We start from the raw sequence: 274,654 nt of genomic DNA on the forward strand, positions 1-274,654 counted from the left end.
TACTACTACTCTATTTCAGTTCTTCATAAAATTAGTTTAATTCCAAGAAAATTTAACTGTTGTGGTCAATTTAACCTTTCGTCATTACTTTAAGTATCATTTTGTAAAGTAATGAACAATTAAGAACTTGGCTATATTTTTATAACTTTTGAATGAATTGAATACGGCTTTACCGTGAAAAAAAGTTTACGTTTCCAATTTTTTGCACTCCTGTTCAAGAGTGATGTCTTGAATAAAAGTGGAGTTCTAATAAGAAATCTTATGTTATTTGACAAGTAAAATATTTGCATCACATGTGCACGTAGTACCTAAAAATGTATGAAACTCCTTATTATACCATTGATATACCAGCTACCTTATATTACTTAGTAAATTAGGTGTCTTTTGTTTTTTGGATAGTTGAGTTGGGTGATAAGGGGAGAGGGATTGCAAGTATGAGGATTTGGGAAAAAAAAAAAAAAAGGTGTCATTTACATATTTTAACCAATGTTGCGGGGACACTCGTTAGAATTTTTTTTTTTATAAATAAAAGAATTAAAAAAATAAAAATTATTTTGACACTGCATGATGCATTCTCGCTTTTTCTTTACTTAAGAATATAAATGTTTGCAATCATTACTACATGAGAGTTTAATTTAAAAAAAACAAGAGTAGAGACTAAAATATAATTTTGAAAATGATGGAAGAAGTCTAGGAACTAGAAGCAAATAAAATGTAATTAATGTTATTGGCAACTTGACATGTGAGGAAGTTATGAAGGAAAGAATAGGTGATCCCACAAAATTAATTTGACATATGAGGAAGTTATGAAGAAAAGAATAGATGGTCCCACAAGATTTTATCTCATATTTTTATAAATGTGTTTTCTATTTTTTAAGTTAAATGGATGTATATGGATAAGACGGATAATCCATTTAAATCCACTAACATAATTGGATTTAAATGGTTATCCATTTAAAACCATTGAATTTATATGGATCATCCAAATTCATTTAAGGTTGGTTTATATGGATGGATTAGTGTATATGACTCATGCTAGTAGGTATTTTTTTGTTACAGTAGAAAGGATCAATCAATCAGAAGCAGGGCCGTAGGGAAATGGGCTTCCAGCTGCAGCACATATGTAGTTATTAGTCAAGGGGCTGTACAGGAACCCTCAGTCCCGCATCCTAGGCAAGTCCCGACTTTAGTCCACATTACCATGTTCCAATTACAGGGGTACTCGTGTGTGATGACTTGCACACCAAGTCATGTCCTCCTGCCTTGTGGACATTGACTCGAACCAAGTACTACTAACTACTACCTACATTTTGACAAAAACAAAAAAAACAAAACAAAACAAAAACTATTACCTACATGATAGACCCTAGAATCTTTGAATTTTAAAATAGAAAAAAAAAAATTAATAAAGAATCTTTGAATATAATTAGGGATGGCAATGGGGACGGGCACCCGCATCCAGCGAGGAGTCATTGGGGCGGGGGTTGGGCCAGGGGGAGGGGGGAATTTTTTCCCCCGGTTTAGAAAGTATACCCCGCCCCGCCATCCATTTGAAAAAAATATATATACATAATTATATATATAATGCTATTATCAATTACACTACTAATTATACATGTCTATTAATAAAAATTGTTAATTATTTATATTAAATTTATTAATACATTTATGTTAAATTCCTAACTACACTTAATACAATAACACTTTTTTTGTCAAAAAAAAAATACAATAATAATTTAATGATTGTATTTGTATCAAAAGTAAAAACTTGATTATTTTAGTTATATTTGTTTTATCATATTAGATTGGATTCAAATAACCTTTGTTTAATTATTTTTATGAGTTTCAATTGTGAAATTACAATGAATAGTAATTTAGTGATGTGTTGATATTTTAGTACTTGATTATTTACTCAAATTTAATTATAATAAATTTTTTTAATTCCACGAGTGCCCCCGCTGGGGAAGCTGGACGGGGCCGGGGGGAGATTAAAATGCAACCCCCAACCCCCGCCCCATTGCCACCCCCTAAATATAATGAATCCAATGGACACAAACAGAAATTAATGAATTTGCATCTCAAAAGATGCATGAAGGACAAGAGAAAACTTTTTTTTTTTTTTGGTTCTTAATTTTCTCTTCAAAGCTCCTAAATAGCTGAAATTGCTTCAGCCAGTCTAGTCCGGATACTAGAATTCTCCGGTGAAGGCTTGGTCCCTCATCATACTGGTTGAAACTTGAATAAATTAGTCTGTCTTGACTCTTGAGCATTAGACGTAGTATTCAATCCTTCTCCTCGCCTCGCCGGCTTCAGAGTAAATATTCAACGATGCACTCCCCACATCCCTAGACAGCGACTGGGAGTTTTGATTCAACGATTAGCTTTTGACTAACCCTTTTGGTCCAATCTCATGAGGCCGGGCAAGCCACTACTACTAGTGTTGTTTCCTTGCTGCTATGGTCGTTGGTCTATAAATCGTTACTCCTATTCAATAATAATTCAAGGAGTAAATAATTATTGTTCAATGTTGTGAAATGGTCCAAAAATCTCCACATTCCCAATTGATACGGCACTCGGAAAGGACTGGTAATTCAGAGACATCCCAGTTCGCAATGTCCCCTGTTAAATTGGGAATGCGTACGGCAACAATTGAGAAAAAAAGTTACTGTAAATTGTTCAGAAAGCAATAATTGCTTTTGTAACTATTCAATATGCTACATAGTACTATCTTTTACTGCTTAATTATCTGTTAATAAAGAGTGCCAAAGATGGTCATAAATAATGACTGGTTCTCTTTCCCATTTTCTTTTTCCCTCTCATTTGCTTATCCTTTTCAATCTCTAACCAAAAAAAAAAAGATGTCCTAAAATCTTGCCTCAGTTTTTACCAGTTTTCCACGTCCCAAGGAGCATCATCATGTTGATAATTTTTTTTGCTGTATTAAGACAAATTTAAATGTTAACATCAGGCGATTAGATAAATCAAGCCGGCCATGGGATCTTTACTTTATAAAATTTGTAAAAAATTTGTTTTTTTTTTATAATAAAAAGTGCACAAACCGAACCGCGTTGCAATCTGAGCGCCAATTGTTATGAGAATTTTTACACTAAAGGCAAAAAATTTACAAGCCCAATCTTCCATGGAAGATATACAGTAGTACTCCCTCCGTCCCATTTTGATAGTCTTGTTTTCTTTTTTCGTCTGTCCCAAATTGTAGTCCACTTTCCCATTAAGAAATGTAGTAATCTTTCAAATTGTCTAAAATACCCTTATTAAATATCTTGTTATTAATACATTGTTATTAAATACTAACCCACTACATTGAATACATTGAGCTTTTCCAATACCAACCCATTAGTTGTAGCTGATATTAATTGGCACTCTTCGTGATTAGCATAAGGGTATTTTAGAAAATTATTAATCTAAATTTATGTTTCCAATCAAATTAATTACATTTTCTTAATCTGTGTGAAAACAAAACCAAGACTAACAAAACGGGACGGAGGGATTGAAATACATTCGTAGAATATATATATATATACACACCATGTGAAAGGGATTGAAAATGCCAACAATGTCTTGACCCGATTAAGATTGGCCAAAACCAAGAGAGCGGGATTCATTCTGGCTATACAAATCAACATCCAAACGGACAAAAGTAACGAAGGAGTGAGACGAGACTCCAAAAAATCAGACAAAAGTAAATTGGATGAGTGGGTAATTAATGGATGTGGATTTATGTCCATCTTGAAATTTATCGTTGAATGACTCTGCATTAATTACCTGAAAACAACCACGACATTTTATCATATATAGATGGAATTAATAATCTGACGGAAATGAAATTACAGTCAGGGCACTAATCCTTTCTTGCTCCACCGGCTGCTCTACCGCCCGTCATTCTCCTCGTGGATTTGTCCATTGCGTACCCCTCATTATCAGTAGTCTCTTCTTCTTCTTCTTCTTCACCATCAGTTTCGTCGTCAACGACCTTGTTAACTATTTTGATCTCCTTCTTCCGGCTCCCAATGCCCCACTTTAGCCAATCCGCAACGTCCATCATGAGAGGTCTGTTCTCCGGATTTCCATCGGTGCATCTCATGGCAATCATCACCGCCGCTTTTAACTGGGAGCGATCAAGTTTTCCCTTCAACCTGGGATCACCAATTAGATCGAATGCACCCTTTTGCACCAAGGGTGTAACCCACTGCACTATGTCCCGCTTAACCCCGCCGGGCAGCTTCTCCAGTGGCTTTCTACCGCTTATGATTTCCAGAAGTAATATTCCGAAGCTATACACATCACAGCTCTCCGAAACCTTCCCCCACATGGCGTATTCTGGAGCCAAATATCCTAATGTTCCCTTCACTCTCGTAGTCACGTGCGTCACCCCGTCCGGGATTAGCTTAGCAAAACCAAAATCAGCAACCTTCGGTACGAATTCCGAATCCAGAAGCACATTGCTGGCCTTTATGTCTCTGTGTATTATGTGCGGATTTGCTTCGTGGTGCAAATACCTTCCAAAGAAACAAAATAAAAAGGTGAAACTGCAGAACGTTTTAGCAATACAAGTAAGCTCTACAGAACATTTTAGCAATCTTTCTCCACGAAGTCAGTCGATCGATTTGGGTACCAAGTGTACAACAGTAGACTCTACATGCATCTTTTTTTTTTTTTTTGGACGCATATGTACATATTTACTGTTGAAACTTCAAAGAGAAAATTGAAGCGAAAATGTGCACACGGAATAAATAGCAAAAGGGTATAGTAATTCAGATGAAGATGGGGAAAAACTAAAAAATCGGGAATAATCACTAAAGGAAATTAAAGATATTAGATCCACGTACGCTAGTCCCTCAGCCGATCCAGTTGCAATACTCATTCGTCGTGACCAATCAAGAAGGCAATCGGCAGCGAGTTGACCATGTAGATGAGTGATCAAGCTATGGTTAGGCATGTAATCATATACGATCAACCTTTCATCGTCTCCAGCATAAAATCCCCTTAGGCCTAACAAATTCTTATGTCTCACTCTGCCAAGTATCTCTACTTCCACTGCAAACTCCATTTCCGCTTTTGCACTCAAGGTCTTTAGCCGTTTCACTGCTATCTGCGACCATCAATAAAATCCAATTCAGCCTTTAGAGCCCCTCAAAAGGGGGGAAAAAAAAGAGAAAAGATCAGGGTGTTGGGGCCGGGGAAGAAAAACAAGAATAGAAAGAAGAGTGAGATAAAACATGATTGCCTCGACGCCTTTTCTTGTTCGACCCCGGTAAACGCTTCCGAACCCGCCTTCGCCAATCTTGTTATCATTATGAAAGTTGTTGGTTGCATTTACAATCTCCTTGAGGGTGTATACTTCCCATGGATAATCCCTTTTCTTGTTAGCGCTGAGATCAAGCCATAAAGGATAAACAAATTAAAGACGATACAAAGTGTTTTTATTGGAGCTCTTATGTACAGTATAGATGGTAAGCCGATCGAACATGGAATGAGATCCAACCTGGAGTTTGTTGACGGATCATTTTCAGATGAGAAGCAAAAGCATCTCAAGAGCATGCTCTTGCCCATTGCCAGTGCTGATGAAAAAGAGGGCGTTAGAGATATTGACGTATTAAGGCGAAAGGAAAAGCAGCAAGCAGGAAGGCCAAGGAGGAGGCGAAAACTTTCTCGGATATAACAATGCAAAGTGGAACTGTGGAAGGAGTATTGTGGTGAAGACAAAAGGCAGTCGTTCATGTCAAGCTTTCTGGAGATTAATATGTATATGAATTTTATCCTGTAGCTGGAGTTTTTCTATTGTCGTGCCTTATTCTTATAGTAGTATATTTTTCTTATTTTGACTTTTTCTTCATATCAAATGCGTTTCAGGTAGTTTCCTGTTGAAGGTGGTGGGGAAAAAAAATGAAAAAAACACCACAGGACACCATTTACGGCAGCTTGTGGAGCTTAGGAGAAGTGTGTTAACTGTTAAATATGACTGGGTAGACGAAATTCATCAATCAGTAGTGTTACATATTGTTTGGGAAAGTATTTACAATACACTCTGCTCAGTCAGTGTTGTGTAGATGATTGATTAGTGTCAATTAAGCCAAAAATACCGAGTGTGTGTTGGGATTATACCTGACAATTGGGTGGATTTTTGGCTGGTTGATATTATTGGATTTTCACTTAAATGGATAATACCCAACCCATCCAACTTTAAATTGGGTTAATTTTGGGTGGAGTTATATTGGGTCATCTCAAATCCATGATCAAAATATGACCAAATATATTAATTAATAGATTTTAATACATAAATTCTCTCAAACACATTTTTACATTAAAAAAAAATTTTCACACACTAAAACACTTTCACAAATACAAACACACGCTCTCTTCTTAAACTCTTTAGAAATATATTATTTTTACACACTAACATACTTTCACAAATACACACACATACTAACTGCTTAAATTGTTTGGATGAACTCATTACTTTTTATACAAGTAAGATTTTCTGAAGGGACAGTGGATATAGCTTTGGTCCAAACTCCAAGCTCAGAGTCAGAAACAAAAATTTTGGTCCAAGTTGGATTTAACATGAAAAAGTGATATACCAATATACGATTTTCCGACCAATTAGTTTAAATATCACTATCCAATTCATTTGAAAATTTTTGGAAAAAATTAACGCAGCATTAAAACGGATCCAACGATACTTCAACCATCCACCAGTCGCCAATAAAGCACATTCCAATGTCTTCCGTCCTACAAAATTTTTTTCGTCCTACAGTCATGGAATAAGAATACAATGTTGGAGACCTACGGGGATAATGTCATTCTGCTCCATGTGTATGCATACAGACCATCCGCCAATGCACAAAATACTGGGCCAGATTTGAGATTTAAAAATTGGGAAAGGAGAAACGAGTATTTGAATTTATGACCCCTAAGTTTTGGAGCTTTACCACAGCTCTCTGTTTATGAAAGTACACAAAAAAAAATTCAATATATTTTCTTGATAATGGGTTCAATCAAAGTTGATATATATATATATATTCTGATGACAATTGGATAATTTTCTGAAAATGGACCCGAATTGCCTCTAGCATTTGTGGTCTAGCCGCACTCCAGTCATCATCGATTAACTAAAGAGATTTTCCTTGAACACATTTCTATTTTTTAAGAAAAATTTTAACATTTTTTGTAAATATATTTTTTATTTATATTTTTATTTCATATACATCAAATTGATATAGTAAATTTTTTTTTTTTTACAAAATTCCAAAAAATAACAATGCAAATGATAGCAACTAAGGAGATTGAGTTACATATTGTTGCGTTGGCTCTTAGTGGGCTCTTTAGTTGGGTCTCTACCCAAATTCTTGACGGGGTCAGTTTCGGGTGGATGGATTCCCCGCTTTTGATTCCTTTTAAAATATATACATATATATTTACTGGGCTTGGGCCAATTGGTAAAAGACTGTACATACTCTTTCGAGTTCTACTCCGTTTCGGATGGACGGGATGTTGATTTCGTTATGGTATGGTCGGCTTTCGAGCTTTTATGCTTTTACACGTTTGGCCCTTCAACTATTATGCTGTCTTGTATTGCCCTCTAAATTTTGAAAATAAAAAATTTAAAACCCGTTGTTGTTTCAGCTATCAAAACTAATAAATTTAGATTAGATTTATTGCCCTCTCAATGCACAATATTTGATCCAAGAGCTTTCTTTTTACGAAAAAAAAGAGAGAGTCACAATACGAGGTCTTAATTCAACACAAATTTGACCAAATAAAACACATTCTAATGTCCCCATGATATGAACAGTTCATTGATACAAAGTATTAAAGATTTGGACGCCGTTTAGGCCTTGAAATAGTTGAAAAAAAAGTCACGGTAGTGAAAAGTTGTGCCTTTGGAATTTTGAAAATTACATGCTAAATTCCTTGTCCATTTGAACTCTAATAGGTTTAACAAACATATTTGTATAAGATTCCAAAGATTTGGTAACATATTAGTAAATATAGCGTAGAAGTGTCAGATTTGACATCCAATCTAGCTATTTAATGAAATTCAGAGAAGATCAAATTCAACAGCTACTCTAAGTAGTAGTAACAAAACATCAAACAATAGGCGGTCAGACATAATAGGAATGGGGAGCTCCGTGTCAAAATAACCTCATTTTGAGGTAAAAAAAAAAAAAAAAAGGAAGTTGAATTAGAATCCATTCGCAGAAAATTAAAAATTATGCACCTTTGTCCTTCAATAACCTACAAGTAGTCCAACCAAATCCACCGGCCACCGAGATTATGAAAGATGCGAGAATGTTAGTATATTTTGTATATCAGCTACAAATTAAGGTGCTTAAACCGAAATTGTAGCAAAAGGAAAAGCCAATTTAAGTTGTTTGGCACCTGAGAAGCAAGAGCTATGACAAAGTGGTGATATTGATATTCTCACGCAATATTTAGAATAGCGACTAGAACCGTCCTTCCTCATCATGTCCAGAAAATTCTTGCTCTAGGCCATGAAATTAATGAGAATAAATCATAAAACTCAGAGTTTATTTCATAGCAATGTATGCACGTACTATCTCGATTAAATACATAATATATGTGTGTGTGTGTGTGTAAAATATAGATTTCAAATTAATTATCATACACATATACAATTAGTACATAGAATATTAATCCTAAAACTTCACGTTTAACCACAAGAAAGATGTGTTGAGCAAAATACGCAGCTCACCAACACAAGCTTAGCAAAACCAACATACGTACCATGCATCTAGTATCTATACATGAACTTTCTGCATTCAACGTTTCTTTGTAAATTTTGTAGAAACTTGCTGAAGCACTATAAATTGCTTAATTATATGGGCAATCAACATGGTAAGTTATGAGTGAGATTTAGAAAAAGTGAACTTAGGCTGTATTAAATCATGAAGCTTATTTCAATTTTCAGAATCCTAACTCCTTTAAAATAAAGTGTCGTAAAGGATTTGTATTTGCCCACAACTCTTTGCCAATCAATAAACGACCTAAACTTGTTCAAAATCCCTCTCTTCTGCAAATAAATGGTTCCATTTTGCTCGAACCTTCAAATACTTGGGGTTCTCAAGCTAAATAAGGCACGAGAATTGAAGTAGCATAATGTAGCATGATGTTTTTGGTCCTCACAACCTGAACAACTTTATCTTATCATGCATGAAGCAGCACAACTTCCAGCATACAGCTTATGCCAGTGTGGGAAAATGTCTAATCATCTTGGAACAAATAACAAGTATTTTTTCTAACTCATATGCAAATTATAGTTGATATACAATTTTCCGTGAAAGTCTATCTTGTTTGACAACCCTAATTTTCCATGACACTGCATCAGTAATTAAACGTAGACAAGCGGGAGGATACTTAATTATAAATGATGGATAGTAGGATATGCAATGAACATCAAATAAGTTGAGAACAAATTTCCATTAAACTTTTCTCGCATATTCGATCTTGTTGGGAATGTCAGAAATTTGTACCATACGAAATGCTTATTCATATTCTAAACCTGTATATTCAACTGGAACTGTGTAGCTTAAAAAAAAAAAAAGGGAACTAAGTTTGTGATTAGCTTCCTTCAATTCTATTCAACTGTGATTAGAAAATTCTGTAGCCTAAACTGTGTCATTCAGTTGACATATTTGCCTTGATTAACTTGAGCACGCTGATAACGTATCATCTCCTGAACAAATCCAATGCACTTAATCTGTATTTGACATGGCAACATAACAAATTGCTGACACTTCGCATTAAGCAGAATGAATTTCTTTGTTATGTATTTATCAAGCGTCCATGATTACTGATAAATACTATAACAAAGCGTAAATGCGTGCGCCAATAATTAGATCGACTCAAAATATGGAAGGGAAAGAACGGCGAAATTTATATCATCTCATCTTGCACAGCACAATCTACCAGATTTAGCGTACTACAAGGCAAATGTTAGAAGAGGCCAAATACGGTAGAGTGTGATAAGCAAGAAGACATCATACATCATGGTCATGGCCAAAGACAGGCTTTGAATTTGAATAGAAAAGAATCTGGATTTCAAAATAACCAGTCCATGAAACTCTTTTTTTTTTTTTTTTTCTTTTTAATAGCGGATGTAAACTACCTAATACCGAGTTTTCATTTTACTAAATGAGAACCTTACAAAAAGCAAGCAGGAAACTTGAAATCTTCAGAAACCTCATAACTCTTGAAGCCTTGTAAATTCTGTGCTCATATAACATCAGTACCAATTCTGGTATTGCACCAGGGCTAGAAGTTAGAAGTTTTTCCTAGTCATGACTTTTTCAGTCAGCTTTTGTTGCAGAAAGATTATATCAACGTCCATATGACTGGCCTGCAAGATTATGATACAAACCATGCGAATCAAAAGGAGGCACACCAGTTATTTCTGTGGAATTCATTTCGCTAATTCATCATAACTGTACCTCAGTTTGGATTGTGTAAAGAAATTTTTCATCGACTTTTGTGCAGACACAGTTTACAGCATTAAGACCCTCGTCAAGCAGCATATCCAGTACCCTTGATAGAGGAAAGCAGTTTCCTGCCAAATCATTCTTCATCAGAATCTCGATACCACCACTCTCGCATTGCTTGACTGTGAACGTAGTAGACGAGGAGTTTGTTTCCTCAACACTTTTGACGTTCAGATCGCTCGATCCACCCATCAAATTTCTAAGCTTGTCCCTCTTTGCCTTCAATTCCCTAATATTCTTTTCCTTGTGTGTTATATAGTTAACTGCCTGATGAACTTGATCAGACATTGAACGCTTTCCCTGAAAAAAAAATTGTGAGCAAATCTTGATTTCTTACAGTACAACTAAACTAGCACCCAAAAAAAAAAAAAAAGAAAGGAGTTATTGTTGTATTTTGTTGAACAGGAAAAAATTGAAGGAATATTTGTAAAAGACGAAAAAAAATGGGTTTAAGTACGTATGATCCTACCGAGCAAATGCCAGAAGGGAACACTAGATGAAGATGATCTTTGACTTGTGATTATGCATAAAATGTGAGAATTCACCCATTAATTGATCAGCTAGTACGGTTCAATCACCTTTATGTATTCAAGAGGAAGTAGATTCCTGAGAGAAGCAAAAAGATTAGCCATTTCTTGCCTCCTTAGACGCTCAACATCCCTATGAGATGTTCTTTTCTGCTTGCTGTCATCAGGATCATTGTTATCAGCTGGAATAGCTGACGACGGTTTTTTTCGCTGCCTTCCCTTGGGGTGGTGGTTGTTATTGTCATCGTCATCGATGCTGGTCACCTGATCGTAATGCTGCTGTTGATGGGGAGCAAGTGAAGATGCAGCCTGATTTCCCAGATCTTGATGATGGATAGTGTCGTCTAGGTAAGGATGAATGGTAGGGATTGTGAGGTCATACGGAAAGAGCTGGGAATCATCGTCTTGTTGTAAAGGAATCAAAGAGGAAGTAAAGTCATCCATGTTCAGACAACTGCTCGATTTCTTGGGTTGATATCTTCTGATGATATGATGAAGATGCCAAACTAGGGATACGTTTGTTAGGGTAATTTGGTATGATGAGATCCCTTAAATGGGCCGAGGATGCGCAGATATCTTCCATATCTTCTTAAACTAATACAGAATGGGAGTGACTGGTGACCCTTTCCCTCTCTGATAGGGGGCCATTAAAAAAAAGAAAAGAAGCTTGCTTGGTTACTGTACGTCTGCACAACAAAAATTTCACAGCTGAGTTCACACCAGCGGGTCCAACTTCTCACCTACAATCATATAAACTAAAATAAAAAAAAAAGCACTAATATAATAAACTTTAATTGTCTCGCGGTCTTTGGATATCTTTTCATCAAGTGACATGATCATAATTCATAAGGGAAGACTCCTGCTTCCTATTCAGTATTTTGATTGAATAAGAAGTAAACTTGACCTAATAATGCATGGTAGAAGTACTACTGTTTTCCTTTTTTTTTTTTTTTTTTTGAGAAACGTTTTTCAGGTTTTCTTCTAAGATTACGGAGGGGGAGACATTGGTTAATTAGGGTGTTTATTTTATTTTATTTTGCAATACTAATTGGACAGATGCTGGATCCATGATCGATGACAATGATCTACAGATTTTAATTATACTATGACTTTTTCGTAGTCCTGTTCCGTTTAGGAGCGGAGGGCTATGGCGTAGTAAGATCACATGTTCGAATTGAAAAACGTTTTTGTTTTTTAATTATTGTTTTCTGTTTTTTTGCGTGATGGGTTCATATATAGGTCAATGACTTGTGATCATCTTTTTGGAGGGAAGGACAAAATGAGTCACTTCTGGTTATTCCTGGCTCCTTAATGAGCGTCGGTATGTTCAGCTACCTAAAGAAAAAGTTAAAATTCCGTCCAATTCACCCAATAGTCAAGAATCAGACGATCGAGAGAAAAAACAAAATAGTTGCAGTCAAATGATGGAGGTATAGATTCAAAGATATGGGCTTGCCTCTTTTATTATTTATTTATTTATTTTGTATGCAAGTGCATAAATTTAATTATCAATGGCCTCTTATTTGATTTATGATTTATTAAGTGAATAATAGAAGGGAAAGAAATGTAAGTGAGAGACAAACAATAATGTTTGAATGTTTATCAATATCTTCTAATCATACGGTTTCATACATGATGATGAATTAATGGTGAGAAATCACATTGATATTTTCAAAAATTTTCAATAATTGAATTTTTTTTTTTTTTTTTACCAAAAACGAATTAAACTGCATCAGAAGAACTACAGGATTACATAGATAAGAGAAACTTTCGATTCTTTTTAACAGAAAATAAACAAATAACTGCTTACATCTCGAATTAAAAAGTGGAAAAAGAAAAGACAAAAGTGGAACTATACATGAAAATACCAAATTAATTTGGCAGGAGACATAAACAGGACATCGCTCGTTTGCCTCAACCTTCACTTATTAGGACAAAGCAATTCTGTGGGACAGCTGCAATGGAAAGCAATAACCCTCCAGATTTGGTATCGTCTCCCTTACTTGTTTAAAATTTAAATACTCAAAGTACAGGTTGTTGGTGTCGTTTAACAAGAAGAGGATCTCATCCATTTTTATAAAAAAAAAAAAAAAAAAAAAAAAAAAAAACCAAACAGTGGGGAAGTTGGAAGTGCAAATGGCAGTGGGCATTGATACTATAATAATGCCTTCAATTAGGCAGCTCGTTCCATATCTTCTGCCTGACGAGCAAAATCGGGAACCCATTGTTTATGCCACTGGCTCATTAGGAATATTTTGGGGGGGGGGGGGGGGGGGGCAGGGCACAGCGTCCCCCTCTGCCTCCCTAGTGGATACTTCACCAACCTCAGTTTTTAATTCGCATGCAGAGAAGCTTTTGCTTTTATCTTTTTAGTTTTTATTTATTGGTGGCTCTCTCAAAGAGGGGGTGGGGGTTTCTCTAATTTTACTCTTTTTCGTTATTTAGGAATACTTTTCTGTGCCTATATATTATGTTGAGCATATATATATACATATCATTACCAGTGGCATATATACTTTTCTTGTCCCTGCATGATTAACGGTTTCCTGCCTCCGTCTGACTCTGCACAACGTATATTATTGTTCCCGGAAAAAATACAAGAGCACCACTCTAGCTACAGGGGCAAGATCGGGGAACCGTGCGTGTGTCCATGCTTGAAATTGTCCTCATACTAGACGTAGATAAGTAGTAATCTCTAAAAATCAAAGCCTCTAGTGACAAATCCGTAATCACACAAAGCTTAAGACATCAAGAATTGACGTCTCTAGGGCAAAAGAGCTACTGTAGAATTTGTCGAGGCTGGTGAGATTACCTTTGTATGCTAACTAGCTAGTAAAGCTCTCCGTGAAGCCCTTGCTTGTATCAGTTGCTTTCCTAGTTACTCGGACCGCTACCTACCATGAGTTTCAGTGCTATATGTGCTTCCTTTAAGCACCAAATTCTTTGAACTGATATCAGTTTCACGCAAATAAAATTAGATGGATTCTCCATATGTGTTCTTCTCTTCATAATTAATTTGAAGACTTAGCTCAATATGGGGATGGAACAGAGGTCGGCTACTGGTGTTCTTGTTGGCTTATTCACTTTGATTCTCAATTTAGAGCTTCATGTCCAAAATAGTATAAGTTATGATTTACATGAACTTGAGCAGGGTAGAAACGCTGGAACTGCATTAAAAAAAATACATGGAGCTTTTTTATTGAAGAGTTACCAACTTATCATACAAAACCTCCAAAGCTGCCCGTACCTACCTGGAATCCACTTCCCACTTACAAAAAATGTGGCCATGGTCCGCGGGTAGAATTCTGTCCTTAACTAGACCAATCGCAGAATCTATGTTGTTTGACCTGCTCGCAATTCCTGCGTTTTACTGTATATTCTAATTTCTAGCTGATAAGTTGCTCCTCAAGAAGAGCTTTACGTATTCCAGAAAGTCAAGTTTTGGCAAGAATAGCAGTTGAAGGAGTCCAAATTTTCGTCACTGTAAAACATATAATATTACACACAAGAAGAAGTACCGCCTTACTTTTTTTAAAACAATACTAGTACAAGGAACACAAGTACCGCCTTATTTAGTTGGTATAAAAATCTTCTGAGTTTGCTCAGACAATAAGCACATAGAATCAGTGTTCTAGAGATCAAACAAACATTAACACAACTGATCATTGTTTATTTTGGTTCGACTCGTATCTGCTCCTAATTCTTGCTCAATTACTACAAGACTGAGGAAACCTTTTTCAAGAGTGAGGTAAAAGAAAAGTGGGAAGAGAAGACAAAAGAATAATTAAGCCTAATAAAGCACTCACTCACAGGTTGTCCTGTTTTTGATTAGCTAGGATTGAAGAGCTAAGAACTCAAGGTTCCTGACACACAACTGTCGACAGGTGCAAACCGAAAGAAATATTGTAGCCAAAACTGAAGAGATAAAATCAATAATTTGTATGTTGTATTATGACATGCATATTTGAATTTACAAGCTGTATAAGAGTTGCCTTTATATGTCCCATCATTACAAATCTCTGCAGAAAAACAAAAATAAAAGAAGGTACAGACTCAAGTAGCACAACCACAGGCGCATTTGATTTGAAACCCAAAAAAAAAAAAGAAAAAGAAAAAAAGAGGATACATCAATTCAAGCGCGGCATAATTTACTAAGGTAGGGTCATCCAAAGTTTCCATGTACACAAACAGTTTATCTCCCTTGCTGGTGGCTTATTTCCCATGTCAGCTCCTCAACATTTTAATGGAATTGGATTATCAGATTCCCTTTGGCACCAATCTCTTCATCTTCCCTTCTTTTCTGTTTCTTTCTTATACTCAGGCTCTCGGTCATATATTGAAATCTAACTAAAAATTGAAAGAATCAAAACAAAACTGCAAAAAAAAAAAAAAAAAAATTTCAACCACTTGATTACAAGATAAAGATGAACTTGCTTCTATGATTTAATTTGTTCGGTCATACCAGGGAACAGGATGTTATGACAGGTGAATAAGCTACCTTATTCAGCTTTCTGATTAGTTATCACAAATTGATCAAGCTGACCTCAAACTATAGATTAGCCAGGTACATTCTTGCTATTGTGATGGTCATGAATCTTTATTGATCAAGAAATAAGCGAGTGCACAGGAATCAAACAATCCCTACTTACATCAATCCTATCACTATTACAGTGCACAAACTCAATCTTGCTGGAAACACACATGAGATAATCCGAGCTCCATACTTAGCTCCCAATTGGCCTTGGTCAGTGAGACTCCTCTCCAACTCACAACAGTATTCCTAACTGATTCAGGGTCCATAGATGGTGGTCATGAACTTACATAAACGTCGGTCATAATTCGTCAAAATGAGCTGGTCCCAATTTAGTTTCTAGGTTTTCCTTCTAGGTCTCTTCTGGGTGGGAGGGGAGAATGCGACCCAACAGCAAATCACAAACCAAAAATAAAAAAAAAAAGAGGGGAAAAAAAAGATACTATATGCATAAAATGTGCAAGCAATGAGAGAGGAAAAACATCTTTATAATCACTTGGTCAGTTAACGGAACGGTTCAAGCCTGCAAGGGACATCACGAAAAACTGGAATGAATAGAGAAAGTGCCACAGCCAGTACAAGCTAGAAGTTGTCATTCAAAGCCATGGTCCATAGAGTTTGTGAAATTGTCATCGAGCCCAAGCCTGAGGTTACTGCTAGTCTCTAGACAAATATTAAGATGGAGAGTTACTCAAGACTCGGGAGGGTTAATCGCATTCATCAGTTGGTGTTGCAGCGCCAATGTATCTATACTTTTCCGACCATCAGTAACCTGCAAGGTTCAATTTATTCAAAAAGGTAAATCATCGTTGAGAATTTGGGAGAAAAAATGATATATAAAAGCCCAAAACATGGAATTTTTGGTACCTCCGCCAGAATCTTATGGACTTTGATCTCATTAGTTGCTGTGGAAACACAGCTCACAACATCGAGCCCTTCACCAAGCAACATTTTCAGCACTCTCGAAATGGGGAAAGTTTCCTCCTTAGAACTAATGGAGATCAAAACCTCCACCCCATCGCCGCCTTGGCTCACCCTCACAATCGCACCACAATCACGCAAACACCGACTATCGGCACTTGTGCTTCGATTCCCAGAGCTAAAACTAAAAGTAGAACTCAAATTACAAGGCGGGATCATGAGCCTGTCTCTCCGTGACCCCAGTTGGTTGATGTTTTTCTGCAGACATTTTATGTAATTCACGGCCTCCTGCATGTGATCAGATATCGCCCGCTTTCCCTGCAATTGATTTTTAACACCCTTAGCTCCATAATAGTTTCAAGAAGTCATGACTTAATACTCTGTGTGTAAATTGGTATGAGAGTGATTGCTTTCTTCCTGCTGTACTGAGAGAGAGAAATTTGTCAAAGATTGATAATGATCAATTAATCCGCGCTATGCAGTACTGACACTTGATCAAAGACGCATATCCATGCAATATTCTTTATGCAAAAACTAATAATCCAAAATCATGGGGAAAGGAGTACAAGGGTGCTCCTCTGTGGTGGGTCGGGTTCTTGATAGTATTTAGTATGTACCTTAACATAGTCAAGGGGCAGGAGGGATCGAAGGGAAGCATAGAGGTTGGCCATTTCTCGCCTTCTCTGGCGTTCGATGTCTCTATGAAGAATTCTCTTGAGCTTGTGCTGGTTACTATTAGTGGTAGTAGTATCCTCATGATCTTGTTTTTTGTTTTCTTGCTGAATTGCCGGGAGGAATCTCCGGTGGTGGTGCTTCTTTCCGGTGATACTGGTGGCTGGAGGCAGACTGGCAGTACTCTCAAGGGTGACCAGATCGTTAAGGATTTTGTCCGGTTGGCAGGGTCTACAAGGGTTTTGGTTTTCCAGCTCATTGCCTTGTTGTAAAGGATACATATCTAATCCCCGAAGATCAGCCCAATCTTGGGTTCATTCCCCGTGCGATTGATTAAACTCACTCACTCACTCCCTCCCTCTCTCTCTCTCCGTATAATAGTGGGCATTTGATTTGAAAAAAAGCAGACGAGATGCGTTAGTTAAGCGGACGAGATCTTCAACGGCCCTCAGATGCAATAATTAGTAATCTCTGCAACTAATATCTGTCTTCGCTTCATAAACAAGGCGATGCAAGAATCCTTAAGACTCAATTAAGCAGCGCAATCTTTGTTTATTCATGAATTAGGTATAGCACCACCCCATTTCTCTTCTTATTTTAAGTCCGATGTTCAGTCACTCGGGTACCGTACAAATACAGGACCAAGAACCCCACTAACATGTTCACACCAGGTCGTTGATAGAGGACTAATGGTATGGATATGGACCATCCTATTACATGAGGAATGGGGGCAATACATGACTAAGTAATATGTTCCTTTAATCATCTGCTGAAACCGTTAACATCCTTAACCTAACAAGAAGGGTAAGTTTCATCCATTTAACACGTTGTAATAATTTGTGATTTTTATGTCGGAAGATAATTGTGGACTGTGGAGGCAGAAACCAGTGCCAATTCCTAGTTTTATTATTATTATTATTATTATTTTAGGGCCAAGTTACAGCGCGTTTATATAAGATGTACTGGAATTAGCCCATCATTTTGCATGGTTGTAGGTTGTGAATGGCTAACAAATTATATATTCATGGCTTAGTTTCTCAACTTGAGGACAAAAATTGAATTGATTATCTCCAAAACCCAACTCAAGTCGTAAAAAATATTAATATTAGTCAGGTGATCATCGGATCGCCTCTTCAAGTTCTCCTCCATTTTTCTTTTTTATGAGACTAGAAAAAATTTCAACTAACTATATCTAATTTAGAATCGGGAGAGGCGAATTTAAGCTATGCTGTTCTAAATGTACACTCAATGTTCTCAAACTCTGTCCGGACTATTTGGTCGAATCAGTTGAACCGTCGACCGAGTTATTTTTTTGAATTAGGTTAAGGCTCAAATAAAAGAAGTGGTCTGTTAGGTTTAAACCAGTTAGTTTGTCCGGTTGATCTAAGGATCATCGAACCAGAACGGTTCTTTTGAACTGTCCGGGTCTTGCTTCCCCTTTGACAGCTGCGGTCCCTAACTTGTCCGACATCGTCTGCCGACATCAAATTCTAAATATTTTTTCATCAACATCCATCAATCAATTAAGTGTGAATTTAGAAAAGCCGTTTTGGTGGTCTATATAATACGGAGTAATACATTATTTATGGCATATTTATAATTAATGTTATAGATTAACAATGACTCAAAAACAATTAGGTTAACAGTTGAATCAGTCATTCTTGATCCATTAAGATTTTCGATTTAACGAACGAGTTAGGTGTTGAAACCTTGTGTGTAGAATGTTTTAGTTTCAATACGAGAAAATGTCCAAATTTAGAATGAAGGGTGCGGAACTCCATTCTTTTTCAACCTGTTTAGAATGTCTTCTTGTTGATTTTGCAGCTTTCCTGGTTGGCAGATATTGAGACATTCAAATGGAAAGACGAGTGACACCAAGGCAGGGCTTCTGCATATGGAAAATGTCATGGTACTGTGCATAATTGTGGAAAGATCCAGTTCTACGAAAAATGTAGAAGGTAACATCATGAATATATCAGCAAGATAAAGAACAGCAGAAAACAAAACAAAAAAAAACCCCCGGAAAACAAGATAGCAAAAGTTCACCACAACAATGAATGGCATTTACTATGAGCTTGAGTCTTTTATAATTCTTGTATTTATATTTTGCATTCTGATTTTTTTTGTCATGAGGCAACGCTTGATGCCTTCAATTCGGACATTGAAATACTAACAATCACTTGGCAAGGAAAATAATTACGTTCGCATTGTGATTTTCAACAGAAAATTTATTATATTTTTCATGAATACATTTTTTTACCTTACATATATTTAATTGTTATAATATATTTTTCTGAAAAAAACTCCTAAAAGAAAAAGGAATTCAAGTATTCTTTCGTTTGGTTTAGACGACATGCCCAAAAACAAAAAACACTTGGTTAAGCCTATTCTTGTCCACGTGATAAATCCTGCAATGTCAACCACTACTTGATTAGTCATCCTTCTCTAGAGCCATACGACAACTCTTGTTGTAGAATTAATCACTGACCATGCCTGCATGTTATTATGTCTGTCGCACGAACCATATTTATACATCAATTCTCCAGTACTAGCGCTCCTATTAGCACTCCAAGGTGAATATATATATATATACACACACACACAGACACACAGAAAAAGGACATTCGGGATATTATATATGTGGGTCAGGCACCCGATATGAAATTGCCGAGCGATTTCCTCCTTTTTGAAAGCATAATAATACATTATTAAGGAAGTAATCAGTGACGCAGAGAATGAGATCATCAGTGATCGGACTGCCGTCAACTTTGCATTGGAAATGATGCATTGCAGTGGTAATTCCACACAGCACAGAGTGAGATAAAGTTCTGCCGTCAATTCTGATCCGTTGGCGATTCAATCTCTTTTGAATTATTTTGAATCCCTTTACATTTGTCTCCTTTCTCTAATATACTCCCTCCCTTCTTTTATAATAACTGACGTTTAAGGTTTTACACATTAATTAAGAAATTTTTTTTATTATTTAAATCTATATACTATTTTTCTTTTATACCATCATTAATTATCCAATTCACTCATATTTTCTCTCACTAGAGTATTAAATGGTGCTGTTTTACTAGGCCAAAAGTAAAGAGAAAAATAATAATTATTAGGAGTAGTAATTAAGAGTCCTGTATTGATAAAGAGAGATAAAATGGCAAAATTATGAAAAAATAATTAATGCTGCATGGGAATAATACAACGACAAATAAAAGTACTTAAGAGCAAATTTCTTAAACGTCAGTTATAAAAAAAGGAAGAGAGTATAATGAATCAAATTTCTAGTGTAAGATAGATTAAATTATACAATAATTATCATTTCTAACCAAAAAAAATAAAAAAATAAAAGTGCAGTGCAGTGCAGTGGTAATTCATCCATCAAAACCTTCGCGTTGGTGGGCTTTGTCATGATATCTCAAATTAAGTACTCACTATGAAGGGGAGATTATACGGTCTCGTTTATGTAACACGTCAAACTTATAAGTTGATTTGCAGACCCTTTTGCCAAAAAATTGTTAACGAAAAAGTTTTATAAAAAGCAAATATTCGTAGCACTTCTCAATAGTTTCCTTTCTATTTTTTTCGAAGAGCTCAATAGTTTCCTCAAGTCTCTCTCTGATAGGGTTGCCTATACCCCGTACCTATATATACAGTTTAGAACAATAAAAGTAGGCTTTATAATTAAAGAGAGAGAGAGAGAGAGAGAGATCGCCTGGCATTGCATAAACCATAAAGACGAAAGAAAGTAATGGGCCTTATTGTATGTTTCCCAGCTGCCTCTTGATTGGATGCCTGAATTGAAGAAATCAGGGCATGATTGAGGCCCCGGGAGACAGTGAATACAATAATCCGCCTGTATCTGTCATACATGCAGACTAGTGATGGGTTGGTTTTCTTCTTCATGAATTATTGGAAACATATGTTACTACCCTGTCTGTCTATAATAACCGCACCGGTTGTGCAATTTTTTTCCCAACTATTTTACCTACTTCTGTGTTTGGAGGGAAGTCTAAATAGAGTTGTATGATGAGTGGGAAACAAATCATTAGACCAGATAAGTGTATTACTCCCTCCTACCCACGTTAATAGTTCTGTTTATTTTTTTACACAATTTAAAAAAAAAGTAGTTAACTTTGTTGGAAAAATAAATTTAGATTGTTATTTTTCTAAAATACTCTCACATTAAATAGAGTACAATTTTATGGGAACTTGAATTGATGGTAAAAAAAGAATCAATTCTCATTAAATAGAGTAGGTTTACAGTAACAACAACTTACATTAAATAAGTGTAATTTAGAAAAATTAAAATACAACTACATTCTTCAATTGGAAAGTGAACTACAATTTGAGACTGATGAAAAAAGAAAACAAGACTATCAAAGTGGGACGGAGGGAGTATTACACTTTTTGAATTTTTTAAGAATAAGAAGTGCTATACTTCTTGTATAATACACTACGCAATCTCCAATTTAGTGCATCGAGAGAGTTTTATAGGAATTCTCCCTGATGATTCTGCAGTGAAAATTCAAAATATTATTGATATTACAATTTGATTTCTTGCCCATGCACACCATTCAATGATTCATATATCATGCTTGGTCAGCATTATATATATATATATATATATATATATATATGTACATTTATTATCATAGGGCAACAAGTTGCAGATACACTTGCCCTTATGCTATGAAAAAGGAGACAGATACAGCTAGGTCATTTGAAATTGAGGAGATTAAATTCCTTTCGGATTAAATGGGTGCCTTTTGGTGCCAACTAAATTTGAAGAAATCATATAAAATGATAATTAATTTGAAACAGGGCTTGAAATTTTGACCTTTCATAGCATAAAGACCCTTAAGTGCCTGTGTGGTAACCTACGGTCCGTTGTGAAGGGACCGTTGGAGTCACAGAAGTTTTGGCAATAGGAAGACGACACATCACCGGGTGCTGCTGACAAATCTTATCAACTCTCTTCGTGAGAAATGGCTCCTAGTACTATTATGGACTTTTTTAAATAATTAAGCGAGATGACAAATCATTTTGTATATCTGTATATGGTTCAACTTCAACCAAAACCGAAAGCGTTGAAGGAAGCTGGTTCCAGGCTGTCCCTTTCTGGAAAGCAGGGAATAATTAGAGGAGAGAGAGAGGCATAGCATAATTAGCATTCCAATTTCGATTGATTACTGTGGCTTTTAAGTGCGTTTGGTCCAATGGCAGATTCTAAGAGAAATCTTTGAAAATCCCAAAAAGGTTGCTACTAGTATTAAGCATGTTGCCTTCGAGAAAGCTGATGGGCAGCATTCAGCTACTTAGCGGCAGAGAGAGAGAGAGAAGAGACCGAGTTCTTCTCTTCTTTTTTTTTTTGGGTTAAACTTTAAACAGGCTAGGGTCCTCATGGACCATGAGTAGGGTTATCAGCAAGGTTAATGGGAAGGACTAGCAGCCACTAGACCAGGAAGAAAACCTGCATATATATGACAAGTGTTAGGTTCTAACCAATTACTAGTAATTCGTTTAAGTTGAATGCACTGATCTAATGATCAGGAAGGAAGTGCCATTTAAAACTCTTTTGTGCGTTAGATCAAGCATTTAAACCCTGTCTAATGCATTACAAGGGAGCATAATTCTCCCTTACTCTTAAAAAATTCGAAGCGTGCAATAGTACTGTGTTTTTAATCCGACCTGGTGATTCATTCTCGAACTCCCATACAAATAATTTTAGGTTCTCCCTATCTATCTATAATGTAGGTTAATATAAGAGTAGAATAGATGATGTCATTGCGGGAAAAAAAAATCATTTAGGTTGAATGAGAGGCAAATGTACACTAAAGAAATATATACAGGAGCAGTAATAACATTGTGTAGGAATTAGGATTTCAGATGCTGATCCATTTTGTAAGATTTTTTTTTTTTTTTTAAGAAAAAGAAGATGTGGGTATTTTTTAGGGAGCACACTTTGAATCAGGTAATGTCTAGTAGAAGGATTATCTAACTAAAATTTGTTGTCTTTTTCATGAAAACTAGTACTACTGCGTTACGTTCCACAAAACCTGCCGTCGTTGAGCTTTTCTCCTTCTAGCTGTGAAGATTTTCGTCTCCAGCGAGATTTGAACATCATCATCATCATCTTGAAAAAATAATTGTGAACGTGCAGAAACCAACGATGCACTGCTGACTGATTGGGACGCCAACAAAACAACAATGAGTAATTAACCAACGCAACGTGGAGAAAACTACACCGCAGATGGGCTTCCATGGTTCGTTCTATCTATCCCTTTCATCACGGAGATTGCAGCCACTACCTTACTACACCATTTGCACCACGTGGAGATGGAAAAGCACATAATTATTAAGGTCAATCGCCATTCTCCTACTATTTGGGCATGCTGTTTATCTCCCCCGGCAAAGCTTGCGAATTACCCCAAGTCTGGTCCCCTTGGAAGTGGAGCATGCCACCGACCTTCCTGCCGCCGTATCAAAAGACGACAAACACAACGAAAGACTTTTAACCAATTCAATCATCGAGGATGACATGCCAACTTCCAAGAATGAAACGCCAAAGCAGACTCTTTCCAACAAATAGTTAAGAAATCGCTAATAAGAAGGAAACTCACTTGAGTAATCACATCCAAGCAATTATTGACTGGACAGACATTCAATAGACCTTATACACTCTCACTCGACTACTTCCTAGATCGATGTGGGAGAAACGGAGAGGGGAAACACTCGACAAATTAGCGGCCAGCTATTACCACCTCGTCATGACTCTTGCTACTTTTCAACAAATAGTTAAGAAATCGCTAATAAGAGGCACCCACTAAATAACCACGTCCAAGTACTTGCTGACTGATCAGGCACTCAATGGATCTTATACACTCTCACTCGACTACTTCCTAGACTGATGTGGGAGAAAGGGGGAGGGGAGAAACGCCCAAGCAGACTCACTCTTCGGACCATCTTCCTACTCCTACAGTAGTACCTGTGCGCGGGTATATACACAATTTTTATACAAGTTAATTTTATATACGCTAGCTAACAGAGTATATATTTAAGTTCGATTCAGATTACTTGTTGTCATAAAGTCAATGATAATATATAGACCGTAAATCTTTTGATCATTTCAATATATAATATCTTATATAAAACGTGGGGACTGAATTAAACAAAAAAGAAATGTGGTCTTCCCAGCTGCTGATTGATTGGCTAAGAAGGTTGCTCCTCCACGACACTCGGGGCCATTCACCGCTATTGCCGGCGTTCTTAACATGCTGGTTTGGGTTCCTCACCAGTCTGTAGGCCTTATCTTTGTTCTTAACCAAGACATAGCGAGATATTGTCGCCTGCCTCATTTTTCTGAAACCCCAACTGTAGTTTTCACAATCCAATTACCTCCTCATTGCAACTCGATGCACCTAGGAATCAGATGACTATATACTGCACTCTCATAGTGAACAAGGTTTTTGAATCCAAGCTGAGTTTTGTCATCCTCTTCTGGACTACAAAGCGATTTAACTCAGTTTTTACGCGGGCAAGGAAACAACAATTTGGAAAATGGTCCAAGTTCAAATCAAAAACACTTGGCGTCAATTCGCCAGATCAGATTCAGAGCAACATGCATCCCCAGTCATCCAATAATATGTAACCGATAACAAGCCGCAAGATCTTTCCTATGGATTCATAAAGACAGAGTATCTGTACAAGCAATAAAAATGCAGAAGAGGAGATCCTTTACAAGCCAATTCAATGTCAGCTTGTTTAAACCGGGCTGAAATCATGAGAACATTCTTACGTGTAAGTTCATTCTCCAACCGGGCTGAGATGAACAAAGATCCATCAATCAGAAATCAATTTGGTAACGAGCATTTCACATCCCTGTGAATCAATATGAACTGCCACAATTTTTTCCCTGCCCATACTATAAAGCAAATCATTCTATACACACCTGGATAGCCAAAGTTAAGGATGTAGTTGGTGCAAAATTTTGAAATAAATTATATTTAGCAGCATATGAACTCAGTAAATATACCGAGTCCAGTTGAACAACTGATAGCTGATCAAGATAATGAACAAGACTGAGCTAGAAGCCACATGATCAAGCACAGATACCGTATGCCTGGACTCCAGCAAACTTCTTACCAGAGACATATAATGTCTGTTAATTTCAAACAAATCATAGGCTTATATGCAATAAAAAAAGGGCAAGTGAATAACAAACATAGTGCTGCTATTGTTTTCCGGATACAGTAAAGCAGATTTTTGAGAAGTGATTCTTCCCAACTTAATAGATTTTCTTAATTAAGTAAAGCTATTGCCCCCTCCTCCCCCCACCCCAAAAAGGAAAACCCAAAAAAGACCCTCTTTTCTCCAAATGATTGTCATCCTGATTGCAGATAGCTTTTGCAGTTGCTTCCTCCCAGTTCATTCCTAAAATCTGACAGGTTTGACCCCACTTTAAATTGCTTTTACGCTGAAAGTTCACGTTTTTTAAAATAACAGTCAAGAAGTTTCAGGTAAAAACCATTCAAAACATGCAAATCGATCGATGAACTTCATCAACCAACAAAATATTCTTGGAAAGACAAAGTTCTCCTTCACGTCAGTCATGTTCTAGTAGCCTGACATGTACACAATTGACACAGTATAACCATGGGAGACTGCAAAAAATTCAAATGGAAGTACAGAATGGTAACGTTTAAATTTTAGAATTTGAAAAGAAGAAGAAGAAGAAGAAAAGAGAGACATGGAGAGAAGATATACACGGTTTGGTTTTTCATTTTATTGTAGCTGCAGAGCATTTGACCTATGGTAACCTTCCCTTGATAAATACGAGATCAACCGGATATGTACAAATGATAACAACAACAATAAGAAGCACAAGAATTTAGGTATCATGTTAAATTTATTATGCTACCCTAAGGGATAATGCTAGGTTGAGAGGCAAGGACCATACATCTAGAGGTTGTCACTTGCAGACAGCAAAAATGAGATCTTAACTCAATATTGGTTACTGTCAGGTCATGCAGAAACAGATGGTAATTCCAAAAATGGATATCACAAGAAAGATTACTGAATTTAGAATACATCTAATGCAACATGAAGAATTAATGAGGTAATACAGAAGTATCTTACATTCAAAACTGAAGGCACGCCTGCAACTGGATGCTTTTTGTACACAACGAATATCCTAAAGACAAAAATTCACTGTACTTGAGTCAGCAGCCAATGATGACGAATTAAGATATTCTCCCCGTCTTAGAAAAAGGATCATCTGAAGAATCTATCCAGATTTCTTCACTGCTCTGTCTGTTATGTAAGACCATGCGAGCTTTCAAGTATGATTACCGTGAGCACCATATTAAAGCACTCAGAAGCTCTGAAGAGCCTCTCTAACAGTTATTTATGAGGATGCTGATGATTAATCCAGGCAAAACCCAAGCAATACACATGAAGGAAAAACGTGCAGCCCAAAGACCTCATGCAATAGTGTAAAAGCATGTCATTTGGGTTGTGCTCGCATTACTGCATCAGACTGGAATTTTCAAATCATTTTACCCCACTGAAATGGAGGGTTTGACATGAATTGTTTCTCATGAAAGACGGAGAAACTCAACCTGCATCCCTGTTGTTATTAATTAGCATTGTGCAACAAACACCTGGCGATCCTGAACATGATATGTTAAGTTGAAATGAGTCAATGCCTCTCAATGAAAAACAAATTTAGAAGCTATAAATGTATTGTACAAGATTGTTAGATCAAGAAGAAATCTTCTCATCGGGTAAATTCCCATCTTTTTCCTTCACATGTTACATGAGCAGGAACAATTTCCCAGAAAAGAATATGGCTTTCGCCGAAATTTGCTATCAAACACAGAATTCATTGGACCCTTTTGCGGGACTTATAAGGAAACCGGGAGGGAGGTGAAGGCGAAAATTCTATTGGAAGTTTTGGGGATTCCAAGTCTCCCGAGAGCACTCCAACCACCTCTTTCATTGAAGGCCGGCGAGCAGGAGACTTTTGCAGGCAGAGCAGGGCTACAGTGATGCACAGTAGAGCTTGTTCTTTGTCCAAAGAATGTACGGATTGATCCACCAGATCAATAAGTTTTCCTGCACGTGCAAGATGACGTGCCCAGGATAAGAGATTTGCTCGTTGGAACTCTGACATTGGCGATCCGCTCACTTGAAGCGGTCTACGCCCAGCAATAAGAACCAGTAAGAGAACCCCAAAACTATAGACATCGCACTTCTCAGACAAGTCACCACCAACACCATACTCTGGTGCAATGTAACAAACAGTTCCTCTCATACTAGGTGTGCTGCTAATACCACCGCTCTTAGGAATCTCCCCACTAGCAGAGTCATAACTATTCCTTCGAGCCCTCCAGAGGTCCCCGCTAAGTCCATCCAACCACCAATCCATACTACTCTTACTACTCCTCCGACTCCGACTCCTTTTCTTCTTTTTATCAGAATACATATCGTCATCCCTAGGCCACCAATTCTCACTGTAACAGTCATCACTCACCGAACCTTGCTCTAACTTTTTCTTCTTCTTCTTCTTCCGCTCAAGCTCTTCACAGTACTCCTCCCTCCACCATTCCCTTGCTGGCCTCCTCTTATCCTTCTTCACGTTCTTGTCATCATCCAACGACACCCACCAATCTAACCGCCTCCGGTATTTCTTCTTCTTCTGTTTTTCACTTTTCCCAACTGCTGCAGAAGTTGATGAAGTCCCAATCCATTCACTCTTCGGCCTCTCTTTCTTAATCTCATTTCCAATCCATTCCATCACATAATCCTTCACCACCCCCGATTCAACGTCTCCATTATCTTGCTTCCACCACCAATCTTTCCCAGAAAAACTCTGCTTCTTCTTTTTCGCAATCTTACCCCCACCACTGCCCAATTCTCCCCCACTCTGGACACCATTCCTATCAAAATTAGCCGCTAAAACACTATTCTCGTCCAAACCTTCCAGTGGAGTTGCCATTGCAGCCGCTGTTCTCGGCGAGACCACCATAGTTGTCTCCGGGGACAATTCCGCAGTCAGCACCGTCTCCGGCGAAGCCTCCACCGCAACAAAACAACTCTCTGGGGACTGTTCCACACCCCCATCACACCCATCACAAACACTAGCCGTTATCACACTCTCCGTCTCCTCAGCTACTGATCCATTATCCTCCACCGCCCCATTCACCGAATTTCCCTCTTGTTTCACCTCAATCTCAACCTGACCCTCATCTGATTTTAACCTTGCTAACCCAAAATCGCCAATTTTAGCATCAAAATTAGCATCCAATAGGACATTACTAGGCTTAATATCACCGTGAACTATAGGAGGATCACAGAAATGATGCAAGTATTCGAGCCCTTTAGCTATATCTAAAGCAATTGAAAATCGTTTGTTCCAATCTTTTAATTCAGCACACTTACGATGCAATAGACAATCCTGCAAGCTTCCACTAGCCATGAGCTCATAAACGAGCAGCATACGGCGTCGTCTCGGATCAGAAGAAAAACCCAAAACAGAGACGACGTATTTGGAGTCGATTCTCCCGGCTAAAAACAGCTCGTTCTGAAACTCGCGCTCGCCCTGTAGGGACCCGGAATCCATGAGCTTAACGGCTACTTGGATGCCAGGCTTAAGGGTGCCCCGGTAGACGGAGCCGAAGCCACCTTGACCGAGGCGAAGGGAGGGGCAGAAGGCGGAGGTGGCCCGGCGGAGGGAGGAGTAGGAGAAGCGGTGGGGAGGCTTGGAATCGGTGTCTGAAGATGGGACGGTGCGTTTGCGGGAGACTTTGCGGAAACAAAAAGTGAAGAGAATGAGGAGAGAGAAAGCGGCGGCGACGGAGCCGGAAAGAGGGGGTTCCAGGTGGTGGAGTGGCGGCGGCTGTGGCGTCGGCGGAAGTTCACGAGAAGGCATGATGGATGATGAAAAGTGATCGGAGTGAAAAATTGATGGGAATATACTTTTCGTAGATGTAATTAGTCACCTAAAACAACTAACTAGCAAGATTTATTAGGATCAGGATCAAGTTATTTAGTGTTAAAGAGAAAAATGAATTACTTTACAATAAGTGACTCTCACGAACTTGAACTGCCGGTACTACTACTGGTGTGGTGGCTGGATCATTTCATAGACTTTTACAGCAGAAATTGACAACTTGGAAGTTGGAAAGTTGGAAAGAGAGAGAGAGAGAGCGTTGGGGTGGCTGCCCGCTTTACACCCACTATAGCGTTTACATGTCCATTAATTAAGGGGGAATTTAAATTTAAAATCTATATTTATATTTTACAAGTACATCCTCCCTTTTATTTTATTCATATCAAGTTTATAACTGTGGTGCCTTCTTTTTTCAAGTTATATTTACAATTATATGAAAATTGGAGTATTAGATTAAAATCATCATGGGAGCGTGATTAATAAAAATAAGAGTATAAATAATATTTTTAAAAAATATTTTGGATGTTTAAAATTGCATTAATTTTAATCATTTAAATTTTGAAATTTTGAATCACTGCTGCCATCACTATAGAATTTTTCCATTATGTTTATAAGATGCCTTATTTCGAGAGACAAAAATATATATATACCTCTTATAAGACGACTTGGTAATGTCATATTAGTACTACCATCATATTAGCGGCCAACCAGTCATTAGCATTTTATAGAATACGTTGCGGCAAAGTTGTAAATACTTTTATTCCTTTTTTTTCTTTTCGAAATGATAAGTGATTTTATAGATTATCAAAACTCTACATTTGCTAGCAAAGGCTCAAGTGATATCTATACACGCAATGTACTCTGACACTGAGGAATCCAAAGTTCCTCATCTTCGATTGTGCCTGCGGCATATGAGCTAATTCTAATGCTAGCATGATTATATTCTTTTCTTACTAAATAAAAGGAGCACGTTCGAAACAACACAACAAACTTAATTGATAAATGTCCTCCGCCAAGGTTGCCCTGTAAATACTCCTATTCCAATAGACTCGATTTGTGGTTGAAAAATTTCTTAATAGAAATTGGTAGCCCCAAAAGGGGAAAAATGCATTACCCTATTGCTCATGCATGCCTGATCGGATACTTGCTGCATATTTAAAGAAATTAAATGTAATGCTAATTATCCATCTGTACCCATCCATCCAGAGACGGAGAGAAAAGGACTCGAATCCACTACTTGACTATTGTGATTTCAAAAACTACCTCTGTTAGTTAGTCCTATCATTTTTGTTTTTTTTTATTTGACATAATCTGTTAGTCCTATCATTGAATCTCAAGTCTCTAAAGACAAATCAGTCAGAGAGTATTCCCTTCGCATTCCTTTTCTTTGATTTTGTCAGAATTTGTGTGCAGACCTTTCCTGAGTGAGTAATAGATTTGGTGCATGCTACTGATCTAACCTTCTTGCAACTCGAGGGATTCGTACTGCAAGTGAAGTGATGAAGTCTGTCCAAACTGTCTATTTTCCGTCAACGCCATCGATTTCGTTACTGAAGCATCTGATGGCTACATTATTATTATTATTTATTATTTATTTTTATTATTACTACTACTACTACAGTACTTCTACTGCAACTGCTAGTACAAGCGCTGTTCTCGTTTGCTTTAGATTTTACAAAAATTAATTATAAAAAATAATTATAGAGAATACTCAACAAATTTAGTGCACAATGTCAAAGCTAAAGCTGATAAATTAAGGCGAAACCAATCAACCAACCATGGGCGAAGTAGATGGAAGACACAGATTGGTTAATCGTCACACTCGGCAAAATAGAAAGATGGGATTAGTTGGGGGAGGTCGGTTGGTTTTTCCCACCTTCTTTGCTTTGCTGAGTTGATTTCTCATTTTCAAACTCCAATGCCTGCTTGCATTTAAGATTCCCGTACCGCATTGGTAAAGACACTAAACATTATTGAAAATTTCAGTTTCCTATGTTTGGTTTGACAATCCAATACCATGATGGTTTGGTTTAGTCAACTGAATCGAAGACCTTTTACAAATGCCGTATTATCATTCTTTAATCAAGTCTTAATTGGGGGCAGAGATACACGAGTAGGAGGAGTAGGTGTAAATGAGAGATATCGGATTCAAAACTTACCACCTGCAATTGTACACATAAACGTTGCAGCCAATAAGTGTACCAAATTCTCAACTCGGTAATTTTTCGTAAGTCTTTAGCCTATGTTCATTTTCTTATCGGGTTTTTCCCCTGCCAAGTGATTAGAGGTGGCAAATCAACCCATTTAACTAAATTTACCCATACCCATCCATGAATATATGGGTATGGGTATCTTAAATTTTTATATATGGGTATAAATGGGTTACCCAATAATACCCATTTATTAAATGGGTATTATTGGGTAACCCATCAAACCCAATTAACCCATTTAGAATTCTCTTCCCCCTAAATCTCTTCTTTTCCCCGCCTTTTTTTTTTCAAAATTTTCATTTTGTCATGATGTTAACTACTTTTGTTTCATTATTATTATTATTTGTTGGTTTTATTTTATTATTTTATTTTCTCTTAATTTGTTAACTTGCTCATTTTTCGGCATTACCAATTTATGATAAATTTAAGCCTCTTTTCTTGTCTTTCTAAAATGAAATTTTAAATTTATATATGAAAAAAATGTTAGGGGTTCAAAATTTTTGGATAAAATTTTAATATTAACTTTTATAGTACTTAGTTCAAATTTTTATATTCTTATTATTCAATTATTAAATAATATGTAATTTTGTGAAATAGAGTATAAATGAAAAAAAATTGGTAATTAGGCTTATTGAATATTATAAGTAAATATTTAAAACTAATGATGGGTACAAAAAGCGGTATAAATTGATAACTTAGTTTGCAAAAATGAATTTAAATGAATTTACAAAAAATTAAAATAAATGGGTTATAAATGGGTAATTGGGTTACCCAATTCATTTTTTGACTTACCCATTTATACCCATCTAATTAAATGGGTATAAATGGGTTGACTCACTTATACCCATTGCCCATTTTACCCAACCCAAATCCGCTCAAGTCACCTATTTTGACACCTCTACAGGTGATGATGGACTTTTTTTTTTTTTTTTTGGTGCTAAAGAGAATTTATTCCTCATTCTCGTTGCTCCATTCCCCTTTCTTGGTGGGTTTCTTTGGATCGAAGGTTATTTGAAAATTTTGTTTAGTAGTATTTACAAGTGAATCTGCATGGCTTGACATTCTTTTCCCCTTTTTTTCCCCATTTTTCTGCAGACAATTGAGTGAATAATGTGTAGGATGTTTTTAAGGGAACCTTTTTGTTTTTAAGAAAATATAAACGATATATAGAACAGTGGGTAGTTCGGTCAAACCTAAAACGTTCTAAGATGCATGATGCAAACAAGGCCTTACGGTTTCCGAGAAATAAAAAGGTGATGAAAGTACAAAATCTTGATGCACAAGATTGAGAAAAGAAAGCAGTAAAAGCAGAAAGAGACTCGAACTAAAGCAGCATTACCCAATATTGGCAGAAAGTATTTGACTCCAACGCTGTAATATTTTTTTCAACTGTCGAGATAAGTAGAAACTCCAATGCTGTAATATTCGATAGTTGCTTTTTCTATCATAATTCATACATCATTGATCTTATTATTTTTATTTTTTACCATCATTATGTACAACTGATATCTGGTTGTCATATATACCACGTGATTTACAAACAAGTGAGTATTTACACAATACACCAATCTTTAAAATGAAAATAAAAAATACTCTGTAAGCTTTTCCCCTCATTCAGCGGTCATTCCACGGAAGGTTCATCGAGGGAGGCGAACGAAAAACCGTACTGGCTAATACCTAGTTTCGGAATTTAGAATAGAAAAGAAGAGAAAGGAGATGTTAGAAAAAGAAAAGAAAGGATGGGAAATCGATCCATTTTTCTATATATGTTGTTTGGAAGTTTTAAAAAAGAAAAAAAAAAAAGGTTAGTGATTTTTTTTATTTTATTAGGGAATTGAAGAGAAATGAAAAGCAAAGATACTCAAACAAGTTGCTTTATAAATTTGCCCTTTCTATAAACAAATGTGAATTAAATAAGTTGAGAGACTCATCGAAAAATAAAATTTTTTTGTATCACAATTTTAAGAGTAATATTATTACATTAAAAAATTCACTTAAAGCTCCATGTCTTCTTTTCCTTTCCGCCCAAAGTTTTCCCAAGATGCGGAGGAAAGTGAAATCTTTCCAATTTTTTTCTTTTACTTTTCATTTTTTGCTCTCAAATAATGGAAAAAATTTATTATTCTTTCAAAATATTTTTTTCTATTCATTTCCTTCCTCCCAAGCTGGCTATAAGAGTATGGACTATAGTCTACCAAAAATATCTAGAATGAACCGAAGTACCTAACAATTTATGAGTGTGAGAAAAATTGGCCTTATTGATGGATCAAGAGTAAAAATTTAGAAGAAATGGATGGGAAGCCAAAATTTGAACAAGTCGATGTTTATAAAAGTAGAAGAGTGGAGAAAGTATTGATTTAGTAGCCAAAATCAGGACACCTTTAGAAGTTTGAGTTTTAATCTACATCTTTTCTCTTCATTTCTTAAAATCTCATCCCTTATCACAAAAAAAAAAGCCTTTAAAAATGGTTAATTATAATTTATCCCCTTAAGATATATCTCGATTCTCATTTTTACCTTCTAATTTATAGTTCGTGTCACTTAACTCCTATGAGACAAAAATACCCCTCTGCTATATTGATTTTATTTCCTTTTTTGGTCTTCTATCTATTTTCTAGTCCAAATTAGTTTCCTTTTATCAAATTTTAATTTTTAAGCAAATAAAAAATTCTGTAACAAAAAAATTAAGATGTCCACTATCCAATTTACAAAATTGAAGAAATTAAATATATTTTCTACAAATCAATCTCATATATTCTCCAATTTAAGAAATGAAGAAAAAATTGTATTATATTTCCTTAAAAGTCGACAGTTCAAAGTCAACTACCCGTTTTTTCAATCACATATTCACATGTCAATAATCGGACATTCTTTGGTTGCTTTTTCTCTAATGAATTTTTGCTTATTGGATCTTTTATTTGTTATAGTTTTTTAAACAATTCAATTATTAGTGTATTACCTAATAATATATATATAGAAATACACACACTAATGTCACGTAAAACTTTATCGCAATCAATTAGATGGTCAAAATCAAATCACAGGTTAAAATTCAATGTTCAAAGAAAGGAAGTAGAAAATTTGAAAATAAACACTTATTAGTATAATAGAGGATCTCTTAGAGGTTAAGTGTCTAAAAAAAAAAGTAGGAGTCAAAATTGAAATATGGAATTAAAGGGTTCGATGACTCGGATCGGACCGACTACGTTAGCTCTCCCCGTCTAATATTTAGGATTTTTTTTTTTTCGAAACGATTAGTGCGGATTGATGATATTTACGAGCTGACGCGTCTCCAGATGCCACCAATTGCCATTTGGTAGCAAATGGCCTTTGGAGTTATATAAATAATTGATCCAATAGTAAAGTTTAAGTAAACAAAAAGTTTCATACGTCCCACATGCGCTTCCCTGTCCGAATTCCGAAGCCCCAGCTCCCTCAGTCATAGCACTCAAAAGACACGTGGGTGGGAAGTGGGTCAAAGGCCCTTTGTCTCTTTGTGGCAAATCTATGTATGCGGAGTGCGGACCCCACTCTCACTCAGGGATGCGATGGATTCGGGACGCTCTGTCTAAATAAAAAATCCAGGACCCACCACTAAATCCACAGGCGCGTTGTTCGAATTCCTATATCCCAGCTCATTTTGCTGTTGTGGACTCGGGCATCTTCACACCGACTTCTTCAACCCGGTATACAACAGGCCAGGCCAGAAACACAAGGGCCCTTACAATTCCCATCCGAGGCCCAACCGACCTTTAGCTCCACAGAGTTACCCCAATTCCTAAACCCAGTTGAGAACTAATTATTATTCAATTAAAGGTGCTTTTAATAAAATTGAAATATAAAATCTAAATCTCTTAAGTTACTTAATTCTTAAGTACTAAATTTGATATTTTAAAATATATATCGGATTAAATTACTATAAATAAATAACTTATTTTTTGAAGTACGTTTTATTTAAAAAATTTAATATCATTTAATTAATTCAGATATTTTATTTTTGATTATCAGAAGCGTCTCTAAATTCATTAAGTATTAAATTGATTTATCAAACAGGTGGCTACTTAGTCAATATTCATCAATAATCTTGAGCAGCTGTGACATGAGCATTACATTACATGGAACGTATCAACGTTTTTTGTAAACACACATGCATGCCGTGTTTGACAAACCGTGGTCGTCTAGGAGTTACAAAACTGCAGAGGTGCATATCGGCCATATTACATCCACGACGGAGGATTCAAAATGAGCGATTGAGGGGCAAAGTACCTATACAAGGAAAAAGGAGTTCTAGCCCGTAGATCAATCAGCTAAACTACCAGAACCACTCATTTCCTGCCTCCACAGCCTTTACATTTGTTGACACCAAAGGCATTGTTCCATACAGCGAGACGAAATCATTCAGGCATTTGTTCCTCCTGTCACTGTGCCCATTTAGACTGCTAATCCCTGAAGAACCTATCTCGTATATTTTCCCTGAAAAGTGGCACAAGTTGTTGAGTGTTGCCCATGATCAATCACCAATTAGACCTTCAAAAGACTAACAAAGTACTCCATGCTTTCTAATTGCATGACAGAGAATGACTGCACTTATTATTATTTATTTATTCATCTCACCAAATTTCACAGCCTATGGTCTAATGTTACACTTCCTCTTTCATTTACTCCATTTTTTTCCTCTCCTCTTTTCAAATTTCTAGGCCAAGGTAACTCAAAAGGATCACAACCTTGACTTTGAATTTACTATCCCTTATGTGTATTCGTAGCCCACAAGAAACAACAAACAAAAAATGAATGAATACGATAACTGAGTAACATAAACTACCAAATTTAAAGGAGTGTGAACATGAGGAATTTCAAGTATCTGAATTCTGATATACCTCGACAGGGCTGTCCAGTGTAGGTAGACAGGCCAGGATTAATGGCAATAAGAAGATATCGCCCACTTACATGGTTTGCTAGGGAAAAGAGAAAAAGGCAACCATAGCAGTTCAATTAAAGACCAAGTACTCTGTGCATGTCATGAATGGTTGCGAGAAAAGTGAGTTGTAGTGGTGGTGCTAAATACATTAACAAGACTTCTATTAAAGACCAAGTATCTCAATATGTTTCATAAAACCATAGGACCTACAAAAGAATACAGTTCTCAGTTGCAAGAATTAAAACAAGAAATAATAAAAAACGGAGTATGAAGAAATTACCTTTAACCCATATTGGTGGGGTGTCTGTAGCATTTGCTACAAGCAGAGACATTGCTATGTCTTCGCAGTTTCTGCCATGAAAATCACAGATGAGGTCAAAACCAGTCACAGATCAGGTATAAGCATCAAACCTCAAAGAAGAAAAAATTTGCTGGAAAAAAGTCATTCAAGCATACCTCTCCCTCATCACATAGTCATGAATGGATGAAGGCATCTTGTTTGTGTACAAATCTAGGTACTTCTGATGAAAAAAAGCTGCTTTTGTGAGGACCATACTGTAAGTGCCCATCCACCAGACTGACCACCACCCACCATATTTATAATGTGCCATGCCGTTTTTCTGTAATAAATGAAGCAATATATGTGAAACATACTAGAAGGAAACATGAATGACTTGTTTGACAGAAGCAGTAAGGGCTATGGATTAGTTATGTCAGTAATACCAAATATTTTTTGCAAAGAGACGCTCCTTAAGAATTGGAGATCTTAGAAAGTTGCAAATAGGTTGATTTTATAGTAAATCACATGATAAGACAAATTTTTAACTTTCTGGTCCATTTATGTGCATGTGCTTTTTTAGCAGCAGAAATTTGGAAAAGTAATGAAGAATTAAGTCACTTGTAGAACAAATTATTGCCTCAATTCGAAGACGGGATTGTGTTAGATGTGTCCATAAATTAGAGTATATGATTTTAAAAGACAATACCAAAAAGTAGTTAAAAAGGCAACAAAGCATACAACATTAGAAGAAGTGAACTAAGACTTCATTATTCCCATGAAAGGAAAACAAAGGAGGAGAGAATAAGATGAAGAGGCATATTTGGAATGCCAAATTGTTTTCTGGTCAAAAAGAGCAAAAGAACACCTGACCTCCTCATCCAGCCAGTGCATGCGCGGAACGAAGCCTACCATGGTATGTGGAGCACTTTGCCACACAGTAAATGAAAAATCCAGAGTACGACATGGAACAATTACATCATCATCAACTGAGAAAATTGCATCAGTTCTGAGACCAGAAATTGGTTTGAATCGATTGTTCAGATTATCTTCCTCATTCAGGTCAAACCTGAAATTGGGCTTGTGAACTGTCTGTGACTTTTTCAACACTATGTTCTTAAGATGAGCTCTCAGTTGGTCTGATGGTGGGTCACTTTCACTCCATATGACATGTATAGCATCGGTACCACTGCACGATGCGTAGTGAGCAACAGACTGCTTAAGTAAGGAATTTCGCTTCCATGTATTTATGAGCACCGTGTAGCTGCCCCTGTAAAGATACAGATTAAAGCTGACATTAGAATGTGCAAGTTTTAGAATTATCACATGCACCTTAAAATTCACAAACAGTGAACTGCAAAACCGATGATTAATAAATTAAGACATTAATCTGTCTATGAGTCAGGTAGCATGATGTAATGTTGGCAAAGGAAAGGAAATCAGGGATCCTTGAGGCCACTTGATGTGTTGAGGGCGAAATATGTGGTGAATAAGTTACATATCCTAACTCCATTAATGACATTAACAAAGTTTAAGTCCTATCATGCAAAATCCAACTGATCCGGATGCAACCTGACAAAAGATGGCAACTTTGCTCTCAACTCGAGTAGAAACTTCCAAAGAATCAAAGGCCGAGTTTCGACACTCAAATAGACTTGAGAAATTTAACCAGGAAGAAATAGCTTGCTAGCAAAGTCTTGACTCTAAAGACACCATATAACATCATTTCAACATGAAGTCTAGCATTTAAAGCAAATACATGGTGCAAAGAGTGATGACTTTGTAGAAGAAGAAGCAACTCTATTTCAAATTTAGATATGCTTATTCCACAATTAAGCCAATCGTGTAATTCAAACAGTTAAGTTAGATTCACCTTAAGAGAAACAGTAAAATCCCGAACAGGCTATCGCAATTGATGAACTTAATATAAACCTTCCCCAAAAAGTGAAGCATAAAAAGAAAGAGAGAAATTAGGTCCAAACCAGTACGCCCAGAAAATTAGAGCTATATCCTATTTCCCATAATCTGCCTCGTCAATTTCTAGACATGTATAACTCAAGTAAATTATGACACAAGAAAGGTAACAAAAATCTCATCCAAACTTTATCGTGTCCCGACCCGAAGTAAAAGAAATCAGAAAGCTCAAACTTCAGCTCTAAGACCTTCCCAGAATCTTACATTGACAAGGTTATAACTTAAAACTTTCTCCCCCCCAAAAAAAAAAAAAAAGTTAAAAATTGATTGCACTTAAGGCTCAGTGTACTACTAGTATCATATATCAAGTCATCCTCATCAACAATCCTTACTGGTCGTTTACGGAGTTAACCGTTATACCAGCTGAAACAGCTGGGACTATACTCAATTCACAATTTAGTTTTTACCCAAAAATAATAATAACAATAATAAGAAGAAGAAAGGGGAAAAAAAAACATTACAAGACAAAGAACTGAGACTGGAAATCTTCAAGCGAAAGTAGATACACGTATACCTGTTAGGAACGGATATAGAAGAAGATAAATCAGGATCCCATCCCATGAAAGGACCGATTTTGGAGCTGAACCAGACGACAAGGCATAGCAAAGACAGGCAAAATAGAAGCTTGAACTTTAAGCCACCTAGCAACTGCTTTACGCGGCGATGGAGAAGAGGAGAGCGGCCGTTGTAGATGCCTCTGTTAGCTGCTTTTTCCTTCGCCGGAGAATACTCCCCGCCGGCAGTCAGGGCAGCGTCTCGGATCGCGATGAGCGTGGACATGTTTTTTCAAAGTCTAAATCATGGACCGTCCTAGTACGATCTGCGGAAATTAACTTTTGAATTTCAGTATTGATATTGATTCAGTTAATAGTGAGTAGTGAATGCTTGAACAAATTACTATTAGATTACCCCTACAATTTGAAGTTTTTCCCAACTGATGGGGTGCCACCGCTACAAAGTACAATGGCCCTAAATTCTCTCCTGCTGCAATGGCAAGTCGATCGCACTCAGGTTTTTTTTTTTTTTCTTTTCTTTAATGAAGTACTTTTTTTAAAAAATTTATTTTTCCTTTTTTCCCCCATAATCCATTATACACCTATCTTATTATTATTAATGAACTGATACTCATATTTATTATTTGTTAGACCACTATTGCAAACATTTAATAAGAATCAAAGTGCTAGATATTACCCTATATCATTCTACTTTAAACCAAACATGTTTGGAGGAATAATCAAAATTCCTTATTCCGATTTCGACATGCAAGCCAAACACTTCATTAAGAGTAAAAGTTTACTTCCACAGAATTTACTTTCCCAAGTAATGGGGCAGCTTTTCTGTTTCTGTTTCTTTAAGAATAGAGAAAAAACATTTGGAAAAAAGATAACTAATTATTTAGAATTTTTTTTGTATTACAACCTAAACACATTTTTTACCCACTTTTTTAGTTATTTCTTTATTTCGCATATCTTTCTTTCAAGCCCAAAGAGTTTGAATCAATTTTTACAAACCTAAATCCCGAGAGAATCCCAAAAGCGTACAATTTATTTCACATATCTCTGTATTACAATCCATTTATCCAAGCTCTTTCTCCACAGATAAACACCGTACGATCCGGTGGTTTCAAATTCCCTTTGACCTTTTCAATCGAGCAAAGTAAGAAGTCTTCAAAACATGCATCAACTTCAGAGTTAATTGCTAGATTTTTTAAATTTAGAATTTCACTCTACATAACAATTATTAAAGGAATTATATTTAATAATTTTAATGGATTTAGATCTTAACATATTTTAGATATGTTTGATAACAAAAAATATAATATCTGAATTAATTAAGTGACACTGAATTTTTTGGACAAAATTTATTTCAAAAAATTAGTGATAAACTATTCATTTATAAGATATACATTCAAATAGATGAAATATAATATTTAATAATTTAATGAATTCAAATTTTAATAAATTTTAATTTTATGAAGTGCACCCCTAAACAAATTTGGTAGGAGTGCGCCAACTAAACACCCGCCCCTTGTAGGAAAATTTTTTAAAAAAAAAACGCCATTCATTTAATCAAAAAAGAAAATAAAAAAAGCTTGCCAAAAAAAATTTTTTTTTTTTGGACCAGTCGATTGGATTATAAATGGAAAAGAAACTTGCCAAATACAGAATCTGATTAAACCGGGCGGAAGAGTATTGGATTAGGAGTTTGGACTTGGAGTTGGTCCCTTCAAAAGCCTAAAAACTTTGGGTAACCATTTGAATTCAGCCATATATGAGCTCCAAATGAGATGACGTTATGCATATGGTACCATATTTGGCCCAAGATGGATTTCATGGCGTGGACGCAATTGTTTCCGCCCGATTCTCATCCATCGTTGCAGCAGAGCTTGGCCCTGTCATTGTTCCTCAGCCCAGCACACGATCCAAATTCCCGCCCATCGCACTCAAAACAGAAGACAAGGAAGCGACCCAAATTGGGATTCCCTTTCTCCCTAAGTTTTCACACTCATAATCTAAGTTATTCTTGTTAGGAGCGGACAATAATCTGAAATTTTTGGCAATTTTCCTACTTAGTTGCTGTTGAAAGAAAGAAAATATCATAGAATATGTCCCACTGTCTAGCTGTTTGAAAAGTTATTTAGTGACTCCATTTCCTCCTGGCTAGCTATGTGTCCCACTGTCCTTGGTCTAGCTTTTTAAGAAGAAATGTGTATTTATGCGCTTTTTAGTTTTTACATTTGCATGTACTGTCTACTCTTTTGTAAATGGATCCATGGAGGCCAAGCTGTCCCCTTCTGTGATTGCAGCTTGTACCCAAGGTCTTCAAACTGACTGAGTTCGTGTGATTGGAGTACCATCACACTGCTACACCTCTTACACTTAATTAGTGGATCTTTTGTAAATTGTTGTTGGACGAAGAGTTTATAATTATTAATGCTTAAAATTTGGGATAATTATACACATGCACAGAATGTGGTGTTTGTTGCGATTCTAAATGCGAATGCGAATTGTTGGTCTTGCTCTTTTTTAGAATGTGTTCAAGTATTATCATGCTTTTGCCTCTATCGTCATCATCAGGCACAGTTAGCAAGACTTGAGAAGAACCTGAGATCACAAAATATCTGGTGAATTTCACTTTTTACTGAGCAATTTCAGATGCCCGTATATGAGATTGTAAATGTCTGATATTTGTAGCCAATTTAGATTCAGCGAAGAATTTGTTATCCTCCTAAGAATGAATGCAACTTTATCACTGGAAAAAAATTTTTTTTTTTTCAATTTATAACATATGCTTATTGTGCAACATCCTTCATGTTGACTATTAGGCAACATGATTTATAGTGGAGGCAGCCATGTGATTACAATCGGGCTTCTTACCTTATGCTCCGTATTTTTCCATGTCAAGTGTCCAAATTCTGGTGCTGTTTGCCGAGATTTTGTTTTAAACGTAACCTTGTAAGATAATTTCTGGTGTAGTCGGGTAAAATTTAGCGTTCTTGGATCGACCTCTACAAGAGCACCCCTGAATGGTGAAACTGCAACATGGTAATTTGAGTTGGGAGGACCAACATTGGTGACTGTTCTACGGAGAGTTAGAACTGAAACCTTCGTGTTTTCTGGGAAAACAGGCGAAATAGCTGGGTAGTTTAGGTCACCAGGATTGGCAAAATGTTGAAGGCACTTTCTGTTGGAGAACTTAGCGAAAGCTGTCAGCTGGGAAGGAGTCAAACCCTGTGCACACAAAAACTCGAAGTAATCCTGTGCCCCTATGTCGTAGATCAAGCCTGGATCAAGGGCTTTCGATGGGTTTATATGACCTGCACCGTGGTCATAAGGGGTGGAGGGCACACCTGTGGAGGCATCTTTCAGGGGATGAAAGGTATTGTCGTGGACATAAGCCGTTGTCATGAGTGCTGATTTGATTGCAGCTGGACTCCAGTCAGGGTGCCTGGCCTTCAGCAGTGCGGCAATCCCACTCACATGTGGACATGACATGGAAGTTCCAGACAATATATTGAACCATGTTCTTCGAGGATCAGTTGGCAAACTTGATGGACCTGTAACACCTGTCCATGCTGCAAGGATATTTACTCCTGGTGCCACCACATCTGGCTTCAGGATCTCCAGTGAGAGGAAATTTGGTCCTCTGGATGAAAATGCAGCCACCACTGGCGAGGGTTTGATCCCTACCTTGGTCCCAAGAAATAGTAAAGTTGCACTAGCCTTTCGATCCCTTGAAACATAATGTTTAATCAGTTTACCTGTCGTCTCACCAACTGCGACTGCAGGGAGAAGGTGACTATCCGCAACCAGCTCCTCTCCGTTAACGGCAGTATTAGACAGAATCATGCCAACTCCTCCGGCATCTTTCACCACTTGACCCTTCTGAACTCGAGGACTTATGCCCCGGTCGCATATTACAATTTTTCCAGCAACAGCATGGCTGTCCAAAGTTCCTTCTAGGCACAGTGAGCTAGGTGTGGGGCTGCTCGAATTGCTTCCTGGGTAAATTATAGGGTATTGCTTTTGTGTAGACAGAGTTCTTCTGCCTCTATAAAGTGAAGTTCCAGTTAAGATTTCACCTGTCCCGAGCTTGACAATGGCTGGAAAGTCTCTGTCCATTGTGCTAGCTCCAACTGTGGTGATCCATGGTGATACATTGGTAAGGCTAACCGGATCAGGCCCTCCATTTCCAGCTGAGCACGAAATAAAAACTCCCTTCTCCATAGCACCGAATGCTGCTACTGCCAAACTGTCACGGTAATAAGATGCAACTCCTCCTCCCAAAGAGATGGATAGAACATTTACTCCATCAGCCACGGCTTGATCAACTGCAGAAAGAATGTCTGAGCTAAAGCACCCTCCAGTCCAGCAAACTTTATAAGGAACAATCCTCGCACCAGGGGCCATCCCTTGTGCAGTGCCATAAGCATAGCCGAAAAGATTTGCACCGTGAACAGCTGAGCCTGCAACTGTTGCAGCAGTATGAGTGCCGTGGCCATCTTGATCCCTTGGGGACTTGTACTCATCTCGTTCATTGATCTTGCCTGAGGCTGCCTCATAGCCGCGGTAGAACACTCTAGCGCCGATTATCTTTCTGTTGCAATGATGCCTGCCAAAAGCACGGCCTATCTCACAATTTCCTTTCCAGTGACCTGGTACTGGTCCCATTTCTGTGTCATTGAAGCTTGGGCTCTCTGGCCATATCCCGGTGTCTAGCACTCCCACAATGACATCACTTTGTGACAGTCTATCAGACCAGACACTTGTACCATATCTGTTTTCGAGCCCAAGGAACAGGGGACTTCTGGTTGTGTGGAGCTGGTATACAGTCTCAGGAAAAACAGCCATCACACCATGTTTTTCCTGCAGTCTCTCCACTTCCTCCTGGTTGAGCCGAGCAGCAATGCCATGGAAAGCAGTATGGTAAGTGTAAATTATCCTATCTTCATCTCCTGAATCATCTACTTTGCTTGGTTTGGAAGTTACAGATTTTACTATGGATGAGTACCACTGCACATGGTCGACAAATAGTGCTGGTTTTGCCCATTTATCGATTTGCACTATGTATGTTGCTGTGGTGGAAGTTTTGTTGCAAGTGCATGTTAAAAAGCCGAAAGCAAGATAGCTTGATACAAAGAGGAGCAACCGTTTGCCTAAAAATGCAACCATTTTCTCTGGTATTTTTGTTGAAAAGGAAGAAATGGGGTTGAAAGAATGAAGAAGAATGGTGGGGGAAGAAGAGGGAACGGAGAAGTGATCTTGGAAATAAAATATCGAGGGTGAGGGACCTTTGGTTCCGTCTCAGTGTGCAGGTAATTAAGATGGTAGTTGTCTCATGAATGTCGGTATTCTGTAGTAGGAAGTAGGGGGCTTTACTTCTGGCTGGTGATGTGTAGTTATTGGTTATGGTCCTCCCTCTGAAGTCTGAACCAGCCATTTGAGTTGTTCTGCATATGATGGTAGTCTTGCCTTGCGCGATTATACGTATGATGGTAGCAGCGGGAGTTCTCCTCAGAAATTATTTATTTTGGTGGAAAATGCACTTTTCATCCACCTCAATAATGTTTGGTAGTGGGCCGATTTTTATCCCCATTGTTTCGGTAAAAGCACATTTAGTCCCTCATCGTTTCCAGATTACTACATCCAATTAAGCGACAAAATCTAGACTAAACCCCAGGCACATTGGTGGAATGGTATCCATGGTTCGAAGTCTTGGCCGAAACCGAGAGGACTCGGCCGAGTCATCACCGTCTCGACCCCTATCGATACGATACCGTGACGAAATGATACCGAAATACTTGGCTCGTCGAGAAATCGGCTGAGTCATCACCGCGACGGGTTGACTCGGCCGAGTCACACCGAATCACTCCGAGTTATCCCGAGTCAAGACGAGAAATCAGCCGAGTCACACCGCGACGGATTGACTTGGCAATTCTTTTGCCATTTTTTAATTATTTTTATTTAGCATACTTTTTTATATTATTAACAATTTTTAAAATATTAAATACTTTAAAATTAGCATCTCACCGAGACCGCGACCGATATGCCGAAACCGATGTGGAACGTTCTAGGCCGCGACCGCGACCGTGACTTTGAACCATGATGGTATCAGAACCGATCAAGCTCTCGCTAGCTCTAACTTTCCCCTGTCCCCTTTTTCCTCAATACGAGCAGAAATTATGACTACATTAGGGGGATTGACATGATGATGATGATGATGTACAGCCTTCAAGGAGTCTGCTAATGCAACCGGGTTTGCTTAATCTCAAGTCTTAGAACAGGGATTTCAGGTTCCATCTTTTCACCAAAAAAAAAAAAAAAGAAGAAAGATTTTTATCATTATTATTTTGGTTCCTCTTTACAGCTTTCAACGTAGTACGGAAATACAAATTTTAACGAATCGTGGGTCCAAGTCCAACAATCAACATTATGAAATATCTACCCCCATGAGATGAGATCATAGCATGTGGGATAGGGTCCCCCATCGTTGTAGAGGCATCATCATTTTCAGAAATTTGAGCACTCCTCGTGTTGTTCATGCAAATTCTGCATATTGCCTTTGCGAGAGAGTGAATTGGACCGTCCTGGAACATAATAATGCATCTCAAAGCCTCCTAGACTGGATCTGGATGGCTAATTGACAACTGGTACAAGATTATAGCAGAGGAGTACCGGGCAGCAATTCCACCAAGGATTGGATCTTCTTCTTCATAATTCGTCTCCATCCGCATATCTAATGAAGCAGCTGGGGCAATCAATTTTCTCCAACAGAAAAGAACTTCCCCCCCAGTTAGAGAGCAAATAAAACAAGATTTTTTTTAAAATCAATTGCTGTAAATAATTTTGCAATAAACATACAGGAGCCCTTACGTTAGAGTGAATTAGTAGTCGTACAAGGAAATTACAAAACCACCGCTATGCAACAAATTCGACATTAAATGAAGGGGCAGAGTCTCCAAATTCCAAATGATGCAGTAGTGGCCGCAGCAATTATTAACTCAACCGCAGACAATCTGCTTCTTCTTCCCTCTTCATTCATTCCATCTGACGTCGTCCACTTCTTCCCCTGCCTATATCTGAGAAGGCCATTAATGCGTAGCCAGAGTATTCATGATCATGGCTGCAGCATGGACTATCCCCATCGCCCCCTCATAATGCCATCCAACTCTGTTCTCGTTGGGGCTCGTCTTTTATTAGTAATTTAGAGCATAGTTATTAAACCCGGCCCGGGGAGAAACCCGGTGAAGGAGGTGGATCAACGGATTACTGGTTCAACCGGTGAGTAAGTGGTCCAACCGATGGGTCACTACATATATTTAAATATTATGTTTTATAATTTTTATGCCATAATAAATATTCAGTTAGTTTAATTTATTATAGATTCATTAATTTTTATAAGAATTAACAACCTAAATTTAATTAGTAATCCACCAAATTTCAAGTATAAAATTTTATCTAAGTATAATTATCTAGTTTATTTATGAATTTTAAGTGCAAAAGTTTATTAAGAATAATATTTACCATTAAAATGATTTGTGTAATATGTTATTTTTAAGTCAATTTCATAATTTATAGAGTTCAGGGAATAATAAAAATGTTATTAAAAGATTTCAAATAAATTTTGTTTTGGAGAAATAAAATAAGAATAAGATTGTAATATATAATATAAGAACAAAGTAACTAATAAATTATTGGTTGGTCCAACGGTAATGGTTGTCTTCTTCTTTGCATGAGGTCGCGCGTTCAATTCTCAATTCCAGCAATGTTTACAAATTTTTTTCGAAGACCGGGTTTTTCATAAAATCGGCCGGTTCAACCGAGTTAATCGGTTCAACCGCCGGTCCGTTGAAAAGTCAACGGATTCAATGCAGAAACGATCTTGTTAAGAACCCGGCTCGGTTTCATGATCGGTTCAACGGGTTGACCGGTTGAACCGCCGGACCGGGCCGAGTTTAATAACTATGATTTAGAGTCTTCGACCCTTTATTCAGTTTTTTTCGCCACTAAAATTGTTCTATGGCAATCACTTGTAAATGCTAACAGCTAAAGCATGCAGGTAATCTGTCGACAACTGTACCTTCTTTTTTCCTTTTTTTTTTTTGTTTAAATCTGCAACAAAATTTTTTTTTTCCTGCATCGATAACATTCTTATAACACAATTTATTTTATTCTACTGAGAGGGGGACGTCTAAGAAGAAGGGCTAGCACCCTAATCTATCATATTCTATTGGAAGGGGAGTATAAGAAAAAATGTATAAGAGACTAACAAGTATACAAATCTGACTAGATCAAAGCGATGTTTTCACACTTCTTTTGAATTTTTTTTTTCATTGCAGGTAGAGTTCGAACCTCCGACTTATAGCTCAAAGAAGGACTTAGACCCTGTTTGATAACTTCATTTAATACTTAAATTTAATGTATTCAGATTTTAATATGTTCAGACATGTTTGATACCAAAAATTAAATATTTGAATTAATGAAGTGGTAGTACTAAATTTTCTAGGCAAAACTTGCTCCAAAAAATAAGTGATAAATCATTCACTTAACACTAAATGTGACATACACTTAAATATATTATATTTAATATTTAGCTATTCAATGACTTAATGAATTTGAATTTCATATTTTAAATTTTAAATTTTAATTTTATCATATGCACCCTCAATCCCCTTACGTCGTCGATGGCCACCGAGCCAAAGCTCGATAATTTTGTCGACAACTGTGCCTGATTCAACCACTTTCGCCTTTAGGACTCCGAAGGAAATGAAGAACGAAGGACGAAGGCAATCAGAAGCCAGGCCCCATTTTAGACGACTAGCAGATGATCACCATGCTAGCGCAGGGTGCTAAATTATAAATATGCCCAAGATGACATAATAATTATCTATATTTTTTTAATTTACTTAGCATTTCACTGAGCATTTGATAACACTATGATAAAACAAATCAAAATTTCTCACAAGATGCCATGAGACTGGCTTTGGCATGTTCTATGCTACACTATCATTTGAAGGTCCGTGGTGTAATTTGAAAACAAAAAATCTCCAGCAAGAAGTAGAAGAGAGCTCCAAGAAATGCGTGTCAATACGCCTACCAGACGGATAGGATTTTCGCGACTTTAATGAGGGGACACTTGAAAGCATGGATCACGCCTCAAGCACGTGCAGATTTGGAAAGAGACTATCACGCCTTCTAGGAGGCGCCACCGATAGCGTGGTCTTGGTCTTTCTTTTCCCTTGTACTTGCAAACATTCTTTAGGCAAAGCAATTTCCTTGCGTGCGTATACCGTACGTACATACGAATTCACCCCAGATCTTTCCCTCTCCCTAGATCCATCCCATCCTTTTCTTTTCCTCAAGAATTAATCCAAAGAAGAAAAACCAAACTCCTCCAATTCCTTTCGCTTCATTTCCCTCCCAGTTCTTGAATTCCCAAACGGATAAAATCGTTCTTTTTCCATACCGAAGGACCAAATACCTACTGACTTTTATTTTGTTGAATTCTGACCACCAGTATGACGTTCGTTGGCCGCCGAGATAGGATGGCCTTCAAGGCTGTCAGCCCATGGGCCTATTTCGGCATCGGATGACATGGGCCTGATGCACTCCCAGACCAGACTGCTGCATTTAGGCCCACTTCCCATTCCAAGCTGCCACACCCTGTCACCTTTCTTCACTCTTCCCTTGGCTTCCATATAGGCCAACTCATACCACAATGAAGAAGAAGATTGATTCCCAAACCTGTGCATTGTCATCAAAGCAGGCTCCATATCCCTTTCTCCAAGTTTCAGACCTTTTCCGATCTCTCCGATAACCGGCTTCCCAGAAGTTGGCAAGCAGAAATGTTGTATCACTGTTTTGAAATTAGGCACGTAAATCTCTGTGGCCTTGTCCATAAACTTCTTCCGAAAGACTGAGACTGCATACCAAATTTGTTCCGTATAGGGCAATATTCTTGCACCAAGAATCGAAATGTTCGACCGTAAAGTTTCTCCGGCCACATGCAGTAAATCCCTCCTCAGCGTAACCCCAGTATGTCCTCTGGAGTCCTCTTCGCGGATGGCGGAATAATAACCCTTGTCATCAAAGGCTCTTTGAGTTCTTTGGCTCAAGAGTAGCTTATATTTGGATGCCCTTTTGGCTTCTCTTCTGTTGGTCAACAAGATTGCAGCACCTCCCATGCGGAAGAGGCAATTTAGGACTATCATGGGTCTTTCTTTTCCGGGGTACCACCCGGTTGACAGAATCTCGGTGCTGAGAATAACAGCATTCCAATTCTTGTGAGTTTTGAGAACGCTTTGAGCCATGTCAATAGCTAATGCACTTGCACTGCAGCCCATGCCAGAAACATTGAAGCTCTTAATATCTTCTCTCATGCGATACTTGTTGATAATGATGGATGAGAGAGATGGAGCAGGGCAAAAGCCGCTGCAGTTGACGATTAATACGTCTATATCTCGTGGTGAGAGTCTGGTTTTGGACAAGAGGTCATCGAAGATTGGGAAGAGTGCCATGTGTACTTCTCCAGTGGCATCTTGATGGCTTGATCTGGGTGGGATGTAGTGTAAAGCTGGGGGAAGATAGGTTCGTTCACCCTGTCCTGATTGAATCAAGATTTTAGCCATGAAAGCTCTGCTTTGATGGTCCAAAAAGTCAAACATTTGAGCATGCTCGAGGTAGGTGGAGAAAGGTACCCTGCAGAAACTTGGTGGCTTCAAACATGAGAAATCCACTAGGTATACTGGTGAATGGCTTGAAGGATAAACTTGGGAACTGCAGAACAGAAGGAGACAACAAAGAGCAATGAAGTGGAATAGTGTTCCCCACTCTTGAAAGAGAAACAGCATTTCCGTGCAGGACAAGACGAGAAGAACAACAAATTTCATCAACTCCATTAGTAATTTCAATCCTGATAAGGGAGAGGTGATTAATTAAGCTGCAGGGAGAGAGAAAGAGGTAACGCAGGAATTTTGTGGTTTCAGACTGTAGATATCTATGGAGATGCGATCATATTAGCATAGGAGGGTGCTGCTATATATATACATTTCCATGACTTCACAACGAACGGGTTCCTTCTCTGTGTAAAAGGCGGAGTAAAGCGGATTAAGTGCGTCAGTTAGGACAATGAGAGTTGCGCAGTTGGGAAGCGAAATTCATTGCGAGAACAAGCCGTGAAGATTTTGAAGCCTATGCCGAACTCTGAATTCTGAAGGCACTCAGGAATATTCAAGGAAGATTTGATAATATCAGCCTAGTAGTAGCTATTCTTGAGTTATCAATAATTGCACATTGGAAAAAATTTATATATTTAAAAACGATCTGATCACAAAGGTTTAAGTGGATACCGTCGCATGCATACTTCGGGCTATGGCTAGCGGTGCCGGTGAAGGAAGGTTCTGCAGTGCATGCACCATATTAGTTAAGTATTTCTTGACGGACAGGAGGGCATGGCATGCGCTATCCAGTCAACCAGCAACTGTTGACCATGAATATAGGCAAACAACAACAACAAGTGCTCGGCTGATGTGTGAATCATTCAGCCCTCTTTGGCTACTGATGTCGTATGAATGTTGCGAGGGAGAGACAGAGAGCATTCCCCTATGGATTATTGAATGAATGAAGTCTCGTCCGGTTGCTCCAGCAGCTCCACACACGCTTATCAAAACACGTGCATTAATTTTCCAAAAGTCAAACCGTGGAGAGCGCTGGACTGTCTTGATTTTTGAAGTACGACCAGCGAAAAAAAATTAAAGTACACAAGCATTAAGTGTTGCAGACTTGCAGTTGGTCAAACGGATTAATTAGGGAGGAATGATGAGTTGGGTAGCAGCGGGGAGGGAATCAAAGATCTAGAACACCTACTTCAAGGAAAAAAAGGAGGGGAATAATTAGTTCTATATGGAAACATTTTATTGTCACACTCACACAGGGTAATATAATACTAGTTGGTTTTGTGACCCTCAATTATGGAATTTGGTTTGTGTCTTGGTAATCCTTGAATCTGAATAGACTCAAAAAGGGTTTCGCGTATCATGTAATAATACCATTGAGGCATTGACAGTCTCCCTACTTAGGTTGTGTTTGTACTCATATCTTTCTAATAAGGATTAAGCGTGAGGGAACTAGCCAGAGTTAACCAACCATATCAATAAGAGTTTGGTTATAATATTTCTATTGTTTTGAAAGAAAATATAAGATAGAAAACTTGAATTAAACATGTGATGTTTGTCCCAAAAAAAAAAAAAAAATATATATATATATATATATATATATGTCTTTGGAAGTGGTTAACTCTACCTTTCTAACCCTGTCAAAAAAATGATTAGCCACCATAATTTTTTTGGCCACCCTCCTCTCTAACAGGCATCAAACCCGGCTGTGTTTGGAACCTGAATTAGAGCATCAACAGGTTCCTTGTGGACAAAAGAGTTCATAATTCTCAGATTGCTAGTGGATGGAGAGAAAAGCCGATTAAGGGTTTTTCAGCGGATGATGGGTCTGCCACTTGCTCGGTTTTATGTTACAGGAGAGGCTGTCGGCCAAACCAATCGAAGGGCGCATTAGTATCACTATTTCAACCACTAAACTTCGGCCCAGTGACTATAAAAAAGGGATTAAATCATTATTTGGACGGTAGATCATCGAGAGTTCGAGCTCCCGTTGCAATGAAAAATTTTGAAATGAGACGTCAGAACACCCCTTTAGTTTAGTTTTAGTCCCTTACGCAACCTTATCAATGCTAGAATAGGATAGATTAAATTTACCTGCAAATATTCTTACAAACGTTAGAATAGAATAGATTAAGCTTACCTACAAATATTATTCTGGTTTGTTTTGGTTCCGGGCCTCCTGGCTGCTCAAAACATAACGGGTTTCCAAACGGCCGAGAATCTATTTATGTTTGCCTTTGGGGCATTTTTTTGGACGCCGAGCCCGTTAGACTGGGAGTGGTGAGCATCTGCAAGGCTGGGCCACTTGCTATGCCCTTAAAGATAAAGATGTGTCCTTATTCTGCTGTCCTCGTACGTACGCCCTTTTTTCTTTGGTCAAGATACTTTGCCCTTACTTGCTGTATGTTGTTGTATCAGCTTCATCCTTAAAAGAGTTTTGCAAGTAGCGTTCCCATTAACCTCTTTCAAGTGAAGCTCAAATTATTTAATGTCCAATTAATTAATGAATGGTGCCCAAATTTCTAAAATTACTTGCAGGGTATCTTTCCAGATCACGATTATTAATCTCTTTTTTTTATAATTGCACGTGTTCTCAATCTACTGGCAAACGGCTTTGTTATATCTTGAAATCGTGTTAACAGCTTTTCTCTATTTGGCATTAATTATTATATTTAATGCCAAATATAGGCAGATAATAATTATTTGGTGCTTGCTCTAATTTCATCATGCCAAATATCTTTCTTTCTTTTGGCTGGTCGTGCCAAGTCGTTGTCTCCTTTGTGAATATAAATGAAAAACAATTATTAAGATTCATCGAGTCTATAAGGATGCATGTTAATTTTATCATTTTCTTGGTTCCAACTTAATTACGTAGCCATATTTTCCTCCTGGTCTCTATTTGTGTAAAAATTCTACTACTATTTCTTGTGCCCAACTATACACATATACATATATATATATATATATATATATATATATATATATATATATATATATATTTTTTTTTTTTTATGTAACAATTTTCATTCCATAGACTTCGATATATAGCTAATCTGTTTCTTGCCAATATACATACATATATATATATATATATAGTGTGTGTGTGTGTGTGTGTGTCGCATAATCTGGAAAAGTGATTCGTTCTCACGTCTCGCACCCTAATTACTACTAATTAATTACGCGCTGTATGTATATTTTGATGATCAAGTTCATCACGTAACTTTCACTTGACACTGTGATTTTATGTTGCTTAAGCTACCAACAGCCGACGCAATGTAGCAGATGATACACTACTGACATTTGATTTACCCCATTATGAATAGCATGATGACTACTACTCAAATGGGCAGCAAACCCCAGAAGAAGAAGAAGAAGAAGATATCCCGATGACAAGCTTCAAGACAAATCTCCCTGTTCCTTAGTTCCCCAAAAGAAAAAAACAAACAAACAAACAAACAAAAAAAAAAAGAAAAAGAGAGAGGCAAATTAAATCTCCTCTGTGTCAAACGAAGAAATTGGCCAGACAAGTACGACACGACCGGCCATAACCTAGTCGAGCGAGTACGTACATACTCAGATCAGGGACAAACCGTCTATGATTGAGATAAGGTAAACCCCGTGAAAACAATCATTGCAATTTGTACCTCCAAAATTAAACAGGCAGAAGCACACAAACAATCCCATCTCTACGTACATTAGCTTTCCTTCCAACCCTTTATTATTAAGTTTTTTTTTTCTTTTTTTTGGGGGAGAGAAAAGAACCTCAAAGAATCTCTTCCTTCTCTTTACCAGTAATTACTAGTCCCCACCCCACCACTACAAAAAGATAAGGTGCGAACCGATTAAGAGATCACTCAGAAGCGCATTATTATGGCTAACCCTTTAAACTACGACCACTACTGCTTCTCTTGCACAGTCTTATCACTGCTCATTTCGCTGCATGCGGCGGCTACCATTGCGAGCCAAGTGCAGGCGAATAGCGCAACAACTCCACCTCTTCCCATCCTTCCGCTGCCTTCCTATTCTCAGCTGAAATGGCAGCAGAGAGAGATCATCATGTTTTTCCACTTTGGAGTCAACACATTCACGGACTCCGAGTGGGGCACCGGGCGAGAAAACCCGGCCATCTTCAATCCAACAGTCCTAGACGCCGCCCAGTGGGTTGATACGGCCGTCCAAGCTGGCGTTTCTCTGGTCATACTTACTGCTAAACATCACGATGGCTTTTGCTTATGGCCCTCTAAGTACACCGATCATTCCGTCATCAGCAGCCCTTGGCGAAATGGCAAGGGGGACGTCGTTCAGGAGCTCGTCAATGCAGCCAGCCCTCGCGGGGTGGACGTCGGATTGTACCTTTCTCCGTGGGATCGTCATGATCCAAGATACGGCAAGAATAAGGAGTACAACGAATACTACCTGGCTCAGCTACAAGAATTACTACGCAAGTGAGTCGATACGCTCGCTTTTTCATCAGGACTGTTTCGGTTTGATTTTTATGGGTTTATTTGTTTGATTATTAATTATTATTATTGTTGTTGTGACTGAGCGATCGATGACAGATACGGAAGTGTGAAGGAAATATGGTTTGACGGAGCCAAGGGTTCCAATGCAACAAACATGACGTATGATTTCGGTGACTGGTTTTCATTGGTGAGGGAACTGCAGAGCTCCATCAACATATTCTCGGATGCTGGTCCGGACGTCAGGTGGGTCGGAAATGAGCAAGGGTTCGCCGGAAGCACATGCTGGTCCACCATTAATCGAACCGCCTTATCAATTGGCAACGCTAGCATCGTCGGGTAAGTATATAAACTCTTACACGATATATAGTAGTTCCATCTATCGATCTCCCTTTCATTAAAAAAAAAAAAAAGAAAAAAAAAAAGGAAAAAAGGAAGCTAATCTACAAGCTGATTTAGAATCTTTAGAATGAAAGAGGCAGACCATCCATCATCTTTAACTTTGTTTCCAGCCAAATATTTACTGATTTTGTCAATAATCAATAACACTTGGAATTTAGTGCGAGACAATCATGAAAGCATGCACAGAATCTCCTTGTCTCTTCTCTATTAATTCTAGATGGTGAGTTAATTATTTATTGACAAGGTAAACATATGTCGAGTATCTTGACCTTTACATTACGATTGAAAAAAAAATTCTCGCTCAGATTAATATTATTATTTGTAGGTGTTATTATTACTAATATCATGATATTATTTGTATAAAACCAAAACATTTCTGTTGATACCACCAACAGAAATGAATAGTAATATTTCTAGCTTGCAGTCAAAACATCATGGATTTTAACCCATAACATTAAGTTTTTTTTTTTTTTAAAAAAAAAAAACCCCATAATATGACATTGATTAACGGCATTATTTTTCTTATCCTGCACAATCAATAATCCAGTCTTAGCCATTAATCACTACTGTTATACAATCAGTAAACATCAGAAGAATTGACATTGACAAGTGCAAACACGGCACTAGAAAATAAGAAGACAAGAAGAAGCCGGGAGTGGGGAGTAACATTTACGATAAAAGTAACGTAAGATCCACAAAACAAAAAAGAGTTTTTTTTTTTCCAAATCGAATCGAATAATGCTTATTATTTTTCGATGATAAAATGGTGCAGTTATCTCAACACCGGCGATCCCAAAGGCACCGACTGGCTACCCCCCGAATGCGACGTCTCAATTCGAACCGGGTGGTTTTGGCATAAATCCCAATCCCCCAAGCCACTCCACCAACTCCTTCAAATTTACTACAACTCCGTCGGAAGAAATTGCGTCTTACTCCTTAACGTGCCCCCTAATCCCACAGGCCTCATTTCCGAAAGCGACATCCTGAGGCTCAGAGAATTTAGAAAAGCAATTGACACCGTATTCTCCTCCAATCTGGCTGAAAATTGTTCCGCTACGGCCAGCAGCCAACGCGGAGGTAAAGACGGCGGTTTTGGCCCAGAAAACGTCGTGGATGGGGACCACCTGTGGACGTACTGGGCCCCCAGTGACGACGACGACGACGACAAAGAACATCACTGGATAGAATTCAGAGCCTCCGACGGACCGCTGAGATTCAATGTGGTTAGGATTCAGGAAGCGATCGGGTTGGGGCAGAGGATCCGACAGCACGAAGTGTACGCGGATGGGAAGAGGATTGCCAGCGGAACGACGGTGGGCCACAAGAGGCTGCACAGGCTGGAAAAGGGTGCGGTGCACGCTCTCAGCGTAAAGATAAAAATCACGGGATCACGGGCAACACCCTTGCTATCCTCTGTGGGTCTGCATTTCGATCCCTTTTGGCACCCAAATCCAAATGGCCAGCCTCCATCCAAATTCGTCCGTTAGTAAGAAAAAGATAGATCGTCTGTGCGAAGAGGCCGCCGAAACCTCTGTTTTACCTGCGGGCGGACCTTACGATGGATGGGTGGATGCATCCATTGCTGTGGTAAGAGCAGCGTATCTCTGTGTACCGGGCCTTTTGGCCTCCATCCAAATAATTATTAGCATATATACGAGGGGGTTCCGTTCTATGATGAATTATGACGGAAGGGGCTAACAATTGCTTTCGACACACACCCATAATCATAGTTACAAGGACTAAAGCAAAACATTCTCTCCAACCGCAAAACAATCCCGTGGGAATCCAGGAGCCTGTCATCCAGGCTTTGTACTCTCCAACCGCAAAATTTGAGACAAACAGATTCATGCATGCTGTTATCGAATGTATTATACAAGTTCTTACAACAACATTGACGGCGCCCTTGCCATCAAAAATCCAAACACATTCCTCAACCCGTTGTTGAACTAGAGGGGTCAAAGTATTACACAGTAAATCACAAAGCGGCTTTGTGTTGAAATTGAAACCTGTGCATATAAAGCTTTTGTAGGCACTCACCAGTCTCCATTCACCAATAACTGTACGCTCGTGAGCCGCTGCAGCTTACCATACTTGTATTGTACCCCCCAAACTGCACCTACTGCTGCCTGCCACCATTCGCACAACCGATTGATGACACGGACTTGGACAAATTTCATGCTGATGAGCAAGAATTTTTCACTGGCGGCTTCTTCAACATCTTGTCGTCCACTTTTTAGCTGAATTCTTCGTTCCTATGTGCATAACCATTTGGCATATACTCACAACAGGGAAATAAAAAAATAAAAAAAAAAAGGGAGAATGATTGTGGAGATCTCACCAAACTAAATAAATAAATTAGAGCAACACGTCACGCCCATTTCACTGATATTCTGGTTCTCTCATAGTTGACAAAAAGGCTACTACCTTTGGCAATTCTGTGAATTTTACTGGGGCTTTCTTTGTTCAATTCTGCCATGAAGCATGTCCTCCTCATTTAGGAGTCATTACTATTAACAAAGATACGTCACTCGGACACCTTTTCCTCTTCTGAACATTTTTCTGTTTCTGTGAGTAAATTGGAAGAAGTACAAAATTCACCCAAGGATTTCGAATATGAAGGGAAATAGGAAAAAAAAAACATAAAGATAATCAATAAACAGTTCTTGATGATTCTCAAAGTTTTCATCGGTAAAGTGGGAGATGCCAAGCAATCAAGTTACCCACAGCTGACAATGTGAAACTGCAACACGTAAATGTCTTGGCCCTTATAGAAAACCCTCGATACCTCGTCCTGCTTGTACTTCTCTATATATGAGCAAGGCTTCTTCCATAACTTTTGCTTGAGCCAATAACTGAGCTCTCTTTTTTCCTGACGGGTGAGTAGAAAGATAATCCCGTAGTGCTGATTCACCCGTTACCTTACCCAGCTTCTCAAACACCCTGGGAGCCACTCGAGGATCATACCCTGCAGAAGCCATTAAAAGTAGCCCAATGTAATCTGCTTCCATCTCCATCCTACAAGGGAACGTAAATGTAAGTGACAATAAGTTGTACAAGGTTATCAAAGGCAAGAAATGAAAATACAAACCTGGCAGATTCATCAGCAAGTAATGCCTAGCCAATTAAAATTCAAGCACAAGTTTGCATTATTTTGGTCACCAGTGGTGCAGCAATACTTCAGACTTCAGAGAGTAACCAAGACACAGACTGAATGCAGTTGTTAACAAGTTTCTCCAGAGCTTTCAATATCTATAAGAATGAAGACACAATTGTTCTTCTTTCCTAGTGGTCCCAAGAAGTTTGAGCCATAAAACATATTCAAGTTAAGTTAGATACGGTCAAAATCTCTCAATCACCTTTATCTGGTTCAAGAATCTCAAAGATTAAAGTACTTCTCTCCCATGCTATATACCCCGCCTCTCCCTCTCTGTTTGTTGCACTTGAACGCCATAAATATATAGAACATAACTCCATGCCTCCCAGTGCTTTTCCACTCTTCTCTTATACTTCTATGTGCCACACTTCGTTTTTCAGTATACAAGAAGGTTAGTCTTGGTCTCTTTTGTTTTACAATTTTATTAGAAATTGTTTGTGAATGAAGTCACATGCAGCAAGACTAACTTAAGGTAGTATCGCTCAACAACTGTGATAGATGAGGTACTCAATGAGGATCTAGATTAAGATGCACTACACAATGTCCTGTATTACTAAATAGTTTCCTGAACTTGTATCCTGCCAAATGAACTGATTACTGACAGGTTAATTCTGAAAATAGCTTGTTACCCATCTTCTAAAACAACTTCTTACAAGAATATAGTCATATACAGATTATAACACAGTACTTAAAAGGGAAAAATGGGCATAGCTGAACTGACAGCTGGCACCACAAGGCTCCCTCTATCAAACAATTCTAAGCATGTATAGGCAGGGAGAGTGAGAAAATACCCTGTTTCTTACTTTCCAAACATTTAGCATTGAGTATGAGCTAGTGGAAAGAAAGTACAGTTTCAACATTTCTCCACAAACCTACCACATAGACCAATATAACTCTTAATATTTGGTATGGCAGTCCAAAAGTAATCAATCCACAGAAATGGTTCTCATATATATCAGACAGCATTCCTAACAAAAACTGGAAAAGCACATGAAAATCCTATGTTATTCCCAGGTACATAAATAGAGATAATAAGACGTGTGAGAGAAAGGAAAAAGCAAAGAGCACAGCAATAAGAATAGCAACCAAAGCATCACATTAACTGAAGCCAAAGATTTCACAGACAACACTATCCAATCATACACAGCAGGTGCATTCAAGAATACAACATGTTGCATTTTCCAATGCATTGAATGCTCAATAATTTGCAGAAAACTTGTAGCCAATTCACCACAACTGTATGGGATTGATAGTCAAGATTTTCAGAACCAAAAACTGAAATAGTCAGCAATTTTAGGTCTCTCACGGGAAAAAGTCTTGCATATGAGCATAACTACCGACTTGCTATGTTAAAAAACAAGGCAAAATCTCCATGTGTTCTAGTTGATGGCTGTAAAGTCACCTAGTTGTAATTCTGCATTAGCTAAACCATTCCCGAAAGTATATTCACCAGCAATTCCTATCACAACTAATGCCCTTATTATTAGTTCATTCCCTTGTAAAACCAAAAAAGAGAACTCAGAATTGCAGTTTTATCGGCTTGTCTCTAACAAGGTTTCAGTTGCAAGCCTAAGACATTTACATCTCAAAAGCATGGCACCTTTCAGAATCCATAATGCACATAAGGATAGTATGTAAACAAGCAATCAAACATATAGCTCAGTTGCACGCCTAACAAGGTTTCAGTTGCAAGCCTAAGACATTTACATCTCAAAAGCATGGCACCTTTCAGTATCCATAATGCACGTAAAGATAGTAGGTAAACAAGCAATCAAACATATAGCTCAAAAGGTCACCATCTGCAAAATCAAATTTTTAGCCACATATGTTGGCATCACTGATAGGGATCTCTTGAATCTTAGGACAATGCAAAAAGTTATAGAGATATGACATGATGTGAGAACCCAATGTCCTTAGCACAACAATAACGATGTTAGCAAATCAAACTTTGAAGCTCTTATATTAAAGAAAAGCTGCCATACAAATCGTACACATTAAACATTTACCTCCTTGAGAAAGGAAGCCGTAGGAAAAGATTAGACATTGTATTGACAACATCAGGCATGACAAATTGATATAAAATCAATTGCACAATCGCAAACCACAGGTTTTTAGTAATTCCTTCAGCAGCATGTCTAGCCACAGCATGAGCAACCTATCAAGCAAAAGGTTTCAGCTAATTCAGAACAACTTGATTAAATGTGCAAAGAGAAACAAAATTACAATTCATTAAATAAGCCAAAAATACAAAATAATACTAATTGATTAAATGTGCGAAAAGCACGAAATTACACCTCATGTCCAAGTATAGTTGCAATCTCAGCATCAGTTCTAAAATGCTCAAGCAACCCCGTGAAAACTACAATCTTACCACCAGGCAAACAAAATGCATTCACAACAGGTTCATTAACCACCAAAACCTCCCAATTTAAACCCTCCAAATGTCCAGTTGCAGGTGACTTCCCCTTCTCTTGACCGCTCTTCCGGCTTTGTTGGACCCACTTATCATCAAGGATCTCATCCTCCCTGTTCCATTTCCCTTCAGTGGTAGACATATTATCACTCAATGCCATCAAGGTCTCATGTCCACTGTTCTCATCTGGCTCATATGCATGGTCAGATGCATAGCCAGGATCAGTCCACATGTGCTCCTTGCTCAGCCCTCGTTGCAGAGCCTCGATGAGGTCTTTTGCAATCAACCTCACTCTAACACTCTCCGGGTGGATGGGTGGCAGAATTTTCCCCTTGAACGCCTTTTTCATGTCCTGGAACTGATGCTCCCCAAGCTGTCTCTCAAGACCTTTGGACAAAAGCACAAAATGGGTTCTTTTGGTATAAGGAACAGTTTCCAAGTTACCAAAATAAACAGTAATCACCACCCCTGAACCCACCAAAATCACAATGAACACATTTCTTGGATTCTGAAACCATTTTTTGTACCCTCGGGGCCGAAAGTGATAAATTTGGTGCCGATCAACATAGTAATATCTTCTTGCCCCACCTAAAGAAGGGCGGCACTGATTTTGCTTGAGCCCCAATTGAAAACCTGAGTTTCTGAAAATCGGTGCACAAAGGCCAAATCCGTTAGCCCTGGATGTATTACGGGTGGAAGTATAAGAAGCATACTGTGGCTGGTAGGGCTTTGGAAGGGAGTTTGTGATCGGGCTTTTGGGCACAATCTTAGTAGTGAAGGTCTTAAAGGCATCAACAACTAATTTAGATCTTCTGTACCATGCCATGGTGTCGCAAATTGCAATAAATGGGCATTAATCAGGTCCCAAAATCATCTTTTGAGGGTTTTGTTGAGAAACAAATTGAGAAACTCGGATGTGAAGAGGGGAAGAACAGAGAGAGAGGAATTGGAAGGTCAAAAATGGGAACTTGAGGGAAGGGGTTTAAAATTTAATATTTTGTGATGTTTTGGGACGTGAAATGACTCTGGAGAATGATGCATCGAGGAGGAAATTAGGGGGACGAGTGTGGAACTGTGTATCGACCAGTTTCGATGTCGTCCCACGTCCGCAGGAGAAGCAACTAGTATAAACCAGCGGGGAAAAGAAACGAAGAAAGAAACTCTTCTTGCTAGTGCCCGGCAGCCGTAATATCCTACGTGCCTTTTTTTTTTTTTCAAAAAAAAATTATGGTCATTGTAATGTAAAGAAACTCTTTTAGAGCGGTGTTATAAATTTATAAATAATCAACCATTCTCGATAACTCCAGTCCGTGCAAATTCAAGGAAAGGAGTAGTGCGTCTCCTCAATCCTCATTCGATCCTAGCACAGAAGTACCCATCTGAGTTTTTTCTGCAACAGCACAAGTTTAGAGTAAGAATTTGCAGTAACTGGCTTGTTAGAAGAATTCGCTCATATCAGTTTTCTCAGAACTTTTTTATTTTTCTTTATTATCCGAAACTGTTTGAAAGAAATTAAATCAGTAGGCGACAATTTCTTGTGCATTTTAGCTGGATAGGCCTTGCCAAGTTCTTCCTCCCGCGAGTACTACTGCGCCATTTATCAATGATAAGTTTTCAGTGTATCATACATGACTACATAGCACTAGCGTCCGTTTCAGCGAGCGGGCACACAAAAAAAAGAGGAGCAGGAGGAAAAATTATCCAGCGCGTCCGACGTTGTTCGGCGAAAATAAAATATATCTCCCAAACATCTAAGATGATTCGATAATTAATTGAAGATACACTGAGCTCTATCGCAGATTGAAGATACAAATCTCCCAGTTTCTGCAAAATGAAGGACCTAAGATGGGGAACCCAGCAAAACCCCCAAAACTCTCTATTGTAGAATTATAATCTGGGGAAAAAATGGGACATACATAGAAACCGAAACATACAGGCACCAGATATGGGATGCACCTACTAAAAAATTGTCAATTGAATTGCTTAATTAAGAAAAACAGAATAACTCATAAAAACCACCACAAAATTTCAAGCTGCCATTTCGGCAAGAAAGCTTCACCATTTACGGTTGTTATTTCTGAAACCTCCCCCACCGCTTGGACTTTTGGAGAACTGACCATTCCTCCTATCAGATGAACCGCCTCTTCCCCCTCTTCCCCCAGAGAACCGATTACCACCCCCCCTCCTATCAGAAAAGCCACCACGACCACCACTTCCAAATCTTCCACCTCTTACCTGGTCTCTATCTTGCAACCGTGGCAATAACTTCACAACATCCAAGCTAACCCCACCAGCACCTTCCTGGCCTGCACCACAAGTGGAGGAAAAAAACTTTTTTGAGTACAAAAACTAAATCAAGAAATACAAGTATTTCCATTTTAGGAAGGCAATAGTTGCAATTTCAGTGACCCTCTGCCTTTCATAGGTGTCAGAAATTTCATCTTATTAATTGAAAGATGAATCTTTGTCATGAATAATATTGCAAATCACCTCTAATATTTACCAAGACCACATTATTTCTATATCAAGGGGTAAAGAATGAAATGTACCCTTGACAAAAAAGTCCAGATCTTCAGCAGCCACATCAAACACGGCCCCTTTTCCATCAGCCGTTAAAGCAAGACCCTTAATTGACTCGACCTTTTCTTCAGGTAAGAACCTTCGCAGCACACTGTAAGCAAAGCTGCCACAAGTAGACATCAAAAGGATTATTAAGGCAGAGAATGACACACATAAAAAAGCACAAACAATTGCTCAACCAACTCCACTCTATACCATGCCTACATGCAGAACACTAGGATGCAGTTTCTAAGTTTTGGACCATAGTCCAATACCTTTTTTGTTTTTGAGGCAAAGCGAAAGCAAAAGTAACACAGTATTAGCTAAAATTCAAGACTCATCCCATGTTAGCATGCATTACAATCGGCATAAGAAACTTTTATCTACAAAGAACAAGTTTCAATCTCCAACTTAAGAATCAAATCACTGCACATTATGTTGGCCAATTTAAAAATGGTACGCTCACAATCCAAAAACAAGTCAGCCAAAACCATCAAGCCCAAAATTGTTATCTGTATTATGTGGGAAAATGCAAAGTGTTTGTTTTCATATTCATTCCGAATTTGCTTTCTGGCAATAAGGGAAACTGAAAGAATAATAATCTCAAGGGGTTTTACATGCCAACAAAAAACCAAGTCAGTCGAGCACAAGCAGCGGCACTATCAAGATTAAATCTAAAAGGATTCTAGTGCTTACGAGGGCGTGTAGATGGGCCTTCCACACTCCAGTAGTAACGTGACATGGTTTTCCATGGAAGTAAGGATTGAACGACTCTTGATCTCTGAATAACCCTGCCCATCATGTAAAACTGAATTCATCAGCTGCTGCACTATAAGAAATTGACGATATGTACATAATATAATACAGAGAGAGAGAGAAACCTACAGCAGCCTTGGCAAGAGCTTTTGCAAGAAGTTCTACTGGGGATAAATTAGAGTTGTTCAGTAGCTCCTCTGCAGCAGCCTTAAATGCCGGAATGACGCTGCAATTTTACATTATATGCAAAAGTATAAGCTGCAGTAAAGTACTTTAAAACAAACTTGAATGAGTAGTATATGAACCTGTCAGAGATTTGGGAAATTTTTTCTGCAGCTTCTGCACCAGCTGCTTCAGCAATATCAGCTGGCTGTGGAGCAGATACATGTTCAAACTTCACACCACATTCTCTTTCTATCTTAGAAATGTTTGATCTCCTAGGATCATAAAGCATTACAGCAACACCAGTGTTCCCTGAAGAAAGAGGCAAGACGATCAATAGGCATTCAACATTTCAAACATCCAAAGTCACTGATATCCAAGGATCCACAACTCACCCGCTCTGCCTGTACGTCCAGAACGATGGATATATGCTTCTACATCTCGTGGGGGCTCACACTGCAAAATTAAACATCACTGCATACAATAAGTAAACAAGGTTTTACAATCAAGAAATGCGAGATATTTGGAATAGTAAAGACAAACCTGGATTATCAACTGGACATTGTCAATGTCCAATCCACGTGCTGCCACATTTGTGGCCACTAATGTGGTGAACTTCCCGGATCTGAAGCCACTGAGTGTAACCTGAATGCAAGGTGGTTTTCATCAGTCAAAAGCTGAAGACATCAACCTAAAAATCTAAACTTAGATTCAACCAATAGGAATATACGAGATTGTCCAAACATATGGTACAATATCTTATACTTGACACTAGAAAGTCAGCAGAAAGATAACAGTGAATTTTGTGTGCCAAAATGACTTGTAACTCAGCATCATTTCCTATTGGCAAGAGTTGTGGCTCCTTAATTTACTGCTTTTCCTCCACCCAATTACAGTTTAATATAGAAGTATTCCCATAATCGGGAACTGGACTGAGAAATAAGGGGGCCAGAAAAAATAATCAACAGTATTGGAAACCTTTAATTTCATTTAGTTCCCAAAAGCGCACACTTTACCTCTCGCTGGGACTGCTGTATGTCACCATGCAAAGCACGTGCTCCTGGCAATAAGCCAGCAAGTTCAGAAGCTGAATCCTTTGTCTCAGTGAAAATAATAGTTTGACCTCCTCTGAATCAACAAAATCGTATGGTAATACATCAGGATGCACTTCATTAACTTCATGAACAGGCAAAACTTTTAGCAAAAGAATATTGACCAGAAAAAACCTGCTATAGCAATGAATAATGTCAGGAATAAGTTGGGCTCTTGCTGAAGTAGAGCAAGGCAGGACAATATGCCTGACACTTGCACTAGCCTTCATTTTCTCATTGCCAATTAGGTCTGCAGTTTTCTTATCAGGTTTCAGGAACTTGGCTGCAATCTGAACATGCAAATCAAATGTCAGCCTTGTAGGAGTGTAGGAGAAGTACAAAGGTAGGTTGCAAAACAGCATCTAGCAACAGAGAGCAGAACTTCTCTAATCCAGAAAAAAAGCTAAAAATGATTTCCCGTTTTAAACTCTGATCTCAGTATGAAGATAGTGATACTCAGCAATAGAAAAGGACATACTTGCTTCACCCAATCAGGTAACGTGGCACTAAAAAGGAGTGTTTGAACTTCGCTTGCACTTTCAACCTTGCCTTTGGAGGTTCAAAAGCAAATTGTCATTGACAGTAGTAAAAAACAAAATACCAGCAAACTTAACAACTTCCAAGCATCTAAAAGAGAACTATTAAAATAATTTACATACCTAGAATAAACTCAACATCGTCAACAAAACCCATCTTCAGCATTTCATCAGCTTCATCAAGAACACGGAACCTCAATGAGCTGAAGTTGATATTCTCCCTCTCTATGTGATCCTGTAGCGTTCCCAAAGGCAAACAATCACTCGTCAGAACAACTCAAATTTCCGCAAACCTAGAAAAGATGATGTAGCAATAAAGCATGGTACCTTAACACGGCCAGTAGTGCCTATTACTATGTCAACCCCTCTTTTTAGTTGAATCTCTTGCTGTCTGTAAGGGGATTGCCCGTATATACAACAAGATGTCAGACCCAATGCTCCTCCATACACTTCAAAGTCAGTAAACACCTAACAAATGGGAGTAAAAGAGGAGGAAACAAGATAAGGCAACAGAATTTGGTGGAGGTGACCAAAATCCACAAAGGTTTTATAAGGAGAGTTCCCAGGATCATACCTGGCAGGCCAATTCCCTAGTGGGTAAAAGTACAAGAACACTAGGTGCCCTCCCGTATCCAGTCTTTCGTGCTGCTTTTGCAGGCCCATTTGTCAAGGACTCCAGTATAGGCAGCACAAAGGCCAACGTTTTACCCTATATTTAAAAACAAAAATTTCATCAGCCTAAATTAACAAATTTATCCAGAATAATTTCAAGAAAAACGAAGCTAGGAACAGTCCAAGACCCCACTTTTATTTTACCCATGCTATTCGGAAACATTCTCTCCAAGCTCATACAAGATTCTTGTGCAAATATTTATAATTAGTACTCAAAAAGGAATACTGCAGAATTACAAAGGGAATATACCTGACCAGTGCGAGCTCGACCGACCAAATCAGACCCATCCAAAATGGTATCAAAAGTCATGGCCTGAATCGGAAACAAATATTCAATTCCCTTTACTTTCAATGCCTCTCTCAACCTCTCCGATATCCTAAACTTCGTTAAAGCATTCGGATGCTCCTCTTTCACACTCTTCTCCTCATCATCTTCGTCTACCTCCGTTAACTTAGCCTTTTTCTTCATCAAATTCATCGGCTCCCCCAACTCCGAGCTCGTATCACTCCTCTCCTCTTCATTGACATTGTCACCGTCAATCTCCGCCGCCTTTCGCTTCTTCTCCTTCTTCTTCTTCTTCTTCAGTTCTTCGGAATCAGAGTCCGAATTACTGATCTTGGTCTTTTTTGACTTCTTCTCTTTCTTAAATTTTTGCTCCATGGAAGAGTCCAATTCAGGGGATTTTTGAGCCTCGGCTTCGGCGTTTTTCACTTTCTTCTTTTTCCTGTCTTTGGAAGTCTCTAATGAACAGTTTCCAGAAACGGCTAATGAAGGCATGACGTTACCTTAAGGCTTAAAGTATGGAAGTCTGTGTATCGGTAGGTGAGTTAGTGCGTGTTTTCTTGTTCTCCTGCTATCGAAGGTGAATTGCACTGGAACTGCAATTGCAGGAGAGCAGAAACACAAAAAAGAGGGAAGAAAACGTTCTAGGGTTTGAGAATATATAGGCTGCGGCGGTGAGGCATCGGGACCGTTGGATTGTGGCTTTTTTTTCCAGCTTCATTCTACTGCTTAATTGCCGTTAGATCGCAACGCTAATTAGTTGCCAGCGGTGTATTTGTAGTAATTCTCCGGATCAAGAACGAAAACAAACAGAAAATTAAAAAGGGTCAAAGCTTAATACCCGCAGCTGGTACTTGGGCCTTTGCGTAAGAATTTCGATGGCCCATAATTAAAAAAGCCCAAGTAGGCCTGGCGTTGCAACAGCCCTACACATCATTACTTGCTGGGCCATAATCAGATTTGGTCCAATTTGAAGCACATAGGGCAAAAAGAAATTAAAAAAAAAAAGAAATAAAAAGGGGTGGTTTGGTAATGTTTATGTTGGTCAAATTCTACTAACAAAATCCTAAAAGCAAGCATTTGCTAGAATTGTTCATGTTTTTATAACATAATATAATAATAGAAACTTTTTAAAAAGAGGGGAAAATTATTGCATTTAATTTTGTTACGAGAAATGCATCTTCTACGGCTTTTGAAAAGCTAAACATGCATATTTATTCCCAAAGTTCTTGAAACTCTCGTGCTCTAGGGGTGCGTTTGATAAAACTGAAGTTTGAATTATTAAGTATATTAAATGTAATACATTTGAGTGCATATCACATTCAGTAATAAGTGAATAGTTTATCACTTAATTTTAAAAGTAAGTTTTACTTAAAAAATTTAGTACCATTTAATTACTTCAAATATTTAATTTTTCGTTATCAAACAACCTGGCTGAATTCATTAAATTTAAATATTAAAATGAATTATCAAACAGGATCTAAATTGGGACTTCTCGACTACAGCCTAGGTTCACTTCATACATGCCATATCGATAATTAATATGAGAAAACGATTTGTCAAAACACTACTGGATTAATTATGCGAAGTAAAAGCTACACACCTACGGAGTTGAGTGTAAAAGAAAAATTAACTTGCCATGCCAGGCGTCCTTGTCGTTCACGTTCTAGGCATTAATACGTGAAAGTCTACACTCTACATGTGCATTTAAAATTGCCTCCCTCGGCCTCTCGCATAAACTGTTGTGTTCCTCCCGCCCATTGCCTTTCCCTCCGTGAGGTCCACAAGGAAAGGCACCACAATGTTCAGTGAAAGACTCATGGCCTTGTACTATTTTTTTTTTTTTTTTTTTTAGCTCATTAGATTTTCTACGTATTCACAATCAAAAAAAATTTTTTTTTAAAGAAAAAGTTAGTTTTGATAGAAATACCAATATGCATAATTTTTTTTTCTGCTAGTTACACAAACATCAAGAGGGCCTCACCAAACTAGCTAGTTTAGAATAATTGTCGGCCAAATTCTTTCAAGCAATGTACAACATTAGTAACAAGTTATGAATCACTACAATCAGTGAATTTGTGACAAGGTGTAAAAAGCATATGTGAAAATTGAAATGGAGATGAGATGTAGATGCGCAGCGTTTCGTTTTTTTTTTTTTGGATATCATGGCCATCCATCCAAATCTGCGGAATGGAAACTTGGCAGACGTCCTCAATGAAAGTAAACACTCTAAACAAGTGATGGAACAGATGCTTAATCCTTCATTCTAAACAAGCGGTTGAATTAGGACCACAGTCAAAAAGATCTAACTTCCGGATCTTCCATCGTTGTCAACCTTCTTAATTAACTTCCTCGTATGTGAACATAATACGCCCAATCCACATACACAATCACAGCTATTTTCTGGTCTTTACCTCTTTAATTAGGTGGCGGAATACAGAGTTAGTTCTTCTTTGCTCATAAAAACAATTGTTGCAGACAAGCGTGATTGATTGCACCACCACTCTTCATATATAAGACATATTCATACTACTATTGATCTCGCGTCACCATCCCTCAAGAATTTGACCAACTTTCTGGCTTCTGCATGCCCCCACAACAAAGGATGATCATCTTTCGCCAACCTAATGGCTAATGGCTGGCTGAAATGCGCATCATCTCCGAGCCAATAATACAATACAATTAATGGAAACCCTATTGACACCCCAACAAAAACCAAAAAAAAAAGCCCTTGTATTGTTGCAATGCACATGTATACATGTCCAACATTCTTCTAATTGACAGAGAAATGGAGCGTATACATATGTAACACAAATGTATTTTGAGACCCAAAAAGTATACATATACATATATATATATATATATATATATATATATATATATATATATATATTACAGAAGAAAACCTAATATTTCATGCATGCTCCTTTTAATCTAAAATAATACCCGCGTAATGAGAAATTCAGGTTATCCCTTTCATGCTCCGTTCTATATATTTTTAAGATAAGAAGAAAAGCATTGATGGAATTATCACCTGTAAACACCCTCTTTTTGTTTAACCCTCCTCAAAACCCCCTCAACGGCTATATCAAATGCATCTTTAATGCCTTCCAACCCCTCGTTTGGTTTTGCATACACAATTCTTGGTAGATATTCGATTACTTTTTCTCTCATCATTTTTACCTTCTCTTTGCTTATGCTCTCAAGGACCGCTCTAATTGACGTGGTTCCATTCTGCACCTCTCTCCTGTGTATGAACACCGAGTAACTGTCCGGTTGACTGGGTAAAAACCAAGCGTACTGCATGTAAGCCGTTCTCCTCCAGAAGAAAACCGGGATTGAACCGGCCACCATGCAATCAAAAATGGACCGACGAGTGAAACTGTCACCTCTCGGCTGTAAACAAAAGTCCGAGTCCAGAAACGATTCGAGAATTGCTGAAGTCCCGTTAGAACACTTGGAGCCGGTGCAATCCACGACTCGGCAAGCGTCCGAGTTGTTGTAGCACTGACTCAGTAACACTCCTCTAAAGTCGTTCCTGTAAAACCCGCGCGTGCCTCCCGCGAAGCAGTATAGAGTCTTCCGCTGATGTCGGCGTACAAAATCCTGCCAGCCCGTGACGTCAGAGGCTGTGCTGGGGTGGAATCCGGTGGGATATGGCACACCGACATCGAAATAGTCCCACGGGTTGCGCTCTATCACCAAGCGCGTGATGTTTCTCATTCCGGGCATGTAAATACAGCTGGATCCCCAGACGCGGCCTTCGATTCGGCGGAAATCCCATGTGATCCGGCCCATTGTAATAAAATGATCCCAGCCGTGGGATCTGTTCCAGTAAGGCTGATTATTCACCCAGTCCAGCATCATCTCGCAGTGCCGATCGCGGTCCTCGAATGTATGATTATACCATAGGTACTTTCCCACTGCTAGTCCCGCGTAAAAAGGAATGTAGAACGCAGTAGCAGATTCGGGCTCCAAACTTCTGCAACGATAATTCATCATTCGGTTGTGGTGAAGGATCTCCAAAGGGAATTGGTCAGTCCAGTGCCATGCATGCCTGAGATTTTCGGGGACAAGTTTTGAAATCCCATTTGCGACTTTTCCGAAGCCATGATTCGAAAACAAGTCGCAGCCTGAGTTCCAGGGGCTCAGCTCATGGCAATTTTGTAGCAATTCATGGTTAAAAAATGACGGGAGGTCATAAACGTAGACTTTACCATATGGGCAGAGGACGGTCAAGTTCAGGGCCGTTTGGTTAGAGCCATCAACATCAAGGGTGGCGGAGTGACCAGGTGTGACGGTAGTGGAAGGAGGGAAGAGGATTTTTGAGGGGTGGGAAGTGGTGAAGAAAGGGAGAGAGCGAGCGGAGAGGAGGAGGAATATGTGGAGGAGGAGAATGGCGAGGAGGAGGCATGTACCAGGATGGCGAAATGAGAGGTAAGGCTGAAATAAGTTGGAGTAGTTCTTTCGGTTTGATGATAATTCGGGGTGGTTTTTGGGTTTTGAAGGGGGTTTAGAAGGAGGGGTTGTCATAGATATAGGAAGCATGAGAACAAGGAGGAGAAGCGTATTCCGATACCTACAAAGCAGGGAAAAAAAAAAAAACCTGGTAACGGCGAACTTTGGCCGGGAAATCTGGTGGCGGCGGTTGATAGGAAAAAAGAGAGGTGGGAGAATTAGATAGAGGAGAGAAGAGACGGGACTTCAGTTTTGTAAAGCGAGTTTGTCCCGTTTAGTTTTTACTACCCATTTTAGGACGAAGGCTCGAGGCTGGGGTTGAGCAGACAAGTGAGAACTGAGAACGGTGGAATGCGGAATCAACCCTCGTCTACTCGCTGCAGCGTAAAACACTAAATATAAGTCAAGCAAGACTAAGAGCAGTAGCGGTACACAATTTTCCGTTACATTTCCTAAAGCCGAAAGCTTGCAAGATAAAGCTTTGGCTATTTCTCAAATTAACAGTAGAAACCATTCACACCTACAACTTCTTTGCAATGTACTGTTGTTGTTTAAAGGAAAGTGAAGGGGAAGAAAAAAAAGACAGGTCGTTCAACAATAGAGAATACAGAACAGAGTTGGCATTTTCTGTCAAGTTTCGTATTCAGAATTCAATTATTCTCACTCTATGAGCTAGCGGGGAAAAGGAGAAAAAAGACAGAGAAAAACGAAAGCGACGTTAATATTGCCATGTGTTGCAAAATTGCCACGTTAATGCGTGAAGTGAAAGGAATGTGCATGGATGGAACAGCTGCTGTTTAATCATTAATGGGGTGTAGTCCCGGGACGATTAAGGACGAAGAATCAATCATATATCCTTCTGATTTTGAGGTCCCGGCACGATTAAGGACTGAGGACAGGTCACAGGACAGGAGGAGCAACAAGATGTGCCGGCCGGAAGTCTTGCGATGCGAAACTTTGGACCATGCATTGCATCCCTTCAGTTGTGGCATCAATGTCATGGGACATCTACACATGGGCCGTCCACAGAACTGGACATGGGCCATGTGAGCGGGCCCAAAGCCGATATTCACAGAAATTTTCAATCTCTGGAATTTCTCTTTTCTAATCACGACTTCACATATGGGAGTAACAAAATAGTAGTACTGCAGTAGTGTATGATTTCACAATTCCAAGTCATGAACAAAATTTATACAGCTTATTACTGCTATTGCTTTTAGTAGGGTAGGGGAATGATGGAATTTAATTGCATTTTAAACATTTTGTTTAAATTACTTTTCTATCCCCCGTTTAAGCAGCCTTTTGAAACTAATTTGGCAACAAAATAAGAGTTCTTTTGTTTAGTTTTGGCTGAGATAATAAAATGCTTCTAAATTACTAATGCGTTTCCCATGAATCGTGATCTTCTTCTTCTTCTTCAACTTAAGGATTCCCGTACATATAATCAGCACATCCCACCCACTCGTGGGCTGCGGGTCTCTGTTTCTCCTTGTTAATTTTCTCTTCTGTCAATATTTGTTGTCTCCTTCACAGAACAAATTGGGCAGGAAAAGGGAAAAAAAAAAAAAACTCAAAATAAGAGGAATCATCGTGTTGCTTAAACTCAATCAGCACAGGAATGCTGTGCAGCTCACAACATTCATCCTGTCCCCAGTGTTGATCTCCTAATATGTACTTGCTTCGGATGTCTAGGACTTCTAAAATTATGCCCTTTCCGCACCGGCTTTCGGAGACATGAAAGTTTCTATCAGTTTGGTATCCAATAAGCAATTAACTCAAAAGACCAGAGCAGGGCATAAGCTCGCTTTCCAGCACCAACCCCATAAATAGAAAAGGTAAAGATTGATCATGGATGGAGAATAGATTCTCGTTAAAGGTCTTGAACAAAGCAAGTTCTGATCGAACTAGTTAAAATCAGAAGGAATTTCCACTACAGGAATTATTACAACTCCAGATAAAGATCATATTACATTATTAAGAACATACAAAGATATACCGTGCTGCACCAAGTTTGGAATACTCGAGAATGTATGGTGCTATATCATTACTATTCACTGCTTCTTCACTAGCAGAGGCCCAACATTGTCTCCGGTAGCCTTATTGTGCTTCACATGGCTTCCATCGCATAGAGGGAAAGTCCCAGACCGCCAACACCTGCTCCAACAAGTCAACCAATCCGTCACCGCTCAAAAGAATGTTTACCGTGTCATCAAAAACCCCTGGCTATGGCCTGAATTCGCACTTAACATAATTAAATGTTAGGCATTCACGATAAAATTGACTTCTATAAATATTTTAGGCTTAATACCTAGGGGGTAGTGTCTGAATACAAAGGCCTGTTAAGTTCATATTTTACTTTGAGCAAAGAATTAATCTACAGGGCTTCCAGACAGATTAATTCCCAAAAAACGGAAAAAGAAAGCATGTTTCCCATCCATGATCCAACAAGGTAATCAGAAAAGTTGGAAGTGATTTAAGTACTCATGAGATAGTAAATGAAAAACCTGCAGTAAGCAGTGAGAGGCTTATTCAGTTCGGTGATAACAACGGAGTCCACCACTTTGTCTTCGGTCTTCCTGATACCTGGGTTTACGGCTTCAGCCCTCACCACCACCGTTCTCCTCGGCTTCTCTGAAGCAGACAATGGAGGCCTGCCGTATGAGAATCCAGCAGGAGCTACCCTTGCACTAGCCATGGACGCCATAGCTACGCCAGAGTTTTTCTTCTTTCTTTCTTTTTTTTTTTTTTTTTTTGTGGTCCTTGTGGAGTTCTGAAACTTGAGGAAGAATCGCTAAGTAAAAGTAAAAGCTTTGATTGTGTTGAGACCCGAGGCTGTTGGCGGGCGGCTGTCCACGTAAAATGAGTTGTGAGCGAAAATTGAGATATGGGGATGAACCTCTGGCTCTGGCGGCCACGCGCCCCTTCTCATCGTTGTCATTGTCGGTGGTTTGGCTTATGGGTTTGTTCGGATCGCAAGTTATTTCAAATATTTTTATTATAATTTTTTTATAATATGATAAATATAAGATAAAAAATAATAAAAAAATAAAAAATATATATATTAAAATTTATAATAATGATATAATTAAATATATTTGATTCCATTCCCTCGCAAAAAATCTTCCGCCATTCGATGGATAGGAGTAGAAGGCAAGCACGTCTTTTCTTAGCCCATACACGCCACTTTAGTTTCAAATTTCCTGAAAAAACAAAACAATAATAATAATTTCATGGTTGCAGGGACTTTTCTTGTCATCTTCACTGTTTAGTTGCAGGGACTTTTTCCCACCTTCGTGGTTGTTCATCGCGAAAAACAAAATCCTTGACAATATTTGACGTGTGCCATGAGTAATTGGATAGAGTACTTTTTGAAATAATTATTAATATAATATAATTGTGATACGATACATGAAAAATAAAAATTACAATTAAAAAAAATTAAAAGATGAGTAAGAAAACATATTTATAATATAAATAAAATAGCATTTGGAAAATTGTGAGTATCCAAACACTGGCAATTGTGACCGCAACTTGAACTTAAAATATTTTATTTTAACTTTGTGCTTTTTTTTTTTTTTTTGTCAACAAAATGTTATGTAAAGCGTGAGTGCATTGGCTCAAATCTTCTTTTTGATTGAGAAGTTTCATACACCATTTTGTCATTTTCCTCTCGAGGGTTTGTGGGGATGAATAGCGATGTAAATTAACCAAATTATTTGAATCTAACTCACAGATAGATAGCTTGATCAAATGATCAAATTTAAGTTGAGTTCAAGGTGCTCCGTAAGGTAATCGAGTCTAATTTAAATAAAAAAAAAATCTTAAATTCTCATCAAGCATTATCGAGTAGTATATTTATAATATAAATTTAAATTATTTATTATGAGACTATGAAATTCACTAAAAGTTCGAGTTTGAAATTTTAATTGATCTCAGTTGGGTTGGGTTCGAGTAAGATAAAATAAGTTCAAATTCAAGATTGAACTTATTTTTTACGAACTCAACAAGGTTGAATTCAAACATTTTTACTCGAGTAATGCATTACTTGATCTCGGCTACATTGGATAGCAAACATGCGAATGAGGACGTTGTATCGTGTAAATGTTTTATAGATATATATATTTTTTGGGTTTTGCTTCAAATATCGTATAAAAAAAAATTCATCCATTCGACTATTTCTGAAATTTCTCTTGAACAGATCGAATCGTGTAGTATTTTTTCTCCAGGAAGAATGGGTCACGTGAATTGGACCTTCCCAGCGGGGCAAATGTCTCCTGACCTGTCCGACAAACCTCCGCGGCTAAAGGGGGCCGGAAAATCCAGAAATATCAACTAGATCACAAACCTCCCCTAACGGCGGGAGTCTGTTACCTTCCCAAACCAGCAAACTCCGGCACCGGCTTCCTGGGCTCATTACCTCGCACAAATACTACGTACTACTGTACTGTCCCACGCGCTGTTTTCCGGTGGGAACATTCTTCGATGTTGACGTGGCTTGTTGAAAGTGAATGGTGGACCTACGCAATGAAAAGAATTCATAATCAATTCACATTTTAGAGTATTTAATTAACTAAGCAACGACTCAATTCAGCATCCCGCCCGCGCTGAAATATTATTAACCAACCTAAGTACCTAACCAATTGATTTGCCACCCCCAACTTTTCCACCCTCCCTGGCCTTTGCCTTCCATTTACGAAACCCTCGGACTCAACTTCTGGAACGTTCACTTGATTAGACTTTACAATTTTCTTTGGATATAATAATAATCTCATTGTTTTCCAAAGAAAATTTTTCGTTCCTGTGCAATGGGAAGGGTTTGTGGTGGATTGGCGTCGATTTGGTTTCTTATGTTAATTGCTTTTTGTGCAAGAATCTCGTTGTCGGCGAGATCGGAGCAAGAAATCAGGCAAAGATTTTATGGCAGTTTAGTAAATTCGTCGGCGCCGGACAGCGGCGATGGAAGCATTGCCCAGATGTTTGATCGTGTTCTTGAGAGGGAGTTCTCTTCTGACAACGACCAGCCTGAAGGTTTTCTTCTCCCCTCTCTCTTTTTTGAATCTTAGAATATTGGGTTTGCTTTCCACTTGTTGAATTTAAGTGCACAAAACTGTGAATTTTGGCATTTCGTCGGAATTCTTTTTACTTGGTTTTTCGTTATACTTGTTGCCTTCTTTGCTTTTGTTTTAGCTTGAAACTAAGTTTCATGTGGCGATGGTGGCTGTACAAATTGAAAGTCAATTATTTTACAATGCTGCAAAGTGCTAACTTGCTGTTGACGTGTGGCGACTATGGCCAAGCGGTATCTAGAAACGCCTGTTATTCGTGCAATTACAAGAAATTGATGCTTCCAACGAGTAATCAAACTTTAAGAGATAATTTTGGAATAAATGAATGATATCACCATATTTGACTGGCATGTATTTCTGTGTGGATATTTTTCCAAGGGGACTGATCTAAATATGGTTTAGATTTTGGTTCAAGCTGCGTGTGGCCATTCCTCCAAACATTTGTATCAAGCTTAAGAGTACCTGTATTAAGCTTACAGATGATTCTTCTTGTCTTACATTCTAATGCTGCATTAGATTGTTTGTGGTTCAATTTCCATCACATAATTGAGATCTGATATTTATTGTTTTTTCTCTAGGTTCCAGTGCAAGCAGCTTCAACAGCAGCGTAGCAGATGAGCAAGTAGGTTTTGCCTTTCCTTACGAGCTTTTTGAGGACCTAAGGCATTTTTAGTGTATCTTATTGACGTCATATGCATTCATAACTCCTATTTCGCAATCTTGTGAAAGCTGCACAATGAAGGATGCTTATAGTTTTATACTTCAATTGTTTATACATCAATAGGATCACATCTGATGCTCCATATCTGAACCTTACTTGTAAAAGTTGGTATATTATTGAATAGCTGACATTTTGATTGACTTTGTTCAAGTGTTAAACTCTATGGTTATGTTTATGCAGGCAAATGGTCTGTATATGTTCAGTGAACATGGCCTTTTGTTTCATAAGTAAAGTCAATAGTGATTAATTCACGTTTGAAAAGACTTATTTTACATAAATTTTAATGGTTTGTGTGACTTATCATTCTAGATATTTTGGTATTTTTTTCCTCTTATGATTGGTACTTAGCATTCTTGCAGGCAGTATTGGAGACTGTGGTTAAAATTACTCATGAGAAAACAAAGAAGAATGATACTCAGGAAGCTAAGTAAGAAGATGCCTATCTACGCATTGTATGATATAAACTGCTTTCTGCCATTGTGGATACTCCATTGTTGTAGCCTGAAATTGACTTACCTTTGCTTTTCTTCTCGTACTTTTATTTTTATTTATTTATCTTTTTTTTTGTGGCAGTGCTACCATATCTTCTAAAATTCAGGATATGCTCAACCTTGAAAATGATGGTTCTGATGACACTACCTTGATAGACAATGATGTAAGCTTACTGCTTACTAATTGATAATTACGCAGATGTTTTAGCAAGATACTACTTGTACATTGGGTAATTGGTTACCTGTTTCATTCATGGCAGCACAATCGTTATGTGATGTCCAATAAGAAATCCAAATATCCAGTTCTTCAAGTAGATCTAAGGTCAGTTACTTCTATATCTGCATAATTGCCGTGATTCATTGACAACAGATGCAATTGATTGAATTTGCATGATAATTGTTATTAAATTTTCTGTTGTAGTTTTTGTAGTTTTAGTTATTTTCTATCTAATCCTAGAGACTGAACTATGTGTCTGTCTGCAGGCTGATATCTGATTTGGTGGTGGTTGTAGTCTCTGCTGCCATTGGTGGAATCATATTTTCCTGTCTGGGACAGCCGGTTTGTACTTCAAGATAACAAGTTCTCATTCCTTTAATGAATTGTCCTGGTTGTTTCTCTACATGTTTGGGTACTTTGTTAAGTAGATAAGATATTGACATGACAGTTGTCTAATGTTTACTTGTGATAGGTTATCGTGGGCTATCTTCTTGCAGGTTCACTTATTGGACCTGGCGGTCTTCAATTTATCAGTGAAATGGTGCAGGTATTTTAGCTAAATATTCCATCTAGTATGCATTTTGATGAAGAAAGCTTTCTCTAGTCGAATTATTCCCGCTTTTGCTTTCAATATAGATTTTTATGGAAGGCATAATTGATATCTGGGGCAGCGGATTTTTCAATTGATTGTTGAAGCTGAGATAATTGGCTACTTTGGTTCATTTTTCTATAATTTTCTCAACTGGATGGTACTTCCAAGATAGGATTATGTAGTGATCTTGTAAGTGTTGGTGAGTGATGGACATGTATGTACCAGTGACATGCATTAGGCTTCTCAAAGGTCTTGGCAATTCATATCTATTGCTGAGTACTGAATTTTGAGAAAGTGGTAACAGACAAAAAGTTTTATAGTTGTTCAGTGAGGCCAGTAAGTTGCTAACTTATGCATTGAAGTGGCTAATGTATTGATAGTGAAAGGATTTTGACTTTGTTATTTTTCTTCTTTTCACGACTTTTATGCAATCTATAAGTTTTGCTTACTCCTTTTCCGCATAATATTCCTTCCCAATATCAAAGTTCTTATATGTTTCTTAATATGCCTTCTAATTGTCTGCTTTCAAAAGGTTGATTATCGACAGAGTAGTTAGTCTTATTGCTGTTCACTATGCATGCAATTAAATTGAACTAGTAAGAGTTATTTGTAGCTCAGGTCATCTTCTTTTGCATTACAGGTTGAGACTTTTGCTCAATTCGGTGTTGTTTTTCTGCTGTTTGCTTTGGGACTAGAGTTTTCTTTGACAAAGGTACTTCTGTTGACCAACTACCTAAAGCTATTTCTTGAGAAATTATCTTATGTTCATTTATTTCTATGTTTTTATATGTCTAAAGGAGCTTCCCTTAACTTCTTGATGCAGCTAAAAGTTGTAGGTCCTGTTGCTGTTTTTGGGGGACTTCTTCAAATTGTAATACTTATGTTCTTGTGTGGAAGTACTGCAATGGTATTGCTCAAGACTTACTGCAAAATGTTGCTTCTGTCTTAGATAGTTTGAATGAAGGGTCCTTATTATTACTTTATTTCGGGTATTGTATATGCTGCAGTTGTGTGGGGCGAAGTTGTCAGAGGGAATTTTCGTTGGTTGCTTTCTTTCAATGTCATCAACTGCAGTGGTAGATATCTGAACGTCATGTATCAAGAATTTCCTCTTTATTGAATAATTGCAACAAGTCCACAGGGATTCTATTTTGACCACATGAATTTAACAGGTGGTGAAATTTTTGGTCGAGCGAAACAGTAATAATCTCCTTCATGGTCAAGTTACAATTGGGACGCTTATTTTTCAGGTAATTGTTACAACTTAATTATTCATTTCATATATGTCAATATGCACATGATAAACCAAGGAACCATTTGTGTCATAGAATCTTGTATAGCCAGTGGCTATGGGTCTCTGTTCCTTGTCTTAGAATGAGGTTTGATTCTCACCCACCCCATTCTCTGTACTCCTTTTAGACTAGCTTATTCTTTAAAAAAGAATCGAAAAATGCAGTTTTTTCTGTGTTTAACTGGTATGTCTGATTGCTTTGCTGATTTTATTTGTTGTTATTTTTGCTTTAATTTCCATTCCTCTGTTTCATCAGGATTGTGCTGTTGGTTTGTTATTTGCCTTGCTTCCAGTTCTGGGAGGTAATAGTGGCATTTTGCATGGAATGTTCTCTATGGGGAAACTGTAAGTACTTTGAAATACGTGTCTCTGATGTTTCTTAAAGCAGTTTGCCAGATATCCGGCAATGGTTTATGACCAGTTTGATATTGATTTCAGGCTGGTGACTTTGTCTGTATATCTTGCTTGTGCATCCTTGTTGACCTGGTCATTTGTTCCGCGCTTTCTGAAGCTTATGATACAGATATCATCTCAAGTGAGGGAGTTCTTTGTTTGTCTATTTTGCCTTATTTTGCTCTTATGAAACTTGAAACTATTTTAGCAACACAAACTTGTCATATTCTTATCTGAGTTGCTTCTTTTTGGCCAGTAACTTAATTAATTTTGAATACGAGGATACAAGTGACCCAGAATGCATATAGCTGGACTTAGCCATAAACCATTTTGTGTAAGGTCTATGGCTCAAGCTTCTAAGAAAATGACCTTTTTTTTTAAAAAAAAATCTCATCATAGGATTTCTTGCATTCAAGCTGAGTACTAGGAATTGTATCTGAAGATTGCCTTCCTTTTACCTAGTTTAATGCCAATTAGGCTCCTTTTAGAAAAGCTGTTAACACTAGTTTACAGATACCTGCATCTTGTGCATACGTTTCCCACAGAGATGTGGACATTGTTTTGATTTGTGAATTTAACATGGTTAGCTTTATATATGACTGGTTTTGTTGCATTTTCTAAACTTGCATCCTTCTGTTGATTGTCAGACAAGTGAACTGTACCAGCTTGCTGCAGTGGCTTTCTGTTTATTGTCTGCTTGGGTAAGTTATGCATTTTATTTTATTTTATTAAAAAAATTTTATGCATTTTATCTACTTGACTGTCTTTCTCTTTATCTGAAAATTTTCAGTTCTGTTCTAGAAGCAAACAAAACACAGTTTAATTTCGACTCTTATTTAGCTTGTTAATTTCTTTTGCTTAATAATATTATTCACATCAAGTTCACAATTTAAAAGGTTTCTAGTAAATATGGTCACATTAGGCAAATGACTGGGCCATCCATGCTCAGTACATTAGGTTGCAAAAGCATCAGATCATTAAGAAGTAGATGATATCCTCATTAGTGTGTTGACCTGGTTGTATGCAGCAGCACAAGAAATATGGATTGCCCTTCAGAAATATATATATGATTCTGGAGAAGGATTGTAATTATGTCCAACCTCCATGTGGATGCTAATTGAGCATCTGTGTTTGTTAGAGCGATTTATTACCATTATGTCTATTTTTCTTCATTTCTCTTGGCTCTTATATAATTCTCCTCTTCTCCCATATCTGGATGCAATTATAAGCTGTCAAATATACATTTTGTTGAAGTTGAGCTTAGTTGAGATAATTTTTTCTAGACAAAAAGACTGCTGCATTTGGATTGTCATTGTAAGTCTTGTGGCACCATCAATGTGAATATTGTTGACATTGGTACCTCTTAAGGTAGCATCAATGTGTAAGCATGTAAATTCGCACCAAGACCAACTTGTAATTATTCTTCTTTTGTATCCTCAAAAGAATAATATATGTCCATTGTAGGATGCACATATAGGTTTCCATGTTTGATGCATGCCTGTTTGTTGTTTTTCATAATATTCTTAATACGCTCTTTCATCTTCAGTGCAGTGATAAATTGGGCCTCAGTCTTGAGTTGGGTTCATTTGCAGCGGGTGTTATGATATCAACCACTGATTTTGCACAGCACACTTTGGATCAGGTATTTTCTTGGTTATCATGATTTTTTGTGAGTAATGTATGCACCTTTATTCATTCTTTTACCTTTTATGTCCTAAACTCTTTCTATGCTGCTTTCAGGCATTTTTTTGCAATTGCTGAGGAAAAATTGTTTGTGCCCTGAATAAAAATGTCTGTTTTAGTCATCCATTTTGCTTCAGGTTATAAATGGTGTTTTTATGCAAAGCCAGATCTTTGTCAGTCTCTTTCAGTACCTCTGCTGCCCCACTAACCTAAAAAATGACTGCAACAATTTGAAGCCAGGGATATGCTTATCTAGAACCTTGGTTTAGAGTTACTGTAAGCTCACCAGAAGCATGTTGTTATGCCATTTTAGAGGCCAAAACCCTAGGAGGACCTTGTGTTTTTTGTTTGGGTTCAATTAGTATAGTCATCACTTTACCTTTAGGTAACCCCTGGGAGAGCCATAGCAGCGATTTTAAAGTAAGAAGTTAGCCTGCACTCTCATTTGCTTGTATTTACTAGTCTTGTGTAGTGATTACTCACAATGACTTGCTTTAATGAGCAGGATAGGCATTTGAAAATCTGTCTAACTGAAAAAAATAGTTCTTTACGAATCTCTTTTGAAGTGAAAATTGGTAAGTAGAGATTTATACTAACACCTTGCCTTTGCATCTTTGATAAGTTGAAAATTGATACCGAAGTCATTTGTGCGTACATGCAAAACTTTGAATTTGACTTTTGGAAAAGTTGGTTACATCTCTGGTCATGTGTTCCTGAAATTGGCAGTTATGGAGCTTCAGATTTGTGGGTTTACTATCTTCGTAAGTAAGATTTATATTAACACCTTGCCTTTGCATCTTTGATAAGTTGAAAATTGATACCGAAGTCATTTTGGCGTACATGCAAAACTTTGAATTTGACTTTTGGAAAGGTTGGTTACATCTCTGGTCATGTGTTCCTGACATTGGCAGTTATGGAACTTCGGATTTGTGGGTTTACTATCTTCATTTGACAATGACAAGATTTATGATTAGGAAGATACCTGATTTGCATGATTGTCGTGTTGCAGGTTGAACCAATTCGTAACCTCTTTGCTGCACTATTCCTTTCTAGCATCGGAATGCTCATTAATGTGCACTTCCTCTGGACCCATGTGGATATATTGCTTGCTTCTGTTATACTTGTGATAGTAGTTAAAACTACTGTTGCTGCTGCCGTTACAAAGACCTTTGGATACAATCTTAGGACATCAGTTGTTGTAAGTTAACTTTCTCAACCTGATTTTTGTAAGTTAAATGAGTGACATTTTTCTTACTTCTGAGACTGTTGATAGGTTGGTTTATTGCTGGCACAAATTGGAGAATTTGCATTTGTTCTCTTAAGTCGTGCCTCGAATCTACATCTTGTTGAGGTACTCTGTCTATTTCTTCTTCCGTTCTCTTGCCCATGTCTTAATAGCTCTAGTGCTCAAGTCTAATTAAATGAGCTCTAGTGTAAATATAGGCAACCTTTATATAGGATTGTTACAAATCACTGTAAAAACACCATGCATTGCACCTGACGAGACCCAAGAATGCTTTTCGTATGCATTTGATGTCGATATTGATCTTCTTTAAAGAATACTTATGTGAGACATCTTTAATACTGATTCGGTAATGTGTCTGGGCCTGTTGGATTTGACGCATGCACACAGTTTATTGTGATAGTTGTTTTTTAGGGTTTTCGGGTTCCTATGTTGCCCAGTTTCCAATAATTTAACATTTAACAAGCTACCTGATCAAGAATGTTTTGAAATATTCTGTCGCTGCATTTTATAGCTTAAAATGCAGTTTTGACTACTCCAATTTACCATTGAATAAACTGCATTACAAAGTGGGGGTTTTGCAATATCTTTGTGAAATTTGTGATTGGAGCAGAGAGTGTGAGGTACTTGTCAGACTTATAAGAGGATGCTTTTGATGTGCTTCTGCTATTTCAAGATTTACGTTGCAGCCGATAAATTGAATGGAGCTGATACTTCCACGGGCTGTTGTCTGAGCAGGAACCGTTTGGTCATTTTCATGCTGCTAAGTGGAAGTTTTCAACATTAATTGGATTACAAGACATTAAATGAACCAGGACAAGTTGATTAGAACCGTTAATTTTAGTTTTGACTGAAATAAGAGACTGTGCAAGTCAATCTTCTTGTGGATGCTCCAAGTTGTAGACCTATAGGCTCATTTAAAAGCTGAAAGTGAATAATATAAATTGGTAGGCCTATTTCATTTAAACCAGAATATGGAGTTAAATACTGTTGGCATTATCTTACATTAACGCCTATAACATCTGAACATCTATTTAAGTGAATGTGCCATGGGCAATTTGTGATTGAATATGCTAAATTATGTGCGAGCTTTAAAAGTTTGGAGCTCCTACTGTTTTAAGTGCTACGAGTCTTTCATAATTGACTCTATTTAATTACTACAGAAAAATATCAACTAATGCAGTAATTGATCTTATATTTGCATATCCAGATTGTGCTTATGTGGAAAACTACATTTGCATGCAATGTGGAATTTGTACCTGAATGATTCTTCGAGTGGCAAATAATCTTGCTTTTTCTCTGTGATACATTTTTCAAAATGATCGAGTTGTTGAACCTTAAGTTCACACGGGCAATTATTATCTTGACCTTACGTTAAGTTCTGTTATTCATACAGGGCAGGATGTATCTTCTTCTTCTTGGAACAACTGCTTTCAGTCTTGTGAGTTTTCTTTTAAATTCATCAGGGATTCTTCCCTCCTAGCTTTTTATTTGTTTTTGCTTTATATTATCTATAACTGTAAGTATGCTGCAGGTAACCACTCCTGTCTTGTTCAAGCTAATACCTGCTGTGATGCATCTCGGAGTTCTAATGCACTGGTTTCCATCAGAAAGTAGCGGGCAGACTGAGGTTGCATTATTTTATTTCATAATAGATTTTTGTTTTATTTAATGAGCATGCAAAACAAACTAGGCAGTCTACCTCGTGTCTTTCCTGCAGCATAGCATAAGGCCCAGGAACGAACTTTAACCTGCTAGACTTAAAGCACACAGAAACCTCAATTGAATGATTATTTAGCTCCAAATACGCAGAGCTTGCTTTCCAAAAAGCTTTACATACTTAGAACAATAGTACCGTGAATCTAATTATGGGAAAGAACCTGAATTATGGCTAGAAACATTCCTAGCAGTTGAAATCTCACTTTTTAACTTCACTTTGGTATGGGTAATTATGAATCAGTGGCAAAATTTCCAGTGCACGTTGCCTTTTCTGGGCACCAAGAAACGTCACTTTTACTCTCTTTTGGCCTGCAGGAGAAAATTTCCGTGATTGAAGCTCATAACAGATTACTGTGAGACAATCTCTCTGTGCTAAGGCAATTGTATGGGAAGCTCCAATTAGAGGTCAGAAAATTGTGATTTACAGAGTGTTTGGGCCTGGCCTGGAGTACATTTTTGCTGATGTTTAGACCTACAAATAGAACTGCAAATGACAAATTGACGGATTATCATGTACATATTCTTGCTATACACAGACATGCTGTATATATATTCATTAAACTCTTTTAGTGGGGTGTGTCGTACTCTGAGATCAGTACATCAGCCGTATAGTTTGGGCTCTTTCTAGTTTTGAACTAGATTACAATAGTGATTGGTTGTAAGGAAATTTTGACATCTTGAATGCAAGTATTTGGATTTTGATATTTGCAGCCAAATTTTGTTTACAGTAAGATCTGTTTCAAGGTCGTTATGCAGTATTTCATGGTTCCCGTCTTCCTGATTCTTTATCTTCTGCGTGGGTTGTGTTTCTGATCCGCAGTCTTGTGAACAACTGCTAATCTTTGAGTTGCCATAGATTTGAAAAAAGATACAAAGCCCTGAATAAAGTCTAATAACGATTTAAGGACATACAGGACTAGTAGAAGATTTTACCAACTTTTTCTTCGTGTAGCCATAGATCAAGCCTTGTTATATAAGTCTTTCCCTCTATAAATGGGGTCTTTTTTTTTTTTTTTTTAATTTATTTGGGGTAGAACTCTATAATTGGATTTGAATGACCATCAGGCTCTCTGAATAAAACTAGCAAATTAATTTTCAAAGGCTAATACTTGGACGGGAAGGCATTCATAAAACGAAATTGGGTAATAATTCCGAATTCCGAGTTCATCGATGAGAAGTCTATCATCCAAAAGCACCAAAATAGCGGTAAGAGTGAGAAAAAGACTTTAAAAGCGATTCAATAACAATTTCTTCCGACAAACAATTCAATAACAAAGCAATTTTATTTTTCATGTTAGCATTTTTTGTATTTAATGTAATATCTAAAATGGATTTAAAATGTAGAAGCTTGCCTCCCACCACTTGTATTTTTTTAAACCATATCTGAAAGGGACCTAAAATATTAACATTTTTTTTAAGGGTTCAAACCTTACCTCCCACCATTTACCACTATATATGGTTTGCTACTTTAAGTGGCTTAAATCCTTTAGGATGCGTAATGCATTTGTCTGATCCGATAATTCTTCAGTTTACGTCGGTTCTTCAATAGATCCAATTAGATCCTTATTTTTAGAATAGGCCGGTTCATCCGATTAGATCCTCCCTTTTAGAAAAGAAGAGTAGAATAAGTATAGGATAAATAAATGACTATTAAAGAAAAAATGTAGAAGCTAGTCACTGGGGGACCACTTTCATCCCCCTCTCATCAAAGCAATCACGACTGCATATGTAAAAAAAAAAAAAAAAAAAATTTTACCGCAATATAGAAACAAGAAAAGAAGGCGCATTTCTACGAATAATGATCATTTTAAAAAAATCGCAATTTTTTAGTGTTTTGCTAGAGGATTGGTTGCGTTGCTGTTTTTCACTACGACTCCAAGTGAGGAACACAATTCTACATATTTGGCCAGAGGATTGGTTGCGACGCGGTCTTCATTGCGATCCTAATTGAAGAACACAATTCTACAGAACCACCAAAATTGTGATTTTTTTGAATTCATCATTATTATTTGTAGAAATTCGCCAGAAAAGAATGAAAGATGGCAAGAGAATTTTTTTTTTTTTTTTTTTTTGGTGGTCTTTTTCGTCGAGCAGTTGATACTACTGTTTCATGATTAGAAGGTTGCCGGTTTCTATCTTTGATGAGCGGGGCCGACAGCCCATTAATAACTTATTAGACGCTAGAGAGGTGGGGACAACTGACAAGGAAAGACTTCCTTTCTGGAACCCTCTTCTTCACGGGGAATAATGACAAAATTTCAACCCAAACTGCGTAAGGAAGGTAGAACCCGGTTTGTAGTTTATTCACCCGACCCAAGAACAATCCTATGGAGCCGGCCCGACTTTCTAGAAACTTCTATTAGAAAAAGGCTCCTTGCTTTTGCTTTGGAGGAATCCTCCTAAGCCCGACTAAAGCTAATTAGGACTACTAATCAGTGGGTTAACAATTTCCTTCTTTCATTGACTGTTGGTCAGTTTTCGTTCCCCCAGAAAATCAATCAGAGGAAGACAGAGAATTATGGAAAAGCTTCGATGCCAAAGGATCGGTTGCGACGCCGTCTTCACTGAGGATGACAACCCAGACGATTCCTGCACTTACCACGACGCTGTCAGTTTCTCTCTCTCTCTCTCTCTCCCCCCCCCCCTAATTTTTGCTACATAAATTTGCTGTTCGATGCAGATTGCTCATTCAACTTTTTAAACCTCCTTCCTTGTTGCTTTCTATACTACTTTTTCTTGCTTCTCTTTTCCTTTCCTTGCCGCTTTCTATACTGGATGTTAAATATCATCCTGTCCTCTCTTCTCGTAGTTTCTGAGAAAAAGAATTGAAATAGGGTTAGTCACGATGCTCTCTTCTTTATTACACTCTTCTAGCTGTTATAGTTCACTACATTGTTGCTTGGAGTACCAAGTTTCGGGGAAAATTAAGCCTTGTTGCTTTAGTCATATTAGGATGCAGGAGCTGGAGATTGAAACTGGACTCCTGTCAATTGTGTCCTGAACTATTTGGGATTGGAGGATTTTCAATGGATTAGAAGGAGCTAGAGGGAGTATTCTTTTGGAAAAGATTCAAATTTTAGATCAGTGAGTTAAGGGCCTGAGGGAACCTCAATGCTACCTTCCTTGCAGTCGAGTGTATTGTGCTGACCTTGTTCTACTATTTTTTCACTGCACTTTTTAAGCTTTTACTTTTTTCAGCTTTCGTTGCCTTCTGGTGAAATTAACTTATCAGACGTGAAAAAGGATCCAAGGGTTAATTGCATTGATGCTCTAATAGGTTGAGGTTACTGGTAATGATGTCAGGGTATGCTCTATGTTGTCATGGAGAACCAAAAACCCCCTAATACTAGATTCTTGTGTGTATAGTTTTTGGACTACATTAGCCAACTCTTGCAATTGGAATCTTTTTCTGCACTCTTTTTGCTCTTCTATACAAGCAAATTTTCTGCAATAACTATTGTTTTCGTGATTCACTTTTTAATTTTAACGGTTAACTAACTAATGGAGTTTCTTCTTCTTGTGCATGGCGTGGTCTTCACTGTTTTGGGCCTGTTTGATGTACCAGGGTGTAAGTGGATATTTGATTTGTAACTTTTTTCAGAGAGCACTTCTCTTCTATGCTTTTCTAACAAGAGATGCCAATGCATACTCAAACTTTGAATTCTCCAGCCTATATTTCACGACGGGATTAAAGAGTGGAGTTGTTGCAAGAAAAGAAGTTATGATTTCACTTTATTTCTGGAAATTCCTGGGTATGTGCATGCTCTTTTTAAGTTTTTGTTGCTTTTGAAGTTTCCCCCTTGCGCATCAGTTCTTCCTCAAGCTTTCTCCTAAATAATAAGCATCTTTTATTGGCAGTATACATTCCTTCAGCAACTCCAACTTGTTTTTGGGGCTAAAACGATTATGGGTACCTTCAGAAAAGCTTTAGGCGGTTTTATGCTTTTGTTGCAAATAATTGGTTTTTTCTGTGTAAGTGACAACAAAAGCTGGTTCTAGAGCGTGTGTGCACACACACACACATATATATGAAGGGAAACTTTTGTGGTGGGGTGGGCCTTGGCCGGAGTACCCTTGTTGAGATAAAAGGGCAACTTTTGTAAATGAAACTAATCCTAGTTTTTTTCAATCATAAAGCAGCAAGTCTGGAAGTGAAATGGTACTTGAGCAGTGGCTTTATGTTCTCTTTAGTTAGCATTTCAGCATTGCTTCCTTTGATATGAATTCTGCTGCACAATAATTTACACATACAGATATCAGGATATGGTGAGTGAGAAAAAATGAAAATGAGTCCTAGGCCAGAGAGTTTCTTTTAGTTGTACGAAGTATTCATGCTTGTTTGACAAGAACTTCTTCTGTACTCTAGTCATTGTTTTCCATTCTGTTAGCAGTGAAACTAATGCTGGTTTTGCAATCATAAAGCAGTAGGTCTGGAAGTGAAATGGTACTTAAGCAATAGCTTTTTGTTTTCTTTACTTGTCATTCCAGTATTGCTTCCTTGGATATGAATTCTGTTGCTTAAATGATTTACACATAGGGATATCAGAATATAGTGACCAAGAAAAAATAAAAATGAGTCCTAGGCCAGAGACTTTCTTTTAGCAGTAGGAAGTATCCATGCTTATTCAAGGACCTTTTCTGTGTGGTCATTATTTTCCATTATGTCATGGCTTCAACTATCACTGATACTGCTGCTTTATGAAGTTGTAAAACTGGGAAACACACGACAGAAAGACCAGTGCTGAGAAGGCCAGCTCCTCAAAATAGAGCAATTTCTGCACTGCCTCAAGAGAACAGTGTGTTGACTAAGGAAACTTGTCCCAGGTGTCGACAGGGTTTCTTTTGCTCTGACCACGGTATTAATCTTTGTTCTGCTATTGATTGTGGTCAGTTTTAAAGTTCTTGAAATGGTGAATTGCTTCTGTTGAGTTGCCAAGACAGCATGACCTCATTTTATAGATTAGATGAGAGGTTTGCCTCCAATTTTACATACATATACAAGTAGTTTATTTTCAATTTCTTTTAGAATAAGATAATAGGAGAAGAGATTAGTTACTTTTCAAGCTATCCAACTTCTGTTAGAGGGAAATTCATTTGAAGTATGATTATTCTACCATTTAGGTTCTCAAGCCAGAGACGTCAATGCAAAAGCATCAAAAACTGTAGGTGTTGCATCTTCTGGGAGTGATTCACATTTGCAGGAAGTTTGTGCACCTCCAGTTAAGAAGGTGATTGATATTAACCAGCCTCAGACTTGTAAGAATAAGGGATGTGGGAAAACCTTCAAAGAAAAGGATAATCATGATACAGCGTGCAGTTATCATCCTGGCCCTGCTGTCTTCCATGACCGGATGAGAGGGGTGAGATTTACAAAAAACCTAGCCCTATATTCTCCTTTCCCTTGAAAGTAGTTTTTATCACTGGTGGTTACATAACTCATAGTTTGCCACCAAAATTATGTAGTGGAAATGCTGTGATGTTCATGTCAAGGAATTTGACGAGTTCATGACAATACCACCTTGCACTCAGGGATGGCACAATGCCGATGCCATGTGAAGAATGGATAAGGTTTTTTCCCCCCTTTAAATGATTTTGAATGGAATATCCTGCTGCTATGTATCATGATTTTGCTCAATAATATCAACACGTGTGGTTCTTCATTTGTTGTTTCATTCGTAATTTGAATTTACTCTTTCATAGTAATCTTGGCCGAGTTTCATGATAGTTATTTTGTGTGTGTTTTTTGTTTTTTTGAGTTGCAGTGACAACATTTGGGAAATTGTGACTTTCTCTGCTTCATTACGTGTTGAACTTGAGTTTTTTCAGCTTGCCACTTTCGCAACGAACTTCACTTAAACTTCATCTACTTGATTTGAGTCGTAGCATTTGTCCTTAACCTGCAATTAGGCTTATAACTAGCCCTGGGTTGCTGCAAATGAGTAAGCTTACATGTGGGCGATGATTTGAGACTTTTTGGTTGACATGAGGCCTGGTATCAATTATGGCAATTGAGCATAAGTTTTGATTTTTGTCTCAATTGTGATGAAGCGTTGTGCTGAATTCGTCATTGGGTGGATGTTAATTTGGGTCTATTTTAGGGAAATTATGTCTTTCCCTTTGTTTTACATTGAAAGAGTCTGGAAAGAGATTTGATTGATGAAGGAAAAATTCCTGCAATCTCGTGTAATTTTCTTTGGGGTCTATTCTAACTACTTTACCAACCAGTAAAGGCAGGTAAGTTTTGGATTAATTTTAAGGATTAATCTTTTGTACATTGACAGTGTATACACTATCAGCATTGGATAAATAACAACTATGAAAAATTTGAATTTGAAATTTAAATTTTGTACACATGTTATGAATCTAACGATGATAGTGTATACACTGTCAGTGCAGGAAAGATTTACTCTAATTTTAATTTCAACTATTTGCAACTAAATTTTCTCCATACAACACTTGGTTATAGGTATAATCTGGTATTGCATCCGTGAAGCATACAAGTACCTTTCTCTTGATTTAACGTCTCAGGCAACAATACGGACGTTTTGTAACATGCCCGTTAACTCCGTACCAAAACATGCGACAATGGCCAGATGAAAATTTACAAGGCAGTCGCATATTTTGGTTGAGAATTTTACCCCATTTTTACTTTAAAGGTGAGCAGTTATCTCAAGGATACGATGAAAGTGTTCACAGTACGCATTAGGAGGAGCATTTCATTACAGTTTCACCAAACGAAAGTGTAAAAGCATGATAGTTCTGGTTCCTATAATGATTTTCTTTTCACAACTCTGAAGAAGTAAATTATGCATCTTATCAGTTGCTTTAAAATGTCTGAGCTATTTTTGTACATCAAGTTGTATTTCTCTCGTAGTTGCAACGAAAGATGTTTTTGTAGTCAAGTGTACGGTAATGTAAGCCCAAAAGGAGGCCGCTGCCACTGGCGTTTTTATTTTTATGGGTAGGGAACTGGGATGCGCAGCGACTCGACTCCATGGACCATGGCCTAGGCCGCAATGCAGACGCTGATGGCTAGCACTGAGCGGATTTAACGCTGGTTGTGCAGAGCATGGATGATGTTTCATTGGACGGTTTGGCTTCAATCGATAAGAGTATCACCCACCACAAGGCTGAAAGTACCAAAACACCACTGTAGAACGTACAAAAGCTTTCCTACTTTTTTACTCTCAGGTTAGTCTAGTCAATGGGGTTTAGCTTGTTGGATTCCTCAGATTGCGCCGCTTTTTTGGCGTTTAGGAGAGGAATCTCTCTGCCCAAAAAAAAAAAAAAAAAAAAAATGTGGTTGGCCTGCGGGAAGATCTCTGAACATGGATCTTCTGCGTGCACTCTTCCCGGCATCTCCTTTGACATTCAGATGAAGTCCAGAAAGCAAACAAACCCCAATCATAAATCAACAGTGAAAAGATGTCATCAAACCATCAACAGAGCTGGACGCTAACGCTGGTTGTAGCGACTGATCGCTGCCCTGTGGGCATTCCATTACTTGTCAAATTCTTCCACACAATAAATGAGACCATATATATTATTGTTATTTTGAGATCGCGGGCGTCTATACCGAGTGAATTGCTATTTTAAGAGTTTTTTTTATTAAAAAAAATATACTCTAATAATTTGAGATATATATATATATAATTAGAAAAATAATTAAAATAGACGGGACGGGGTAAAATATGTTGTCCGTCGTGAACCCGATGGAGTGTCAAGGAAAAAGAATTTGTTACTCGGAATTAATCCACTTCATTTATTTAAAGCAAGTCAGCCAGGACAGGTCTGCTACAAGTCATCATCCGCGATTGTGGACGGTACGGAACAAGCCACAAACAAACCTTTTGAAAAAGAATAATAATGTGAGGGCAGATCAGAACAACGCAACATGATCCATCAGTTAATTTTTGGCATCCAACGACAAACACAGCGCGTACGTACATTAATGACTTCTCCTCGCTCGAATCTCCTTATCAAATTTCCTTCTGCTTTTACCATCATCGGGTGAAAATTGCAATCTTTACATGTGAGAGACCGCGCAAGATATTATTGAAAATTTTTCCCTTCCAAGCAAAACAGATTTTTGAAAATCAATTCCACCACATATTGGTGCAACCCTGCAGAGGATTTTACTGCGCGACCATGCAGCATTCCACACTTCCAATACTCAAAAGAAAACACAAAATAATAATATTACTATACGTTAAAAAGGGTGATAGTTGCTTGAGGGCAAAGAATAAAAAGCATTGAGCCCAATTTGTCTTTAACCTAGTATGCCTATCCATCCATACCACCAGTTCTGTTTTGCACTTTGCTGTCGTGCTTTTTAAGTACTACTACTTTTTACCGGACCAATAAAAAGCCAAACTTACCTTTCACGAGACTGTTAAAACTCTGGCATTCAATAGCCTCCCCTCTCGACCAAGACCAATCTCTGATTTCTTGGACCAATCTTTGCTCAAGCACGTCCTTCTCTTCACCACCCACCACTCCCCCGACTGTCGCAATACCAATTGACAGCACGGCGCGTGTAGTAACTGCTGACCCGTCCGATCAAGGCACCCTCCCATGCGCATGACTACGTGCAACGTGGATACATTGCATACGTTTCGCAGAGAAAAGGAAGGGTAGCTGTCAAAAGTGGAGGGAGCTCAGGGAAAGTGGAGGGGGGGCCGGTGTTGACGGCCGCAGCCACCACTTTTGGCAGTAATTGACCAGCCTCCAATCACCAACAGTCGCATATCCAACGTCGCTTCACCGCCGTTTCTCTGCCACCTACAACTACAGTAGTGTACTACCCCTACCCCTGTGCCGCCGTACTAGCGTCGTAGGATTCCTGTTCTTTTCCCATACTCACGAGTCACAATCTTCGTGAGTATTGATGCATGTATTTTGTGGTCGTACAAAATCAAAAGAATGCATTTTCCTTTTGCTTTTCTTAATTTATAGATAATGACCAACAGTCACATTTCAAACCGAGGCTTAATGTCATCATCTCAGTTCCAATCCCTCCCCCCCCACCCCGGGCCCTGGGGGGTTCAATTATTGGCCCTACATTAGATAAGTTAGAACAGAAATAGGAGTAAATGTATAAGTTAGTGATTGATTTCAAAAATACTTCTAATATGATCATGTCCACGTGGATTGAGGATTGATAATTACTTCTCTACTCAACGTTAAAATGGGATATTCCATTTTAAATATCCATAACTTTGAAATTACACTTTAGAAATCAAGCAAATATAATTTTTACCACAATTATCAACCTTAATTTTGCACCATCATAATATCTTTCAAAACAATTGATTGTTAATGTTAACGGTTGTAAATTATTTAAGATATTTTTACTGTAGCATTTTTTGTAATGTAATATATGTGAGATAAAAAAATAATTGGAAAGATAAAAAAACTGTATTGAAAATTGTAATGATGATATAAGTAAAATATACTTTGACAATTAATCTACTGTCCAAACAAACTCGATGTATTCATCAAGGTTGACAAAAAGGTAAACCTAATAATATAGTTCTATATATATTATCGTTTGCAACAAAAAAAAAATAGTTCTATATGAAATAGAAAGAGGGTAGAGAGGTGGGGAGGAGGAATGGTAATACTCGCAGTGATGGGTGGAAAAAAAAAAAGATGAAAAGATGTATTTTATTTTCATTTTTTATTAGGTATATTTGAGATTATATATATATTGAGTATATTACTATAAATATGTATATGAAAAGCTCGCATTTCATTTAAGAGCTCACTAATCCAAACAAACTTAAGTAATAACCAATCGAGATTATTTGAAATAATTATTATAATAAATTTTTGCAACGTAACTAGTGTAAGATAAAAATATAATTGATAATTATAATGGTTGCAATTATTAGTATCTAAAAGTGGAAATGAAAAACTGATAATATTTATAATATCCTCAAGTACTACCATCAATATATATATATATATATATATATTAACATAGCAAATACATAATTACATATGAAGACAGCTATAAGAATACATAAAATAATTAATGATACCAAAAGTTATCCTTAGTGTTTGGGTTTTGCTCTCTTATTCAATTCTAATGTCAAATTTGGGCCAAATGTATACAAATTAAGTTGTATTTTAGGGTTGAATGTTCTATATATTTCTTTTAAATTATAGTATTACTTTTTTAAAAAATTTTGGTAGAATTGGTATTGTTATTATCATTATTTTTTTATCAAAAATGAATATTTAAAAAAAAATCGCATTAAAAGGCTAGTAATACTTTGTTTTTTATTTAGTGATTTCATAATTTAGATTTCATGAATGGTATCCATAATTTGGATTTCATGAATGGTACAAAATCAAAAGAATGCATTTTCCTTTTGCTTTTCTTAATTTATAGATAATGACCAACAGTCACATTTCAAACCGAGGCTTAATGTCATCATCTCAGTTCCAATCCCCCCCCCACGCCCTGGGGCGGGGGTTCAATTATTGGCCCTACATTAGATAAGTTAGAACAGAAATAGGAGTAAGTGTATAAGTTAGTGATTGATTTCAAAAATACTTCTAATATGATCATGTCCACGTGGATTGAGGATTGATAATTACTTCTCTACTCAACGTTAAAATGGAATATTCCATTTTAAATATCCATAACTTTGAAATTACACTTTAGAAATCAAGCAAATATAATTTTTACCACAATTATCAACCTTAATTTTGCACCATCATAATATCTTTCAAAACAATTGATTGTTAATGTTAACGGTTGTAAATTATTTAAGATATTTTTACTGTAGCATTTTTTGTAATGTAATATATGTGAGATAAAAAAGTAATTGGAAAGATAAAAAAATTGTATTGAAAATTGTAATGATGATATAAGCAAAATATACTTTGACAATTAATCTACTGTCCAAACAAACTCGATGTATTCATCAAGGTTGACAAAAAGGTAAACCTAATAATATAGTTCTATATATGTTATCGTTTGCAACAAAAAAAAAATATAGTTCTATATGAAATAGAAAGAGGGTAGAGAGGTGGGGAGGAGGAATGGTAATACTCGCAATGATGGGTGGAAAAAAAAAAGATGAAAAGATGTATTTTATTTTCATTTTTTATTAGGTATATTTGAGATTATATATATATTGAGTATATTACTATAAATATGTATATGAAAAGCTCGCATTTCATTCAAGAGCTCACTAATCCAAACAAACTTAAGTAATAACCAATCGAAATTATTTGAAATAATTATTATAATAAATTTTTGCAATGTAACACGTGTAAGATAAAAATATAATTGATAATAAAAATTATTAAAAAGCTATATGATTAATCTTACATATATTGTCAGTATATATACTATCATCATTAGATATATGACACATACGTAATATTTGAATTTGAATTCAAATTTTGCTCATATGTCGTTGATCAAATCATGATAATATATATAAGATTTATTTAAAAATATATTTATAATACAAATAGAATAATAATATTTAAAATATTTTATATATCTAAACACACCCATCGTTGCCCAAACTTGAACAATTTTGTACACGGGCAAGAAACAATAACAGGGAAAAAATGATTTTTTATCATCAAATACACTTACTTAGAGGCTTGTAGCTAGAAAGTGGGTAGCACTTGCAAGCTCGTACAGAAACAGAGAGGCGCAGGCTGTCAAACAAGAAAGAATTGAGAAAGAAATAATCTTACATATACTGTTAATATATATATTATTATTATAAAATATTTATTACATATATATAATTTAAATTTAAAATATAAAAAATTTACTCATATATTATCTATTCAATTGTAATAATATATATATTTACAATATATATAAAATTTATTCACAAAGAAATGGTGTGAAGACTTTACGAGTAATCGAAGAAGTCAAGAAGAGAAATTGGCATTATTATTTTTGTTTGTGGGGTGGATTTTAATTTTGTTCTCTGTCTTCATAAATGGGAAAACAAAGGCTGCGAAAGCATTAAACACGCACCTCTTCCCCTCTACTGTCTCTACTATCTCTCACACTGTCACACAGAGCCAGCAGCCTCTCTTTAATTTGTCCTTCACCCCTATGCCTTACAGTTCACGCCAAACGCCTGCTCTTCCACTGCCACCCCGCCCCCCCTTTGTGCCATAATAAAACCACACACATACTAACCCTCTCTCTCTCTCTCTCTCTTCTCTGTGCAGAATATATCCATCTCTCTCTTCTGCACACTCACAAACATAATGCAGTGCTGCACTAGTACTAGCACTTGCATTATGTATGCTATAAACATCCTACGCTGCAGGATAATCCCTCCGGAGGATCATTGAGAAACAGTTACTACTACACAATTCTCATGTTGTTGGTCCCTTGGTACTCCTTTAGCAGTCAGTGTTGATGAAACGTTTCTCTTAGGCTGAAGCAGCCCCCACCAAGTCAACTGGACTCTTCTTCTGCTGCTTTTCCGGCATCTGAAGTTTCTCTCCGCACCACTCGGGTGGGCGTTACTGCTTACTGGCTTCTTTCATCCATTGTCTTGCAATATTGTCAAGAAACTGAAAAGATAGAAGATGAAGCTTCATCTTTTTCTCCAAGTTGCAACTTCAGCTGTATATGTGCTTCTTCTACTGCCACTCCCGGGAGCAGCCCTCAGCAATGAAGGTATCACATATCACCGCTGCTTTTTTCTTTTTCTTTTCTTTTTTCTGGGGTGGTGACAAATTCGAAACTTTTTGGTTTCATCATTTGAGCCATCACAGCTTATGATGAATGCCTTTTTCCACCCTAAGCTACAAGTAGTACGCGCCCCCCCCCCCCCCATCTCTCCCTTTACAGTGCTTTATTTGTGCATTTTGTTCTTTTCTTTGTTGTTGTTGTTATGTTAAGAATAACAAAGGTTCCGTTAAAGTGTCCCATAAAGTAGTTTAAAATTTTCCATTACTCCCAGAAAGAAATGGAGAAAAAAGAAAAGAAAAGAAAAGAAATGGCCTTGACCTTTTCACTAGCTCGACAACTTCTAAAATTTCAGTCTGCCTTCCATTTTGGTTAAAATTTCAGCCTTCCTTCTCTTTCTGTGCTGTTTCTTTACGGGTTATTTATCTAATATTGTACTTTTTACTAAAGATTAGAACAAATGTTTGATGATTTAATGGGAATTCTAAAGTCGACAAGATTCACGGGAAAAATGTTCACGACAAAAATTCATCCCAACCATGGTTCTTACCTCAAAAATATTATTGTACTCCACCTCCTCCAAACAACGCCAACTTGGGATCCAGCTCTTGCAACTCCACGACCATGGGCATGGACTGGGGAGAGGAGATGGGCTGGCCAGATTGGAGGGGGGAAGGGTGGACGAACTTTCGCAAGGAAGAATGCAGGAGCAGCAGGGAACTTTGGGAAGAGAAGAGAAGATCATGCAAAAATGGATTTCAAAGAATTCCATTTTCCTAACTGAAGTGTAAATGTATTCGATTAATGTTGAGAAAAAGTAGTGTACAAAACCCTTTTTGTTACAGAGTTATTGATTTTTAAATCCCGGTAAAAAAAAAAATCTTCCGCCTTTTGGTTTCCGTTTCTGTATTCAACTTTTGTATCTCGTAAACCATTTGGACCTTTGGCACCATTGGCCCTGAACAGCGCAACTGTTCAGGGTCGCGGAGGCAACGTTGTAACTGATCGGCTGTTAAAAGTACTCTTCTGACCTGATAACAAATAATTTCAGAAACCTCCCATGGAGTTTTTGATAATTTGTCTAGCCTCCCCTCATGTTTGCAAAATTGGACAAACCTCCCATGAGGTTAAGGTTTTGATAACAAAATTAGTCCAAGTCAGAAAAAGTAACATTAAAAAAGACGTTGCTTGCTTGAGTCCTAAAACTCAGGTATTCTCCCTCTGTTAATAAAGACGTCGCTTGCTTGCATGTCTAGTGATTGTTCATCAACTGTGTGTTATACAAGGATCTGCTTTTGATTGTATAAGATAGCTTCATGAGGTAAAGCAAGCTAATCAATAATGTGCATGCAGGAAGAGCTTTAATGTCCATTAAAGCATCATTCAGCAACGTAGCCAATGTGTTGCTGGACTGGAATGATATTCATAATGAAGATTTCTGCACTTGGAGAGGCGTGATATGTGGCAATCTTACCATGTCTGTTGTTGCTTTGTGAGTTTCTTCCTCTTTCTAGTAGTCTCTTGCTTGGAGCATTTTATCAGGCAGTGTTAACCGTGTAGCTTGTGGTTTCTGATTGAAGGAATTTGTCTAACCTGGATTTGGGTGGCGAAATTTCAATGGCCGTTGGAGATTTGAGAGGCTTGCAATCTCTGTATGGTTCCACTGTTGTGGTTATGATGGCTTAGTTTTTATTTTTGGTATACCAGCTTGAATCATAACATATTTTTCTAATATAATGCTGGCAGGGACCTACAGGGAAACAAGCTAACTGGTCAAATACCTGATGAGATTGGCAACTGTATCTCTTTGATCCTTCTGTAAGCATTGTAGCCTGTAAACTTCCAAGATGTTCATATTATGATCTGCTTTTCTAGGACTCTGATCATTGCAATTCTTGCAGGGATTTATCTAATAATCTGCTTTCTGGGGATATACCCTTCTCGGTCTCAAGGCTCAAAAAGCTCGAGTTACTGTGAGTTTTTTGTGCCTCTTATCATTTATGTGGTGCATTTTGCATGAAATGATCTTATCCGAATCAGCCTAATTAACTACTATATGCAGGAACTTGAAGATCAATCAATTGACAGGTCCCATCCCCTCAACTCTTACACAAATTCCAAACCTGAAAACTCTGTAAGAATTGTGCTGCTTCCTTTAAGCCATTAGTGTTTTGTAAACTTTGCTTTTGCTCAGCAGTTATGACCATTTTTAAGAAGTATTATTTTAGTAAGTGATTTATACTTCATGGCTAGCCATTATATATATTAAGTACTACCAGCTAATGGTATTATGGGTTTCAGTGATCTTGCGCGAAACCAGCTTATTGGTGAGATACCTAGGTTGATCTACTGGAATGAAGTTTTGCAGTATCTGTAGGTCTACCACTTTTCCTTTTTCATAGCATCTATTGAGAGGAATTGCTGTATCTAAAATTTTTTTACTTGACTCTTCTGCTCAGTGGTTTACGCGACAACTCATTAATTGGAACGCTCTCCCCTGATATGTGTCAATTAACTGGCCTGTGGTACTTGTATGTACTCCTGCAAGATACTCCATGTACTAGTCTCTGAAAAGTGTTACTTTTGAAGTGCATCTGGTTTCATGATAGCAAAATATTGTCTGTTGTTTCAGTGATGTAAGGGGTAACAATTTGACTGGAACCATTCCAGACAACATTGGTAACTGTACAAGCTTTCAGATCTTGTAGGTTTCTTCTCTTGAAAACTTTATGAAGAATTTGTATCTTGGTGGACATTTTGGCTGAAATTCATTATTCATGGTTTCAGAGATATCTCATATAATCAGATAACTGGGGGGATCCCTTACAATATTGGATTCCTACAAGTGGCTACTTTGTAAGTTCTGCTGCTGCTTGGTTGAATATCTTGTGCTTGAAAGAGAAGGGTTTACTCTAGTGATGAATCGTATATCTTGGACAGTTCAGTGACTTGTACTTGTCATCTACATCCTCTTAGTATTAAGCTCTTTCAATTGTTGACTTTAGTTTTGACATTGGCATATGTTTCTTATGGCTCATTTCAACAGGTCTCTGCAGGGAAATAAGCTAACCGGGAAGATTCCGGATGTAATTGGTTTGATGCAAGCCCTTGCTGTGTTGTAAGTATATACATCAATCAGCACATAAAGCTTGTCGTACATGTGAATTGACTTTGTAACATCACATTCAATACCTTTTGGAAAGGAAAACTTTTTTTTTTTTTTTTTTTTTTTCTAATTTCTTGTTTTACCATCTCTTTTCAGGGATTTGAGTGACAATGAACTAGTTGGATCAATCCCTCCCATTCTTGGGAATCTATCATACACTGGAAAGCTGTAAGTTCTAGGCTAAGTGAATCTTGTGGACTTAGTATGATTTACAAGTCCTAAAGCTCAAAGTACATGTTTGATGAGCCAGGTACCTTCACGGGAACAAGCTCACAGGGCCGATTCCACCACAGCTGGGCAATATGTCAAACCTCAGTTACTTGTTAGTTTTGTATCTCAAGGAATCTCAGGAATTTATATCTGTTTGTTTTTGTTTTGTTTTGGGGGTGTGTTGGAGGACATCCATTTGTTATGCTTCAACTTCTAAGTGAGCTTTCCTGCAGGCAACTGAATGACAATCTTCTGATTGGTCAAATTCCAGCTGAACTTGGAAAACTGGGGCACCTTTTTGAACTGTGAGTTCCTCATGGGTCATGAATAATTTCAATGCATTCGCAGTTGTACTTTTGGCAGATTGATATATGATCCTTCTGCAGGAATCTTGCAAATAATCTTCTTGAAGGGTATATTCCTCGCAACATCAGCTCGTGTACAGCTTTGAATCAGTTGTAAGACGTCCTATTTCTTATTTAACATGTGAATTCCTGCCTTTGTGCATTTCACTTGTGTAATTTTGCTTTTGACTATTACCTAATTTATCTTCTGTCATATACTCTTAGCAATGTACACGGCAATCGCTTAAATGGATCCATTCCATTGGAATTTCAGAATTTGGAGAGCCTGACATATCTGTATGTTCTTTTTGAGATTTCTTTTTTTTTTTTTAAACAACAGTTCGTGCTTGCTCTTACGTCAACCTTGTAAACTCAATCTCCATTACTCTTAGGAATCTTTCATCTAACAAATTTAAGGGTCGCATACCATACGAGCTGGGTCATATAATCAATCTTGACACATTGTAAGTCCCAACTTTTCTTATGTAACCTTGCTCTTAGCAACTTCAAACTTTGACAAAGACTGTTCCCTTTCAGAGATCTCTCCAGTAATGATTTTTCTGGATTATTACCTGCTTCTGTTGGTGACCTGGAGCATCTTCTTATATTGTAAGACGTAATATCCTTGAAATGAAGATCACATGTTTGTCTGAACCTTGTGCAAGGATCTAACAAGTCTTACTGACTGGACAGGAATTTAAGTTACAATCGCCTTGATGGACCAATACCTGAAGAATTTGGCAACCTCAGAAGTATACAGACAATGTGAGTATCTAGTATTGTCCTTGTAGATTTTCAAGCCTTCCAAAAATGTGTTTTCCTCTTTTTGATGGTTGTATTTTTGTAGTGACATGTCTTGCAACAAATTATCTTGTCGCATGCCGAAAGAATTGGGCCAGTTGCAGAACCTCGAGTCACTGTGAGACAAAGTTTCTAACCTGTTTTCCTTGTCTTTGCTAATTCATATTCATTCATCTATCATTATCATGAATGATTTCTTAGTAAATATCATCATAATTGTTGTCTGCGTGTTATTGTTGCAGTATTCTGAATAATAATAATCTCAGTGGAGAAATTCCTGGTCAACTAACCAATTGTTTAAGCCTTGCCATATTGTGAGTCCATCCTGCCTCTGTTTTCTTTCATTTGAAGCATCTGCAGTTACTGATAAATTTTTCCACAGGAATGTTTCTTATAACAACTTTACTGGGGTTATCCCTGTAGGCAGAAACTTCTCAAGGTTTCCACCTGACAGGTATGTGGCAAGCTGGGCTTCATATAGGTGTATACTTGTTTTCTTACCAAAAAGGAATATAGGTGATCATTTGACATTTATTCCTTTTTCGTTAAGTTTCATTGGAAATCCGCTGTTAAGAGGGAACTGGCTAGGTTCAGTAAGCAGTCCTGGTACTTCAAAATTCAAAGGTATGTTCCTCGGTTTTAAAGCCAGTTCAGAGTAACTTTTCTGCAGTGAAAAAGATGCCGGAGACATGGTACTCTGGTTGTAATATTGGTGCTTTTGGAGTGCAGCAATATTCTCCAGGACTGCTGTGGTTTGCTTAATACTAGGCTTCATGACCCTACTGTCCATGGTGATGGTTGCTGTTTATAAAACTAACCAACCAAGACAGTTTGTAAATGGATCTAAGAAGTGCATGCAAAGCGGTACATGACTTAATACTTCATGTTATTTTATAGTTTGGTTCGTCTCAAGGTTTTCATGCATTTCTCTTCTCAATTCAGGCCCCCCAAAACTCGTGGTTCTGCACATGGATTTGGCACTCCATACTTATGAAGATATTATGCTAAGCACTGAGAACTTAAGTGAGAAGTACATCATAGGATGCGGTGCTTCCAGCACAGTTTACAAATGCATACTGAAAGGTTCCCAAACAATTGCTGTTAAGCGACTTTATACTCAGTATCCACACAATTTGCGTGAGTTTGAAACTGAATTGGAGACTGTTGGTAGCATCAGGCACAGAAACCTTGTCAGCTTGCATGGTTATTCTCTCTCCCCCCTTGGGAACCTTCTATTCTATGACTATATGGAGAATGGTTCACTTTGGGATCTTCTTCACGGTTAGTGTCTTCTCAGTCTATTCATGCTATTTACTCCTTAATTTGGTTAAACTTGATCCTCAAATCAGGCCTTTTTAGGGCACTGGAATACAATATCTCCGCATCTATGAGGTGAAACAAAACTTGATTTGATATAGCGACTTGTATCTCCAGCAGGATTATATGACTAGGGCTAAAAGCAATCTTTAACTGTATAAGTGCAACAATTATTGTAGGGCCATCTAAGAAAGTAAAACTGGACTGGGAAACTCGACTGAAGGTTGCTGTTGGAGCAGCTCAAGGGCTTGCTTATCTTCACCATGGGTGCAATCCTAGAATTATCCACCGGGATGTGAAGTCGTCAAATATTTTGTTGGATGAAAATTTTGAGGCTCATCTCTCAGATTTTGGTATTGCAAAATCTATTTCTGCTGCCAAAACTCATGAATCAACCTATGTACTCGGTACTATAGGCTACATTGATCCAGAGTATGCAAGGACTTCTAGACTAACTGAAAAATCAGACGTGTACAGTTTTGGAGTGGTTCTGCTAGAGCTATTAACCGGAAAGAAGGCTGTAGACAACAACTCGAACCTGCATCAGATGGTAATTATCTGTAGCATTGCCAAATCTCTTATTTTCCGTGTTAAGAATGGATAAATATGGTTTTACATACATGAGATAGTAATGGAACTAGGCGACAGGATATGGCAGGCAGCCTTTTCAGTTTTTCATTTCTGGGAAAAACTTTTCTACAGAACCCCCACAACATCAAATGAGTCTCAATTATGAGACTCAATAAATTGTCCGGCTCCAATATTAGATAATTGATTTAATATTAGTGAGGGTCAGTACAGACTCCAGAGTACAGAGTTGTGTCGCATCATTGTGTGAAATAGATGCATGAACAAGGTAATTTTTCGGTTCATCAGTGTTCCTTGTTCGGGTATGAATGGCAGGATAATCTCGAGGTAATGAGCTCTCTCGTTGTCTTTTATTTCCATATTTTTCAGATTCTGCTGAAGGCTGATGACAACACGATTATGGAGGCTGTGGATCCTGAAGTGTCCGTTACATGCATGGATCTTGGCCATGTCAAGAAGGTTTTTCAGCTCGCTTTGTTGTGCACCAGACCACACCCTTCTGAGAGACCAACAATTCACGAAGTTGCTAGAGTACTTGTCTCATTGCTTCCACCCCCTCCAACAAAGCCAGCATTGGGTACCGCCAAGACTATTAACTACTCGCAGTTTGTGATTGCTAAGGAACAATCCCAACTTAAAACGATGCAGCCACAGGTCCGGGGAGACAACAACTCCTCTGATGCGGAATGGTTTGTGAGATTCGGTGAAGTTGTATCAAAGAACACAATCTGACAATATTTCGAGTCTTTCCAAATCCATTGAAGGGAATGCGAGCTGGATATCAGGATCTCAACCCAAATTTTGCTTGTTATATGGTCTTCCTTTAAACTGAAGGTTGATGAAGTTCATAATGCCAGCATCTGTACTAGACATTTTCATCCTGGATCCCCTTTTTTGTGTAATATAATTACTTTACCGTTGTCTATGTTGCTGGTGTTTGGTTTTCGTTCTGTCCAGATTAAATTAAGCAGCATATTGGACAAGAAAAAAAACAGCAACTTCTTGTCCCCGTTCTGTAATAAAACTAAATAAAAGTGGCCAACAGAAAACTGCAGGTTGAGATGGCACATGGAATGCTAGACCCAGTAATGGGCCAAAACGAAACGGTGCAAGTCAATAATTTAAGCGCGGATGGCAGTTAATGTCACAAAAAAAAAAAAAAAGGTTAAATTTAAAAAGGCGCAGGCATAGTCAAGGATTTCCTATTCTTTCCATGGGTGGTGTTGCCGCCTCAGATTTCGATGCCTCTAACTCAACTGCACCTCCGGCCGCAATAAGCGCACCGAAAAAAAAAAGCCAGTTTTAAATTCTAATAATGACACTAAGTGGCACTCATCAATCGTCATTCCATTCTTTTTTTAGTTAATACTTACGGCACAACTGTGGATGCAGCGCAAAACCACAAAAAAGAAGACATCTTTTATATTTTGTTAAATAAATTTTTTAGTTCTTTATTTTTTAAATAATAATTTTACGCCCCTTATAAAATCAAGTAGATATTTTTGACTACTTTTTATCATGAATCTATCATGTGTAGGAACAAAAAGTTAGATCTCATTTATAATTAAATAAATAATTCGATTCATATCCATTTTTACATCTTAAAATTAGGATCTAACCTGAATCATATATATTTTACTCCCTAAAAACGTGGCATTTGATCCAATCCATTTTTATTTTTGAACTTTTTGTACTTAAAAATTATTGCATGTGAATCAAGTGTTGATTTCAGAATAAAAAGTGATAGAAAATTTATGTTAGGATCAAATTTTGCGAACTTGAATTTATAAAGGGCATAAAATTAATATTTTAAAACTGAAAGATGAAAAAGTTCATTCAATAAAATATGTAAATGATGTTTCGAATAATTTTCTCAAAGAAAAAGTAGAGAGAGTAACAATTTAATATTCTCAAAGGGTGACAAGCAATACACCACTGCTTCTCTGCAACATAAATAAGGAATTGTAACAATTCCAATAGAGTGCTTCGTCCGGGGTGTGGGTAGGAATGTCACAAAAATCTCTGCCTTCCTTCTAAGCCGGGAGTCACCTTACGCTCTTCTTGGGACCTTGGAACAAAGTCTGAATTGCAAAGTCCCATCATTTCCGGCTAACGCAACCGAAAAATAGTTAGTGCTGTCTCCAAGCACAACCACGGACGACAATTTCAAGCCCCGTGTTGTTATTTCAGCGAATACCCAAGCTCCTCCTGAGAGAATTAGCAATTAAATTAGATGCGTCACGTCAAAAACTGCACAAGCTATCATGCATCGAAAAAAGCAACTTTTTATTTACTACTTTTTCCTAGAGTCAAGGATCAACAACACAGGCAGGCAGTTAGATTAAACATTCAACGAAAATCGAAAGAACGCTTCAAACGGATAATTTAAGGGGACTCACAAAGCAATCAGATTCAATCAATTAATAACTGAATCGATCACTTATAGACCTTAAACCCAGAAACTAATGCCCACATGTGGACTCACCACCGGTGGAACTTTTTATTTACTACTTGCCAGCGTATTACAGTTCTCAAATCTTTGATCATATTGAGAAAGAAAACGAAGTTCACGCGGATGCGAAAGCGAGGAAAACTGAATTTATACTAGAAGAAAATCACAAAAGAGATCTAATTGTTGAGTTTGGCCTACAAAAGAGTATCCCCCGAGTGTTGGTAACCACAGAACACCGTGCTAGACATCACTCAGTGTTGAGTTTGTCCTTGTGATTTCCATATGACGCCTTCAAGGATTAGATCTTTAGAACTTTTACAATCCCACCATTCTTCTTTCCTCTCTTCATCGCTCCCTCTCTAGAGACTTGAAAACAGACAAGTTTCAGTCTTGTTGCTTCCTATCTCAGACCCTGCCCCCCCCCCCCTCCGCAAACTGCCTTCTCCCTCCCCGCATAGGAGGCGATTGGCAGGCTTCCAGCATCATCTTAGGAACGATTCAGAAAGCACTTGCACTACACGGTAGTCAACCAAAGAATACAGGAATTCATCAGAAGTTACTTGAAACCTAAAGTTTAATTACTCAAATGGCTCCATGAGATCATACCACACGGAAAGCATGCATCATTTACCGACATTATTGATTGTGTCTGTAACAGAAGTTGTAGTATTTCCACACTCAAAATTGATTTATTCTGAGCATTACGTTGTCTAATACATTGAGGGTGCCTTTACAATAATTGATCAGACACCTTTAAAGCTACCTGTTCATGTTGGACTCATTTACCATTCCTGGAATTGCCTTGCCACTCCCAAACTGATTTAGCTTGCCGCCACACCACTGTAGATAACAAGGAAATATTTTATAATTTTTAAATTACACATACCAAAGTTCAGGTTGACACATGTACACATATACACATTGAGGAATAAAATTACTTATCCTCGGAACATGCTTACTCTAAATTCAGGTTGGAAACAATCAGGGGCATTCTCCTTTGATCCCTGTATCGTGAAGAAGATGAATATTTGACAAAATAATTATCAAAATGAATGGAAATGACATGCCATAGTATCCACGAAACTGACCTTATTGGGCATGTGAATATTAGGCTGAGATACTGCATCGCTCCCCGGTTCAGATCTCAGGGAAAGCTGGCAAATAAGGTCAAAGAAACGTTGACACATATATACGCATACCAAAGATATGTTGCTTGCTATTGTAAAGCCCAAAATCTTCTCTTGCAATCATTGATTTGTGAAAGCTCACACACCAAAATAACTATACATCTAACTAATAATTTACCTTGTTAAATAAGTCGGTAGGTGGATTGTGTGAAAGCCTTTGATCTTTCTGAAGTTTCAGGTCCTGTTGAGAGTTAACTCATAAGTTTCATATAATGGAAAGAGGAACCAAAAGTATGCCAAATAGAAACCATGTAGATCAAAAAGCTAAAATAAGATCTCATTTTACACCATTGCCGTTATGGCTTCTTCACTGCCACTTCTAGCCCCAAAAGTGTCGTCTTTGGTAGGAAAAATCTGCAAAAGATAACTTCATTATAACATTATTCCTAGCTTTACAAAATCATGCATTTTGGTCAGGTCGGTCAAGTCTGTGGCACCTTATTACTGATAGGCCAAACTTTTAATTTGAGTGATGTTTCATGTTTTTCCTTCTTCAAAGCATCATCAGGGTCCGATCTGCAAAATACAGCTCACCTAAGAAAATACACTACAGGTTCCAATCATAAACAAGGCGCATAATGATATTGAAGTGATCCATGATACGATCACCAATGCAATTATTAATCAAGAAGGAACCAGTCCACAAGCTCTCAGGATTGCCACACTAGTAAAGCAAGATAAATGTTCATCAGAGTTGGTATTTAAGAGGTACTTCTTGCCGGTCTTCTTGACTTCTGTAGGGTGAACAGGAATGCAGCTTCTGTGAAGTAAAAGGATTAATCAACCTGATGTTAGTCAACAGTGACTAAAGAGGACGTCTTTGCTTTCCTCAATTCAAGATCAAGATAAAAAAAATTTGGAAACTTTTTAAACCTCTTCAGCTCTGCAGGAATACTTTGTGAAATGCTACCAGAGTTGTGTGTCTTCAGTTCCTGTATTGGACAAAATTACAGATCACAAAGGAAGCAAGCTTACTGTCATGTGAACAATTTCCCTTAAGGTATTTCTTGTATTGAGACTAAGCATTTTAAACCCATCTGTAGGGTGACAACCAACAGCTACATCGTGGTCAAGGGTACCATAAACCACTCTTATGCATTATGGTTCACAGCTTGTGATAGGAAATGCTTCTTCTTCTTGGATCATGTGTCAAAAAGCTGTAAGTGACTTAAATTAATTTAAGCCACCAAAACTGGGAAAGGAGGATGTTGGCTTACATTACGAGATGAACGCTGCAAGGCTCTCTCAGTAGTCTTCAAATTAAAAGCCTACAAAACCATTATTTGATAGGAACAATGATATAAAATTATCTATTAATGCTGTTTGAAAAGAATATTAAAAAAAAAAGAATATCGCACTAATGGTGTTTGAAAGTATTACTTGAAACACAGGTAGCTGCGCTTTGCTCTTCTTAGGTTGGATTACAGTATGGGCCTTGAAAATATATGACAAGCATGTAAGACAAATCTTTAGTGATATTACCCACGAAAAGCATCTTCAGAAAATTCAGGTTCAAAAGGGAAAAAATGTTATGTTATTTCAAGTACCAACTTTTCTGTTCAAAGATCGTGATCTACAGGTTTGTATCTCCAATTCTGAATGCTCACTTGACTCAGAATTAGTCCTTGACCTGCATTAAACAACAGTAAAAAAATTTATATGTATCAAAACCTATTTTCGATGCTGCATAAACAAAGTGACGAAAACCAACTTCTGCTAGGAAAACTGAGAGTACCTTCGGTTTATCGCCCTTTGCTGTGTTTGCAATTCAGGCTCTTTGGGAACAGTTACCTTCATCTTAGAATGTGCTATTTTAGGAGTTACAGTTCCCTCCTGAAAAAGTAAACATTCAAACTAGTTTAGTCTCATGAACACGGATCAACACACAACAGTTACACAGTTCTACTATTGTAGACGGAACCTTTTGGGATTTCTTGTGGAGTAACAAAGCTTGATGCTTCAAATGTGATACCTGGTTTAAAATACAAAAGGGAGAAGTTAAATACTCAATCCAAAAATGGGAATTTGATGACAACAGATGGGAGCAGCTTTTCTCAATTCCAGAAAAATGCTGTTTGAACAGAAAGAACAACCCAACGTTTCCAGCAGGACTAATGGTACAGAACGCGCTAATTTTACTGCTGTGTTGCACACCTTGGAAGCATTCCTCACAGCAATTTAACAATTGGATGATGCAAAGTACAACGTTTCTATATTTACAAATCTCATCAAGATCACTTAACTCCTCAAGAGAGGTAAACTCATGAGGGAAGTAGATTTATTATTTGAAGTTTTGACAAGAAACTGATTCTTGGTCCTATACCTCTTTCTTATAAAACAGCAAAACAATGTTCGAAAGAAATCATGAATAGGAGTGCTCCTAGATCATTGTAGAATGTAGGCCCCACCTACGTTCTCACAGGTTCTTACTATGACTTCAAGACAAACAGCGTGAGAAACATATAGAGATGCCTAACTAAAGTCTCATAACCAGGAGAAGATTGGAGTACCAACAAGGACGAACGGGAATTTTTAATTTTATTTTTAACTTTTTATTATTGATGGGGGAAGGAATACATTGAAGCCCTTATAGACGTTTAAAACGTAATGATGGCACAGATATCAAAATCTAATATAGCACCTTGCACAGGTAGCCAATCTCGAGCTTTTGTCGTTTGGTAGCTAGGTTATCAAAACCGGGAGATTTCTGCAAGCTTCTCTGGTCTATGTGGATGGGTGATTGCTGAAACCTAGAATGGAGGTACAGAAAATGATTAAGCATATACCTGCACAAGGAAGTTAAAAAAAAAAAAAAAAAAAAAAGGTGGCCGGAGAAAATTTTGGGCCTGAAATAACCATAACAATACATGAGCCTTATAATCTAAATTTTATTTCTTCATTCATTCAGTACTGCAAATAATGCCTTAGAAACAAGGTAGTGCAGCTCTCTTTAAATGAAAGCAAACCTTTTACATAAGTGGCTGGAAAGTAAATCTCTTGCTTTGTTTACTTTGGCCAAATGACTAGCTGTAGGCTTCATCAAAGTGGAAGTCCTTGGTTTGGATGAGCTGGGAACTGATGTCGTTTTAGTTTTCATAGCACCTTCTGTTCCAGAAGAAATTAAAAGCAAAACCAAAAGTTGAAGAGTTACGAATTCCAAAGAAATGGGACGAATCATGACATCCTAAGACGTCTCGCCAGTTTGACTTCCAAGCTTAAAAAAAAAATACTATATATCTCAACTCAGATATCCCATCGTTAATTCACTCAAATCAAGGCTATCAATTTAGGCAGACTAAAAAGGATGAGAAACTGCATCTACGTAACTCCAACTACAGGTGTGATAAATACAGAATTAAAAATCTCAGAGCTCTAGTTACTCATAAACTTGCATCGAAGGCGCTTGATAGCCAGACATTGTAATAACCAGCATGCACAAGAAATACTCCCGTTCATGTCTGTTATTGGAAAATTCCCTATCTTTAAACAGTCTACGACGGCCATGTGTGGAGCCTAGACAGTACCGTGGTAGAATGTAAAGCTGCACAAGGACTAGGGAATTGTGGAAAGCAATGCCCAAGTCCTTGAAAGTCTCCACATACTGGCTGAAAGGCTTGTTGAAAGGACGCAAGGCATTTCCCACGATTTTAAGCTTCATTTGAACCAGGTTTCCTTGTTAATATAGATGGACGAGTTTGTCATGTGAAGTAACTTCAAACCAGTAGCATGAGAAAAAGAAGTAAAAATCACCCCAAAAAAAATCATGGTTTTGAAGATGTTGCCGATCTTTAAATGGAAGAAAATTATACAGAAAGCATAAGGGAAATCCGGTGGTTTAGAGAATTGAATACCTGATGGAGAACCGTCAGAACAAATACCAACATCTGCATTACTGCTTTTGCAATCATCTAAGCTTGAGCAAGTAATTGTATCCTCCCCTTGAATGTCTCCTCCCCAATATAACTTCATCACTAGAGCTAAAGTTCGAAAAAAAGATGCAAATAGTAGGAGAGAGAGAGGGGGAGAGAGAGAACGAACAAGTAAGTAAAACTGAACCAACAATTCATGAAAAGCATAATTATAACAATAAAACAAATGCTCAAACTTTGACCAGGTAACTGTTGATTTATCTGTAATGCAATCAAAACTTTGTTCAAAAGAATCAAAACTGATTCTGTTAAGAGTTTATGAGAGCAAATTCGCCCTGGCTCCAACAGAAAACCCAACTAAGAAAACTAGACGAGTAATAAGTAATAACTAATAGCAGCAGCAAGTAAAACAGCAGATTAAGGATAAAACTAGACGAGTAATAACATTGATGGAAATTCTCACTAAAGACACTAGCTACGAACCAATTACTAAAATGTTTTCATCCAACAGGACAATAAACGAAACAAATACTAGTTGACTTTCCCCGCTTCAGCATTCCGCTTATGATCAAATACATAAAAACTTTTCTCATCCATAAATGATGATAAAAATCAGAGGACAGGATTATCATAGCCAATATCCTAACGTCAGGCACATGACAGCCGTAAGAAGGAATCATCAAAGACTTGTCTATTGCGTATATGGATTAATTGAGTAATGTCTTACGAGAAACCGGATAATTTCCGGCCACAGCAAACCAGCGCTCCGCTTCGTGGGCTTCCCTGTCCGATTCTGGACGGCAAAAATAAAAAAACCGAGCCGCATCGAATTCGTATCCCCAATCAATTTCTGACGGCTCCACATAATCTTCAGTGAGATCCTCCAATTCTACGTCCATTTTTCCCGTAAACGCCTCTTTTTATATTTTCTTTCTCTTCTTTTTACATCTTTTGTAAGAGGGGAGGGGGATCAGGCGAGAAATACAGAGGAGGAAATCATATACACAGCAGCTCTGGTCCTCCAAAACTCGGATTGGATAAATGAAAAAGCGCCTCGTGGAGGGGGTGGGGTGTTTCGGGAGTGAAACACACCTACCCAGTTCTGGAGGGAGAGAAGGATTAAAAAAAAAAAAGGCGTTGTTAAATGGTTGGGGGCGAAATTTTCGTTGGACATGCAGCAGCAGAAGGAGAAACAGGAGCGGGGAGGAAGAAAGGTCGAACCCAAGACGGGCGAGATTACTGATTAGTTAGACAGCCATGATCCAACACAACACAACAATCTCTCAATCTCCCGGCCTTCCTTCCATTACCATTTGACTTTATACATAAGTAGTATCTAGCGCCCATTTTTTGCTTGCACACTTATTTGCTCAAATTTGAAATTGCGGGTCCCTTTCTGCTAACTGTATTTCGTTTGGAAATTAGTTTCATGGGCCCCACTAATTTTACGCTTCACTTTTTTTTTTTTTTTTTGCATTTTTTCTGTTTTCTTTCTTTTCCTTCTTTTCCCCCAAGTCCGTTCTCTTGATTTTCACCAGCCCGTTTTAAAAAAAAAACAAAAAAAATGCTTCAAGTTTTTTTTTTTTTTTTAAAAGGCTTGTGAAGTTTCATTTAATCTCGAATAGCAATTAGATAAAAAAGAACCACTAACCTTTGGACCGGCACCCATCACCAAGTCTTTAAGGTTTGGCAAGGTAAGAGATCAAGAATTCAACCTTTACCTCTCACCAATTGTCGTAATACGTGACTTTTCTAAAAAATTCAATGAATACGTAATATATCCGTCTGATTTGAAGTTGGTTCAGTTCCTATCGGAACTTTGTAGGCCTAGTTGGACTTGACAAAAAAATTAGATAAAAAGGGAAAAAAAAAAAGAGAGACGATAAAAGATAATAATTCAATCAAAATCATGAAATTGTATCGTGTTATGTATGAAGTCCGCAATTACTCGTTCATTTATTTACAGCTGAATTTCTTTTTTACAAAATCAGTAGGCTGAATATATATACTCTATTAAGGATTCACTTTGATTTTAGTACTCCATCCATTAAATAAATACTAGTTCAAGACTGCATCCACACTGCTAAGAGGACATTTTTCTCCTCCTGCGGGAATCGTTCCTCCGACGATAGTCCAAAAATCTGAAGTAAATCAACGGATGTTGTTGTTTCTACTTGCCGCGTCGATCTGAGCCTTTTTCTCTTTAACATTTGTTCTTTTTCGGTTTGTCGGGCATAAGCTTGGTGTTTAGTGGTTGAAGTTTCGTTGTTCATGCACTGCATATGCAAACTTCCAAGCAACCTTTGAAAAATGGCGAAAGGACAACATTTTGAGAGCTACATACAATGCTGATATTAGTGATATTGATTAGACAATTATCGCTCGTTATGATGGACATTAGATCTTTAATAAAAAAACTGTACACTGCGATTATTGAGAATTCATAAATTTTTTGTTTCTTGCCGCCAAATAACCCAACTTTAAATTTCTATAGCCGGGCTGGGCATGGCTTGTTTTGCTGTCTTTTTATAAAATTACTGGATAGATTGTTGATGGACGCATGACCAAATATAAGTACTAAATATATAAATAAAAGTGTTAATTTCAAAAACCTCTCCTAAGGTTTCGCCTAATCACACCTAGCACTTCTTAGTTTTCAGAAATCTCAATTGGCACCCTTAAAATGACAACCTTTGTAACATTAAACTGTCAACCCTCTTATATAACCCAAAATAAAATTAAAAAAATGCATTGTAGGAGAGAAACTATGATATTCCCTCACTTTTACCCTTTTACAAGTTGATTTTTTAAATTTAGAAGATGAAAATAAAAACAAATGCAATTGCACTATTAACTTAAAAATTGAGGGGTATGAGTGTAATAACTATTGAATCCTATAATTTTTTTTTTCTCATCAGATGACCGCTGCTTACAACAGTTACTTGTCCATATAATTTGGCAAGATGAAATCATCAAGAGTAGTATTACTCAATTGATAGAGTTATAACATAAAAATAAAAAAGAAGATTGTTTTTAGGGAGAAAAATCGATAGTAATTTTGTGAGAACCCGTAAATTTTCTTATTTTCTAGGCTGTATTTCATTTAATTGCATGTTTTTTATACATTTTCTTTATTAGAAAAATTTTTTTAGATAATTTGTATGAGCAAATAGGATTTTTAAAATCATTTTTCTAATATAAGTTAGTTCGTGCAAAATTATGAGTATATACCGGACGTGGGACCCGCTAGTGCGGTAAGTTTGTTAAAATTCAGCCAACTAAGATAAGTTTTGTATACTGAGTTTAATTTATCAGATGCTAAAAGATAATTAGAGGTTACCTAAATGGACTATCATTGGAGAGACAAAAGGATAACTCTAAGCCAAAAGGGTGACAAATGTCACTTTCCTACTCAATTTGACTTTGACTACTATTCATTAACTTTACTAAATATTTAATTTGGACCCAAAATCATCTTCATTCATCATCATCTTGCCCGACTCTCTCAAGGGAGAAAAGAAAAGAAAAACTTCCAACTTTCTTCATCTAATCTTGCTCAATCTCATAATTCAACCGATAAAACTTTAAATTTCTCCATAAAAACTCTTAGTTAGGTGGTTTTGAGGTAGTGGGTGAAGTGATTTGGAAAAAAGTGGCACTAAATTGCTTCTTGTCTTGAGGTTGCAAGGTGAGTAGCTAGAGAATTCTTTCTTTGGTTTTGATAATGTCAAATTAATGACTTGTGTTGGTTAAAGATGTGATTTTGTGAAAAATTTATTGACTTTTGGTAGAGATTGGTGAAATTTTTATTTTTATTCATGATTTTCCTGTTTTATATGTTTAATATTGGTTGGCCATGGATGATGGCTTGGAATGGTTTAGAATGAAGTTTTGATGCGTAAATTGTAACTATTTGCGAAAAATTTTCGCTTTGTACGGAAAATTCCAGATTAGGGTTTTAACTAACCCTGTTCTGCCCGGTACTGTTTGGATAGGATGAAGGCCGAATTAGCCTTAGGTTAAAACATGAAAGTTGTAGGAAATAATGTTTTATAGTTTCCTGTAAAATTTCAACCCAATCCAAGTTCAGTAGCCTGTGAAAAGATGGAAATACCCAGACCGCCATAGGTAAGAGTTCGGTGGACAGTGTTGACAGTTCACCCAAACTGACCGCGACTGTTCACCCTGATGCATACTGAGTTAGATTTTGGCCAAAACATGAAAGTTGTAGTGCTGTGTCTTAGCTTTCTAACAGCCCTAGAAACGCCCCAATTGAACTTTGGTAGCCTGAGTTATGGTCGTTTAACCATAATACGGTTAGCTAACCTGTTTGTGCGATTCTGGTTTGGTACATTGAAATTTTGACCTAGCTACACTATGAACTGGACTGAGTGATTTTCATCAAAGTTGTAGCCCTTTATCTTAGTTTCGAAAAGGTGTAAATTGCACCTCAATCCGATAAGTGTAGCTTTAATTGTGTTCATTCCGCTAAACAACGTCAAATCTGTCTTTTGTTTTTCAACCTAAACTTCATTTCCGCACATGTCCAAGCTTGATTTTGCACTTATACGCTCTATTTGGTCTTACTCTAGTAGTATGTGGATTCGATTTATGACTCGTATTCAAGTTTTATTGTGTTTTATTGAATGTTTTAAGACGTGCCGGTAACGCGGAGCGCTCGTTGGACAAAAATTTGTGATTTCACTCTGTGTTTGCTTGGTGAGTGTACTACTCACGAAATTGTTGCTTCATGCCTTGGTTATACTTGAAATTTATGGCTCGAATGCTTATGTATATGGATGAAATTGTTTGAGACGATGGCGTACTTTATCACTCTCGCGCTCTATAGCTTATGTGACTGTTTACTGCATCAATTGAATTCTACTTGAACATACTTGAACTGGGGTCGTTTGGACAAGTATCCAACGACTATTACTATTATTACTGAGTTCAACCCCATTGGTGGTCAATTGAATCGAGCCAGCAAGGACTTGGTCGAGAAAATTGACAAGTCATGGGGGCTGTTTATGTGGAATCCTTGAGTATGAGACTCTTGATTCTGATATATTCGAATATTATCATTTCTGAATTGATTGGAGTTCGGGCCCAGTAGGGGTATGTGAGGAGGAAGGAATCGGTGAAAGTGGAGTCTACGGTATTGGTTATTCCTTAAACGTTGACGGAGGGTCAACGAGGCGAGATCAAGTACGGCAAGCAAGGATAAGGGCTCTTGAGAGCCGACCGTATCCTTTTAAATATCTTTATTAAAACGTGATGCTAATTGACTCACTTATTAGATGTGTTTGGATTGAATAGCTTTTGTGCTTATGTGAATTTCGTTACTTGGGTGATGGTACCTCATTAGGCAAAAACTCACTCCATTAAATTTTGTTTTCCTTACAAGGAACCACTTTTGAGAACTATAATGTTTTGAAGCACGAGTTGAGCTAGTTAATATATTCTTTTGTAAAGCTCCTTGATAGTTGGAAAAACCCTAAATGTACTTGATCCAAATATCTTCTTTTTATTTTGTAAATTACAAATGTATGTGTATAACACTGTTTAACCCTATTCATGTATCCTAGTTGGTTTGGAAATGTTTTTTCGAATTATATGGCGATATCTATATTCGATTGGATTCTGGTTGGATGGTGGCGTGGCAACCGTTATTCATTTGCGGTTTCGATTTTCGTTTTGCCATTTTGCAATTTTGAATAGAATGAGCACGCTATTACCTTCCGGAACGTTTTAAATTGTATTTAACTGTCTCGTTAGTCCTGGCAAGAGTTGGGCAGCGAGTCTGCTAACTCTTTTGGTACGCCTTAAGGAAAAGTGAGACTGTCACAAATTTTGTTTTTCCCTATAAAACTTTTAGAGCTAGAATATATGCCCTTTTGAGTTTTATAATTTTTGTTTTCAACTCCTTAACAACTAGTTCCAAAAAAAAAAATTGTTTTTCTAGGAGAAAGTTCAGCTTTCATTCCTCAAATTATTAAAAAACAAAAATCATCTTTTGTTTTTCTTTCATTAAATCGTTGGGAGAGGACATTTATGACAAGGTGTCAAACAGAAAGTAAATAGGATTTGTATTTGAATATTATATGTTAATCAATTTTTCAAAAATTCTGTTTCCGATAATTGAATACCATTATAGATACATTTTATATGAATTATTTTTCACGACTTCAACTACACCCCAATATTTTCCTTCATCAGATGAATGATTTGGCCTATTTTCCCTCACTTCTTCCTGATTAAACCATATAACAAGAGAAAATTGGAGTATAAAAAAAATAGAGATAATTTTTCTATGGTTAGGTTATCTAAGTATCTCAAACCCCTCCCTCCCTCCCGGATTATATATGCACATAAACAGTGCCCAAAGTATGCGCTATTTTTTATGGCATTTTTTATTTTTATTTTTTACATAATATAGTTTTAATGATTTTTTTGCCCTTTTTCTTGTCCTTTTCTGCGCAAGAAGTGTGAAAATATTGGAGGTAGTATTGTCATTCTATCTGTTCTAATTGGGACAATGGGTCACATTATTGTCTTGCCAGGGCGGTAAGTGTGATTTCTGAAAATTAGGAAATGCTACGTGTGATTAAGGGAAACCTCAATGGAGGTGTTTGAAATCAACCCAAAAACAAAACATACTTGACAAATGCAATTAGACGTTTCCGGAGAAACTACGAAGCCGGCAAACGCAACAAGAGCAGCTAATCAGACGCCTTCTGCCCTGGCATGTAGCTCAGAGTAAAAACTCAAAGAGTCAATATGCATTCAGGAATGATCTTTGTTCTAGCCATCATTATCATGCGTAGCAATTCCAGGAATAACAACTGTAACAGGATCAAGTCGCCTTTTCTGTTCTACTTCTTTCAGCACAACAAATTTCAGCAAAAGATTCAATGCAAAGGCCCATGAGGCGATAACCCAGACACCTCCTTCCTTCGCCCATAATCCTATCGAGATTGCTATTAGGCGGCACAATTGACAAGAAGGTTAACGAAACGAAACGAAACTAAAAAGCATACCCGAAGGACAAATGCCAAATGGGAATCGGTTGGTTCTTGTCGAGTTCCCATAGGCTAAAGCATTTCCCTGGTTGAGTTGCTTTCCCTGCCAGCCTCTTTCTTTCCTGATCGGACGGTTTTCTCAAATTTCAAAAATATTCACAGGGTTGTTTCATTTTCCATAAGATCAATCATGATCTTGCTATTACCTGCAAATAAAATTGTAGTTTTACTTTTTACCAAAGAGAAAACTCCAAGGTGAAATCAAATAGGGATCCCTTCTCAATTTAAAAATAGGCTGGGACTAACACGAGCAGACCATCCAGTTTGCAATTTGCATTTGAAACTTCCAACCTCGGAACTGCTTTCTAGGAGTAATCGAATTTCAACCGCTCCCACCTTCCAAGCGAGGCTGTTTAAAGTTGATTCAACCGAAACGGCTTTCTACCACTGGGCCGCGCCGGAAGGTTAAGAGTTCAAAACCGCTTCTTACTATTAATAATCTGTTTAGGGTTACTCCTCTGTCTATTTAATAGTATGTCCTGCTTTATGTTTTGATTGGTTCCAAATTATTTGACATGATTTAAAATAAAAACAAATAAAATCTCAACGTTCTTGCTGTACCGTTCATACAATTTTTAAGGAAAAGTATTTAACGAAATAATTTTGGACACATTAAGGTTGTGTTTGGATTGCATTTTTCATGATTTTTCATGGAAAATTACTGTAGCGATTTGATGTATATGAGGGAAAAAAGTAATAGGGAAATGTGATCACGGAAAACAACGTAATTTTTCGACGAAAAGTTGCAATCCAAACAAGGCCTAAGTTTTCTCCCAATAAATCATGCTATAAACTTTCTTTGTTTCTTGATAGTTGTGTCTTCTTAGAAAAATTCAAACTCAACTAACAAAACGTTTAAGTTTAACTGAGAAGTAATAATTGAAAAGAATTACTTTGATAGTTAATGTGTTTTGATCACATTTTACTTTTCTCAAACTATATGCAAAATTAATTATGACATGATATACAAGATGGGAGGAAAGCACAGCTAACCTTGGCATTTTCTTGCTAAATATGACGAGAAGCTAGGCATGCTGTCCAAGTATCCCTCCTCAACTCTGGTCCTTTTGTGATCAACTTTCTTGCAGTGCTCATGTTGCAATTACAAACATCACCAGCTACTCTCGATTCCGTTCTCTCTATTCAATTGTCCCCCTATCCTCATCTAGTTGATGCAGACGTTTAGGAAAGAAAAGAAATAATTTTGGACACATTAAGTATTATAATTTTATTGTTTAACACTTGCATTAATCTTTTCTATAGTGATAGTGTATACATGGCTAATATTGAATGAATAACAATTATGTAAAATTTGAATTTGAACTCCAATTTTTTATATGTGTGTCATAAATCTAATGGTGATATTACATACACTGTCAGTCAGTGTATATAACATTTATTCTTAACATTTTATGAGTAAAGTTGATATTTCGAAAAAAAAAAGTTTACAAAGGTTAAGTGGAACTTTCTTTCCATTTTTAGGATCAAAGTTCTTTGCTATCATTCCATTACCTTCCACTTTCTTTTCTTTTCTTTCCACTTAAAAGTGCGAAAACAATTTGTTCCCCCCCCCCACCCCTCTCTCTCTCTCTCTCTCTCTCTCTCTTATTTTCCATTATTTTCTCTCCAACTCTCAACTCTCGAATTAAACCTTAATATTTTTTGGGTGATACATTTAGTTCTGTCACACGCACATGGTCGACACCAAAATAAAAACTTGAGTTCTTACGCTTAAACTACTTGATAGGCAAAGCTAAATTTAGGGTCAACCCCCAAGGTCATAGCTTTTATCTCAGGTTTGTTTCGTAAGATTTAGTAAAAATGAACTAAAAGAAAACTAGTCAAACACTTCAAATATTTGAATAGGAGATTATTTAGAAAATTTATTTGAGAAAAAAACATTGTAACAATTTTTTTTGAGATGATGATATATGTAAGATAAATGAATAATTGAAAAATATGTTTGTGATGAAAGCAAAAAAACATCTTGAAAAATACAAACAAGTGATTCAATTTTTGCCAATAGGACAATAAATATTACATCTTCTATTTTCCAATAATGCATTTTTTTTTCTATAAATACAATACCTATCTATTTTTTATAATGTGACACATCATAAAAATGTAAACCTATGTTGAAGTAGTATGTTATTACCTAATAAATAGGCATATTCTCCAGAAAATATATAAAAATTGTACATTTTATTGTGAACTAGTTTTTTTTTTTTGACACAATACTACTAGAGTTTTTCTAACAAAGTGACGAGCTTTTCTTTTACAATAAAGTAGAAAAAAAGGACTGTACTTCTTTTTTATTAGTACAATTAGGGTTGTAAATGAGTCAAGTCGAGTTGAGTTTTGGCTTAATCAAGTCGAGTCTTGACTTAATTTTAGTGAACTCGAACTCGAACTCGAACTCAACGAACCGACAATTTAAAGCTCGAGTTCAAGTTCGACTTGATTCGAACGAGCTCGAGTTCGAAAAAAATAAAAAATAATTATTTTATTTTTTAAAAATAAATAAAATAATATTTTTCTTAATAAATAATAAAATATTAAGGATATATATGTAATTTTACTATTAAAATAAGCAAAAATAAGAAATATTTATATACTTAAAATAAAAAATTAAAAAAATATATATATATATATATATTCGAGCTCGCGAGCCGGATCGCGAGCTAACGAACTTAATATCTTGAGTTCGAGTCGAGCTTGACTCGAGCGGCTCGCGAGTGATTCGGTTCGTTTGCAGCCCTAAATGCAATAATTATGATCATTTGATATATTTTTCTACTAAATCTTTTACATGTTGTTCCTAATAAGAGAGTAACACATTTTTTTCCTAACAAATTGATCCCTTTTTTTTAATAAGAAAGTTTTACTTTTTTTTCCCTTTGTTTGATGTAAATGAAATGGGTCGAAACTAAAAATTGAGACTTTTCACTTGTACTCTCTAGCCACTCTCTCCTCCAAAAAAACTGCTAATAAAGTGGCACTTAATCAAGTTTCAAGTCCTTAAAGTCAACATCCCTGAATGATACAAGTTTGAATAAGACGACGACTATGTAGTTTATCATGTTCTTAAATTTAAAGAAGTGCAACCTTTTTATTTTAAATTTTTTAATTGGGAGGGGAAGAACACTTGCACAATACAAGTAAAAGAAAGGATAGAAAGATATTTTTTTAACAAAAAATGGGTACATTTTTTCAAAATTTTTTTTACTTCACACACGTATCAAATTATTACAAAATATTTTTCTATAAAAATTATAGAAAATGGCAATCTAAACAAGATCAAAATATCCATATATTTTGAGCACAGAAGTAGAGTGGGACGGGGCACAAGAGAGGGCAGTTTGTGAATAAAAAACCATCCGGTGACACCCGGCGAAAGATTCCACCAACGGAATCCAATCTTTGCTTCAACCCTTCACCAACCGAAGCAACCCAACACCTCAACCCTCAAATTCCTCGAAGCCTAAAGCCACCTGCTTTTCCCAGTTGGTATAACTTGCACCACCAATTTCCAGTCACAAATTTCTACTGGAAGGATAAAAAAATAAAAAAACCCCGAACTCCTTCAGAATCATCTTCAACAACCACCAAGTACAATTAAACCGGTCGACCCAATACCTGCCCGGAGGCTGACGTGACCCAGACCCGTAAGCTCAATCCGGACCCAGAGAAACCCGAGGACGAGACCACCCAGAAATGCGAAAATCATCAGCATCATCATCACAGCCCAATACTGCATAGGGCAGGGAGAGCTATGAGACTGGTGGTGCCTCTGCAAGGGGTAGTACAAGGCAGGGGTGGCCTAATACTGGGCTCCTTAATCCCATGTGCACTCTACTATTTCCTCCAGTTTTACCTCAAACGACGCCGTTCTCCACCCCCTCCCCCTCCTTCCAGCCCTCGCTCACCGTCCACGTCATCCGTCAACCTGGCCGACTTGCCTCGTTCGTCTTCCCGCTTAAGTTTATCCACGCGGGGGTCCATCGGCCGAGTACACGTGTCAGCTAGGGCCAGTTCCATTGCCAAGCCCAATACTTCGCCCTACTACATTGGACTGGACAGGGTTCGAGGGGATCCATATGACCCGGTGCAGAATCCGGGCGGTATTATTCAGCTGGGATTAGCTGAAAATCGGGTGAGAATATTACGTCGCATTCCCCATCTTCCATGTGTGTGTACGTATTTCAAATTTCTAGTGATAGGATGTTGTGAGATATGGTATTAACTGTCTCGTGTATGTCCTGTTGAAGTTGACATTGGATTTGATTGAGGAATGGCTGTCAAAGCATATGAATGAAGCGGTGTTGCTGGGAGGAGTTGATGGTGGTTTAAGTATTAGTGGAATTGCCCCATACCAGCCGTCTGATGGATTGATGGAGTTGAAAGTGGTAATGAATCCTCCAATGCATGCTACTACAGTGGTTGTACTTTTGTAGAAGAAATTTAATGGTTTAGGCTTTTATTAGTATCATTTGCCAAAGGATAAAGCGTCTCGGTTTGGTTATTCAAAGCTTCTGAAGTAGCAGTTGAATGAAAACACAATCAATTTTATGTTTGAAGCTCAGTTCCTTTGACGGAATTGGGTTCTTGAGTTGTATGTTGTCTGGATGAAAAATTGCTTATGCCTGAATTGGAATCTTGTTTTATAGGTAATGGCAGGTTTCATGACTCAGGTCATGGGAGGAACTGTCTCTTTTAATCCATCACAACTGGTATTAACATGCGGTGCAACTCCTGCAGTTGAGATACTCTCCTTTTGTCTGGCTGACCAAGGGAATGCATTCCTTGTTCCAACACCCTATTACCCTGGGTAATGCGGCAACAACTTTTTTTTTTTGTTTTCTTCTTACGGTTTTAGAATTAAGTGTCAATGTTCATCATGCTATTAGTTGGTGTCTGACAAAAGGGCAGGCGAATTGGGGAATTCTGACTTCGAATCCTGAATAAAACACTCACTATCCTTGCCAAGGGATAGGATCTATCCACTTTGAGAAAGCTGTTTACCAGCTAGTAGTGAGACAAGTCAGCACCGAGTCATTAACTGTAAATTCGGTCTTCAAGCATGGTTAAGCACATATATCCAGTAATGGATCAGATTGTAAGATAGTCATTTTGATGTTTCAGTTATTTGTTTCAAACATTTTCATTCCAGTTAAAAAGATCAACTTTGCATTTCTGAGGGCTTGTGTTTATCTCTATTGTCTTTTTCCTCTTTGGCATGATTTCTAATTAGATTCCCAGTTTGCAGTTTTGATAGGGATATAAAGTTCCGCACAGGTGTGGAGCTCATACCTGTTCACTGTCGCAGCTCAGAAAATTTTGTGCCGAGCATTGCTGCTCTTGATCAGGCATTTAATCAGGCCAAAAAACGAGGTCAAAAAGTTCGTGGGATACTCATTACAAATCCTTCAAACCCGGTAGGAAACCTGCTGTCAAGGGAAATCCTATATAATCTCTTAGATTTTGCCAGAGAGAGGAACATTCACATTATATCAGATGAAATATATGCTGGGTCAGTGTATGGTGATGAGGAGTTTGTAAGCATGGCAGAGATTCTTGACTCAGAAGATTTTGACAAGGATCGGGTTCATATAGTATATGGGGTTTCAAAAGACCTTTCTCTTCCAGGCTTCAGAGTTGGTGCTATATATTCGTTCAACGAATATGTTTTGGCTTCTTCAAAAAAGCTAGCTAGATTTTCCTCAATTTCTGCTCCAACCCAGAGGATTTTAGTTTCTTTACTATCGGATTCTGGGTTCGTGCAGGATTACCTCCAGACTAATAAACAGAGAATTCGCAGATTACATGACTTGTTTGTGCTTGGTCTTGAACAATTAGGAATTGAAAGCACAAAAAGCAGCGCTGGTTTTTATTGTTGGGTAAATATGAGCAGATTAATCAGCCCATACAACGAGAAAGGGGAGCTTGAACTGTGGGAGAAGCTTTTAGATATAGCCAAGATCAATGTAACCCCTGGCTCGGCTTGCCATTGTATTGAACCTGGATGGTTTAGATGCTGTTTTACTACACTAGATGATACGGATGTCGGTGTTGTTGTAGATAGGATACGTAATATTGTTGAAACTTGTAAATCTCCAGCTTAAGAAACTTCTGAGAGTGGTATTAAATGAACGGATTGTTGGAATAACCACACAATAATGATCACACATAATTCAGGACTTGAGCTGGCCACTACCGGTGATCGACACAGAGTGATAGCACCTTTTTAACTTGAAAATCATACAGCTAAATTTGGAGTTTTAATATGCTTATCTAATAGAAGGATTTGAAGTTGCTGATTAATGCAACTGTTCAGATGTCTATTGGACTCGTCTTTTACAACAGTTTTAGTTGTAGCTGCCTTGTCCATCTCCTGTGAAATCTGCCAACAAAGTTGCTTGATCCAAGGATCCAGCGTCCAACTGCATTCTTCTTCATGAAGTCCTGCCATCAATTTATGGTCATGTGGCTAGATTTTCTTATACACAACGATCATGGTTGCAGTTTTCACGTTGTTACCATTATAGCGGATGAAAGACATGCATGGAAGTTGTGTAATCAATCTTTCCTTATTTGGGGAAGATGTGTTAGGTTTCGCGCAAGTTATTTGTGTTACTGCACCAGGAAAACGATCTGAGGCTACCTATATGAAATGCATGTTTGTAGAATGGTGGAAAGTTACCTTAGAGAGATTCTGTGTCTGCATTTGAAAGGCTTTCCTCTGGTAACTTCTTCTTCTGCTCATCATTATTAGCTCTCCCAGTGTGTGTGGTTTTCTCAATGCAGCACTGTAGTTCCTTTCACAGTCAATATCCTCTTTTTGCCTCGTTGTTTGGGTAGGAGAAATTTCCTTTTCTGAGCTGCCAACCTTTTCCAGGATATTAGATTGAGGGGTTAATAAGGGGAAGAGCCATTCCAGAAAAGAAGCGCCTACTAGGTTTGTATTTCCAGTTTCATAGCTGCTGGTACTGCTTCCTGTTTCAGAGGCTGGTGAGGCAGGTCTCTGAAGCTGCCCACTGCTAAGACCTGCAAAGGAGGTTTGTTGAACAGGAACAGCATTTGAAATAGCAACCGTCGGTACAAGGCGGTTGGCCAAGAGAGAAGGCGCTGAACAGAAAGAATCATCTGCTTCAGATTCACATGATGCTGGATACGACTCGAGCATTTCGATCTGATCACCATCTTGGTCATTCATGCCAGTCCAACAATTTTCACTGCCCAGAAAATGTCTGGGAGATAGAGGGAAGCTGCTAATGTTTGGTAGTGGTAGCGCAAGTGGTGAACCTGAAGGCTGCTGCGAGAAGCAGGGAAGCGGTTTTCCGGGCTTTTCTTCCCATTGAAAGGGTACTGAAGCGATGAACTTGACTGGTGGTGCGACGGGCTTCTTAACAGGAGCAGTGGGTTTCCAATCCCTCTTTGGTGTGCCTGGAATTTCTTCCCAAACAAATGGAACAGAAATTGCTTGCTTTATTCTCTTCCTGGTGGTAGCATCGGAGGGTTCATTCTTTTCCATGGCAGTTTCTCGTCTATCTTCCATATCCATGGTTTTTTAAGCGAGTGTTAACCCGCGCAGTGTTATATATGTGATGTGTTCGTTCATATGCTGGAAGGTTAGTGGGTTAGAACGGTCTGCAACTAGCTCCACCTGCCAACCGCACCATTTTGTGGTACAAAAGATTAGGCTCACCGGTTACCTGTTGTCTGATTAAACAAAAATTGTGTGTAAAAAGCGGATTTTGCTTGTCGCGGCCCGTCTTTGGCAGCTTCAAGAATCTATGGGAGATAAACTGCCCACCGATTTGACCAAGTCTTCGCGCCAAAGCATGTGAAAATTGAAAATGGGCTTCTTCGTTTAGATAATTTAGCACGTCGCAGTGGTGTTTTTGCAACTAACCCCTTCACAATTTTGACCGGAAAATGTGCAGCAACATATCCATTCCATATTCAAATTGGAAGTCAGATGTCTAGTCTTCCTACTAATTCTATTAGGGACATGACGTTTACAGCCCTCACAATGAGGTTGACAAAATGTTTAAACTACTACAATTTATAATGCAACTTTGTGTTTGGCTGTTGGTCTAAGGAAGGGGAGAGAAAAGAGGAGGAGGACGAGCATGAAGAATCCCTAACCGCTGTCAGCAATCTTTTATTGCTTTAGATTTTGTGGTGTGTTTCGTAAAGGGATGCTGTTGGAGTTCAAAGAAAGTTAAAAGGTCTCAAAATAATAAGTATGTTGCATGGACTTGCAACCCCAACTCCAGCGGGTGTACTGGCTTCATTTGGATTGGCTTATTTTTTTAAAAATAAGTTTTTCAATTACAATACTACGATCATATATAAATAAAAATAATTTAAAAAGTATCTCATCCATACAATATATCAAATATTTCAAAAAAACATCTAGAGTCTGTTACATTAAAATATTTCAAAAATACCCTTAAAAACTGCTATAGTAAAATATTTAAAACACTCCCAAAAATAGTCTTTCTTTCTGCTCAGAAGAAGAAGCAACTCGAAATTTGTACATCATGTAATGAATTAGTATTTGCAATAAATTCATCTTTAAAAATATTAGATGCTATAAGAAAAGAAAACTATTGTGCGTGGCAGAGTTGAAAGGAAAAAAAAAATTTTCAGAAACACATTTAAATACTTTCTTAAAAATAATATCCATAACGAGACCATTTGTTAAAATATTATTGTTCATGGGTGATAGAATAACTAATTTGTGACTGTGTGTCCAGCGCAAAATCTTAATCTTAAGAGACTTTGTCATTTCGTGACAAACTTTATGTAGTAGTTTCATTGGCTTTGTTTGACCGATGACTGACCAACTAAGGGACCCTATTCCTATTGGGGGAAATTTGGCTGACTTTCCGTCCAAAACTTGAGTTCGATAGGTTGCTCGTACTGGTTCAGACTTTGATTTTTGGACACTTTTTTGGGCCACAAAAATTTGAGTTTGGGGCAAAAACCCCAAATTTAGGCTGGCACGTGAATTTTTTTCAGTGGAGCTGAGCTTGGGATTAGTAATGGTCAACAGGCAAGCCCATCTACTTTGCTACCGGGAGAGGCAGCTCAGAACCTCCAATTTGCCCTTAGTACGAATCCAGTTGTGTTTCGGAGACGGAGTCGCAAACTCTTTTCTGCTCCGCTTTGTATAGTATTGCTTTCCCTGTCTTTATAATATCAATATGTATATCCCATCAGATTCCATGGGAGTAGGTTACAAACTGGGGAGCGTAGAATTGCAGTAAGATGAAGAAGACAGACGAGACGACAAGGGGAGGGGATGCGCTGATAAGTTAAAATGGATTCTAGAGAAAAAAACAAAGTGCAGATGGTGAATGCCTCTTCTACGAGCAGCTACAGGCAGCAGCAGCCTGATCCGCTTCCATGTGCTAAACCGTGCGGAAGTTATGCGAATCCGGCTACTGACAACCTCTGCTCCAGGTGCTACAAAGATTATTTGGAAAAATTAGAACAAGTTAAGTTGACGGTTAAGACTAAGAAGATGAAAGCCTCCTCAAAAGTAGACATTCCTTCCACGAATCCATTCCCCCATGTTTTGCTGAAGCCAACAACAAAACTGCTACCCACGTTTCAACAAAGAATAACCGATGCCATAGCTGTAACAAAAGAGTTGGACTATTGGGGTTCGGTTGCAGGTGCCGAGGAATGTTTTGCAGCGCCCGTCGGTACCCGGAAGAGCATGCATGCAACTTCGACTGTAAGTCCCAAGCTCGCATTGCTTTAGCTGAGGAAAATCCTTTGTGCAAAGCTGACAAGTTGGTCAATAGACTATGATCGAATCAATGGCTGCAAGACCATTCCTTCCTTCCTTCCTTCCTTCTATAGGTGTTTTCATTTAAAAAAAATATATGAGTATCACACTAGCTAGGTCTGTATTTATGCCACCGAATATGCTTGTTTGTTTTGCAATGTTGTATAGAATCCCATTATTATTCGTTTTTGAATTTCTCATTTTCCTCTTTTTTTGGAAGATACAGAAAATTTGAACCATCATCATCACAGATGTAGGATTTGTTATCTTCAAGATTTTGCTTGAAATTTAAAAGCCATAAGACATGTTTATACACTTCAGTTTTCCGTCCAATATTTAGTCATCTGTAGTCTATAGACCAACCACATATTCATATGGCCGATTCATCAATAATTTGTAGTATCTCGCAGGTGTTAATGACACGTAGTTCCATTAGTTGAACATCAAAATTGTTGATGCAGTTCAAGCAATTCACCGAGTCATCCCCTTCGCCCTTGTCCGAAACTAAAAGAGTTCAGACCCAATGTGTCCAATTACTACACAATAAAGGGTTTCCTCTGGGCCGCAATGAATACCGCATCCATGATCCAGCAAATGGCCCGATTCTCCACCCCAGCCCAAAATCCAATTATGGGACCGACCGTGTATCGTTCGTGAGGCTGGGAGGTCCTATTATATTATTGATTGATTTATAGTTAGCACTAGGGGTGTTTCGCGAATCGAGCCGCTCGCGAGCCGATCGTGAGCGGCTCGAATACGAGCTCGACTCGAGCTCGTCAATATCGAGTTCGAGTCGAGCTCGAGCCAATTAAATCGATCTCGAGCTCGAGCTCGAGCTCAAAAACATTAAGCTCGTTGGCTCGCGAGCGGCTCGCGAGCTCAATTATATATTTATTTTTTATTTTTTATTTAATAGTAAAATTACATATATATCCCTAATATTTTATTATTTGTTAAAAAAATTATTATTTTATTCATTTTTAAAAATAAATATTTATTTTTATTTTTTTAAAAATAATAATAATTATTATTATTTTATTTATTTTTTAAGCTCGAACTTGATATTTTGAGCTCGAGCTTCACAAAATTAACTCGAGCTCGGCTCGTTTAGCCAAAGCTCGGCTCGAGCTCGGCTCGTTTGCACCCCTAGTTAGCACTGTCGAAACATGAAGAAGAGGTCTTATTCCTTATTCACCTTTTGAAGGCATAGAATTGACATTATTATTATTCTTTCGAATGGATGTTCCTTTTGATAACGGAGCGCTTAAACTTTACAATGTGAAGTAAGCGAAGTGTTAAAAAGGTAATATTTACGGACAAAAATGCCAGCCAATATTCATCAAATTTCAAACCTAACGTAATGGTCCTAGGATTCTTTAGCTTTATGTCCGGTGAAGGCGAAAGGGTGTTATTCCATTCTTGCAAAAGCTTTGGTTTTTTTTTTTTTTTTTTTACTTTTCCTTTTTTTTTTCACCAGCATGATTAATCCAGTACCATATCAGTTCCTTACTTTCCGTCATTTCAAAGAGGGGATGCGTCAGATTAGCCACGACACGAATCAATTAGTACACACCATTCAAGGGTTAGCTCAAGCGGTCAGTTTCTCCTCTTTAAGGTATGATAGATTTACTTGGACAATCAGGCTTCGAGCCCCCTTTGCTACCGTGTTCGGAGTGAAGCGGGGCCTCCTCTCCAGAATTGGATTGAGATTAGTCGGACCAAACGTCTTGATACCCACTCCGTCAGAAAAAAAAAAAAAAAAAAAGGAATCAATTAGCACACAGGAGAGGAGTGCATTGAAGTGATTGAGTGCGGCAAAGGCAGAAATGGAAATGGAAATGGAAAGAAGGGCCGGCAAAGTGGAAGAAAATTTGGGAAAGGAAAGAGAGTCTGTGGTCGAGAATGATGGTGGCTCCATCGCACTTTGGCCTAATGACACCATGAATCTAGTCGCTTCCGCCACTAAAATGAGAGAGAGACTTGACCAGCTCATAAAGTGAAACCATTATACTGCTATGAAAGAAAATTAAGACACAAAAAAAAAGGAAATTTTAAAAAAAAAAAAAGAAAAGAAAAGGAAAGTACCAGTAGCATCTCCTCTTTTCTTTCATTAAGACCTTGGAAGCACACGCACCGCCATCACTATCCACGGCTTCACTCGGCTTTGGAAATCGCCTTTTTTTTTTTTTTTTATCAATTATTACTATCTACCCTAATCTTACTTTTAAAGTCCAATTGAGACGGTTGAAGAACCGACGGAGATTGAATTACTATTATGCACTCATGTGGATTTAAAAGTCAGGAATGATTTATTTGCGTTCGTGTGGGCTCTCTCTCTCTCTCTCTAAAACAACACTCACTCCATCTTGATCTTGTAATAGATTGTTGAGGCCCCATCGATTGCATCTGTATATGCAGAGCAGAGGGATATAGATATGAATTATAGAACTAGAGTAGACAGCCAAGCCAAGTGGTGGGAGACATGGCTAGCTAGCCACACCATTCACTCTCATTGCCCAACTTGAGTTAAAACACTACCTTATGACCATCGGAAACATTTGCTCTACTTAATCCATACACATTGCCCCCGCGTGAATGGTTCAGCGACAGCGCCTCTCCCGCTTGAATGGTCCAGCGGCAGCGCCTCTCACCAGTGAACCTTGAGGTCACAAGTTCGAGTCTCCGCTCCGCTGGATTCCTCCGCGCACTTAACGTGTTTGGGCCAGGTTGGGACGCCGGGCTCGGGCCGTAGAGGATTAGTCGAGCCCCTCAGGGTTTGACCCGGACACCCCTGTGTCGACAAAAAAAAAAATAAAAAAAAAATCCATACACATTAATTGTCCACAACAATGCAAGTTGACTTTTGATCTAAATAAATAAAATCAAGCAAAAGTTTTCAATACTTATAGCAACCGTGCTGTTATTCTTTTTTAATTATATAACAAAGAGAATTAACTGTGATTCTCCATTTATTCCTTTAATTAATGATTCGAATTCTTATCCTATTGATTACAGATAAAGCGTTTCATCAATTAAATTGCGTTTCATTGTCAAAGCAACCTACTTTATTTGCAGCATCCCTCCCCAAAACAAGCTACGATAAATGCCATTAAATTTTTTTATGACCATCGTATTTATCAGGAAAGAAAAAATGAATATGCATGGCCCACAGCCCATCACTGTTCAACTGCTCTTTGTAATGTAATGTTTATCTCTTGTGGAGAGTTTCATAAACACGCCTCCAACGAAGTTAGGACCCAATCAATCTGGATCCAAATAATTATATCAATGCCCAGGAGAATATATTCACATGACTGGAGATTTTAAATATAATCACTGGCCAGTAATTCCCCAAAAAATGTTTTGCAATTTGACTCCATCGATCTCATCCTTTTTACATCAAGATTTTTTTTTTTACATACATACACAAAGATCAGGGTTTGAAGCAAAACAAACCGTCTGGATCTCCAGGAGGAAGAGTTAAAATATTATAGTAGAAAAATGCAAACCGAAAAAGAAAAAAAAAAAAAAAGGGAAAACCTCGATATACTATCGAACGCTTCTAAATCAGACCAACAAATACAGAAAAAAAAAGGAAAAAAGATGGAAATATACGAGTAATAATCAACCTAATCAGAAGAAATTTTATTCTGCGAGTTCAAGAAACCGTTGAAGTTGGTGCACTCAAGCAAGGCCTTAGCGTTCATTTCCCTTTCAAACCTCCAAATGTAATTCAACCCAACTAGCAGCTCCGTTATGGCAGCCTCGGCCTTCTCTTGATTCGCGAAATACAACGTTTGCAGCAGAAGAACATTTGTCTTGGGCGACAAATTTTGCTGTTCAAAGCTCCTTTCACTTTGCCACTTGATCATGTTATGTGCTAATGGTGATAGCCAACCCAATATCTTATGCAAAGCGTCCCTCCATTCTCCAGCAAGAAATGGATCGCTAGCCGAAAATCCTACCCCTTTCAGTCTTGCCCTCAACGACGAACGAATACTGATCGGCAACATGGAATATAAATCATCTCTGGCATCAATACCCACCAACTGGGGTGACCTAATCATCTTCTCTATGACAATGATCAAATTCGCGTAGTGTAAGGAAAGAGCAGCCGCGCCTAGTGTACTGGAAGGCGGTTTCATTGGCTTGGAGTTTACCTCAAAGAAGCCGTGATCAATGTCCGGATTAGTGGTGCCACCTTTTTGGTGGTGATCATCTTCCGATTTCGGGTTTTTCATCAATGGCCCGGACACAAAATTGCACGTGTTGGGATGTTCAGAAGGGTAGACAGTAGCCGAAGCTGAGAGACTCCGAGGTAGAGAAATTGGATGTCCGTGACTGGTATTAGCAATGCCAAAAACAAGCTTTATTCTAGCGAGAATGGTGAATATTGACTTTGCTAGCAATAATGTGGCCGTGTCGAAACTCCGACCCCATAAAGATCTTTCTTTCAGGTACTTGACTTCTTGCCTTTGCCAGAGAAGCTTCTGTTGCAGCTCAGTGATCTTTTGTTCTTTGAATGTAAGCGAGCCCAGGTCGCGCTCCTTGTTGGATTGCAGTAACTGGGATTTCCTCAAACTGTTCTCAACCACCAAAAGCTCGTCCATCTCCCGATGAAGCGTGGCCGTGATGGTAACGAAGTGATCCATTTTCTTGATCTTGGCTTCCATTTCCTTCCAGCTTAAAACCCAGTGATGAGGATCCCGCCCCGTGTTGGAGAACTCCTCGAGGCATCGATCGAAGGACCGGAGATTTGAGTCCTCACATTTCTTACTCAATCTTGAAACCGACTTTGCAACTAGCCTGAGATTTTCCACCATCTCTGCGCATGCTAGGCCTAGTAGAAAATCTTCGTCATTGGAGACGATCTTGCGAACTCCTTCTAGAGATATTGATTCGTTGCGAAGACGAGTGATGCTCTTGTCTGACAGAGATTGCCATAGATGGAGAAGCTTCGCCATAAAGCCAGCGATCTCAAATGCTAAAACTCCAACGCTTGATTTCTTGATCACTAGTGCAGGTTTTGCTGCAGCTTTTGGTACTGTGGCGCTACGAACTGTGTCGAAACTGCTCGAGATCGTCTTCTTTACCTTGACCAACCATGTTTCAAGAGCCATCATTAATTCCTTTGGATGAAAGGGATGTGATTAATCTTAATAACCGAATATGGGCTGTAGGTTTGATAGCAATAAATGATCAGCTGGGAAAGATGAAAGAGATGCCAGGTGACGAGATGAGGAGAGAAGGCAGAAATAATTGAAGAATGGAGACGCAGCAGAGATAAGGATAATATTTGGGAAGAAAGAGTTTCCAAGATGCAGTTTGAGGTCCGTTTGATACTGATGACGATGAGGGAGCATCACAAATATTTCAACAATATCAAATTTACAAGTTAGCAGCTGTAGTAGCAGTATTATACTTTATACTTAAAAAAACATTAATCCTAATTAACAAATTAAATTCTCCTACTGCCAGTACCAGAGGGGAAGTGATTTTGTAAAATGCTAGTACTATAATACGAAATGGGTATCATTCATGCCCACATGCAAAAGAGAGCGTGACGCATCATCTGGCCAATTGCATGACTTGTCGACTCTGATTTTGGATGCCACTTGATCACTGTGCAGGTGAGATCCAGAAACAATTGTGATTAGTACTCCATAAGGGAAGTAACTATCTTAATTACTAATTGATTTGTTGTCCTCTAATTCATCTACTCGATAAATTAATGATGCTATTTGCAAATTAAGTTGACACATGAAAATGATAGCAACAGTGCTATGCATGGTTCCTTTAGGATTCACAAAAATGCCTTTCCTCTAAAACCATCAAATTGAATATTTGAATTAATTAAACCCACGGAGCTCTAGCCTTTATTTCGATCCTTAGGTCAAACAATTTTGGAGCCGCAAAGAATGCATGGAACGGAATGATTAGACGAGGCATTTAAGTTACAAACAGAATAAGAAAAGAAAAATTAGCATAACAAAAAATGTTTGACAAATTAAAGAGAGCATATGAAAAATACTCGTCAAATTGTCTTTTCATGATTCTTTTAATCAGTCAAATTAACTTATCCCGAATGCTTATCATTAATGTGCTATGGTCTATCATGTACCATTTTGCTAACCACCAGCCCAATGGCTGATGGCCACTACCAATGCATTAAAGTTTGGTAGGGTGGGAGATGTGGTTCAAACCTTGTCTCTCGCCAATTTGCCACATTAAAGTGGCTCTGCTTGAAAATCCAGACTGGTACGTAGTGCATCCATTTGATTCGGTGGTGATTCAGTTCTCTCCGGATTACCCCCGAGTCTCTTCAGTTCCTCTTTCTCCCCTTAGTGTAGGATAATCTATCGTATTGACAAAAAAAAAAAGTAACCATTTTGCTGTTCACTTCTCCGTTTTTAATTTTTCGAAGGATGAAATTTCACCCTAAGTAGCTAGGTATATTTTCGAAGGATGCACTTGCGCCCGCAATGATAAACTGTTTCTTCATAGAATAGAGCTCCAGTCAGCAATAAAAGGTTAAACAAACAACATGCACGCCCCATTGGTCATCGTGGTATACTACTCCTCCTTGCACCGACTTTTTTATTTATTTATTATTATTATTGATTTGCAATCTGAGACTGGAGAGTGCTACACAAATTGTACGTAGTAGGACTCAGACATTTTGATAGTTGTGGGAAGTGATGAATGATCTTGTTGACCCTGAACAGGTCAGGCGAGGGGGAAGAGGGGACGATCAATTTCATGCGGGAGGACTCGGCCTTCTCGCTTGCAGCATGCGTATGTGGTTTGACCAAATTAATTAAAGCTGGCCATTTTGCATGCGATCTGATCTAATATAACAACAACAACTGGTGTTATGTAAATGGTGGATTCAAAGACAACGGAAATCTATTATATTCACGTAGATTTTAGACCAGAACATGAAGAAGTTTATGCGGACAGTGCATATTATATGTAAACCCTCATGATTCACTACGTACACAGGTTCACATGGTATTCTATCCAAGTGGGCTTCTCCCATTGTGAAATCGTCTACTTCTTGATCATATGCAACTGCGTTTACTTCTTCATATGGTTGATTGCGTTTAAAATTAATCAAGTGTTTCTAATTTCTAGTACTAGTTAGTTGGTGTTACATTCTCTATCATGAGTGCCTTATTGCTTCTTTCAAAAACACAATTCCTCCTAGGAGCCGGTACTGTTTTTGAATCATTAATAAGGCATTCTTTTTCTTTTCTGGGCATATATATTAAGTATGTGGGTGTTAATTTGTTCATGTTCCCCCTCCCTGCAGTGTGGGTTGGATTTTATACTTTTAGGAGAGTATGAGAATTGATGTTTCCAATTAGGGTAAAGACTCTGGTGATAGTGGAATACATCACCGGAGGACAGGAGTAGGAGGCCAAGGAGGGAGGACCTAATCATCAACAAGAAAGTTTATATATAATTTCTACTAACTAGTGGCTTTTTGCCTGCCGTTTCGAGGGCATCAAGCAAGATCCGCGTTCCCATTGTCGGCAAATGTAAGGGCACCCAGATTTCTTTCTTGATACAAGCGAGTGGGAGACCCCTCTCTCTGTCTTCTTTCTCAGAGAGATACAATGCCATCTATCACACACTCTGATGGTAATGTGAGAAAAGAGGAAAAAAAAAAAAGTGCAAAACTGGAAAAGCACTTGGGCACACTTCAAATGCTTTGCCCTCCTGCTTTTAGGGATGTTTGTTAGCAGTAACAATTACCTACTAATAAAAGAGAGTGCATATGTTCAGCAAGGAAGAAAAATAGCAGTGCTAAGTAGAATCACGAAGGCAGGTGGACGTAGGCTTAATCAGTTAATCAATAGAAACCCCGAAATCCGAATTATACAGGCTCGTGTGCTTGTTGATCCATTGGGATTTGCAGTGACAATGGTAGGGGAGTATCAAGAGAGCCGACATTGCCCCTATCTGCATCAAATTTCAAAGCGGAGTTCTTACAAAGAATGATTGGAAAGGAAGCCTCCTTCGCCGTGTTATCTTTTCTTTGTATTAGTTGTTTGCTTGCTTTGAACGTATAAACAAGAGATGCAGCAAGGGATTTGTCTTTCTTGCCTATCTTATTTAGTTAGTCTTTTGGACCTCAGCTCGAAATTGAATTGTCAAATGGCCATTGGTTGATTACGGTCCTTGATCTGTTTAATTGATCTACTGATTTGGTCAAAACTGCGAAATTTCTCGTTCATCTAAACGGTTGATATCGTTCACAGCGGTTCACTTAAAAACATATCAATGCACGTCTGATGCAGATTAGACAGAAGGATACAACGTTAAGAGAGAGGTCCCTCCCATATATGGTTATATATTCACAATCAAATTTATGCATTGGAAGACAAATGAATATTGCCATCAACCATAAGCATATCATTTGGTGAGCTTCTCTCAAGGTTTCTTGGATGCTAAGATTGCACGCTAACATAACATTCCGTTATTGGATCCATGTAACCATAAATCAAATTAAAGACTCCTTTGCCCATTTAATCATTTGTTTCCTGTCTTTAAATCGCCATTAAGTATCAGCTACTTTTCTTCTGATCACTTACTCGAATCTAAGTTATACAAATGAGAGGTCAAAGTAACGCATCAACCAATTTTCTTTCTTTCTTTGTAAGGAGACAGTGAAAAGATGGTCTTGAAATCACTAGTTCAACTCTTAGACCGTTCTCATTCTCCTACTTTTTTTTTTTTGGTAGCGTATCATTTAGTTTACATGTATGCACATTCTACCATCATTTATATTTTACCTATAGGCGTGACTGCATTGTCCGTGGAGCTGGAGCATGTAATGATGTGTCTAAAAAGCTAATCGTAGCATTCAATCCAGTCAAACAGAAGTAGCGAAAATTAGCTGAGTTCTGTTTCATTGGGGGAAAAAAAAGTTTAAGAATCATGACTAAAATATTTTGGAACACAATCCATTGCAATGCAACAAGGTCACACTAACTAAATTTATTAAATAGTGATGGAGGGAAACATCTACACAAAATCCATTAAAGAGTCCAATATGTAAGTTAGGGACCCAACTATGACTCAAAAATTTAAGTCATTAGGTATTGGACCCTTACTTACGTATTAACCGTTCTTTCTCTATTTTTCGGACCAATGTGGGACATAATTCTTTACTTATGAATCTAACAAATCTCCCCTTCATGAGTAACGCCTCACATTAAACCCAAATTTACGCCCTTTTTCGAGCTCCCTTTAATACTCAATGCAAGTCCACGTTATCACTTAAGGTCACCTCTTTTCTCAAATATGGATCCACTTTTTTTTCAACATCCAAATTGCATACTGGACCCCAGCAAACCTTTGGCTCCTTCATCTAACACCAATCGGATCCCCTGCCAAACCCATGGCACACCTGGTCCAACACCAACCAAACTTCTTGTCACTTCGGTCCATCATTAAGAAGAGAATTTTCACCGATCCAACTCCAAGAAGAATCCACTTACCCATGATCGAGTAGCCCGGTCTCCCAACCTGAAGTTCTGATACCAATTTGATATGGGAAAATATCTCGAAAGAGTCCATCAAAGAATCCAATATGTAAGTCAGGAACCTAACTCTGACCCAAAAGTTTAAACCATTAGGCTAAGACCCTTACTTACATATTAACCGCTCTTTCTCCATTTCTCGGACCAGTATAGTACATAATCCTTTACTCATAAATCTAACAAATAGGATATGCGACATGTAATGAAACTGAAAGAGAAGGTCGTCTTCATTTCAAAGATTTTAACTTTTAAGGGAGGTCTAACAAAGTATAACAAACCCTGGGACTGGTTAGTATAATTTGGTGAAACTTTTAACCTAATGTAAATGACGTTAATCGCTTAGCGTCTTTTTTTTTTTTTTTTTTTAACACTGCAACTGCTAACCTCCTCTTATATTAAGGGATGGGGAGGGAATCAAAGGGGAACGTTAATCGCTTAGTAAGTTTGTGCGAGAATGGAGAAATAAGTGATGTGACATCACCACTACCGATTTGGTAAGAAAATTATGGATGAAATGAAAGTTTAATGTGATATCTCTGTTTAAACATTTGGCAAGAGAAATGATTCCACAGTGAAAGGACCACTAACACATTTGACTAATGCCATCATCTCCAGTTTGGAATTACCAATCAATGACGAAGACCTCAGACAGGCTTAATTCCACTTTGCAGCTTTTTACTATGCCTAGATTCTCATCTTGATATCTAAATCTTAGAATGAGACGTTCCACTTCCTAAAATACAGAAGCTGCTCCACTTAAATAAAATGCATCTTATTTTAGTTCTTAAAATATAAAATATGTCCTACTTTTGTGAAAAATTTGGATGAACTAAGGTACTATATTGTAAAAGACCAAAAGTAGGACGATTAATTTTATATACACTATCAATAATTAATCTGACTTTTAAATTATAATTTAGATTTTGCATAATTATTAAGTATACAATCGTAATAATATGCACGCTACCAGTATATATAATAAGATTAACTCTTCGTTATTTTAGAAATTAAAATATTTCACTTTGAAGTTTAGAGATTAAAGCGAGAATTCGAGCATAGTTGAAGGATGCAAAGTGAAATTACTCCCTCAGATATTACCAAATTGGAAGGGGAAAAATAATAAACCAAACGATAAGGACAAAGAATAAAATCCGATTATGAGTCGAATTTGGTATGATTAAGACCGTACACCAAGCCAAATTGGAATGGCCAACTGAGTGAGAACAAGAAATTAACTGCCATGGCCCTGTCATTCACAGTGGACATAAATACGATTGATCATGGAAATTCATCCAATTTGGACTGGAAAATTAGGTATCCGGAACACGACTTTGAAAGGAATGCAAGGCTCTGTTTTCATGTCAAAATCGCACTCATTTCGCTTCACCGCTCCATTTCCCTCCGTCGATATATATATAGACAATTATATATATATAGTGTACATTGCTGGAATCCCACTTTCCTTTTATTAATGCTTTTGCACTGGGGAAAAGTCGTGTTTTCAATGAGCAGCTTGGAAAGGGGGCCCAAAGCCAAAATATATATTGCAAATTACTGCTCGCGATTGAAATTTCAAACAGCGCACGAGTAATTTCGAGGGGGAAAGGGGAACGCGCGTGAGAAGCATCTAAGATTTTAATTATGGGCCTCTTGATCACGAAAGTGGTCCAGCGGAGGATTAATGCTCCACTTTAACTGGACATTTACTAAAGGGTCAAGGCCCAATTCCAGCCAGGGAGGAATGGTCAATTGCTGTTTCGATGGTCCCAGCCCTCAATCAGAACAACTTTTGGAAGCATCTCTCTGACATTAAGAAGTTACAAACATGATGATGATCAGATCCACTGACCAAAATACTTACTATGTAGTTATGACTAACTAATTAATCTGCCCCTTTCTACTTGCTTAGTCAAGGGAAACAAAGAAGTGCAACCAAAAAAAAAAATATATATATATATATAGCAGCCCATTGATTAACAGCATGCACGTGTGTTATCATGGATCTACGTACATTAAGGACGGAATGATGCAGTAACACGCACGTGCACGTGCCACCCCCTATATATGCGACTCGTATCCCCATACTGATACCCCACACTCCAATATAAAAGGTGGAATCAAAATGTTCAACGAAGCACACTATCCCTGTGGATTTGTAGTAAGAACAGGAGCTGTTTCTTTTACCCACGGGGAAAAAAAATAAAGAAGAAAACTATTCATGGAATCCCTGTACAACTATGCAAATATTGTAACCATGAACATCTATGATCGCATTCGGTTCGAGCTAATTATTTTCCATATAGCGCGAAACTAGCGCCCGAGAAATATTAATGATTAACATGATCCTTGGAATATTATAAGCATAAGATATAACACAATTCGTCACTGGAGAAACTAACGCCCGACAATTTAATTCAAAGCATAAAATATCATGTTATACATTTTAAAATCACGAAAATCTTTTCTGTATATTAGATTTATCACGGGAAATTTTTTATATTTTTTACCCTTAGTAAAAACTAGCCGTGCACAAAGAAGGTAAAATTGCACTTTCTTTTTTATTATTTTTTTTAATCTTTACGGATGATCGCCCACTCAATGTACGACTACTTTGTCCCAACCAATCGCCAACCATACACCCCAATTGGTCAGACACCGGAAGGAGCTCAGAATAGAGAACAATAAGCGTGGACACAAGGAGAGGTTTTAAAATAGATGATTTGAACGAATTTGGATTGACTAAAATGAATCAACTTATTTATATTCATTTAATTAAATAAATATAAATTAATTAATTAAAAAATAAATTAAATAACTCAATTATCCATTTATTTTAATTTTTTATAAATTCATCTATATTCATTTTTGCAAACTAAATTATCAATTAATACCAACCACAAAGTCCCACCACAACATCAAAAGTTAGGCAGACGTTCCAGAAATTTTTCTCACCAAAGTGAAAACACACTCCAAAGAAGCAACTACATTATAAATAAGATGAAGCTGTCCAACTACAGCAAAGATGCAACTACATTATCAATAACTGTACAACACGGATGAAGGATGACGTTAACACTACAGATACAAGCAATGGCCAATATGCACAAAACTTTCAAGTCGAAGGTCCTTTTGCAGCCCATGACAGCAGAATAGCATGACACAGATGGCTCTGCAACTTCTGCTATTCCTTGCTCACTGTAGGCAAAATATTCAACAGGCCTGCTCATAAGAAGCTGGTCCCCAGAGTGAGTTCATTTAAGTTGGATATGATCTGCATACGAGTGGTTCCAATCTGGTGAGCAATTTCAAGCTGCTCTTCCAAGGGAAGCATTTCATAACTGCAGTTCCAACCAGAAGGCACGGTATCATATGTCAGATATAACTTTCTCAGAAAGAGAAGACATGTCTTGCAAAGAGACCAAGGGCATCCACATGAATATACGAGCATAGACATGGATATCACAGTGTATATTTCCAGTTCCAATCATCATTCATGCAGTCCTCACTCCCAATTCAATTTCTCCTGTAACATAATCTCAGAAACAACGACAACATCTAATACCACTAACTACTGTGAGATAAAACCATGAAGAACATGTACAACACAACATCTATCTACAGCCAGTAACTTCATGTAACCAAAATAATATAATTACCAAAAAACCATTATTGGAATTTGGAACTTCTATCTGATAACATAACATAACAGTAACTACACCCAGCACATCTAGGTAGAAATTTATCCACAACAGGGCCCCATAAAGGCAGAAAAAATCCCAATCATTCACACAAAGGCCTTTATTCTTTTCAATAAGCACTAACTCCCATACACATAATGCAATTTTATTCCTATACCGTCGTTAGCAGTTGCTAATGTACCAAAGAAAGGACACTTCATATTCTAAGATAAGGAGAGACGACGTTTATCATTCTTTGGATTGTATTTCTGAAAACTCTTCTCAAAGACACATTCCAGTCAGAGCCTTCTTTTACCACCGGATTATGCTCGACTCATTTTTAGTGGATCAATTCACATACACAAACATCCTCTCATCTAATTGTCTGATGTATCTAAGGATAAGCCCTTTCACAAAATGTTGCTCCCAACAAGTATGAAGGCCCAAAGAACCGAGAATACTTACTGGCAAAGCAGCTCACAGTCGACTATACTATCAGGACCAGGCCTATGAGCCCTTCCATTAGAACGGAATTGCCGAAAAGATCTTGGGTTCAAACCAGCAACATGAGAAACAGCATCTACAAGCTTTTTCTGCAGTGACTGGAGCCTCCGAAATGTTAGTTCATCAAGAGGTGCAACACAGCCAATGCTCCCATCTAGGGTACCAAAAAGTAGACCAAAACGATTTGTCTTATCAGACCCAGGAGTATTAGTTCGATCAGGGGATGTTGGAAGCAGATGCAATCGCAAAAACTTAGTGACATGAGCACCAATATGAAACTCAGCCCTGGACAAAAGCTTCTGCCCTTTCCAACTCTCTGACAACTTGGGAGAATAAGAAAAGACCTATATATTGAGAACACAAAACATTAAAATGGATATTGAGAATAAGAATGAGATTCCTCTAAAATTGCATGGCTGGAGAGGCCATCCTATTTGACAGAAAAATGAAGCTACTGGCTTAACTAGGAACTCTACATGCAATGATCTTGAGAACAGAAAACATTGAAAAAGGAGCAGACAATGTCTGTAATTTTCAGAAAACAACTGTACATGCTGATATGTTCCCCCTCCCCTTATTTGGGGTTCTCTGGTGCTCTTTATCTTCCCTTTCTTTTGGAGAGGATGTTCTTTATCTTCCCTTTTTTTATTTGGAGAGGAGCGGGGCGGGGCGGGGCGGGAGAGGGGGGTGGGGTTTACTACTTTCACCATCTGTGAAATATCCTGCCTCAGCCGAACTTCACATAAAACTTGCATTCATCTGAGATTTATTCTAGCAGTCAACAATCTCATGATGACACTGACCTGAACATTCTTTTGGTCATCTGAAACCATAAGACTCAGTGTATTTCCATCAATTAAAAATTCTGTTGCCAGACAATCAAGAGAACCAAAGTCCTTAGCCAATAGATTAAGCTGAGATCCTTGCTCCTTCCAACTCAAAAAGTAAATGCTTTTGTGAATGTCTCCAAGAAGAATAAAATTCTTAACCTGCAAGATTAATAGCAGTGGAATCACGAAGTTCACACCCATGAGATTGAAATTGAACACCCAACACAACTCACTCACCAACATACAAATTAAAAGAATTACAGGGCTAGAAATGTCAAAAACACTAGGCAAGGAATATTCCCATTTAGCAACACATTTATCTGTACTAGCACAGACAAAAAAGGGCCCTAAATAGGTCAAAAGCTAATGCACTGCCAGCGTAAAATTGGTCAAGCAGATTAAGAGGGAGATACTTCTTGAAAATTAACACAATGATACCTTGACTCTCCTAAGTTCCTAATGATACCTTGCATTGGATGCCAGCAGCATGATAAGAAAAAGAACCACAAAAAAGCAAAGAATTTATAAAAGCCTAGTCCACTACCCTGAAATGTTAAAGCCAAATTACTGAAGTCCTCCCCTAACACCCATACACAAACATCTCATCCTTAGCCCACAAATGCAAGGATGGTATGGGATGGCGGTCAAAGATTCATCATAAAATCAAACAGCTAATCATGTTTCAGCCGGGAATTACAGAATTTTGAGTTATGCAAGGAGTACAAATGCAAAAATGATAATAACAAAACAGACACCTTTGGAAGATCAAAATACAGTCCTTTTACCATTTCCAGTATCAAGACATTGCTTAGATTTTAAGCAGCTGACTAAGAGGGGAGAGAAACAGCTAAGCAGAAGAAAGAGAAGCTGCAAAAAGAATTCTAAAAGGCTTAAAAGTGATACTTACAATATTTAAGCTCACAACATAAAGAGGAGGAACGTCGTAGAAGGCAACACCATTTAATTCAGAACCCGTCCACTCATGTAAAATAATCTTAGGACCAGATGCTATCAGCAAATGGCCTTGGAGAGATGCTAGAGCAGATATGGCGCCTTTCAATTCTTTGGCGTAAACTTCTGAAACCTGGAAAAAGTCCTCACGGGATTAATCATAAAAGGACAAGCAGAATCCAGATCATTGTCTACTGTCCAGTTCATTTAATTTAATCAGTAAATGAGTAAATGCCAATTGACAAAGCGACTGGCATAATGTCCTGACAGAATCAAGTAAAGATGGACAAAGTTTAAGCAGTGTCTCATGATAAAAGCTTACTAAAATTTGAGAATTGTCAGCACTTCTTTCAATTGAAAACAAGAGAATACGCCCTCTTGCTGCAACATCCTCTCCTTGTACATAAGCAGTTCCAACTGCCAAAAGAGTTTCATTTTCTCTTGTTGTGCAATTCTGTAATTGTGCATATCCAGAACATGATGAGTTCAAATTTATAAATCACCACCCCCCAAACCCCAAAGGAAAAAGGGGAAAAAAAAAAGCAGATAGCAAAATAAATCAGAAAGGGACTAATAACAAAAGCAGACGCAGTCAAAACTCACAAACAAAGTAACCGCTCGTACAGTCAGAGCGTTTTCAGAACTTTGCATTGGTATTGTAGCTCTTGTTTGCCAAGGCCTGGAATTTTCTGGTTCCATAATGCGGATCTCAAATTCTTCTACAGGATACATCCCTTCAAAATTCATAGTCTCATTCTCAAGCTGGTGACCAACTTCTTGATCAACAAGAGAGGAAAGAACTTGGTTTAGCGGCTTAAGGACCTAAAGATAATAAAGATTAAGCCAAGTTCGGCAATCAGTCCATTTCTCTACAATCATCAATCTGCAAAGACATTATGGAGCTTTTTCTCCTTTCAAAATCATTGTGAAAGATCAGTCAACTTTGACCACTGATGTGGACTGTTTCTTATTGTCTGTCTGCACTACATTGACCATTGATAAGACAACACTACTGATCAAAGAAATCAGTAACCACAGAGTCAAGGATGCACTCACTGGATATGATACTATCAGGGGATACAAATTCTTCTCAGCAAAATAAGTGACCTGATGAGGAGTCCCCTTCAAAGTTGTCTGATCCCCAACATGAAAAGAACACAGAAAAAATGGCGTAAGAAAATGGGCAAACCATATAAGATCATCAATGCCACCTAAATATTTTTTGACCTTAAGAATTAATAGGAATAAGTTTAATCTGAAGGATTACAAGAATAAGTTAGGACAATTTACCTTTTGTACTGGCCAATAATTGTCATATAGTAAGGAGGATGGAAGTTGACAAATCTTCAGTGTACCCTAAAAATTAGAGAAAACCGTTGAACTCAATAAGACGGGATGGTGGAAGAGTCACAGGGAATAAATGTTAGTGTCTAACCTGAGAGGTAACGTATATAAACCCATGATTACAGTTCACATTGTGAAGAACAGTGAAAGCAACAATAGGTCCATCACAAAGCTGCAATGAAAAACTCCCAGTCAATACCAGTTGTACAAAACATTTCTTACAATTTTACCTCCTCAAAAAAATTTGCAGCTACTTGCTGCGAAATTGAGCGAAGCATAACACTAATCGAATGAAAGAATAGCTGAAGCAAGCTTGCATCATTAATACTCCATGGGATCTATTGTGCACGACAGCATTTATTTTCATTCCTTCAAGGTCTTAACGGACAGGATTTCTTTATGAACATGGATTGCAAACTGAGTGACAAAATACTACCATCATGTTGATAAGGTAACATTCAGGCCTCTTGCCATAACAGTTTTGGCATAATGTTTCATACTATTAAAAAAAAAAAGGAGGAAGAAAGAAGAAACCAGCGTCAGCAATGTCCAAGCATAACTAACCTGTGGATGTGTCCTAAGCCGTTCCCTGAACATCATGAACCAAGTGGGTCTGGACCCAGAGAGAAACAAACCTTGGAATCCACCAACATTCTTGAAAATGGTCAAACGTTTAGATGGGGTTCCAGATGGTATCTCGTCCCTAGCATAAGTGTCCAATGAGATGCGGATGAATCTCAAATTTCTAAGCCTAGAACCATTCATACTGCTAAGATTACCAGAGTTCTGGGAAATAACAGGTTTCTCATCTCTACTTCCAGTATCTGAATTTTCAAAAACAAACGCATGGTAGCAAAGAATTGTTCCATCTGACAATATTCCAAAAAGAAAAGGGCGGCTATGTTGCCCAGCCCACTTATGCATGGCCAATTCCACAACCCCTATTTTCTGACTATTGTCTTTCCTTTCTTGTGCATTCACATCCTCAATCATTTGCACAACTTCCTGATTACTTTTGGCTGGGTGGGGAGAAAATGTGTCCATGAGGATTGCTTTCCCGGATGCAAAATTTTCCACAGAAAATACACAAGTAAAATTAGGCACATCAAATATCTCAAGCCCACCACTTTGATAGCAAACAATACAGTATACATCCCCCAGATCATGGGAGGCACCATCAGACCCATCAATTGCCTCCCCAATGCCTGTAGAAAGCCAAGCATCAGTACTCGTCTTCCGCAGCCATGGCTCTGGGCCTTTGTCGTGATAGAGTGTGCAAGCAGTTATTAGATTCTTTGAGCTTTCAAATACTTCTGGATTGGTGGTGGTGAGAGTGCAACTGGATGGATCTATGAGAAACATAACAGCACGACAATCAATTAGCAAAAAATCAACAAAATTGATTGAAACAACAAATTTTAGTTAATGAAGAGATTCTTTTCCCTTTAGTCCTTTAAGTAGGACATGCAACATAAATCCAAGGGTAATTGTATCTCTAGTCAATCTAATGAAGCAGTACGGTGATTGTACTCATATAACTATGCTGACATAAAAATTGATTGATGCCTAGCCATTGTATAGTTATTCTCTCAGATTTACATATTTTGTCTTTGAGTCATTCCTTTTTTTTTCTTTTTGGAAAAGAATTTGCTTTCTTCCCTTTTTGTCCTCAAGGGAAGATCTTCCGGCTCAACTATAAGCAATAATAGGTCATGTTAGCATCTAACTACATTAATGTAAGAAACTGTTTCCACCACTTTCTGTTCTATGAGTTGAAACACCACAATACAGTGTAAGCAAGTGCTCCTTGCACAACTTCATTAGGAAGTAGACAGTAGGACAACACTCAGATGAATATTTTGGGATGCAAAAAGGATTATTGCAGTAGCTTATCTTCGGTTCTTAAAACAAAAGCTCAAATATCCAGTTCCCCAGATGGATGAGATGGCAATAAAGAGAAGTTACCAGAACAAAATAACCCCAAAAGGAGAGAAAGCAAAATGGCTCCATAATATCCAAATAGCTAATTGACTACCCAGAAAGGAATCTAGATTTTTTTACTATACCTCCGAGAAGAAGGTAAATACTTCCATCGATCATTCTCAGCAATACATATGGATCAGCTATAGAAACAGATGCCACTTTTTGACTTTCAGAACTAGGTCCAATTTCAGAATTCGGAGGCCTAAAGTTCAGTTCTTGAACCATAAACCCACCATCAAGAAGTCGAGCACCATAAGCATAGATTTGGATGACCAGACGCCTGTAAACAACGAAAATAACCAGAAACATCACCATATTGTACAATTATCAACCGATAAATTTGCAGACTAATAGCAGTCAAGGAATAAAAAAGCTATAGCAACGTCATTAGGTATGAGATATAAAGCATACATCCTACAAGCCTAGCCAGTGATGCTATGCATTCAGAAGCTAGAAAGGTGAGAAAAGCAACCAGATGGGTTCACCTTGTACCTCATCTAGAACTGCAGCAATAAGGTACGGATGTAGAATCAGTAAATATCACTACTTAGGGTAGATAAGCCTAGAAAAGTTAGAACCTGACATTGATAGAAAATGATACATAATTTATTGTTGAACTGAAAATAGTACCATACAGAATAAAACTTCAATTTATTCTATACCATACCTATTCTTCTTAAATTTCTTATTAAAACAACTTTAATTGATCATAAGGTTACCCCCAATTTCAAATCCTGTACGTGAAAACCACAAAGCCTGCAAATGAGCTATGATGCTAGTCTGTTGACTTAAAAATTACTGTAATGTATTGCGGTAAGTTATCACATACTATTCTGTTAAATTTCAGAAATATAAAAACCCCAAGTACAACTATTCTGTTAAAAATTGGAGGAACATTTCAATGTCTTGCTGTTCTTTAATTATTCTTTGCAGAATGTCTTATAACTATTCTCAATGATCACATTCTTCACATAAGTATTTTATGCATGTTATTAGAGATTGTTGACTTCATCTTTTAGTTTTTAAATCGTATTACCCTTTTCTTCATTTACATCATGTTAACAATAAAAAATCGAAGATTTTATGGCTCACAAACAGATTTCATCAAGTGGATCTAGTGCAAAGAAAAACCTTGTCTTTCTGTTTATTATGTTAATCCACAGGACCTTTTCTACAATTATGAAGTATTACTCCAGTTGATATTACACAGTTTAGATTCTACTTTCAAGATTTTAGTTGATTTTATCTTTTTTTTTTTAATTTGCAGCAGGTTTATAATCAGAAGATAGAAACTCTACAGGGCTCAAACACAGGTGTATTTGTTAAATCAGATTGTCATCAACCAGAAGGAATGTCAATCACATCCACTTCAACTTGATAAGATGCGCAATTGACAAGGAAACTGATTATGCTCAGATGTACTTTCCTGTAAATTAAAGATGAGCATGGAGCATCCTAAATTATACTCAAAAGAATGATGACCAAAAATGCCAACCAACTAGAAATACAAGAACTAGCAAATAGGAAGAAGCAAAAAGAGGGATAGCCAAAATTTAATTGAATTAAAAGCATAAATCCAAAAACATATCAATGATTTTAAGAAGGCAAAAGTTTACCTTCCAAACAAATTTCCAGCAGCAATAGTACATCCTTGGGTATAATAGTCAACATTTTCGGTAACCTCCTCTAAATTATTAGCCGACTGCAGTACCTGTTTAGTAAAATAAACATGGTGACAATCGAGAGCAATGCTAAAAAAACAACCAAAGCTATGCCCTGATTTCTTAAGATTTCGAAAAGTCAAAATAGAGGTTTCAAAAAGGCAAAAAAGTTGGAGATGACATGCTTTTTTGGGCGGGTGGCCTAAAGAATGATAAGCAAACTGCAACATACTTGTCCTCCAAAAAGAATGTAATACTCTGGCAGCTTTGCATTGAAAAAACTCAATACAAAAATAATTATAGGCCTAATGCTGGGTTAAAAGGAAAGACAACGCACAGTTCAATAATCAAATATAACTAGAGATCAGATATCTTTTTAACCCACCTCCGAAGCAAAAACCATATTTTTGTGGTGTACAAAATATTATTGTCCATGCTTGGATCCTGAAGCTTTATTAGAGTTCTGGGAGAACTGATGGACGTTCATCAGGTCATCTAGTACATGTTAGTGGACCAAACCAACAACTTAACCACCCACCCACCCCCTCCCCCAAACCAATAAAAGGAAAAAGGAAAAAGAAAGAAAAATTAGAGAAATGGAGAGGGAGCACATTTGGATAATTCAAAAAAAAAATGCAAAAGAAAAGACATTACGATATCATATGCATCAATAAAATTTTCTGCCAATGAAGTAAATTTCTTCAGCTATCATATTCACATACACAAGGGGATGTCCAAAAGGAGCAGAAAAACATTAAACACTATCACCTTCAATAAGAAGATGAATGAGATTACCATTGTACGAGTCTCCAAACTGATAATCAAATATGCATGATATTCATCGTCATCAGCTGTGACCTTTGATGAATCAACCACATGACTGCGTGCATTCTTGTGGTATACTGTCCAAACTCCCTTGCAACCTGGTATTGATTCCTTTAAGAAGGAATAAAAAGTCAAACTTACAGGTTGCTTCACAAAGTAGAATATCCAGATAACTCCCTATGGAACCAAGTATTGAAAGTTCACAACAACATTGGAAAAGCTTTTATTCTGTGAGGACCCAGCTTTCACAGATGAAATATTACATTCATACAAACTTTTTCAAAAACATGTATAATTAGTCCTAAAGAACATCTAATTAAATGTATAATTCAGACTAAATTAATACTGCCAAGAAAATGACAAAGAGGGGAACACAATCTCCATGCCAAGTATTTTCTTTCTCTTCCCACCATTTCCTAGAACAGTATGTCAGTGTGTCTTCATCTGTATAGCTCATCAGCATCTACAGATGAATCAAGCAAAAATGACAAAACCTAAAAAAATAAGAAATTACTTAAGCTACTAACAAGTGTTTAAGATTTTTTCCTTTTTCAGGGCAGTGTTCTTTTTTGTTCCCCCTGCCATTGGGCGAGGGGGGGAGTCGGGAAGACTTCAGGCTCTGTACACAATAGCTAAGTGCAAAGCCTAAATGCTGCTTCAAATACAATTGTCTGCAGTGCTCATACAGAAAAACATAACATTGACCACACAAAAGAGGCATTGTAACAAAAGATAAGCCCACACACAAATCCAACTTGATCGTTCACACATCTATAAAACATCTAAAGGCGAACATGACAGATGTCCAGAGCCAGAAATTGACTTCCACAATCCAAAAAGCAACAAGAATGACACACAAAACCAAGACTCAACTACAATCTATAATAACAAAGGAGATAAAAAGCAAATGCAAAAGAATAAAGAGTACCCAGTAAAGAAAAATAAACTGGACAAAAAAGAAAATACACGCAGTGTTTTGATAGATTTTCTTATTCTTGGAAAGCAAAACAAGTAAATTGGAAGCAAATGCCTATTGACAAACATGGGTAATCATTTCTGGGCGGATAGACTTCTGAAGCACACAAAGAGCACCATTTTTGCCATGACCAGAGCAGCAAACCTGAAAGAATGAGATAAGATGTAAATAGGAAAACATGGAAGCATAAAAGAGGAAGTTTTGTTACTTAGAGAAGCTCATAAATTAAAACAACAACTTAAGGCTGCTAAGAATTTAGTAAAGATCAGTGAAGCAGCAAACAACAGGGCATTGTCAGGAGTCTAACCAAGCACAAGATCAGATTCAAGTAACAATTCACCCTATACAAATGCAGAACATGGTTCAATAACTGCAAAGGTAAGGAACCTAACCAGTTCATAATTACTTTGCTTAGCAATGCCAGTAGCATTTGGGTCAGCATTGATTCTCAAACCATAAGAGAAGTCCTTTAGCGGCCCAACATTCGTTAGGGAATCTCTCACAGCAAAAGAAAAAGCCTTCTGCATGTGTCAAGAGAAACAAGAATGTTAGTAATGCATGAATTAACCACTAACAGCTTCTTCATTAAAGTCAAGTTTGGTCAAGCCTATGATTGTTTATGTTATGTCAACAGGATGAAAGTGGTTACAGTCAGTGAAGCTGACAGCTTTGTTCTAGAACTTTCTTATCACTCAGCTATATACTTGTTTCATCCTAACAGGCCTGGTTTTGTTACTCTTAACAAGATCTTGTCATCAAGATTATTAAGCAATAAGAAGAGAATGGGAAGCCAAAAACCAGACCTGGGCAGACTGTGCATTGTTCGGATGTGAACCATACAAGGAAAGTTCTTCACCATTCACCATATCCTGCAAAGCATCAGACGAAGACCTTCGGAGCCGCTTTGCTGAAGGGAGATCACCTTCAATATCTCCAACCTCCAGAAGTAAAGAACATATTTAGCCAAGCTTTGAGTTAATAGCTTGCAGAATGAATAATGAGATTCTGAATTCAAGAAAAAAATTTGGTAAAATTTTTCAAGGCACTCAATGAAGATGGAGTAGCTTAACAGTGAACTGAAAGTTCAACAGTAGAACAGTAAGCTAGTAAAGTTGTAACAAACTGTTTCATGGCAAGTAATCACCAAGTTATAGAAGTACAAGTTGACAGACCTCTTCCTTTGCACCAAGGGGCAACGCTGACACCCCGACTCCACAAGTAAACTGTACCAGTATACTGTCACCTAAACGACTACCTAGAAATACAAATGAACTTCCAACGGTTGTGAGACCCTATAAAAGGAAACACGTTAGATACTTTTGTAATCAAGTACGATAGAAATCCCACAGTCAAATGAACTCAAGGCTTACTGAAGTAAGCACTGAAGCTCTTGACTTTGAAAGCTCCAATCTCTGAACAATTCTGCAGGGGAAAGAAAGCAAAAAAAAAGGGAAAAGAAAAACATCATATGCTTAAATAACCTAGAAAGAATAGACAATGTCGACCCATAAAGTACTAAAATTCAAATATCACCATCCATCATTGTTTCATTTCTGTGGGATTTTCTCTACTCCCAATAGAAATTGGACACCAAGAGGCTTCCCCATTAACAACATGGCAGCAAAGAGTTTCATCACTTGGTCAATTGGTAGAGCAATGATAGCAGCATAAATTTGAAATGGCCTTACGTTATCATCATGCTTTACCTCAAGCACTTATCGTTTTCATCTACGGAACTTCCATAGATGCAAAACCCTCACATGTTCAGCAGCATGAAAACTATATACAAGCAAATATTTTCCTACTGAAGTAGAAGCCATCATTTCAACAAAACCACTAATTACTAGTTGAGGTTCACATTTTTCATGACAATAGTGCATAATAAGAAGCCCTGAGACATGAGTTGTGTTTTTTTATGTTGTTGTTTGTTTGGAGGGGGGGGGGGGGGGGGGAGGGGGCTTTAAAGAAAAAGAATAAACAGATTGAAATAAAAACAAAGAAATGAAATTGAAACTACTTTTTATTCATAACAGAACTGTTACTTGTCGATGCAACATTCCAGGCTTCAACAGAAAACAACAGGGAAATTTGATATTCAATATTGTAGTGAACAAATAGTTTCCACTTCATAAAAGTTTTGGCATGAATTATTAGCTAGAAGAAATCTAGCAAGAAAGCAGAATAAAAGCATAAAATCCTCAATCTCAAAAAGACAAAACATGCTCAGGTCCTCACAATTTATTAAGGTTGGGTACAAGTGAACAAGTTTAAAAAGTATTAGCAATAGACCTAAAGTCACCAACCTCCCGTCATGAATTAGTGTAAGTAAAAGCAATTCCCCAGTTTTTGCTGACAGCATAGCTACATCATTTGTTAACCAGGTTGCGTTTGCAGCATCAAGCTCCACAATAAAATTGGACCTTGGCATCTCTTGACTGGAAAAAGGATAAAGAAGACTTTCAGGTCCTTGACAACTCATACAATCAATGTAAAAAGGAAAGACCAATGTACTTCGACTGCATAAAAACTGTCCTTTGGAAGAGGACAAAATTTGAAGCGGAGGGTATCAATTAACTACCCCACCTCTTCAACAGATCAAAAAGTTCTAAAAAATCACATTGTTAAACTTATTTTTACTACTATGTTCAAGAGATTGCTGTGGTGGTATCAACCATTAACAAGTTTGAATTTAATCACTAAATATAGCAGATCAATGTGAACTATAATCAGATTATGCAGTTCCTGGTTAATAATTCTATGATGACACACATCAAAGACAAAGATTTGACAACCCCTCACCTGCTATCCATAGGAACAGCATAGTTGTTCAAAGCAAGTACACATGATGTTGACTGCCCAATTACAAATCATAAGCCAAAAAGGATAGTGAAGATGGAGAAGTGATGCAAAAATCCAACAGTTTTAAACTTCCACTGGATCAAAATGCTACCTGACTATGATAGTGAATAGTATTAGCACAGAGGACAAGGACTCCACCAATAGGAGATGGCACTGCAAGAAGCTTGTAGGCATCATGAGGCAGATTCTGATAACAATGAGAAAAATGAAGTCATTCTAAATGTAATAAGTAAAACGCCCAAAAAAATCTGAATGTATGACTCTCCAACATTTGAAGTAATTGAATTCAGACAAAAATAGCATCAAAGAACATCAAAGTAAATCTCAGAAGATAGAAAAATGAAGCAAAGGGCACAAAATTAAGGACCAAATTTTGATTCTCTCTTCAACATCTTGTTGGTTAAAATGCTTTATTATAGTTTTACAGAATTTCCAAGATAGTTCCCACTTGAAAAGATCCAACTTTCCAGCTCAGCTCATTAAACAGCATATTTTCCATTAGTAATGAGCATTTTGTATCATAAGACAAACTAGCTCCTTCTCCAGATGTTAGATCTTCAAGTAATTCATTTAAAGCCAGATCATAAGGGAAAAAGCTGAATGAATTTTCAGTTTTTATGCATCATCGGCAATTATCATTCAGCATTCCTTTATCAGGAATCTTGAAGCATTGCCAAAAGGCAAAATGTTCAAGCAAATCAAAGATAGCTTCTCTAGAATAGCAAAAGCTCTCAAACCTCATTCTTTTGTGTTTATTTTGTTCTTGGGAAACTTCCTCAAAAACAAAAACATCTATGTAAACAGAACTTTCTATAGACATTTCACCAGTTGTTCTACAAACACAAGTACTAGATCATGTCCGCACAAAAAAGTTTTAAGTTATATTGAGAGTACAAAAATACGAAACCAGTCATCAATTTGAACATTGAAAAATCACAGATGAATTCGACAACACTGCAAAATTTACTGAAGTCACTTGTACAATATATGAGACTGGAAGAGGAAACACTGTAACTCATTTTCTCTTTGCAGCCTAATTCACCAAAAACCTTAGATTAGTCATCCGCTTGATAAACAAGGAGCTTTATATTGTAATAAATAATGTGCAAGCAAAAGAGCAAACAAGAATTTGAGTTTTGCGCTAAAAAATCATGATATATTTGCATGTAAGCATCAACCGTAACAGCTAAACAACAACAATTTAACCGTATAACCAATGGCTCTCTCTTTAATTGCCTAAAATCCTTTTCAAAGAGAAACCTTCTGCTTGAAAATAGCGATAAATTCCAAACATTAACTTAATCTTTCTTTATACATAAAGTTTCCAGTATACAACCACCTATTTCCATTGAAAATACAACTTCTTACAGTGGCCGACCAAATCAGTGGATGCTGCCTCAATGTTGTGCTGATACTAAGTGCTGATATCATGCAAGTGTGATGTTTCCAGGAGACGCGCCCTGCCCAAGTAAGCTCCCGTTCATGAAGAATAACCATCACAGGCTCAATGTAACCTGTAAAATCAGTTACATCAACTTGCCGAAGGGTTAAATCAGTGGCCCAATAGCTTGCATAATGTATGAAAGTCTCCCAAAGGACTTTTAGACTCTGGAAACCCATTTTTGCAACTAAAATCCAGATGATATGGGTCGAATGATGAATAGATTGGAGAAACAACCAACCAAGAAAAAAGTAAAAGACAGCACTGACTTCCATTAGCAAAAATAGCAGACTTCTCACAGTAGGTAATACTGATACAAATGCAATGCACAGAAAGGAAAATTATTTCACAGTTCAAAGACTAATAAGCAGCATTTCAGTTAGAAGAAATGGCTAACACATTATTTAGCAGCTGAAAAAGAAGAAAAGATAGGAAACCTAGCATCAGTTTAATCCAATTCAGCTGCTTTTGTCATTCTCCTCCTATTCCAAATTGTCAGATTGTTATCACAGCACTGGTTGGAAATGTATAAAATTTATGACAGCAAGAAGCAAATGCTGATTGCCAATTTGATCAATCAACTACTCCAACCAAATTATAGCTAAAACTTTCAGCAAATCAACTCATACATAATTGAACATTCTTATACCCTTCAGTTTACACCAAGTTAGAACCAGAAAATCAAATCAGAACCTGAACTCATCATGCAAATAGTAGCGAGTGTGTTTGGATTGTAAGTTATTTGAGATATTTTTACTGTAGCACTTTTTGTGATGTGATGTATATGAGATAAAAAGGTAATTGGAAAGATAAAAAGGTGTATTGGAAATTGTAATGGTGATGCAAGCAAATATATTTAGGGAAATAACTTACAATCCAAACACACTCAGCATTACCAACTAATCTCAAAGTACAAAGCAAAGCTTGTCTAAATGGAATTATAATCACTTACCATTGATAAATATAAAATCTTTTATGTGCTTCATATCCAGATCTCTCAGACTAATTATATATGATGACTCAATGCGAGCAGAAACTGCACCTCCCGCACTAGAAGCATTATCCTCACTGACTAAACCAGAGGTGGCCTAACATCAAAAATTCCAAAACTGAGATTTAGAGAATAAAAGACAATCACAAGGAAAAATCCTTCAAGCTTAAATGCATATGACACATATTACATCTAGCACCTTCATAAAATAGGACGGCCACAGAGACAATCCTGATACATAAAGCATATCCCAAAACCTTACTCTGAGCTCATTTTTTTAACTTACAGGTAATCTATGTTGGATAAACATGAATTTTGCTGTCAAGGATAACAACATGAATATGAATGAGCCAAAATAGAGCCAATTACCACATAATATATCCATGCAACTCTTGAAACATCATGATGTTATCACTTTGCAAAGTTCCCAAGCAGATCCTACATCAAAGCCCAAAATCTCCTCCATGTGGAGGGCAAATGGAAGCAGTATAATTGGAGAAATTATTCCCATGTTATCCTAGAACATAAGGTGACAAATTTACTTCTCTAGCAATAGTAAGCTAACATTCTGCAATATACAGAATTTTTCCATTGTCTGTAACGTTTACCTAGTATCCCATCAGTACCTATGTTTTTTACAATGAAAATTCAAAATATGACAAACTTTACAACAAGTAGACTTTACTCCAACCCCTTTGACATTTTTTCAGTTTCATGCAGTAATTAACCAATTTCTATACCATTTTATGAGGTTATTTCTTGTTGTCGGGATACAATGTCTTAGACAGTTTGCCTACAAAATCATCCAATAGGTCACCGACCAAAATAGCAATTGCCTCACCTAAATTATACAATATCCTATCATATGACAAAAAGTAGCATCACAGCCAACGTGTTTCACTGATTTATTATTCATACCATTACACATTCTAAACTCTGACATAAAAAATCAAATAGAGTCAAAAGCTACCACATACATGGACCAGAACTAAGGGAGTGCTTGTAAAGACAACACAGCTACTATCACATACCTAGCTATTGGCAAAACTCTGAAAAAAATGTAAGCCACCCGTGTAAGTTTAATGCAACAGCAGGAACAAAGGAAAATAGTGTACAACAGCTTATTACAATTGGATTTCCAGAATACTAATACATTCCATAAAAGGAACAAAATGAGCATGGAAAGGTAAACTAGGATTGTAGCAGTAGATCAAACCTCAGCAGCCTTGAGCACGACCATTTGTAGACCATAAACAAGAACTCCAGCACACCTTCCCTGCGGATCAACCTTCACTAATGGACCTCTGGCAAAAGATTCTCTACCTCTTTTAAGATGGTGCCAATCTGGACCTTCGAAACAGTGCAGTGAGCTGGAAAAGAGAAACAAAGCATCAAGTACTGTTACTTGCCATTCAAAATCATGCATCAATTGACATTCTTGATTGTAGAATTATATTAAAGCAAACACCAGTCAAGTATTTGCCAAAAAAAAAATAGAGTAGCCAAAAAACTGTAATTGAATGACAATATTATTCCAAATAATATTTCGCTTGCATCATAAATACATTTCCCAACTCGCCTTTTTATATTCCCAACCAACTTTTTATCTCACGTACATCACATCACAAAAAGTGCTACAGTAATTATTCCAAATAATATTTCAAATAACGCCCTATCCAAACAAATTGGCCTGCACAGTTTTTGCGCAATTTGCTTAAAGCAAGATGAAAGGATATACAACGGAACTTCACCAGTAGGGTAATTCAAGTTGCATTCTAGGAGATCTAACCATCGGGATACAGTGAGCGACAATTAAGTACTGTTATTAGTAGAAAATCATCTAAAATTTGACTCCTTTGAATGCAGTTTTGCCTCGGTTCCAATTCGTCTTAGGTGTAGGAGAAACAACAGCAACTTCAATTCGTGAATATTTTTTTCACTGACCTTGTGCGTAGCCCGTGAATAGAATCATCAAACTCCAAAACTGACATCTTAGCATCTTGGAAAGTTAGGATAATTGAATCCCTCCTCTTCCCACCATCAATGCCTCCCGATGATAAAATCCCCATGGACTCCACATTGCCATGCAGTCTACAATGAGTAAGTAATAAGAAAGAAACAAAGAAATTGGGTGCAATAATGTCTTTAGAAAATAAGATGATTCCAAATGAAGATGTGCAATTCAGAGTTATGTTTAGTTTGGAAGTGGACCTGTAATGGCAGACGAGTTCTAGAGAAGCGCCAGAGATACCAGCGAGGACGCCGCCCCGTTGGGCTTCAATGGGCGTTTTGGAGTCTCTGGAAGCAGCTTCCTCTAGAAGCCTAAGGGTGTAAAGCTCGAGAACATTAGCGGAAGTGAGAATGAGATTGGGGAGGGGGCCAATGGGCTTGGGAGTAGAGGGCCAGTCCGAGTCCAGATCGTCGGTTTGGATTGGAGGGAATTTTGGAGTGAAATCGGCGACGGAGTGAGTAATGAAGCCGGAGGCGCAGTTGTCGATGCCTGTGGGAGGGTGCATCATCTTGCACGCTGCGAAGCTCATCTTGAGTTGCTATATGAGCTTTGGTTTCAGTTGGGAGTTAGGGTTTTCAGAGGAAAATTGAGAGTGAGAGTCAGACCGAGTTACGAGCACGAAAAATCGAACATAATGGAGAAATCTACTGCTCTCCTACTTTTTGTTAGGGTTTAAGCGATAAACCCTCCCGTTCGATGTTGGCGGGATGAATTGAATTGCCCTAAACGTTTCATTGGGCGGTGCCGATGGAATCAAGAAATTAGTGCCGTGAAATAAAAATCAAGAAATTATCCCCAATGGCCAATGGTATAGTATTGCTTTGTGATGAATGTCCATTCCATTGACGTCCGGTTAGATGTCGGAAATATGGCAAGTACTCGTTAAAATTAAAAAAAAAGACGAACGAATTCAACGCCAAACTTCTTACCCAATTCCTCTCTCCCGCCCCCCTCTTTTTACTTAAGGGTCCGTTTGTTTCGGGTGAAAATATTTTCCAAAAAAATATTTTCCTAATTTCTCGTGTTTGGTTGCACAAAAATTACTGAAAATATTTTACATAGGAAAATATTTTCACTCATTTTATGGAAAACAACTTCCCTTCCAAACTTACTGAAGTTGTTTTCCAAAATGCATGCATCCGCCTGTAGTATGTTCCAAACTTACTGAAAACATCTTGTAGTATGTTCTTTTTTTTTTTTTTTTTTTAGTGTAAACAGGAGGATTCGAACCCAAGATCTCTTTTTTATACTCCCTCCCCGTACCACCCAACCCAACCCAACCCTCCCCCTAGTATATTCAAAAATAAAAAAAAAAAAAAAACTCATCCTGCTCATCCTATGCTAGTAATTAATTTTGTATAATAGGGACATTCTTTTCTAGAGAAACTTTCAACAATGAGAGTGCAAGATATATGTCACAATAAACATTGCATGTGATTGATATTTGGCGCTAAATGGTCAGCAATTTGTTTATTGCTTAAGAAGATATTTTTTATTCATATATACATTTCTCCAAGATTTTTTAAAGTTAAACAACGAGATAAATTTTCTTATTTTGCATGGAAAGAAGTATGTAGTTATAATGTGTAGAAAGTAAAGATAGAGATAAAAGTGAAAATATTTCAAAAGTTAAACAAACACCAAAAAAATGAAGTAAGAAAATATTTTCAATAACTTAACCAAACACCTGAAAATGATAAAAGGAAAATGATTTTCATGAAAAATTACTTCCACGGAAAATATTTTCCCAAGGAAAACATTTTACTTCCAATCAAACAGACCCTAAATGTTATTGAAGCATTTGTTTTGCTCTGACTTTAAGAAACAGTAGTGAGTAGCGTGTTTGACAAGGTATTAGCTGACAATGGTTTTTTTTTTATTTCTGTAAGATGATGTATGAAAATTTAAAAAACAATATTAAAAATTAAGTTAAAAAATATGTTTACGATACACATGAAATATTATTTTAAATAATTTAAATATCCAACCACATTTTATAAAACCTTCGTATATTTCATGAGAAGGTTATTTATATATTTTTAAATCATACGAGGATTATATGTTAAAACACCAAATTAAACAATAATTATCCATCGTCAATATTTTTTTTGTGAATATATTTTTTAATAATTATTTTATCTCATATACATCAAATCTCTAAAACACATTTAAAAAAAAAATTAACATTTTTCTATAAAAAAAAATTCCAAAAAAATAAAAATTCAAACGCTTTTAAATATTTCTTACAATTGTACGCCTGTACCAACCATGCCATGACATTTAGCGCAAATTTTCGTTGCATCTGCTAAACCAATAATCAACAATCAAACAATAAACAAAAAGGGGAAAAGATTAATACTTGAGCAAGTGCAAATACTTTTGATATGCCGCCAAAAACTACCGCATTTCACGATCTGATTTTCTCTAGCAAGTAGCTGAGACCAAAAATCTCACACCATGCGCTAATGGACTAACCAACAACGAATCCAAATCAACAGGATTCTCAATTCGACAAATCATTGACCTGGCTTCCACAGTGATATCCCAGTAGATATTCAGCATGACATCGAACTTTTCCATAAATAACTTGTGTTGTTGTTTCTTAGTACAGATCAGAGGTAACTTCACTATGAAATAACTTGTGTAATATTCGGACGTCTGTTGATGAGACATCGGTATGCTCGGACCCTGGATATAATAACTGTGTTACTGAACACAACCAGTCAGGCCACTGTAAAAAGGATAACTTCCCACAGAGAGTCTCAGAAGTCCATTACTAGAAGCTTTCTCCTCTCAGAAGTTGATCACAACTACGCAAACAAACAGGCACTTTCTGAACCTTTTCAGCAATCTATTTGAAGCTCAAAATTATATCCTTGTCCATCTGAAAAACACAAATTTGAAGAGTCATAACGAGAAAATTAACTGAACAAGAACTCTAACACAGAACCTACATTCTTTGCCAGCTCTTTAACTTTCTCATCATCAAAGCCCTGTGCAGCCAATATTTGATGTCCTGCTGACTCCTTTTGTGCCCATATACCAAGAAGTAAATGTGTAGTCGTTACTTCCCCACTTTCACCTGCATTTTAATCGAATTATAAACTAGTATCCCATCACAGCAAGCAATATCTTAACAGAACAGGGGGTACAAGATTCTCGGTTTCAAACAAGAAGCCTGATTCAACTCGCAAAAATAGCAATCCTTGGTGTTGTATTGCAACTAAGCAGCCTTTGAGTACAACAGGCTCACATTTTTTATACCAGCCAGGAACTTAGAAGTTCACTAAGCGTTAAAGAATGCAGCGTACCGCAATCAAGAAATTTGATTGACATAATTTATCTCATAAAATGTAGTATAATAATGAATTCATTACTCTAATACCTGGAACACTACGCGTTTGCTTTCACTCCTTCCCTAATTTTATTCCCCAATTCTTAGCTTAACTTTACCTCAATGTTTTTCAACATCTTCCTGACATAACTCAGCAGCACAAGTATATTTTCCAATAGGCAACAAACATATTACTCTTGATTGCACAGAAAATGGGGTTCATGTTGAATCAGAAAGTTAAATCCAGCATCTAACCATCAACAATTGATCACTTGATCCTAATCCCAAAAGTAACCTAACATTTTCACATAATTCCTTCAAATAAATAATCAATTCTAAAGCTTTCCATCCTTCTCAAAGTTCCATAACTTGGGTAAAAGATTACAAAGTTACAGCAGCATTTAGATTTCCAAGGTGCTGAGATGTGCCGTACTTGTGGAAGTCATTCTAACAGATGGAAAAAAAAAAATCACTCAACCAAAAAAGGATTAAGGTGAATAAAACACTACATGTATGACAACATCCATAACAAATATTACAAAAGTTACCTCTAGCCAACCTAACTTCTTAAACATTATATTTAAAAAAAAACTGAAGCATTACACTACCAAATCCAAAAATAATGTCAGGATAAAAGATTGGGCCTGAGTCATTAGGCTAGGGTCCCACAAAATGCACATAAATCCAAACATAGTAAACTTCTTATGTCTCTTGGCAAACATCCTTATCACCTTTTCTTGCGACTAAAACTGGTGATTAATTTCTGCCCTGTTGTCTTTTTTGCCAACAGTACCTGATCATGGCTTACTTCTGACTAGAACATTATAGCTTTTACAAGAGAAAGAAAATAGGCATGCATAACCTACGACCAGAGGGAAGCATGATATCTCATTTCTAGTTCCTACTGCTCTAGAGACTTGCTGAGTGCCAATGGGAAATTCCACCACATTTCTCATCTCCTAATTCGGTCAAAGGTCTCCACTACTTGAATAACTATTAATTTGTCTAAATAGCCATTTCCAGAGAGCCACTAGTCATCAGATTGGAGAAGCATTGTATTCTCCTCAAAGTACAAGACTAAATTATTTCCACCAACAATAAGTTGCTCAATCCATGAAGACTCAAATGGCAACACGTGAAACGAACAAGAGAATCTTAAATTTATGAGAGCAGTTGATAGCAAGTGAACGTTTTATATTTTAAAAACACTGATTTCCAAGAGAAGACAAAGAAATACCAGACTTCAGTTTCTCCTCAATAGCCCAATCGAGAGCCCTTTGAGCAGGTTCAGTCACGGGAGGATGCTCTGGACTGAAAAAGTACATGTCAGATTTGCCAAGTAACTTTACAGTTTCTTCTCGCACCTTAAAAAGTGTGATGCCATTTTCCCTCAAGAACTTGGCAGCCAAACTCGTTCCTGCAATAACACACATATGAAAAGCACTAGAAGAAGGCTCGTTGAACATCCATAATCATGTAAAAACCTTCCAAGAATCTTCGTACAAGGAATAGGAAGTTATAGTCTTTTTTCTGTTCAACTGGAAGCTCTGAACAGTCCATAATGCTGGAATTAAAAATTGCATTATCCCCAGAACTCGGAAAAAGCTTTTATTGAGCATAGACAACACCACATTCAAGGCATATTTCGTGCAGGGTGAAAATTCTAGATGCTAATAAGCAAAAAGAATGAGGGTGAAAAAGCATTCGCTAACCTTCAACCAAGATTCCCATTAGTAAAGCTTCTGTCCCAGTATTCGGATACTTGAGCTTCCTAGCTTCCAACTCCGCCATAGCATATGACTTTATTGCCCTCGCAGACCATCTACGCCATCGTCATTCAACAACTTAATCACACAATTTATAACCCCCAAAAAAGGTAAAAATAAAGGGTAGAACCAAGGAAAAAGGTATACCTGGGTAATTTTTCAGAGGAATCCCTTTTTTCCTTGCTGCCAATTTGACCAAAATAAAAAAGGAAATCAATATCCAAACTTCCACATGAAAATTTAAAAGTGAATGGAAATAACAAGAGTAGTGATATTGGAGGCTTACGAGATGGGAAGACTAAAGGAGGCCGTTGCAGCAGTTGAACTGCGTCGTTTTGAGACAACAAGACTTAAATTTGACGAGCGAATGGAAAGTTTTTCGCCAAAAAAAAGAATTAACTGACAACCCGGATTGAAAGCCAAGGAATGGTCGGTGGGTTTCTGGAGAGATAGTGAAGTTGGAGATGAGATTGGGAGCATCACTGAGAGTGTATTGGCCGCCATCGAACGTTCAGCAAGGAACTAAACCCCAGTTATTTTCCAGTACTTTTGAACGACAATTCCAGGGCGTCTTTCTCGCTCGCAGTACCTTCCAAATGGGTCGGGTTAAATGGTTAACCAATGGGGGCCGAACCAGATTGGTTCCCCCCCAGGGGTGCAGAGAATTCGAGTAGCTTGAATCGAGCTCGCGAATAGCTTGATTAGCTACTCGAATCGATTTCAAGCAAATTCGAGTTCGAGTCAATCTCGATCTACTTGCTACAGTAAACGAGCCGATCTCGAGTATTTAGGAGTCAGAAATTCGAGCTCGACGAGTAGCTCGAGCTCGGTAGCACATATATATTTTTTATTTTAGTTTATATATCAATTTACTCTTTTAGGTTTGTTAGCTAGAATATTTACGGGCTTAAGCAGTTCTCTGCCAATTAGTAAACAAGGGTGAATAAGTAATTTTGGCTCGAGAATTCTGATGAAATGAGGAAAACTAAAAACGAAAAATGAAAAAGCTTCCGTCGAATTCATCCTTCACAGTTCTTTCTTCTTCTTCGTTCGGCCGTTCCTTCCTCTTCAGCCTCTCTCAAATCGCAATCTCTTATTCTTTGGCTCATCTCCTCAATTGTCACAAGTCACAACTGATCATCTAAAGCTATAAACACTTCAGCAGTTTAGCTCAACTTGGAGTAGGTAGCAGCGTGAGCACTGAGCAGCCGACCTTTGAGCGGGGTTTCAAATCAAATCAAAACCCATCAATTTCAACAGCTGCATTTGACAAATTAAGGTACTTATTGTGCATTTGTGTAGTAAATATGTGCATTATGAGGTTAAATTTTATAAATGTAATATTAATTTTTAATCTCCAAACCCTAACCAAAAAAATTGGGGGCTGCAGCCTGCGATTCAATATATTCAATTTCCGTATCTCATTCCTTCTCCATTGCTGTACTGGAATTTTGAGGAAATGGAGGGCAGCTCGATTCCTTCAACAAGTGATTCGGTGGTTGGCGCGATAGCTCCAAGAATTGGTAAGTTTCTTGACATTGGCTCTAACATGTTTATGGGTTTTTCTTTGATGTGAAAATGCACTGATTTCAGAAATTTGCTTTAAGTTGGATTATTAAGTGTTAATTAGCTAGTATATTAATGAGATTAATGAGAATATTCAGTTATGTTCTCTGGAGAATAATTTTGATGCTAGCTTATGCAGTTAAACTAAAAGATCTTTTACTTGGGTCAATAACAGCATGAAAACAAGAGTTTCTCAATCGGAACTAAAACTAACCTTTCCTGGAAAACAAAACACTGCATGGAATAGGAAACTGCAGAAAAGGGGATACGTCATAAAGTACAAAAGTTTCTCAATCTGAAGACATATCAAAGCTTCTAATAGCCCCCTTTATGATTCCCAGCCGAATATATATGAAATCTTATCAAAACTTTCAGGCTTTATTGCTACAGTAGTGCTTGAAGTTTCATACAAATTTTCTCTTGGGCCCTGAAGTTTTTCCTAAACTCAGCTCTGAATCTGATTGAGCTATTCCTTTTGTTTGTTTCTCGTTGATAAAAATAAGAAAATGTAAACAAAAGGCTTTCTGATTTTATCCAATGCAAATTAAAAAAAATGGGATACCATAATATCCATTTCAAGATGAGATGGTGGCTAGCATCAATAGTAAAAGAGTTTAAGATCCAAAACATTATTGGGATATCAACTCGCATGATCTGTTAGATTGATGTCATTCGCATGATCTGTTTTTGATCGGCTAGACATCCATCTTGTTAGACCTAATTTGATGTATTATAATCTCTAGAACAGGTGTAGCCTCTTCTTTTGTAGAATATTCTTTCTCATGCGAGACCTAAAGCATTGCTTAGCTTAATAATTTTGTTGACTAGTGAACTTCACTTTTTAGAGTTATATAGTCATCTGAAAGTACTTTAACACTTAAACCTCTTTTTCTGTTTTGAAATACCACCTAAGTCTATCATGCAAGTGAACAATTTTAGTTTCTCCGGATATTTAGCTCAAGGATAAATTTAAAATTGTTCTGATTTGCTGCAATTTTGTCCAGTATCGCCACATTTTTTTGTGGAAACTTTTCTTATATCTTTCAAATTGTTCTGCATATATTGTCATTTTTTTTGTACATATGAAAGAAAATCGAGGACCACCATATACTACTTGCTAGTGCATTCCACACCCAAGCAATAAGTCTTCTTTTTGGGTATATAGTCAATAACTTTGTTGTTATCCTCCAGCAAGTACTACAGATATCTTTGTCGAACATTCTTCATATCTTCCCAAATTTCCAAGTACTGTTTTATAGGATCTGGATGAATTTCAATTGATGTCTTTGCATCTTCCATTACTACTAAATCCATTTTTTGTCTAGTTATGACTTTACTTGATTCTGATGAGTATTTTTTCTTCTTTCGGACTTTACTTGATTCTGATGAGTATTTTTTCTTCTTTCAAAAAGTAGGATGGTATCCACAATCATTGGAAGTCAACCATAGTTTAATCTTTAGGGATGTGGGGTAGAAATATATCATAAATTTTCACCTTTTTTTATTTGAAGCCAGAAATGCTCTCAGTTAGTGTTGATATCTTCCTTGCATTTGCATTTTTCAGGCTCAGCTGTCTTTCTTTATTCAAACTGTTCTGAGTCTCTAGGTTAGTTTTCAAAAAAAAAAAAAATTGGCAGCTCTCAGTCAAATTTAACATTTGAGTTCTTTCAATCTGACTTCTTTTTTATTTTTAGAATTCTGGGTAATGTGCTTTTAGAATTCAATCTATTCCGCTTTTGAGTGTTAACACTCACATCAAATTAAATTTTATTTTCTGTTGTGAGTAATTGCTTTGAGACTAATACTGATTTGATTGATATTCTCTTTACCTTTATTATGAATTGTTTTATACTTCATACTTTCATAGCATTGAAATATTATATAAGATCTAAATTTGCTATGAACTTTAGCCTTGATATGAATGTTTTTTGGAAGCTGTTTTCCAGATTTGGGTGCTTGTGTGTCATTTTCTATTTCTTCTAATGTCTGTTTGATTTGAATTTAATGCTCCGTGTCAAAATATTTGAAGTGGAACTCATTTTAATGTAAATATTTGTTTATTATTAAAGGCATGTCTATTAGTCCTCCCGAGGTTTCTTCAATACCACATGTGTCTGGGACCGATTCATCCACACCAGTCATGATTAACAGCCCAGTATTTGTAAGCCGTGATACCTGTGATCCCACACAAGAGGGTGGTGAAACACAACAAGAGGGAACCGAAGACACCAATAGGCAGCAAGGAGATGAAGCTGAAGATGATGGTAAATTTCGAGTGCCTAAAAGGAATAAAACATCTGAGGTATGGGAAGATTTCGATGATTTGGAAGAAAATGGCATATATTATGCCATTTGTAAACATTGTAGTAAGAAATTGAATCGGGGAAAAACTAAACAAACCAGCAGCATGTGGAGGCATCGGGAAAACTGTTCCGTTAGAAAAGCCAAACTTAGAAAGGCCGAGCAGCAAACAAAGATAAACTTTCAGCAAGCGAATGAGCGTTTTCCAACTGTACCATCATTGCACACTGGCAAATTCGATATGAAAACAATGAGAGAGGCTGCTGCACATTGGATCTTGATGCACGAGCATCCTTTCACAATTTTGGAGGAAGAGGGTTTCAACATAATGATGAAACGCGGCTGGCCGGAGTGGCAAAAGATTTCACGCATGACAGCTAAAAAAGATTGTATACAGGTGTACGAGATAGAGAAAAAGAAGTTGAAAAACTTGTTGAGGCATGTACAAAAAGTTAGCTTGACCACCGATATGTGGAAATCAAAGAATCAAAAAATTGAATACATGGTGGTGACCGGACATTGGATTGATGGAAATTGGAAGCTTCAGAAGAGTGTTAAATTTTGTTCATATTCGACCACCACGTCGAGGAGTTGAGATTTCGGATGCAGTTTTCAAGTGTGCAAAGGAATGGGGAATTGAGGGAAAAATTCACACTATTTCTGTGGACAATGCCTCAAACAATGATGTGGCCGTGAGATTGTTGAAAGATGATTTCGGGAGATGCAACAAGCTTTTGGGTAGAGGAAAACTGTTTCATGTTCGTTGTTGCGCCCATATCTTGAACCTTATGGTTCAAGATGGCTTGAAGGATATAGTAGATATTTGTGAAAATATTCGAGATAGTGTGGATTTTGTGAACAAGTCTGATGGTAGGGCATTGCTATTTGCAGAAATTGCTCAACACCTACAAATTCCTGGAAACAAATTGCTCCATGATTGTAGGACGAGATGGAATTCAACATATGAAATGTTGAATTGTGCTATAAAATATAAAGAGGTTTTTCCTCGTTTTCAAGTTCGAGAGCCCCTTTATGAGTCTTGTCCATCTTCAGAGGATTGGGAGAAGGTTGAGAAAGTTTGCACCATTTTAGAGAAGTTCTACACAGCCACACACATAATTTCGGGGAGTGAGTATCCAACTAGCAATCTATTCCTCCCTGAGATTCTAAAGGTGAAGAAACTCTTGGATGCACGAGTGAATGATGAAGATGATTTTGTCCGGAGTATGATTACAAGAATGAAGCTCAAGTTTGACAAATACTGGAAAGAGTGTAATTTATTGATGTCCATTGCAGCTATCTTGGATCCCAAACAGAAAATGCGAGCAATAGAGTTTGCCTTCCCTAAGATGTATTCCGCATATGAAACTCAAGAGAATATCACATATGTTCGAAAAGCCATCTTTGAGCTTTATGACGAGTACGTTGCTATGGCTACAAGTGGAAGTGCAGGGACAGGTTGTTCATTAAATCCTGCATCCGAAATAGTGTGTCCACCTCGAGCAACTGCTGACTATTGGGATGATTTGGATGAGTATTGTGGTGAACTCGAATCCGATGAACCCCATAAGAGCGAGTTGGTGGATTACCTAGACAAGCCTCGCCAACTTCCTAGACAAAATCCGAAGGATTTCAACTGTTTAGATTGGTGGAAAATCAACCGATCAGCATACCCGGTACTCTCTCAGTTAGCGGCTGATGTATTGGCCATTCCTATCACTACCGTTGCATCTGAGGCCACCTTTAGTGCTGGAACTAGGGTGATTGATTCATACCGTGCTTCACTTGCTCCGGAGACAGTCCAAACATTAATGTGTGCAGGCGATTGGTGTAGAAATTTACACGGGGTCAAAAAGAAATTGAAAGTAAGTTATATCTATATGAATTTGTTATTGCAGAGATAAATTAGTATTTATTAGTTTGTTTATTGATTTTAAAGTATTACATTATTTGCATTTCCACTACCTAAATGCAGCCACAGAAAGCTCTCAAAGAATATGAGCTGCCCAATGCTTGAAGTTGTGTAAGGAGCAACTACTTTGCTGAAAATCAGGTCCATCTTTTTGTGAATTCTCATTTTCTTATTCTTAATTTGCCATAAGTTGTGTTCAAATTTTAAATTTAAATTGTACATAAGTTGGTTGATTTGTCATTTGTGTATGGCTAGGTGTTGTAGATTGTACACCGAAGTTTGAAGATGCATAAGGAGCAAACAAGCTGTTTCATTTACCAGATTACAAACAAGAGCTTCTAAATGCTCATTAGACTCCAGAAAATTTCCCTAAGTTTTTCCTTTCAATTGGCTGCAGCACTCATTTTTGTATTTTCGTGAAATTCTGATGAGGTTGAGAACAGGTTGTTGCTTATGTTTAATGCTGAAATGTTAATGTGGAATTGTGGATCATGGCCACTTAGTTTCTGCATGCGTATGGTGTTTCTTTAGCCATTGTGTTTGTCCTTTTGTTTGTCATTGGTTTCTCGTTTGCGGAATTTCTGAATTTTGGAAGCTAGAATTCTTGAATCTTGAATCTTTATTAATCTTATTGATTCTCCTGGCATGTTGATTTCTCATCTGAGGTGACTGCTGCCCTTCGTATTACTGATGGTGCATTGGTGCTGGTTGATTGTATTGAGGGTGTGTGTTCGTGTGTTTTCTTTGCTTTTGGCCGTGTGTTTTCTGGAAAAATTGCCACTGGCATGAAGATTCCCCTGGGCATGTTGATTTCTCATCTGAGGTGACTGCTGCCCTTCGTATTACTGATGGTGCATTGGTGGTGGTTGATTGTATTGAGGATGTGTGTGTCTGTGTGTTTTCTTTACTTTTGGCCGTGTGTTTTCTGGAAAAAGTGCCACTGGCATGAAGGTTAGAATTATGGGTCCCAACTATGTTCCGAGAGAGAAAAAGGACTTGTATGTTATAATGTTAAGACTTAAGAATGTCTAAAGAATAGTTATTTGGATGGGTAAGAAGCAGGAAACAGTTGAGGATGTGCCATGGGGTAACACAGTTGCTATGGTTGGTTTGGATCAATTCATCACAGTTGCTATCGTTGCTATGGTTGCTGTCTCCCCTATCGTGCGTGTTGCTGGGCAGAGTGCAGTGGAAGGTTGCATCTGATTCCCCAAGCTTGTTGAAGGTTTGAAACCTCTGCCGAAGGTTCTGTCCTCTGTATGCAATGGTATGCTTCTAAGTTTTGTCCATGTGGCTCCAAGCCTCCAAGACTTTAATTGGCTTCTAAGTTTTGTTTCTTTGAATTGCAATTAATCTTGTTCAATTGATATTAATGTACTTTCATTCGAATGATTAGTGCAACTTAATTTATTGTTTAGTACAAATTAGTAGTGTTGCATTTAAGATACAAAGACTAGATTCTTTAGATTTGCGCAGGAACCAGGATCAATTCGAGCTCATTCGAGCTCGAGTACTCGACTTGATATCGAGCTCGATCAAGTCGAGTTCGAGTCTGCATACACTTTTATCGAGTCGATCTCGATCTTTGGTTATCGAGCTCGCTCGAGCTCGACTCGGCTCGATTTCACCCCTACCCCCCCTTCCCCCGGGTTTTTTATACAGGTAAACATAATTGGTTTTTTTTTTTAAAGCAAGACCCGCTCTGCGGCTGGGGATGCCAGCCCCAAATTTTATTAAGAACCAGCAACATGTGGATTTGTTTGTATAGGGTATTATTTGAAATATTATTTGGAATAATTATTATAGTACTTTTTATGATGTGATATATGTGAGATAAAAAGGTAATTGGAAATATAAACATGTGGGTTAAAAATGTGTTGATGATACAAGCGAAATATTATTTGGGATAAATTTTGTATCCAAACACTCCCAATATTATAACGAGTTCGAATACACAAATCGTTAAACCCCTCAATCACTGAGAGACTATCCTTTGTCCACTTGCCTACATACATAGCAAAACTCTCGACTATCAAGGCTCAAAGCCGCACGAATCCTCCTAGAAAGCTAATCTTGCGAGGTACAAAACAACTCGGATGGAAGTCTCGGCTTAGATAGCATATTAGCAGTGAAATTCGCCTCCCGGAATACATGTTGGATCGATGCTAAAAACAGGAGAAGTAGTGCTCGAATCCTTCTAATCGTGTTGCAGAGTGACCACTTGGCTATAGCTGATGACTTGAGCAAACGAACTAGACTTTCTGAGTCGACCTGTACCATCAGGCGCCCTTGAAGCCCATCCGAGCACCACTGGAGTCCATATAGCAGTGAATCTTTCTAGTTGGTTGATACACGGCAGTTGAATCTTTCTAGTTGGTTCGGTTTGAGGAATTTCAAATCAATTAAGCCGAAAAATAGCTGGTAAGTCGATATCAGTAGTCAAGCTTAAAATATTAATTGCAAAATACTTGGGTACATCTTTTCCCAAAAAAAAAAAAAATTAAGTAGGTTAGAATAAATAAGCTTATTTACTATAATTAATATTATATTATATACACTAATAGTATGTACACTTATATACAAGCACCCTTAGATGCATGTCAACTAATACCAATTTAAATTTAAATTTATTTTTTTATACACATAACATGCATCCAGATGTGTTAGTATATACATTTTCAATATACATTAACCTATTTATTATCGTGATAATCAAAATGGAACAAACAAAAATGGAATAGGTACAGGTAACCAACTCGTGCTAAGACAAGTCTCATCCTATGCAAAAAGCAAAAGTTAAATGTTTGTTTGGATAAGTTATTATTTGCAAAAATTTATTTGATTGTATTATAAATATATTTTTCAACAACCTTTTTATATTTTTAATTCTATTTTTATTTCACATATATCGCATTAAAAAATGTTATAATGTTTTTTCAAACAATTATCCCAAACACTTTTCTATCCACACACGTTCTCCACCTGGATTAAGAGTTTTTTCCATAAACTAATTTTGTTTGTCAAGTTCACAGCAATAAATTCCAAAAAATACACACTAAAATGTTTTTATTGCAAACTCAAGGGTGATCAGAGGATTATTTAAGAACGCATTTAGTGTGGACAACCTAAACCTGATATAACCTTGTTTGGACAATAATTTTTCTTGCTACGTTTTCCGTGAACATATTTTTTAATTATTTTTTTATCTCACATATATCAAATCGCTATAGTAATTTTTTTACAAGAAATCCAAAAAAATGCAATCCAAACAAGCCATTGTATTAGGAATTATCTCTTGAAATGCGTTATATTAGGAATTATCATACTCCCTCCGTCCCACTTTGATAATCCTATTTTTTTTTCATCTGTCCCAATTTGTAATCCACTTTCCAATTAAAGAATGTAGTTGTCTTTTAATTTCTCTAAAATACCCTTATTTAATATAAGTTGTTATTACTATAAACTACCTTATTTAATACATATTGTTAGTATTGAATATAACTTACCCCATTTATTGCGTTTAGATTTTTCAAAAATATTGATATATGAAAAAGCCAACTTTATTTAATGTAAAGGTATTATAGGAAAATAGAAATCTAAATTTATTTTTTCAACAAAATTAACTACTTTTTTTTTTAAATTGTGTGAAAAAAACTAGGACTATCAAAAATTGGGCAGAGGGAGTATTTCAATTGCAACTTGCATTTATGGGCACAAATAGAACATGACATTTGTTTATTATATATGTTCCAGGCATTAGAAAGGAAAGTTTGGTAAAAACTCAGACGGCTATTAGAACCCAAACTAACTGAATTGAGAAGTGGCTTCCCGCACAGAAGGACTAACCTGAAACTATTTTTCACCACGAAAATCACACTAGAAAATATAAAAGTAAAAGCGTCCATCAAATAAAAGTTTTGCACGTAATTCTTTATGTATGGGTGCTAATGAATTTTAAAAATAACGGCTACAGCTGCTCCGTTAAGAAGTGGCGTACATAGTCCTATGGTCAAAGTTGGGCGTAAGCCCGAGCTCAGCTACGACAACCGTTGTTTTGTTATTACAACGTTTGATTCTTATAGGAAATCATTATTGTAAACTAACTAAGTGAAGAGTTCCTGCAGTTATTCGAGCAGCCAGGATTAAAAGTCTTAATACAAATCAAGCCGAAATTCAAAAATCTAATAACAATTCGAGTAGTATAATTTAAGATATCGCGTCTGAAGAAATACGAGTGGATAAAGTTTTAGTTCCCCCGAGTTTGATCGACAGAACACGATTCCTCAAATCATTAACGATTTCACATGCTCTCGATCCAGTATAATATTTTACATTTCCGCACAAATGGCGCCTGCCTGTCTGGAAAACGCAAAAATTGAGGTCAAATCTTTTTAAGTCCTGAAAAGTCATTTCGTACAAGGGAAATAACTCATCTGGATCTACTCTATTGGCCAATCTTCAGTGCACTTTCCCTCCCTTTTGTGCAGCTTCTGTACTTGAGGAGTCAAGACACAAGAGAGTGTTGAAGCAGCAACTCCTGATGCTGTACTCAAAAGATTAGCATGAAATGGGCAACCCCACCCCCACCCCCCCTTTCTTTTAAATTGACGAGTGTTATTCCTGATAAATATTTGTAAGTTGAGAATATCTGGGAATGCTCTTGCGTGGAGACGTGCGAATGGTGATTGGTGAACGGAAGCCCTGAGTTTGTACGGATTGCAGGCAAGTTTGTTGTAGTTTAGAGTTTGGGAATCCATGGCTTCAGGTTCACGTAAAAAGACGGCGGCAATGGCCTACCCAAAGACTCTTTTATCTATCGTAGCTTCACTCGGAGGCCTAGCCATTTTCTTGATTCTTGCTTCATCATCTTTAATATCAGGACCATTCAGGTCTGGAGGAATTGTCAACTTAATTGGGACTGCTTCTGATGAAATTGTCGTGGATTTTAGCCGTCGCGGTTATGTCAGCAGCAGTATCCTTAGGAGCACGAGAGATGGGGATGATTTTCAAGAATCAGATGGCGGATTTGGTGATTCAAGAAAAGCGAAATCAATTTCGCAGGACAACAGGGGTAATGATCTTATTAAGAACCAGCCTACTCTTTCTGGAGATAAGAACGAATTGATTGATTCAAGGCAGCAGCAAGAAGTTGGAAAAGATTTGGCAGAGCCTCCTGCAGGTTTTGGATCGAGGGATGCAACGGCTCAACTAAAGCAATCCCATGCGGCACAACAGGAGAAGGGGATTGAAGATTCATCTTTCTCAACTGGCGGAGATGGTGTTCAAATTGCTCTATCTCTTTCATCAAATCTTTCCAACACCTCCAACCTGCAGATGGATTCAAAAATATCAACTCGACTTCCATCACTTGGTTCCAGTTTAAAGGATGTGAATCCTTCACCTCCCATGTTCACCAATTCAAGTCCGGGTAGTTCAGTCGATTCAGGTGCAACTTCATCTTACTTTTTTATTTTCATTATAATTAAAGGCATTTAATTTGATTTTCTTTTTCTTGCGACTCCACATCCTATCGTTTCTTGATCTGCAGCCCATAACTCTGATAAAAGCTGAGGATTACCATTCAAATAAAGATGTTAAACAGTGTTTTGGATACTTCTTTGTTCTGACTTTCTTAAAATTCATTTTGTTTATTTGCCTTATTTTGCAGGATGTAATTTATACCATGGAAAATGGGTTTATGATTCAGGCGGACCTTTGTACAAAAATGATTCTTGTCCTGTCCTGACGCAGACACAAAATTGCCAGGGAAACGGAAGACCGGACACGGAATATGAGCATTGGCGCTGGAAACCGACTGAGTGTGACCTGCCTCGATTTGATGCCAGGAGATTCCTTGATCTAATGAAGGGAAAAACCATAGCTTTTATTGGAGATTCAATCGCTCGAAATCAAATGGAGTCAATGCTCTGTATTCTTTGGCAGGCAAGTCAGTCAAATGCTTTCTGTTTTGACTCCACGGTAATAGGTCTTGAAACCTCTTTAATTGAGTTACTGGAGCAATAGCATCCCACCAAGAGAATTAAAGGTCACTTCCAATGTAAAAATGTAGTAAATCAATTACTCTGAAATGATGAGATATGCATCTCAATGATTTCATTCTCGGCCTTTTTTTTTTGGTCCTTCTTAGCAATGAATTCATTGAACAGGTTCTTAGGTTTTGGATCCCCAAACCTGGGAAATGAATGGTATTGTTGGCGAAACTAAATAATGCATTTGAAAAAAAAAAAAAATACACAACAGCAACAACTACTACATTCACGACAACTTGCAGCGTCCACTTCACATATATGATCGGATCCTTGAATTGTTTGGAATGAATAGGGAAGGGAAGAGAGGGATGGACAATTGATTCACTTCATACAGGGGTAGTAGTGGCCGTAAATTTCTAGAGCCTTGTATTGATATGGAGTAGCTGGCTTGTCATCTCCAGCCATCCTCTTATGTATCAAACCTCTTGGTTTTTTCAGGTTGAGGTTCCAAAAAATCGAGGAAACAGAAGAATGCAGCGTTTTTATTTTGCGTCAACATCTACAACGATAATTCGGATATGGTCCGCCTGGCTTGTGAATCAAACATCCGAGCCATTCGATTTTGCTCCAGCCGGAGTGGCCAAGCTGCAGCTTGATGCTCCTGATGAAAGCTTCATGGAATTCATCACCGATTACGACGTAATCGTCCTCTCCTCTGGTCACTGGTTTGCAAAGCAGTCGGTCTATATCTTGCAGGATGAGATAGTTGGAGGACAATTGTGGTGGCCAGACAAGTCTAAGACAATGAAAATTAACAACATAGAAGCTTTCGGTGTATCAGTTGAAACGGCCCTAACTGCCATGGCAAGGCATCCAGATTACACTGGCCTAACAATCGTGCGTACCTTTTCGCCTGATCATTATGGAGGAGGAAACTGGAATGCAGGGGGATCCTGCACAGGAAAAGTAAGGCCTCTCAAGGATGGTGAATTGGTTGAAGATGAATTCACCAACGTAATGCATCAGAAACAGGTCACGGGGTTCAGCCGCGCAGTCAAGAAGAAGACCAACAAATCAAAGTTGAAACTCATGGACATTACCGAAGCTTTTGAGTATCGGCATGATGGGCATCCAGGTCCACATAGAAGCACTGACCCCAACAAAATCACAAAAAGAGGACCGGATGGGAGGCCGCCGCCACAGGATTGCTTGCATTGGTGCATGCCAGGTCCAGTTGATACCTGGAATGAAATTTTATTCGAAATCATAAAAAGAGAGCTTTGAGGGCGGACGTAATGGTTCTTGCCGATTCCAAATTGCACTGCCATTAACCCAGAGGAATTATTAAACTGCCACAATTTAGACAATAGTTCAGGAATTAGGATACAGATCCCCCCGGGCAGACCAGAGAGGATCTTCTGTCTAATATTTTCTGTCCACTTTCCTGTTCAATGCAAAATTACGTAATTTCACTTATTATATCTGTTGATGTGTATGTAAAAAAGAAAGGCTGTTTGGCTTCTTCTTTTTTCTTCTTTTTTAATTTTACATTGGACAGGAAAGTGAACAGAGGATCCCGTCTACCCCTCTCTCTCCTGTTCCGCTGTATCAATTGTGTAAGGATAAGGTTTAAAGTCACATTGACAATGGTACAACGTTAAAACGTACAATGATCAGGTAACTTAGCATACGTTACTCTTCTGTATGGATATGGATTTTTTTTCACATATTATTTGACTTACATGATAAATATATTTTTTAATCATATTATTAATTCGCATACATCATATCGTAAAAAGGTACTGTAGTGTTATTTAAAATAAATTTGTTCGAATAATCTCCTATCCAAATGCACTCGAAGAGAAAGAAGTTGGAAAACTGGATGACTTCAATCTTAGAAAGAGTATGAAAAGGGGGAAAAGTTTCAAAATAGGAAAAAGGCTAAAGAAAGAGGAATGCAGGTGACAATCAGTACAGGAACTTGCCATTTATTTCGGCACAACAACAATTTAAAAATTGGAAAGGGAGATGTCAATGCCAAGTGCAAAAAAAATTAAATTGCCATTCTAGCACGACAAATGCAGAACACGTTAGAATTTTTTTTTCATTTTTTGTAAATACATTTTTTAATCATCTTTTTGCCTCATATATATTAAATCGCTAAAATACATTTTTTACAAAAACTCATAAAAATAACAATTCAGACGTGATAGCTAAATTAACAATAAAATTTAATGGATTCAGATTTTAACATATTCATACATATTTGATAACAAAAAAATAGAATGTCTTAATTAATTAAATCCTAGTTGATTATTCAGTTTAGCACTTAATTTTAATAAATTCAAATCTTAACATATTCAAGTCGTTTGATAACAAAAAATTGAACATCTGAATTAATTAAATAGTACTGAATTTTCTAAATAACACTTATTCCCAAAATTAAGTGATAAGCTATTCACTTATCATTAAATATGATATATATTCGAATGTATTAGATTTAATGTTTAACAATTCAATAATTTAATGGATTTAGATTTTAGATTTTAGATTCAATTTTATCAAATATACCCTAAGTGATTCTAAACTGTTTAGTCAAGACTTATTCTAAAAAATAAGTAATAAACTATTCAAAAAAAAGTAATAAACTATTCATTTGTCATTTAATAAAGACTACATTCAAATGTTATGATTTCAAAACTTAACAAATCAATAATTCAATGGATTCAAATTTTAAATTTCAAATTTGTTAAATGCACTCTAAATTATCCAAATCTCTAAATATAACTTGCCATGTCTCAGTGAAAGAAAATTTACAAATGAGCTTGAAATCTACCCCCACATCAGGCCAAAAAAAAAAGATATAGAGAGAAAAAAAAAGATCACCAATTATTCATAAATTCACCATATGCCTATTTACTTAAATTTCTAATATATATATATTTTTTTGTAGTTTCTCAAATCATGCAAAATGATTACCATATTCCGGTAAAAAAAATTCACAAATGAGTTAGGGTGTCTAAAAAGGGTAAAAAAAAAAAAAGGAACGAGGCACTGCAGTTCACTCTCTATTGATTGGCAAGGAAAAGAAAAAGGAAGGACAGTCTCCTAAAGTTAAAACTTAAAAGAGTTAAATATACCGCGTCGCATGTTTGGTACCTGCGGCCCCCGACTCTCCGAGAGCGGAGAAGAGTTAACTCAAACTGAATAATAACAGCAGCCGTCTTTCTCTCTTTCCCACGTTTGAAATTTAAAATCTTCCACTGTCGCATGAAGCCAAAGCCCAATCCCCACTAATAATACGACCCTCGGACGCCCATTGTCAACGGTCGATTTTTAACGGCTATTCTCTCTCTTCTCTGGCTCCGCCTTCTAGCTTCATTCTTCTCATCTCATTTCAAAAAACCCCCTGTTTACTACTCATCATCAATTTCAAAGTCACAATCACTTTCTTTCTCTGATCTGGCCAGAATTCAGTTGTTAAGGTGCGTTCTCCTGCTTGTTTTCATCTTCTTTACAATTTTATACGTTTTGTTTGCTGGCTCTAGTTGAAGTCTAGTACAGATATGTATAATTTTTTTTGGTAACCTTTTGCAGAGTAATTTTTGGTTTTTTGGAGTTCCTGTGCTTGGTAATTTGATAGGTGATTTTCATCCTCTGTTGTGCTACTACGACAATTGCGATGGGTTTTTTTTTTTTTTTCCTCCGCTTAAGTTTATAAAGTGTCGCTTAATTGGGAAAAAAGTAACTGGCCTTGGTAGAGTAAGCTTGATACTTCTAGAAAAAGTCACTTGACTAATTAGCGGTTTTTTTTTTTTGGGGTGGGAGTGGTTTATTTGGAAAGCAAGAAAAGAAAAAAAAAAAACCCTGATTTCGATTAATTGCTTAACTTGCTGCATGACATGGGGAAAAAATTTAAAAACTCTAATGAATGCTATTGGTTGAGATCTTGATCCGGTTCTAATGTTTTACTCCTGGCAGACAATGCTTGCATGTTAAATGCGTATGCCTTCTGATTATGTTGGAACAATTGATCATATTTTCTAATTCAGGGAACAACTTTTTGCGGATTTTGAATTTTTATTTTTTAAAACTCTTCTTAACTATTTGCTTTGCTAGACTTGATCCATCTTGAATGATTTCTGCAGTCAATGTGGGACTGCACTGTAACCCCCATTAAATTTGTTGTTACTAGGTATAGTCATCCAATATGTCGATAGTACCCGCTGATCCACTTATGCAGCTGGAAACTACCTGCGGAACTCTACTATATGAACTGCAGGTTTTTTCCTTTCTTGTTTTAAAAAAAATTCGTTCTTGCTTTTTTCTCCGGGTCTCTTTGTCCAAGTAAATTATTCAGGTTGCTATTCTGAAGCCCTTCTTTGATGGCACAATCAGATAATATGGGATGAAGTTGGAGAGTCTGATACTGAAAGGGACAAAATGCTGCTCGAGCTTGAACGAGAATGTCTAGAGGTGTACAGGAGAAAAGTGGACCAGGCAAACAAGTGCAGAGCTCAGCTAAGGCAGGCAATTGCTGATTCTGAAGCTGAGCTAGCAGCTATCTGCTCTGCTATGGGAGAGAGACCTGTGCATATTAGGCAGGTTAGAGTTCTACGATCAATGACAAGTAAACTCAATCCAGTGCTTCCTTAGACCTTAGCCTTGATGGATATATATTGTAATAACTGAATGCTTTCTTTACTCCTGATATACCATTAGAATATATAGCAAAAACAGATCCGTAGTTTTTTGTAAGACTTATTTTTTTAGAGAAGTTGACATCATCCAGACAACCACAGCTGTTGGACAAGTACCATCAATCACGACAATCCAGTTACATTTCCGAACTACATAAGATGATGACGTTCAAGTTAAATTTTATTTGTATGTGTGAAATGTCCTTTAGATTAACAAAATCCTGGAAAACCATGACGAAGGCATGTCTTTATTATTCAGTCTGATCAAAATCCTGGAAGCTTGAAGGCAGAACTTAGAGCCATTGTCCCACAATTGGATGAAATGCGGAAAAGGAAATGTGAGAGGAAGAATCAGTTCCTTGAAATTTTAGAGCAGATACAGAAGATTAAGTGTGAGATTTACAGGTCAACTGGGTATCCTCCTGCCAACACTGTGTTGGATGAAACTGATTTGTCTTTGCGAAAGCTTGAAGAATTGCAAACAGAGCTGCAGGCAGTTCAAATGGAAAAGGTAACCTTATTCTGAAGCTGAACCATGTTTTAACACTTCATATGCATTATGTTCAGAATTGCCTCTGACTTGCTTCGCTGTCTTGTTGGCTGCAGAGTGAACGTCTAAAGAAAGTACTGGACCGCCTCAACACTTTAAACTCATTGTGCGTGGTGCTTGGTATGGATTTCAAAGAGACTGTTGGTGAGGTTCATCCAAGTTTAGGAGAGTCTGAAGGAACAAAAAATATTAGTAATGATACCATTGAGCAGCTAGCTGCAGCTATTCAAAGATTACGAGAGATTAAAATACAGAGGATGCAGAGGGTACATCAGTACATGGACTTCAATACTAACCTCAAATTCATTCTTTTGATAATTCATTTTTCAAAATTTCGTTGACCTTTCTGTTGTGGCAGTTACAAGACCTTGCCACATCACTGCTGGAGCTGTGGAATTTGATGGATACACCTGTAGAAGAGCAACAAATATTTCAGAGTGTAACTGCTAATATAGCTGCTTCAGAAGATGAAACAACTGAACCTAACATGCTCTCTGTTGACTTCATCAAATATGTGAGTTAACATTGGTCAATTTTGCTAGCAGCTGTGTAGTTCAGAGTGTTATTCAAGTTCTTTACTATTCAGGTTGAGGCGGAAGTTTCAAGACTGGAAGAACTTAAAGCAAGCAAAATGAAGGAGCTTGTTCTGAAAAAGAGGTTTGAGCTAGAGGACATCTGTAGGAAAACACATATAATTCCAGAATCAGATAGTTCACTAGACGTTGCAATTGAAGCGATTGAATTAGGTACTGAAATTTTAACATGGAGTGCATACAAAATGGTGCTTTTGCACTGAGATTGATTGATATGACTGGTGGTTTTGTTTCTAATCTAGGTGCTGTTGATGCTTCTAGCGTACTTGAACAAATAGAGCTTCAGATATCTAATATAAAAGAGGAGGCTTTCTGCCGTAAAGAAATACTTGAAAAGGTGGAGAAATGGATGGCCGCATGCGAGGAAGAGTGCTGGCTTGAGGAATATAACAGGGTTGGTTTTGATTTATCATCTGTTGATCTGTTGCTAAAATGACGTGTTAGTTTAATTTTAGTTTTCATACTTTCCAATTGTCAAATTCCTGCTCAGGATGATAATCGTTACAATGCTGGAAGAGGCGCTCATCTTACACTCAAGCGTGCTGAGAAAGCCCGTGCCTTGGTTAATAAACTTCCAGGTGCTGATGAATGCATTTTTGCATATTTCCTAATTGGTCGATTCCAGGAATCCGCTGCATGATATTTCATATGATGCAGCCATTTTTGTCAGTCATGTATCAATTCAAATTAGATAAAATTTATTATCTTTGCCATTTTTTTGAGGAATCAATATATAAGTATCTTAAAAGTGTCTTAGGTGTTGAACTAAAGGTCTGATTTCAACACTAATTCAAGTGTTTATTGACCATGCTCTGACAGCAATGGTGGAGGCATTGGCTTCAAAAATCACAGCATGGGAAAATGAGAGAGGGACTGAATTCTCTTATGATGGCGTATGTGCTTTCCCATGAAAGTGAATTTTGAGTATTTTTTTTCCCTCTTCCTTAATTGTTGTTGAGCATTATTTTTCTTAGCAATTATATTTGTGAAATGAAATGTTGTGTTGTCTGTAGATTCGTCTTCTTTCTATGCTTGAAGAATATACTATTCTACGCCAAGAGAAAGAGCTAGAGCGCAAAAGACAGAGGGTATGGGCTTTAACTACTGCGCTTTTGTTCCAGTCAATTTTCATGCTCCTTGGCGAAATTAATACCAAGTGTCCGCACTAAATTTCAGGACCAGAAGAAACTTCAGGGACAGTTAATTACAGAGCAGGAGGCACTTTATGGTTCGAAACCTAGCCCAATGAAATGCCAAAGCGGGAAGAAAGGTTCTAGACTGTCATGCGGTGGTGGTGCAAGTAATCGACGACTCTCCCTAGGAGGAACAACGCTGCAAACTCCAAAGGCAGATTTGCTTCACCCAACAAGAGCTACTCCTAATACACGTCAGGCTAAGAAAATTGAACGCTTGCATCAGAATGATCATTCAAATCTACTCAAGGACGATGGAATTGCATCATTATCAGCTGGTAACTTTCTTTTCAGTCATTTCCATCATTCACTCGAAATCGTTTTTCTCTTATAGTTATTCTCTTATAGTTAGAGGTGAGAATTTCAGGATTGGAGGTATCCATCCTTTTTGAGTTGTGACAGGGGTCACGAATTGTTTCTGCTAGTGTCTTGCTGTAATTTACTAGTGAACTGGAGATATGAAGAGCTAGATGTTTTTAATTCTTCTTCGCTTTTAACATATCAGGAAGGAGAGGGCTTGACATTGCCGGTCTTCCAGTCAAAAAGAGTTCCTTTGGAGAGTCCCCCATGGTGCGAAAGCCCTTCTCACCCATATCTTCAACAGATTCATCAAAGTCCAATGCAACAAACATTTTGGAAGATCTGAGCAGGAAACATAATGACATGTTGCAGAAAACGCTATCAAGTAACAACGCATCGTTTACTACTCCATCTAAGATCATTTCTGCCGTGGAGGAAGAGAACAGGACTCCAAAAGCTAAGACGATACCTGTACCCGCTACGCCTGCAACTGTATCAGTTCCAATGCAAACGGCTGTAACTCCAGCTCTTTTTGCAGCCCCTCCTTGCAATTCAAAGCCAGTTGACGATATTCCTGAAGAGATTGAATACTCATTTGAGGAGCGAAGAGCTGGATTTGTGCTACCAAATTCATCTCTAAAGACTACTATACTAGTTTGAGGAGGAGGAAGATCAAGATGAATTTTACTAATTGTTTGGTGCTCTTCTTACGATTTTTTCCTTCTTGTATTCATTTCATATCTTGATAATAGTTCAATTAGGAGTCAATTATATTGGCTTTCTAAAATGTACATATAGTCCACGAATATTCGTGGACTATAGGATGTCAAAAATGTTCTTGGCTACCTCAAACCAAATTTCAATTGCTGCCTTTGAAGTAGACAGATTTCCACGGGAATATCAGTTGTAGCCGCTAGAACATTACCCATAGTTGGACGTCGTCATCGCTTTATGCTCTCTAGCGTTCCTGAACTTTCACCGGTTTCTGTTTGTGCTCCATTTTCGGTCGCTCTGTTATTGAAAAGGGCTACCTGGGATTTGGCCAGCCTTTAAAAGGGAAAAGTTTTTGTTGCTTTAGAACCTACTATAGCTTGAAAAAAGAACGTGGACACCAGAAACAAGTCAACACTTTTAAAAGCTGCCAAGAAGTCGCAGTTTGCAGGCATAAAGCCCTTGGATTTGTGTGTGTTTTCGTCCCTGTTTGTTTACTTCCTCTGTCGTAATTTCGTTGAGGTTGGAAAAGGAAACTTCAAAAACTCCTTGGGACAAAGTCAGGGAGCAGGTTGACAGCATTTACCCTGGTTTCTTTATATCCGGTTGTTTAACGGCACGTGTCGTCATTACTCAATTCTCTCATTTAATGCAAGGGATATATTTCAGAAACCTCCCCGAGGTTTCTAGTAATTTCAGACAGCTCCCCTCACATTCTGAAAATTACACATACCTCCTCTAGAATATAGGTTTGGGTTTCACCTTAATGATGTAAGGCCAAAAAAGTATATGAATGCCCAAAATTACCCTCATCTAAATTTCCTTAATATGAATAATTATTAAAATTTTTTAAAAGTAAAAAATACACTTGTACACTACCAAAATTAATGAGTTTTATTATTTAGTCAATATCTTAATATTTTTTATTCTTATGATTTTCTACATCTATCTAAACTTTCAAACTCTTATCATTTCTTCTTCTTAAGAACAAACTTTTTGTCTTAGATGCCAAAATCCACCGTCGTAATTTTTACTTTCGCAATCTTTCCCTCTTTATGGATTTCTTCCATATATTGCCTACCAAACTTTTAGTCGTAAAATTTACAATTCTTACCTTTTCTTCACTCAAATGATCAAACCCTTGGCTACCAAAATTCTTCTAACCTCTACTCTCAATAGTTGGAGTAGTCATACTAAATTAGTCCACATTTTTTCTTTGAATTGACATAATTTTATTTCTAATAGGTTTGATGTCTATTAAAAGAAACCATGCAAAACATGAACAAAGTGCATGTTTAGAGCAGTAATTTTAATACAATCTATCAAATTATATTTTTTCGTAATTCAGTAACTTTTTTTTGCTAAATGATATGAACAATTGGGTTGTTGACAGTAATGATTGCTTCCATCATCATCAACAGTAGTTGCATGACAATAAAATTAGTGAGGAAAAGGTTTTTAATGGGTTTTCTATGTGAAAATTTTACATTTTCATTCTATTTTAATTTACGGATAGAATTACCAACGTTGTAATGACTAGGATGGTAAAATAAAAAAGAGTTACAAATTTTAGATTAATAATTAAGAGATCATGAATTCAAGAGATATTTTGAGAAAGGTGGTATGGATGGTGATGATAAAGAAGAAGACATCTACCGTAATTATTAAATTTGAGTGATAGAAGATTATAATTTAATGATTATGGTTGAAACAGTTTGGCCACAATATATGGTTTGATTTAGAAGAATTACTTTCCTTTTTGCTGTTATATATTTTTTTTTATTAATGGCTTGTCTTTTAAAAAATGATGAAGGTTTTTATAGTCATTGTCTATCATTAAGGGAGGTAAGTGTAATATTAAAACCTAAAGGGAGCTCAGTGAAATCATCCCTTAATGAAAATTGTGCATTGCTCAAAGTGGCATTAACAGTAATTCTTTTGAAAAACAAAGGGCATCTCTTTCATGCGGTCAACTTTAATTCACCTAAAAAGACAAAGAACAGGTCAGAGGTTGGAAAAATTGACATGGCTCCAACGTTAACTTTACAGCTTTTAATAATTAAACTGCCATTTAAAAATAAATGGAATTTTCTTTTTCCCAAAATTTCTTATTTTTATATTCCAAATCTTTTAACTTTGCCAGATTATTTAAACCCGATGTATTAAATTTCCAAGACGGACTTGAAACCTTTTACTTAACCAAAATTAATACTTTGAATTTTGCAGTTTAAGTATTACTTACTTATAATAATCCAAATTTTTTTATTAAATTCCATTTATTTTTAATTTCATTTTTTCCAACTTTATTTTTTCCTTCTTTACTTTTTTCCTACAAAACCCTAATTTCACAGCTCCTCAAGAAATTCTGTGACCTAGCAAAGTTATTATTTTTTTCATGTACTGAAAAAATTAAAAAAGTTTCATTCTTTGGAGCTCAGTCTGCATTGGCAGAAATGAAGCACTAGCTCAGAGTAGTACAGTGGATAGATTTCTACTGCAGAAACCTTCTGCAGTCAGATGATCTTTGAATATTCAAAGCTGGTACTACTATTTCAAAATTTACCGATTTGCTAGAGTGGGTTTTGCTAAAGCTTTTTTGGGTTCCTGATTTTGTCTACTGTTTATCAGAAAAGTTGAGATTTTTTTTTTTGAGATTCTGTGTTGAATGGTGATCATTTCAGTTGTACTTACTCTGTGAGCTTATAAAGGTTTGATCTTGAAAATTAGGGGTTTTACAGTTTTGGTACCTAAAGTCTGAGGGTTTAAGGGTTTTTGAAGTTTTGAGTTTTGGTTTCTATGAATGGAGGAAAAAGAAGGAATGAATAGTTCTGTGGGGGTGCCAGTGAAGGGTGATGAAACTTCAGAGAGCTTCAGGGTAGAGCCAAGTGTGGAAAACCCAAGTCAGTTCAGTGGATCAGCTGTGTCAACTACAGAAGCTACACCAGTTAGTGTTGCAACACCGGCCACAGAAGGGAAAAAGAAGAGAGGGAGACCGAGGAAGTACGGACCAGATGGTTCGGTGACCATGGCATTGTCACCGATGCCGATATCAGCTTCTATTCCGCTTACAGGAGATTATTCAGCTTGGAAACAGAGTAGAGGCCGGCCAATTGACTCTTACAAAAAGAAACATAAGTTGGAGTTTGAAAGTCCTGGTAATGATTATTCTTTCCAAGGGCTTTGAATTCTTGATACTCTTGGTTAATCGAGTTCCTTTTATTTATGTTTTTTTACTGTTGCATTGATCATAATCTCTTGCTGTAATTAGATTTGAGTGGTCTGGGATTTTGTTATTTTGTTTATGGTCAGTTATGTATGTCTGGAAAATAGATCTACTGGTTTTGTTTTTGCTCTAGTCAATAACTCCATGCATTGCTTTTTCTTAGTGGTCAACTTTAATGGTATCTGTAAATATTCAATGTGGAACTGGGACCCTTATCTGCAATTATCTTCTAGATCTGCAATTCTTGGTAGTAAATATCTGGAATACAACAAATGCAACCCCTATTTATGTGGGGGGATCTTCTGCGTCCAAACTTGTATCAATTTTACCAAGAAGATGAGATAGATGCCGTAAGCACAAAAGAGTTGTCCATTTAATCTGTTAGTGGTTCATTTAGAATTGATGTGACCAGACACAAGGTCTGTCTTGACCCAATCATTGCAAGAGGTATTTAAAAGGCAAAATAAGAATAAATAACTTGGGAAATTAATGATTAAAGACTGATGTAACATGTGTGGATCTGATGCAAAGGCTCACTTTTTCTAATATCCAGTATCTCAGATGAGAAAAATTGGGCAGGAACTTTACTTAATCCCACCAACTAAATCTATATTGATAAAATGCTTTACTTCTGCTTCATGATTTTACCAAGTGTGCATGTTTAAGCATGAGTTAATAGTGCACAGGGATGAACTTCTCTGAGAGACAACTATGACCTTACCTGAATGCAACTTAATTTGGAGGATCTCAAATGGTTGATTTCACAGTAATTTCACAATTAGACTATAAGAGTTATCATATTATACGCAGCATACAATTTGCACAGTATTTCATGCTGGCATGTGATATTTTAAAGTTTTCAAGACTGTTTGACTTTTTCTGCTTTAAATTCATATTAGTCGAAAGTAGCATCTTTTTTATTTTATTCTCAGCAGAAAAGATGAACTTTAAAACTTAATTTTGTTTCAGGAAAGATGCGTGACCTTGTACATTGGTTAAATTCATTGTAGGGCATTCTATTTCCCTAACTCTGGAAGAGTTAGTAGTTCCACAAACTTATGTCTTTGTATTGAGAGAGACATATTGTGCATACTAACTATGCAAAGTTGTCACTTCTAAATGCATCTAGAAAGAGACAATATTGCAAGCCATACATGAAAAGAAGATAATGTCATAATATGATGTGCATAGTGATTCAGTGTAATCAGTGCAGTCACTAAGCTCTTTGCTATTTGGCATACTCTGTTTAATCCACTATTACTGTTGCTTAGTCATATCTTATGCTTTTCAATGAATGTTTTGGATGTTCACTTTATGCTTTTGGTGTTTCCTTACATCTGTATCTGTTTAATCAACTTATTTGACATCTATTTTTGTAGTTCCAACAGGGGATCGGGTGGCTTATTCTGTTGGTGCTAATTTTACTCCTCATGTTATCACAGTTAATGCAGGCGAGGTACTTACTTTTTATGGTTGTGAGCAGATTTATTTTTTCTTTTGGTATTATTCATGTTCAATTTGCTTTCTAATCAATACTATGGAGGTCTACTTCAGTGGACTATCTTGTTGCATGTGCAACTCGTTATTAGTTTTACCTTGTAGGAATGCTAATGAAGAAAGAAAACAATTGGGCGTGTTTGAGTACACAATTTTTTCCAAATATTACTTTTCTTACATCACAAACACGTTTTCCAACCACCTTATTATTTTTTTCAAGTTGGTGCAGTTCACTGTCTTTGAGTTTTACTGTACATTTTGGTTTGGTTGAGCCACCAAGATGCTGGTGGTGGAGGAAAATAAGGCAGTTGGCGATGATAAAGGTTCCTGAATGAGTAATTAGAACACGCAAGTCTTTTGTTGGGGAGAGGAGGGAAGGGATAAGGAAAGGAGAAGTGCAAAGTTCGTGATTCTGTTACATGTATGTATGTGTGTATGTGTATATATATATATATATATATATATATATATATATATATATATATAGACATGTAAAGTACATTTTTCTTGAGAAAATGGAAAACAAAAGAAAAAAGTCCAAGATGAATAGCCAGATTGTCTGGCACCTAAAGCAGTTTAAGTAATTATAATAATGCAAAAGTTCTCCAGTTTTAGGAGTGTGAGATTCAAATTATTTTTCAGGTTGTTGGATTTTGGCTAATAGCCTGAACACAAGAGGCAATAGGAGGAGGTGCTTGTTTGTATATATGAATATTCACATATTTACATACTCACGAGGCACTTGCACCCACATACATTTCTATGTTCTAAATAATTGGAATAATGCAAAAGTTCACCAGTTTTAGGAATGTGAGTTTCAAATTATTTTCCAGGTTATTGGATTTTGGCTAATGGCCTGAACATGAGGCAATAGAAGGAGGTGCTGGTTTGTAAATATGAATATGCACATAATTGCATACTCACAAGGCACTTGCACCCACATGCATCTCTACATGCTAGTATGCCAACCTACAAGCATATAAAAGGAGTGTCCACATAAATACTGGACAATTTTTTTTTACTTTGTATTCATCAACGGCTCACAAAGTATGACTTCTTGGGATCGGCATTCTTGAAAGTTCAACCTTTGTTTGTGGATATTGGCAAATACACGCCCTAGGGCTGTTAACTGCATGGGATGGACTACCTTGAGGTGGATATGTGTTTGATATGTTTGTGGTTGTGCTATCATGCCTTTTTAGCAAGATTTTGGCGACTTTCCATTAACTACACTTAAGGGAGTATGTCAGTTTTGCACTTGCCTGCTTTGCTTATAATGAAGTTTTACTTAAATATCTCCAGTTGAATGTAGCACTCATTGAGCTTTACTTTATTGTGTTTTCTTTAAATACAAAATTTGAAGCAATAGTTTCAAGTATGCCTTTACTAGTTAATTTAAGATTCTAGGTCTAATTTGGCTGGTATCTTGGTCTTTACATGAGATTATAGTTTTCCATTCAACTTTTTTTCAGGATGTTACAATGAAGATCATATCATTTTCTCAACAAGGATCTAGAGCTATTTGTGTTCTAGCAGCAAATGGTTCAATTTCAAATGTCACTCTTCGTCAGCCTAATTCTTCTGGTGGAACTCTAACCTATGAGGTGAGACCTTGTCTAATCACCAGTTGATTCTAAATGGTTTAATTTTTATATACTGCATACATGCATATCTGCTGAAGATCATACGTAGTTCACTGAATGCACCAGCATATTGTGCTCCATGCATCAACTGTTTAGTTTGGTAAAATGAGCAAAATCTGTTCTCCTGTTTCTCTGACCAAAGTTTTCTAATGGCTTTATCTTATTCTGTGTCTGCTTCTGTTTGTTTCCTTGTCATAAAATTGTGTGTGATTCTTTCATCTGAAATGTGGCTTAATTACTTAGATCTCAAGTTTTACTTAAATCAATCCCCTTCTGTTTTGGTGATGACAAAGCATTATAAATTTTCCACCATATAAGGGCATATGAAAGGGTTTCCTCATGTCTCTGTTTTTTTTATGTTCGTTCCTAATGTCTTTAAACAATGCTATGTAATACTAGAGAGAACAAAAAGTAGAAGGCAAAAGAGAAGAAGAAAGAGAAAGGCTTTTAAATCCATTTGAATTGCTTTATCGAGTTATTCTGTTTCTGAGATGTAGTTATGAACTTTCTGCAGGGTCGCTTTGAAATACTTTCTCTAACAGGATCATTTATGCCTAGCGATAATGCAGTAGCAAAAAGCAGATCTGGTGGAATGAGTGTCTCTCTGGCAGGCCCCGATGGTCGCGTTCTTGGGGGAGGACTTGCTGGCATGCTGTTAGCAGCTGGTCCTGTTCAGGTCAGCAAAATTTTTTTGGAAATGAAGCTGAATGTCATAACATGCCCGACATTATTCCAATTGGAAAAGATAAAACATTATGAGTTTAGCAATGAAAACCATCCAAAGCTTCTGACAGAAGGATCACAAATAAAATACTAGCAAATATTGAATTTTTCCTCCCAGGCATGTTGCTATTTAATAGTGAAGTTTGCCTGAAACTTCATTCAAACTTTGCAACTCTTATCAATGCCGATAGCAGTTAAGGCAGCTTTAGTGCTTTAGAAGATTGGAATAGCATTTGTTGGTTGTGCAATGTGAAATAGATGTAGAACGGTCGCTGGAATGTTGTGAAAAGCAAATGTCAGTCTTCAACCTTCGTGCCCTTTATCACATTGAAGAAAAGAACCTTTCTGTACTTGACCAACTGTTAACTGTATAGTAATCATGAAGCTAATGATTGAAAACTTTGATGAACCCCTTGATTCTATCAGGTCGTTGTTGGAAGCTTCCTCCCTGGCCACCAGCTGGAGCAAAAGTCGAAGAAGCAGAAATTTGAGCAGACAGCTATTTATGCAGCTATTCCTGCGCAACCTCTACCTGCGGAAAGAACAGAGGGAGCCTACAGTGCACCAAGGCCAGGTCTGACTTCTTCAGCTTCCTTTCATGGGGATGATGTGGTTTCCGTGAACGCATTGAATACAAAGATTTCAGCCCCTGAAAGTATTGTTACTGCAAGTGCAGCGGAGTACAAGGACCAGAGTCAATCCAAGTGTGAGGTTTCTTGCTGATCATATAGGATGCGTCTCCCCGAAATGTAATGTTTCTGTAGCACCTGTGGAACATTAGGATCAGTTCCCTTTGACCTCTATCTAAAAATCACTGACTGATTATTGTCATAAGAGTAGGGTATAGTCGTCTTAGTTTAACCAGACTCTTTTACCCTCCTTTTAGGTTCTAGGGTAGGATGTTGTGAGGTAGGATTGTGTGCTTTTGTCATCGTGTTTTGTCTTGTGTTGATGTAGAATTTCAGGTGTAGGAAACTGAGTTATGACTTACCATTCTTAAATGCAGTTTTTTTTTTTTTTTTTTTTGGAGATAATTTTTTATCATGGCATTTCGCAAATGTCTTCTTGGTGCCTCCGACTTCTATGAACATGCCAGAGCTCATGCATGAATAAAAAATCTCTCAGGTGTTTGCGTGTTTTCTTACAAGTTACTAAATGGATCCAATAAAAACCCTAAAACCAAAGCAATTACGTGGAGCCTTGTAGAGTTACTTCCCCAGGATTTAGATTCTTCTTCCAACAAAAACTGTAAAGAGCCTATAAATTAAGAGAGGTTCCTGAATATTCATGACGGTAAGAGCTCTCTTTTAGTGAGTTTTTTCCATCCATCAACTGAATTTTACGGTGGTACCAAATCTTCTTCCGCGAAAATCATTGGGAAATGTCTTGCTGTATGGTGTCCTTGAGATTTCTTGATGTTTGAGAACAGTCACAGTAAGTGTAAGATACTTTTGTCTCCCAATGCGGGTAAGTTCCGGGATTTTTAAGTTGACTTTAAATCTTCCATCAAAACCCACGATCCAGCTCTAGTAAAGCTAGTAAACGTTCCAGAGAGAGACGAGGATCCCCTCGCGCGCAATTGCTCGATGCACTTCTTTCAAAAAAATTGTTCTGCCATAAAACACGGAGTACAAACTACCAAAAAAAAAATTTTTTTTTCATAGTCGAGATATATAGTATCATATACGGTGAGAGAAGTTTTTTCATACTTCCAAAAGATAGTACCATGACATCCCTATCCCCCCAGCTTCATCCTCAGGCCCTTTTCCTCCCAAAAAAGAGTTACAAAAAGGAACTTTGATCATCTTTCCACTGCGGTTGTACCAGAGCTATCCCGCATTAGCCTAATTAAAGCTGCTAGCTAGACTTGAATGATTTACACTGTTCAGTATCATACTTACTATCATCAACGGCAAGAAGCTTGCATTCTTAATTGTTCTGCCCTCCAACCTCTATTAACCTTATCGATAAATTCTTCGACTCTTCTTCTCAGCTCATCATCTTCCTTGTTTTGGTTATCATCTGGGCCCTCTTCACCATCGTCATTGATCTCAGCTTCATTAACAAATGATGATTCTGCAAGGGGGCTAACGCGTTTTTGTTCTGCAATCATTACGTTCAAGGACTTGCAAGAATCGAAGCCATCGTCCTTGATGTCCTGATCCTTTTTGTCTGCAATTCCGGGAAGAGCCTGTTGATCACGAGCAACATTTGAACTCGGCCAGGAGCTGCCAACCAACAGAATGGCTATGATCAAATTGAAGAAACAAAAGGCCACGAGAGAATCGGAAGCAGCAGCCGGAGCGATCAAATCAAATGTAGAAACACTCCACATCTTTTCTTTTTTTTTTAAGTTAATTTACTTCAAAAGTGGAAACTGGAAAGTGAAAATTCAACTTCTTGCAAAGAGGATGGAGAGAAGCTTGGATAAAGACGATTGATATTTGGCAGTCTTGAATGGATGGAGAGAGTAGACTTTGAGTAGACTTTGATTTGTTTGGGCTTTTTAAAGGTGTCCCGCGGATGAGAAAAAGAATAAAGTGTGCCGGGGACGCCCGCTCTCTTTTGGGTTTTGGCGCGGCAAATATGCGGCATGATGGTGACGTGGCGTGGCGTGGTGTGAAAGCTACTGGGGTGAAAGCTGACGTGTATTTCCATTATTCTATTCAGGATTATTACGGTACTAAATTTGTAAAGCTTACACTCCACGGAGCTGTGCGACCACGACCAATCTCAGCAAAACACCAATTTCGTCCATTAGCTATTTTATTAAAGTCAAAATAGCAGAAAAACAAAATATTCTTTGAGAAATCAGCAATGAAGTTGAATCATATGGATTATGGAACGGAAAAAAAAAAAACCAAAAATCTTTTTTTTCTTGACAAATATATATATTTTTCTCTTGTTTTAATAAGGGTAATGACAGGATTCCTATCCTACTCCTCAGTGTCGGAGTAGAAAATTAATAAATTGGGTAGATCAACGAAATCAATACCAAACTGGCCATATAAATGACTATTTTGATTTAAGTAAAATAATTGAGAAACTAATAAATTGGCTCATAACAAAGTTTAGAGCAGCTAAGGGACTAAATTAAGTCAAAATAAAAGTTTAGAGATTATTTTGACTTGTTTTAGGAAGTAAATTTGATAATTTGCTCTGACAACCGCGAGGGAAACCACATGAAGCTTCACTTCTCAATTCTATTCTATATGGGTGTTTGTTCATGGGATAATTTTAGAAACCTCCCTTGGTATTTTTGATAATTTCATTAAAATTTTAAAAATTATACATACTTCCTTTTAAGTTATCATTTTTGGTAGCAAAAAACAATTCAACAGTTAACATTGTGAATGAATAATCCAAAATGTCCTCATGAAATTGTGAAATTAATTTTACTTTTCCATAAGACTATTATCACAAACGCACTTTCTATTCTCATCTTTACTATTCTAAACCTTCCATATTTTAACATTTCAAATCAATACCACTATTTTCATGATCCCCACCACTATTAGTTTTTTTTTTTTTTAATCAGTATTGTTGAATTCAAAAAGAATTCACCAATTTTATTAACATAACATCTTATCCCTCAAATGTTAGAGTACCAAAAACCGGCCAATCCTTCTTAAACCTTCAACCCACATCTTCTTTTATTCACCTCTAAATCCTTTAAGTAAAATTAAAATTAATTTATAATATGTTAAAATTATGTTTAGAACATTATTAGTTACTCATTGAGTGAAACTTGTTTTTGTTTTCGTTTTCGTTCAATGTCTAAATTGTGTGAAATGCATTCATGTGGACAATATTAGGAACGGATTGTTTAATTACATGAAAAATATTGATATGTCAAGATTATTGTGATCATTTTATAAGGTCAAAAGATAGAACTGTAAAATTAAAAAGTTCAAGAATACTAGATACGATTGTAGGAAACATCGAGAGAAGTTTGTGAAATTATCCCTTATTCATACGGTACCATCGAGCGGCAGACCGGCACAAGTTCACAAGGGCTAGCAATAGAAAGATTGCATTCTTTTTCTTTTGGGATAATTGCAGAAACCTCCCCTGAGGTTTCTGACACTTGCACTGATTTCCCCTCTAGGTTTAGAAATCAGCACCCTTAAACAGGAACAATTCGTTGTAGAAAGTAGAAACCTCTCCTGAGGCTTGATGTCTCATTAAAAAATTATTTGTAGAAGTGAGATAAGAAATTTCTTCCAATTTTGCCCTGATCTTGCTTGACAATTAGTATTAACAAGGTAGGGACATAGGCATTAAGGATCAAGCAAATTCAGGGGGGTATAAATGCAACATATTTTTCATTCCAATATCTAGCTTGGTTTGATGAGTGTTTTGAAATTAAATGCAATTAAATTTCAAAATTATCCCTGATATAACAATTCTTATAAAACAAAAGAATTACACATACGACAAATTAACATCTCCATAATTGTAACTACAATAGTTATTAACTTTTTTGATAAAATATAAGAAAATCATAAACCATAACAAAAATTAATACCAGAAAATAAATATAGTGACTGTATTAATAAGGAGTAAATTCCCAAAAATAGAGAGTTTTTAAACTAACTTTCTAAAGGGTGGCGATTTTTGAGTCTCTTCCCAATGAGGTGAAAAACACATCGAAGGAATGCGTTCTTCCAAATAAAAATGTAACTTTCAAATACATTATTTTAATTTTTATAAATTTGTTTAAATATGAAAAATTTGTTAAATAATGCATAACATACCAGTTCTTTATAGGAAACTGACAAGTTTTGTAGTATGTTTTATACCAGCTCTTTATGGATACCAACTCTTTATGGGAAAAATTGGTTAAATAGCGCTCAATGGAAAAGTAATATGTTTTGTATTTAACATAAATTAAATATGTGAAAGTTTAACAAAAAAAATTGCCCATAACATACCAACTCTTTATGGAAACTGGCAGGTTTTATATTTAATGCGCTATTTAACCAATTTCGTTGGCCTGTAGAGCTAATTAACCAATTAGCGCATAACTAATTAGTTAATTAGTTTAACGTGCAAATAGTTTGTTAGTTTCGGACAAACAACAGCTTTAGTTAATTAGATAAACAGAAATTAGTTAATTAGTTAATTAATTAGATAATTAGTTAATTAGCTAATTAATTAATTAGATAATTAGTTATTAGTTAATTAGTTTAACTATGCAGAAATTAGTTAATTAGATAATTAGTTAATAGTTAATTAGATAATTAGTTTAACTATGCAGAAATAGTTTGATTAGTTAATTAGATAATTACATAAATAGAAATTAGTTAATTAGTTAAGCAGTTTATTAGTTTATTAGTTTAACATGCAAATAGTTTGTTAGTTTTGGACAGACAGCAGCTTTAGTTAATTAATTAATTAAATAAACAAAAATTAGTTAATTAGTTAATTAATTAGATAATTAGTTAATTACTTAATAGTTAATTAGATAATTAGTTAATAGTTAATTAGTTTAACTATGCAGAAATAGTTTGATTAGTTAATTAATTTAACTATACATAAATAGTTTGATTAGTTTAATTTGTTTAACAAATTAGACGTTGGTTTTGATAAAAGTACTCAAACCTTTCATCTGGTAATGTCAAATACAATTGGGGTACTCTAGTAAATTCACACACTTTTACCTTTTAAATTGGCTCCAACTCTTTCTAGGGGAGGTTAATACTATTTCAAAATTGATAGGAGAAGTCAGTGCAAATGTCAGAAATCTCATGGGAGGTTTCTGCAATTTTCCCTTTTCTTTATTAAGATAATCTATGCAATTTTGTATGTGATCCTTCGTAGATTCAGATAAAACATAAAAAGTTAAAACTTCAATTCTAATTTTCAGCTCACGCCATTGAGCAAGTTCATTTGTTAACAAAAAAGTTTTACGGCTCGAATGACACCAACCTCCTTATTGGTGAATTTTTTTAAACAATTGTTTCTTAATCCAAGAAGAAACCATATATTGATATATACTTTGTACTGACAAATTGGCTATTTAAGGTGCAATTACTAGGGCAGGGTTAGGTTAGGGTGTGATTACTAGGGCAGGATTGGGTTAGAGACGTTGATGGGATAAATAACAAGTAGTATGACGTTGTAGGTTCAAAAATTTTCACTTAACGGAAAAAACGGTGCCGTATCTTCAACAGGTGACGCGTTGCTTTCCATGTCGGCCTCTTGGTATTTAGGGGTTATTAGGGTTTAAGGGCCAATAAAACTTCTTTCTGGACTTAACAGAGGGTCTTGGCTCTCCGCTGCAACTGCTGTTACTCAAGAACAATGGCGTTTTGGGGTCAGTTCCTTGTCATCTGTTTTCGTTTTTTCTTATTCCTTTTTATCTGCTTTTCTTTCATTAAGCATGAGATTAACATCCAATAGGGAATTAAGCTATAAGGTGCTTTCTATTATTTTGTTTGGCTACTTGACTAGGGATTGAGCTGAAACCAGGAAAACCTTATGTTCATCATTTCGGTGATGACCGGGGGAGACTTCACTTATCTCAGGTTTTTTTCCATTTAACTCCATCTACACTGTTCATTTAGTTATGTAATTCTCGTTTTATTTTCTTTTCTCAATTTATTATATATAGCACTGTGTTGTTCAATTTTTCATGGGACGTAATCTGTACCTGCTAACAATTTAGGGAGACAGGTTTACTTGATTTTGGATTTGGATTATGCTCTCCCGCATATGGGGTGAAATATTTGTTGTACTAGACTCCTGCTCTTAAAACCACCCTCTAAACCATTTCTAACCCTATTTGTCGTTGTAAAGTTTCGTGCTCTTTGCTTCAGCAGGAATGCATTGTTCTGAGAGGTGAGGATGACTTTGCTTTGAGATTTCATACTTTATTTTCACAAAATTTTATTTTTTTTGTTAACTTGTTGGCGCTCTCTTTTGGATCAAAACTTCATTAATGGACTCAGATGGATTGCATTGCTGATATTTGTATTCTCAATTTCCGATATGCTTTACCGTACTGTTTTGGTGTGTGGTTATTTCATTATATTCGCTTTGCCATGGATTCAGGCTACTTTAGGCTCAGGTAAGTCATCCAAAAAGACCATAGTACAATGTAATGTTGGAGATAAGAAGCCAATTTATCTATGCTCGTTGCTTCCTGAAAAATTGGAGAATTGCGCACTGAATCTTGAGTTTGAGGAAGATGAGGAAGTTACTTTCTCGGTCATTGGACCTCATAGCATCCATCTCTCTGGTTTCTTCTTTGGTGAAACCGAAGATGATGGTGACTTGTATCCTTTTGACATGATTGATCAATTCCACTCGGTTTTTATTCTTTTGTGGTGGGCTTAATTATGATTTAAAACACATGCAACTAGATGCTCGGTTTTCTTCTGTGCCTGCTTTTTGTATCCTTTTGACATGATTGATCAATTCCACTCGGTTAATTTTTTTTTTTTTGTGGTGGGCTTAATTATGATCTAAAACACATGCAACTAGATGCTTGGTTTTCTTCTGTGCCCGCCTTTTTTCCATGATTTTCCTTCACTATGAATTGAAGAGATCATTATGAGGGGCATGTTCTTGAGACTGAAAGTGAAACGGATGATCCTCTTGATTATGATTCTGAAGATGAAGATGAGGATGACTTCATTGATGATGATGATGATCTTGAAATGTTTCCATCTTCACCTATCCGCAACAGTGGAGGTATTTCTCTTGTGTTAGTTTGGGATTTTTTTTTTTGGCTGGAATTTGATTTCAAAGAGTTCTGTATATTCATTAACCTGCTACTTGCAAGGAAATTAATAAACTATGAGTTGAGAAGTTATATATTAAAGAGAGCTGGGCAAGTGGTTATTTCATGAGCCTGAAAACGTAAGAAGTCACATTTAATCTTTTTGGAACTTTGTTAATGGCTCTTTTGTTAACATCTTGTATATTATATTTTTATTCCATCAATGTTCTAAAATGAAGAATGTATGAAGATCTGTATGAGTAGTATTATTCAGTAATTAACTTGTTATTTCTTCCCCTATGCCCTCTTTTCATGTCTTCTTAAAAAAGTTAAAATTGAGGAGATAGTGGATGATAAGAAGCCCACCAAGGAAGTCGCCATATCTAAGCAAACAAAGAAAAAGGGAAATCATGAAGGGGAGTCCGATAAAAAGGAAAACTCAGGCAAGGAGCTTGTTGTCAGGGGTACTTCTGTTACTCCCATATTGGAAAGTGAAGATGAGGATGGCTTCCCGATTTCTTCCCCTGGAAAAAGGAAAAAGGACGACTTGATTACCAGAGTAACTGCAAATGAAACTCAGGATGATAATGCTGGTGATGAAGCGATACAAAAGAAAGGCAAAGATGATTTTGCCCCTAACAGAAGCTTAAAGAGAAAGACTGATGTTGTTGGCCAAGATGATGAGCACTCAAGGTAAAGAGATTTTCACTTCAGAGAAAATACAAAAGATCCTGGAAAACTTGTGATGCATGCAATGCATAATTTTGATCTTTAATCTGCCAATTACAATGCTTATTCAGAGTTTTGCTTCATTTCAAGCTGATTGGTTCACCTGCACTTAATAATTAGTTGCTTTACAAACTAATATTTGTTTGCTCTTGTACAAATTCCTTTTTTATTCACCATGAACAGGGAAATTGGTGAATCACGTGATAATTTAGCTCAAGTCGACAATGCAGCTCCAGGAATTGATGCCAAGCAAAAGAAAAAGAACAAAAAGAAAAAGATTGCTAACAAGGAGGTAATAGCACACGAAACCAATGGCAACAATGATATCTCCAAAGAGGAGAATTCTGGTGATATGGTGCAAAAGCAAGTAGCTGACATGGGAAATGTTCTGGAGCCAAATACTGAAAGGTGAAATTTGTGATTAACTATTGCGAAATTTCATAAATTATCTGCCAAAATGAAACATCTGGTCTTTTGCACTAAAAGAGTCGCATCTTTCTGTTGCTTGTAGCACTTAATGGGGCACATAATATCTAGGGATAATTTCAGAAACCCCCCCTGAGGTTTCATGAAATATCACCTAGCTCCCTTGAGGTTTTCAAAATCTCACTTAGCACCCCTCGAATTGACATTTTGGTAACATTGTCACCCTTCTAACCAAAAGTAATATTAAAAAATTCATGTTTGAGGAGAGAGATTATTTTAGTGCCTTTAATACCCTTAGCCTATAAAAAAATGAACATTTTACAAACCAAGGAAAAAAAGTACTAAATTGAAACCATCTTAAAAGTGAGGAGATGAAAATTAATAAGATTTTATGTTACAGCCAATAGTCATTTCTATAGTAGAGAGAGACAGTAAAGCAAATATTTTTTTAAACCATTTCTATAAATAAAACCCTCCATAGCATTGAAGGCAATTAGCATGTAAAAAGCATACATTTGAGCCAAAAAAACTCAGCAATAGATGAAATTCAACTTCAATATCATATAGAGAATATACTCAAAATAGACAGACTTTTTATGGGTATGAAATATGAAAATTTTATTATAAAAAACTCAGAATTTGAAAAACTGCAGTTTGGAGTTTTAGTTACTTTATTTCTCTTGCGCTCTACATGAATAGGAACAAATAACTAAATAAATAAAAAGTTGTGAAACACAAAAAAAGGGGAAAAAAAGAACCTGCAGCTGTTTTTCTCCAAATGCGCTGAATATTTCATTGATTAAATCCTATATTTCATTGACATTTAGAGAAAGAAAAATAAGTTTAGAAAATTTAAATATGAGGGTATTATTGACAATTCATCACCTTTGATATTAGTAAATGGCCCTACTATCACTTCAAGGGTGCTAAGTGAGATTTTGAAAAGTTCAGGAGTGCTAGGTGATATTTCATGAAACCTCAGGGGAGGTTTCTGAAATTATCCCTAATATCTATCTTTGTTTTAGGAGGTGCATGTAAATCTTTAATTACATGTTATCTATAATCTGGCATGATTAGCATGTCATGTTATGGTGAAGTAGTTATCACTTGATACTTTTCTCTCTAATTTGATGATTTGGTGAAGTAGTTATCACTTGATACTTTTCTCTCTAATTTGATGATTTTCCCAATGTGCCCCAGGGGGGTTGGGAGAACAACCATTTACAAAAAAGACCATTACCTTTTTAGCATGGCTCAAGAAACTGAATTTAGTTGTTGAGGCTAACAGGGGATCAAATACATTACCCCATAGAGGTTTTCTATGGATACATTTTATGTTCATGTGTGCTACAATTGGATCATTAATTATTTTCTCATCTGTTCATGACTTTATTTCCTTACAGTGATGATTGAATAGGACCAAGCTTTTAACTAAATTACCGTGGTACTATGCTGTTTCACTCCAGGGAGAAGGAAAAGAAAAACAAGAAGAAGAAGAAGAAGAAGAAGCAGGAGACAGCGGTGAGTTCAGATCCTGGGCAAACCATGTCAGATAAGATTGGGTCTAAGATGGAGGTAGAAGAGAAGGCTGAAAATAAGTCACTTCAAGTGAGGTCCTTCCCTAATGGGTTGGTCATAGAGGAGCTGGCCATGGGTAAACCAGATGGCAAAAAAGCTACTCCTGGACGAAAGGTGAACTTTTAGCTCTTTATGAGTCATATGGGCATGGCTATAAGTGTTCTAAGTTTTAACCCCTTTCTGCCAATAAGGAGGAGATATGAGAAAAATGAAAACAAAAGCCTTAAGTGAGAGGAGTTGGTGATCTGTGTTGTGCTAAAGTACTTCCAGACAAAGCTATCATTAGTGCATGTGGTAATATTTAGTATCGCTGTTAATGAGAGTTATTTTTTTGTTCAATATACAGGTTAGCGTCCTATATATTGGAAAACTGAAGAAAAATGGCAAAATATTTGACTCTAACATTGGAAGAGCACCATTCAAATTTCGTTTAGGTATTGAATTCTTTTGCATGAACTTGTGACTGCAGTTTGGAACCGTATCAGTTCTCTCAGTTAATATACGTGTCTGTGCTAACAGGCATTGGACAAGTCATTAAAGGATGGGATATTGGTGTTAATGGTATTCAAATAAACTTTTTCCTGATTTCAATAGTTGCTTTCCAAAATTCAGAATGAAACTGACATCTTCTAACTCTTAAAATCACCAGGCATGCGCACTGGGGACAAAAGAAGGCTGACAATTCCACCAGCCATGGGGTATGCAATTGTTCATTTTTTAATGTAATACTGTTGAATTGCAGTTGAAAACTTGAAATTTCAGCCAGTTAAAATTTTCATATATAGCAGTAAAAATATCCTATAGAAAACATTTACTATGCTGCTACTCATGTTGATCAAATAAGGTGGGTGAAAATAGGTGGAAAGAATAGAAGGCAGAGGTGAAAGAACCATAATTGCTTTTGTTGACAATGAAGTAGTTGGATCTTAACCATTCCAGACGTCCACTTCTTGGGAGCAAAACTTATCTTAGCTGGTTTATAACAAATGTACCAACATTTGGAAGAAAATATTGTTCCATTCTTAGTGTTTAGCTTTTGGTAGCGATATTGGCAGTCCACATGATTTAATATGTTCTGGCAATCCGCTTTTCCTTATGTTTGTGGAAATTACAAAGAGGATGGTTTGCCAGTGCCAAAAGTGAAGTGCCAAGGTTGCCACTGTGTTTATTTTGAGTTGTACGGTCTCTTCATAATTCTCATAGAACTTTAGGATGATTAAACAAAATTTTCTTTTCATCTGCTTATTGCACTAGAATTTTTTAATATTCCTTTCGAGTTGGTATATGTTCTTTACTGTTTTGAATCCATCCAAGTAATAGGCTTGACAAAATTGTTCCATAATGCAGTTATGGAGCTCAAGGTGCTGGTGCAGCTATACCACCAAACTCCTGGCTGGTTTTTGATGTTGAGTTAGTTGATGTGAATTGATGGGATTTGTTTCTGGACAGTTACATTCCTTTTCTGAAGAGTGGAACATTTTCCTGCGAGAATTTTGCTTCCCAATTTTGTTACTGTTTGTACAGTAGTTGCAAGCAGCAAGCTCATTAATTAGACCCCAAATTTTGTTGGAATTTTTTCGAGTGTTAATGTCATATGTACCCTATGGTGTCGAAAAACAGTTGCCCAAATAGCAGAAGCATTTTCTATGAGAAAATATAATTGATCTGGGATTTCCATATTATGTTTCAGATTTATCTTCATGGAGTAATTAGATTATGAGTAAATTGCGAGAATAGTCACTAAACTATTTGAAGCGGTACAATTTTTTTTTCCGGTCAAAAGGTCGCTCAACTCTCTAAAACGTATCTTTTGATTCATTCATTGTTAAGTCAATCCAAAATGACGGGCGACCTAGAACATTTTTTTCCCTAAAAACTTGGAATGCAAGTCAAATGTGCATCTTAGTGGTTGGTTACGAGAAAAATTAGCTAATATGACTTAAAAGGTTCATTTTAGAGACTTGAGCGATCTTCTGGATAAGTAAAAAAAAGGTTCAATGATCAGATCATGCTATTTTAAATAGTTTAGTACCTATGATCACAATTACTCCTAAACTTATATTTGGAATTACTTTTGAAGTTTTTAAGTAGATATAAGGGATAATTCCAGAAACCTCCTCTGAGGTTTTTGATAATTTCACTGAGCTCCCTTGAAGTTTTCAATATTACACTTACCTCCCTTGATGATAGACAATGACTATAATAACCTTCATAATTTTTCAAAATATAAGCCGTTAATAAAAAAAAAAGGGAAAAGATAACAGAAAAAAGGAAAACAATTTTTCTTGACTAGACTTGTGACCAAATTATTTCTATCATGACCATTAAATTGTAACATTTTATTTCTCAAATATGCTAATCAAGAAATATGTCTCCTTCTTTCTATCACTCAAATATGCCATTGTTGTTGATGATGATAGAAGCAATCATCTCTACCAATAACCCAATTGTTCATATCATTGAACATAAAAAAGCTATTAGATTACGAGAAAGTATAATTTGATAAATTGTACTAAAACTACTACCCTAAACTTGCACTTTGTTGATATTTTGTCTAATTCCTCTTAATAGACATCAAACTTGTTCTCAATAAAATTGTGTCAATTTAGAGAAAAAAAAATATGGATTGATTTAAGGTGACCAATCCAAATGTTGAGAGAAGAGGTTAAAAGAATTTTGTAACTGAGGACTTTACCATTTGAGTGGGAAAAAGGTAAGGATTGTGAGTTGTATAACCAACGGTTTGGTAAGCAATATATGAAAAAAAACCTATAGAAAGATAAAGATTGTAAATTAAGAATTACAACGGTGGATTTTAGCATCTAAGACAAAGAATTTGTTCAGAAGAAGAAGTTATAAGAGTTTAAAAATTCAGGTGGATATAGAAAATCATGGGGATGGAAAATATCAAGACATTAGCTAAACAATAAAATTCATAATTTTGGTATTATACAAATGTATTCTTCACTTTGAAAAATTTTTAATGATTATTCATATTAAGGAAATTTAGATGAGGGTAATTTTGGGCATTCATATAATTTTTTGGTCTTACACTATCAAGGTGAAACCCCAACCTATGTTGTAGGGGAGATATGTGTAATTTTTAAAATGTGATGGGAGCTGTCTGAAATTACTAGAAACCTTAGGGGAGGTTTCTGAAATTATCCCTATATATAATACCCTATTCCAAATAATAATATTGATAATTGTCAGTGTTGGGCGGGAAAAATGGTAGCGTGGAGTACCATTTAAACTTTAAATTCCTCAGCTAAGACATGCCTCGATATCTTCATTCCACAAAATCTCGTGTGCGAACACGCAGAGAGAGCAACATCTTCAGGGTTCTAATCCACAGAAAGTGAGAAAAGCAAAGGTTCCATAAGAGAGGATCACATCTACCTGAAGCGAAGTATAACTCCCACGGAAATGGTTCACATAAGGAAGGAGACTAGACTCTACGGAAGCTTAGTAAATGTGGCCAAATACACCCAGTTGAGCACCGAGAGCTTGCTTAAACAGTTGGATTTCCTCCTCTTTTTTTTTTAGTACTTTATTGGGGATACAGATTCTTTTTCAAGACAAAGAAGAAAGATGTTATCTTGATTTTTTAAAAGATTATGGATTAGTTTGATAGTGATTTTATTTTGGACCATTTGTTTTTAGATTATGTTGACATATTCTTGATTTTGATATAAAAAATAACTAAAAAATTGGATGATTTTAAAAATTATCAAAAAATGTTTACTAGTTTGACATTTGATCTGATAGTTATTTATAATTACTTTGACCTTATTGATGAAATAAAAGAGAAATGAATAAAAAGTAAAATCGGGAAACAATTATAAAACCTATCCTCTGTATGTGCATGACAAACAAGGGAGCTTAATTATAAAGTTAAGATTAGTTTTTTCATTTCCAAAAGGGTAAGAGAGACAGGTAAAATTTTTGATACCTTAGAGATCCTCAGCGAACTTGTTGGAGATTGAAATTATCCCTAAAAGCTTCAAAACATTGGTTGAAACAAGGTCGAAATTAATATTGTAATAAAAGAGAAGCAAAAATCTTGCTTTGAAGAGGGAAATTAGTAGGGGTGTGCAAAATCAAAAAATTTTGATTTACCAACCGAATTCGGTAATTCGGAATGGAAATTGGAACATCCGATTTTGAATTGATCGAATTCTGTAATGAGATTTTTCAAATCGAAAATTTTAATTTCGAATTCACAATTCGAAATCGAAATTGAATTCGAAATTCCTATTTCGATTTTAAATCTGTTTTTCATATATATATATATATATATATATAATATAATATAACATTTATATTATAATAATAATTTTTATATTCATGAATTCGGTGAAATCGGAATTCCTAATTCGATTTCAATTTCGTTTTCACACATATATATAATATTTTTTATATATCTGTAATATAATATTTATATAATAATAATCATAATTTTTATATTCATGAATTCTATAAAATCGGAATTTACCGAATTCCGAATTGAATTCCGAATTGGTGAATTCGAAATCGAAATCGATTAAAAATTCTGATACCAAAATTTCGAAAAATTCTGATTTCAAAATTCCAAAATACCGATTTTGATTTTGATTCACACCCCTAGAAATTAGAGTGAAAATTTCAAGAGATTGGTTATAGCATAGACAAACATTAAAAGCAAATATTTTCACAATAAAGAGTGAGAAAACTATTTTATACGGGATTCATGTTATTTGTTTTTAGATATAGGATTTTTTTAAAAAAATTTTTCCCAGCCTTTGCTACTTAAAAAAAGTAGAAAAATGTTGGGGTAGCATTGTCATTTCAGTACCGCTGATTGGGATATCTAGGCACATGTCACGTTATATTGACAGAGGAGGTAAGTGAAATTTTTGTAACTTTGACAGCGCTAGTTGGTATTAGGATGAACCTCGGGAAGGTTTCTGTAATTAACCCGAATTATGCAAACATTCATGGAACCCTAATTCATTCGGGCCCCTTATTACCCCTCCATCCTCTTATCAGCCGCAAGCCCACCCACGCATTGTCACTGTCCATCGACGATCACAACTCACTGCTCGTCCGCTTCTCCCTCTAATCTTGTCAACCGCACCTTCCTCCACTGCGGGAGCGTCGATCGAGAGTTCAATTTCTCGGTCTTCCCGAACAACAGTAGCCGCAACTCTGCTCCTCCCTTTCACTCGCTCAATCTTACCCGCCGGCTGCCGCTCCTTTCTCCATCGCCTGAAGTAGAGGGTGCAGCTTTACAGAGCCAACCCATAACCTGGTAACCACCACGAGTTGTAATTTGTCAGATTCTCTCCCCAAAATCAATTGCTATGTGCAATAGAATTAGACTCCTGGTTCTATGTTATATGCTTTTGTTGAGGCTATTAACCTTTTCTGTGAAGACTTGTGAAAATTGAATTCTGAATGAATATACTTCGTTGAATCTGAATTCACTTTGAGCATTCTGATGTAGAAACCAGCTAGAGGAATGTAAACTTTTGGTAGTGGAAGAAAAATCTGAACTTCTGTTTTTTCTATAGAATATCAGAAATTTTGCATTTGATTATCTATTAGAAGCTTTTGTAGTGACTGAGCGGGTGTGGTTGAAGTGAAATCCACTTAGCTAACTGACGTATGCCTTTATTTTGTCGTGTTTACTTAACTGGTATTTTCTTCTCCCGGGGGCACCGGTGGGGGAAACAGGGCGGTGCCGGGGAACTTTTGGACACCGGGATGCCTTCCCCCACCCCAAAACTGCCCCGTTGCCATCCCTAGCCTAAAAGTGAGAATTACCTGTTTTGAACTGGTGCTGAGAGAGGAGGGACAAGCCGATAGGGTTTATTAGGAACTTTGAGGACTGAGGAGGCTGCGGCCTTAACTGGCTCGTATCCTTCACTAAACCTTGATCCCTTCATCACCAACCCCTCCATTTCATTTAGTCAGCTTGCCCGTCATCCATCCATCGATCCTCTACCTCCCCCCTCTAAATTTAGAAAAGGAATCATATTTTTAAGTAAAATTTTCTATCACTTGTTCTTGTCCATTAATTTGTTATCTTGAGTTCACGTGGTTGTTTGTTTTGGGGCTTTTGCTATCCCTTTTTGTATATCTTCTTCTATTTCTTTCCTATGGTTGAGAGTTTTTAGGGTTTTTTTTTCTAATATTGGGAAATTTAAGATTCGGTCTTTAGGATAAAAATCTAGTTTTTTTTTTTTTAAAACTTTCTTTAGACCTTTCATTTTACTTTTCTTGCTGCTATTTCTTGGTTATTGTATCTTGATTTTTTTGTGATATCTCCACTATGAAGGTTCTGACGGTTAATTTTTGTCTCCTTGTATACTTGTCCTCCTGCTGTAGTAATTATAATTTTGCCTGTCTGTGTCCTTGTTTCCTGTATGAAGTTTCAATTGTTTTGGCAATTTGGGGTTGCGGAAGTTGTACACTTCAAGTGAATGGATTTACATCTTTTGGCCCCATTAACTGATTTTATTTTACTGTTTGGAACAGTTATATGCGTATATTTACTTGCTTCTAATATTTATGGAGCCTATTGTCCTCAGGGAACCATCTATTTGTGAAAAAGACAGATATCTGTGCGATTAGGAACGTGTACAATTAGCTATGCGGAACTTATAGTTTAGAATAAGGCAGGTCTTAATGTAAGTCTTAATGTAAGTAGGTGTCAGAAAGCCATCTAAGTCCTTTAAGGCTTGCATACCCGGTCAGATGTCATCTTCTGTTTGCAAGGTGTGCATCACTAGCAATGCTGAATATAATTCTCATATAGTTTACTTCTGGTGACAGCTGGTTAAATATGGATGAGAAACATACTAAGTATCCTTTTTGACTTAATGAGCTTACCTACTGATTATTTTCTTACTTTCTTTTTCTATTGTTATCCCAGAAAAGGTTATGCTGGACGAGGAAAATATCAATGATCTTGGAATGGAGGATCCCGATAATGAAGTCATTGATTCAGAACCAGAGTCAGAAGGAGATGAAGATGTGAAGTTGGCTGAACCTTCAAAGACTGCTGTAAACAACAGGGACGGTTTGCTTGATAAACTGGGAGATATAAGTTGGCCTGAAAATGTGGGTTGGATACACAAGCTTTCGGTAGACATTGACAGGGAGCAAGAGGTGGACGTTAACGATGACTTGACGCGGGAGCTTGCTTTCTATACACAGGCATTGGAGGGTACAAGGCAGGCCTTTTTGGAGTTTCAGTCAATGGGGATACCTTTCTTGAGGCCATCTGACTACTATGCTGAGATGGTCAAATCTGATGCTCACATGGAGAAAGTTAAGGGTCGTCTGTTGGCAGAGAAAAGAAAGATTGAGGAGAGTGAGGAGAGAAGGAAGGCAAGGGAGAACAAGAAAATAGCCAAAGAGGTACAGGCACAGAAGCTCAAGGAGCGGGCTAAGCAAAAGAAGGAAGAGATAGAGTCTGTTAAGAAGTGGAGGAAAAATAGGCAGCACAGTGGCTTTGCAGGTGGTGACAAAGACGGTGACTTGGATTTTGCTTTTGAAGATGGAAAGGCATTTGAGCGATCAAATAAGAAACAGCCCGGGGTGGCTCCAGGAGACCGTTCTGGAGGGAAGGCAGGGAAAGGTGGTGGTAGAAGGGGGATGAAAGGGCCAGATAAAAATAGAAAGAATAGGGAATTCAGGAACTCCAAGTTTGGATATGGAGGAAGGAAAGGCCTAAATAAGCAGAACACTTCTGAGACTACAAGTGATGTAAGAGGCTTCAACGGTAATTTTTCAGGTAGAAAAAGGAAGAGGTGATGCACTTTAATGTGGTTTGCTCGGCGCTTTAAGGGGGGAGACAGAGGGAGGAGAAAGTGCCTGCGGAGTGCCAGAGCTTTAAATGGATCTTTTTTCGAAACGTGTCTTTTTGACAAAGTGCTTTTAGAAAATTTGGTAATTTGCTCAATTATATTAGCTTAATATTTATGGTTTATGATTCTAATGCTGTCAAATAAGCTGGCAGGTTGAGCTCTTTGATTGGGAAATTTTTTTGTTGCTTAATGATGATTTTATTCTGGGATTAGCCAACTTCCTGTGTCAATCGGGGTTCAGTTTTATAGATTTCGAGGTATTGATGTTATAGTTGTTTCTTTTCTTTATACAAGCTCCAACTTTTCTGCCCTACTACCTAAAAAAATACCTGCAACGTTGTCTGCGCTCCACAGTTTTATTTGGGAAGCAGTCCGGTCCCTTGGAGTGCCCCTACAATGTGGAGGGCAAAAACTAGTTCTCTAAGTTTTCTCATTCTCATGCCTTGTTGAATGAATAAAGGCTCTGACTCCATTGGATGTGAGAGGAAATCTATAAACTTTAACACAATTTCTCTCTTATTCAAGGAAGTAATTTCTTCTTAACATGAAGATAATTCTATCCAATCTACGAACGAGGCAGATTGACGGATTAATTAAATATTGTCTGCTTAAAGCAAGGTTTTTGTACCATTGGGCTTTTGGAAGTAATTGTTCTGTGAAATAAATTATTACACTAACAAATAAGGATATTTTACAGTTTTTAATTTTAAATGGACAAAAACTCCTCTTTGTGGATTCCTGGGCGGCTGGGCCTCCCAAATGCTAGAGATTTATTCAATGCTCTCAAAAAGTGTGTTAATGCCGAATAGGTAATCAATACAAATTATCTCTAAAAATATTTCGCTTGCATCATAAAAAATTTTTTCAATCCATCTTTGTATATTCCTAACTACCTTTTTTTATTTTACATACATCAAATCACAAAAAAAATGCTACAGTAATTATTTCAAGTAATACTCTATTATCACCCAAATTAACTTCTCCTACAGAAAAGCGAAAGCTCAGAAGAACGGACAAGGCAGCACTCCAGGCGCAGGCCACAGTCGAAGGGCTTCATTAAGGGTTGTTTTTCAAAGGCAGGCTCCGCTGCATATGCCGTTTGAATATTAATCGACAGCCCTTTCAAATTTCAATTAAATGCCATCAGTGTCTTGCAATTCTATCTATCAAAAAGTACATAATTAAAGATATCATCGGATGAATTTCAAACCAATTCATTTCAGGATGACTTCGAATTTGAATCCACTACCTTGAGAAATAAAGGGCTTTTAAATACTTGATGAATGAGAAATTTTATGTTGATGTCGAGCAATTATTTGGCATGCCTGATAATTGATTCCAAATCAATAAGAAAGTTTCGATCGAACATTAATTCACATGCAAAGTGTAGAGCCTACTTTGAAATCAAGTAGAACCTTTTTGTATTAGTTAGGGGCAACTGCTAGACTTGTCTAGCAGCAAATCAACAATAATTTAAGGTGTTACTCGAATTCTCGTCAGCATATTTGACTCGATCATCATATTAGTTCGATTCCATCTATGGCATATGAAGCTAAAAGTTCCCGTGTGTGTTTCAACTGGAACATGGCATAAGGCCACGTTTAAGTCCGAGTTCTCCTCAACTTTCCCATGTTAATCCTTCCTTTTTGAATTCCTTCACTCAAAGCCAACCGTATTGTGATTTTTCTTGCTTAGTTGATGATGATCCCTCTCAAAATTGATTTCATCAAGAGGGCCTTTCTGCGTTTCAGCTACCCGAATATTGTTCAACATCAGCAAGAGTACCCTTCATAACCATAAACGGAGTCAGAATTTTTTTGTTCAGGGCGAGCGAACGATAAAGACTGTAGAAATTGGAAATAATGAAACAAAGAAAGTATGGCAAATTGTATTCCAGATTCAAAATACTATAACTAACATTTTAATGCTAGTACAAGTCTTAAATAAAACACTCAGAATCAAACTCTCTACCCTTCTATTCTTTAACAACACGAGTGTTATGTGATAAAAAAAAATGTTATTTTATTAATCACTTGCTGTGCAAACAATTATGAGTGGCTTTTTTACAAAAAATTATCTTAGAATTTAAGGAAATTAAGTTTGATTTGATATTAAAGTAAGATAATATATTTAAAAAAATCACATATTACTATATTTTGTCAAATTTAGATGTTAAAAAGAATAATCACCGATAAGAATAATTAAGCATTGAAAATATAATAGAGTAATTACTATAGAAAAAAACTTAACAATAGCATTTTTCTTGGAGCATTTGGACTCGGAGTTTAGAGGTTGGCAGTTAAAATTTAAAACAAGAAACTCCTGACTTCTCATGTTTGTAACAAATGACGTATTAACTTTTTATGTTGATTTTATTTTCACTTTTTATATTTCACTTCTATTTTAATTGGTATTTCAATTTAGTTTGATTGATATTTTGCAAAATCGTTCAAAACATTTTTCACGTTTTGCAAAATAACTTTTTTCGTCCATTGCTTTTAAAAATGTAATTTTACGTTCCTTACAAATTCACATTGATCAAATTTGATCCCTACTTAGGTTTTCGACTAATTTTTTGTCGGAATTCACCACGTGCCTTGCACGTGATTATATTTTAAGGGCAAATTTGTCAAATCAAATTTTATATAATTCGATTCATAATCCCTCACATTTCATAAAATAAATTTTTTCGTCCTTTACATTTCACAAAATAAATTTTTTCATCCTTCACGTTTTTCAAAATGAATTTTTTCATCTTTTATTGATCATGTGTATGAATATTTTTTTAAAATCCATGTATACATTTATTTGATTTTAGCTGAACAGTACGAATAGCATGTGAAATCAAATAGAAATATATTACACAATATTTGTATTGCTCAAGTGAAATCAAATAGATATATATGTGGGTTTAAAAAAATTGTTAGTTTTTCACTTATATTCATTTTCTTTTACTCGAAATTTGAAAATAAAGAAGACAGTTTATCCTAAATATTATCGAGTATTTATATCGAATTAAATTTGGATAAAAAAAATAAACAAAAGAAAAGTATGATATAAAGAAATAAGTGATTGGCACTTTCAAATTTTAACAAAATCATAGGGCAAGTAATTCAACTGTTGATCTTAAAAGTATCGAGTAGAAATTTCAGATTTAAACTGAAATTTGTTAGCACAATTATAGAATTCGAGTTAGAACCCATTAATTAGATGATCTTATTATACAACTTAATAAATAAATTATTATCAAAAAAGAAATGTCACAATTATTGAATAGGTACAAATGGTAAAATCATATAAGTATATACATGGGTTTCAAACAAAATTATTAGTTTTAAACCCCTATATATATCTATTGAATAGCATGTGTATAACTATGATTAACATGTTTAGATGAAATTCAATAGAAATAAATTACATGTTATTCATACTGTTTAAGTAAAATCAAATAGACATATACGTGAGTTTATAGAAAAAAAACTGTTCGTATACATGATCAATGAGGGATAAAAAAATTCATTTTCAAAAATATGAGGGACGGAAAAATTCAGTTTTTTAAATGTGAGGAACGAAACAACTCATTTTGTAAAATGTTAAGGAAGAAAAAATTTATTTTGTGAAATGTGAGGGACTATAAATCAGATTATGTAAAAATTTGATTTGATAATTTTGCTCTTAAAAAATGATCACACGCAAGTCATGTGGTGGATTCCGACAAAAAACTAGTCAAAAACTTAGGTAGCGACCAAATTTGGTTAATGTGAATTTGTAAGAGGCGTAAAATTACACTTTTAAAAGTGAGGGTAAAAAAAAATCATCTTGTAAAATGTGATGAACGTTTTGAACGATTATCCCTTTAAAAAATAGAGGTTGGTATATTATGTGAAAGTTATGTAAAGAAAGAGTGTGAAATATTAGTCTGTTAATTACTTTGGGGACTGAGGGCAAAATAAGGAGATTTTATTAAGTTGATATAAATAAATGTTTATAAAAATATGATTTTCAATCCCAAACTCCCGTCCCTACAGACTACTTTCTCAAAATATTGGTAAAAAAAAAAAAATTCATACAGATCAACGGCCGACTCACAGACATATAATTAGAAAATGCCATTTTCAGAGTAATAGTTGTAGGATTTTTGTTTTGGACAATATTTTGTGGAATTAGCCCTGTCTGCCTTCATCCAATCCTTGATTATTCCTTTTGTTTACTCCTCTTAGCAGTTATTTGTAGGAAAATATTAAAAAAAAAAAGAAGATAATTTTGGAATTGCAAAAAATACCAGCAAGTTCACCAATTAGCAAGGGATAGGGCGTGGATTTAAAAGGGGAGACTGTGATTAGATTAGCCCCTTACTTGAGCAATTACTGAATTGTCAGAAATGAGTTGTTGGGTCCATTTTACTCTGGAACTCATCTTTGTATTGGATAATTAATGATGCAAGTATGAGCTTCGGGCCATGCTTATGATTAAACCACTTCACCAACAAATGCTTAAACATGATTTAGGCATCATCCCATCAACATCAAATCGATTAACAAGAAGATCGACTAACTGATGATGGATGTTAGTCGTTAATTGTTGTTACACTTAATATGTATCTGTTTCACACGGTTTTATCGTACCAATATTTATTAGGGACAATTCAGAAACCTCCCCTGAGGTTTCTGTCTGTCTCACTCACCTCCCCTGAACTTTGCAAAATATCAGATACCTCCTTGAACTTATAGTTGGAATAACAAGATTAGTCCATGTCAGAAAAATGAGTATTAAAAAAATATTTTGAGGAGTGAGATGATATTTGTGTTCCACATATGCCCTTTTTGCTTATCCACAACTTGAGCTAAAGCAAAAGCAAAAAAAAAAGTAATAAGTTGAACCAGATAGAGACAAATACAGATGGTTTCTTCAAGCAATGTTACAATGCTATTTATATTTTTTTGTTGTAGCTATTAGACATTTATTTAGCTAATATGATCATTCAATTAATTGAAACATACTTCTGGTGATATAAAAAAAATGTATAGTTTTATAATTTGAGTGATTAAAAGTATAAATTTTTATTAGTTAAGTCATAAAAAAATATTATTTGAGTGATTAAAAGTATAAATTTTTACTAGTTAAATCACAAAAAATTTTCACTATTTGGTTAATTGATTGAATGGCAATTGCAGTTAAATAAATAATGTAACGATCAAATAACCAAATTCTCAATAGTTTAATAACTCTTTTTGCGATTTTCTCTGTGGAAAATGAAATGAAATAGCGAGATACTTCATTTCATTTAGTGCTAGATACTTTAGTTGAGATTTTTTTAAAAAAAAAATTAATTCGCACTGTAGTTAGTCAAATTTATTCAACAAGCTTTGTTTGAATACTAGAACTTAGGTAGATCCGATTTTCAAAAAATTCAATAACCCAAATTGCGTCGCATCACTTTATAAGATGATGTAATATACAATTTACGTCATTAAATTTTTGAAAACCAAATTTACCCAAATATAAGTAATGAGTTACACTAGATAATTGTCTTACAAAAAAAAAAGTGAAATACATGACTTTAGAAAAAGGTAACACTAGTGCTAAACTCTTCATTGGTGATTGTACTACGAATAAAAAGTGTAAAGTGGAATAAAAGGTATATCATAAGTTATATCAAAAATTATATCTCTATTACTCATTTAACTAATTCTGTCAAAATAGCTTCAATATATATCATAAGTTGTAAGGATATATCTGTCAATTCATCATCAATAATATCACAAATAGGGTCCAATAATCTGACAAAGGAGGTATCTGATATTTTATAAAATTTAAGGAAGGTGAGTAAGACTGTCGAAAATCTCAGGGGAGGTTTCTGAAATTATCCCTATTTATTACTAACAAACCTTCTCGGTACTAGCAGCCTAAGAATTTCCATTGAGTGCTTGACAGTTGTGAGTGGTTACAATGCCATTGAGTCATAACTCATAAGCCTGTTTTTCCAGAATATATCACGACTTATATGGCCTTAGAATTTCCTTTTTCTTCTTTTCTTTGGGTTGTATAAGCACTCAATCCTTTTCTGATGCTGTTGCATTATTCACGACCCAAGTACATGCCCTTTTGTTTAGTTAGGAGTTAGGACTAGCAGTTCCATACCACTACTACGTAAGTATTTGGTTTTGATCTTTGGTTTATATGTCAATTTGTTTGGAAACTGAAACATGAGATGAGATCCCCGATAATGTCTATAAAATAACAAGAGTAAATCTTACGTACTCTGACAGCATACATACTATCACCGTTTGATTCATGATATATATGTAAAAGTCAGAATTTTAAATTTAAATTTTACATAATTGTCATTCATCTAACGCTGGCTGTCAGTTTATATACTGTCAGTGTAGAAAATATTAATCCAAATCATAGAGGGAGAGAGATGGCACTTTCGGAGTAAACATTTTATGTTATTTTTAGAGCTTCCAATTTTGATCTTAAAAAATTAAAATTTATCCTAATCACCTAATTACATTTGCTAATATAAACTCTCATAACTTCTTTAAATACTATCACTACCAAATTAATCATAATTGTATTAAAGAAACAAAATTACGAATAAATTGCAATTTTTTATGAAGAATTTATATAAAATTTAATTTTATAAAAAAAACTAATATGTTCATAAAAATTAATAATTATTTCTAAACTGTACGCATATTGGACCGTGCCCTCAACACTAGTCAGTCATAAATTGCTGGAGTACTCGGGAGCATTGTAATTTTTAAGCAGTAACTGTCCGTTTAATAGGCCAGCAGTTGGATGATTGCCCTATTATGCGAGAGGTTATGAGTTGTTAATCAAGGTTTGCCAATTCATGCGTCTTACATAAGTTTTGTCACTCTATCTATAAAAACTTTAAGAAGAAAACAAGAAGATATTAATTGATGAATTGTTGTTTTGAGGAGAATTCGAGAATGTACTGCTTCAAACTGTTTAAGTCATTGAACACAATTAGCTTTGGTAAAAATTAGCGTTGGACTGTATACCTACTAGCCCACTATCACAGCCTCTTTAAACTCCCCATAGATTAGGATAGAGTAGGTTATGCAAATGTATCACAAAAAAAAAAAAAAAAAGTCAATCGTTGGCCTGATTTTCGTGATACATCTCAGCGGTATCATCTCATTATCGAATGCCTTAATTCTTGCAATTAGAAGGTAAGTTGCATTCTGGCCCTTAATGGAATTTTTTAGTCATAAATTTCCACCACATAACGACCATGTTCTTGACTACTTATTTCAGAACATCATCCATGTTCTTGATTAATAAGTACTTACTTGGATTCATTTACTTTCCTTTTATTACTCTTCTATTTTTTTTTTTTTTTTGCTTTTAAACTTAATTGTGGGCAATTGTGAATTTTATGTCATTCGTCATATTGAGTTTTACGACTCTATCATCACCAAATAGATAGAGGGTGCAACATACAGACCTACTTTGTCCCTTTTGGGTATGACCGTGCCCCTCAACCTCAATTTAATATTTGAGGGACTAAAAGTGTAAAATGTATAGGTGGAAGGACCACTTTTGCGCAGTTTTCACGTCATTCATTCTCCAGTATGGGGATTTGTGAAAAGAAGAAGAAAGAATGAAGAGGAAGACGGGGTTTCTGGTTTCTTTTTCCGTCCTCGTGCCAAATTTAGGGGTGGCTGCAGATGTGCAGCAGGGGTCACCAGTGTTGACCACACTAACCGAGTCAATACCATTGGCTATTCCCTGGGGGGCCCCAGCCAGCCCCTGCCGTTTGACAAATCTCAGAACTCCATTGGTAGATTCTGTACACGCGCTCCCTTCAGCACGTGGATACCAGGTTCCCACAACCCAGTGGCCAGTCCCAGTAGTACCACTACCACCTCGTCTCATCGCGGAGCCCTCTCTGTCTCTTTCCAGTGTCCAGTTTCTACAGGTGCGTCCGTCCGTCCGTCCGTCTAATAACAACAACAACAGCGGCATCATATAAGTTTTACTCCTACATAGTACATACACGAGAACAAGACTCGCCCATTATTCACCTTTCATCGCTCTTCTTCTCTTCTTGCGATTACGCTCCCACTCCGTCTTCTCTCTCCGTAGACTGTACTTTCTTTAGATCCCATTCAGCTAAGCAATTCCTCAAGCATTTAATATACATACTCTGTGCCACTACACTAAATTATTTTTCTTTTTCTTTCTGCCCAGTTCGACTCTCTCCGGCATGTAGCTCCGGCGACTTTCGGGCATACCCATCTCGTTGCTGGCCGCTCTCTCTCTCTCTCTCTTTTTCTTTTTTTTTTTCGCGAAAGAGGTGACTTGGAGGCTGAAAGGGTTTTTGTTGAACACAGCCAAAATGGTTCTCCGCAAAGCCAAACCAAACACTCACCGAGCTCGTCAACTACCTCTGACCAACAAAAAAATCCGGCTATTCAACTGATTCTTGAGGGAAATTCCCGGAACTCGCGCTCCCATTTGCCAAAAAGTCTCAGTTCTTTCCCAATGTCTAACGTAAATTTGAACCCGATTGACTTGGCGGCCGTAGGCGAGGACGTGACGGTGAAGGCCGTCAACAAGCGATACGAAGGTCTTGTAACTGTCCGTACGAAGGCTATCAAGGGTAAAGGAGCTTGGTACTGGGCTCATCTGGAACCCATTCTCGTCAGAAACCCCGAGACCAACCTCCCTAAGGCCGTAAAACTCAAGTGCACCCTCTGTGATGCTGCTTTCTCCGCCTCAAACCCCTCAAGGACTGCCTCTGAGCATCTTAAGAGGGGAACTTGCCCAAATTTCAATTTTCTCCCGAAGACCGGTTCCCAGTTGCCTGCATTAGCTTCCCCTTCTTCTCAGAATCATTATCGGAAGCGGAGCTTCCAAGAAACTCCTACAGGTACTCCTTCCAGCTCATACCAAGTTGGCATGGTTGACTCTTCGCGAATATTTGGTGAAATGGGGGGCTATTCACCTGTCCAAATTGCGCAAACTCCTTTGGCCAATACGAGTAGTGGTTCCGGAATGGGCCAACAGCAGTTGGTTTTGTCCGGTGGGAAAGAGGATTTGGGTGCACTGGCATTGCTGGAGGATAGCGTGAAGAAGCTTAAATGTTCGAGAGCTTCTCCTGCTCCAGCCTTAAGCAAGGACCAGGTTGATTCAGCTTTTGATTTGTTGGCTGATTGGTTCTACGAGTCATGTGGGTCGGTGTCAGTTTCAAGTCTTGAGCATCCTAAGTTTAAAGATTTCCTTAACCAGGTGGGCTTGCCTCCCATTTCCAGAAGGGAAATTTCGGGTTCAAGGCTTGATTCTAAGTTTGAGCAAGTCAAACTCGAGGCAGAAGCTAGAATTAGGGATGCAGTGTTCTTTCAAGTCGCTTCTGCTGGATGGAAGGGTAAAAACTGCAGGTGTGGTGAAGAAAGTGTGATCAAGTTTCTGGTGAATCTTCCTAACGGGACTAATGTGTTTCAAAAGGTGGTTTGTATTGGGGGTTCAGTGCCATCACAGTACGCAGAGGAGGTTTTATGGGAGGCAACCAGAGGAATATGTAGTAATGTTGTGCAGAAATGTGTAGGCATAGTTGCAGATAAATACAAAGCCAAAGCATTGAGGAATTTGGAAATTCAGCATCATTGGATGGTTAATTTGTCTTGTCAGCTTCAAGGTATTATTAGCTTAATCAAGGATTTTAGTAGAGAGCTTCCACTTTTCCAAACTGTAACGGATAGTTGTTTGAAGATTGCAAATTTTTTTAATAGCAAATCTCAGATTAGAGATAACTTCCACAGAATTAGGTTGCAAGAAGCTGAGCTCTCTGGCTTGATAAGAGTTCCTCATCCCAAATGTGATTTGTCAAAGAACTTAGCTTCTGTTTTATTGATGATAGAGGACATATTGGGGTATGCACGGGTTCTACAGCTAGTGGTGTTGGATGATTCATATAAGGTTGTCTGCATAGAGGACTCTGTTGCTAGAGAAGTTGCAAACACAATTCAGGATGTCGGGTTCTGGAATGATTTGGAGGCTGTTCAATCACTGGTGAAACTGATCAGGGGAATTGCTCAAGAAATCGAGGCTGAGAAGCCTTTAGTTGGGCAGTGTCTTCCTCTGTGGGAAGAGTTGAGAACAAAAGTCAAGGACTGGTGTGCAAAATTCAGCTTAGCAGAGGGACCTGTGGATAAAATAGTTGAAAGGCGATTTAAAAAAAATTACCATCCTGCCTGGTCTGCTGCATTTGTGCTTGATCCCCAATACTTGATGCGAGATGCTAGCGGGAAGTACCTTCCACCATTTAATTGCTTGACGCATGAACAAGAGAAGGATGTGGATAAGCTCATAACACGATTAGTTTCCAGGGAGGAAGCTCATATCGCATTGATGGAGCTTATGAAGTGGAGATCAGAAGGGCTAGACCCGTTATATGCTCAGGCAGTTCAGGTAAAACAGCAAGACCCTGTGACTGGGAAGATGAGGATTGCAAACCCTCAAAGCAGTAGGCTTGTTTGGGAAACTTGTCTGAAAGAGTTCAAATCATTGGGTAAAGTTGCTGCTAGGCTTCTTTTCCTTCATGCTACTACATGTGGGTTTAAGTGCAATTGGTCAATCATGAGATGGATTTGTTTGCAAGGACATCCCAGGGCTTGCATGGACCGGGCTCAGAAGATGATCTATGTTGCTGCTCATGCAAAGCTTGAAAGACGGGATTTCTCTTGTGCAGAGGAGAAGGATGTGGAATTGTTTGGTGCTGCAAAGAGTGCGGATGACGTGCTAAATTAGGTCTTTGCAGATGCGAACTCAGTGTAATGCCCCTTTTTTTGCTTTTTGGGGACTCCTATAGAACTCTAATCTAGGATTTGTTAGATTCTTTGGACTTCTTTATTTTGTAACTCCTAGTGTCAGATTTTATGGGATACTATTGCTAGGGGAATTCAGAGAATCAACCAGCTGTATTATCAGAAACTGCTTAGGAACATGATTTCTTGACCCATTAGATGGGAAGCAGAGGTTCTTGTATCTAGAGAGCACAACTTTTATCGTTTCAAGTTATCAAATAGTTCATTGGAAAGAGCGAGAAGTTATCAACATCTTGGTTTCTAGCTTAACTCGCTACAATAACATTCACGACCTTTTTACCTCGTGCCATGCAGTTGTACTAGCCATTGGTTTGAGTCTGTGTACCGTTTGCATTGAGGGACCATTCTTTTAAGTAAACGGCGAATGTTGAGGTACTCCCAAGAAATTGCGGGATGTTGTCAGATACTGACTGAATTGCCTTATTGATATCTAACCACAAATTTCTCGTCTTTAATGGATGCAGCTGTCTAGGAATAGATAACATCACTGCATGCCATCAATATCATTTCCGCGTAAATATTTGGCTGCCTTGTTTTCTTTTTCACAGGCCATACTACTCTTTCCAACTGTGTGCAACTGGGATCCATGGATTTTTTCAGCTGTCAATGATGAATGTTTCAGAAAGAGAGTGACAAGTTGAGTGAATTCTATCGGGAGATATCAGTATAATGAAGTTTTCATGCTTTTTGGTTGCCTTTAATTTTACAAAGATTTCTGAAATTTTTGATCCCCTTTTCCTTGTTTTCTTGTGATCACTCTGTTTTGCAGCACTTTGAGCTGATTTTCTTTACTGCTTCGCAAAAATTTTCATGCAGCAGACTTCTTTATTGATGCTTGACATGTAACATACTTGTGTTATCTGCAGCATGATCTGTTAAATTTCAATACAGTTATTTGCTTTTATCACTCTTTTGGGGATTATTATCTTGTAATTTGCACTGGTGCGGACTTTTAAGCTCCCTGCATATTTTAGAGAATATACAAATCATCTTGCTTGGCTTCTACACATGATGTTGATCATGCAGAGCCACTACAGCTTCATGTGTCTGTCAAAATAAGAATTAAAAAAAAAAAAAATCAAACATGCGTGTTTATAACAAAAAAGAAAAATCCTAAAATCACACTTCACTGGTACGAACAGCTACTGATTATGAATTCATGTTTTCCTTCTGGTGCATGGGTCAGTTACCAATTCCCTGACTGGCAATATTTTTTGCCAATCTAAGTGCCACAAGATGCGAAAATTAGGAACTCTACTACCGTATAAGTTCAAAAAATCCACGGACTATCTATATAAGTTCAACTATGTACATGAAATATGCATCTGTTAGCATATGCAGTACCTTCTGCAGCAGTTGCGTCAATCCTGAGTCTGTTAGGTGAAAATTGAAATGGTAACTGGACTTATGTATTGCATTGGTCAACACGGGAAAGACGAGAAGGAGACGTTTGTTAGTGGAAGCACAGTTTACTCGTATGGAAATGCCCAGGCAGTCATTTTCCAGATTATGCCAAGGCCCCCACCATGAAGACTGGCTTTCCATCTCATGCTTTATTTACGGTTGGGAAAGGTAAGTAATGATAAAGGGCGTTCTTTGTTGACAAACTGAATTCCCTCTTTTTCATGTTTCTGCGTTCTTAAGCTTCGGTCAGTAACCGAGGTCACAAAGCTCTGATCTTCAGGGTAACTTGTTTTCTAAACATCCTAATTCCTACACTCGTAATTATCAGGCAGGGCCCTTTACCGACTTTTCCCCTGAACGTCGAAAAAAATGGAAATTGAATGGCAATGAGTTAGTAATTCTGGCAATGCCATGATTGTTTTGAGAGAGGTCTTTTGAGGAAAGTGCAAGCAAACGGAGGCTGTCGTACTGCTTATCAACTGCATGTCATACGAAAGAAAAGGATATCTAAACGAACTTTGAATTCATTTACAGGCTCTACTTTGGTACACCCATGGTGGATCGTGATACCCTCAAGTTTGATGCTTGATTTTGCCATTATCATTTTGCTCAAGAAACTGAAAATGACAGAAAGCTGAGAGCTCCAGGCACCGAATGTGAGCTGGATGCGGACATGCAGACATTGAAGTAGCTGGGAGGCAAATGTTTCGATGTACTGCTACTAGACTTCATGCTCATCATAGCCTTTTGAAGACTTTAATGAAAGGTAGGAAAAGTAGGCTGATTAATACTAAATGTAGGGCAACACTGCATATGGACGCTTTAAGAACCAGTAGTGATTTTCCCGTACCCCAATTATAGGGGGGGTAAAAGTGGTGCTCTCCTTTTGGTATTCAATAATTCCCTCACTACACCTTTGGTTGCAATTTCAGTAGATTTTCCAAGAAACCATGCCCCATTGTTACTTTTTTCCGCCATGGAGCCCCCCATAAAGCACTTTGACGTTTGAATGTTGAGCTACCTTCCAGAAATTCTTGATCCTCTCGTGTTTGTCAAGGAGATGATATCAATTAATTACCCAAAACAGCATCTACAGGGAATGCAAATAAAAGCTGGAAGTTGGAATGGATTCTAAATCAAGGCGATGATGAGTAGAGCACACGTTTTCTTTTTCTTTTTCTTTTTTCCCGAAATTCTTGGAGTTCTTCTTCGTCCTTTTTCCCCGCTTTTGGCTTGGATTAGGTAACACTGAAATTGTGGAGTGAGGGACGATTATGCCGGTAAGGTGAGGCAAACTAATGCTGACTGCTCACCAACTGGCAAAAAGCTCTTTCACTCGTCTGGTGTTGAAGAGGTTGGGAAGATGAACATGATTTGCTGCAGTGAAATCTCCAAATTTTGCATGTTCCCCTCATGATTATCCTCCTCCATCCTTGATTACTTGTGTAAACTGCAGTCTTGAGTGTTTGGATTTAATTCGCAGCTAATTCAAGAAAACCAGACACGGTCAAGTAATGCAAACGTTGCCAGAATTCTGTAAAAACGTGGGATGCTTATTATTATATACATATACAGGTTTGAAAAAGAGGATGTGAATCATGATCCATATCTGGCCAAGTTTATGAATGCGCAATTCAGGAATTACGTTTTATTTCCACTCGAGGAGAAAGTTGATGTTACTTTGTGAGAAAGGACCTTAAACGTGCGATGAGGCAAGACGAACTTCGTCGCTTTGCCTGCGTCCAAATCCAAGCAATACTTTTGCGTTAAGGAATAACGCCTACGAATTGGCTTTACTACTGTGTATTTGTAGGCTGCCAATTTTTGAAGGATGTCTGGATTGAACACTTGACCATTTTTCTCAAACTTTAGAGTCTGGAGGCTTTATTTATGACTTATGTTTCATGCGCGCGAAAAACATTTTGTTTCATGCCTGCGCTGGGTTGGTCTGCTGGTGGAAGTAGCCTCCTTAGGTGAGTTTCACTTGGGTTCGATCCCGGGCAGCAATTCAGTTATTATCTTCTTCAGAATCAATCGGGTCCGCTCTGCTGGAGCGCTGTGAGATTAGTCGGGTATATATCCGGATATCCACAGTGATGGAAAAAAAAAAATGCATGTGAAAAACATGACGCCGTCCTTTTTCCTTTCTCTTCCCCAAACATAACTCATCCGCCGGGGCCCCCAAGACTGCCTGGGATTTTAAGTTTGATTCAATTAGCTTTATTATTATATTATTATTAAATTGCAGTCAAGTAAGCTCGTGAAATCATGGGGATTTTTAATTTCCCAAGCTAGTTTTACCTTTTCCCTTTGGGCACATGCTTTATGCTTAAAACTAAGGGGAATTAGTTCAATACTTGTCTCGCATTTTATTAAACAAATTTTTTTGTTTTTTACTTTTAAAATATTAACTTTATGTTCCTTTCAAATTTGAGTTAATAAACTTTGGTCCCAACCTATATTTTCGAACACTTTTTAGTCTGAAATCACCACGTGACTCATATGCTTACATTTTTCATGTACAAAAATGTCCAACCCCACATTTTTTGTGATAAAAATGAACATGGATTGGATTTGATCTTTTTTTTTGGACCAAAAAAAAAAGGAATAAGATTCGAATCAGATCTTACTTTTTTTAGGAGCAAAAATGAATTTGGATTGGGTCATTTATTTAACTAAAAACAAGATCTAACTTTTTTTTTGCCCTTAAAAAAATGATCGTGTGCAAGTTCTGTGATGAATTCGGTTTAAAAAATGGTCGAAAATCTAAGTTGAAACCAAATTTATGGATTTGGTTTTATAAGAGACGTAAAGTTATCATTTTAAAAGCAAAGAACAAAAAAAATTTCATCTGACGAAACGTGAAGAACGTTTTGAACAATTTTTTTCCTAAAATTAACATAACCGTGATTTATCTTTTTGGGATTCCGGTACGGTACAGTCACCGGTACATATGCACATATGCATGCAGCGATTAGGAAATAAATGTTGATTTGTAACACTAAAAAATTTGAGATAGTGTTAATATTAATTTCCTAGCTAAATTACATTTGCTTTAGTAGCATATGGTAGCACAACGACTAAAAACTGCACACCAAGTCCAAGCTGTTGAACTGGACTCGCAAAACAAACGAGGGGTTCTTAGTCGCCCCCATCATTTTTTGACCGGTTGAAGCTACATTGTGAGAGGAACTACTACTGAAGTTTTTAGGTAACCATCACTACGGTGTGTAGTCGGGCTCGGGAAAGTAATCCATCTTGTCTCCAGCATATAAATTTCTACAAGAAGATACTAGTCAGAAAATTAAGTAAAACGCTTTCTTTGCTCCTGGTTTTATCCTTTTGCATGATAGGTAGAATGTTTGGATCAATCTGGGGACCAACCCGAGTGGTACCATCTGAAGTCATCATCTTTTGCATAGTTTAACTTGCCTTCGACAAAGTAATAAAATCATAAATGATTGCTCCCATCGGATCTCTACTTGTATTGCCTATATGTTATGATACACCATAATTGCGAGAGAATATACATCATGATTTTTTTCTGATAATGTTATGATTCAATTATTAGGTTTGGCACGGGGAACTCATCACTAAGTGTTGTTTTCCCCGCTTTTTTGGGTACTTCTAATGCCTAAACGAATAAAATATTTTGTCAAAAGAGCGCGACTAGTATACCCAACGGATAAAGAAAAATATTTGCGATTGATAAAGAAAAATATTTGCGATTTAGAATGAATCCAATCTGAAGAAAAGATGTTTACAACATTTTTTTTTTTTTTTGGCTTTTTAAAGGCTTCATCTAGACTGCAAATGAGTCAAATCGAGTAGATTTTTCACTTTATTCAGTCGAGATTGGCTCAATTTTGCTAGGCTCAAACTCAACGAACTTTCATTCTAAATCTCGAACTCAAACTTGAACTCTAGTTCGAGTCTAGTTGAGCTCAAGTTCAACCCTACTCGAGTTCAATTTAAAATAAAAAATATTTTTAAAATTTTTTGAAATAGATAAAATAGATATTTCACACTAGTAAGTAATATAAATATTGGGACACACTTATAATTTCATCACTAATAATATAAAATATTGAAAACATACGTGCTTGATCTGATTTGGCTAGCCAACGAGTTGAATATCTGTATACTCGAGTTGACTTGGTTGGAAGCTGACCGAGGTTAAATCGAGTCTTGACCAAATTAATTCGCGAGCCCGTTTGAGTCGTTTGCAATCCTAGTTTCGCCTGAGTATGTCTAGATGTCCACAACTATGTTGGTTTATGTTTGTAGTGCTTATAAAACACAATGTTAATATTTCGTATAATATAGAAAAAGAAGAAGAATGAGTCTATCTAACTATTGTCCATTGGCACACGTTAAAATAGAGTTCTAATGTTAAATGTTTTGAAAAAGTAGAGTTCAATTAGAAAACTGTATAAATGCAAGTGAAAATAATAATTATAAATTGAGTTTGATTTAGCTATACTAATAATAATAGGAGCAAACTGAATACCCCCAACATTAACAAGCACTTGTTAAGTAATACTAGCAAAACTTATCCATCATATTCACGATCTTAAATTTTTTTCATGGTTGATGCATTGCTCTGGCTTTGCTCATGTCAAATTTCTTTATTGGATAACGCATAATCAGTTGCTCATGTAGGGCCATAAAAAACCACTACGTGCGCATCTAGCGGCTAGTATCCTCCCTAAACGTACATTCATTGTGGTGTAAATGGAAAAGAAATCCCTAAACGTACATTGTGGGTAGAGCTGTTAATCGAGCCGAGTATTTGGCTGTCGAGCTCGACTCGAGTTTAATTCGAGCCGAGCTCAACTCGAGCTCGTTAGGAAAACGAGCTTAAAAATGTGTTCGAACTCGGCTCGTTAAATGTACATGTGGCTCGAGTTCGAACTCGAGCTCGGCTCGTTTATCACAAACGAGTCGAGCTTCACGAGTTCGAGCTCGTGCAAATTAACCTTAATAAAAACCTATAATTTTTAATTTTTATAATTTTAATTTCTAAAATAACAAATATGCCCTTCATTAACGAGCTCTAACGAGCTACTCGACTCGTTAACCAAAATTAACGAGCCGAGCTCTAACGAGCTTTCGAGCTACTTGATTAACTTAACAGCTCTAATTATGGGAAAAGAAATTAAGCAACCACTGCCTTTGACTAAATCCCTCGTTGGACTATAAATCAAAATTTAAAATCTCACCTATAGTAAAAAAAAATTTAAAAAGGGATTAAACTCCTCTTTGAATTGTGAGACAGATTTAGAACCTCACCTACAGTGATAAAAATTCAAAAGAAACTGTTATAACACTCATTTAATCTAGTCAAATCTACATACCTGCCAATTACTTACACGGTCTCTTTAGACTCCTCTCTATGAAATAGGATAAATTAAATTATAAAAATGTTATTGTTACCACAAAAAAAAAAAAAAAAAAAAAAAACCAAAACTGCCGAATGAGAATATCACCGGGGAGGCCCAAAAAACAGTGAGTTTCTTGGAGAGAGTGTAGCGGCCCCTTATAAGCTGAGCGCACCATGCCCATTTAATCCGTGAGGAAGGCATAGCGTAGGGCAACGCCAGATGTGTGCTAATAGTGCAGACAATAAAATCGGAGATGAAAAAGGTTCCATGGAAGAACAGAGAATAGCGCATTTAAGCAAGTAAAACTCGTGGCAAAATGCCTCGAGGTTCGGGAAAAGACCCTGAATCCTAATAAAAGAACGGGATCCTAATCAAACAGTGAGATACTACACCATATTCTTAGGCAAAAAAGACCATTTACAATATCACGAGAAAAACGTATAACCATGTAATGCCTGATGTGATTATCAAACCAATAACTCCTCAATCCTTTGAACATCCGAAAAACCAATAAACCTATTCAGCACATATCTGTGCACTGGAGGCCTCCATCAGGCCATTGCGTATCTGCTCACCAATATCCCGAACATGACCAGGGCCATGGGGTATGAAAACTGTAGTGTTCTTGGAAGAATTCCCAAGGTCCTTGATTGTATCAAAATACTGGGTGACCATGATCAGATCCATCACTTCCTTAGCTGAGGTGCCTTCGATTTTGTGAGAGAAATTCAGAATGTTCTCTCGCAAGCCGTCTGTAATTGCCTGTCTCTGCTTTGCAACCCCAACTCCTCCTAAATACTTTGCTTCAGCATCAGCTTCTGCCTTTTTAATCTGCAGGATCTTCTCTGCTTCTCCCTTGTACACACTAGCCAGCTGTTGCCTTTGAGCTATTATGCAGAATAAGAAAAGGACATTTAGCCGCCTAACAGCTACAGTGAAATGTGTGTGTGTGTGTGTGTTGATACAGAGAATCTGGAGAGATTTGTACTTTTTAACTCCAAATTAAAGACCAAAAAGACGTACCACCAAAATACACATACATGTAGAACGCTGTTCATAGAAAAACCAAGGCAAAACAAAACTAGATGCAGATAGAAACAGCAGCTGCTGCATTCTTGTGATCCAAAAGCAAAACTTGTCATATATATGGATCAGTTTTGGGGGAATCTCTGTGAATTTAACCCCTCTGAACAACACCCCCACCCCCCCAAAAAAAACCCCAAAAAAGTAGTGTGGAACACATGAAAGAATAATGTTGATTCGTTATATAACCAACACCAAGAACTGAAGTATGGAGAAATTTGCAGAATAACACCTCAAATAGCTAGGGGTCCTACATCCTCACCTGCATTTATCTCATTCATAGCTTTGCGCACAGAGGGATCAGGAATAATGTCCACCATCAGTATCTGTTCAATGTTGTATCCATATGCTCCCATTACCTGAGTCATGCATTCAACATAAGATTGATATTCTGAACAAGGTGATCTTCATAAGCAAAGTTAATAGGTTAGCATTTGAAAAATTAAACTACACTGTTCAGCATGACAACTACTATTGACTAACAAGAAGTGCAATGAAAAAGAGAGATCTAAATAGGTATACTTGATCACGAGTCCCATACATCCATTTTGCATCACAAAATAAAATCTCCTCATACAAATGAAAGACTCCACAAGTACAATGTCTAATTACCCTTATTCTTGCATGGCAAACAATATGCCACTGACAGTTAAAGGACTACTTCCTCAATTGTTACAAGTATAACACAAATTCTAACAAAAAAACCTATTCACTTCTTCATCAATTAGAAGATTCATCAACATTTGGTAAACCAAAAAGAAAAGCCTGCAAATTATCAACCTGAAACAGATTTAAAACAGGATTAAGGACTTGAAGAAAAATATTTGCACAGATTATCTTCTAAGCAACATTTGAAGACACTGGTCAAAGTTGTACTAATGTAAAATTTCATCCTTGAAATCTGTTTCAAGAGATCAACTCTCAATTAATTATAAAACTTCAATCAAGGAAACAAGCATGCCTGGGATATTGGAGAGAAAGAGAAAGTTCTTCAGAACTACTAATATCATCCTCACTTTGAGCAGTACAACACAGGCAAATCATCTTTTGATATCCATGAAAAGCAAGAGGCGTGAATAATTGGGAAATGTTATGCCACATCAATTTACCTTCTCAAGTTCTTCCAATACAGCCTGAGCTACATCACCCTTCTGCTCAAAAAGCTCATCCAAATTCATTTTAGGAACATGAGCTCGAACCACTGTGAAAGAAATACAACAATCACATGAATATAGATTATTTAAGAGTAAGGTCAGCAATGTCAAAAATTGTCGTTAATACCAAAAATGTTGCAGAATTAAGAAAACTACCATCAAATACATATGCTTGAATCTGTTCCCTGGGATTTTGCAACTCATAGAATGCATCATCAGCATTTGATCCGATCACTCGATACAGAATCGAGCAATGCATTTGGACAAAGACATTGTCCTGTAGAATGGAAGACAAGTGATACTCTCTATTGTAAGACTACAACTTATTGCTTTCAAACAAAGGTGAAAAAAAAAAAGCCAAGGCTCATCCGAAGCATAATTAAAATCCTGAAATGTTGATTCTGATTGTTCAATGTAATTCTGAAATTATTTGGAGTCGAACATCTCATAATTCTTGGCATACGAAGTATTTGTGAATACTTCAGAAGTTCTTAAGCTTATGAATTCACTTTAGAGGATAGTGATTCAACTAAAATTTGACACAAACTAAACATTCATGCCAAAGTTACCGAGCAATTGAGTTACATGATTTCAAGAATTCAACAATGAGATTCATAGCATAAAAGGAAAAACACCTTATAAAATCCCAACATTGCTGACAATGTGAATTTCGTAGAAGGGACAGGGAAAATCTGCCCATCTTTAGGTCTCTATATTACCTAATAAGTAAAGCTGTAAAGTTGTGACTCCTCGGACCAAAAAGGTAAAAGGTGCAGGATGAATATTGTCAACTCTAACGGATCATACATCTAGAAGCTTGTGGTGATATAGTATACCGTAAAACAAATAAGAAAACAAGCAGAGCTCAAGAACAGAAACTGAATTTTTTTGGTTGACTTTCACTTCATCCAGTCTATAGTACACTAATTTACAATTTAAACCTTACCGTCAACAAATAAAAAAGGGGAAACAGAGAAACAAGATTTCGTCCACGATAACACAGTTAAAATAGATGATCATCGAGAAACGGGCGAGATAAGAATCTTTCGTCAAAGAAAATCAATCCAGAATTAGGCGATCAGGAAGAGAACCGATGTCGTTTTAGGATTTCCGGATTCGCAACAGTCAACATAAGTCACTTCGGTGTTTATTCATTGATTCATCCATATATGTATTATATTTTCTTAAGGGGAAAACAAAGGATTGCAAACCGGTAGGAGGGAGGACCTTGGTTTTGGTCTCGATTTTGACGTCGAGAGAACTGATTCTAGTGGAGATAATTCCGGCGAGGCATTCGCCGGCGAAAGGATTGAAGAAGTGGAGACCTGGTTGCGCCAGTTTCAGAAACCGGCCCCATTTTTCCACGACGCCTACGTTGGCCTGGCCCACGCACCCGCAAAAGATACAGTACGCGTTCCCCATTACTACGCCCGAGAGCAACAAATGAATGGGTCCTCTGAATTGTGTGATCTCAATTCTCAGCGGCAAGGGTTCTGTACTTGCGTTGATTTATCACTGCAGTCCCCCGCCTTCACAGGGCCTTCCTTTTTCCTTCCCCTTTTTTATTTTTTCTTTTTCCCTCTCTCTTAAATGAAACTAGTGTGAATACCCGTGCTACGCACGGTGCTGATATTATTAAAAAAAATAAAATGGTGAACAACTAAAGGTGAAAAAATTGAACCAACAAAATTTAAATGTAATATCTGTTTAACAATAGTTTGAAATATAATAGAATGTGTATATCATTCAAGAACTGTCTTTTTTCGAAAGATGGATCCTGAAAAAAAAAATTAAAATTTATATTAAAAAAGGGAATGATATATTTCTACAAATGAATGCAATTGAATGTTGTTAAAATGAAATACTTACAAATACTAAGCATTCGATTTGATAATCTTTCTTGAAGGTGCGAACACTCTTCACACCAATCCACTTTTAGTACGAAAGTCAAAATTGATAATTTAATTAACTATGTTGAATTTTGTGGAGTGTGTACTACAAATGAAAATGCACGATCTTTGACGATATAAAAAACTGTATATTTAGCTGTCGAACTTGAAGAGAGGCAATATTTTCATTTCTTTGATCTAGAAAAAATATATATATTAAATCAAAAATAAATAGTTTTTGTATTTATATTATGTGTAGTAAGTGATACATTGTATGAGAATTGTTAACAAAAAAATACAATAGTTAATATAGAAGTAGCATCAATAGAATTTAATATAATTGTGTTGTAATCAAATGAAAATTACGCACCAATAGAATTGTTATTAGCACTCATAGTTAATGAAATAATCCCTATATAAATATATTTTGGTATATGTAGACCCCCCAAATCCCGCAAAACCAATCACTACTTATTGAAAACAAACCAATAAATGCACTAAAATGTCTCCCATCTATACCTCAAATTGCACTTTAACCCATGAATTTTGTGCGAAATTATTCCTCTAATTGCTTTTGTCCTTTTCGATTTTTTCACATGTCGCTAACTGCTTCATTCCCTCTGCTATCACTTGTATATTTAAAATCAATTTTTAATATCAAATAAAAAGGAATGTATTAGTTTATAATATGTTCATAATATAGATAAATTATTAAATTTGGAAAAGGGCGTATGTTCTTATAGGCTTATTTTCTTTTTCTTTTTTTTTTGGGAAAATGAGTTTGTTCTTGTAGATTTTTTTTTTATTTTTTGGATACAGAATTGTTTTTCAAAGATTTTGGTTCGTAGTCCCTACTATATTTAAACCATCTTTTAATATCTAATTCAATATTGTCTTTTAATTTGGCAGCCTCTATAATTTTTAATTTATTCTTTTGGTTTAAGTTCAGTTAGAATTCAGAATTTTTCAAATACCAAGAGAAACCAGATTTTTTTTTAAAATCACTGTCTTGAGTCAGGTAGAGCGCCGAAATATGAGTCAGGATTATTTCTTTTGTGCAGTTTCCTGATATCTGGTATGATATATAATTATGTCCCTTGGATTTTTTTTTCATATAGATATCGTTAGGTCTTTGGCATCACTACTGAACATTATCCAAACTTAGAAGGACGCGTTTTTTCTAATCCAGTGGATGCAAAAATACAAAAATATAAAAAATGAAGGTAATATTTCAATTCAAACTCTAAAAAGTAGGATACCATCCTTCAAGAAGTTTCATACCTTCTTTAGCATCTCAAAAAGATGCAACATAGAACAGTTATTTGAATGCTAATAAACTCTCTTTCTATCAATTTTGAAAGGCCAATCATTAAAAGTGAAGTGAAAATTATTGCAGTCAATGCAGAGAGAAAATGATAAAGAAAAGAAAGGCTAGAATGCAATTTTGCCAAAAGAATTTCTGACGAAATTAAAAATTAATCCAATTTTAATAATGGACGTATAGTGCCTTAGTTATTAGTAGTATCTGAATTGTTTTTCTCTAATTATAAACCATTTTTAATTATTTTTTATTATCAAAAAATATTTTTTTTATTTCATGCATGATCATTTTTGGAATAAAATTATGAAAATAACTATTGTAACACCTTTTTTATGTGATAAATGTGCAATAAAAAATAATTAAAAAAATTTCAGTAATGCAAACAAATAAATTTTATAATATACAATTTATGTTAGAAATAGTAAAACCCTCAATCATGAATCTATACCATTCGCAATTATATAAACAAGCAATACCTTATGTTAGAAATGCGATTGTGATTTTGTGTTTATATTTTATCCCACTATTGACTATCTTTGCTTTACAGTGTAACAATAAGCAAACAACCGTTCATAGAATTTTGTAAAAAATTTTCAGAAATAATGGATGATCAGAAAATCAATGCAATATCATTCATGACAAAAAGCAAAGCAAAAGCAAAACATACTTAAAAAGCAGAGGGGACTGACCTGAAAAATTAAGTTGGCAAGAATATACTTCCAATTCTCCGCAAGAAGATTGAGTTCTGCTAAAGTCTCTGCACATAATATCTTCCATTACAGCTCATAAAAGAAACAAAATCAATACATTTACAAAATGAATAGAGAACCAAAAACAAATAAGAAAATGAGAGAGTGTGGGGGGTGAGATAGTGGGATAGTGGAAATAGAGAATTTGTAGGAGTGGTTATAGGATGAGTTAACATAGTGGGAGTGAGATAGTGGGAATATTGATGGGTGATAAGGTGGGTTATAACCCACTACATTTTATGTATTAAAATAAATACAAAAATCTAGAAAAAAGAATGAGAAGTTTAGAAGTCATTGAGAGGGTTTCTGCTAAAAATCCCTTCCTGAATACATATAGATATAGATAGGGAAGGGGATATTCCCATAATACTAATTAATTTCCTGTGATGTCAGCGCGCTTTTTATGTTTTAGTTCGATAATGTACGTATTAATTGTAGTTTACCTAGTTTAACCTAACCAAACGTCATCATCATTTGATTAAATTAAAGAGATATCTTATTTATAGAGCTCCTACCTTTCTCTAATTCAGAATTTTTTTTTTGTATTCAAAGCCTCAAACTCAAAAAATTAAGATTGTGCTAAAAGAAAAGCTTTTGTAAGAGAAATAATAGTGAGTGTGTCTGGGCAGTAGATTATTTGGCATAATTTTTGATAAAAAATATTGTAACATATTTTTGATATGATATATGTGAAATAAACAGATGGTTGAAATGTGTATTGATATTATAGGTAAATAAATTTTGAAAAATAATTTTAGCAATGCCTACACATCACTAACAAGTGTTTAGATTCACATTTCACAGATGAAGGTGAATAAGGATGAAGGTGAATAAGGTGATGTGATCCTTCATCATCTCACTGTCTGCCTCTTTTTCTTTCTTAAGAAAAAGCAATAATTTTATTAATTTAAGAAATGATCAAAAAGAAAAAGCCCAAATATTTTTTAGGAGAAGGTACAACTAGATGAAACTTTTAGGAGAAGAATAGGAGAAAAGATTTAAAGAGATTTGAGGAAAATTAATAAGCGTATGCCAAATAGAAATTGTATATTTCCATATTTCGAGAAAACTCAGTGGCCACCATCTCTTCTGGTGGGGTAGGAGGTCAAGGGTTCAACTCTTGCCTCCCACCAAATTGTCTGTTCCTCATGGGCAACTCGGTTGGTCACAGCAAACCTCCTTAGGAGCTGGTATCCAGTATCCGCAAGGGTCCGAGTCTGTGATTATCGTGTTCAGGGGGATGGGACCTCTCCTTCCGAGCCGGAGTGGAATTAGTTGAACCTCGTAAAGATTGACCCGGACACCCGTGGCTCTCCATCATTTATGCCCATTTTGACTGTTTTGACAAAGTAAGCGTTTTTCAATAGTTTTTCCACAAAAAAAAAAAAAAAAAAAATCCTAGCCGCGAGTCAACCTTTGAACTGGTAAGCTTTTCTTTCTTTGAAGTTTTGATTTGAAATGGTAAAAGGCTTTTGCGAGAAAATTTCATATTTTTCGTGAATATTTTTTTTATATAATTTTTTATTTTATATATATCACGTCCTAAAGGTGCTATAATATTTTTTTTTTCAAAATTTCTTGAAAAGTTGCAATCCACACAACGCTTTGAGTTAGCATCTTCGAGTACTCTGTAGTATGGACTCAACTCACTCAAGTGAGTGGTGGAAAAAATAAACATTGAACATAATAATTTGTTTTATTCCGTTATTTATATAGCCCATACGTATGCAATATATTGTGTTATTTATTTAGCCCATACGTATGCAATATATTTGTTGCCTCAAAAAAGAGGATCATCGGCAGATTCGGCACATAGAATCGATAAAAGGAAGATGCAATCATGTTTCCCTTCAATAGATAAAGTAGTATTAAAAATTCTCTTGAGCATAGGAAGGGGGAAAAAATCAATAATGATGTTTGCCCTTGTAGTGCAAATAAATAGAGTTGTAAACAAACTTAAATCCTGTTTGATAATCTAATTTAGCACTTAAACTTAATAGATTCAGATTTTAACATGTTCAAATCGTTTAATAACCAAAATTTAAATATCTGAATTAATTAAGTGATACTGAATTTTCTAAGTAAAATTTACTCTCAAAATTAAGTGATAAGTTATTCAGTATCACTGGATGTGATATGCACTCAGGGAGGGAGGGTTGGGTGGTACGGAGAAAGGGAGTGTAAGTAAGAGGTCTCAGGTTCGAATTTTTCTGCTTACACTAAAAAAAAATTAAATTTAATATTTAATAATTCAATAATATAATAAATTCAGATTTCAAATTTCAATTTTATCAGACACATCCTTAGATGAGGTGTAAACCGATATAACTGTGGTGTGAAAATTTTGAAAAGGACTACTTTTGTGAGGTTCGTGATTGGTGAATCTAGTATCTGTCTAGTGTGAAGTATCTGCCAGTCCGAGACGCCCAACTAAGATTTGGGTCTTGGACTTCTCCCCACAAATTAAAATGGGTTTACAATTACATGGATGTTACATGTTAGCACTGTCCTCCAGTCGCCAATACATTGAAGTTTTGTAGCTTTTCTCCATCAAACATTGAATTAATTCAACAAGTTGGTGTGAACTCTTAATGCCATCAATATAATATTGGTCGGCATGGAAGGCAGGCTAATCTTTTGCTCTCATCAGATATAGAGCCTGAGCAGCTATTACCAGAATAATGTCAGTTTTTTATGTTATACGGAAGGCAAGCTAATATCTTGCTCCTATCAGATACAAAGCCTGAGAAATTACCAGATAACGTCAATTTTTATGTTTTGCTCTTAAATTGGTCATTCTTCACAAGTCGCTAGAAAAGATTAACCTTTGCCGGTTGCAGCATTTGTGATGCTTTATACCATTTGCCATCATTCCATGCAGTGATGTGCAACATGTTCCTTACAAGGTCGCAAAACCGCCAAGCTGAATCTTAGACCGTATTCACATTCTCTCTCCCAATCATGTAAATTTGCAACATATATCAGCGACTTGAATCGCACCCCAGGAGGAGCAAAAAAGATATCTGTGAGAGGCTTTAGAAAGTCCATGAATGTTGATGAGTCTAGGCAGCGGGCATGCCAGAGGCCCACAACCTATGTATATGTTCATCCGCATAGCAGTGGAAGAGAGGCAAGCAGACAGCAGTTTCACGCCTCAGATCATTTGTCATCGATTTCATGCAATATATGACCAAATTCAATTCCCATTTTATCATCAGAACCATTCTTTCTTTTGCCTTACTGTTGTTCACTAGTAGTTTGATTCGACTTGCAGCAATTTTTTTAGCGAATCGGTGTCAGGTCTGGGACCAGCATGGTTCTCATTTTTCTGTCTCTCGTGATAAATGATTTATACGAATTTCTCCAATATCCCTTGCTGCAATATAAAATTCAGATTGTTCCCTTGACGCATAGCATCACAATGAACATAAGAATATCTTGGGAAACGGTTTTTAACGCTAGTGATTTATTATGACCATCGTTTGATCGGACTTGAGCTAAATGCAACAGAATACGGTGGAGTTTAGGTAGCTCCACAAAGTAAGTACTGCAGACACAGATGAATAATTTCTCTGGCATCTTGTTTCTAAATGGATTAAATTCACCCCTCATTCCTTGTTCATCATTATTATAGATTGAACATGACCAGGTCTAGTAGTCCCTTTGGCCATACCTGTAACTTACCTTGAATTGAATGCTGCATGCTGTAATTAGAAGCAGACAAATAAGAAATTCATCCCTTTATAAAGCAGGCTTGGCTGTCTTCTACTCCCTGAAAGTGGGCTCAAAACAGATAGGGAGACTGACAAAGCCTGAAGGGGAAGATGGCGAGCTGGTCTGTTGAAAATGCGACTGGAGCCTATCTCCGAGCAGTGAAAATGGTGAGATTGACATGCACATGAGATAGCTATTATTGTTACTTTTCTTGCATAACTGGTGCCATAGGCCACTTGAGCTCACTGATGATGTCCATTTCATTAGTATAAGATGCAGGTTGCTATAAATCAAGGCAAGATGCGTACACTTGTTTAACGTTTCTTAACGATTACAGACAAAAGGTGCCAAGGAGCCAGATGCAGCGGAGTTCATTTCGGCACTCGCTGCTGGCAACAATGCACAACTTATGGTTATTGCGTGTGCAAGTGCGGCCGATTCAATCACACTGGCCCTGGTAGCTGCTGCGCTGCAAACTGGTGGTCAAGTCATATGCATTGTTCGTGGAGTTCATGAACAACACTCCTCAGAAATAGCCCTCGGCGATAGTGCAATACATGTCAAGTTTGTTATTGGTGACGCCCTAAATTTACTCAGCAATGACTATAGAGAAGCTGATTGCATCCTTATAGACTGTTATCTCGAGAATTGTCAGCGTATTCTTGAAACGGTGAAAGTGATTAGCAGGAATGCTATTGTTATTGCATACCATGCATGTTCCATGGGCTCATGGAGGTGCCCGCAGGGGTTGAAAGCTCATTTGTTGCCCATAGGAGAAGGCTTGCTAGTAACCAAGATAGCTGAAAATGTTAACAAGAGTAATAGATCTCCTGTTTCAGGCAAGAAGAGTCGTTGGCTGGTTAAAATTGACAAATGCACAGGTGAAGAGCATGTGTTTCGGGTTTGATCTTCCTGGGAACTAGTTGCACTTCAGCTCTCCAAAGCTTGTACTCGGTGGTGGCTGTTCATTTTATGTTTACCAAAAATCAAATAAGATAAAGAGAACTGATATTAGAGATGACACGGATTTGCTTAAGCTTAATTGATAACTTAATGCGCAGCATAATTCTGAAACTGCAAATAATGAAGATTGCAGCACCTATCTGCTATTTCAGTAGTGGACTACTTATCTAGCTAATTCTTTTGAAGCTCTGAGTTACTGGGCAATACTTCCTCCAAATTTCACAACTATATCACAATTTAGTGCATCACAGATGCGAAACATTGGGGCGGATCAACTTATCAAACACCCTTTGTTAGTATATCTGACAATCAACCGACTGCTTAAACATGAAACCACCAAAAGAAATAAAAAAGACTTGCGTCGAATTTACCTGTTTCATGACAAATCTATGAACGTTTCGCTATTTTTCCCCTTGTCCATCCTTGGTGTCAACACTATGGACTGGCATCGTATAAACACGCATCTGTTGACATTAAAGTCGTCCAATAATTATCCCTAAACCTCAGATCTTGAACGAATACCTCAATTCTCTGCTGCATAGCTCAAGCTTGCTGCGGACATACGTGCACATCCTGTAGACCTTTCCAAGTACTGCAGCAACATAATAATATTTCGGCATTTTTGACACCTACCGAGCTTAAATCAGTCTTTAGATGTTTTCAGCATCCGTTTTGAATTAATGTTTGTGGATGTTGAATGTGACAAAGGGCCAGGAGGGTTGTTAGTGCTACTACTGATAGACGGTTTATAAACCTTAATCGAACCACCTACATGCACTTAGCCAACTTACGTGCATTCTCATTTGCAAAATGTATACACTGTAGACTCTGATTATACAATGAATCATGATAATTGAAGAATAGCTGGAATCTTTTCCCAAAACAATTTCTTGCCTCTGTTTCATAGAGCATAAGGTAGGTTAGTCAAATATATCAAAATAAAATAGTTCCATTGAGAGGGAAGAAATTTCCAAGAAGTGTGTGCTGTAATCCAAGAGAAAAATGCACGTACAGACTACAGTATATGTTTTATCATGACCAATTAAATTTTTCCCCCAGTTGCCTGATCTATTCAGCAGAATCAGAGTAATGGGACCTCCCGTTGTGCAAGAAAGACCAAAAGACACAGAATTTAAGCACGTTGTTTCTCTGTCAATCAATGTGTTTTCCTGGGCGACAACTTGACCGGATCTAGATCTCTGCAAGGCTATCCAGAGGCAAGATTTACACTTAGCAACTCTGCTTCTGCAGTGCTAGATTTTTTAATGCTTTGGTTCCTTGAAGGGTACAGGTTCTGTAGACGAAACTAGAGTTTCTAATCGAGTTAGCCACATGCATCCATATGTTATGCATGCTGTCGTCTTTTGCTCTGTATCGGATGACAGTACTGATGAAGAGTGACCTTGCAGTATGGAGAACGAGGCATCAGTTGATGCCCCGTCTTGTCCATGATACAAATCCTCACCTTCTTACTAAATTCTTGAGACAGGTCCAAGGAGAAAATGGTCCCACTTTTGGTCCATTTTAGGCTTTAGATCTACTGATTTATGACAGTAATAGCTGTGGTTGAAGATTGAATTAAGTTGTTTAAGATAAAAGCAAAAAGTTAACAGGCAAAATGCTACCTTCACCATATCCAAAGAAAGCTGGTGCGATGCTCACCCCCTCACCCCCCAAAAAAACTGATTGCCAATTCAAAAGTATTTCTTTTTTGTGTTGGGGGTCTAACGTACTTGATCGTACAATGCAATTTGCTGATTTTGAACGTATCTTGCGGAAGGATCAGATTCATGCAACAAAGCTGAATCATTTTCAGGGTTTTGGTTTGCCTCAGCACAGTGTTTGATGTTGCACTTCCTATTTGGATTCGCTCTGTCCAGAAGGAATCTTGATACAGCAAGGTTTTTCTGCCTTGTCTCTACAGATTAATTAGTATTAATACAAGATTACAAGTTGTAGTTCGTTGCTATTATTAACAATTTCCTCGAATTTCAATTGTCTGTCCAGCAAAGGACATGACAGCTAATGAGAGATTTCAATTATAAGGAGTGGTGCATTATATGATGAATTAATTGGATCCTCGATATGATCAGATTTGACAATTAAGTAATACAAAATTATTCTCAAAGCAGCCTCCACGAAATTTACCAATTCCTCCGCTTCCTCCCAGCCACCCTCTCCTTTTCTTTCCTTATCTTTCACATTTGGGCCTTTTGCCTCCTTCCATGCAAGTTAAAACTAGGGTAAAAAACAAAAAAGTCACCCATGATAAATCTAATATATAGAAAAATTCCCATGGTTTCAAAATGTATAAAACGACACTTCATGTTTTGAACTAAATTGTAAACGTGACGGAATCCGTTAAACTTAATGGAAATGACTTATTAGAACCTTAAAAAAAATTTATACCTAATTTTTAACAAATATACTTATTTTACCCTTTAACCCTCAATTCTCTCTCTCTAGAGAATAAAACAAATGATTTTGTTGAGTTGTCTTTTGCTTAATTATATCAGGGCATTTTTCATGCATTTCTGTTAAATTTAATGGATTTCATCACCTTTACAATTTAGTTCAAAATATGAGGCGTCATGTTGTACGTTTTGAAACCATGGAAGACTTTTTTATATATTAAGTTTATCACAAGGGGTGTTTTTTTGTTTTTCACCCTTAAAACAATTTTTTCCCTGAGCTAAGTGGTAGCTCAGAAAATAAGCATCTTTGATAGCGCTGTTTCGGTTCCATCTAACTTTCTTCCTTCTGAGATGGTGAAGTGGTCATAAAATGTGTCTAAACTATAAAGGGAAGCTTAAAGTCCTGAGGGAATGACTTCTGATATCTGGTAAAAGTAGAGAGGAAAAAAGTGTATACTGCCATTGATCAGGTTGAAGCTACAATATACAAATTCCACCATAACACTGCCTTCATTAACGGCATATTGCGGATTAAATAGTATAACGGTGACAGAAAGCATTGAATTTCCGGTCCAATTGATTCTGATTGACACTATTTTATACTATTCTTGATTTGTTTGGTTGCAATTCATTCTAATTTAATAGTGCCAGCGAAGCACAATACCTTCATTGTGGCGTATCCTTCATGGTCAAGTCTATATAAATGCAACACGAATGGGTGGGACGAGCGGTTCTATAATCCACATCCAAGGTCAAAAAAGTAATCAACTTCTCTAAAATGTCTAAGCAGGAAAACATGGGTTGCTGGTCTGCTGAAAATGCCACAAAAGCATTCCTTAAAACCATGAAAATGGTGAGTGCTATCAACTGCAAAATCTTCGAAGCTCCTATGAATTTTGCCTATGTTCCTGTATATGAAAATCAAATGTTATTAGCTTTCTTTTTAGCCTGTTATTGACCGTGACGTGACTTTTCTGCAGGGAAAGGGTACCAAAGAGCCAAATGGAGCAGAATTCATTTCAGCTCTTGCTGCTGGAAACAATGTGCAATTAATCGTTGTTGCATGTTCCAGCGTTGTGGACTGCACTACACTAGCCCTGGTGGCAGCGGCTCAACAAACCGGTGGACGTGTAATTTGCATCCTTCGTGGGCAAGAAGAACTAGATATATCTGAAAAGATCTTGGGAAGTAATGCAACTCAAGTTCAGTTTGTTATGGGAGACGCCCACATGATGCTTTCAAACTACTGCAAGGAGGCAGATTTCATAGCCATTGACTGTAATCTTGAAAACCATGGAGGAGTTCTCCGAACAATACAGGAAAGCACCAGGCAAAAGAACACCATAGTCCTAGGCTATAATGCATTTTGCAAGGGGTCCTGGAGGAAAGGCGGTTTGCACACTCAGCTGTTACCAATAGGGGAAGGATTGCTGCTGACAAGAATATCTGCAAATGCCAACTTTAATTATTATCCTGTCAAATCAGTGAAAACAAGCCACTGGGTTGTTAAAGTGGACAAATGCACTGGTGAAGAACACGTATTCAGGATCAGATCTCCTCAAGGAAGAGTTGTTAAAGCTTAAGATCAGCTTTGTGTCCCAATATAATCAAGTTCTTGGAGAGCAGTACTTCAGGCTCTTTTTCGGTTTAAATGAGTATTCTTTACGGTCTTACTGATGACAAATGTAAATCGCAAATTGATGTAATATACTCCTAATAAAAGTTTATACAAACTTTTTGTAGAGTTTAATTGATTATCATATTCTTTTTCCAGGTGAGACGATATTACATCACTATTTGCTTTTTGGTTCCAGATGAGAGATATACTTTCATCTCTGGTCGATCTTGATAAATGCTAAAGGTGGTTAGAAAACAGAGAAATGAGAGAAGCGAGAGACTTTAAAAGACTGCTAGATACATATTCAGTTATTCACAACATGTGAGAAAGGTGAACGGTTAATTCAATGCATCATGCAGCTGGAAATATGTGATTTCTCCAAGTCGAAAAAGGCGAATAGGTTGTGACACAGAAGGAAAAACCAACACCCACTAATATCACATCAAGTTTAGCCCTCAGTGAGAGGACTCTGCATTACAATCTCTCTAAAGAGTCCGTCATCAGTAAGTGGTTAGTTGCAACCTACACATAAATCATGATTAGCATTCAAACAGTAGGTTGCGACACAAGTAAAAACCACTACTAGCTAATTTCACATAAAGTTTAGTCCTCATTGAGAGTACTTTGCATTACAATCTCTGTAAAGAGTCCGTCATCTGTAACTGGTTAGTAGCAATCGACCACAAATCATGATTAGCACGGAACATTACAAAATCAATACCTGTGAATAAGAACCTTTGAGTTCTAGGAAAAGTTAGTGCAGTTACCAAGCTCCTGTAGAACTGTCTCAATTCCAGGTCTTTCCTCTGGAGATTCATGGATACACCACAAAGCAACCTTCCCAACCCTTATGGCCTCAGGTTCAGAGAACTTTCCATGGAGATTTCTATCCATGAAGTCCTGAGTTTTTCCTAAGTCAGCAGCAGCTTGCATTGAGCTGGTTACTTTTCGAACCCCAGAAAGGATTTGAAACAAAAGTACCCCAAATGCATAAATATCACTTTTCTCTGTAAACCGGCCAGTAGTACTGTACTCAGGAGCCAAATATCCCATCGCAGCGCTATCCTTGAGTGTTGAGAAGACAGTATCATTAGTAAGTAATTTGTGGAGACCCGAATCAGAAAGCAAAGGTCTGTTTCGTTGATCAATCAGCACACTCGCAGCAGAAATGTTTTGGTGAACAATGGCTGGTTTATTCACCTTGTATCCATGTAAATACTCAATACCTGCTCAGAAAATGAAAAGAGAAAAAAAGTTAGCTAAATTAGCAATGAAGCCTATGAACACATTATGTGAAAACATGCCAGTACGTATCTTACTCCTTTGTTCAAATGGTAATCAAGAGAGACAAGTTTCAAAAGTAAAATTAAACGTGAAATAAAAGAGAAGTTTTTTGAGATACTAGTCTGATGTTACTAATTTGGTGCAGCATTTACTGCTAATGCACTTGAAGGAAATGTATTTTCTGAGTGATTTATGAGCTTGCAAAATTGTTTTGACCTTTGAAACTTTTACGTCTTCAAACATGCTTCTGCATCAACTGACTAAATTCTCTGAGAAGTACCAGAAGATAAACTCACCTCTTGCAATTCCATTGATTATTGAAACTCTTGTTGACCAGTCAAGGACATGATCACTGCCATCCACAACATCAAAATACTGCAACAAATTTCCATTTTGAACAAAATCATAAATAAGAAAACACTCTTTCCGGTCTTTGGAACAGCAGAAGCCTCTTAGACGAACCACATTCTCATGCCTCAACGAGGTTAGTATGTTCAGTCCCTTTAAGAACTCTAATTCCTCTGACTTGCAGCAAGTTTTTGAAATGCTTTTAACAGCAACAACTGATCCATCTCTTAGGCTTCCTCTATAAGTAGCAGAGAAGTAGCTTTTACTCAATAAGTTTTTCTCGGCAAAGTACCTAGTAGCTGATTCCACCTCTTCCAGATTAAACCTGAAGCTCTGCATAAACTCTTGGGAGACATCACCAAAATGTCGACCCTCCGCGAGTGGATCCCACCCACTGGGATATTCAAGGCTGATAAGCGGAGAACCATTCTTCCTCTGAGCACCCTTGGCATGATCAGTAGGCAGGCGGCTATCTTGTGCATCCGATGCATTCTCAAGTTTTTGTTTGCGATGATAATGTGAGAAACTGAGAATTCCGATAACTAACACAATGATACAAACCACAAGTACTCCAACAATAACAGAAGCCTGCAAGGCTTTAGACGATTTTGAGCAATGAGTTTCACTGCAGTTCAATCTTAGATTAGCTGTCTCTGGAATGTCTCTTGTTGACAGACCAGTTGGGCCACCACCATAAGGTTCAGGTCTACTTGGATTCGGGCGATCTGAAGCAGTGCAAGCCCTTAAAGATGAAAAACCAGCTCCACATAAACCTGGGTTGTTCTCGTATTGAAATCCTCCAATCAATCGCTTCAAAGCTGCATCCACCATTAAAAGATCAAAATGACGTCCCTCACCCATAAGTTAAAAATCTGATGGTACATAAATTTTCATAAATAGCTTTGAACCAGTAAATTATTTTTCAACTAGCATTTGCCCCCCCCCCTCCCTTAAGAGTTCAAAGTAAACATATTTTCATGGACTACAAGAAATGTATGTCTCTAGTATAATATTGGGTGAATAAGATTACCATTAGGAACATTTCCAGAGAGTGAGTTGTTTCGGACGTCTAGAACTTCAAGAATTGGAGCATCAGCTAATTTTGTCGGGATTGAGCCAAATAAGCGATTAAAACTCAAGTCTAGTCTCATCAACGACCCCAAGTCACCTAAGCTTGCAGGGATTGCACCAGTTAACTCATTAAATTGCAAAGCAAGAACATTTAGCTTCTTTAGAGCCCCCAGCTGCGTTGGTATACTTCCAGTAAATTGATTATAACAAAGCTGCAAAACTACACAGCAACAGCAGAGCCACAAGGAAACGTTTAACACAGTGCAAGGCTAAACAGTAAATACAAAACAAAAATTGCACTGACTACGTAAAGATTTAAACTTTTCTCATGAAGTTCCAGATTGTGTCTTCAATTTGAGTATATAATTCACGCGGGATATAAAGAAAAGACAAAAATTTTATAAAGAGAACCAACCTAATGACTAGGATTGAAATTATTAACATACAAAGCCACATATCAAACTGAGTGAACACACTAAACTCAACTTATAAAGAGAGAATACAGTTCAATTTTTTCTCTCGCCCAAAATTGAAAAGAAAAAGTTGAAAATTTTCACTACTAAAAAAGAAAAAGAAGTAAAAGAAATTATAAAAGCACTTGCACAGTTCATATTATTAAGTTTGGACCTCAAGAGTGATAAAGCTACAATAACATGCAACAGATTTTAGCAACTAGAAAAAATAACTTGAAGTTTTTTCTTGCTCACATTATGCTAGTAATCCTGTCTACTCCGATGACCGACCCCTCCCCCTTCCGACGCAGAGAGAAAGAAAAGAAAAGGAATAAAGAATGAGCATTTTGCACAATAAGCTATGAGAAGAAAACCTCACAAAACTTAACACAAAAACACAGTTACGGAGGAGCACAGAAGGACTAAAATCTACACCTTGTAAGCTGTCCATATTTCCAAGTTCAGGAGGGATCTCTCCTGAAAGGTTATTAACATTTAAATACAAATCAGTGAGCTCGCTCAAGCTTGAAATTTCTTGGGGTATCTCTCCATACAGAGCATTGTAGTGCAAGTACAGCCCAGTCAAGTATCTGAGCTCAGCAACTGCCGGACACAGCTTCCCTGAGAGCCCTTTACCTTGCAGAGAAATATTAGCAACCTGACCCCTGCGATTACATGCAACTCCCACAAACGAACCACCACACGGGTCACCTGATCCTGTCCATGAAACAAGCAACCTGCTTTCTGGATCAAGACTGGCCTTTAGGCTCATCAAAGCTCCCAACTCTGCATTCTTGGAAAATGCCCGCCCACAGCAGAATACTAGGAGGTGAAGCATGAAGAATAGAAACGGTGAGGAACCCATTTCCGGTTCTAGCTCAAAGTAGCAGTGAAAGTAGTCTTTGAGGTTTTCTTGCCCTGTTTCCTTATCTTTTCCTGATTTTTTGGGTTCCCTCTTCTTCTTCTTCTTCCGTTATGTTTGATTTGTTGTCTCTTCCTTTTTTTATTTTATGGAATGTTAAAATATAGTGACGGAAGGGGTTATAAAATCGGCGTTGGGCGTGCCTGATACAGATGCGATAGTAACGTGACAGAGTTGTTTACAGTGTTCTTCGATTCTTGTTTCTGACACTGTAGTATTTTGACAAGGAGAAGAGACAAGAACCTCTAACATTTTGACCAGGAGAAGAGACAAGAACTTGCAGGGGCCTTCCATTCCATACTGCTAAATAGTAAAAAGGAAAATAAAATGAATAGATTGTGAAGTATTTGGATTTTGGACGCATAGGATTCTACCACGTCGTTGGAGAGGGCTCACTGTCAGATGGTAAAGAAAGTTGGCAAGATGGGACGAGGCCCAACAGATGTCTAGGATTGTATGATTTTGGTAAGCTTTATAAGGACAGGCATGCATGAGATAATCCTAGATTTAGGCATTTCTCCTTGCAGTGATTGCAGCATCTGAGCTGTATGGTAAAAATTTCATTTCAGTCAAGAGTTTCAACTTTTTTCTGTAAAAAAAAAAAAAGAGTAGAGAAAGTTCTTAAAAGTATTGTAAACAATATATAATTATTTAAGGTTGGTCTAATGAAGAGTGCCTAGCATATAATCATAAATAAGTTAGATCAAACTTTCTTTAAATTCCTAACCTAGTTTTGAACCCAAACCTTCCAAAACAGCAATTTAATGTGTTTGGATACCTCATTATTTAGAATAAAATTTTGTTTGTATCATAAATATATTTTAATTAAATTTTTATCTTTTAAATTATATTTTTATAACATATACATCACATTATAAAAAATATGTTATACTATTATTTTATAAAAATTTCAAATGATCCTCTATCCAGAGTAAGTAACCTTGACTTGTTATGCGAAGAACTGCATGATGATAACACGTTATAGTAACATATATTTTGTATGTTTGGATAGAGTTATAATGTGTTTTATGATGTGATGTACGTGAAATAAACATATTATTGGAATGATAATAAGTGAATTGAAAAACGTGATTGTGATGCAATCAAATAACTTTTTGCAAATAATCTTTTATATCAAACACGTCAAGCAACATATTGAAAGATTTATTGGAGCTAGTAAAAAGTCTTAAACAAGACATTGCATTTTTATTATTTAGTTTACAAACTTGAGATTTTCTCAACAAATGTTTAGAATTTGATATATGAAAACCACACGAAGAAAATAACTTTATGATACCCACTTTCTTACGAGTTTTAGAATTTGTGATGATTAGAATCATATAGTTTGGATTGTAAATTATTTGAGATATTATGACTGTAACACTTTTTGTGATGTGAGGTATGTGAGATAAAAAGATAATTGAAAAGATAAAAAAATGTATTAAAAATTGTAATGGTGATGCAAACAAATATATTTGGACAAATAATCTCCTGTCCAAACATACCAATATAAAAGCATATGAAAGTAATACATGTATTTGTGCCCAAATTATTCAGTCAAAATTAACTTGTATTACTATTACATCTTTAGCTTCATTTTGTGTAGTAATCTTATTTACTAGTTAGGGTTGAAAGGCTTAAGAACGAGAGATTTTGAATTTCAAACTCTCGCTCACTCTCTGTTTAAAAAAAAAAAAAAAATTGGTAATTGTTACTTTTAATCTTTGATGAGGTAGGTAGAGATCACAATCGCAGGTCAGATATCAACTCTGACAGTCTTACGATGGGTCTAAGGACCACCTGATTATCCGACACTGCCAGACGCGCCCTTACAGAGAGTAGTTTCAGTCAATCCGGACGAGGAAATTCCATTCCAGTTACTTGGGCAACGGCATTGGAAATCCCGAATTCCCAGCGGGCATGGATCAGAAATGTCTAAGTCCTCTATCTAATTATGTTACCGGTAAATGAGAATTAATCACTGCTTTATAATTAGCAACCTGAGCCACTCGCTTGAGAGATTCAAAGCTCGTTTGTTGCTCACTCCTCACTCGCGACGCGTGTCAGATTTCTGGCATCACTGCCACCCGTATAAAATCTTGCCCAAGGGAGGCCTGAGCCTTTTGAAACATTTTCGGCCAATTCAACCGGCTGGTGTGCAGCTGGGAACCCTAGTTGGAAACACGTATTATGCGACTATATTGAATAAGACGGGAGTGAACTATTAAAGAAAATGTTTGTACAGTTATTAAGAACTTTATTATTGCATGATTAACTAGGACACATTATTAGTTGTGTATTAACAAAAAAAAAAAAAAAGAAAGAAAGAAAGTGAAAAGCCCCCAAAATAGAGAAGTGTTTAGCGAAAGCCAACATAAAACTCCTTTTGCCACTTTTTTAGTCCAGGTTAGCATGCTGCGTTCACGCTACCCGGAAAAGAAAAAACAAAAAGGAACCTTTCTATATATGCTCTAGTGTAATGGTCTAATGCTGTAGTATATATTTACCCCGTTTCTTATGCGTCGTCCATGTTTGCTGTTGCTTTCAAGGCCTGTATAGATCCAAGTGACACGGTCGTTTCGGGAGGTGAAGTGAAATTGTTGGTCCCTTTCCTTGAATCCCTGACAGGAGATGTTTCATGGCTGGACAAATTAAAGGGGCTCTAGCTCTTAGAGTTGCCGGCACATGTAGGTTTGGGAATTGGGAATCAGAGCAAAAAAATATATACATACATATATATATATATATATATATATTGTATTTTTGCTCCACCTAGTGATCAAATGGTTTGTGTGCCGTGAAAACCAATTCTTCTGCACTTTTCTTTACCGGAAGTAAAGATTTTATTATAAGATGTAGTAGTTCCATATATTGGACAGTGGAATCAATTCCTGGGTACCTGCACTTCACTAATTCCGAATGGCTCTGCAAAGTGACAAAGCATCTCTTACTTTTTATCCCCTTTTTTGAAGTAAGACATTCTTGTCTTTATAGTTGCTTTAAGCCTTTAAAGTTCAACCCACCAGCCACGTTCTCAGATTCCTTACACAACCGAGGATGGGCGCAGGAGTCGGGCCTGAAAATTGGAGACTGGGTAGGGTTCACGATGGGAAGGAAGGAGAAATGAGAACACGTCTTAAATTTCTAACACAGTTAGCATGAAGAATAAATTACTAGATAAAGTAAACGTAGTTGTAAGATGGTCAACCTTTGAGTAATTGCCATCATTAATAGATTCAATGAAAAAAAAAACATGAACGAAAATTGCGATGCAGTTTCAGTCATGCGTGACGTTAATGTAAAGATGCTTCATATACTACCAACTAGTTTCTGACAATAATTGTTTTTCACCGAGGTGAGATTGAACAATCCCCATTCGCTAAGGTCTTATGGAAACAATTTACTAGGATAGAAGACTGAAACTGGTAACCCATTTTTCATTTTTCCTCAGCCGAGAGGCCATGCCGTCTTATGTCCCCATGTAATAATACGCATGGCAGGCTGGCTGAACGAGACAGACAGCGCCTAATAATGCTGATGGTTCACTTCTTCAAAAAACCAATTCTTTTTATTTTATTTTTGGGCTAAATTTGAATGGTATCTTTCTGTACCATAGCTTTGACTCGTGGTCTTGTGATTGAAGTCGCTTGTGATGTACAGCCTATCCCACTTCCTTCAGTGAAATCAACGGTGTCGCTCTTTGAGGATGGCCATTCCGCCTTGAGAAAGCCGTATTCGGAATGATCATACCCCCGTCGTAATTATCTCAGCAGCTCGAGCTCGAGCTCGAGCTCGGTTGACCAAACTAGATCTCGAGTTCGAGCCGCTCGTTAGAGCTATCGAGTCGAATTCGAGTTTGAAAATATGATACTCGAAAGCTTGACGAACTTTATCGAGGTTTTTATAATATATATTTTAATTTTTATTATTGTGAAATGTCAATAATATCCTTTAGTTAAAATTATATATAAAATATTAATTTTTATTACTTGAGCTCGAATAAACTCGATTGAACTTGATTTGAATTGATTACATTTAATTAAACTTGAGCTCGAGTTCCATAAATTGATGTCGAGCTCGAATTTTAAAAGTTTGACGAGCTCGAGTCTCGAATTTTAAAAGCTTGACGAGCTCGAACTTAGTTATTTTGCCTCGACACTACTCGACAGTAGCCTTACTGTCGATGAGGTCCAAGATGTGTCGCATCACCTCATGGTGCACGAGTTGAATGTCGATTCTCAAGCATGCCCTATCAAACAAAAGAGGAGGCACTTCGGCCCAGAGCATATCAAAGCAGTAGGTGAGGAGGTGGATAAACTCTTGCTTGCAAAGATGATCAGGGAGGTGCAGTACCCGACCTGATTATCCAACCCACTCATAATAAAAAATGACACGGGGACCTGGAGAATGGGCGTTGATTTTACCAATCTAAACAAGGCTTGTCCTAAGAACTGCTACCCGTTGCTCAGAGTCAACGCCTTAGTAGACTCGGCAATGAGTTACAAAGTCCTGTGTTTCCTTGATACTTTCAAAGGGTATCATCAGATTGGGATGAGCGAAGAGAACCAGGAGAAGACGGCCTTCTACACAGATCAAGGTGTGTACTGCTACACCACCATGCTCTTTGGGTTAAAGAACGCCGAGACGACATATCAGCGCTTGATCAACCGAACTTTTAAATCTCAAATAGGCCGAAATATCGAAGCATACGTGGACAACATCCTCTTCAAAAGTGAAAAGACCTCAACTTTCTTATCTGACTTGAAGGAGGTCTTCGGGGTCTCTGTGACACCCGGATGATGTTGAATCCTAAGAAATGTGTTTTCGGGGTCACTTCGAAAAAAATCTTGGGATACCTCGTCTCGTGGCGGGGCATAGAGGCAAATTCTGATAAGGTGATGGTGATTCAGGAAATGTCTTCATCTCGGTGCGCCCGAAACGTGCAAAGGTTGACAGGACGATTAGCCGCTCTGAACCGATTCTTGCCGCAATCTGCTTCTAAGGCACTGCCCTTTTTTAAGGTATTGAAGAAGGCTGACAAGTTTTTCTGGACGAAAAAGTGCCAACAGGCCTTCGAACAAATGAAGAAGTATCTCCACCACCTCTCAACATTTATCTCACCTCGGCTTGGGGACAAACTAAACTTGTACTTGTCCGTCGCAAATGAGGCAGTAAGTGCTGTGTTAGTACGGGAGGAAGGTGGTCAGATGCCAGTTTATTATGTCAGCCGGATTCTTCAAGGGCATGAGACTAGATATACCCAAGCAGAAAAACTCGTGCTAACTTTGATTCACGCAACTCGTAGGTTGAATCCCTACTTTTTAGCTTACCACATCTGCTTGAGAACAGATCAGCCCCTCAGTCAGGTGTTATCGTGCCCCAAAACTTCTGATCGTTTTACTAAATAGGTCATTGAATTAGGAGAGTGCGATTTGTCTTATGAGCCCCGAATGGCCATCAAATCTCAGACTCTTGCTGACTTCCTAGCCGAATTCACTTTCAGCGAGGTGAAAGAGCCTTCCTCAACTTTAGCCGAGCCTCAGCAGTGGATCCTGCACGTGGACGATTGGTCCAATGGTGAGGGTAATGGGGCAGGTTTGCTCCTCGAAGACCCACAAGGGGAGCTGTGTTCGTATGCCATACGGTTTGATTTTACAGCCTCTAATAACGAAACCGAATACAAAGCAATCATCGCCGGCCTACAACTACCTTGTAGGCTCGGAGCTCGGCACATCTTGGTAAACAGTGACTCCCAACTCGTCGTGTGCCAGATACTTGGCGAATAAGAGGCCAGGGAAGAGGTCATGCAACGTTACCTCTCTAAAGTCCACCAATTAACTGCACATTTTGAGTCTTTCGAAATTCAAAAGATATCTCGATCGCAGAATATGCGGGCTAACGCTCTATCCCAGCTCGTTTCCACTTCTTTCTTTGATCTGAATAAAACGGTCCTCGTTGAGGTCTTGTCCGAGCAAGGCTATTTAGAAGAAATCGTGTGCCTCGTCTATCCAGGAGACACTTGGATGGCCCCGCTAATTCGGTTTCTCGGTTAGAGAGAACTTCTGGAGAACCGAGCCGAAGCAAGAAAATTTTAGCATAAAGCAGCCCGATATGCTTTTCGGTAAAATTTTTTGTACAAGAAATCCTACTTCGGCCCATGGCTACGGTGTATCACGCCAGAGGAAGGGAAAAGAACTCTTTAAGACATATACGAGAGGTTTTGTGGTGCCCACATGGGCCATCGGATATTGGTTAAGAAGGCCTTATTGCTTGGGTACTTCTGGCCTACCATTCGACGAGATGCCTAACTGTTAGTCCTTAGCTGCCCTTCTTGCCAACATCACACCCCTGAACACCACCAGCCAACCAACCTTATAATCCCTATTATCTCGCCATGGTTATTCGAACAATGGGGCACTGATATAATTGGTCTATTCCCTAGGGCCTCCGACAACTACGCTTATCTGGTAGTTGCGGTGAACTACTTCACCAAATGGGTCGAAGTCGAGCTCCTGAGAAGTATAACCGGCTTGGCCGTCCAAAAGTTTTTCTGGAAGCAGGTGATCTGTCGCTTCGGATTGCCCAGAGTAATCATCTCGGATAACGAGAAGCAATTCGCAAATAACCCTTCAAAGGCTAGTGTGAAAGCCCCGGTATTCAACAACATTTTACTTCGGTGGGACACCTTCAAGCCAATGAACAGGTTGAGAATTTCAATAGAACACTTCTCCATGGCCTGAAAACCAAGTTGCACTAAGTCGGGTCATCTTGGGTAGAGGAACTCCCCAGCGTCTTGTGGTCCAGCTACACAAAAAATCCCGTTTTCTCTAACTTATGGGTCTGAATCGGTGGTCCCCACCGAGTTCATCACTCCCAACCCCCGTATGGCGGCCTTCACTGCCGAGGTTAATGAAAAAGAGAGAAAAGTGGACCTCGATCTTGTCGAGAAAAAGAGGGACACCGCAGCTGTTAAAGTGGCACTCTACAAGAAAATTCCGGCTAGCTACTACAACGCCCGGATTAGGCACCTCCGGTTCAGCCTGGGAGATTTAGTTCCACGAAAAAACTCTGTTAATCGAGTTGAACCCCAAGACAAATTAGCTCTCAGGTGGGAGGGGCCGTACCGGGTCGTTGAGTCTAGCCAGAATGGCTATTGTAAATTGACTTACCAGGATGGCTCCTTAGTGCTCCGGACTTGGCATGCAGAAATCTCAAATTGTATCATCCATGAAAAATATGTTTTTTATTCAAAGAACTGCTTGCTATTTCTTGCAGTGTTTATTTTTTTCTTAGCATCTGTATCGTCTAACCAAAAAACAAGGGGACAAACGGGGTAGCAACAAAGAAGAAGTCGTTCTTAGACAAAAGAAGTCAATAGCATTAGTAAAAAAAAAGAAGAGTACAAAAATAAAAAGCCGAGGTCAGAGATGGATGCTCCTAAGCGTCCACTGCCTCGGCTAGTTACAAATATTTAGGGATGCATCTAAGCATTCCCTGTTCCGGTGCCGTCGCCTGTGCCAGAGCCGTTGCCTTTTCTTCCTGCCTCGTTGCCCCCAACCTCATCGCCTTCTAAATCGTACTCCAACAGCCATTGATTGAATTCCTCCTGGACCTTGGCTAGGTCTCTGTCGGTCTGGATACTTTCCGCCAGTGATCGCATAATTCCTTGGCGTTTTCATTGAAGTTACGTTTGTTTTTTAGGGACTCCAACTGTTCGACGGTAAGGAAAGATGCCGCATCATTAATCACCGAGATATATCCAAACATGAAACTCAATAGCGTTAGCTCGCCGAGATCACGCGTGAAGGGCTCAGATTTGCGAAAGGCCTTCACGGCCGAGGTGCCTGCCTTCTCTATATTTTCCTGAGCTGACTACTCCTCTTGGATGTGTCTATCTTTTTCTTCTTCAAGAGCGATTTTTAGAGAGTTGTTTGTGGTCTCGACTTGCTCTTGACTAGCTACTGCCTTATCACATTCCTGCTCAGTGGCCTTCAACTTCTCTTCCAACTCGGCAACCTTCTTTTGAAGCTCCGAGGATGGCTGGTAGTGCTTGAGCAGATTCGTGTAGCGTTGGGTCATCTCGGACAAGAAGGCTGTAGTAGAAGCCCACGCTATCGAGGCGCTTTGCATCAATTCGGGAGATGTGAGTTTTCTGGCATAAACATGGTCCCTCGGAAGAACAAAGTGCACGATCAGCTCGTGAGCAATCTTGGAATTTTTACAGCGGTCGTTCACATTCAGATTCCACTCCGGGCACCATTGTGCGCCGAAGTGCCTTTGATCCTCTCCAGCTTCCTGGGGCTGCACATGATGAAGGTTCCACAAGGATGACCCAGTTACGGGGACTTCGGGAATAGGAGTCACACCTTGGCCCGGAGGTGGGGAGGCTATCATCACACCTCGGGTGGCCACCCCTATCGAAATAGCCGAGGTCCAGGATGCCTCGCCTGGAGTTATCACCGAGATGGGGCGGCTAGTCGCAGTAGTTTTCTTTCTCGGTAGAACAGATGTTCCAGCGGTTGTCTTCCGCTTTGCTAGCCTTTTGTTCACTACGGCCGCCCCCGAGGAAATCAGGTCGGATACCCTCGTCACTGCATGAAAGAGATGTGAGACTATTTAGAATCAAACAAAGGTAAAGACGATAATGAATAGAAATGTACAGGGTTTCTTAAGCCTAGTAGAGAAGAAAGGAGTGTGATCCGGGCTGATTAAAACTCAACTGATTCACCCATTTACAAGGACTGCCTCGGGGAAGACCCAACTGTTAATCCTGAGACTCGATCCCATCAGCTTTTGAAAATTGTCTTCCTCCAAGTTCCCAAGAGAGGTATCCTTTGCCGGAGTGGGGGGCCTCCACTAGAACCCCCTCGGAAAATCCTCAGCCAAAATAAACAAGAAGTTGCACTTCCACTCCTTTATTGAAGTGGGAGCATCGACTACTAACTTCGGGACTCTATTTCCAAAGTAGAACCACCCCTTATCGCTTCCGCTGTTCTTAATAGTATAACATCGGCGAAAGGGGTTGATCGTGGGGACTATTTCTTGATGTCGGCACAACATTTCAAAACCGACCAAGACCCGGACTGCATTGGGAACGAGTTGGGTGATTCTCACCCCCCAATATCTGAGACAATCCCGGAAGAACCTGGTGGTCGGCATTCTGAGTCCGACCTCCAGTTGGTCCGCGTAGATGGTAACCCTTCTCTTCGAAGGACGTTTTACCGTTTAATTCGGTCCGGGTGGACGAATACTGTAATCACCTCGGAAGGGGTATTTGAAGACCAATGCCACCCTCAAGGCTTCACCCATGATACTGTTGAACATGGGGGGGTTGGCCATAGTCGATGGCAGACAGATCCGGAGGAGTAGCTGGTTCAAGCACTCCCTCGCCGTGTGGCACCTCGGTCCCAAGCTCGTCATTGTAAAGCACCTCAGATTCTTCTGGGCTTTGTGATTGTGGAGTCCCGGCTTCATAGGACGCCTCGGCTGTAGACTCCCCCGGGTGAGACGAGGTTCCTTCCCCGGGGTTAGACGAAGTTCCCCCCTCCTAGGTTGGATTGGGCCTTTCTGCCCCAGAGAAGTTCGGCCTAACCGTTTTTTTATGAGTATAGACTGTGCATGCCATTAGCTAAGGAAGAGAGACGAACTTACTGTTTCTAAGAAGATTTGAGTTTTCTGCTGTAGCGTCATCTCGAGAAGCTGTTCAAATGGACAAATGGTAAGAAGTAAAAAGTGAAGAAGGATGAAAAGTGACAAGAGGACCCCCTATTTATAAAGGGGGGAGGAAAATCGAATGACTGTACGTTGAACTTGTACAGGAATGCGTGTCTTCTCATTTATTAGCTCCCGCCATTTTGACCGACGGTTGCCTGACCCTCCGTCTTCCTGACCTATGTCACTCCACGTCTTATCAGTCAGTTAGACAGTTATCCCATCATCCTTTTCTGACCTATGTCAATCCACGTCTCATCAGTCAGTTAGACAGTTATCCCATCATCCTCTTGACTCTTCGTATTTTGCGCGTTATCATTATAGCGTCTAGGGGCTTTCCCATCATTTTCCTGTAAAAGTCTCGGCAAGCTACCAGTAACTGATACTCTACCGAGGTTTGAGGGGCTTATTGAAGATGGTCATTCTGCCTCGGGGAAGCCGTAGGGTACCCCAGTTTGGAATGATCATCCCCCCGTCATAACTACCTCGATTGGGCTAACATCCTGATGACTGAGGTGACTTCGTCGTCTCGCTATCACCTCGGCCTGGTACTGTGAGGTGTGGGTCAAGGGTCTGACCACCAAACAGTCGTGGATGTAACCCCTGACACTGTACACTGTTCTGACACCCTGCTTTCTATACAGATTGGTCACATCAAGGTGATATGCTGTCTCTATCAGTCTTCCAGGGGCCTGGACCCCATCGTCTGTACCTTCAAACTGTCCCCTATAAATAGCCGAACATCTCACTGAGAAAAGGGACGAATCTTGGGTAAAGGAAAGAGTCTACTCTCTATCTCTCTAAAACTACTCCCATATTAGTATACCACTAAACTAACTTAATCTTCAGAGGAAGACCGGGGGATTCAGCCCCACTTCTGACAATCTAAGCAGTTGATCCTTGATTAGCTACTCCACCAATCCAGCGTACGCTCTCGATAGCTGGAGCAGCTCGTCTGGTCAAAAGTTACCTCTTCACTCTTCAATCAGTTGCCAATAGATCTCTAACAAGGAAATGCAAATTCGTTTTCTGTAAGAGAACAGATCGTTATTGCACTTTCATAGTCTCGTCGGTCAAGAGAGTTAAAAATGAGCCATTCTCATTTAAAAATGTGAGAACTCTTGATGCACATCTAGATGCACATGTATAGATATTTGAACTCTTGACTGAAGTCATACCTGCACGTCGTGTTTTATGTGATGACCAACTCTATTCCACTTTCATAATCAAAATCTAATAAATTTTAACAAAGAAATTAACAAAAATTTCATAGCTCAATATTGCATTAATAAATGCAAATAATTTGTATCATAAAACATTAATTTGGCGTGGGTTGAGAATTTGACTAAATTGCTCTATTTAAAACGATTTGCACTTCTACGGAGTATCTTTTGTTTTGGTATAGTAGGTTTCAACACATCGCCTCTAAGATACAACAGCCCAACATTTTTCTTACTATAGTCTACTCTAATCTACACTATTGAAGTAAGACAAAAACCTCACATAACATCGTTCTTTATCCTATAAACTCCAATAGCAGTGAGTAGAAGAAAAATAGAAAATAGTTCAAAGATAGTAAAGTATGTGTTGTGACTTGATTGATAGAAGCGTCTATTTGTAGGTTGAAAAATTAGGAGTATTAAAATACCAACATTACGTGGAATAAATATATCATATTTTCAACGACAAATTAAAAATGCGAGATTCATTGTCTCATGGTAAAAAATTTACTAAATGAATTCATAAACCTGCTCATTATATAGGTTACACAATTCAAGACATCAATCTCATTTTTAAAATATAAGTTACAATTTTGAATAATTGAATTTGTAGCTACAAATTTATTAAAAAGTTTATAATTTATTATGTTTGAATTTAAAATAAACATATGATATTTTTTTATTAAAATTCCAACAAACTCACTTAAAGCGAGTTGATTATTTATGGAGTTATTTGACTAGCCCAAAATGGGAAACAATCGTTACTTCTACACTTGCTCAAACATGCAATTGAACGGGGATAGAGAAGAAGCACAAGCACATGAGATTCCACCTGCAAGCATTTGGTTTATAATCGAAAGTTCATAATAAAGTTGAATTTGGATTACAAGTTATTTTCTCAAAATTTGAAAAATATATCTGAAATTTGTATGACCTAATACAATAGCATAGTTCTATAAAAAAGAAAGTGGGTGAATTTTTTCTTTTTTGATACAGCATTTATGCTCAAATATTGAGAGAGGTTCTCAAGAAATTGAAATTAAACTTTCAATCATAAACAAGATACATAAAGTGCTTTGTTGAGCCTCAAACGAGTAAGGGGGCATTTCTTTCCGAAAGTAACTTCTGTTGGCTTTCTTCTACTTCCGAGACGACAAAAGTTTATTTGCTTTTCCTGCATCTAGAATAGGGCTGCAAACGAATCGAGCTGCTCGCGAGCGGCTCGAGTCAAGCTCGAATCGGCTCGAGTCAAACTCGAGTTCGAACTCGAGCTCAGAATATTAAGCTCGTTAGCTCGCGAGCCGGCTCGCGAGCTTGAATATATATATATATATTTTTTATTTTATTTTTATTTAATAATAAAATTACGTATATTATATATATTTTTTATTTTCATAGTAAAATTACGTATATATCCTTAATATTTTATTATTTATTAAGAAAAAAATATTATTTTATTTATTTTTTTAAAAATAAAATAATTATTTTTTATTTTTTTCGAGCTCGGCTCGACTTGACTCGAGTCGAGCTCGAGTTTGAAAATTGCCGGCTCGTCGAGATCGAGATTGATAAAATTTAGTCGAGACTCGGCTCGATTAGTTCAAAACTCGACTCGATTCGACTCGTTTGCAGCCCTAATCTAGAACGGCTCTGGGAGATGATGTCACGAAGCCCATTGGAATAGCCAATGGACAAATTCCATTGTATTACATCCCACTGGACACTGTCAACGTTCATCAAAGAGTGGTACTGCCATACGGGGCTAGGCCTTGGCCCATTGTCACAGTCTTTAAGTTGCTGGTTGCTACACTACTGTCTCTCAACTTTTCATATTTACAATTTTACCCCTCCGTTCAAAAACAAAAATCCAGCGCACATGTTTAAAGCGGTATACCGGAAGGGAAAGGCAACAGGCAGGAAAGAAAGTTAGAAAGAGAGCCCAAAAAAGCAAAGAAAAATTGAAGAAAAATGGGAAAAGATCTGAGCGACGACCAAGTTTCTTCCATGAAAGAAGCCTTCACGCTCTTCGATACCGACGGCGACGGAAAGATCGCCCCGTCGGAGCTAGGGATTCTGATGCGTTCATTGGGTGGAAACCCGACCCAAGCCCAACTCAAGGCCATAATCAACGAGGAAAAGCTCAACGCTGCTTTCGATTTCAACCGATTTTTAGACCTAATGTCGAAGCATCTCAAGCGTGAGCCCTTTGATCGCCAACTCCGGGACGCATTCAAGGTCCTTGATAAGGATGGGACCGGATTCGTTGTCGTTTCGGATCTCAGGCACATTTTGACCAGTATCGGGGAGAAGCTGGAGCCTGCGGAGTTTGATGAGTGGATCCGAGAGGTGGATGTTGGATCCGATGGCAAGATCCGCTACGAGGACTTCATTGCCAGGATGGTGGCTAAGTGATTTTTTCCTCCTGTGAGTATGACCTAGGGTTTCATGTTTTACAAACTTGGTTTATATTTGGTTGTTTTTCATTTTCTTTACCTATTGTTGACGGGAAAACGAATCATTTACGTATCGTCTTATATGCAAATGCATACATTTTCTGAACTCCCGAAGATGGAATGAGACCTGTAATGATGTTTGGTATGGATATGACATACATCATGTTCTTGAATATGTTGTTTATTTGTCCTTTTCTATGCAGTCGCGTCGTAATATTCAAATAGAGATTGATCAAGTGATTTTATAGCTCAAAGCCCCTTATGTGGCTTCTGGGATTGCGGAGAAGTTTTAGCCCCTCAGTGATGCAGCTTTCCTTAATCCATAAATTGACCATGAGATTGGGGAATTGGCATACAGTGTAAAGTTCTTGTTATGTGTTTTGGAGTATAGTTTTGGAGGCATATTCATCTGTAATAAATTAAAACCTTCTAATATGAAGCCTTAGTTGGGAATGAAAATCCCAAGGATTTCTCCTCCCTCTTTGAAAGGAACCAGAGAAAGGAAATCCGTATGTGTATGTACACCCAATGTGATGTTTGTCCAATCCTTTTTCTCTTGTACTTCTCACATTTGAAATAAGTATTGAACCTTTCTCTCTTTATCAATTCCTTCCATCACTCCAAAAATTTTGAAATGAGGGAAACCTCAATACTTTCTGTGTCTAACTTGTCTGACTCAAGACATTAGGTCTGTCTTAGCTTTCAGCTATATACAACTTACTACGTTGTTAATGCACCAAGAAGTAACCGAGAGAGAGAGAGAGAGCTTTTGTACAATAAAGTAGTGAACTTGATTTTGGACTGAGGATGGTGTTGGAATACAATAGGTAGAAAGAAGTTTTACACCTTTTACATGGCTTCATAGGATATGGGTTGCATGACTTGTTCAGATTCGTGCGACTTTATTGCATTATCTGAAGCCAAGAGTAATGTTCTCCTTTAAACCAATGCAAATGATATGTTGCAGTTGGACGTTAAGGGAATAACATGTATATAACTTATATACTTCCCTGAAAGATTGCTATTGTTCCGTCATATTTTTCCTTTTATGCCTTCTTTGAAAATGAGATGCTGTTGGTATTGCACATTGAAGCTTTTGTCAAGTCTGACTTGCAATTAATGACCATATTTGGAGTTAGAGAAATATTTGTTTCAAATGGAGTACAATGGGAGGATACTGAGAGAATGCAAAAGAGATATCACTAAACTCCTGTGCATAGCATAAATGGTTCACAAGATTTAGCTGTCTGACATAATTCTCCCCACTCATTTGTCCTGCAGTAAATTCTGTTGGTGAAGTTCTGCAGATGAATATCCTACCTTGCCCTCACAGTTAAATAGACATTGTGAATCTTCATTGCCCCTGATAGGCGCAAATGATTGCTATTTATTGCTTATAGATGCTTGTTCTCTTACAACATTTCTTTTCACGAGTTCAATTTAATTTCCTATGATCATTTCACTTTATCTTGTAGAATAAACCGTGCTGTTTTGAAGATTTAGGTTTCTATCCTGACCAGTCCTACGCATATGCTACCTCCCATGTTATACAAGTCGTAGAAGGATTTGACTAGAATTTTGACATCGTTTATGTCAATTTTAGCTGTTTATCTGAGATGTTGTTGAGTAAGTTGTGCTAGCAAAGTGGAAGATCTTTTGTTGTGTTTAATATTGAATACGATATGAAGTTTGCAAGTTCAAAAAGTGTTGAGCTGCTATATTGATGGTTTGCATGAAGCAACTGACATTGTTGTGCACAATCCTTCAGGCTAGACCATCTTTTTAAATCAAAACAAAAAGTTTTCTGATTTATGTTTGTCTTTTACAGGTGGTTCAAAGCAGTGATTGTATTGTTGATTGGCACGAAGCAGGAACGTGAATTTTCTGGCGTACCTTCTGATTCATCATTTTGAAGTGGGTTTTCATTTTCAGAGCCTGCCTCATTTTAGTCTCACTACTCGTTTATGTCAGATGAGGAGGGAAAAAAACTGTTCTTAATATATTTGAGAGGATTTTTTATTTTCTTGTATTTTGTTCTTAGAATCCTGAAATGGACAAGTATCAGGATAAGTATTTCGGATCTAGATGTACTTCAGCATACAGATGTTTGGTGCTCTGATCAACCTGTTTGTACAGTTCGAGTCGGGTTGAGCTTTAATTTGGTGTATCTGCTTTTCTCTCTTTAACGAATTCGTGTGTGGACATTCATTCTGAGTACGTTCTTATTGAGTGTCTGGACTTCTCGTGGTGGGCTGTTACAATGACTTTATGGGCTTGTGGTTCTTTGAGATTTAATCGGCTCTGCTCTGCCTCTGTCTCAGCAATAAGTTTTCAGCTGAATCTAAATTGCTTGCATTGGGACCAAGTCCTATAGGTACATAATAAGCAGAATGTGTACGTAATGAGTAGGATTCTGATCAGTAAATGAATAGTATGGTAATTTCCTCTTCGACTCCGGTTATCAGCAAACTGGCATCTTTCGTTTCGACTTCACAGTTTCGGGTCTGTACCTGTTGTGACAGCCAACGGCTTCATCCAATTCAAAGACCTCCCAACCTATTTCTGTCTGAGCTGATTCTTGTGTGCGGCACCAGAACAGGATCTAATTAGAAGGGTTAGGACGGATGCAATCTAATCAAATCTCCCAAAACCAGCGCCTTCTGCGTTAATACCCACTCTCTGAATGTCATCCCGAAAAACAAGTGACAATTCTAATGGGAAACGTGATAGCACAATCATTGCTACCATAATTCCTTTCCCCCTCAGCCGAACCATAAATCTTCACATCAGTCCACATGTATCTGTTTTGAGACGGACGGATCCATTAATTTGGGCCAGTGCGTAGGCGCCTGTTCTCTCAACATATCGGTCCAAAACAGAGCCAACAGCTAAAGTTAGAGGCCCAATGTCAATTAGTTAAAATATAAGGGCAGTTGCGACATTTTGACCGGCCGAGGAAGCCGTCGGCTTTATATGGTTTAAACCCTAGTAACACATCCAGTTTAGACTTTAGAGGAGTGCTAGGGTTTGTGGCCATTCGAAGGTAAAAGTCGGTCGTTGAGCACATCGCGCCTCCGCTACCAGCGCCACACTCCGTCACAATGGGTCGTATGCATAGTCGCGGGTTTGCTTTCTCTTCCTCTCAAACAAAGAAACAACAAATGAGATTACTCATGCTCATTTTAATTCATTTGTAAAGCAGAGGCTGACTTTTTTTTTTTTTTTTTTTTTAAATTTTCCGGTGATTGTCAAATCCAGTAAGGGTATTTCTGCATCGGCTCTCCCTTACAAGAGAACTCCCCCAAGCTGGCTGAAGATCTCCTCCCAGGATGTTAGTAGAATTTCGTTATGTTACTACTTTTCCGGATGTACAAGCATACGTTCTTATTGTTCTATTTTTTTCTTTTTTTTTTTTGGAACTTGTTCTGGAAAATTGATAGGTTGAAGATAACATCTGCAAGTTTGCAAAGAGGGGAATGACACCGTCTCAGATCGGTGTGATTCTTCGTGACTCTCATGGTATAGCGCAGGTTAAGAGTGTCACTGGCAGCAAGATCTTGCGTATCCTCAAGGCTCACGGTATATTTCAAAAAAAATAAAAAACAAAAGAAAACAATTCAATATCATTTTCCTTAGTGTATTAGCATTATTTTGTTTAAATTTTTTATAACAATATTAGTGCTTTTTTCCGGTTCGGAGGGCAGGGCTTGCACCTGAGATTCCGGAGGATCTGTACCATCTGATCAAGAAGGCCGTCGCAATCAGGAAGCATTTGGAGAGGAACAGGAAGGACAAGGATTCCAAGTTCAGATTGATTCTGGTGGAGAGCAGGATTCACCGTCTCGCTCGCTACTACAAGAAGACCAAGAAGCTCCCTCCCAACTGGAAATAGTATGCCCTCTCATTCCCCATTTGTCCTTGTTGATTTTTTCTTTTAAGCGTCGTTGAAGTCCGTCCAATGGGTTTGGTTAACTGATTAACGTCTGTTCTTTGATAATGAAATGTTCTGTCGCGTTGCGTTTTCATTAGAATATACTGAGATGCCAGTTTTCTGGTTAGGACTTGTAGCTGTTTTAACTCTTGGGATTTTCCTTTGCTTCTTTAAATACCTCATTGGTGATCTGGCGGAGGAAATGGGAAATAGGTTATCGGCCTATGAGTTGGTTTTATTCTGCATCCTTAGCATAAAAATCATATAAACTCTCATTCATACGTGTCAAAATAAAAAAATCTGATCTGGATGAAGTTTTCTCCTTCAGCCTTAATGACGCACGCTTTGGAGAGCTTTCCACACTTTTTACTGTGTAGTGATAAAAGATTGGCTGCCACCCTCAATCATCTTTAAATACTTCATCACAATCTCTTCCACTAGTATGGAATACCTTCCCCCATTTTTTTTTGCCTATCAAGGCAATCTTCATGTTGTACCATTGGAACTTTCCATAAGATAGTCAGCATAGGAGTTCTTGTTGGTTTGGAAAGAATTGGTTTGTGGTGTTGTTTGAGGTTCCTTCCTTACATGCGTTGTCCAGTAGTTTTAGAAAGAATTGATGTATGGAGTTTTTTGAGGTTCCTTATCTATGTTGTCCAGTAGTGCGCGTGGCTGTCCTGTGCTTCTGCAATGGTTTTTCATTGCATCTACACTCCATTTGTACGTTTTGAAGTTGTTTTCAAAACATTTTTTGGTTGTGTGATGCTTTTAGTATTAGTGGAGCATGTTATACTCGACAGCAGTCTGAATAGTGATGATTATCTTTTAGCAATGACCCTGCGTTAGGACTTTTTTTTTTAAGACAGTTGACTTCTATGCTTGGTCATTACGTTATCGCAACTTGTTTTCAGTTTTTTTTTTTGACCAAATGCTGATGAAACTCTTTCTTGCAGTGAATCTACTACTGCCAGCACCCTTGTGGCCTAGGCTCAAGGAGATGACTTGGATCTTTTTGGGTAGCAGATATTCATAAGCTGTCTAAGGAGTGCCGTGTTATCTTCCATTAGTTTGGAAAAACTTCTTTGTTAAGCCAAATTTTGTGATATGATTGACAGTGGATTACAGTTCAGGATGATGCTTTTGATGTTCTTCTAGATAGATTTAACTAAATACCTGCAGCTGGCAACTTTATTTCCTGTTCATTTTCATTCATGATTTACTTTTGCTTGTGATGTTTAATGCAAACAAGGCTTCTTTCCGTGGATGATGCTACAAGTTGAAGTGAAAAGCATTACATTGCTTAGAGGCCAAAAGGGGTTTGTTGTGAATGCGATTAGGTCATGGAAAATAGACTTCCAAAAGTATTTTTCGTTCCCTGAATAAAAGTTGAAAATATGGGATGTGCTCTAATATGGGAAGCCACTGGGCTGATGTAGGCACATTTATTTCAAAATTGAAAACTATTCAATCTTTAAGGGCAGTAGATCGAGAGGCCAAATCAATTTCATATTTACCTCGTCTGTGGGCAAATTAATTTCATCTTCGTCTATTCTGCCCTCCATGTTTTGTTTAGGGAGCCTTTAATCTGAAAATTTCCAATAGGATGGTCGCGTTTCTTTATTTATTTATTTGTAAATTGTAAATTATGTTATGAGTCATTTTATGGATTTTACTGAGAAATAATATGTAAAAAACAAGTCTCTAAAGCTGCGACTCTGATGGCCAATGTTGTTCTAAGTGTCCAAAATCAAAGGTGACCTGCACTTTTTTGGCCCAGTGGAGACTCTACGATCAATACCCCAGCTCAGCAGGAAGAGATTACTCATGTAACTATATGAGATTCCTAACTCTGAAGTTCAAATTCTTCTCTCTGTAAGGTTGGAGTCTTTCATTGGTTCAAAGTAAATACTTTAGATGAGATTGTGGAATTCACTCATTCTACGTTAAATACAATATCAATAAGATTGTGAAGTCCTCAAATATCTAATTGGCATTATTAGGATTTGGGTTCTACTTATTATTGTTGGCTCGGATGGTGAGAAAATTTTCAAAATTTTGACGCGGTTTTACGTCTCCGAAAACTAAAATGAACTAAAATGATCTGTAAGTGGTTTATGGCAACTTAACTGAGTTTGAAAACTCTACTGGACAAGGAAAGAGTTGGATTGGGTCGTAAGATTATATTTATGTGCAGTCACATTTTATTTATAACTTAATAAAATCTAATTGTAACATATTTTAATACTTTACGTTTTTTTTTGTATATTTTCATATTCATCTTGTTATTCGTATAAAAAATTTATGAAATAATAATATTTGAATAGAAATTTTAATCTTTTTTTAGGAGAAAAAAATTACAAGAACTACTAGAATATACAAAAAGAATTTTAAAATGTTAACAATTATCATTATAAAGTTTAGTATTCAAGATTTTCAAATTTTTTTAATATTCAAAATCATGGTTAATTTAGTACACATAATATTTCCTAAGTTATAAGGATAGTAAAATCATTTGGCCATTCATGAGATAAGCATTGAGCCCCAAATGACTTATAGAGGAGGTAAGTTATATTTTCAAAAATTCAGGGGATGATAGTGAAATTGTAAGAAACCTCAAGGGAGGTATCTGAAATTATCCGTATATAAACCCACCCCTCTGGAAACCCAGGCCCCTTAAAAACCCTAGTTTTGTTTTCCACAGCGCTTCCCACAAAAGAAGGAAACAAAGCCCAGCGTCGCTGCAGTATCATTCTGTCGGCCTCCTCTTCCTCGGGTACTTCCTTTGTCTCTCCTTCCCTTTAGATCTTAGAGGATGCTTTGTTTGGCGGTATATGTTTTAATTTTTTGCCGACTTATCGAGTATAGTTCTAGGGAAGTGCTCGGTTTATTCATTTCAACAATTTTGATTTGTTTTTTGGGGCTTGAAAAAGGTAAGCAGCAGCCAAAAGGGTTATTGAAAAAATGGCATACCAAGCAGTGAAGCCGGCAAAGGTTGGTATGGAGGAGCCTCAGGAGCAGGTTCATAAGATTAGGATCACACTTTCCTCCAAAAACGTCAAGAACCTCGAGAAAGGTTAATTTTTTTTGTTCTTTTAATTAAAACCCTCTAGCCTATTTTAACAAACCCTGGGGTTCATAAGAACATCCGGTTTTATCTTATATGTAACCTGTTCTAATTGTGCCGATTTATCTACATTCCTGTGTCTCAAATTTTTTTTTCTTTTTGGGTATTGTTGGGATATATATTTGCGTAGTTTGTGCTGATCTGGTTCGTGGGGCCAAGGATAAGCGACTCAGGGTGAAGGGACCTGTAAGAATGCCCACAAAGGTTCTTCACATCACTACTAGGAAGTCTCCTTGCGGTGAAGGTAACTTCTTGATTTCTGCTTATTTATTTGTGCCATTTGAATGAATATGTGATGTGTAACGCTCTGAATCCAGGAAAAAAAAAATAGGAAAAATGCTGTTTTATGGCATTTGAGTATTGTAGACCAAATATTTGTTGACGTTGATGTTAGGATTAATAACCTTATAGTATTTGAAGTTTAATTGTAATTGTTGTTGCTGATTTTTATTTTCTTGTTACATTTGTTGAACTGTGGACGATTGGTAAATGTGTTTTTGTTTAAATGTCATTAGTATGTTGTCAATTTGAAGGACTGGGTATTGAATATGGGAATGAAATATTGGCTGTTAAGCTTTGGATACTGAAGAAAATTTTGGATTTTTTTTAGTCTTAAAAAGTGGCCAGAGGAGTTGTGATTTTTAGCTGCAATATAATTGTATTTGGAAACAGAGACAGGGTGCCTTGAACTTTTTGATTTGTTCTGTTATGTTTTAGGATCAAATAACAAGAACTTTTCTCTGATGTTATTAGTCTTTGGTTTTAGTTGGTCAGAATCATGTTGCATTATTATTAGAACCCATTTGGCCATTTCTGTTGCTTGCAGTCATTTTTTACCAAGGGAATTGTCCTTTGATTCTAGTTTTGTATCATTGTTGTACTGATTCAAGGAGACTGGGGAATTAGTTTATATTATTTTTTCGTCCTCGAGATAGAAGATTATAATGCATGCATTTATCTTTGTTCCATTTTTTTTGGAGGGGACAGGGAAGGGTTGGGGCAACGTTCTAAATTGCTCAATTGTCTTTTTATTGTTACTAATGTTGAGCAGTCTATGCCTTTGTGAAATTTAACAAGATCCCTTGTGCCTATGATGTGCTTTTGAGGAACGTTCTAAATTGCTCAAGTGTTTTTTTATTGTTAATAATGTTGAGCAGTCGATGCCTTTGTTAAATTTAACAAGATCCTTTGTGCCTATGATGTGCTTTTGAGGATATTAATCACTGACCCTTCTATTTCGAATATATGTTTATTGAACACTCATTTTCTTGATATTTCTTTTTCCTGCAGGAACTAACACCTGGGATACATTTGAGCTCCGAGTTCACAAGCGGGTGATTGACCTTTTCAGCTCTCCAGATGTGGTGAAGCAAATCACCTCGATCACTATTGAGCCTGGTGTAGAAGTTGAAGTTACAATTGCTGATTCTTAACTTTCTTTGTCAGAGCATCATAGTTAGGTAGGAGGTGGTGGCTGGGAATGTTACATATCCAACCCCACCTCCTTATGCTTCAATATCCTTATGCTTCAATATTTATGGCACATAGGGAGTGCTTTTTTGGTTAACAGTTTTGAAGTGTAGACATCTGGTGGGATGAGAGGAATATTCAGTTCTTCATGAATTTTAATTTTCAGCTTCAAGTAAAAGTTTCTTTTATACTCTCAATGTATGGAACTTTGGGTTGCAAATGTTACGTGTATTAGTATGATTTTTCTTTCTTCTGATCGTTGTCTACAGCAATTACATAGCTTCACTAATTGGTGAAACTAGCTTCCACTTTTTGTCAACCCTTAAGCCATGTTGTTGACTCTATACTTCCCCCCAAGTACTTTGGCCCATATGGCGACTTTTTGTTTTAAGAATCTCCAGCATGTTTTTGCAAGCATGGCTCTATTTACTCTCTTCAATTTTTGAACCCCCAGCCCCCCTCTATTCTTAGGCTGTGTAATCATATTCCAGTTGATCAGGTGCATTCTCCTTTTTTCTCCATCTCCCCAAATGAAATTCCTTATTCTCTTCTCAATGCCAGCAGTAATATTAGCCGGTAACAAGGAAGTTTGCATAGCATATATTGATATGGTAGATACAACGGATTTGACCAATAGAGCTCTGTCTGCGTATGAGAGGCACCTACCCTTCCATCCCTGTAACCTCTTATGAACCTTTTCCAAGATTTCATCATATGTTCTTCTGTTTACCCTAGAGTGTAACAACAGGATTCCAAGATATTTTCCCAGATTATTTGTTAAGCTCACTCCTGTTCTATCCCTGATATGCTCTGCCTAGTCCCACTTCACATTCTTTGAGCAAAAAAGTCTTGATTTCCCAATGCTTACCTTTTGTCCTGACAAGTCACAAAATCTTTCCAATACCCCTTGTAAGACTCTAGCTTGTTGCAAGCTTGCTTCAGTAAAAAGTATGAGACCATCCGCCAAAAAAAAGATGAGAGACTGCCGGACCTCTTCTGGAAGTCCTACCAGGTTTCCAAATTCCCTTCGTGACTTCTCTACTGAGTAGATGCCCCAACCTTTTCCATGCAAAGCACAAAGAGATATGGTGATAGGGGGTCCCTTAACGGAGACCTCTAGATGGTATGAAAGGTGCAATGCGTTCTCCATTCCATAAAACTTCCATGCTTGATGCCTGTACACAGTTCATGATCTGAGAAATGAGGCTCTTAGGAAAATTCACCATCTCCAAAGTAGATGGTCACAGGCTTTCTCTAAATCAATTTTAACTGCCATGTAGCCTGTTCTCCCTTGTTTCCTTGGTATAATATCTTGCGCAATAATTGCATTATCGCTAATTTGCCTCCGAGAATAAAAAGCTACTTTGATCTGGGGCCACTAGCTCTGCCATTATTGGACGAATTCTCTCAACCAAGATCTTCGTTATTGTTTTGTAAGAAACATTGCAAAGTGAAATCGGTCTAAATTGAGTGATGTTTGTTGGGTTTGCCACCTTTGGAATTAAAGAAATCAGAGTACCATTCACCTCTATCAGCATTGTCTTATTTTGAAAGGTTTTCATGACAAAGTCCACCATACTAGCCCCTACCAGATGCCATGCCAAAATTTCTGGTAAAATACTGTACATATCCCATCAGGTCCCGGGTTTTGCTGATTTTAGGTCCCTTACAAAATTAAATTAGTCAAAATTAGTCTCAATCTAGATTTCTAACCATTTTTTAGTTTAAATCTACCACGTAATCCACACAAATGATCAAATCTCACTTTTTTAAGGAAAAAATAAATGTAGGTTGGGTAATTTGTTTCGCTGCAAATTTTTTTTAAGAGCAACAATGAATGTTCATTGAGTGATTTGTTTAATTACAAATAAAATCTTTTTTGCACCTACAAAAATGACTCGTGTGTGTCACATGGTGTATTTAGTTTAAAAAGTATTCAAAAACTTAAATTAAATTTAAATTTAATCAACTTGATTTTACAAAGGGCATAAAAATTAATAGTGAAAAGATAAACAAATACATTGGACGAAATATGAGATATGTTTCGCATGCAAAACATAAGGCTTTGTTTGAATTGTATTTTTCTAAATTTTTTGTAAGAAAATTAATGTAACGATTTGATATATGTATGATAAAACGATAATTGAAAAATGTGTTGACGAGAAACGTCGCTATTTTTCTTGAAAAATTGGTTTCCAAACAAAGCCTAAATTTCAAGGTTTGCTGGGACCCCCACCCCGCATAAGTGATTTTGCCGGTACTTTTTGCTAAACCTGAGAATACAACGCTGAAGCATCCTGTACAAGAATTACCACAAACGGAGCATAAAGATGGCGACGGGGTTAAGACTTGTAACGGAGAGAGTCGGCGACGGCGCCGGACAACCAGTCCTCGACACCGACAACGGGGAGGAACAAGTGCACGTCCAGTCTGGCGTCTCGATCGTCATCGGAAACCGCCCGCCTGAATCCCCTGGAACTCTCTACATCTCCACCAAGTAACTAATCATTCCGTCCTTTCCCTAATTCTCTTCTTCACATATATCTTCAGCTTATGGAAATGCGAATGAACTGTTTAAAAATTGTATAGGCAAGTGGTGTGGTTAAGTGATACTGACAGAGGCAGGGGTTATGCGGTGGGTTTCTTAGCGGTGTCGCTTCACGCCGTTTCTCGAGACCCAGAAGCTTATCCATCTCCTTGTATTTACACTCAGGTAGAGACATCCTTTTGTTGAAGCTATTTCTAACGACTCCATTATCTTTTTTTATTTTTGTTGATACTGTTAGGGTTTAAGGTTTGAGCTTGTTAGGGCTTATAACTATTTATTCCTGATTCAATTAAAGAACCAGACTAGGAGTTCGTGAATGGTGCTGTAAAACTTCTTTGTTGATACGGCTGCTTGTTAGATTATTAATTCACGTTCATGTAAAAACCCTGTAAAATAGAAGTTTGTTTTTGGAAGCGAGATTTGGCGATGTGCTTAGTGAGATTGAGTCTGGGGCAGTACTGATGGTATTTTTGGAGGTTCCGGTTACTTGGCTAACCACTGCTGAGCATTCAATCGAGTGCTGATCCATTTGATGTTTGAGTTAATCGTGAAATTTAGTATGGGAGTAATTATCTAAACTCTAGAGGTTTGTCCATCATAGGCATCTAAGTCATATGTCAAAGATGCTTTGGGATAAAGGATTCTGGTACTACTGAGTTTTCTGGAATATTTGCTTTACTTGTGAATGTCTATTAATTTTCTGCACTCATAATAATTCCCCTATTCGGATGATTATAGGATATGAAGTATACATTTTTACCTTGATTCCAGATTGAGAATGGTGTTGAGGAGGATGAATCAGAGGATTCTGATGCTGAGAGCAATGAGACATTAGATTTGTCAAAGGTTACTGAGATGAGACTAGTGCCATCAGATCCTGATCAATGTAGGCCATCTGTTCCTAGTTTTATGGTTTTATTTATGACTTCCGAGTTCTTTGTCCTTTTCCTGTGTATCTTATGCTTTTGATTTTCGTCATATTCTGAACAGTGGATACTCTGTTCGAGATTTTCTGTGAATGTGCTGAGCTTAATCCTGAACCAGTTGATGGTAATTATAATTATGATTGGTATATAATTTTTGTTTCTGTTGATGCCGTTTTGACTATTGCTTTTCAAATAACTATTGCATTTTTGTACTAATGATGCTTTTTATAGAGGATGAAGGAGAGCATAATTGGGTATTCAGTGCAGATCAACTAGAAACTGGGGGTACAGGTTTGGCTCTAGTCTTTTGTGTTTTCTTGATAGCCGATTGTCCTGACTGTTGCTCTGGATTTCTTTTTCTCTACTCATTCATCGCTGCACTACTGCTGTAGATGTTGAGGAGTCTGAATATCCCTTGCATTCAATTGGTTGTTCTAATGGGGATCCTGACTTAGCGCATACAGTGCTTCAGGTATCTCTAGTGATTTTCTTCCTACCTTTAACTTACATGTTAATGAATAGCCGTTACTTTTACAATTTAACCTAGAAGCTGGTCAATGGTATTTCTGCTGTCAAGTCTAATGATGTGCATGTACCTTTCCCAAAAATTTATCCCATTTCTGTTTTCACTATTGAATTAAGTATAGACCAAATTTTCCTAGGCTCAATGGAACAGGGGAGGTTTAGATGGGGAACTTGTGTAAATACTACAAGGACGCAAAAAACCAGGATGCACAGGACTCACAATGGATTCCTTGCCAAATTTGAGTTAGGGGTAGTCACAAGTAAAATTTCTGATTGTTCTATGAGGTCATTTCCAACTTCTCATAGGCTGGTTGGCACAGAGGAAGTTTAGATAGGGAAGTAGTGTAAATACTGTAAAGACTCAACTGAGCAAGCTGCCTAAGATACATGATGGATTCCATGCAAATTTGAGTTAGAGGTATCCACAGATAAAATTTGTGATTATTCCAGATGGTCATCCTTTCCATTTTTTTGGAGCCTTGTGTGACATTATGCTTCCTTTGTGGTGGGACATTGTGTTTTTTTTTTGGAGGGTTTTTTTTTTGGGGGGGGGGGGGGGGGCGCAGGGAGACCTTGGGGGTTGTGAGGTTACTTAGTCGGCCATTTCATCCTCTCATAGATCGTTTAAATGTCAACTCTTTCCCTTTAAAAGTTCAATTCTTACAAAACTGTTTTGTCAATTTTTTTTGCAGCTTCAAATAAATGATCAGCGGTTTGAGGATGCAGAAGAGATGGAGAGTGATAATAACAAAGGCCATAACTGAGCTCTCATTGGCTTCTTTGTTTTATGTTGAAATCTGTTATTTACATCTGCAACCTTATTTCTGTTCAAAGATGCGTGGATAGTGTTGTATACTGCTTAAGTAGGGACAATTGGGCCTTCGGGATTTTCAAGATGACTGACTTTGAGATCTTAATCTCATGCATTTGTTTGTGGTTTTACCTATGGCTTCCCAACTTAAGATGTATCTCTAGTTGAACTGTAATTTCACCCTGAACTTCTGTTTGCATTTTTCCGACTAAGTGGTGAATTCTTCATCATGTTATTCGACTAGATACTACCGTCAAGGAGAAGCTTGATTCCCAGAAAAGTACAACCACGCATAAATTGTGGACTATCCCGTATTTTTTTCTATGTGGAATCTGCTGAATCATAATCTGGTTTTCCATTTTTTTCTATACATAGAGGCTAAACCTTATGGGATTATGAAATCTGAAACAAGAATTGCATCCGAATGGTTGTCATTGAGTGACTTGAGATTTTAAAATGGTTTTCTGAAAACAACGTAAACTCTGAATCCAATCTAATAATTGAAAGCTATTGTAAAACTGAGTTGAGAATTTGCAAATTTTCTACCTAGTGTCTTAGGGTGTGTTTGATAAAATTGAAATTTGAAAACTGAAATTTGAAATTTAAAATCTAAAATTTGAATCAATTTAATTATTAAATTGTTAAGTATTAAATTTAATGCATTTTGGTTTATTTATATTTGGTGATAAGTGAATAGTTTATCACTTATTTTTTAAAGTAAGTTTTGTCTAGAAAATTTAGTATTATTTAATTAATTTAGATGTTTAATTTTTTATTATCAAACTCGTTTGAATATATTAAAATTTGAATTCATTAAATTTAAGTGCTGAATTGGATTATAAAATAGAGTTTTAGCTGAATTCTATAAGATAAATGCCCTATTTGGCAAGTGAGTTTTTGAATGTTTGTTTAAAATTTTATTATAATTTACTGTAGAAATTGTAGAAAAATTTTTTGAAGTGTGTAAATGTTTGAATATTTTGAAATATATAGTTTAAAAATTTTGAAAAATTTTTTGATGTTACTATAGTTAAAATTATTAAAAAAACTTATAGCAGACAAACTTTGCCCGAAACTTATTTGTTAAACAAGGCTAAAATAAAGATTTTGTTAAATTAATGGACGAAAAAAAGAAGGTTCAACGCATTTCCTTACTAGTTACTAATCCAGCTAGTTGCTCCTTTCTTTTATTTTGTCCTTTTTGGTGCTCTCGTGGGGACTAATTTCTCAAAACATATTAAAAAAAAAACAATCCGTAGCTCTGACAGGGTTCTCAAACTATACTTGTCGTACTGATTGTGTACGACAGCGGCTCTAATTTTTTTCTTTTTAATTTGCCTGTCCCCTACTGTGCCCAGTTAGCACGGTAGGGAGACAGGCGGTCAAAAAAAAAAAAAAAAAAAGCCAAGCCTGTGGTAGTTGCAAACTTGCAATACGTTGCGTTGTTATGCAGTTAGTTGCTGTAACTACTAGTGCGGGCTAATTTCTTAGAATATATGTAAAAAAAAAAAACATCGCATAAATATATCTCTGACAGCGGGGATTTCTCATTCTATACCTGAGCACGGCAGCAAGAATGAATTTTGCAGACCTGTCTGACAAATGCTGAATTTCTGGTGTCAACCGTGTGCACGGCTGCCTGACAGCAGAAATTCAACAGGTGTCAAGGAGTGTCAGCAGCAGCCGTGCTGACTGCCGTGCACAGTCAGCACGGCTACGGCTGGCACTGCCTGACGACTCCAGCCCCTGTCGGGTGACTTTGGGAAAGCTTTTAAACGTATTTTGATTTTATAGCATGGCATGGAGAAAGAGCTCTTTTATAGCAACAGGTGGCTGCTACTCGTGCAAGTCAAAAGTGTGTAATGAAGATGAGGATGGATTTACAGTAAAGAGTAGATCCATCTTTCCCATGCGGAATGCATACCGGTGTTACGGAAGGCTATTTTCATTTTTCATTTAAAAAATAAATCAAGAAAGAAAAGGGGATTAAATGCTAGGTTTAGACATCCAAACTTCCCCCCCCCTTCTCCAGACATCCAAAGGAAGGTTGTTAAAAAAAAAAAAGACTGGATAGTGAAGAGGTGATTTCCGTCCTGCTGGAGCAAGTCTTCCGAACTGGAGAAGCGTCTTTATCCGTGACTGCTCCTAGGACGAGGTCACCTGCTTGGATTGCCGGAAAGGCTGAATCCCCCCGTGTAACTCCGAAACTTAAGTTAGTTCGCTTTGAAAGAAGCAATAAGGTAGAAGATGAATTTAGTAAAGTTTTACCAGAAATTGGTCATCCCCTTCCTCAATGGAGGTGTTGGGTATTTATAGGGTACAATTGGGAGAGAGGAACTGTCAACACAGGTTCTCAGAGATTCGACAAGGACATCGTATCAGGTTGATCTGACTGGTCAGTGTGGGAAGCTGCATAAGGGCAGTGGTCAGATACGGACGGCAGGTGTCAGAGCAGCTTTTTATCATTCCAATGACCTGTGTCAGACGCCCTTTCCCGCCTTCAGTAGTTGTTTATTATTCTGGTGTCACCTCGGCGTATGACCCGAAGTTCTTAGTCGAAGTGGTAAAATAGATTGCATTCGTGTTGGTATTCATCGTGCTGATGTGGGGCTTCAGGAGACCGCACAGGATAGGGCCTCGGACTGGCCGAGCCGAAATGGCCACCCTCACTAAGCCCCCCAAGCTTCGAGAAGAGCGAGGTCATGGTTTCCCGAGATCGTCACTTCCCGAGGCTAACGAGCGTGTAGAGCACGGAACATAGCGGGGACACGTCACGACTGTGCAGATGGGACTAGGAGAGAGGTGAAAACGGGGGTTATTAGCTTTAACGTCGGATCAGTAAGATCGAGTGTCAGATGAACAGCACCTTCATTAATGAGGAGAGAGAGAGAGAGGAAGCTTTAGGGAATCCCAAAGGTCGCGCCTCTTCGATTTTCCCTTGTTACCTATAAATAGGGGCCTCTTTTCACCGTTTCATTTTTTATCAAAATTTGAAATCACTTCGGCGATCCTACTAGACCACATCTTCTTCTTCAGTAATTCCTCCAACCCACATCTTCTAAGTTCACTTCTTTTCCTGTACTAATGGCTAGAACAGCTCGTACACACAAAGAAACAGTAAGACCCGACTTCACCGAGACAGAGAGGCCCGACCCATCCGAAGAGAGAACAGCGACCGAAGTCGAGGAAGGATGTGCCGAGGCGTCTCACTGAGCCGAGGGTTTACATCAGGCAGAGACGTCTCATCGAGCCAGGACTCCGGAGGAACAGCCCGAGGAAATCGATGTCGAACCCGAGGTCCTGTACGATGACGACCTCGAGAATGAGGTCCCGAGGGACGAGAGTGTTCAAGAACCTTCCACTCCTTCGAACGTGGCAACGCTCAACTACGGCCAGATGCTGAGTTTCAGCAGTACCATGGGGCAAGCCTCCGTAGCCGAGGTGGTCCGTAAGTACCCCTGGAGGAAGGATTACAGCATTTATGTACCCCAACCACAACAGTCAGCCGCCCTGCCACCGAAGGATAGGGTGGCTGTCTATGTAGACCAACTGGAGGCCGGGCTCAGAGTGCCAACAACGAGATTTCTTCGTGACTGCCTTAGATATTGGGGGGTGAGAATCACTCAACTCACCCCTAACGCGATTCGCGTTCTTGTCGGCTTCCGGTTGCTCTGCCGACATCAGAAGATATAGTCTACAATCAACCTCTTCCGCCACTGTTACTCGCTTAAGAACAGCGGGAGTGAGAAAGGCTGGTTCTACTTCGAAATTAAGGTTCCGAATTTGGTGTATGATGCCCCGAGCTCAATAAAGGAGTGGAAAATGAACTTCATTTTCGTCCCGGCCGAGGACTTTCCTCGGA

At 37.3% G+C, this 274,654-nt stretch overlaps 36 protein-coding genes and 1 long non-coding RNA gene across 56 annotated transcripts; 19 read left to right on the forward strand and 18 right to left on the reverse strand.

Moving 5' to 3' along the window:
• Positions 1-3,718: 3,718 nt before the first annotated feature.
• LOC113720332 (PTI1-like tyrosine-protein kinase At3g15890) lies at positions 3,719-5,746 on the reverse strand. Its single transcript, XM_072077201.1, has 4 exons — positions 5,504-5,746; positions 5,246-5,390; positions 4,848-5,110; positions 3,719-4,517 (listed from the first exon to the last, which is right to left on the reverse strand). Exons 1-4 carry the CDS (start codon positions 5,737-5,739, stop codon positions 3,860-3,862), a joined length of 1,302 nt encoding a protein of 433 aa, XP_071933302.1. The 5' UTR covers positions 5,740-5,746; the 3' UTR covers positions 3,719-3,859.
• Positions 5,747-15,613: 9,867 nt separating this feature from the next.
• Positions 15,614-17,854, reverse strand: LOC113725099 (transcription factor bHLH36-like). Its single transcript, XM_027248091.2, has 3 exons — positions 17,114-17,854; positions 16,443-16,814; positions 15,614-16,347 (listed from the first exon to the last, which is right to left on the reverse strand). The coding sequence occupies exons 1-3, from the start codon at positions 17,447-17,449 to the stop codon at positions 16,267-16,269; spliced, it is 789 nt and encodes a 262-aa protein (XP_027103892.1). The 5' UTR covers positions 17,450-17,854; the 3' UTR covers positions 15,614-16,266.
• Positions 17,855-26,850: 8,996 nt separating this feature from the next.
• Positions 26,851-29,409, reverse strand: LOC113725100 (receptor-like serine/threonine-protein kinase At4g25390). The gene has a single exon (XM_027248092.2). It carries the CDS (start codon positions 29,095-29,097, stop codon positions 27,049-27,051), a length of 2,049 nt encoding a protein of 682 aa, XP_027103893.2. The 5' UTR covers positions 29,098-29,409; the 3' UTR covers positions 26,851-27,048.
• Positions 29,410-35,389: 5,980 nt separating this feature from the next.
• LOC113725101 (glycosylinositol phosphorylceramide mannosyl transferase 1-like) lies at positions 35,390-39,543 on the reverse strand. Of its 2 annotated transcripts, none has more exons than XM_072073440.1 (6): positions 39,407-39,543; positions 39,012-39,317; positions 37,397-37,793; positions 36,703-36,866; positions 36,527-36,597; positions 35,390-35,801 (listed from the first exon to the last, which is right to left on the reverse strand). In XM_072073440.1, exons 2-6 carry the CDS (start codon positions 39,275-39,277, stop codon positions 35,641-35,643), a joined length of 1,059 nt encoding a protein of 352 aa, XP_071929541.1. In that variant the 5' UTR covers positions 39,278-39,317; positions 39,407-39,543; the 3' UTR covers positions 35,390-35,640. The 2 variants fall into 2 exon arrangements, with proteins under 2 accessions (XP_071929541.1, XP_071929542.1); XM_072073441.1 differs by having other exon boundaries at positions 39,413-39,539.
• A 2,207-nt stretch (positions 39,544-41,750) lies between these two features.
• Positions 41,751-44,391, reverse strand: LOC113725102 (subtilisin-like protease SBT1.3). Its single transcript, XM_027248094.2, has one exon. It carries the CDS (start codon positions 44,167-44,169, stop codon positions 41,833-41,835), a length of 2,337 nt encoding a protein of 778 aa, XP_027103895.2. The 5' UTR covers positions 44,170-44,391; the 3' UTR covers positions 41,751-41,832.
• A 4,004-nt stretch (positions 44,392-48,395) lies between these two features.
• LOC113725103 (3-ketoacyl-CoA synthase 5-like) lies at positions 48,396-49,982 on the reverse strand. Its single transcript, XM_027248095.2, has one exon. The coding sequence runs from the start codon at positions 49,893-49,895 to the stop codon at positions 48,489-48,491; it is 1,407 nt and encodes a 468-aa protein (XP_027103896.1). The 5' UTR covers positions 49,896-49,982; the 3' UTR covers positions 48,396-48,488.
• Positions 49,983-53,423: 3,441 nt separating this feature from the next.
• On the forward strand, positions 53,424-56,211 carry LOC113725104 (alpha-L-fucosidase 1-like). Its single transcript, XM_072073452.1, has 3 exons — positions 53,424-54,115; positions 54,230-54,469; positions 55,305-56,211. Exons 1-3 carry the CDS (start codon positions 53,541-53,543, stop codon positions 56,017-56,019), a joined length of 1,530 nt encoding a protein of 509 aa, XP_071929553.1. The 5' UTR covers positions 53,424-53,540; the 3' UTR covers positions 56,020-56,211.
• Positions 56,212-56,310: 99 nt separating this feature from the next.
• Positions 56,311-61,227, reverse strand: LOC113725105 (mitochondrial metalloendopeptidase OMA1-like). 3 transcript variants are annotated; one of them, XR_011836603.1, is made up of 4 exons: positions 59,981-61,227; positions 57,621-59,841; positions 57,257-57,547; positions 56,311-57,097 (listed from the first exon to the last, which is right to left on the reverse strand). XR_011836603.1 is itself a non-coding variant. In XM_072073466.1 (4 exons), the coding sequence occupies exons 1-3, from the start codon at positions 60,923-60,925 to the stop codon at positions 57,298-57,300; spliced, it is 1,344 nt and encodes a 447-aa protein (XP_071929567.1). In that variant the 5' UTR covers positions 60,926-61,227; the 3' UTR covers positions 56,958-57,097; positions 57,257-57,297. The 3 variants fall into 3 exon arrangements, 2 of the variants coding, with proteins under 2 accessions (XP_071929567.1, XP_027103897.2); XM_072073466.1 differs by having other exon boundaries at positions 56,958-57,097; positions 59,693-59,841; XM_027248096.2 differs by having other exon boundaries at positions 57,070-57,547; positions 59,693-59,841.
• A 609-nt stretch (positions 61,228-61,836) lies between these two features.
• LOC113725106 (DEAD-box ATP-dependent RNA helicase 7-like) lies at positions 61,837-66,799 on the reverse strand. Of its 2 annotated transcripts, none has more exons than XM_027248097.2 (14): positions 66,126-66,799; positions 65,778-65,912; positions 65,531-65,671; positions 65,327-65,438; positions 65,146-65,216; positions 64,803-64,957; positions 64,593-64,704; positions 64,120-64,221; positions 63,972-64,032; positions 63,720-63,888; positions 63,544-63,640; positions 63,355-63,449; positions 62,649-62,782; positions 61,837-62,405 (listed from the first exon to the last, which is right to left on the reverse strand). In XM_027248097.2, the coding sequence occupies exons 1-14, from the start codon at positions 66,651-66,653 to the stop codon at positions 62,155-62,157; spliced, it is 2,163 nt and encodes a 720-aa protein (XP_027103898.2). In that variant the 5' UTR covers positions 66,654-66,799; the 3' UTR covers positions 61,837-62,154. The 2 variants fall into 2 exon arrangements, with proteins under 2 accessions (XP_027103898.2, XP_071929544.1); XM_072073443.1 differs by having other exon boundaries at positions 62,013-62,405; positions 62,649-62,770.
• Positions 66,800-69,046: 2,247 nt separating this feature from the next.
• On the reverse strand, positions 69,047-70,861 carry LOC113725107 (xyloglucan galactosyltransferase XLT2-like). The gene has a single exon (XM_027248098.2). It carries the CDS (start codon positions 70,704-70,706, stop codon positions 69,189-69,191), a length of 1,518 nt encoding a protein of 505 aa, XP_027103899.2. The 5' UTR covers positions 70,707-70,861; the 3' UTR covers positions 69,047-69,188.
• Positions 70,862-72,443: 1,582 nt separating this feature from the next.
• LOC113725109 (CDGSH iron-sulfur domain-containing protein NEET-like) lies at positions 72,444-73,485 on the reverse strand. The gene is made up of 2 exons (XM_072073479.1): positions 73,121-73,485; positions 72,444-72,770 (listed from the first exon to the last, which is right to left on the reverse strand). Exons 1-2 carry the CDS (start codon positions 73,318-73,320, stop codon positions 72,668-72,670), a joined length of 303 nt encoding a protein of 100 aa, XP_071929580.1. The 5' UTR covers positions 73,321-73,485; the 3' UTR covers positions 72,444-72,667.
• A 1,292-nt stretch (positions 73,486-74,777) lies between these two features.
• Positions 74,778-84,736, forward strand: LOC113725110 (K(+) efflux antiporter 5-like). 5 transcript variants are annotated; one of them, XM_072073484.1, is made up of 20 exons: positions 74,780-75,644; positions 76,261-76,304; positions 76,752-76,855; positions 76,977-77,058; positions 77,155-77,216; positions 77,378-77,453; positions 77,584-77,658; positions 78,344-78,415; positions 78,527-78,610; positions 78,711-78,779; positions 78,876-78,953; positions 79,251-79,339; positions 79,433-79,529; positions 80,035-80,088; positions 80,934-81,029; positions 82,080-82,268; positions 82,344-82,421; positions 83,710-83,754; positions 83,848-83,943; positions 84,348-84,736. In XM_072073484.1, exons 1-20 carry the CDS (start codon positions 75,422-75,424, stop codon positions 84,387-84,389), a joined length of 1,755 nt encoding a protein of 584 aa, XP_071929585.1. In that variant the 5' UTR covers positions 74,780-75,421; the 3' UTR covers positions 84,390-84,736. The 5 variants fall into 5 exon arrangements, with proteins under 5 accessions (XP_071929587.1, XP_071929585.1, XP_027103900.2 ...); XM_027248099.2 differs by having other exon boundaries at positions 74,782-75,644; positions 76,763-76,830; XM_072073487.1 differs by having other exon boundaries at positions 75,539-75,644; positions 76,763-76,855.
• A 1,485-nt stretch (positions 84,737-86,221) lies between these two features.
• On the forward strand, positions 86,222-89,692 carry LOC113725111 (cysteine and histidine-rich domain-containing protein RAR1-like). Its single transcript, XM_072073490.1, has 6 exons — positions 86,222-86,640; positions 87,080-87,082; positions 87,702-87,784; positions 88,737-88,888; positions 89,154-89,392; positions 89,496-89,692. The coding sequence occupies exons 1-6, from the start codon at positions 86,551-86,553 to the stop codon at positions 89,586-89,588; spliced, it is 660 nt and encodes a 219-aa protein (XP_071929591.1). The 5' UTR covers positions 86,222-86,550; the 3' UTR covers positions 89,589-89,692.
• A 6,409-nt stretch (positions 89,693-96,101) lies between these two features.
• On the forward strand, positions 96,102-104,068 carry LOC113720342 (uncharacterized). The gene is made up of 27 exons (XM_072073498.1): positions 96,102-96,705; positions 98,071-98,209; positions 98,298-98,369; positions 98,464-98,535; positions 98,619-98,690; positions 98,780-98,851; positions 99,019-99,090; positions 99,177-99,248; positions 99,350-99,421; positions 99,505-99,573; positions 99,764-99,835; positions 99,980-100,051; positions 100,134-100,205; positions 100,327-100,398; positions 100,480-100,551; positions 100,663-100,734; positions 100,830-100,901; positions 100,975-101,046; positions 101,131-101,202; positions 101,285-101,356; positions 101,481-101,552; positions 101,621-101,692; positions 101,789-101,862; positions 101,968-102,102; positions 102,181-102,519; positions 102,735-103,105; positions 103,513-104,068. Exons 1-27 carry the CDS (start codon positions 96,615-96,617, stop codon positions 103,873-103,875), a joined length of 2,949 nt encoding a protein of 982 aa, XP_071929599.1. The 5' UTR covers positions 96,102-96,614; the 3' UTR covers positions 103,876-104,068.
• Positions 104,069-104,966: 898 nt separating this feature from the next.
• LOC113725112 (uncharacterized) lies at positions 104,967-111,963 on the reverse strand. Of its 2 annotated transcripts, none has more exons than XM_072073502.1 (18): positions 111,379-111,963; positions 110,634-110,759; positions 109,749-109,887; positions 109,424-109,532; positions 108,704-108,754; positions 108,518-108,615; positions 108,334-108,412; positions 108,163-108,216; positions 108,000-108,050; positions 107,656-107,714; positions 107,495-107,542; positions 107,220-107,298; positions 107,071-107,136; positions 106,901-106,963; positions 106,684-106,749; positions 106,555-106,599; positions 106,359-106,435; positions 104,967-105,351 (listed from the first exon to the last, which is right to left on the reverse strand). In XM_072073502.1, the coding sequence occupies exons 1-18, from the start codon at positions 111,548-111,550 to the stop codon at positions 105,330-105,332; spliced, it is 1,404 nt and encodes a 467-aa protein (XP_071929603.1). In that variant the 5' UTR covers positions 111,551-111,963; the 3' UTR covers positions 104,967-105,329. The 2 variants fall into 2 exon arrangements, with proteins under 2 accessions (XP_071929603.1, XP_027103902.2); XM_027248101.2 differs by lacking the exon at positions 104,967-105,351 and adding an exon at positions 105,593-106,109.
• Positions 111,964-117,235: 5,272 nt separating this feature from the next.
• Positions 117,236-118,151, reverse strand: LOC140035802 (uncharacterized). Its single transcript, XR_011839726.1, has 2 exons — positions 117,977-118,151; positions 117,236-117,876 (listed from the first exon to the last, which is right to left on the reverse strand). It is a non-coding gene; the product is annotated as an uncharacterized lncRNA (long non-coding RNA).
• Positions 118,152-121,052: 2,901 nt separating this feature from the next.
• LOC113725113 (probable aminotransferase ACS12) lies at positions 121,053-123,896 on the forward strand. Its single transcript, XM_027248102.2, has 4 exons — positions 121,053-121,883; positions 121,999-122,136; positions 122,398-122,558; positions 122,997-123,896. Exons 1-4 carry the CDS (start codon positions 121,503-121,505, stop codon positions 123,850-123,852), a joined length of 1,536 nt encoding a protein of 511 aa, XP_027103903.1. The 5' UTR covers positions 121,053-121,502; the 3' UTR covers positions 123,853-123,896.
• LOC113725114 (uncharacterized) lies at positions 123,849-125,610 on the reverse strand. The gene is made up of 2 exons (XM_027248103.2): positions 124,431-125,610; positions 123,849-124,192 (listed from the first exon to the last, which is right to left on the reverse strand). The coding sequence occupies exons 1-2, from the start codon at positions 125,289-125,291 to the stop codon at positions 124,085-124,087; spliced, it is 969 nt and encodes a 322-aa protein (XP_027103904.1). The 5' UTR covers positions 125,292-125,610; the 3' UTR covers positions 123,849-124,084.
• Positions 125,611-130,879: 5,269 nt separating this feature from the next.
• On the reverse strand, positions 130,880-132,919 carry LOC113725115 (protein PSK SIMULATOR 1-like). The gene has a single exon (XM_027248104.2). The coding sequence runs from the start codon at positions 132,653-132,655 to the stop codon at positions 131,162-131,164; it is 1,494 nt and encodes a 497-aa protein (XP_027103905.1). The 5' UTR covers positions 132,656-132,919; the 3' UTR covers positions 130,880-131,161.
• Positions 132,920-140,037: 7,118 nt separating this feature from the next.
• Positions 140,038-158,017, reverse strand: LOC113725116 (cleavage and polyadenylation specificity factor subunit 1). 3 transcript variants are annotated; one of them, XM_027248105.2, is made up of 26 exons: positions 157,334-158,017; positions 157,067-157,213; positions 156,339-156,492; positions 155,084-155,219; positions 154,059-154,204; positions 152,782-152,877; positions 152,631-152,683; positions 152,135-152,266; positions 151,202-151,253; positions 151,004-151,123; positions 150,635-150,769; positions 150,224-150,352; positions 149,898-149,975; positions 148,826-148,966; positions 147,986-148,080; positions 146,453-146,649; positions 144,951-145,735; positions 144,478-144,558; positions 144,333-144,398; positions 144,099-144,176; positions 143,646-143,864; positions 143,365-143,496; positions 142,999-143,175; positions 142,065-142,250; positions 141,223-141,605; positions 140,038-140,418 (listed from the first exon to the last, which is right to left on the reverse strand). In XM_027248105.2, the coding sequence occupies exons 1-26, from the start codon at positions 157,660-157,662 to the stop codon at positions 140,304-140,306; spliced, it is 4,362 nt and encodes a 1,453-aa protein (XP_027103906.1). In that variant the 5' UTR covers positions 157,663-158,017; the 3' UTR covers positions 140,038-140,303. The 3 variants fall into 3 exon arrangements, with proteins under 3 accessions (XP_027103906.1, XP_071929618.1, XP_071929620.1); XM_072073517.1 differs by lacking the exons at positions 156,339-156,492; positions 157,067-157,213; positions 157,334-158,017 and adding an exon at positions 155,492-155,601; XM_072073519.1 differs by lacking the exons at positions 155,084-155,219; positions 157,067-157,213; positions 157,334-158,017 and having other exon boundaries at positions 156,339-156,473.
• A 1,475-nt stretch (positions 158,018-159,492) lies between these two features.
• On the reverse strand, positions 159,493-162,888 carry LOC113725117 (ATP-dependent Clp protease ATP-binding subunit CLPT1, chloroplastic-like). Its single transcript, XM_027248106.2, has 6 exons — positions 162,520-162,888; positions 162,381-162,416; positions 162,180-162,289; positions 161,705-161,884; positions 160,088-160,215; positions 159,493-160,017 (listed from the first exon to the last, which is right to left on the reverse strand). The coding sequence occupies exons 1-6, from the start codon at positions 162,735-162,737 to the stop codon at positions 159,985-159,987; spliced, it is 705 nt and encodes a 234-aa protein (XP_027103907.1). The 5' UTR covers positions 162,738-162,888; the 3' UTR covers positions 159,493-159,984.
• A 360-nt stretch (positions 162,889-163,248) lies between these two features.
• On the forward strand, positions 163,249-168,523 carry LOC113721019 (zinc finger BED domain-containing protein RICESLEEPER 2). Of its 2 annotated transcripts, XM_027245520.2 has the most exons (5): positions 163,249-163,512; positions 163,624-163,756; positions 165,869-167,965; positions 168,076-168,153; positions 168,268-168,523. In XM_027245520.2, the coding sequence occupies exons 3-4, from the start codon at positions 166,628-166,630 to the stop codon at positions 168,115-168,117; spliced, it is 1,380 nt and encodes a 459-aa protein (XP_027101321.1). In that variant the 5' UTR covers positions 163,249-163,512; positions 163,624-163,756; positions 165,869-166,627; the 3' UTR covers positions 168,118-168,153; positions 168,268-168,523. The 2 variants fall into 2 exon arrangements, with proteins under 2 accessions (XP_027101321.1, XP_071929630.1); XM_072073529.1 differs by lacking the exons at positions 163,249-163,512; positions 163,624-163,756 and having other exon boundaries at positions 166,495-167,965; positions 168,277-168,376.
• A 4,124-nt stretch (positions 168,524-172,647) lies between these two features.
• LOC113720370 (uncharacterized) lies at positions 172,648-174,036 on the forward strand. Its single transcript, XM_027245249.2, has 2 exons — positions 172,648-173,458; positions 173,681-174,036. Exons 1-2 carry the CDS (start codon positions 172,768-172,770, stop codon positions 174,034-174,036), a joined length of 1,047 nt encoding a protein of 348 aa, XP_027101050.2. The 5' UTR covers positions 172,648-172,767.
• A 437-nt stretch (positions 174,037-174,473) lies between these two features.
• On the forward strand, positions 174,474-175,404 carry LOC140023215 (protein trichome birefringence-like 18). Its single transcript, XM_072073087.1, has one exon. The coding sequence runs from the start codon at positions 174,474-174,476 to the stop codon at positions 175,284-175,286; it is 813 nt and encodes a 270-aa protein (XP_071929188.1). The 3' UTR covers positions 175,287-175,404.
• A 1,851-nt stretch (positions 175,405-177,255) lies between these two features.
• On the forward strand, positions 177,256-182,400 carry LOC113725118 (65-kDa microtubule-associated protein 3-like). The gene is made up of 13 exons (XM_027248107.2): positions 177,256-177,487; positions 178,198-178,284; positions 178,401-178,607; positions 178,962-179,213; positions 179,309-179,518; positions 179,611-179,766; positions 179,839-179,998; positions 180,088-180,239; positions 180,336-180,423; positions 180,665-180,738; positions 180,859-180,933; positions 181,022-181,316; positions 181,544-182,400. Exons 2-13 carry the CDS (start codon positions 178,213-178,215, stop codon positions 181,996-181,998), a joined length of 2,196 nt encoding a protein of 731 aa, XP_027103908.1. The 5' UTR covers positions 177,256-177,487; positions 178,198-178,212; the 3' UTR covers positions 181,999-182,400.
• Positions 182,401-184,256: 1,856 nt separating this feature from the next.
• Positions 184,257-190,156, forward strand: LOC113725120 (AT-hook motif nuclear-localized protein 6-like). Of its 2 annotated transcripts, none has more exons than XM_027248110.2 (5): positions 184,257-185,204; positions 186,661-186,728; positions 188,242-188,373; positions 188,927-189,088; positions 189,562-190,156. In XM_027248110.2, the coding sequence occupies exons 1-5, from the start codon at positions 184,850-184,852 to the stop codon at positions 189,856-189,858; spliced, it is 1,014 nt and encodes a 337-aa protein (XP_027103911.1). In that variant the 5' UTR covers positions 184,257-184,849; the 3' UTR covers positions 189,859-190,156. The 2 variants fall into 2 exon arrangements, with proteins under 2 accessions (XP_027103911.1, XP_027103910.1); XM_027248109.2 differs by having other exon boundaries at positions 184,261-185,204; positions 186,652-186,728.
• A 4,955-nt stretch (positions 190,157-195,111) lies between these two features.
• LOC113725122 (peptidyl-prolyl cis-trans isomerase FKBP53) lies at positions 195,112-201,271 on the forward strand. 5 transcript variants are annotated; one of them, XM_072073560.1, is made up of 12 exons: positions 195,136-195,454; positions 195,592-195,665; positions 195,806-195,978; positions 196,192-196,415; positions 196,685-196,833; positions 197,191-197,554; positions 197,774-197,998; positions 199,483-199,708; positions 199,941-200,028; positions 200,114-200,155; positions 200,244-200,292; positions 200,942-201,271. In XM_072073560.1, the coding sequence occupies exons 5-12, from the start codon at positions 196,800-196,802 to the stop codon at positions 201,021-201,023; spliced, it is 1,110 nt and encodes a 369-aa protein (XP_071929661.1). In that variant the 5' UTR covers positions 195,136-195,454; positions 195,592-195,665; positions 195,806-195,978; positions 196,192-196,415; positions 196,685-196,799; the 3' UTR covers positions 201,024-201,271. The 5 variants fall into 5 exon arrangements, 4 of the variants coding, with proteins under 4 accessions (XP_071929652.1, XP_071929658.1, XP_071929661.1 ...); XM_027248113.2 differs by lacking the exon at positions 195,806-195,978 and having other exon boundaries at positions 195,167-195,454; XR_003457274.2 differs by lacking the exons at positions 195,806-195,978; positions 199,941-200,028 and having other exon boundaries at positions 195,112-195,454; positions 200,064-200,155; positions 200,942-201,098.
• A 3,277-nt stretch (positions 201,272-204,548) lies between these two features.
• On the forward strand, positions 204,549-207,716 carry LOC113725123 (probable rRNA-processing protein EBP2 homolog). Its single transcript, XM_027248115.2, has 2 exons — positions 204,549-204,884; positions 206,511-207,716. Exon 2 carries the CDS (start codon positions 206,519-206,521, stop codon positions 207,392-207,394), a length of 876 nt encoding a protein of 291 aa, XP_027103916.1. The 5' UTR covers positions 204,549-204,884; positions 206,511-206,518; the 3' UTR covers positions 207,395-207,716.
• Positions 207,717-215,077: 7,361 nt separating this feature from the next.
• On the forward strand, positions 215,078-218,532 carry LOC113725124 (uncharacterized). Its single transcript, XM_027248116.2, has 2 exons — positions 215,078-215,395; positions 215,668-218,532. The coding sequence occupies exons 1-2, from the start codon at positions 215,078-215,080 to the stop codon at positions 218,224-218,226; spliced, it is 2,877 nt and encodes a 958-aa protein (XP_027103917.1). The 3' UTR covers positions 218,227-218,532.
• A 6,827-nt stretch (positions 218,533-225,359) lies between these two features.
• LOC113725125 (protein PPLZ12-like) lies at positions 225,360-228,893 on the reverse strand. The gene is made up of 5 exons (XM_027248117.2): positions 228,556-228,893; positions 227,485-227,605; positions 227,284-227,375; positions 226,437-226,533; positions 225,360-225,978 (listed from the first exon to the last, which is right to left on the reverse strand). Exons 1-5 carry the CDS (start codon positions 228,748-228,750, stop codon positions 225,608-225,610), a joined length of 876 nt encoding a protein of 291 aa, XP_027103918.1. The 5' UTR covers positions 228,751-228,893; the 3' UTR covers positions 225,360-225,607.
• Positions 228,894-234,937: 6,044 nt separating this feature from the next.
• LOC113722672 (uncharacterized) lies at positions 234,938-236,012 on the forward strand. Its single transcript, XM_027245933.2, has 2 exons — positions 234,938-235,168; positions 235,339-236,012. Exons 1-2 carry the CDS (start codon positions 235,112-235,114, stop codon positions 235,906-235,908), a joined length of 627 nt encoding a protein of 208 aa, XP_027101734.1. The 5' UTR covers positions 234,938-235,111; the 3' UTR covers positions 235,909-236,012.
• Positions 236,013-239,156: 3,144 nt separating this feature from the next.
• On the forward strand, positions 239,157-239,961 carry LOC113720380 (uncharacterized). Its single transcript, XM_027245261.2, has 2 exons — positions 239,157-239,231; positions 239,359-239,961. Exons 1-2 carry the CDS (start codon positions 239,157-239,159, stop codon positions 239,959-239,961), a joined length of 678 nt encoding a protein of 225 aa, XP_027101062.1.
• LOC113725126 (uncharacterized) lies at positions 239,724-244,344 on the reverse strand. Of its 2 annotated transcripts, XM_027248119.2 has the most exons (5): positions 243,587-244,344; positions 242,659-242,919; positions 241,577-242,446; positions 240,718-241,222; positions 239,724-239,824 (listed from the first exon to the last, which is right to left on the reverse strand). In XM_027248119.2, exons 1-4 carry the CDS (start codon positions 244,014-244,016, stop codon positions 240,741-240,743), a joined length of 2,043 nt encoding a protein of 680 aa, XP_027103920.1. In that variant the 5' UTR covers positions 244,017-244,344; the 3' UTR covers positions 239,724-239,824; positions 240,718-240,740. The 2 variants fall into 2 exon arrangements, with proteins under 2 accessions (XP_027103920.1, XP_027103919.1); XM_027248118.2 differs by lacking the exon at positions 239,724-239,824 and having other exon boundaries at positions 240,414-241,222.
• A 12,506-nt stretch (positions 244,345-256,850) lies between these two features.
• LOC113725128 (probable calcium-binding protein CML13) lies at positions 256,851-259,480 on the forward strand. 2 transcript variants are annotated; one of them, XM_072073594.1, is made up of 2 exons: positions 256,851-257,428; positions 257,661-257,859. In XM_072073594.1, exon 1 carries the CDS (start codon positions 256,973-256,975, stop codon positions 257,414-257,416), a length of 444 nt encoding a protein of 147 aa, XP_071929695.1. In that variant the 5' UTR covers positions 256,851-256,972; the 3' UTR covers positions 257,417-257,428; positions 257,661-257,859. The 2 variants fall into 2 exon arrangements, with proteins under 2 accessions (XP_071929695.1, XP_027103921.1); XM_027248120.2 differs by lacking the exon at positions 257,661-257,859 and adding an exon at positions 259,286-259,480 and having other exon boundaries at positions 256,854-257,428.
• Positions 259,481-260,425: 945 nt separating this feature from the next.
• On the forward strand, positions 260,426-262,652 carry LOC113725129 (small ribosomal subunit protein uS15). Its single transcript, XM_027248121.2, has 5 exons — positions 260,426-260,581; positions 260,716-260,788; positions 260,898-261,036; positions 261,162-261,348; positions 262,342-262,652. The coding sequence occupies exons 1-5, from the start codon at positions 260,559-260,561 to the stop codon at positions 262,373-262,375; spliced, it is 456 nt and encodes a 151-aa protein (XP_027103922.1). The 5' UTR covers positions 260,426-260,558; the 3' UTR covers positions 262,376-262,652.
• A 1,372-nt stretch (positions 262,653-264,024) lies between these two features.
• On the forward strand, positions 264,025-266,235 carry LOC113725130 (small ribosomal subunit protein uS10z/uS10x). Its single transcript, XM_027248122.2, has 4 exons — positions 264,025-264,161; positions 264,319-264,461; positions 264,643-264,756; positions 265,803-266,235. Exons 2-4 carry the CDS (start codon positions 264,350-264,352, stop codon positions 265,943-265,945), a joined length of 369 nt encoding a protein of 122 aa, XP_027103923.1. The 5' UTR covers positions 264,025-264,161; positions 264,319-264,349; the 3' UTR covers positions 265,946-266,235.
• Positions 266,236-268,214: 1,979 nt separating this feature from the next.
• LOC113725131 (chloride conductance regulatory protein ICln) lies at positions 268,215-270,923 on the forward strand. Its single transcript, XM_027248123.2, has 7 exons — positions 268,215-268,479; positions 268,572-268,695; positions 269,302-269,416; positions 269,521-269,580; positions 269,688-269,747; positions 269,849-269,928; positions 270,674-270,923. The coding sequence occupies exons 1-7, from the start codon at positions 268,313-268,315 to the stop codon at positions 270,743-270,745; spliced, it is 678 nt and encodes a 225-aa protein (XP_027103924.1). The 5' UTR covers positions 268,215-268,312; the 3' UTR covers positions 270,746-270,923.
• The last annotated feature ends 3,731 nt before the right edge of the window (positions 270,924-274,654 follow it).

This window comes from Coffea arabica, chromosome 2c (assembly GCF_036785885.1).
Source record: "Coffea arabica cultivar ET-39 chromosome 2c, Coffea Arabica ET-39 HiFi, whole genome shotgun sequence".
Taxonomy (NCBI): domain Eukaryota; kingdom Viridiplantae; phylum Streptophyta; class Magnoliopsida; order Gentianales; family Rubiaceae; genus Coffea; species Coffea arabica.

What these genes read in the sequence shown, in the direction of transcription:
- LOC113720332 (XM_072077201.1), bottom strand. Translation starts at nt 5,739, where the DNA reads ATGAACGACTGCCTTTTGTCTTCACCACAATACTCCTTCCACAGTTCC. An exon ending in GAACAAGAAAAGGCGTCGAG is followed by an intron (nt 5,111 to 5,245) that starts GCAATCATGTTT and finishes TGATGGTCGCAG; the next exon opens with ATAGCAGTGAAACGGCTAAA. An exon ending in GGATCGGCTGAGGGACTAGC is followed by an intron (nt 4,518 to 4,847) that starts GTACGTGGATCT and finishes TTTCTTTGGAAG; the next exon opens with GTATTTGCACCACGAAGCAA.
- LOC113725099 (XM_027248091.2), bottom strand. Translation starts at nt 17,449, where the DNA reads ATGTATCCTTTACAACAAGGCAATGAGCTGGAAAACCAAAACCCTTGT. An exon ending in TGCCCCTTGACTATGTTAAG is followed by an intron (nt 16,815 to 17,113) that starts GTACATACTAAA and finishes AATCAATTGCAG; the next exon opens with GGAAAGCGGGCGATATCTGA. An exon ending in TCCATAAGATTCTGGCGGAG is followed by an intron (nt 16,348 to 16,442) that starts GTACCAAAAATT and finishes TGAACCTTGCAG; the next exon opens with GTTACTGATGGTCGGAAAAG.
- LOC113725100 (XM_027248092.2), bottom strand. Translation starts at nt 29,097, where the DNA reads ATGCCTTCTCGTGAACTTCCGCCGACGCCACAGCCGCCGCCACTCCAC.
- LOC113725101 (XM_072073440.1), bottom strand. Translation starts at nt 39,277, where the DNA reads ATGTCCACGCTCATCGCGATCCGAGACGCTGCCCTGACTGCCGGCGGG. An exon ending in TGCACTGGCTGGATGAGGAG is followed by an intron (nt 36,867 to 37,396) that starts GTCAGGTGTTCT and finishes CATTTATTACAG; the next exon opens with AAAAACGGCATGGCACATTA. An exon ending in CCCACCAATATGGGTTAAAG is followed by an intron (nt 35,802 to 36,526) that starts GTAATTTCTTCA and finishes GCCACTTTTCAG; the next exon opens with GGAAAATATACGAGATAGGT.
- LOC113725102 (XM_027248094.2), bottom strand. Translation starts at nt 44,169, where the DNA reads ATGGTTGCATTTTTAGGCAAACGGTTGCTCCTCTTTGTATCAAGCTAT.
- LOC113725103 (XM_027248095.2), bottom strand. Translation starts at nt 49,895, where the DNA reads ATGGAGTTGATGAAATTTGTTGTTCTTCTCGTCTTGTCCTGCACGGAA.
- LOC113725104 (XM_072073452.1), top strand. Translation starts at nt 53,541, where the DNA reads ATGGCTAACCCTTTAAACTACGACCACTACTGCTTCTCTTGCACAGTC. An exon ending in CTACAAGAATTACTACGCAA is followed by an intron (nt 54,116 to 54,229) that starts GTGAGTCGATAC and finishes GATCGATGACAG; the next exon opens with ATACGGAAGTGTGAAGGAAA. An exon ending in GGCAACGCTAGCATCGTCGG is followed by an intron (nt 54,470 to 55,304) that starts GTAAGTATATAA and finishes AAAATGGTGCAG; the next exon opens with TTATCTCAACACCGGCGATC.
- LOC113725105 (XM_072073466.1), bottom strand. Translation starts at nt 60,925, where the DNA reads ATGGCATGGTACAGAAGATCTAAATTAGTTGTTGATGCCTTTAAGACC. An exon ending in CAACTATACTTGGACATGAG is followed by an intron (nt 59,842 to 59,980) that starts GTGTAATTTCGT and finishes TTTGCTTGATAG; the next exon opens with GTTGCTCATGCTGTGGCTAG. An exon ending in CGGCTTCCTTTCTCAAGGAG is followed by an intron (nt 57,548 to 59,692) that starts GTAAATGTTTAA and finishes GTTCCCTTGTAG; the next exon opens with GATGGAGATGGAAGCAGATT.
- LOC113725106 (XM_027248097.2), bottom strand. Translation starts at nt 66,653, where the DNA reads ATGCCTTCATTAGCCGTTTCTGGAAACTGTTCATTAGAGACTTCCAAA. An exon ending in GTCGAGCTCGCACTGGTCAG is followed by an intron (nt 65,913 to 66,125) that starts GTATATTCCCTT and finishes TTTTAAATATAG; the next exon opens with GGTAAAACGTTGGCCTTTGT. An exon ending in CGATGTTGAGTTTATTCTAG is followed by an intron (nt 65,217 to 65,326) that starts GTATGTAAATTA and finishes GAACCTCCAAAG; the next exon opens with GCAAGGTTGAAAGTGCAAGC.
- LOC113725107 (XM_027248098.2), bottom strand. Translation starts at nt 70,706, where the DNA reads ATGCTTCCTATATCTATGACAACCCCTCCTTCTAAACCCCCTTCAAAA.
- LOC113725109 (XM_072073479.1), bottom strand. Translation starts at nt 73,320, where the DNA reads ATGGCGTCCATGGCTAGTGCAAGGGTAGCTCCTGCTGGATTCTCATAC. An exon ending in CCTCTCACTGCTTACTGCAG is followed by an intron (nt 72,771 to 73,120) that starts GTTTTTCATTTA and finishes TTGTTGGAGCAG; the next exon opens with GTGTTGGCGGTCTGGGACTT.
- LOC113725110 (XM_072073484.1), top strand. Translation starts at nt 75,422, where the DNA reads ATGGGAAGGGTTTGTGGTGGATTGGCGTCGATTTGGTTTCTTATGTTA. An exon ending in GCAGCGTAGCAGATGAGCAA is followed by an intron (nt 76,305 to 76,751) that starts GTAGGTTTTGCC and finishes ATTGGTACTTAG; the next exon opens with CATTCTTGCAGGCAGTATTG. An exon ending in CAATGTCATCAACTGCAGTG is followed by an intron (nt 78,780 to 78,875) that starts GTAGATATCTGA and finishes TGAATTTAACAG; the next exon opens with GTGGTGAAATTTTTGGTCGA.
- LOC113725111 (XM_072073490.1), top strand. Translation starts at nt 86,551, where the DNA reads ATGGAAAAGCTTCGATGCCAAAGGATCGGTTGCGACGCCGTCTTCACT. An exon ending in TTATTTCTGGAAATTCCTGG is followed by an intron (nt 87,785 to 88,736) that starts GTATGTGCATGC and finishes TGCTTTATGAAG; the next exon opens with TTGTAAAACTGGGAAACACA. An exon ending in TTTCTTTTGCTCTGACCACG is followed by an intron (nt 88,889 to 89,153) that starts GTATTAATCTTT and finishes TCTACCATTTAG; the next exon opens with GTTCTCAAGCCAGAGACGTC.
- LOC113720342 (XM_072073498.1), top strand. Translation starts at nt 96,615, where the DNA reads ATGAAGCTTCATCTTTTTCTCCAAGTTGCAACTTCAGCTGTATATGTG. An exon ending in CTATCATACACTGGAAAGCT is followed by an intron (nt 100,052 to 100,133) that starts GTAAGTTCTAGG and finishes TTGATGAGCCAG; the next exon opens with GTACCTTCACGGGAACAAGC. An exon ending in CTCAGAAGTATACAGACAAT is followed by an intron (nt 101,203 to 101,284) that starts GTGAGTATCTAG and finishes GTATTTTTGTAG; the next exon opens with TGACATGTCTTGCAACAAAT.
- LOC113725112 (XM_072073502.1), bottom strand. Translation starts at nt 111,550, where the DNA reads ATGGACGTAGAATTGGAGGATCTCACTGAAGATTATGTGGAGCCGTCA. An exon ending in ATATTCACATGCCCAATAAG is followed by an intron (nt 106,600 to 106,683) that starts GTCAGTTTCGTG and finishes TTCACGATACAG; the next exon opens with GGATCAAAGGAGAATGCCCC. An exon ending in AATGAGTCCAACATGAACAG is followed by an intron (nt 105,352 to 106,358) that starts GTAGCTTTAAAG and finishes TAATTCTCTCAG; the next exon opens with GAGGAGCTTGGGTATTCGCT.
- LOC113725113 (XM_027248102.2), top strand. Translation starts at nt 121,503, where the DNA reads ATGAGACTGGTGGTGCCTCTGCAAGGGGTAGTACAAGGCAGGGGTGGC. An exon ending in GATTGATGGAGTTGAAAGTG is followed by an intron (nt 122,137 to 122,397) that starts GTAATGAATCCT and finishes CTTGTTTTATAG; the next exon opens with GTAATGGCAGGTTTCATGAC. An exon ending in CCAACACCCTATTACCCTGG is followed by an intron (nt 122,559 to 122,996) that starts GTAATGCGGCAA and finishes CCCAGTTTGCAG; the next exon opens with TTTTGATAGGGATATAAAGT.
- LOC113725114 (XM_027248103.2), bottom strand. Translation starts at nt 125,291, where the DNA reads ATGGATATGGAAGATAGACGAGAAACTGCCATGGAAAAGAATGAACCC. An exon ending in AGACACAGAATCTCTCTAAG is followed by an intron (nt 124,193 to 124,430) that starts GTAACTTTCCAC and finishes AATTGATGGCAG; the next exon opens with GACTTCATGAAGAAGAATGC.
- LOC113725115 (XM_027248104.2), bottom strand. Translation starts at nt 132,655, where the DNA reads ATGATGGCTCTTGAAACATGGTTGGTCAAGGTAAAGAAGACGATCTCG.
- LOC113725116 (XM_027248105.2), bottom strand. Translation starts at nt 157,662, where the DNA reads ATGAGCTTCGCAGCGTGCAAGATGATGCACCCTCCCACAGGCATCGAC. An exon ending in ATTATTGGCCAGTACAAAAG is followed by an intron (nt 144,177 to 144,332) that starts GTAAATTGTCCT and finishes GTTGGGGATCAG; the next exon opens with ACAACTTTGAAGGGGACTCC. An exon ending in CCCTGATAGTATCATATCCA is followed by an intron (nt 143,865 to 144,098) that starts GTGAGTGCATCC and finishes TATTATCTTTAG; the next exon opens with GTCCTTAAGCCGCTAAACCA.
- LOC113725117 (XM_027248106.2), bottom strand. Translation starts at nt 162,737, where the DNA reads ATGGCGGCCAATACACTCTCAGTGATGCTCCCAATCTCATCTCCAACT. An exon ending in TCCTTTAGTCTTCCCATCTC is followed by an intron (nt 162,417 to 162,519) that starts GTAAGCCTCCAA and finishes TCAAATTGGCAG; the next exon opens with CAAGGAAAAAAGGGATTCCT. An exon ending in TTAAAGAGCTGGCAAAGAAT is followed by an intron (nt 160,018 to 160,087) that starts GTAGGTTCTGTG and finishes TGTGTTTTTCAG; the next exon opens with ATGGACAAGGATATAATTTT.
- LOC113721019 (XM_027245520.2), top strand. Translation starts at nt 166,628, where the DNA reads ATGGAAATTGGAAGCTTCAGAAGAGTGTTAAATTTTGTTCATATTCGA. An exon ending in GGGTCAAAAAGAAATTGAAA is followed by an intron (nt 167,966 to 168,075) that starts GTAAGTTATATC and finishes ACCTAAATGCAG; the next exon opens with CCACAGAAAGCTCTCAAAGA.
- LOC113720370 (XM_027245249.2), top strand. Translation starts at nt 172,768, where the DNA reads ATGGCTTCAGGTTCACGTAAAAAGACGGCGGCAATGGCCTACCCAAAG. An exon ending in GGGTAGTTCAGTCGATTCAG is followed by an intron (nt 173,459 to 173,680) that starts GTGCAACTTCAT and finishes CTTATTTTGCAG; the next exon opens with GATGTAATTTATACCATGGA.
- LOC140023215 (XM_072073087.1), top strand. Translation starts at nt 174,474, where the DNA reads ATGTATCAAACCTCTTGGTTTTTTCAGGTTGAGGTTCCAAAAAATCGA.
- LOC113725118 (XM_027248107.2), top strand. Translation starts at nt 178,213, where the DNA reads ATGTCGATAGTACCCGCTGATCCACTTATGCAGCTGGAAACTACCTGC. An exon ending in AAATACAGAGGATGCAGAGG is followed by an intron (nt 179,519 to 179,610) that starts GTACATCAGTAC and finishes CTGTTGTGGCAG; the next exon opens with TTACAAGACCTTGCCACATC. An exon ending in AATTGAAGCGATTGAATTAG is followed by an intron (nt 179,999 to 180,087) that starts GTACTGAAATTT and finishes TTTCTAATCTAG; the next exon opens with GTGCTGTTGATGCTTCTAGC.
- LOC113725120 (XM_027248109.2), top strand. Translation starts at nt 184,850, where the DNA reads ATGGAGGAAAAAGAAGGAATGAATAGTTCTGTGGGGGTGCCAGTGAAG. An exon ending in TCACAGTTAATGCAGGCGAG is followed by an intron (nt 186,729 to 188,241) that starts GTACTTACTTTT and finishes ACTTTTTTTCAG; the next exon opens with GATGTTACAATGAAGATCAT. An exon ending in TAGCAGCTGGTCCTGTTCAG is followed by an intron (nt 189,089 to 189,561) that starts GTCAGCAAAATT and finishes TGATTCTATCAG; the next exon opens with GTCGTTGTTGGAAGCTTCCT.
- LOC113725122 (XM_027248113.2), top strand. An exon ending in ACCGAAGATGATGGTGACTT is followed by an intron (nt 196,416 to 196,684) that starts GTATCCTTTTGA and finishes TATGAATTGAAG; the next exon opens with AGATCATTATGAGGGGCATG. An exon ending in CTGGAGCCAAATACTGAAAG is followed by an intron (nt 197,999 to 199,482) that starts GTGAAATTTGTG and finishes GTTTCACTCCAG; the next exon opens with GGAGAAGGAAAAGAAAAACA.
- LOC113725123 (XM_027248115.2), top strand. Translation starts at nt 206,519, where the DNA reads ATGCTGGACGAGGAAAATATCAATGATCTTGGAATGGAGGATCCCGAT.
- LOC113725124 (XM_027248116.2), top strand. Translation starts at nt 215,078, where the DNA reads ATGAAGAGGAAGACGGGGTTTCTGGTTTCTTTTTCCGTCCTCGTGCCA. An exon ending in CCAGTGTCCAGTTTCTACAG is followed by an intron (nt 215,396 to 215,667) that starts GTGCGTCCGTCC and finishes CTTTCTGCCCAG; the next exon opens with TTCGACTCTCTCCGGCATGT.
- LOC113725125 (XM_027248117.2), bottom strand. Translation starts at nt 228,750, where the DNA reads ATGGGGAACGCGTACTGTATCTTTTGCGGGTGCGTGGGCCAGGCCAAC. An exon ending in AAATCGAGACCAAAACCAAG is followed by an intron (nt 227,606 to 228,555) that starts GTCCTCCCTCCT and finishes TCCATTCTACAG; the next exon opens with GACAATGTCTTTGTCCAAAT. An exon ending in TCAAGCATATGTATTTGATG is followed by an intron (nt 227,376 to 227,484) that starts GTAGTTTTCTTA and finishes TTTCTTTCACAG; the next exon opens with TGGTTCGAGCTCATGTTCCT.
- LOC113722672 (XM_027245933.2), top strand. Translation starts at nt 235,112, where the DNA reads ATGGCGAGCTGGTCTGTTGAAAATGCGACTGGAGCCTATCTCCGAGCA. An exon ending in ATCTCCGAGCAGTGAAAATG is followed by an intron (nt 235,169 to 235,338) that starts GTGAGATTGACA and finishes TAACGATTACAG; the next exon opens with ACAAAAGGTGCCAAGGAGCC.
- LOC113720380 (XM_027245261.2), top strand. Translation starts at nt 239,157, where the DNA reads ATGTCTAAGCAGGAAAACATGGGTTGCTGGTCTGCTGAAAATGCCACA. An exon ending in TCCTTAAAACCATGAAAATG is followed by an intron (nt 239,232 to 239,358) that starts GTGAGTGCTATC and finishes ACTTTTCTGCAG; the next exon opens with GGAAAGGGTACCAAAGAGCC.
- LOC113725126 (XM_027248119.2), bottom strand. Translation starts at nt 244,016, where the DNA reads ATGGGTTCCTCACCGTTTCTATTCTTCATGCTTCACCTCCTAGTATTC. An exon ending in CTCTGGAAATGTTCCTAATG is followed by an intron (nt 242,447 to 242,658) that starts GTAATCTTATTC and finishes TGGTGGATGCAG; the next exon opens with CTTTGAAGCGATTGATTGGA. An exon ending in AATCAATGGAATTGCAAGAG is followed by an intron (nt 241,223 to 241,576) that starts GTGAGTTTATCT and finishes TTTTCTGAGCAG; the next exon opens with GTATTGAGTATTTACATGGA.
- LOC113725128 (XM_072073594.1), top strand. Translation starts at nt 256,973, where the DNA reads ATGGGAAAAGATCTGAGCGACGACCAAGTTTCTTCCATGAAAGAAGCC.
- LOC113725129 (XM_027248121.2), top strand. Translation starts at nt 260,559, where the DNA reads ATGGGTCGTATGCATAGTCGCGG. An exon ending in TGAAGATCTCCTCCCAGGAT is followed by an intron (nt 260,789 to 260,897) that starts GTTAGTAGAATT and finishes GAAAATTGATAG; the next exon opens with GTTGAAGATAACATCTGCAA. An exon ending in CTCCCTCCCAACTGGAAATA is followed by an intron (nt 261,349 to 262,341) that starts GTATGCCCTCTC and finishes TCTTTCTTGCAG; the next exon opens with TGAATCTACTACTGCCAGCA.
- LOC113725130 (XM_027248122.2), top strand. Translation starts at nt 264,350, where the DNA reads ATGGCATACCAAGCAGTGAAGCCGGCAAAGGTTGGTATGGAGGAGCCT. An exon ending in CGTCAAGAACCTCGAGAAAG is followed by an intron (nt 264,462 to 264,642) that starts GTTAATTTTTTT and finishes ATATTTGCGTAG; the next exon opens with TTTGTGCTGATCTGGTTCGT. An exon ending in GAAGTCTCCTTGCGGTGAAG is followed by an intron (nt 264,757 to 265,802) that starts GTAACTTCTTGA and finishes TTTTTCCTGCAG; the next exon opens with GAACTAACACCTGGGATACA.
- LOC113725131 (XM_027248123.2), top strand. Translation starts at nt 268,313, where the DNA reads ATGGCGACGGGGTTAAGACTTGTAACGGAGAGAGTCGGCGACGGCGCC. An exon ending in ACTAGAAACTGGGGGTACAG is followed by an intron (nt 269,748 to 269,848) that starts GTTTGGCTCTAG and finishes CTACTGCTGTAG; the next exon opens with ATGTTGAGGAGTCTGAATAT. An exon ending in TAGCGCATACAGTGCTTCAG is followed by an intron (nt 269,929 to 270,673) that starts GTATCTCTAGTG and finishes TTTTTTTTGCAG; the next exon opens with CTTCAAATAAATGATCAGCG.